The 216,326-nt window shown below is 47.0% G+C and overlaps 4 protein-coding genes across 28 annotated transcripts; 2 read left to right on the top strand and 2 right to left on the bottom strand.

Moving 5' to 3' along the window:
- Positions 1–69,824: 69,824 nt before the first annotated feature.
- Positions 69,825–74,868, top strand: APBB3 (amyloid beta precursor protein binding family B member 3). The gene is given in 13 exon segments (XM_075163958.1): positions 69,825–69,908; positions 70,783–70,973; positions 71,294–71,370; positions 71,616–71,673; positions 71,858–71,998; positions 72,385–72,512; positions 72,631–72,636; positions 72,723–72,837; positions 72,922–73,012; positions 73,192–73,275; positions 73,423–73,547; positions 73,549–73,890; positions 74,644–74,868. Coding segments are annotated over 13 exon segments (1,632 nt in total). The 5' UTR covers positions 69,825–69,859.
- Positions 74,869–74,956: 88 nt separating this feature from the next.
- On the top strand, positions 74,957–76,487 carry SRA1 (steroid receptor RNA activator 1). Of its 2 annotated transcripts, none has more exons than XM_075163956.1 (5): positions 74,957–75,076; positions 75,178–75,303; positions 75,537–75,754; positions 75,909–76,017; positions 76,088–76,487. In XM_075163956.1, the coding sequence occupies exons 1-5, from the start codon at positions 75,052–75,054 to the stop codon at positions 76,297–76,299; spliced, it is 690 nt and encodes a 229-aa protein (XP_075020057.1). In that variant the 5' UTR covers positions 74,957–75,051; the 3' UTR covers positions 76,300–76,487. The 2 variants fall into 2 exon arrangements, with proteins under 2 accessions (XP_075020057.1, XP_075020058.1); XM_075163957.1 differs by having other exon boundaries at positions 76,106–76,487.
- Positions 76,488–77,313: 826 nt separating this feature from the next.
- ANKHD1 (ankyrin repeat and KH domain containing 1) lies at positions 77,314–198,146 on the bottom strand. 24 transcript variants are annotated; one of them, XM_075163939.1, is made up of 39 exons: positions 197,756–198,144; positions 182,505–182,658; positions 155,302–155,458; positions 150,673–150,820; positions 149,610–149,757; positions 148,304–148,537; positions 146,590–146,684; positions 142,888–143,125; positions 142,473–142,664; positions 140,902–141,011; positions 134,733–134,792; positions 130,825–130,912; positions 130,080–130,207; positions 129,770–129,913; positions 128,979–129,081; positions 118,785–119,528; positions 111,447–111,592; positions 111,185–111,296; positions 110,211–110,356; positions 108,590–108,732; positions 107,579–107,792; positions 106,212–106,387; positions 105,355–105,517; positions 104,065–104,160; positions 103,649–103,765; positions 102,480–102,654; positions 99,042–99,495; positions 98,530–98,607; positions 96,261–96,407; positions 94,662–94,772; positions 92,935–93,084; positions 91,020–92,635; positions 85,801–85,980; positions 84,469–84,720; positions 82,944–83,119; positions 81,637–81,801; positions 81,125–81,171; positions 77,722–77,895; positions 77,314–77,536 (listed from the first exon to the last, which is right to left on the bottom strand). In XM_075163939.1, exons 1-38 carry the CDS (start codon positions 198,032–198,034, stop codon positions 77,742–77,744), a joined length of 8,040 nt encoding a protein of 2,679 aa, XP_075020040.1. In that variant the 5' UTR covers positions 198,035–198,144; the 3' UTR covers positions 77,314–77,536; positions 77,722–77,741. The 24 variants fall into 24 exon arrangements, 23 of the variants coding, with proteins under 23 accessions (XP_075020040.1, XP_075020039.1, XP_075020046.1 ...); XM_075163938.1 differs by having other exon boundaries at positions 84,469–84,723; positions 85,786–85,980; XM_075163945.1 differs by lacking the exon at positions 85,801–85,980 and having other exon boundaries at positions 84,469–84,723.
- Positions 198,147–199,318: 1,172 nt separating this feature from the next.
- SLC4A9 (solute carrier family 4 member 9) lies at positions 199,319–213,520 on the bottom strand. The gene is given in 20 exon segments (XM_075164803.1): positions 199,319–199,564; positions 200,002–200,175; positions 201,065–201,133; positions 203,551–203,623; positions 203,858–204,036; positions 204,236–204,397; positions 205,013–205,126; positions 205,267–205,449; positions 205,541–205,596; positions 206,260–206,531; positions 206,640–206,773; positions 207,069–207,243; positions 207,456–207,572; positions 208,204–208,358; positions 208,651–208,738; positions 210,518–210,675; positions 210,752–210,813; positions 210,945–211,094; positions 211,309–211,469; positions 213,252–213,520. Coding segments are annotated over 20 exon segments (2,997 nt in total).
- Positions 213,521–216,326: the final 2,806 nt, after the last annotated feature.

The raw sequence follows: 216,326 nt of genomic DNA on the forward strand, positions 1-216,326 counted from the left end.
GCCGCGCCGCGCCGCTTGCCCGCTCCGGCCGGGAGCGCTGCCCAGGCTGCTTTTTATCGGTGCGGGGGTGGCCGCGGCCCCGTGCGCCGGGACCCGCCGCTCCGCTGCGGGCCGGGCCGGGCCGACCCCGGAGCGGCTCCCCTCGGCGACCGACCGCTCGGTTCCGTTACACCGCGTCTAGACCTCGCGCCGTTGCCCTGGCAACGCTCAAGCTCGGCTCGGCTCGGCTCGGCTCGGCTCGGCTCGGCTCGGCTCCGCTCGGCTCGCTCCGCTCGGCTCGGCTCCGCTCCGCTCGGCTCGGCTCCGCTCGGTGCGGCTCGGCCCAAGCGGGGCGGTGAGGGCAGAGGCGGGGGCAGGGGGAGGCAGGGCAGGGGAGGGCAGAGGGGTCCGACCCGAACGGGGACGCAGCCGTGGAGCGCTCCCCTCCTGCCGTGCCCCGAGACCCCGGCCCTGGTGCCCGGCCGTCCTGTGGCAGCCGCTCCGTGTCCCCCGGGTCCCCGTTGTCCTGGCAGGGTGCGCTGGCGCCCTGGAAGGGCATCGGGAGAGCCCCAGCGCTGGGCTGGGGCCGGCTCTGTCCTGGCAGCGACCCCCCTCTGGCGGGGCGGCCTGGCGGGGGGGCACGGGAGGACCCCCCTTCGTCTGCCCCGGGCACTGGGACTGCGCTGCCCTCACAATGGGGGACAGCGGCGTCACGCACAGAGCCCTGGGGAGCTGCCCCAGAGGAGGGGGTCGCACCCCCCAGGCGCTGGGGGGCCGCATCGCATCCCCCTCGGGCACCCCTTCCCCAGGCAGAAGAAACCCAGCGCCCTCCTGCTGTCCTCCTCGGCCGGGGCCAGACCCAAAGGGCTCCCGGCCAGCGGGGGGTCGAGACCGCAGCCGGGGGTCCCTCGCATCCCCTGAGACACACGGCCATGGGGGCCTTCTCCTTGGAACTCGCTGCTGTGTTACAGATGGACACCGCTGCCATACCGTCCCCGTGAGCAAGTACGCCCAGGATTAAAAAAGCAAATGTGTGTGTGTATCTCTATCTATCTATCTATCTATCTATCTATCTACTTATCTGAAGCTAGTACAAATAGTTATCAACAACCGATAACAGCAACAATCAATCACAGTATCTATATAGTATTACAGGTTAACACAAACTTATCTCTAAGAAAGTAAATGTATCAACAACAGAACAGCAGATACTCTTAGGATAGGTCACTTAAACGTCCACATATGGTACCCAGTGCATGAGACAGATCCCAGAAAGGGACCCAACCATCCCAGAGGTGGGCGGACAAAGCGAACCCCCCCAGCAGTGCGCTCAGAGGGGGACCAAGAAAGGAACAGAGAGTCTCACGTCTTACTCCAGTGTGGGTGAAAATTAAGTCATTTTTGTACCATAGAGACCTGAGAGGGCGTAGGATACCACCGCTTTGAGTGGCCAATAGATGCTGATAACTTCTGTGTTTCACCCGGGACAGCCAACGGGCGATGATGTTTTCTGTTCTCTCAGATCAATTCTTATTTTCCAGACTGTTTTCCTGTTCTTGCAGTGAGAATGGCCAATGGCAGTTATCGATCCTAACTTTCACAGGGTGTCTTCCTCTTTTTCCACGGTATTTTTCACATTTTCAGACGGTAAGTTGCTGTTACAGTCCCTAGTTTTGCGCTTATCAATGGTACCTCAGGACGTCTCCTGTTTCTCGGTACTGTTACCAAAATGGATTTGCTCGCATTTTCTTCCCTTCTAGTTTGTGCCTGGGCACCGGAGAGAAGGCAGCAGAAGTGCACACTAGTTAAAACCCCTTTTTATTGCTGGCAATAAAGGTGCCTCTCGTCTGGGAAGGACCCCGTATTGCAACTCTTCATTCCTTATACACAGTCTCAAGACTACTCACATGTGCCTTTTCACCATTTACACAAGCTGTTGGCTTTGGCCATGATATATTGTCTGTTGCCCTTCACTTTTGAGTATCTGTACATGCGACCCCCCTGTGCAAGCAGACTTAATGCGTATTTCTTAGCTGAGCTTGCAAGATTTTGTTGCAGCCTTGCTGCTTTCAGCCCGTTCGGTCTGGTTTCTTCAAGCAGATCCACTTGGAGAGGCAAGGTGGCTGTCGGTCAAGTTCAACTGCGCATGTCCTGGAAGACATCTTTACATTGGAGCTTTTTCTTAGGTAACATTCCGTCCTTTTGTTTTGTGCATACCTGCACACGTTAAACTGGAGCAGAATAGTATTTGTAGCCACTAATTTGAGCAAGACAGGCTGGGCATACTTGAGTAAACCAGCAGACTGTAATCCCCAAACTAAGTGAAACTCCTAATATCATTAATATCAAACTGATAAATTGTTTCAATATTGGGACGGTAGAAGGAAATAGATTTGACAAGCAGTTCCACCCTTCTCGTCCTTTCAGGACCTGTCTTACATTTTTACTAAAGCTTACTAAAGCTTTAAAGTTTTTCAGCTGGACTTCTGTAGCTTTACTGTTACCTGTGAGATTGAAACAAGTCCTTCCAAATCTTCACAGCCGTGGTTGGCCCTAAGTAACAAGCAATCTACAGCTGCTCTATTTTGTAGGATTCCTTCCCTGTCCAACTGTTGTTCCTCTTGCAGTAATGCAATCAAAGTGGAGGTGGCATTCAGAGTTCTCGCTAGCGTACAGGCCACCTTTGTGAGTGGGAGGTTGGCACCTAGTGCCAGTGCAGGGACGCCCACCGATGGGATGCGTAAGGCCACTGCTTCCGCTGCGCTGAACAGACATTTGAGTCGCAATCCGGTGGCAGAGCCTGAGGTAGGCTCCCCTGCTTCTTTCTGTGTAATGTTTGGCTGAGGTATTTCTTGTTAGCAGGGAGACTGCGAGTGTTCAAGTGTGCACGGACCTCCGGCTGCATTTTTGGGTACATAATTACAGGCCTCAAGTCCACACAGTAGAAACCACCCTTTTGGGAGGTAGATATCAGCGGAATAATAGGAAACCGTTGTTGTGTTACAGATCAAATCACTGCTGTTCAAGCGCACTAATGGTGCAGTAGCATCAACCATACACATGCAAGATTTGGCTGGAGTAACACTGAGAAGTTGGAATCGCATAGCATGTTAATTTGTCCGTGCAGCCAGTGTCGAGATTTTCCCTATACTGGGAAACTGACTGTCGGTTAGGTTCTCCTCAAAGCTGGGCAAGTTTGAGTCGTTAGGTATGAGTGACCGAGGTGTGCTCATGCCTACAAAACATGTAGTTGCAACTTTTGCGATACCCAACCCATTCTATACGCAGAATTTGTCGGAATTATTTAAGGCACTCTTTGCTAATAACAGGCACCGTTCGAACTCAGAGCCACGTGCTTGTTTTAGAGTGGGTTTCGAGGATTCCTTTAGAAGGTGAGCACACATAGACAGGCTATAAGGAAGGGGAAAAGCAAGCACTTTATTAACTGCAATCATGCATTACACTAAGGATATTTTGCAAAGCGATTGTCTTACCAACCCGAGGCCTACAAGAAAGATGAACCATCCGTACATTCTTGTATCGCCTTGTGCCACGAACTCAGCCCAGCAGTCGGTAGGTGCCAGCTTTGCGTGGGCGTCCCCACAGAGGCAACGGTGACCTCGCTGTACACCGGCCCACTGTTCTTTGGGAAAATCCCAGTATTTATACATTTGCAAAGAAAACGGGTTCCGACACACGTGGCCAGCGGGTGCCGAAACACGCCTCGATTGGAACATAGGGAGCCTATGGCGCATGAGCTCGCCGATCAGGCGCGCTGCAGAGCCACAGCCACCCCATCTATTGGTTCGTAGGCCTTGTTCACGCGACATATTACCATAGTCCAACGTTTACGTATTAACCTATACTCATGCCAACAGCAAAATATAACAAAGCAAGCAAAATTATACATTGTAGTTTATATTTCTTCATTATTGCACGTCTCTCACGTCCTTCACGTCCTCCCCTAACATTTTCTCAACCTTCCTTATCCTCCTGTATTCAGCATTTTCACACAATAGACAATAAACCGTCTATTTTCTATGCTGACTACGGTTTTCTTAGCTATCTATTTCTCACCCAGTGTCCATCCACGGACCAAAATCCCATCTTTTAACCCTTCCATATACAGTGCTGTAGTAGAATTTCTCCGACTGTGTTCAACAGCAGCAAAAGGAGGATCGTGACCTGAGCGTGGTGGATCCCTGCATCTTTAGCTGCAACTTTGAGAGCAAAACTGCTACTTGTTTTGTTTTTTCTAGAGCATGTAGAAGATCCAAAATTTGTTCTCAATGTGCTATTTTGTGTCGCACTGATGTTAGAAACTCTCTTACTTTCCAGATCAATCCTGCTGCAAACACTACTCCCAGAGCATATTTGGAGCCTATGTGGATGTTAGAGGTTTGATTTTCTGCTAAAACACATGCTCGAGTTAAAGTTATTAATTCTGCAGCTTGTGCCCCGAGGTGTCCCGGAAGAGCTCATGCTTCCAGCACCCCAAATTGCGTGGTGACAACGTATCCTGTAACCCATCAACCCATCATCCCTTTTCGTAGCAGGATGATCCATTGCAGAATAACACCAAGCCTGGGTTGTCGAGGGGCTGTTCCTTTACGTTTGGCAACACTGTTGGTTTCAATCCCAGAGTTTCGAGGCAGTTGTGAAGCAATCCCCGTTCCTGCTGTAATATTTCTGGCAGTAGGGTTGCTGGATTTAACAGGTCCCACTGTTCGAAGGTAATATTTGTTTCGGTCAGTAGTATCAATTCATAACAATGCAGGCGTTGACAGGCAAATAAGGAATGACCCCTCTGCGTTAATGCAGCTTTCAGTGCGTGGGGCACCGTTACCCTTAGGGTGCCCTAGGACTATGGTTTTGCTTTCTCAATCATCACAGCTGCTGCTGCAACAGCCCTAGTGCATGAAATGATGCCTTGAATTACGAGGTCTCGTTCTGCTGAGCAATACGCTACGGCTTGCAGACGTTTGGCTGTTTTCTGGGCCAACACACCACTGGCTATTCCCTTCTGTTCATGTAAATATAATAGAAAAGGTTTGTTGTAGTCTGGCAGGGCTAACGAGGGAGCTTCCATGACTGCTTGTTTTAAATCTTTAAATGCTTTTTGGGTTTCCAGAGTCCATGCAATTCGGTCTGGCTCTTCATCTTTTGTAAATGTATTAGGGGTTTTGCTTTTTCCCCAACCCAGGTATCCAATAGCTATTAAATTCATCTGCACTTAGAAATGCTCTGGTCTGTTTGTTTGAGGCAAAGGTATCTCTTGTATTGCCTGTATTCGTTCTGATGATATTATCCTTTCCCCAGGCCGAATTATCATCCCTAACTTGTCGCTGGCACAGCTGCATTTTGGCAAGGGAGACTGTATGACCCTTTTCTGCTAAAGCAAATGACAATGTCTTAGTGTCTTGTAAGCAAATATTACAGTCTTTGCTTGCAATTAACAAATCATCTACGTATTGTACTAGTACAGTATCATTTGACAGCGTTGCTGCCTTTAAGACCTGTTTCAATATTCCCAAAAAGAGTGTGGGAGAACCAGCAAATTCCTGCAGCAATCTTGTCCAGGTATATTGTTGTCCTTTCCAGTTGAAGGCAAAAAGGAGTTGTGGTTCTTCATGAACAGGTATACTGAAGAATGCAGCTGTAAAGCAAGTAGCATCAGAAGGTCATCTAACTAAAATTTCATTTTTTAATAGGTCATTAATTACAGGTTTAATTCCTTGTTCAGCTTCTCGAGAGAGGGGGTCTTGTTTTATTGATGGCCAGTCATAATGTTTTAATGAAATTTTTACAGGTGTAGCTGATTTTAATAGTCCAGCCCCATTTCCAGACGTAGCCCATACTCACGGACATCTTTCAATTCTTGGGGTATGACTTGGAACTCCTCAGCCATCATTACCTGATCAATTGCTTCTGGCAGTTCCAACGCTATGCCCTTGTTTTTAAACTGAACTCCTGCCTGTAATTTTTCCAGTAAATCCCTTCCCAATTAATTAATTGGACTGCCTTCCATTATCACAAACTGATGGTATAATAGATGTGGACCAACTTCTACTAAAGGGATTGTTATCCCCAATGTCACTGGGTGCCCCTCGGTTCTCTGCACTTGTACTTTCTCTTGACTTAATTCACCTGAGCATTGATTTAGCACAGGGTAGGTGGCACCCATGTCTATCAGAAATTCTAAAGTGTGATTAATGATTTTTATCACGACTCGAGCATGATCTCCTACCGCTGGCTCGCATGCCGCAAGGGTTACAGACTCTCCCACCTCCTGTCATTGTCGAGAGTCATACTGAGGGAATTCTGGCAGTTCCTCAATGTTTTCTCTACTTGGCAGCTTCCAAACACGGGGATTCCCAAATCCTCTGGTCATTTGTGGTCAAAATGGACAATCTCTCTTCCAGTGGCCTGGTTTCTTACAGCATGCACGACAACTTGGGTCCAATTGCCCTCTTCTCATTGCTTCTTCTGTTCCCGCACCCCTTCTCATATTCATCCATCTTCTTCTCGTCACCGGGGTTCCTCCCATCGCTACTGCCAACATACTCACTTCCTCTTGCTTTCTTCTTTCCATTTCTTTCTTTTCTTTTTATGACCTACCGTCATATACATACGCTGCCAGAGACAATATCTTTTGTGGATTTTCCCTCTGCCATCCTGGAGCATGCTTCACAAAGTATTCATGAATGTCTGGGGCTGCCTGTTGAACAAATACACTCACCGTCAATTTGTCATTAAAGTAAGCTTCAGTCATTCCTCCATATCGCAGCAATGCTTGCCGCAAGCGACTCCAAAAGTCGCTCGGGTGTTCATCTGATCTTTGCCTCCCTTCCTGAACTCTTTCCCAGTTAACACCAGTTTGTCCTGCAGCCTTTATTGCCAGGACCAGATTATGGCAAGCTGTTTCACAGGCAGCTCGGTCATTTGCATTGTTATAATCCCAGTTAGGGTCCACACTTGGCCAAGGCTGCTTGTTTCCATCACGACTTGCTAATTCTCTATCTTTTTCCAATATCCGATCTCTACCTCCCAACCAAAACATTTGCTGCAACAGCTCTTGTTATTGCAGAGAAGAGTTGGGCAACCTGTTGCGAATGAGTAGTTGGAGGCTTAACGAATCACCGTCAAAGGTATTAGCAGAAAAAGATTTTAACAGAAATTTATAAAAGTGCGACTTAACAGAATTCGATGGCAAGGTTCACTCTATCACTTATTAAGCATACAAAGGAAAATCATGTTGAGTTGAGTTGGAATGATTTATGCAGAGACTGAGGATGAAAAGGGTAAGGGAGACCCTCCCGTTGAGTCACCAGGTTCAGAGTAGACCCCCTTGCTTTCTAAATTCCTTCTCAGAGAGGAGTCTGGGTGCGGCTGGATCTACCCTAGTCTCCGACTTGGTCAATGGTTTATGTCTAAGGGATTAGATGTGTCTAGCAGCAATCTAAAATACATTCCTAGTTTTAAGCTGGATCACAAGATTTTAGCAGCACTTGATCATTGATTAATTTAACATTTACAAAGTGAGTTAACAGAATTTACTACAATCACTACAGTGACTTAATTAAGATTATTCTTACTATTGGTTATCTAAATCAATTCACACACACACTCACATAAGGCCCCAAAGCTAGATAAAGGTACCTGTTAAAAATTCCCCTCAAATCTTGTGAAATCCTCATGTTAAAAGTCGTGGCATTTCTCAAGGGGCGAAGGGTCGAGCCCTGAGGAGTGTCTCAGCCGAGCAGTGTTTCAGCCCAGGTCCTAACGGTCTTCCGAAAATCAAAAACTCAAGAGTTCGCGAGCTCTGAGAGGCGTCCCACTCAGCGGGAGATTCTGGGTGCAGCCCTCTGTGGTCCAGGAGAGCTCAAAGGGTCTTGCTTGGGACCATTGTTTATAGGTTTGCAAGATGATTGGCTTTAGTCATCCGTAAATTTCCATCCTGGCCACAATCCAGAACGATCCAGGATAGTAACAATGGTATTGTTCCACAGTAAGAATGGTATCGTTCCACTTGAGCTACGATCCAGGTAGGGAATGTTTCAGGGCTGTCAGGGATGATGAATTATTCCTGCTCTCGTTCCCTACCTTGGTCAGGCAACAGGAGTTCCTGGTACGGTCAGTGCCGCTCCCCACCTTAGCCATGCAAGAGTGCCTGGTCGGTCAAGGGACGCTTAACTGCCCAACTCATTACACAAAGGCTGAGGTCTGATGGGGGTTCCTGAGGTTGTAGAGTGGTGCAGGGGAGGGGGGGAAATGCACCACCACGCGACCTTTTCTGGGTCCTCTTGCACCCAGGGCATCCGTTGTGCCCATTGAGTCAAATCTCCTGGAGCCATGGCTGATAAACATAGGCATGTAATGTTGGAGGGGGTGGTTGCTGTCCTGCTGCCAAGGCATGCCTTCAGCCGGACTAGCCTCGCTGTCCCAAGGACAGGAGCTTGCAAAGCAGGAGCGTGATTTTCAGGAGGAAGTGGCGGGTACAGCACAGGGTCTGAGGAGCAGCAGGAGCAGGCGCAGGGTGAAGCAGAGCAAGAGTTCAGAGTCGAGTCTCCCAGCCTTTGTTGCGCTACCATCTGCCTTACCTTAGCCAAATCCCCGTATCCCCTTGGTCGTTTAAAAGCCCAGTTATCCCAGACAAACCAGTAGTTCATGGTTTCTGATCCTCCAAGTGTTGATGCAGGAAGGCCAGCTCATATCAAATGAACTTTCCAGGGGCCACTGCTCGGGGGGCATCTCCTCCCGAGTTTCAGCTGGCCCCTCAACCTGACAGAGAACTACAGCTCGAGCTTTCGAGCTTTACTGAGTCCTGAAGTACCATCCATTTTCTTCCAGTTTTGCAGAATTTCTTACCTACTGACCCCCCAATGACTTATGCTGCCCCCAGTTTCAGCACCTTGCCGGTGAACGCAGACCCCGCAAGGACGATCGGGTGAACTTACCCAGCGCCGGCTGTGTTGTGTGCGGTAGCTACACTCACCAGGTTGGAAACCCACGGAGTCCCACTGGGTCACCAAATTGTTAGCAAGAAAGACTTGCTTGCATTTTCTTCTTTTCTTCCGGATCGTGCGCGGGTACTGGAAAGAAGGCAGCAGAAGTACACGCTAGCTAAAACCCCTTTTATTGCCAGCATTAAGGTGCCTCTTGGCTGGGAGCCCGAGAAGGATCCGTGTTACACTCTTGATTCTTTATACACAATTTTAAGACTACTCACATCTTCATTTTTACCATTTACATAATCTATTGGCTTTGGCCATGACATCACCTGTTACCATTCACTTTTGAGTCTTTGTTCACACGAACCCCCTGTGCAAGCCTGCTTAATGCATATTTATTAGCAGAGTTTGCACTATTTTGTTGCAACTTTGCCACTTTCAGCCGGTTTGGTCTGGTTTCTTCTAAGAGCAGACCCTCTTGTACAGGAGAGGTCACTGCCGGTCAAGTTCTCTTGCGCAGGTCTTGGAAGCCATCTTTACATCGGCGCTTTTTCTTATGTAAGAGCCTCCGTGGTCTGTCCAGCTCCCTTAGGCAAAGGCTCCTTGGCTGGCACCTCCCCTTGGGGAGAGGAACTGTCCCTCAAGTCCAACTCCTGCCTAGGGCTGCCTCTGCCTTCTACTGAGGCACCCAGAGTGACCCTTGGAGGAGCTGTACATGTCTGTGGTGGAGACATCTGTCCATGAGAGCTCCTCAGCAGAAGGTCCCCTTCTATCCCACGGTGATCTGGGAAGCTAAGTCACCAGAGGCAGGGCTTGCTTTAGTCTTGCGTGCAGATCTTGAGCTTAGACAGCTCTCCAATCTCGTCGTTCCAGTATCAACCCTCTCTCCACATCTGCCCTCTTGATGCAGCTAAGGATGTCATTCTCCAGCCTGAGGAGCCAAAAAGGGTGGACCGCAACTCTCCTCCCTCCTCTGCCAGGCCCAGCCTTGGAAACCAGCTGGTAGCATCAAGGAGCTCTATCGAAGGGTGGGAAGTTTAGGCAAGGAGCGTGGGGAGGCACGGCCCTAGTTCTGGCTGGGGTCTGAGATAGCATTCCCAGAAAAAGTCGTGGACATCCCTCTTCCCTCCCTCCATCCCTGACTAGTCAGGCAGCCCCAGCTCCAGCTGTGCTCCTCTGGCTCCAGCTGTGCTCTGCCCCTCGCCTTTCACCTTGGGGTGCCATGGGTGGGGAAGCCCCCGTGCGCCCCAGAGCCTTCCTTCAGCCCTTGGATGAGCAAACTTCCCCTCTCACCCCTCCTTCCTTGCTGGAAAGCCCTCTGCTCCTTGGGGCTCAGGGTGACAGGGCCAGAGCGTGGTGGGAAGGCAGGGAAATCTGTCGGCCGTTGGGGGGACACCGCAACTGAGGTGGGGTTTGTTCTGGCCTCTGGAGGGACTTCTGCCTGAAGCTTTGAGAGCAGCAACAGGGGCAGCCACACGTGAGCCAGTCGCCCAGGGAGCCTCTTCTGCTCCCAGGGCAGGGAGCGTCCCACAGCCCAATCTCTGGGTCCCAGCACCCCAAGAGCCTGCCCCCCCTCAGCCCTCCATGCACAGGGACCGCCTGGGGACCCCTCGCCTCCCATGGAGGTGGTGTGGCACAATGGGGCAGTGCAGCCTGGCCATGCCCTGGGGAAGCGCGGCCGCAGGATTGGAGCCGTGCTGGCCTGGGGCCCCTGGGGGCCCTGTGCCCCTGTGGGCTGGTCCTCACCTCCCGGCCAGTGTCACAGGCTTCCCTCCAGCCCCCCACCCAGCCCAGAGCTTGCTCCTCTCCCGGAGTGGGGCAGGAGGGGGCTGCCCGGGGGAAGCGAGGTGTCAGAGTTACGCTTGTGTTTGCTCAGAGGAGACTATGCTCTGTAAACAGCCTGTCTTCAGCAGCTGCTGTTGCTGCTGTTGTGGTTGCTGCTGTCAGGAGAGCTAATAAAACAGGCTAGCAGAGCTCAGCCCCTTCGATCTATTGCCTGCTGGAGCCTCCCCACTCCACAGTTTCATCTGTTCTGGCCTGGCCTGACATGAGAAACCTCCCCTAAAGACATCCAGGAACTCCACCTTCAGGACTCTTCGTGGTCCTTTGCTTTCTTTCAGGAGATGCAGCTGAACGAATGTGCCTGGTCCGTGCAAACAGCAAGTCAGGGAGAAATAGGAGTTACGGGCAGGGCTGAGAAGGTCGGTGGGGTTGGGAGGAGGCTCAGACCATTTGAGGGCAGTGCAAAGCCCGACGTGCAGGGAGCCGGGGCTCACACGTGCCTGGGACCGACCCCCTGCAGCAGTGGGGCAGGACGGGGTCCCTCCGAGCCCCCCTCATACAAACGCCTGCTGTGGAGCACATCCAGCTCAGCTGCTTGGCACACTCAGCTCCCAGGACTGCCGGAGCCCTCGGCACTGCAGGTGCCCAGGGAAACCCCTGGCCCCGGCACCTCAGCCCTTGCTGGTGCCCCTTCCACAGCAGGAGCCCCTCTCAGGGTGGTGTTCAACCCAGAAAGGGGCTCGACTCCCTCTTACACCTCCATCCTCACCTCTATCAAGGAACATGACTGTGCAAGGCGGGAGCACGGGTTGCGTTTGAGCAAACTTTGCAGTCTTCAGTTTGGATCGCACATATGGTGGGGCCCCCGGGGCAGGGGACCAGAGGCTCACGTGCGCTCGCAGCGGGGCCAGCGTGCACAGCAGCCCGAGGGACAAAACCACATCTCTGCTGGTGGGCTCCCTGTGTGGAGCTGCCCCTGCCCCGTGCAGATGTACCCAGGCCCGCCGGGGCAGGGGAGCAGCACCAAGGGGCCTGTGTTAACGGGCAGGGGTCCGATGGGCCAGCCAGACCCCTCTGCTACACTCCATCCCCCTGCTCAGCCCCTGTGACATTGCTGGCCCTTTAAGATCCCCCCCGACATTCCCCACTCGTCCCCCAGTGCCCCCCTTCTGCCGCCCGCCCACACCCCTGTAAACTCCTGTCCCCCCCCGGGTTCCCCCCACCCAGTGCCCCCTGCTCCCCCCAGTGTCCCCCTTTTCCCCTGCTACCCCCGCACTGTGTCCCCGGGCAAGTGCCATGGGGGTTCCAGCGTGGTGGGACACCGGGGGCCAAAGCTGGCTGTGGTGGCACAGTCAGGGCTGCCCTGGGATGCTGCATGCTCAGCCAGCATAGCTGGGACTACATTTTTTGTACTTTCTGAAAGAAGCTCATAGCTGCGCATGCTGGTAGTAAAGAAAGGATTAAGGCTGTACCAGTGTTACATTCTTTTTAAATTATGACCATAAAAGCGACCACCCATCAGAAATCCTATCCCGCAGAACGAGGGGGTGAAAACGGACCGATGAGATGCTCTGGAAGCCTGCGGGCTGGAAGCCTCTCTGCTCTATTCTTTGCCTCTCTAGGGTTGCCAGATTATCTCCTGTCAAGAGGCATACCTGCCCCTCAGAGTATCTAACGGTTTGAAGCTAAACAATCAAACATAAAAAAGGAAGCCGAGTCCTTCAATATACACCTATTAGTCTGTTCAGAGGTACGTGTAACTGGAGTTATACATTCATAAGCGTCCATGCATATGTGCGTGGTGCATACATATGTGCATTAAAGGAGAGGAGAGCAATGTTTTCTTACTGTGCTAAGATTTAAAGTACAAGGTTGCAAAAAAACCCAGCAAAAGATGTTGATGCAATTGAGTTTCAGGTCAATTCAATGAATTCAGGAAAGCATATTTTTAACACATGGTTTCATTTGCTTTTAAGGATAAATAAACCATGCTAATAGTGCAAAGTACCTGCTGCTGCTGTGCACAGCCCTTCATTTTAATATCTGTGGGGCTTGCTGTCACCAGCAGCTCATAGAGGAAAGGAAACACTCAACATTTTGCATAGCATTCATCAGATTCTTCCCTCTGCTGTTGTGGCATAAGCAGTAAGAGTGCTTAACGCACTGTGGGTAGCCAGGCTCCTCAGGCTACCTTCCCCCTTTCCACTGGAAGCAATTCCATTCAGCTTTGGCTGCAGTTTAATCAAAGCAAATTATAATCACACTAGCAGGATGCTAATTCTGAAGAGACATGAGTAAAACCATAGTTACTTCATTAAACTGCAGACCTGTGGTTGACAAAGGACCATCAGATCCCAAATAATATTTTGTTCTTTTGCCTAGAGCAAACAAAGCCAGCTTTGGTTAATTAAAATCAGCAGCAGCAGCAGCAGTGACAAAAGCTGAAAACTGAAGTGCCAATGACGACTGAGAACCCTCAGCTCAGAAAATGATAACAATTTCATATTCACATTTATCACAGAAAAAAGCCTTTCCCCGACCTTCAAAAAATGAGATTTCTCTACTACATCAGTTAATAGGGAGTCCGAAGTTGAGTGCCTTCAATCCTACGTAACACGTAAAACCACACAGCAAAACGCAGTAATACAACATCGAAAAGAACGCGGGGTAACGTCTGTGAGGCTGGTTTTTGCCCGAATGCTTTTATGCTCCTTTTAGCTCTCAGCAGAGCAGCAGAAGCACTGTCTGAGCCTTGCTGCCCTCTGCGACCCTGCTCCTTAACCAATCCCGTTGGGTTTGGCTGGAGGATGCTCAGCATGTCAGCAAGGAGCCTCAGCCACAGGCACTAGGCACGTTCGGCGGCAAGACAGATCTTGGTACAGTTTTGGCCACCTTGATGGCTGCACGCATCCCAGGAGTGCAGAGCCTCCCTTCGCGTTCCCCTCCCACCCACCAAGCTACTCCCTCCTCCCCCTCCTCTTCCATGCCCTCCCCCTGTTCTGGCAAGCCCCCCAACCCCGCGGGAGCCCCGCATCAGGCTGCAGCCCTCTGGGATGTCGGGCGCAGCCGCCGGCACTGCCAGCGCCGTGGTCCCCTGGCAGGACACGCTGCGATTCTCTAGCCCAGCGAACACGGCAACGTCACCTTCGCGCTCAGGCGGCATGTTCTGACGTAATTAATATTTGACGCAAAAAGGACAACCTGCCAGCAGGCTGACAGCGGGCTGCCCCACATCCCCACCCCAAGACTCTGCAGGCATCTACGGCTGCGGGGGTGCAGGGCCCTTCTGCTTTGGGTGCCCCAGGAAAACCAACTCCCTTCCTGCAAAGCCCTCCCACTTCTCCTTCTTGCTTTTTCTGCGTGTTTTCTTCTTTTAAAAGACAGAGGAGGTGCTGTCCTGCCCTGCCCTGTGCGGGGCTCACAAGGACAGCCACTGACAGCGGCTGGCTCTGCCCGGTGACTTCAGCCCAAGCCCCCTGCAACGGGGCTGCTCCTAGGCCAAGGCTGCCCAGAGGCTCCTGGGGAAGTGCAGACAGTTTGAATTCAGCTGGGGGACGAATGCTCCCTTCTTTGTCTCCCGTGCCTCCCACCCAAAGTGCAGCGGCTCTGGAGAGCATCATCCCCAGGTGCCCGCAGCCTGGGCAGCACGCTTCCAGAGCTCCCCCAGCCTGAAGGGGCTATAATCTCTGACCAGACGCTCTGTCAATCCCTTGCTGCCCAGCTGCCCCCAAAACGTGCCATCTGCTTTCACAGCACGGTGACGAGACCAAGCTGCCCGACGTGCCAAAGCAGCAGCTCAGGACAGTACTATCACACAGAGGAAAATGGGATTTTAGGATTTTGCCATGTGGCAGTTGCCATGAGTACGAATCACACCGTCTTCCTCAAAGGGTACAACGCAAGCGCTGGGCAGCCAGGGGCTCTGTGCCTCCCCCTCCCAGCCCTGGCTGCCCACGCAGGTGGGCTTGGTGGCCGCCTTGCTCAGTCCCACCCCCTCGGCCACTGGTCTTCCCTGGGGTCAGCCCTGACGAGGGGCAGGAGGGCGTGCAGCCCAGCCAGCAGGGCCAGGGGCTGTGCTGCTGGGAGCATGCTGGGGGGCAGGGGTCTGACGATGCTCTGTGCCTAGGGCTTGCCGCGCAGCCCCTGAGGGACCAAAGCAGGGAGAAGCTGTCTGAGATCTGCAGCGTTGAGTAGGGGCTGGTGGGGCAGGGGACAGAGCCTGGGCAGGGTGCTGCCATGCCGTGCCCTGCTCCAGGGAAACGCTTCAGGGACATTTGGGCCATTCCTGCGCAGACACGGCGGTTCATCTGGGCTCTGTTTCTTCCTGTCGCAGCCCTTCAGACCTTGGAGAAAGACAGCGACCCCTCCATCCGTTCCCTGATAGCTCAGACTGTCTTCATGCTGGGCTCTCCGAGGGAGCAGCCAAGATGAGGACGCACCCTGCGAGCACTGTGCTGCTGGTGCTGCTAAGGCAGGCGGAGGTGCAGCTTTCCTCAGGAAAATGGCTGTAGTTTAATAAAGCTGCAGCAAGAAGCCCAAACCCATGGTGTCCTTCAGATGTGGAGCGCCCTGAGCGTGCTGAGCAGACAGCGTCATTCCTGGCCTCTCCCGCTGCCTGCAGGACAGCTGCCCCCTCAGCACGCCCTGGCCCCAGCCTTGTTTTACAAGTTCACCCCTCGGTGAGAGAAGAAGCCACGTTTGTTCACCCCCTGGGGAAGCCTTTTCTTTAGGGAGGCAGAGGGCAAAGGGGAAATGGCAGCCCCCGAAGGAATCAGCGTTGCCCGGAGAGCTGCCTGACGCCCACGCTTTCCAGCAGCCCAGACGTATCTGGCTAGTTCAGTCAAGATGTCATTTCAGTTCCCACCACATCCTTCTCTTCAAAACGCTGTGTTTCTACAGACTATTTCATTGATCGTTATTTGCCCTAAAATCTGATTGTTTCCCTGAGGCAGAAAAATAATAATGGGACTTGTGGGAACCACTGAGAGCTCTTCGCAGAAGATCGAGACTTACACATTGATAAATACACATTTCCGAAGACCAGAGGTCCTGTTTCCCGGTGAGTCTAGTAATAGGAAGAAGTTTGACCACAGCTCGGAAGAGCAAAAGTCGTGACCGTAGGGATGTTTCTGGTTCTTCTTTTCCACCCTGCCGCTCTGTTGGTAGTTTCAAGGGTGACATTTCCTCATTGCCACGCTTGAGCTAACCGTGACTCCCTGGTGAAGGATGCCTTTTAGGCGGGAGGTTTTCCGCTAAGCCTGGAAGCGGAGAAGAGGAAAGGGACGCACAGCGCGTTCTTCCCTCCCACAGCTCTGCTTTGACACTGGGGCGGCGATTCTCCAGGCCTGCCGATATAACTGCCTGGAACAGGCCTGGCCCTTGCTTAGGAAGGGAGCTGCTGTGCTGGAGTCTCCGTGGGGAGACTGGTGCTCGCAGCGCGCTGCAGGGGAGGCAGACGGCCGTGCGGGTACAGCAGGCACGGAGGGAGCGAGGACGCGCCGACGGGCAGTGTCCAGCCTTGCTGGACTGACAGCTCTTGTCCCAGGGGGAAACATGAAACTCAAGGCGCTGCCCAGCCTGAGGGCTCTGGCAAACCTGACCATCACGGGGTCTGCAGCTCCAGTCCGGGCTCCAGAAGCACCTGGAAGGGCAGCCCAGCATTGGCACCCGAAATGCAGCAGCTATCAGCAAGGCGCTAATGGCAATTTCTGCACTCAAGGTAATGACACGTGAGCCAGGGTAGTGGCTTTCCTAGATTTCTTCTTCTGAGGTGTTGGTGATGCTGGGCCAATGTTTGAGCCTGGCAAAGCAGATGGACCTGTGGACGAAACGCTCTGTGCAACTACAAACTATGGTCTGAAGTCCTCAGCAAAGACCTGGCTGTCCACCCTGAATCTTCGCTGTCAGGTTTGTCAGGCTGTGGAGCTCCACAGCAGCTGCCAGTGCCCGGTGGGCACAGAAGAGGACTCTTCAGCCGGGGGAGCAGTCGCTGGCACTCGGCAGCTTGGTGCCGGCACAGAAAGGCTGCTGAGCTGTCAGGGTGGCAGCCACCACGGGGAGCCCTAAGGGAAGGGGCTTCTCCACTTAGCACAGGTGAGTAATTTTCATGGATGTGAGTAAAATAAATGTTTCCCATTAACACGGGATATATAGTCCTGTTCTGCAGCTATGTTTTGGGGGTTGTTTGTTTTTGTAAATACTTTCCCAAAGACTTCCTCAGGTGGCTATTAGATTGCAAAGAAATGCTTACAATCATCATCAGTAGTAGTAGTATTATGCCAGTGTCATCACCATCACAATTACCAGTCAAAACCTCAACAGCTCCGTTGTAGAAGGTCCCAAAGAACCTGCCAGAAAGAGCATTTTCAGCTGATGTGCATTTCCAGGTGGTAGTTCTGCTCCTGAGAAATAGACCATAGAACTGTTCCTTGAAGAGATACTGCAGCTACTCCACATTAGGTGCCACTGTTTGTATAAAAAGTCAATGTTACAACACTCAAGGCAAGCTCTTAGAGAAGGGGTGGGCGATTTCACTTCACAATACCTTGAAGCAAGTTGATTTGACTCACCCACACCTTCTCAGCCACCCATGGACAGGAACCACACCACGAGCATGCATGTGGTCTGCTCAGCACCGCTTGGGTGCAACATGGAGATGTTTAGCAATTCTACAGCCTATGGTTTGTTTTCGCATGTTTGCAATTTCCTAGCATTACAGGCTTTTTTGCTGGTGGGATAGCAGGAAAAGCGGTGACATATGGGGTGTGCTGGAGCCTTGGTGCCATCCTGTTCTTGTCATCTCCTGCCGATGGATCAGATCATCTGTAATTAGCAGCAGGCAGGACAACTATTCTTAGTGGAAGCAACACATTCCTCAATTTTACTGAAGACTGGCTAAGCCTACAAAATTAAGCCCGATGAACCCTGGAAGAAATGTAACGGGTCTAATTCCTAACCCGAGTAGACCAATAATTCCCAGGTCTCTTCAACAGAAATAGTTGCCTTTATAGCAGCTGTTACTGGGAATCAGCTTCGCCAGTCCCCCTTCACAGGAGGTGGCTACAGAGCAAGGGATGAACCCACGTACCCAGAGCAGTGGTGGAGGGTCCTGGCTGGTCAGAGCCCACGTCCGATTTCCGAAGCTGGGCTCATTGCTGTACCCCTTGAAAAGAATTCTTCCAATTCATTTCCTAACAGTGCATAGTATTCAAGACATCACCAAGAAGATGAAGTTTCCCACGGTTTAAGCGTATCTTTTATTGCCACAGATGGACCGTCCATAGCCTCGGTGGGGGGGGAAGTGAGGAGGAAATTCAAATTGCACCCGCTTAGCCGTGGCCACTTGTGACCAGGAAATGATCTGGCATGGAGGGCAAGAGGACCCAACTGTGGAAGGGCTTCAGGGATGCCAGGGACAGAAGGACTCCATGTCAGGGAGCAAAGTTTCCCTTGGTGATGAGTCGAGAAAGGCCACGGTGTTGTCTTGGAGCAATGGTGCAGGGGAGATGCCTTGGGCAGCAGAGCTGGCACTGGGGGGGGAACCCAAGGCTGGGCTGAGGCGCCCCATGATGATGCTCACAGCACCCCCATGATGATGCTCATAGGATCGGTGCAGGTCAATAAGGTACATAAGGAATATATAACGCATTGGCTTGTGATGCGTCTTTGCAGACTACTGCTTACGGCGGTAGGACCCTGCCCGATGCGTTGCTCAATTAAATCGTTTTCTAATATAATAGAATGGAATGGAATGGAATGGAATGGAATGGAATATTTCAATTATCTTCAATAATAGATGCTGTTAGACAACTGGAAGAACTGCGGGAATACAACCTTCCTCCTCCTTGGGCTGGCTGGGTGGATACTGAGCATGGCCTTAATGCGACATGGTGGAACCCACGACTGGAAGACCACGATGGCTCGAGGGCTGCAGAAGTGGACGGCCTTTATGGGAACCCCTGGGATGGTGGTCCATTGGAAGGAAGCGTGGGTGAGGATGGTCCCTCTCCTGGTTCTGGCTGGGACAGAGTTAACTTTCTTCCCAATAGCTTGGGGGGTGTGCTGGCTTTTGGGTTTGGTGTGAAAGGAGCGTTGATGGCCCATTGATGCTTTGGCTGTTGCTGGGTGATGCTTGCACCGGGAGGGGGGAGCACAGCCGAGGTGGTGGACCCAGCTGGCCAATGGGGTATTCTATACCATGTGACATCCTGCGCAGTATAAAAGCCAGGTGGGGGGGGGGGCTCACCCCCGGTTCGTGACATGCGGTTGGCAGCATTGAGTAGTTGCATTGTGCATCGCCTGCTTTGTGTATTCTGTTACTGCTGTTGTTCTCATTGTTATTATTACTGTTCTACTTCGTTTTAGTTCAATTATTAAACTGTTTTTATCTCAACCCGGGAGCTTTCCTACTTGTGTCCTCCCGATTCTCTCCCTCATCCCACCAGTGCAGGGGGTGAGTGAGCGGCTGCGTGGGGTTTATTTGCTGGCTGGGGTTTTTGGCTGGGTTTTTTTTGCTGGTCCTTTTTGGCACCCAACGTGGGGCAGCAAAGGGTTGAGATAACGACAGATTAATTAGAGCATATTAAGGAATTTATATCCGTTAACATATTAATTTGTTCTGCACCATGCTCCTGTTTTTGCTGTACCTGTTAAAGACTGGAGTTGGGTTTTGTAGTCTGCTGTGCTCTGCCGTGATTAATGATGTTTTGCCTGGGAGGTTTGTTACTAAAACGCTGGCATTGGGGGTTATTTGGGATTTGGGATTTGTAATGAAGCCGCTACTGTATTTCGGGTACCACCTGATGGAGACCATTAGCAATTATACCTTTTCCTCCGAGAGATTTTTTATGGAGGAAATAGAGAATGGCACCCTTGCTACCTTCATCTCCTTTGTTAAAATAACTTGTACCTTGAACATCCCTGGGTAGTTAAGATACATCTGTTGGTGCTCCCTGGGAATATTGTTTTGGTTTTATCCAAGGTTAGTAAACAATTCAAGAGTGTCACCAGAGATCTGCCCCAAGGCTGGATAGTTATGAGTGGCAGGGCGAGTGGGATAGCATGGGCAAATGCCTAGGGCGATGGGCACCCCCAGTGTTCTGGAACTTTACCCCTGAACAAGTGCAGAACCCTGAAAAATTAGTAGAATATTTGGAAGAAGTATGCTGTCACCCTGGCCATTCTAGGGAGACGCAAATCACTACAATGTGCTGGGGCCTGGCCCACGCCTACCGAGCCCTGTTTAACACCACTCAGAACCCCCAAGGGGAAGGAAACGTCCCTGCAGCTGATGACAAAGCAACAGGCCCTGCGGCTACCCCACCCCCCCGGCAAGCACAGCAGCTCCCTCACCCCCCAGGGCAGGCACGGCAGCTACTCCGCCCCCTGCGACAGAGAACCAACCCATGCCGGTATCAGTCGCCCCTATACAAAAAAGAAAATGCACAAGAAAATCAGCTCGTCTAGTAAGGGATGAAGATGAACCAGGGCCATCACGAGAACAGGAGGAGGAGGAGGCAGAACCCGTAAATGAGATGGTGACCACCCGATCCCTATCTCTGGGTGAGCTGCGAGATATGCGAAAAGACTTCAGCCGTCGTCCAGGCGAGCACATTGTCACCTGGCTGCTCCGATGCTGGGATAACGGGGCCAGTAGCCTGGAATTAGAGGGTAGGGAAGCCAAGCAGCTGGGATCCCTTTCTAGGGAAGGGGGCATTGACAAAGCAATTGGACAAGGGGCACAAGTCCTCAGCCTCTGGAGGCGACTCCTGTCAGGTGTGAAGGAAAGGTATCCCTTCAAGGAAGATGTTCTATGCCACCCAGGCAAGTGGACCACCATGGAGAGAGGTATCCAGTACCTGAGGGAATTGGCCGTGCTGGAAGTGATTTATGATGACCTGAACAACGAGCAGTTATCCAAAGACCCAGATGAAGTCAAGTGCACCCAACCCATGTGGCGGAAGTTTGTACGGAGCGCACCAGCGTCACATGCAAACTCATTGGCAATAATGACCTGGAGAGACGGAGAGGAACAAACAGTGGATGAACTGGCTGGCCAACTCCGGCAATATGAAGAAAGTCTCTCTTCCTCCCTACGAGCCTGTGTCTCTGCTGTGGAGAAACTGTCTCAGGAGGTCCAGCAACTCAAAGAGGATATGTCCTGCTCCCCCCCTGCACGGGCCAGCTTCTCAGCCATTAGGAGCAAGCGTCCCTCTGCTCAAGAGAGGAGACATCGTGGGTACACACCCCGGGGCACCCTGTGGTTTTACCTGCGTGACCACAGAGAGGACATGAGGAAGTGGGATGGAAAACCTACCTCAATCCTACAGGCGCGGGTACATGAGTTGCAAGGGAAAACAACCACAAAAGGGGGTTCTTCCAGGAAAACTGCTGCTCCAGTCTCCAGTGAGTTCCCCAGACAGAGTAGAAGGGCTGATTCCACTTCTGACCTTAACAAAGGGACTTCTGATTCATACTTACAAGAAGTGGATAGCAAATATGATGACCAGGACTAGAGGGGCCCTGCCTCCAGCCAGGTGGAGGAAAGGGACAACCGGGTTTACTGAACTGTGTGGATTCAATGGCCTGGCACATCAGATCCACAAGAATATAAGGCTCTCGTAGACACCGGTGCACAGTGTACCCTGATGCCATCAGGCTATAAAGGGGCAGAACCCATTTGTATTTCGGGAGTGACAGGGGGATCCCAAGAGTTAACTGTATTGGAGGCCGAAGTGAGCCTAACCGGGAATGAGTGGCAGAAGCACCCCATTGTGACTGGCCCAGAGGCTCCGTGCATCCTTGGCATAGACTACCTCAGGAGAGGGTATTTCAAGGACCCAAAAGGGTACCGGTGGGCTTTTGATATAGCTGCCCTGGAGATGGAGGAAATTAAACAGCTGTCCACCTTGCCTGGTCTCTCGGAGGACCCTTCTGTTGTGGGGTTGTTGAAGGTCCAAGAACAACAGGTACCAATCGCTACCACAACAGTGCACCGGCGGCAATACTGCACCAACCGAGACTCCCTGACCCCATCCATGGGCTGATTCATTGACTGGAGAGCCAAGGAGTGATCAGCAAGACTCGCTCACCCTTCAACAGTCCCATATGGCCAGTGCGAAAGTCCAATGGAGAGTGGAGACTAACAGTAGACTACCGTGGCCTGAACGAAGTCACGCCGCCACTGAGTGCTGCCGTGCCGGACATGCTAGAACTCCAATACGAACTGGAGTCAAAGGCAGCCAAGTGGTACGCCACCATTGATATCGCTAATGCGTTCTTCTCCATCCCTTGGGCGGCAGAGTGCAGGCCACAGTTTGCTTTCACTTGGAGGGGCGTCCAGTACACCTGGAACCGACTGCCCCAGGGGTGGAAACACAGCCCTACCATTTGCCATGGACTGATCCACACCGCACTGGAACAGGGTGAGGCTCCAGAACACCTGCAATACATTGATGACATCATTGTGTGGGGCAACACAGCAGAAGAAGTTTTTGAGAAAGGGGAGAGAATAGTCCAAATCCTTCTGAAGGCTGGCTTTGCCATAAAACAAAGTAAGGTCAAGGGACCTGCACGGGAGATCCAGTTTTTAGGAATAAAATGGCAAGATGGGCGTTGTCAGATCCCAATGGATGTGATCAACAAAATAACAGCCATGTCTCCACCAACTAGCAAAAGGGAAACACAAGCTTTCTTAGGCGTTGTGGGCTTTTGGAGAATGCATATTCCAAATTACAGTCAGATCGTAAGCCCTCTCTATCACGTGACCAGGAAGAAGAACGACTTCAGATGGGGCCCTGAGCAACAACAAGCCTTTGAACAAATTAAACAGGAGATAGTTCAGGCAGTAGCCCTTGGGCCAGTCCGGGCAGGACAAGATGTGAAGAATGTGCTCTACACCGCAGCCGGGGAGAATGGCCCTACCTGGAGCCTCTGGCAGAAAGCACCAGGGGAGACTCGAGGTCGACCCCTGGGGTTCTGGAGTCGGGGATACAGAGGATCCGAGGCCCGCTACACTCCAACTGAGCAGGAGATATTGGCAGCATATGAAGGGGTTCAAGCTGCTTCGGAAGTGGTTGGTACTGAAGCACAGCTCCTCCTGGCACCCCGACTGCCGGTGCTGGGCTGGATGTTCAAAGGGAGCGTCCCCTCTACACATCATGCAACCGATGCTACGTGGAGTAAGTGGGTCGCGCTGATCACACAACGGGCCCGAATAGGAAACCCCAGTCGCCCAGGAATCTTGGAGGTGATCACGAACTGGCCAGAAGGCAAAGATTTTGGAATATCCCCAGAGGAGGAGGTGACACGTGCTGAAGAGGCCCTACTGTATAACAAACTGCCGGAAAATGAGAAGCAATATGCCCTGTTCACTGATGGGTCCTGTCATCGGAGGTGGAAAGCTGCAGTATGGAGTCCTATAGGCCAAGTTGCAGAAACTGCTGAAGGAGAAGGTGAATCGAGCCAGTTTGCAGAGGTGAAAGCCATCCAGCTGGCCTTGGACATTGCTGAACGAGAAAAATGGCCAGTACTCTATCTCTATACTGACTCATGGATGGTGGCAAATGCCCTGTGGGGGTGGTTGCAGCAGTGGAAGCAGAACAACTGGCAGCGCAGAGGTAAACCCATCTGGGCTGCCGCACTGTGGCAAGATATTGCTGCCCGGGTAGAGAACCTGACTGTAAAAGTACGTCATGGAGATGCTCACGTACCCAAGAGTCGGGCCACTGCAGAACATCAAAATAACCAGCAGGTGGACCAGGCTGCTAAGATTGAAGTGTCTCAGGTGGATTTGGACTGGCAACATAAGGGTGAATTATTTATCGCTCGGTGGGCCCATGACGCCTCAGGCCATCAAGGAAGAGATGCAACATATAGATGGGCTCGTGATCGAGGGGTGGACTTGACCACGGACACTATTGCACAGGTTATCCACGAATGTGAAACGTGCGCTGCAATCAAACAAACCAAGCGAGTAAAGCCTCTTTGGTATGGAGGACGATGGTTGAAGTATAAATATGGGGAGGCTTGGCAGATTGATTATATCACACTCCCACAAACCCGACACGGTAAGCGCTATGTGCTCACCATGGTGGAAGTAACCACAGGATGGCTGGAAACATATCCTGTGCCCCATGCCACGGCCCGGAACACCATCCTGGGCCTTGAAAAGCAAGTCCTGTGGCGACATGGCACCCCAGAAAGAATTGAGTCAGACAACGGGACTCACTTCCGAAACACCCTCATAGACACCTGGGCCAAAGAGCACGGCATTGAGTGGGTCTATCACATCCCCTGCCATGCACCAGCCTCTGCGAAAATCGAATGATACAATGGGCTGCTAAAGACTACGCTGAGGGCAATGGGTGGTGGAACATTCAAGCATTGGGACACACATTTAGCAAAAGCCACCTGGTTAGTCAATACCAGGGGATCTGCCAATCGAGCTGGCCCTGCCCAATCAAAACTCTTACGTACTGTAGATGGAGATAAAGTCCCTGTCGTGCATATGAGAAATATGCTGGGGAAGACAGCCTGGGTTACTCCTGCCTCTGTCAAGGGAAAACCCATCCGTGGGATTGCTTTTGCTCAGGGACCTGGGTGCACTTGGTGGGTGATGCGAAAGGATGGGGAGCTCCGGTGTGTACCTCAAGGGGATTTGATTTTGGGTGAAAATAGCCAATGAACTGAATTTTGATGTCAACTGTTACATGATATTGTATATCATTATTTCTATGGTTGCTATCAATGGTATAGCAGTGAAAATCACCCAGATTAATGAAGAATGAACTAACTCCGATGAAACCGAGCGAAGTGCAACGATGATAGAACTGGACGAGCGCAGCAGTACCGAAATGAGAACTGGCTTCAGGATGCAACAGCCCAACACCACACACCATCTGTTCGGCCCTGAAAGACTGTTATAACAGATGGAGCCCAAAGTCATGGACTAAATGAACTCAGTGGACATTTTAAAGGGATAGTCCATAGACCAAGGGAATGATATCTGTGCGTGCATATATATATATGTGTGTATATAAAAAGAAAGATAGTGGTGGTTAATTGAAATGTATTAAAAAAAATGTGAGACCTAAGCACAACGTAAATGGTATAGAATAAGGGGTGGATACTGGCCTGGTTTCGGCTGGGATAGGGTTAAATTTCTTCCTAGTGCTGTGTTTTGGATTTAGTATGAAGAGAATGTTGATAACACACTGATGTTTTCAGTTGTTGCTAAGTGCCCTCCTAGTCCAAGGACAGCTCCCGTGCCTACTGACTGAGCTAGGTACACAAGATGGGAGGGAGCATAGCCAGGACAGCCAGCCCAGCTGGCCAATGGGGTATTCCATACCATGTGACGTCATGCTCAGTATATGAACGGTAGGCGTGATCCAGGAAGTACCGATCGCTACTTGGTTATCGGTCATCGCGGGTGGTGAGCAATTGCATTGTGCATCACTCATTTTGTATATTCTATCATTACCATTATTATTTTCCCTTTTTTTCTGTTCTATTAAACTGTCTTTATCTCAATCCACGAGTTTTTCTCACTCTTACCCTTCCGATTCTCTCCCTGTCCCACTGCAGGGGGGGGCAGGGAGTGAGCGAGTCGCTGCGTGGTATTTGGCTGCCTGCCAGGTTAAACCACGACAGTCCTTTTTGGCGCCCAACGTGGGGCTCTAAGGGTTGAGATAACGACACATCTGACCCGAACGGGTTAAAACAAATTTGTTATAAGCATTCATTATATCAGTTTAGTACTCGCTGGTCACAGTGTTGGTTTATTTGCTCTCAGAGTTGTTGGATCTGTTCTTGGAGTTTTGGTATGTAGCACCTTACTGGCTGTCTATACTGCTGATTATCAGTTTGTATGTGGGGTTGGTCATCCCTGGGGAATGGATTAAGGTCATTGCTTTGCTATACTATGTGACAGTGGTTTGTGTTATGATAAAATTATTGGTCATGAGCCTGTATTCAGCACTGCCGTCAATCCTGTTCTTCAGGAGCTATCTTTTGGAAACTGTTAACAATTACACTTTTTATCTCTTCACCTCAGAGAATGAATTTAGGGAGGAGACAGGATGGGACACTTTCTCCCACTTGTTCATCTTCCCTTCTATATCTTCAGAAACTCCTTTTTCTTCTGTCCTCTTCATGAAGACGTCCACAGTATTCCCTGAGAATTCTGAATATCCTTGGGATGTTCAAACAAGCATGATCATATTGCTATGTCTACTGAATGTGGTTCAGGTCTCGTTTAGGGTTAAACAACTATTCAGGAATACTGTCCAGAGATCAACCTTGGCAACCGACACGGTGGCTACTCAAACCCCCACAACAGGCACTGCGGCTACTCCAACCCCCGCGACAGGTACTGTGACTACTCAAACCCCCATTACCAGCAGTCCTGGTTAACTGGGGAGGTCCCGGACGACTGGAGGCTCGCCAATGTGACTCCCATCTACAAGAAGGGCCGGAGGGAGGATCCGGGGAACTACAGACCGGTCAGCCTGACCTCGGTGCCGGGGAAGATCATGGAGCGGTTGGTTTTGAGGGCGCTCACGAGCCATGTCCGGGACAACCAGGGGATCAGGCCCAGCCAGCACGGGTTCATGGAAGGCAGGTCCTGCTTGACCAACCTGATCTCCTTCTATGACCAGGTGACCCGCCTAGTGGATGAGGGAAAGGCTGTGGATGTGGTCTACTTGGACTTCAGTAAGGCCTTTGACACTGTCTCCCACAGCATTCTCCTAGAGAAGCTGGCGGCTCACGGCCTAGACAGGTGCACTCTTCGCTGGGTAAAAAACTGGTTGGATGGCCAAGCCCAGAGAGTTGTGGTGAACGGAGTTAAATCCAGTTGGCGGCCGGTCACGAGCGGTGTTCCCCAGGGCTCAGTACTGGGGCCGGTCCTGTTCAATATCTTCATCAATGATCTGGACGAGGGGATCGAGTGCTCCCTCAGTAAGTTTGCAGACGACACCAAGCTGGGCGGGAGTGTTGATCTGCTGGAGGGTAGGAAGGCTCTGCAGAGGGACCTGGACAGGCTGGATCGATGGGCCGAGGCCAACTGTATGAGATTCAACAAGGCCAAGTGCCGGGTCCTGCACTTCGGCCACAACAACCCCAGGCAACGCTACAGGCTTGGGGAAGAGTGGCTGGAAAGCTGCCCAGAGGAAAAGGACCTGGGGGTACTGGTTGACAGCCGGCTGAACATGAGCCGGCAGTGTGCTCAGGTGGCCAAGAAGGCCAACAGCATCCTGGCCTGTATCAGAAATAGTGTGGCCAGCAGGAGCAGGGAGGTGATCGTGCCCCTGTACTCGGCCCTGGTGAGGCCGCACCTCGAATACTGTGTTCAGTTTTGGGCCCCTCACTACAAGAAGGACATGGAGGTGCTGGAGCGTGTCCAGAGGAGGGCAACGAAGCTGGTGAAGGGCCTGGAGCACAAGTCTGATGAGGAGCGGCTGAGGGAACTGGGGTTGTTTAGTCTGGAGAAGAGGAGGCTGAGGGGAGACCTCATCGCGCTCTACAACTACCTGAAAGGAGGTTGTAGTGAGGTGGGCGTTGGTCTCTTCTGCCAAGTAACTAGTGATAGGACAAGAGGAAATGGCCTCAGGTTGCGCCAAGGGAGGTTTAGATTGAACATTAGGAAAAATTTCTTTACTGAAAGAGTGGTCAGGCCTTGGAACAGGCTGCCCAGGGAAGTGGTTGAGTCACCATCCCTGGAGGTATTTAAAAGACGTGTAGATGAGGCCCTTAGGGACATGGTGTAGTGGGCATGGTGGTGTTGGGTTGACGGTTGGACACGATGATCTTAGAGGTCTTTTCCAACCTGTATGATTCTATGATTCTAACAGTCACTGCAGTTACTCCAACCAGTGCGACAGGTACTGTGACTACTCAAACTCCGCCAACAGTCACTGCAGTTACTCCAACCAGTGCAACAAGCACTGCGGCCACTCAAACCCCAGCGACAGACACCGCGGGTACTCCAACCCCTGTCACAGGCACTGCAGCTACCCAAACCCCAGCAACAGGTATAACAGCTGAACCAGAGGACCAACCGTTGCTAGTATCCGTCGCTCCTGTACAGAAGAAGAAATCTTTGAAGCGGAGATCAGGTCGTTTAGAAAGGGATGATGGAAAAGCAGGGCCATCACGAGGAGAAGAGGAGGAAGAGGAAGAACTCATAAACGAGATGGAAACCACCCGATCCCTATCCCTGGGTGAGTTGCGAGATATGTGGAATGATTTCAGCCATCATCCAGGCGAGCATATTATTACCTGGCTGCTCCGATGCTGGGATAATGGGGCCAATAGCCTGGAATTAGAGGGGAAGGAAGCCAAGCACCTGGGATCCCTTTCTAAGGAAGGAGGCATTGACAAAGCGATTGGATAAGGGGCACAAGTCCTCAGCCTCTGGAGGCGACTGCTGTCAGGCGTGAAGGAAAGGTATCCCTTCAAGGAAGATGTTATATATTGTCCAGGCAAATGGACCACTATGGAGAGAGGTATCCAGTACCTGAGAGAATTAGGCATGCTAGAGGTGGTTTATAGTGACCTGGACAATCACCAAAGGCCCAAAGATCCAGATGAAGTCCAGTGCATGAGACCCATGTGGCGGAAGTTAGTACGGAGCACACCAGCGTCGTATGTCAATTCGTTGGCAGTACTGTGCTGGAAAGAGGAAGAAGCACCAACGGTAGATGATGTTGTCAGCAGACTCTGGGAATACAAAGAAACTATCTCCTCCTCCCTTGTCTTGGCTGTGGAGAAGCTGTCCCGGAAGGTTCAGCAACTCGAAGAGGATATGTCCTATTCTCCACCTGTACGGACCAGTATCTCAGCCATTAGAAGTCAGCGTTTTTCTCCTCAAGAGAGAGGATATAGAAGGTACACACCACAGGGCACGCTGTGGTTTTACCTGCGTGACCACGGAAAGAGCATGAGGCAGTGGGATGGAAAACCTACCTTGACCCTAGAGGCATGGATACGTGAGTTGCAAGGAAAAACAATCACACAAGGGGGTTCTCCCAGGAAAAATGCTGCTCCAGTTGTCAGGAAAAACCTGTCTTATGACGGTCCAGTTTCCAGTGAACAGTTCCCCAGACAGAGTAGAAGGGCTGATCTTACTTTGGATTGTAATGAAGAAATTCTTGACTCGCGTTTGCAAGAAGTGAGAGATGGATACTATGACCAGGACTAGAGGGGCCCTGCCTCCAGCCAGGTGGAGGAAAGGGACAACCGGGTTTACTGGACTGTGTGGATTCAATGGCCTGGCACATCAGAGCCACAGGAGTATAAGGCTCTCGTAGACACCGGTGCACAGTGTACCCTGATGCCATCAAACTATAAAGGGGCAGAACCCATTTGTATTTCTGGAGTGACAGGGGGATCCCAAGAGTTAACTGTATTGGAGGCCGAAGTGAGCCTGACTGGGAATGAGTGGCAGAAGCACCCCATTGTGACTGGCCCAGAGGCTCCGTGCATCCTTGGCATAGACTACCTCAGGAGAGGGTATTTCAAGGACCCAAAAGGGTACCGGTGGGCTTTTGGTATAGCTGCCCTGGAGATGGAGGAAATTAAACTTCTGTCCACCTTGCCTGGTCTCTCGGAGGACCCTTCTGTTGTGGGGTTGTTGAGGGTTGAAGAAAGGCAGGTACCAATCGCTACCACAACAAAGCACCAGTGGCAATATCGCACCAAGATTCCCTGATCCCCATCCATGAGCTGATTCGTCGACTGGAGAGGCAAGGCGTGATCAGCAAGACTCGCTCACCCTTCAACAGTCCCATATGGCCAGTGCGAAAGTCTAATGGGGAGTGGAGACTAACAGTGGACTATTGTGGCCTGAACAAAGTCACACTGCTGTTGAGTGCTGCTGTGCCGGACATGCTAGAACTCCAATACGAACTGGAGTCAAAGGCAGCCAAGTGGTACGCCACCATTGATATCGCTAATGCCTTCTTCTCCATCCCTTTGGCGGCAGAGTGCAGGCCACAGTTTGCTTTCACTTGGAGGGGTGTCCAGTACACCTGGAACCGCCTGCCCCAGGGGTGGAAACACAGCCCTACCATTTGCCATGGACTGATCCACACCGCACTGGAACAGGGTGAGGCTCCAGAACACCTGCAATACATTGATGACATCATTGTGTGGGGCAACACAGCAGAAGAAGTTTTTGAGAAAGGGGAGAGAATAGTCCAAATCCTTCTGAAGGCTGGCTTTGCCATAAAACAAAGTAAGGTCAAGGGACCTGCACGGGAGATCCAGTTTTTAGGAATAAAATGGCAAGATGGGCGTTGTCAGATCCCAATGGATGTGATCAACAAAATATCAGCCATGTCCCCACCAACTAGCAAAAAGGAAACACAAGCTTTCTTAGGCGTTGTGGGTCTTTGGAGAATGCATATTCCAAATTACAGTCAGATCGTAAGCCCTCTCTATCACGTGACCAGGAAGAAGAACGACTTCAGATGGGGCCCTGAGCAACGACAAGCCTTTGAACAAATTAAACAGGAGATAGTTCAGGCAGTAGCCCTTGGGCCAGTCCGGGCAGGACAAGATGTGAAGAATGTGCTCTACACCGCAGCCGGGGAGAATGGCCCTACCTGGAGCCTCTGGCAGAAAGCACCAGGGGAGACTCGAGGTCGACCCTTAGGGTTCTGGAGTTGGGGATACAGAGGATCCGAGGCCCGCTACACTCCAACTGAGAAGGAGATATTGGCAGCATATGAAGGGATTCGAGCTGCTTCGGAAGTGGTTGGCACTGAAGCACAGCTCCTCCTGGCACCCCGACTGCCGGTGCTGGGCTGGATGTTCAAAGGGAGCGTCCCCTCTACTCATCATGCAACCGATGCTACGTGGAGTAAGTGGGTCGCGCTGATCACACAACGGGCCCGAATAGGAAACCCCAGTCGCCCAGGAATCTTGGAGGTGATCACAAACTGGCCAGAAGGCAAAGATTTTGGAATATCCCCAGAGGAGGAGGTGACACGTGCTGAAGAAGCCCCACTGTATAACAAACTGCCGGAAAACGAGAAGCAATATGCCCTGTTCACTGATGGGTCCTGTCACCTTGTGGGAAAACGTGGGAGGTGGAAAGCTGCAGTAGGGAATCCTATAGGCCAAGTTGCAGAAACTGCTGAAGGAGAAGGTGAATCGAGTCAGTTTGCAGAGGTGAAAGCCATCCAGCTGGCCTTGGACATTGCCGAACGAGAAAAATGGCCAGTACTTCATCTCTACACTGACTCATGGATGGTGGCAAATGCCCTGTGGGGGTGGTTGCAGCAGTGGAAGCAGAACAACTGGCAGCGCAGAGGTAAACCCATCTGGGCTGCCGCATTGTGGCAAGATATTGCTGCCCGGGTAGAGAACCTGACTGTAAAAGTACGTCATGGAGATGCTCACGTACCCAAGAGTTGGGCCACTGAGGAACATCAAAATAACCAGCGGGTGGACCAGGCTGCTAAGATTGAAGTGTCTCAGGTGGATTTGGACTGGCAACATAAGGGTGAATTATTTATCGCTCGGTGGGCCCATGACGCCTCAGGTTATAAAGGAAGTGCTCGTAGTCGAAGGAGCAACATATAGATGGGCTCGTGATCAAGGGGTGGACTTGACCTAGGCCACTGTTGCACAGGTTATCCACGAATGTGAAACGTGCGCTGCAATCAAACAAACCAAGTGAGTAAAGCCTCTTTGGTATGGAGGATGATGGTTGAAATATAACTATGGGGAGGCCTGGCAGATTGATTATATCACACTCCCACAAACCCGGCACGGTAAGCGCCAATTGCTCACCATGGTGGAAGCAACCACTGGATGGCTAGATACATATCACATGCCCCATGCCACTGCCAGGAACACCATCCTGGGTCTTGAAAAGCAAGTCCTGTGGCGACATGGCACCCCAGAAAGAATTGAGTCAGACAACGGGACTCACTTCCGAAACACCCTCATAGACGCCTGGGCCAAAGAGCACGGCATTGAGTGGGTCTATCACATCCCCTGCCATGCACCAGCCTCTGCGAAAATCGAACGATACAATGGGCTGCTAAAGACTACGCTGAGGGCAATGGGTGGTGGAACATTCAAGCATTGGGACACACATTTAGCAAAAGCCACCTGGTTAGTCAATACCAGGGGATCTGCCAATCGAGCTGGCCCTGCCCAATCAAAACTCTTACGTACTGTAGATGGAGATAAAGTCCCTGTCATGCATATGAGAAATATGCTGGGGAAGACAGTCTGGGTTACTCCTGCCTCTGGCAAGGGAAAACCCATCCATGGGATTGCTTTTGCTCAAGGACCTGGGTGCACTTGGTGGGTGATGCGAAAGGATGGGGAAGTCCGGTGTGTACCTCAAGGGGATTTGATTTTGGGTGAAAACAGCCAATGAACTGAATTGTATGATGTTAATTGTTACATGATATTGTATATCATTATTTCTATGGTTGCTATCAATGGTATAGCTGTAAAAATCACCCAGATTAATGAAGAATGAACTAACTTCGATGAAACTGAGCAAAGTGCAATGATGATAGAACCGGACGAGCGCAGCAATACCCAAATGAGAACTGGCTTCAGAATGCAACAGCCCAACACCACACATCATCTCTTCGGCCCTGAAAGACTGTTATAACAGATGGAGCCCAAAGTCATGGACCAAATGAACTCAGTGGACATTTTAGAGGGATGGCCCATAGACTAAGGGAATGATGTCTCTCTCTGTGTGTGTGTATATATACACATATATAAAAAGACAAGAAAGGTGGTGATGACTAACTGGAACGTATTGAAAAATGTGAGACCTAGGCATGACGTAAATGGTATAGAATAAGGGGTGGATACTGGCCTGGTTTCGGCTGGGATAGGGTTAAATTTCTTCCTAGTGCTGTGTTTTGGATTTAGTATGAGAAGAATGTTGATAACACACTGATCTTTTCAGTTGTTGCTAAGTACCTTGTCAAGGACAACTTCTGTGCTACTAAGCTAGACTGGGAGGGAGCATAGCCAGGACAGCCAGCCCAGCTGGCCAATAGGGTATTCCATACCATGTGACGTCATGCGCAGTATATGAATGGTAGGCGTGATCCAGGAAGTACCGATCGCTACTTGGTTATCAGTCAGCACGGGTGGTGAGCAATTGCATTGTGCATCACTCATTTTGTATATTCTATCATCATTATTATTTTCCCTTTTCTGTTCTATTAAACTGTCTTTATCTCAATCCACGAGTTTTTCTCACTCTTACCCTTCCGATTCTCTCCCTGTCCCACTGCAGGGGGGGGCAGGGAGTGAGCGAGTGGCTGCGTGGTATTTGGCTGCCTGCCAGGTTAAGCCTTGACAGTTTCTACTTTTTCCACTGTGACAACTGACAACCCTGACCCCGAAACCAGATTTCACATCTGCCTAAGGCAGCTGGGTTTGTTGGACCTTCTCCCAACTGTCCTGGGTGCCGTTGTCAAAGTCCTCTGTGGAGTACATCAGGCTGTAGCTTGTTATTGTTGTTCAGCCGTTGCCTTTGAACAGTTCCGAAACGCAGACATTTTTGAAAAACTTTGAGGTGGCTTTGGATTTTCATTTCATCTGTTTCTACTGTTTTGTCTTGGTCTACGTAAAACCTTATGAGAGCACAAACCCCTCCATGAGCAGTTAATACAGTCTAATGCTAATTCGATTTGTATTACCATTAGAGGTATAGATTTGACCTCTATTTGTAAGGCTTTTATGCTGTTTACTGTAGCATTTGTAATACTTTCTATGTCCCTGGATGTATTTACTATCACCTTTTTCAATGCTGTTATTCCTAACCATGGCATGCAAGCTCTTGAGAGTTTATGAAAGATGGGTGGGTGGGTGGCCAGTTACTGTTAGTTTCACCCTGGCCTTTTTGGCCATGGTTGATGATGACAATGAAGGATTCCTCCGGAGAGGGCTTTGAGGGCATGAGTGCCAGGAAACAACACCCCCCATGTGCAAGTGCCTTTCCACCCTGGTTCCATCCTCTGCAAGCATGGTTCCCCCATAGTCAGAAGTACCCATTGGGAATGTGAAAGGCAAGATGCTAACTGCAATACGACCTGCTGAGAAGAATGAACACTACCTGGGACTATGAGCTTTTACCTCAGAGTCAATGTGACCATAAGACCCAACCTAAGCCAATTCTTACCGGCTGAAAACACCCCATACTGACAACAAAACACTAGAAGATACACCTTTCAAAAAATCCAGGTGTATAACCACGGCCAAAACAGCAATCAACCAGAATCCAGGATAACCCCCCCGCACCTGCACAGGACATTGGTTTAGAACAGTGAGGATTAACACACCACTGACCATATGTCCACACGACCTGCACAGGACAAGCACGTACTGATCCTGCATGGGACAAACACATACTGATTACACAAGCAACAGTAATTGATTAGCCCACTCCTTAACATGAGTAATTTGATTGGTCTACACAACTGCACTGTAACATATATAAACCCTGCTTCCTCTGTATCGGGGTCACCCGTGCATTAGGCTGAGGCAGCACTATGTGCATAGCTAATATGAGATAATAAATTCCCTTGGTAATTCTATGCCAAGCGTTCTTGTCTCCCTCCTCAGCCAGCAAAGAACCAACTTCTACAAAGATAACCCTGATAATACCAGCACAAATGACCAATGTGGAAACGGCAGCGCTGACTGGCAGCTCCTCCTATGAGCTCTTCGCCAGCCACGTGGCGAGGCAAAAACAAGGACGATCAAACCGGATGTGACAAGAAGCTGGCCCCAAAAAATTCAAAATGATAAGAAGTCTATTTGAAATATGGATTCAGATCCACTATCATGGATGATGGACTTCACCATAAGCACTTGTTGTGCCTTGAGATAGGATCTAAGGACAGTATGAAGCTACCACCATAAGCACATGGTCAAAACCAAAGCATCCAGAACGCACAAACTACCACTTTTTTTCACTGACGTTTCCACTCATGCAATACTCAACCCAGTTCTTTACAAAACGTCACTAAACGATAGCAACCTCTTTGCAGGTTTCTTTCTCAAAAGCAAAACAAAAAGCCGTGTACCCTTGGGGAAACACTTGCCTTTCTATGCAGTTGGTGTCTTCCCATGGCTCTCCCATAAGGCAGGAGAAATGACGATGAATTTGGAAGTCTCCACAAACTCAGAAGTGCATTAGTCCTCCAGCAGTCATTATCTATGGGTCAGAAGTCCTTCCACACCCCAGAAGTGCCCGTTAGTCATCTGGCAGTCGTTCTCCATTGACCGCAAGTCCTCCATATCTATCTTAAAGAGTCTGACACTCAACAGAAATGAATTGAACTGCATCAGAAGTTACACTGGCCAACAGAATAGGTCATATTAGAGTGGAAATTATGGTTACCAGAGAGAAAATGCAACACAAATCACCAGCACAGAAGACACACAAAACAGATCCAAACTCTAAAACAAAACAAGCTAAAATAGGACTCTCTGCCCCCTGCAAAAGACCACCCAGAACACAAGATAAGGCAAAAATAACAACCCCAGGAAGCCACAACCAAAAACCCCTGACCCGTCCTTAATAACAACAGGCTTTAGTCCTATCCCACTTACACTCTGGCATCCCATAACCCTACCACCCCATAACCCTAGCACACTGTAACCCCAGAACCCTATAACCCTAGCACCCCATAACCCTAGCACCCAATCACACTAGCTCTCTGTAACACTAGCATATAATCCCAGAAAACTGTTACCCTAGCACTGCCTAACTCTAGAACCCTATAGCCCTAGCAGCCTGTAACCCTAGCACCCCATAACCCTAGCACATTGTAGCCCTAAGATGTCAAAAAATTGAACACGAACTCCTTGGAGATCTCTGGCAGGGCCTTCAGATGGCCCCTGATCTCAGACGTCACAACTTTGAAGTGGGAGTGAGACAGCCACCAGGGCATTGCCAGCATCCATCTTCACACCCTGGAAAAGTGCCTGGGTTAAACGCTCCCAGGGAGAAAGGCTGAGGCCCTCGGAGACTTTGAACCCGCCAGCCATGGCCACGGGGCTTCACCTTATCATTTCTGTGCCAGAGCCACCAGGCAGATGACCCTGTCCTCCCTGCAAGACCCCTCAGGGCAGCTGTACCCAGCTCTGGGGGGCTGGATACAGCCTCAGCTCTATGGGGAGGGGCTCCCTGGGAGCAGGTCTTTCACGAGGGCACTGGGAAACCCTCTTCAGGCCTGGATGCCTGAGAAACATCTCTGTGCTGCTCCATATCTCACCAAAACCAGGGGTGGAGGAAGGCTGCTCTGGTGGCCTCCAAGAGACCCAGCTCACCAGGGCTGTTCTGCGGCCACCGGGCACCCTTGCTGTCAGGCGGGTCTCAGCATTGCTCTACAATCAGCTGTCACCTCCCTGCAGGACTCTCTCCAGCGCATGGTACGTCTCTGCTTGGTCACCCTGGGGACAAAGATCAATGGGGGCAATTGGGTTTTTTGGGGCTTTGCCCACATTCCCAGGATGCCATGAGAGAGACCTGCCACCCCCAAATCAGCTGTGTGACGTGGACACCACATACGAGCTGCAGATGTGGCTCAGGACAGCCATGGGGAGCGGGCAAGACATTCTCCGGTGCCCTTGGTGCTGGTAGAAAGCAGAGCTGGAGACAACTGGGGGAAGCCCAGGGCAGCCAGCAGCTGGCAGTGGGGCCTGGCAGAGTGCAACACCCACAGAAATGCCCGGCTCCTTGACCCTCGGCCCCAGGGCTGCAGCACGGGGCCAGCACCAGCTGGGGTGTTGCTGGAAAAAACCAAGCAGGGGTGACCCTGACACCTCGCACATGTACCCAGCCCCGGAGCTGATAGCCTGTGCCTTTGCCCTTCGTCACCACGGGATCCGGAAAGCAGCACTGGTGTGGTCCTGAGCCATCTCCTGACGGCTGCCTGACGTGGACCAGTCCCGGGACTCACGCCTGCCCTTCAATAGGACTAAAAAGAGCAAAAACTGCCCAGAATTAAGCTGTTCTCAAGTTTTTGAAGGCAGCAGGCTTTGTGAGCTGCCTGGTGGTGCTGCTCCTGGGGAGTTGCCTGCAGGCAGGTGGTGAAGTGTGCGCAGCAGGAGTGAGCAGTGATTTGTGCAGCTGTTGAATGGGTTTGAGCTTTAAATGTGTCCAGCCTGGTATGCCTGGCTCCTTTTTCCTTGCAGGTGGTATTTAGAGTTCAGATAGTGGTTTTTTTTAAGCAAAACCAACCAGCAAAGAAAGAAAGAAATAGCTGGGTCACTCCCCCCCGCCCAGGTGAGCTTTTTTCCCCCTGGTCCTGGCCACTCTGCAAGGCGATGTTCATCACCAATATTAGGGCGCAGGATTGGGCCCAGGGCAGGGCTTTTGGAGGCAGCATGTATTTTGAGGCTCCTGGTAATGCAGTTCCTGGGGAGTGCTCAAGAAATGGGGACAATTGACAGTAATTGGTATTTTTAGTCTTTCTCTGTCTCTGTCTGGCTCTGGGTCCCTATTTTTCAGTTGCTCCCTTTCTGCCCGGTAGCCTGTTGCTATTTTTTTCTTCTTCTTTCTTTCTCTGCCTGGTTCCTTGTCCCTATTTTTTTAAGTTCCTCTCTCTCTGCCCTGTAGCCTGTATCTATTTTTTCTCCCTGCATCTCTCTCTGTCTGTCTCCTTGTCCCTATTTTTAAATTCCTCCCACTCTGCCCTAAAGCCTTTCACTATTTTTGCCTTTCTCTGTCCGGCTCCCTGTCTGTATTTTCTAATTCCTCCCGGTCTGTCCCACAGCCCATGGCTATTTTTTTCTTTCTCCACACCTCTCTCTCCCCTCCCTGTCCTCCTCTTCTTCCTGTTGCCGCATCCTGCTTCCTGGCCTTATCTTTCCTCTCTGTCCTGCAGCCCGTGCCCTCTTTCCTGCCTGTATCCCCTGCTCAGCTGGCTGGGCCTTTTCTCTCTCCTCCTCCCCCTGCTCCACCGGGGCTAAGGGCCCGGGCAGCCCCGGGGAGGCGGCCATGGGGCCGGCGGGGGCGGGGCCGGGCTGGGGGATGGTGTCCCCGCAGGGTCAGACAGCAGGAAGGAGCGCCCCGTGGCATGCTGGGAGCTGTAGTGCTGGGGCACGGGACTGCAGGCAGCCGCAGTGGCTCCCGGGGCATGCTGGGACCAGTGCTGGGGCACGGGGCTGGCAGGTGGCCACATTGGTTCCTGGGGCATGCTGGGAGCTGTAGTCCTTGTGCTGGGGCCACCCGTGAGCACGAGGCCCTTGGGCGGGCGCGGGGGTGCCTCCTGCCCGTGGCCGCTCGGGGGTGGCAGGTGGGGCTCCAAACCGCCCGGTGCAAGGGGCTCCCGGTCAGCTGCAGTCAGGCCTGGCCAGGCCAGCCCCGGGAGTGACCAGAGAGCTGGGGAGGGGAAGGAGACGGAGATAGACCCTCCCCGGGCACCGGCACCCTCCCTGCACCGCCCCAGCGCCGCTCACCCCCTGCAGCTGCCCTGGCCCCAGCACCTCCCCTGAGGCCTGTCCTGGCAGCCCCAGGCCCCCCACGGCCTGTCCTGGCAGCAGCGAGCTGGGCCTCGGGCGCGCTCGATCCTCCGTTAACGCAGGTGCTGTCAGCGCCAGCGCAGGGAAGGAGCGATGTCTGCAGGAGCTCCTGCAGCAGGAGGGGCTCCAGCCTGGGGCTGGCTGCGGTAATGATGGTTCTTTCCCTCTCCCAGAGGCCATGCTGAGGGCTCGGTTGTCCACTCCTCCCCGGGATTGTCGCTGGCTGCATCTGGCTGAGGTGTGCACGGGCTGTCTTTGGACTTGCTCTCCTGGCGGTGTGGGTGAAAAGGGGCAGGCAGACACTTACTGGCTTTGGACAGGAGCTGCTGTGGCTGAAGCTGAAGAGACCAGAAAAATTTAAAGGGGCTGGAGAATGAAATGAAAGGCATCCAGCCAGCTGCTGCCTCCAGCTGCAGTGACGAGACAGCCGGCCTCTCTGGGTGAGGAAGAGCCCCTCTGAGTAGTCCTCAGCAGACCAGATCACCAGCATTCACCACAGGGTCTGTATATGTAATGACAAATACAGTACAGCCACGTAGTGTGTGCGTGTGCATGTCTGCCGCTGCGTATCTAGGAAGTCTCATGTTGTAAGAGCTGTAAGACACCAATATAATCTCATTTTTGGAGAACAGTCCAGAGACTGGAGCTGCAGAAGAGGAAGGGAGGAAGAAACAGACAGACAGAGGAAGAAGTGCCTGACTGTAAAATTTGCCTGGTAGTGCACAGAGCGGGAGCTGCGGTGAGTCCCAGGCCCTTGGGGCCATGTCACCCCTCTTCTGCATCCCGGCCTCTCCCTTGCTAACACCCCCTCTCCCTCTGTGTCATTTTTTTAGATTCCCTGAACCTGTCATCTTCTCCCTATTCTTGTGTCCTTCTCCCTGTTTCACAAATCCCCCTCCCCACCTGACCCTAACTTCATCCCTGGAGAAGAACCAGAACACTCACTGTACATTTTTCACTCTTAACATTCTCCAGCACGTGCAGATGGTCCAGTGAACAGGATTCAGCCTTGATGTCCATGACAGACCTCACACCTGCTTTTGTAAAACTGAAGTTCACGAGTATCAGTAACACAGGGTGGGGAGGGAAACAGGCACACTGGAGAAACACTGGCGCTCCAGTCACAACAACATGAACTCAAGTGGGAAGTTGGACCAGAAGACTCCAAGAAGTCCTTTACAACCAACAATTCTACAGCTCTGGGCTCTTGCAGTGCATGAGCATCCATTTAAAGACTTTCAGAAAGGATTGATAATTATCCTGGCATTATAATAGCTTGATTTCTGCCGGCTTTGCATCTCTTTACATTACTTTGCATCAATGACTTTTGAGGTATTATTTCTAGGTTAATTTTTTACAAGATTTCATAGTCTCATACTTGATGACAAGTCGCTACAAGTCTAAATAGGGTTGCAGTTCCCAAGGGGAGGCTTGTTAGAAAAGAGTTTATGTGGAATTCACTTCATCTGCATCTTGCAGGAACCTCTGGAGCAGGAACCATTGGAGTCTCACATGCACAAGCCTCACTCTTACCAATTCATAAGAATGATATGTGACAGAATTAACCCCTTGATGATGGATCTTCTCAAAAGAAGAGAGGATTTATGCTGGCTATGATGGCAGATCAACAAAGGCAGTAAACCAGCAAGGGCAGACCTTGGATACAACACAAGGTTAGTGTCCTGCAACACTGGATTGTGACAGTTGGATAAGAAGAGGCAGTGGGTATGTACGCATGTGTGTGAAGGTGTGTAGGCTCATAGAAGGGAATCAAAATGAAAAATGTGTTCAGTGGCCTGGGAAAAAAGAACCCAAAGTGGTTGTTTTGGGGTTTGGTGGCTTTTTTTTTTTTTTTGGTTGTTTTCCATTGTTCTGTAGAGAAGTCCAGCCTTGTAGAGAAAGTATATATGTATTTCATGCAGGGATAAATAGTGATGTTCACCTTTTCTTACCCAAGTCAGAATTAGAAACTAACACAGCTGGAGATTTATTTTTGTGCAAGTAGAGAAGAAACAGCCTGCAATATCAAAGTTTTGAAAAGACTGGAGGAAATCAGTAGAGACTGAGATGGTGGGACTGATAGCTTTATAGAGCTTTTCAGATTAAAGTTCATCTTGTTTGATCTTTGGTAAAGCTAAAAGTTCTCAAGGCCCCAGCTACTGTGCTTTAGTACTCAGAGCTCTCCAACCACTCTGAAATATTTTTTCCTCTTATTTAGAGTTTGTCCCCATTCTTTACCCTGTATGGTATCCACTGGGAAAGGTTAACCTAGAAAAGTGATAAATGAAGCAAGCCCTTCCTTGACAATTGTGCAAATGACTCCTGAGAAATCTTGCCCATTATAAGCCAATCCTAGCAGTTAACCATGTTGGGAACATGCTGTGTGAAGTGATAGAGAAACACAAAGTAGGTCTGGCCCTACAGAGTAACCGTAAGTTTCTTTGGCTTAACATTAGCACATCCCTTTCCTGTGAGACAGATAGTGTCTGCCCCAAAACAATCAGCTGGTGGTGACTCTCTTGTGGATTTCTCTAAAGGAAAGTGCAATGTTTCACGGACTCTTACTTTCTCTAAGGCACTGGGTGTGATTCTCCATTTTCTTTGCAAGACCTTGGAGAAGATACGTTACATTTCCGGGTGTTTCAGTTTCCCAAGAAAACAATCCATTTAATATTTAATTACTTGAGGCAGGCTCCGATCTACCAGAGATTGCTGAAAGCTGGCAGGAAAATATCACAGCAGGGAAATACCGCTTGGTTATTAAGCTGTCCCTTAAATATCTTGTGTTGGCCACTGTTGGACATAGGATGCTAAGATAGGTGCATTTTTGCTCTGATCTGCTCTGTTTCTGTGTTCAGTTAATGTACGTGACCTAGCAAGTATGATCCTGATGAAGATTTCTCTGTACTTGTACCATTGACAATTTCTTCAAATAGGGCAGAGGTGCTTCAAGAGCAGCATACAAAAGCTTACTTCTTCACCTGTTGTGTCAAATAGCAAATAAAAGTATTCATTAACTTAGCTGTAAGTCCAGCAACCTAATGGCAGAGATGCCATGCTCTCACGATGCTGTGTAAGAAAGTACAATTGCTAATGAAACAGCAGCAACTTTCCAGATCTTAATGTCATTTCTATTCTTTTTGATGTCTTTCCATTATCTCAACTGCTGCCAAAGTTGATGTAAGAAGAGCAAATTTCCCGTAAAGAAACATGATTATCCAAGAATTTAGAGGCAACTGGGCATGCAAAAAATGCCTCCTACCTCTTCCATCTTATTTCCTTTCTGTGCTTTGGGAATGAGAGGATTCATGCCCCAAGTTCTCCAAGCATGTACTCAACCCCAAAGCGGGTGGAAGGCTGGACAAGTGACCCTTCCTAGCCTTGTAGCTAGGAACATATGGGCACAAGCAAGTGTAGGGAAGGTGCAGCGCCCCGGTAGACTTTCACTGGGGAGTTGAGAGTGTTATAAGAGCCCTCAGCACTGTGTGGGTTGCGTCACATGAGGCAGGCAAAGTTGACATCTGCCGCCAGCGTAGGCCAGCCGTACCAGCAGCAGCACACCCTTGTACTCACTCTCTGGGACTGTCAGTCAGGCTGGAAAGTACAGCAATCCAATACTTGCTTTGTATTGAGGGGCCAAAGTAGGGAAATGTGGGACTTGTCTTACTATTAGGGGAGTGCACTGAAGCTGTGTCTGCGCTGAGGGATCTGATAGTGCTTGTGGAGCTCACCACAGTGCTGAGGGATCACTTACCTGCAGGGTGGCTGTTGCACAGTGTTGAAGGAGCTACTTTCTGTGCCATCCCCTCTACAGCTCTGACATTTTCCAGGACTTTTTGGTTACTGAAGGAGCTGGTCCTGGTCATTCCTACAGCCCCTCTCTTGCCAAATAAAAAATTCAGGTAAGAGAAGAGCCTTGGGATCCTTCCAGGGGTGAGCACTGGTGTCTTTACAAGCCAGTTACCAAGGGTGAGATTTTTCAGATAACTTTGAGATTATTTCCCCTATTAATTTTAAATTTGAAATGCATCTAGATCTTCTCAGGTCAATCTGAAAAGAATAAGCCTGAGGGCCTGAGGGTTTGTGCAATGGCAGCAGGGCTTGTGCGGCCCATGGAGTGCCGCACTCTGTGGCAGCACGGCTCGGTGGAGGGATGCGCTGCTGCAATGTCTCGGGGTGCCGGGGGACGAGTGCGTCTGTGTTTCTTCTTCCTTGAATGTTGCGATGAAGATTCAACTGAATTTTAAGAAGTCTTGAGAATCCGAGGAGAGAATTGGAGTAGGCTTACTGAATTACTGTGATCCTTACTTAGAGACAATAATCAACACAGCTGTTTTAACGTGGCTGAAGCAAAAAGGGAACTTCGGCTAGTATCCTCTCAAGTCACCCTGCTCCAGCGCTGCTGGAAGTGTAATTTCCTTGTTGCTGTAGCTACATGTAACAGCAGAAGGAGACGATGTAGTGAGAGAGAGCGTAGAAGCTGCAGCACTTCCACAGGAGTCAGACCTGCTTGTTGGTGCCCCAGGCTGAAGGACGCAGGTAAATGCCGGCAGCAAGTCCAACATAGAGCATGCACAAGACGGGCGTATTGAAAAATGTGTTGCTACCAGTATATTCACTGGAGCACGTACGGAAACAGGAAAAGGACTTTTCCAAGGATATTGCAAGAATATAGAAGGATTACGTGAACATGCAATATAAACATTTTGTTACCGTATTTAACCAGATTACCCAATAATATCCAAAGTGTTACTTTGTAAATTGTGTTTGTTTACACTCGCATACTGAAATAGGCTTGCAGCATTACCGAATGCAGGTACTAAAGGAGAATATTACGTTTCCTATATTATTGGGAAAGAAGCCAGAATCGCTTCCCTCCCTCCTCCCCTCCGTAGAGTTCCTAGAGATTTGAGCCCTCTGTACTGCTAAGATTGAACAAAATGGTTGATTAGAAGGAGGGGGTTTGTGTTCTAACTTTAGGAGAAAAACCTTTTTGCCATCAGACTACTCCGCAAAGGTAGGCACCTGAAGAGAAGTGGAAAACAGGATATTTTAGATGTATCGGCAACTTCTAGTAGGCTATCTTTGGTTAGGTATTTTGGAGTCTTATCCTAGCATAGCTTAGTTGTGAAAGAGAGAGTTTGCTGTACCCGTAAAAAGCATATTTGTGAGTTTTACTGTACTTGAATACACATTTTGCTTCCTCGGTGCAGTTACTTTGTGCCACTTGTCACCGAAAGGATTCTGGGCATAAACATGATTTGGTAAGTGTAACTAAATGTTCTTTGTAAATTTAATCATGTGTTTTGTGACGTGATAATTTTAGATCTCACTTCTAGTGGACACTTGTACCAATGTACTCCTTCCAAAGTCCTTCTGTTATGACTTATGCTTTCAGTGCTAAATTTTGGACACAGAAATCATAGGAACTAAAATAAGTGCGATGTAATGCAGGAAGATAAAAACAATCAAGGAAGTGGCAAATGGATTCTTGGGAAAACATCTTTCCTGCATTTTCCTCTGCTAAAGGAGGATAATAGAGAAGCAGAAAGAAAACAGGCTGAAATAGCAGAAGTTCTTCCCAGGATGTTGGTTCTCAGTGCGCTCTTGTGAATGGAAGTCTCTTTAACCTTAGGCACAGATTAGCTCAGCAGCGCAGTCCTTGTCCAGTGTGGGAGACAGCATTGGCCCTGTTGTCGGCCGCTCTCCAGCATGGTGGAAGCTGCTAATGAATGGCATGCCTGGACCTTGCTGAGGATACTTGCATCCTAAATTCATCAGTAAACAAAATGGTAGCTCAATCCAAACTAGTAAATAAAATTAATGAATAACTGAGACCCTGTGAAAGATGATATAATCTGGAATGGCTGTTGTGTTTGTTAGTAACGTGGAACCTATCAAGCCTAGTGACTTGTGCTTCTGATACAAAGGCCTGAACTTTTTGGAAGCTCAGGTATCAATGGTTTTCTTATGGAGTAGAATCCAAGAGCATCAGATCTATTCAACAGCAATTGAACAGTTTTAAGTGACTAAGGTCACTCTGAAGTTTTCAGAATAAAATAGGGCAGAGAATGTTGGTGTCTGGGAGAGGCTCGGCTAACCTTGGTAGTGCAAAGAATACAGAGGAATACCTTGGCCAGATTTTGAGAATATTAGTTTCAGGTTTCCCAAAAGCATCATGTTTTGGCAAGGCAATCCCAAGGCAGAAGAAAGAAAAGTCACTAGCATGAGAATTGAATTGGATTAGTATTTACTCTCAGTTTTTCTCATTGGTGTACCTCTCGCTGTACCTCACTGGTGAGGGCAAAGTTGGACTTTTTGATGGCACATGGGAGCCTAACTTTTCTTTTGAAAGTCAAGCAAATTTTGCCCAGCTAGCAATTAAGTTTAAAACAAAGCTCTGTAGGCATAAAACCTGGGGGTGCTATTAGAAACTGTTGTACCAGAAAATCTTCCAAATGTGTTATAATATTTTCTCACTCAGTAAAGCTTACAGTGGTAACTGGATTATATTCTTATTAGATTTAAGCGATTGCATTTTATTTGTACTTTCTGACCATTGGCATTGGGGGGTAGGGGTTAGTCCTGAAAGTAGGCTGGACATTCTAGTTTATTCAAGCACTAAATTTGGGAGTTTGGGAGTCCCTGGATTATAATGAATCATCCCTAGGAGGAGATATAATCCATAGGATGTGCTGTTCCAGCGTACTGCACTGCCTCAGACAACCTTAAATGAAGATGTGATTAGTACGGTAAGGTTTGCTGATGCTGATGATAAGGTTTGATGGTCAAGTCTACTAGTTGCATTCATTCTCTTCTGACCTTCTTCCTCAATCTTTGGGATATTGACATTGAATTTAAAGTTTTATTTGTAGCAAAATGTAGCCTGTATGTGGAAAATGCAAAGATTTTTCCTCTATCAGCTGTAATTTTCTCTCCTTTTTTTGCTTTCTCTTTCCTTCCCGTTCCTTTTTGTTGCATTTCCTTTCTTGCTGGCACAAAAAATTGCTCCAGTGACTTAATGAAGGGCAACCAAACACCCCTGCCAGGATACTACTGACTGACATGCTGTAAGTCAGCCAACATTTCAAGCTCCATGCAGATGTTTTCAAAATCAATTTGAAATTTGTTTCCAAAAATGAGAGCATTAGTAGAAATGTAGCAGTAAGTACAATTTAATATCTCAGACCTTCAGCTCAGCTGAGAGTCAGTGGCTGCAGTAATGGACTTACAAATGGAGATGAGATTCATGATGATTTATTGGTTGAAGAAGAGGAACTGAAATCAAGGGAAACTTGGCAAGGGCCTCAGGAAATTGATGTGGAGTCTAAAACGGGTGCAGTTAGAAGTGTATTTTCATTGTCTTGCAAAAAATTAAAAAGGCTCCCCCAACAGGTGTCTGGCCACACTTTACTCTTTATTGAAAAGTTTTACCAGGATGCATTGTGCCACCTGATTTCAGTACAGTTGTGGGGTTTTTTTCAGTTTGCATCCCTTACTGCATCTGCACACTCTCAGCATGAGGAGTTCAAGTTGAGCACAAACCTTCAGTCAGTGTATTTCCAGTATATCAGAAAGTGTTGCACAGACTTTGAATACGGTAAATTGTGAGCTTACTAAAAAAAAGGGTTCTGATCAATTTGCCTTGCATTAGCAAGAAATGCAGTTGTGCTACACTCCTAGTCCTACTTGTCCAAGCTGGCACCCGTGTTTCTTTTATAAGCAAGAGTGCCTTCAGACTAGCATCCTTTTATAAATTTGTATTTTTCCCTTTTCCTCACTTCAGCAGCTGTGTAATCTGGTAATGCTACTCTTGTTGAAATACCAATTAAACATGCCACATTTTCTACTAGAGCACAGACATGAAAGGGGTCGTGTAGCAGCTGAAGCTATAGCTACCTCCTGGGAACAGCACTTGATAGCCCCTAGGAAGAGAGAGCTTTCCTCACCTGGAGCTACCCAGGGCAGCAGAGCCGCTGAGCTCTGACTGCGGGAGGACAGCAGGGTGGCCAGGACTTAGGGCCAAGCAGTCCTGCTTTTAGCAAAGCTTCTCCCTGCCAAGGCCAGAACCCAGGATAGGTGGAATATACATGTCTTGGTCTTTCTTTTGGACCTTTAGTACCATCCTCTTACACTGACAGAAAGTCTGTTACCTCAGCGGAGGACTTGGTCAGCTCAGCAGAGAATGGCTTGGAGCCTGAACTGAGCAAGAGGGAGGCTGGGGTAGAAGCACTGGCAGGCTGCATTACTGGAGAAAGAAGACAAGGAACCCCTCATTTTCCTTCCGCAGACTGCTACTGTTTCCACTCTTGAACAAAGAAAAGGGATCACTGAAAACTGGTCCTTTTGGAGCAGCATAGCTCCAAGTCCCTTTCTTTTTCTCCATTCTGTTAATTTAACACCTGAGGAAATGCTGATGGTGATTTGCTGCCTCCCTTCTCTCAAGAAGTAAGATCTGTGGGAAACTACTCCCTTCCTTACTGAGGCAGGGGTAAATGCAGAAATGCCAAGCAGGATTATGAACCCTGGCTATACAGAATAACGGTAAGGAAGAGATGAAGAAAAGTATGGGAAAGGTCTGAAGGAAAAAACTCTTTTTCCCACCTTCCTGGTTCCACCGTGGGGTTCTCATCTCTCTCCACCCAGCATTCAGTGTCTCTGATGTTTTGTGAAGCTGTTGTAAATGTGGTGTTTGTTCTGCTTTGCTCTCACAAGGCTTCCAGCATCGACTGTCCCACAACAGATACAGCATCTCCCTCAGAAGAGCTTTCCTGACCTGCTGTGAAATTTTGCTCTATTCTGGTGAATGGAACAGGACACTTCTCTTTAGGTTCCATTTGTAATCAGAGAAGTCAAGTCAATACTCAGCTAGGCAAACGTGCTGTGGAGGCAATCTTTCCTAATGTCAGATATGAAAATAATGGCAGTTTGTAGTGCTATGACTTTTCCAATCACACTATATTAACAACATTGAATCTTCCGTTTCATGATTGCTAGGTTGTCACAGCACCCCCATCCTGTGAGGATGTTTTACTATATACTGACAGCATCTTACCTACCTCAATAATTGTGATAAAATTTCTTCCTGAAAAGTTTTTGAAATAAGCTCTTCCTATTTTACCAATAGGAAAACTAAGAAGAGAGAGAGGTTAAATTACTTGCTCAAGGCAAAAATGTAACAGAGCTGCTGAATTCTAATGTCTTTGCTGTCGGTTCTGTACTCAGAATTACAAGTATGCTCCTCTTTTTTAATTACATTAATTTATTAACTGTTTCAATGACAGTGGGAATATTTCCCGGACATATGCTTTTCTATGAGTATGTTCATCTGAAGAAAAGTGCTTAAAAATCTTTGTCAATATTATGTTTTTAATAGTATCTACATCTCTAATAATATGTACAAACCCAAAACACTAACATTCACAGTACTGATATATTTGATTTGTATTTCTTTAAGATTCATGATGTATTAAAATATCCAAATTCTGTACAGATTTCCTAACAATCCAAACAAAGCTAGAGTCTGTCTGGCATCCCAGAATTGAACATTTGCATTGGGCATTCAAAATTAGGTGTTACCTTTTACCTTAATCTGGATGTTTCTCAGATCCTTTCTGTAGTGTAGGTAATATGCCCCGTCATCTCAGGTGGGTGTGTGAAGCTATATTTTGTTCATGTAGACAAATGCTTCGCAACCTGAAAATAAGGAATAACAGCAAATTTCAAAAGGGCATTTTTATTTTTCTTTTCAGATGAAAATGGAAGTAATGTTCAGTAAATAAGGTCTTTCACCATACATTGAATGATGAAGATGAAAACTATTAGAAAGATACTTGTTCCATAGGCATTGTCCATTCTGTGTACTGGATAAAATGGGGCCCTGTGGTAAAAAGTACATGTGCAATGATGTAATTCAAGATTGTATCCTTCATAGCAAAAAAGAGCCCAATTTAGATGACACAAGCAACCTTTATTTCTGGTATTTTCTAAGTTTCAAATGTTTGACTTTGTAAACATAACGTTCTTTTCTTCCTTAAATGCAGTTTTTAATGGGTAAATTCCTGGATTTACAAAATAGCAAAGTGTCTCTTTGCCCACTCCCTTCTCAAATCCCATCATCTGAGTACTGTTGTCATCAACAAGCACCATTAGAAAGTTTATCACTTGAGCTTGTCCTTTATGGTAGTTGTAGAATAGCATTCCCTACGTAGCCAGACAGTAGAGGAGGGAAAGGGTCTTTGTCTTACCTTCTGTAATTTTTGCTTTCAAAAAAGAAATGAAGTTATGGACCAATGGGGAGGGGGATTTGTGGGGCTTGAGAATGTCTTATCTTTCCCTAACTGAAAAATCAGAGCAAATACCTTTCACCTGATCACAAAATTTACTCTGAATTCAGTGGCTGCACTTGCTGTGGAATGATGCTGTTGGTCTCTGATGTGGAATGCTGTGCTTTAAGCATCTTCCCTATCACTTGACGTTAAGTCGTCTTTTCTCCCCACTTCCAATCTTTCTAAGTGTGTTTGCGTTTATTTGCTTAGGTATCAGTCAGCTGTACTAAATGGTCTGGTTCTTTCTCTGTCTGGATTTTGAGGACGGTGTTTAGTTTGTGTCTAATTTGCAGTTGTTCATGCTCCTCAGGAGAAGTGACTTTCCAGTTATAGCTTCAGATGATCTGAAACCTCCCTGGAGAGGAACGCTACATACCACGGCAAACGTACACTTTTTGCTTCCTCTCTGTATCTTCCGACACCCAAAAAGGGATATGATCCTCAGTCTACAAGTGTAGACTGTCCAGACGTGTCCAGCTGCCGCAATGAAGGGCTGTGACAGATGCCTGCCATGTCCAAGTCTTGTTCCCCATGCTTTTACCAAAGATAACACGTTACAGGTAACAGACATAGACTTCAAGGTCAAGTTGGATGGGGCTCTGAGCAACCTGATCTAGTGGAAGATGGTCCTGTTCATCACAGGGGGGTGGACTAGGTGACCTTTAAAGGTCTCTTCCAACCCAAACTGTTCTATGATTCTATGACTCTCTCTTCATTTGCCCTCTTCCTTCCCTACTTTACTTCTCAATCTAAGGCTAAAAAGGAAAAGGCAGCACAAGAAGAGCCTTCACCCAAGGAACTGGTTGGAAGTCTGCCCCTTGGGTGTAATTTGTTTTGCTCTGACTTCTCAGGGATGGGAGTGGGATAAAATTCCGCATCCTAAGGAAATCTCAGAGCTTTCTTATTCACTCGACTCATGCACTAAAGCTTTGGCACTCTGGGCATGTGGTCAAAACTTGTCTCAAGGATTTGGATATCTGTTGGTGTTTGCCAAAACTTGCTCTGTGCTTCACTGGCTTCCCACGACCAAGAGAAGGAAAATATGACAAGCTTTATTGATGGAATGAATGGATGCAAATAATGGATATAAATGAGAAAGCTCTGGTTGGAGAGAAGAGGTCAAGCCATTTTCACTTTTTCCACCCTTCAGGGAATGGCGACCACTGTAGTCATTATCTCTACATTTCCAGCATGTAGTTCTATACGAAACTTTCTTTTCACTTCAGTCTGACATGGTTTTAAAAATAAAACTTGTTTTGCATTTTGTAGGGAGAAATAGATACCAAGAAATGTGGCTCCACATTAGTACCTGGTCAAGCTGCAAGTCTCACACCACAGTATCGCTTTGCTGTGCTGGAGAAGGCCTATTGTGAAAGACTTCCTTACAGGTTTGTAAGACCATGTGAAATCTCATGTATTTTGTAGTCAGGGTTCAGTTTTTAAAGAACACAGGATGTCAACTTTCAAATAACTTTCTGAAGTCATCCAGCCCCTTTAAATACCACACTTTTTCCAACAAAGACTCAAGATTGTTTCTCAGGTGCATCTTATGGCCATAATTCCTGCTGCCTCAAAAACTGCCATTGCTGACAACACTTGTCCGAGTGTGTTTCTGTGAATTCGATACCAAATTAGTTGCCCTTAGAACCATTTAAATATTGTTAAAGCTAATTCAGGGGTACACCTCTGAAAAGAAAGGTATAGTGGAAATGCTGTCATGAGGTGAAGAGTTTGGTGTCTTCAGTCATACCGTTGTATATAAAATGCGACTAGTGCCATAATGTAGGTGTCAGAACAACCTCCAAGTAAAACTAAGGCTGTTGTGTTAATGTTGGGTAAGGTTATTATCCTTTCCACAGGAAACACTTTAAAGATGTAGTTGTTTCCAGCCTAGTGCATTGTCCTCTCATCTCTGTCTGGACTGCAGTGAGATCTCATTTTGCTCTGCGCAGCTGCTTCTTGTTAGATCTCATGAGCCTGCCTGTCCTCAGTCCTTCTTATTCTCGGCCAAAAACTGCCTGTGTATGATGTGGTGTCTGAATAGCTTCATGGAGGACACACACTCTTCCCACTGCCCTGTTGTTAAGTGTATGCCAGAACCATCACATTTTGCTTCCCTACAGACACCACACAATGCTACAGGAGACCTGCAGAATGTGGGCATGTTTATTGCTCTTGTGAATCTTGGCAATACAATCAAGAGAAAGGTACTGACACTCTTGAATCTTTCTTCTTTCCTCAAGTTCAAATAATACAGCAGCAAGCCCAACTTTGGCTAGTCAGAGGACAGTATGGATCACTTAAAAGCTCAACTGAAGTGGAGGCATCTGTCTCACTTGAGGAAGAGATACCATTTGCCTGTGTCAGAAGGGTAAGGCTGCAAGACGTGCTCTGAGGCACCTTTGGTTAAATATCACCTCAAGTGATATTTAGCTACAGGGGAAAATGGTTAGAAAGCTGACATTCCTTCCTTGTCCTCAGCTGCTTTACAGATTTTCCCTTCCTGTGGCCTGCTTTAGGAAGGAAGCGAAGTTCCAAAGGAGCCCTTACACATCACTGAAAATAACTAACTTCTGTGGTGGGAGGGGAGGGGTTGTTTTGTGTGGGTTTTTTTTAACCTCTTTCTCTTCTCCCCTTAAGAAAGTTACTGAATATTGATATAGAAGGGCATGTTGGTAGTGGTTGAGAAGGCAAAGGAACCAGGCCTGGCAACCAAAAATGTCCAGGAATTCTGGGCAGGAGGAGGCCTGGAAACAGGCAAGGATCAAGGTAATTTCTTTTTCACATAGGACGCGCTGCTGCTTTTTCAAAAGGTCTTTCCTTAAAGTGATATGAGCCACTTAGAAGAACTCCATAAACTCTTGGTTGCACTGGGTGGGAGGCTGTGTGTTTCTCATGTCCCGCCTTAGCTTAAGCACTGATTTACTGAGTTCTTGCAGTACTCGGTGGTGTGCTACCATTTCAGGGTGGCTTGGTTTAGAGCTGACCTCCTTGGAGCTGCAATCATGGCAAGAGCTTCTTGCATTTGAGCCGTCTGTTTTCATTCTAGTATCTCGACGCATTCGGCATTGTTCCAATGAGCTTGATGGATCCTGCAGAGCTGGTGAAACAGCCACAGGACGTCAGCAAAAATCCGTTCAAAAAATCGCAGAAGGAGGCTCGGAAGGCCAAAGCACCCCTGTGTGCAGAGGTACCGCTGCTTTCTCTCCCATGTGTGCACTCTGGTGTTCAGGGAGCTTACAGTGGTGTTTGGCTCTAATCTTGGACTATTTCTGTCCAAAGCACTTCAGGGTTCTCTGCAAACAATTCATCAATCAAACTGTGCTGCTTAGGTGCTGCTTTATTTGATGTTGCATGTCCACATGTCCCTTAATGCTGGTGAAAGAGGTGTTGGGCACTTTTTTCTTGAATGTCTTAAGTTACTACCTTCGTGCTCCTTTAAATATTGATTGCTTGCCACCTGAGGGCAGAAGGGTTCCTTCCTGGGCCTGAACACTGAGCTGTTGGTGTCAGAAGCTTTGAAATCCCCAACTTTGTAAGTTGCTCATCAGACAAGTAGCTTGTGTTCATCTGTGTAAAAGCTCAGATTGTCTTCCTGTGCAGAGCATGTTTTGCCCTCTAAGCACTGTGGGATACTCTGCTCATGCAGACATTTGAAGAGGTGTGCTTGTATATCTCACGGTGTGTAGAGAAAGCAGACTGTGAAATTATTGCAGGGTGGAAGAGGAATACCGAGCCTGAGACTAGAGCTGAGATAGGCTTTGCTGAACCCGGGTGTCAGGCAGGCAGTGCAAGCCCCGCTCTCCAGCCTCTCTCCTGAAGGACGCACACAGAGCGAAGGGCTGGCTCCTTCCAGCTGGCAGCGTGGGTGGGCACGAGGGTGGCAGACACCTCCTGATCCCTTTAGCTGTGACAACCTCCCCGCCCCCAGCTGAGACCTGCCGTGGTGGTCAACCCCTGGCAACAGGGCTTTTAACAGACCGACCGGTCGGTAACTGGATAGAAGCAAACCTCCTTGTCCCTTTGAGCTGAACTCTACAGCTGATGGCAGGCACAGGAGCTTGCCGAGTTTACTGGGGAGAACACTTCCACTGTACATGCCGGTTCCTACAGTGCAGGCTGGGTTTTAGGCTGCAGTCGCGCTCCCGCGCGGGAGCCAAGCGAAGCTTGCGCGAGCAGCCCTGCTCTTTGCCGCCCCCTTCCCCAGTGCTTTCCTCTGCAGCATTAATGCCTTCAGTGGCGTTTTGCCTTACGTTACCACTTAGTCAAGTGGTTTCAGCCTCTGTGGAAGTCTGTTGAGAGGTTACCATCTCTACGAAGTAAAGCCATTTTGGCACTGGCCATGAAGTGAGAAGAGATTTGGATAATCCATAAAATCAAGCAATTCTGAATTTCCACACACAATGTCCAGCTCTCCACCTTTAGTTCCCACAGCCGTAGCCCTCCCTCTCCCCAGGTCCACAGGCAACTTGGCTCCCTGTCCCCCAGTTCCCACAGTCAAATCCTTCCCTCTCCCCAGAGCCTTGGGCCATATCCCTCCCTCTCTCCCAAGTCCGGGGTCATGGCCCTCCCTGCCCTCAGTTCCCAGAACCATGTCCTATCCTCCACCCCCAGTTCCCACAGCCATTGGTTGACAAGTCCAGACATCAGAGGTGGGATGTAGGTGGGGTGTGATGATAGGTTAACTAGTCCAGATGGAGCAGAGGTGTGGTGTTAAGATTGGTTAAGTAGTCCAGATGGAGCAGAGGTGGGCTGTTCACGAGCCCTTCTGGAACTCGGCAATAAAACGTGGCAGTCGAGTCACGGAATGTGGACCTTCCCAAGCCTGTTGGCTGGTCCAAGTCACTTATTCGAAGAAGCCATGTCCTGCTTCCTGCCAGCCTGATAACCATGGTTATCTAAGTCTTTGCACACCCTGATACTAATCTTAGCCCAGTATTAGTGAATGACTGGATTTACTGTCATTTCAACCCGGATAATTGTGCTGCTGATTTGCATTTGTTATGTAGTCATTCTGGGATCAATTGTTCATCTCTCAAGCTTTTGCTCTGGTGTTTGTTACTGTATCCCAAAGCTATAACTGGGCCAGGCCACCTCAAGCTCCTACAGGAGGTGACCATTTGTAGGCACTGAAGTCTTACGTGAACAGTTTACTGAGGTCCTCGACATCTCAGGAGTGTCTCTCTAGGCAGCAACACTCACCCCCGAGCTCACAGCCTGCTGTTCATCTTGTGCCCATGGAGGTAGGTCTGAAACGCTCTGTGCATGTTGCCGCGGGGCTGTCTGGTAGTCGGCCCTGTGCCAGGCTCACAGCTGCTCGGCACAGGGTTTGAGAAAAGCCTCCTGAGACGGGATGTTGTGCCTCCTTGCGTGAGCAAAGGGAAGGACTGGAGCAGGTCAGAAGGGTGTGCAGGAGCCGTCCCTTTTTCCCTCTCTGCCAGGTGAGGTGGCCAGGGAGCATGGAGGAGAGTATGAGGAGACGCATTTTGGATACCATCAGGCTCGTGGATGAAGAACTGGTACAGCAGATGTCCAGGCAGTAAGTAGAACGGCTTCCCAGATGCTTGGATGTCTCAGTCTGCATCTCCCCAGCCTCTGTCCTGAGTGGGGCAAAGAAAGCACTGAGCTGTCTCTGGTCTTTGCCAAGAACCCGAGTGGTGGCATGTAGCTGTGCTGCTCCAGCTGCAACTGTTGGTTGTCTGGTTGAGCGCAGCTAGAGCTGGACCATGCTGCCATCTCCTCTGGCTCTTGAGGAGAGGCTCTGCAGGGCTGTCCAGTGCCCTTGGAGTAAGTCACTGTGGTGCAGTAGGGAAAGCTGCCTCAGCATCAGGCTCTGAGCTTCCCAGGGACCTTTGGTGCCTTCCCTTGGAAGACTTGGCACATTTCTGAAGTGCTGTGTGCAGGAAATGGGGCCTTTGGCTTGTAGACAAAAGTCAGAGCATGAGAGAAGGGCCTGTTTGTCGAGCAAGGCTTTACAGGGCTGCTCTGTGTGGCCCCACATTTTGTGGTACCTGCTGCGGTGTCCCCTGGGCAGTGGCTTCGAGCACGGCTGGAGCCCATTCTCCCCAGTGGGCAGGAGAGCAGGGGAGAGGTCAGGCGAGTGGCACCTCCGAGGATCTCCTCTCAGGGCTGGAAGCTGAAGCAAAGACCGGAACAACTAGTGCTTGCTCCCAAGGGGTTCTGCTGCGGGAGAGGAAGGCTCTGAGCGATGCTTCCTGCTGCTGCGTGTGTTGGAGGCATGCAGGGAGTGAGGGACTGACTCATTGGCATGCTCCTGGTCTGTGACGTCCTTGGGGCCTGCAGGGAGTGCAGGCCTGGCTCTGTGGGGCAGGGGAAGCTGAGACAAGGGATTGCTTTGAGGAGAGGCTGCCGTCTTGCTGGGGCTGAAGTAGCCCTGAGCATTCCCCCGCTCCTCCTCCTTGCTCTTCTTGAAGAGGGGGGCGGCATTTGCTTTCTTCAGTCACCAGGAACCTCTCCCATTGCTGGGACCTTCCAAAGGTCGCGGAGAGCGGCCCCGCGCGGGCACGAGGAAGCTCCCTCGCGGGTGCGTCCTGCCAGGCCCCTGGGCCCGTGCAGGGCCGGTGTCAGCGTGCCCTGCCCCGCTCCTCCTCCGCCGAGGGTCCTCGCCGGGTCCCTCTGCTGCACAGCGCCTGGGGCTCCCGAGGGCCGGCGTGACCAGGCGGCGAAGGCAGTGGCAGGACACGGGCCGCGCTCGGGCCCGGTGCCAGGCACAAGAGCCGCGTGCGGGGCGTGGGCGACGGCTCCGTTCCCCGGCGGCGGCGGACCGCTCTGGGCGTTGCACCCGGAAGCGGGGGGGGGGCCGCTTCCGGCGGTTGCACCCGGAAGCAGCGGCAGGTTGGGGCCTAACGGCCGCGGCGGCGACTCCGCGCTGAGCAGCTCCGCGGCGGCGGCTCCGCGCTGCGCGGCTGCGCGGGCCGTGGCGGCCGCCGCTGAGGCGCCGTGTGCCACGGGCTGGCGTGTGGCGGCCTGGAGGGGCGGCTGGGGCGCTCTGCGGGCAGGCACGGCCATCCCGGGCGAGAGCGGCCCCTTCGGCGTACGGCTGCGGGGGGCTGGCGGGGTCCGGGCTCGAGGTGCCCCGCTCCACTCCCTCCGGGACACCTCGGGCAGGGGCGCCGGCGGCTACTCCGGGTGGGGGGTTCCCGCCGCTTCCCACACCCGTCTTGCGGGAGAGCAGCGGCGTGGGGTTCTAACCGGGAGCCTGCCCAGGTGAAACAACCGGCAGCAAAGCAACTGCATGGGCTTAACGTAGAGGGTGTGGGGGGGTCGGGCAGGTGTTGCTGCCCAGCGCAATGCGACAGGGCCGGTGGAGGGGCCTCGCGCACCCTCGGCCCACCTTGTCTGGGAGCAAAGTGTTGGGGGAGTACAGTAACCTGTGGGCAGAGGGTGCGGACCAGCAGCCATCGTTTTCAAGGTGAAATGCATGTGTGTTTCAGTGATGCATTCAGTACTAGATGCACGTAAACATAGAGGAATTTCTGTACTGGAATAACATTGAAGTGATGCATGTCACAGTGTTGTGGCAATAAAACATTGCTGAAAGAATCTTGCGCGTCATGTCTTTGCTTAAGTGGCAACTCTCACGTTCTATGATGCTTTTAGGTGCTTTTCGGTGTTGGGAATTTTTTTGTCCCTACTTCAGACACAGAATGGGCAGAGTATCGCACAGTTGGGGCCGCAAGAAGTAAGGAAGAAGTTGTTGCTCTGGGTGACATAAGCAAGAGATGCTGGCGATGGTGCTGTTCAGCGATCCGCTTACCTTTTTCATTGCCGTATACTTTTGAATTCAGCAGTCGCAGGTCACGTAATGCTAAAGCAGTTAAGTCAAGTAGGAAAACTCCTCGCAGGGGGGAAGAATGGGTTTATTTCACAACAAAACCCACTTCAGTCTTGTACTCAGAAGCATGAAGATGCACGTGTCGGAGTGGTCTGTCCATGACGTCAGCAGTGCCACAAGGAACTTTAATAAGGCTGTATGACACGGCCAAGCAGCCAGCACAGCTCGTTCCAAACGCTGATCTTCAAGAGCACAGAGTCTCTGCTTTGAGTGCTGCTTCCCAAGTACGTCCTAAGAAAACAGACTGGACTAAGGTTTATGCATGCAAACAATTCAAGGATGAAAATCCGGCAGACCACTTGGATAGATTAAGTAATGCAGGAATAGAAAACCCTATGGAGCAAGCAAGACCTGCACTTGTTTCAGTTTTTGTTCAAGGCTTGGGTTCTAAAGTTTCTGAATAATATCTGAAATATTGTAATGGGTAGGGAGGGAAAAAAGAGGAAATATAATCATAGAGTCATAGAATACCTCAAGATGGAAGGGACCCATAAGGATCATCGAGTCCAACTCCCTGCTCCTCGCAGGACTACCTAACACTAAATCATATGACTAAGCGTTGTCCAGACGCTCCTGAACTCTGACAGGCTTGGTGCTGTGACCACTTCCCTGGGGAGCCTGTTCCAGGGACTGACCACGCTCTCAGTGAAGAACCTTTTCCAAATGTCCAGTCTGAACTTTCCCTGGTGCAGCTTCATTTCATTTCCTCGTGTCCTGTCACTGGTCACCAGAGAGAGGAGACCAGCACCTTCCCCTCTGCTGCCCGCCTTGAGGAAGGTGTAGACTGCGATGAGGTCACTCCTCAGTGATGAGGGCACTCCTCAGCCTTCTCTTCTCCAAGCTCAACAAGCCAAGTGACCTCAGCCGCCCTCGAGGCCTTTCACCATCTTGGTCGCCCTCCTCTGGACATGCTCTAATAGTTTGATGTCCTTCTTGTATTGAGATGCCCCAAACTGCACGCAGTACTCAAGGTGGGCTGCACCAGTGCAGTGTAGAGTGGGACAATCGCCTCCCTTGACCAGCTCGCAACGCTGTGCTTGATGCACTCCAGAACACTGTTGGCCCCTTTGGCTGCCAGGGCACACTGTTGACTCCTATTCAACATGCCATCAACCCAAACCCCCAGGTCTCTTTCCGCAGGGCTGCTCTCCAGCCTCTCGTCCCCCAGTTTGTAGGTATAACCAGGATTACCCCATGCCAAGTGCAGAACCTGGCACTTGCTCTTGTTACATTTCATACGGCTGGTGATTGCCCAGCTGTCCAGCCTATCCAGATCTCACTGTAAGGCCTCCCTGTCCTTGAGGGAGTCCACAGCTCCTCCTAGTTCAGTATCGTCAGCAAACTTACTTAATGTACATTTGATTCCTGTCTCCCAATCATTTATAAAAACATTGAAGAGCACTGGCCCTAAAATCGAGCCCTGTGGAACCCCACTGGTGACTGGCCGCCAGCCTGGTGTAACCCCATTTACTATAACTCTTTGATCCCAACCCGTCAGCCAATTGCTCACCGAACGTATGATGGACTTGTCTAGTTGTGTGCTAGATATTTTATCCAGAAGGATACTGTGAGAGATAGTATCAAAAGCTTTGCTAAAATCCAGAATCACCACATCTACTGGCTTCCCTTGGTCAACTAGATGGCTGACCTTGTCATAAAAGGAAATTAAGTCAGTTGAACAGGACTTTCCTCTCGTGAACCCGTGCTGGCTATGACCAATGACTGCAGTGTCTCTCAAGTGTTTTTCAGTAATTCCCAGGATAACCTTCTCCATAATTTTACCAGGCACTGAAGTGAGACTGACAGGCCTCTAATTACCAGAGTCTTCCTTCTTACCCCTCTTGAAAATTGGGACAACTTTTGCGAGCTTTCGATTGACTGGGACCTCTCCAGACTCCCAAGACTGTTGAAAAATAGTGGAGGGAGGTCCCATGATGACATCAGCCAGCTCTTTCAGTACCCTGGGATGAATCCCATCGGGCCCCATAGATTTATGCGCATCCAGCTGAAGCAGCAAGTCTCGAACAAGTTCAGGTCGGCTGGGAGTTTATCATTCCCCCAGGCATGCTCTTCCAACACAGGGCCCATCGTTGGTGCCAAAGACAGAGGTGAAGAAGGTGTTAAACATCTCTGCTTTGTGTACATCCCTATTTGTGAGGTGATCGACCTCATCAAGTAACAGACCAGTGTTATCTCTGATCCTCCTTTTGCTGTTAACATATAGCAGCTGCTCAACATTTTTATAACAAATCTAAGAAAGCAAAGGAACCCAGCAAAGCTAAATTAATAGCTTTACAAATTCAGCAATTAGAAAATGCCTACACCCCCTTGGGGAAGGGTCAGACGAGAGTACTAACCTCTGAGGGTGGTTAAGTTGTTAAAAACCTACTCAACCTGTGCAGACAGTCAATGCCATCTTTGCCAACAGCCAGTCACTGGAAATCAGAATGCCCTCGATTTCGCAGCACTGGCCCCTGTTTTTCTTCTACTATTCGCATAGCTGACGCCTTTGGGCCTTGATCACACCACCCATCAAGCTCAGGGCAGCTTTTCTTTTAAGCCCTACTGCTCCTATTAACTTGTTGGGTAAAGTTCTCTTGTGCAAACTCGGATGTACCATCGACTGTTTCCCGGATGTCCCAGCAAGGCGGCAGGCAGAATTCACCTCTGTTCTCCACCTCCTGGCATCTGATCTGAATTGACGCCCATCTCACCAGACCTCTCTTTTTTTCAGGACATCTTGGAGCAAGTACCTTCCCAGCTTTGGTGTTCTCACGCTTATGAAGTACGTCATGTGCTAAGTGCTGAACCTGTCCAAATTACTTTAAATCAGGAAAAGCCTCCCCTGTGTATTCCTCGGTATTCTATCTCAAAGGGAGCCATTTGATCAGTTATTGGTTCCCTTTTGCAGCCAGGCATCATTGCTCGTATTCGCAGCCATTGTAACACTCCCATTTTGCCTGTTAGAAAACCAGGGAAGAACACGTACCATTTTGTCCAGGATTTCCATGCGGTTAATTGTGTTGTTTTATCAAACTTTCGTGTAGTACCTAATCCTGCTTCTATTCTCTCTTGTATTCCAGCAACTGCAACTTATTTTATGGTTATGGATCTTTGCTCTGCTTTTTTTTGTCACCCTGAATCTTAAACTGTCTTCTCCAGACCTGACTTCATCACTGTGCTGGTGCAGCTCTTGCCTGGGCTGGCAGGGCCGGTGAGTGGCGGGGAGCCAGGCAGGGAGCCAGGGAGGGCAGGGAGACCCCCCTCTGCCCAGTGCCCGTCAGGCCCCCTCTGGGCACCGCATCCCATTTGGGGCCCCAACAGGAGAGATGTGGACAGACCAGAGGGGCTCAGGGGAGGGCACCGAGATGGCTGGGCTGGAGCACTCACCCTGTGAGGGGGGGCTTACTCCTTTGTGGGGGGTAACTGTCGTTGTCTTTGGGTTTCTTTCTCTCCTTCTTGTTTTTTGGCTTGTTTGCTTTTTCTCAAAGGCTGTGCCCACCCTACCAACCAAAGCAACCTCCATTGCTTTTGTGAACTGTGCTGTTTTTTTCTGCTGTCAGGTCAGAACAAGTCCCCCCAGCACGTAATTTCTGGCTGCAGGCATTGGTTTTGCAAACCAAGCCAAAGAGGAGCAAACAGTAGACCTCTTCCCCCAACCCCACTCCACCCCTCTTTTGGAAATACGAGTCGTCAGTGTGGATTCATGGCATTGCAATCTCGACAAGCTGTCATGAATTCGGAAACCCTTGCCGCATCCTTGAAGAACAATGCTCTCCCTGTGTGCTGTAAAGGGCAGCCACACCAGTGCCCCACACAGCCCTCCCCAAAGCACTCATAACACACCCAGGTCACCCCGAGCATCCCCTAAAGAAGCGTTTGGTGCAAGGCATTCCCACACTTTGGTAGCAGGATCGAAGCAGAGGGGATTGTGCCTCTGCTCCTCCCTGGACCCAAGTCTCACTCCTCCTGTCCCCATACCAGTGGGGACCCGGGTTGGGGTGCCCTTACACCCAAACCCTCAAGCCCCATGGCCCAGGACCACGGCACCACCATTGCTGGTAGCAGATGATGGGCTCTGCACTGAGTTTGCCAGGTCTGTCAGCTGTGGCTGCTCAGGCTTGTTCTGCCGGGACGTATCTTGGTGGGGCTTTCACCGGGTTCAGCTGCCACAGCAGCGCTGGGTTGTGCAGCGCTGGGTTTTACATCAACACAGCAGCACATCGTGGTCCTGCCTGGGAGGAGGGGGCACCGTGCGAGAGCAGAGGCGTGGCGAGGAGGAGCCCAGGCCTGGGGTGATGAGCGATGGGGACCAGAGACCCCCGGGCCGAAACATCTCCGGAGGGATCAGCGACAGAGATGCAGGCCTGGAGCTGGGGACCCCGTTTTCAGGGAGAGGAACAAAGAAGTAGCTGCTGGCATCCATAAAGGAACCATCAACATCCACATCCCCCTCCAGCACAGGCTGCATCGCCGTGCCCCCTCTCCCGCAGACAGACCCCCATCAACCTGAGGGCAGCGGGTGGCACCAGCATAGGGTCTATAGAAAACAGGGAGTCTCCATATATGTTAAGCCACCTCAATAAGGTCTCCTCTTTCTATTTATTGTGCTCAAACCTCCTCCACTTGTAACTCTTGTTACAATTCACCTACATCTTAAGATGAGGTCCTGTTTGAAGAGAGCCACACCACTGGTCCACCTTCTGCCACGTAGCCCCTCAGGAAAAATACTTGGAAAACAAACATTACGTACACGGTCAAGGAGTATTTTTAAGTATATTCTCAATGAGAACACTGCTGCACTGCAGCAAGTTTTACGTCACCACTAAACCGGCAAAGCTTCACTATTAAACCAGCAAACCAGCATCTGTGGATGCCCTCACACAAGCAGTGGCGTTTGAAGGCACTGCTTATGATCTCATCTGGCTTGCCTTTATGAAATAAAGCAATGGTCGCTCCCTCCATGGCCTAAACCACATGATTACAGGGAAAAACGTTCATGAAACAAACCAACCGAGCACACCAATTACACAGAAACAGCACCTATTAAGTCCTGTTTTGACTGACTGAAATACGGATGTGTCGTGGTTTAACCCCAGCCGGCAACTAAGCACCACCGTCCGCTCACTCACTCCCCCCTGATGGGATGGGGCAGAGAATTGGAAGGGTAAAAATGAGAAAACTCATGGGTTGAGATAAAGACAGTTTCATAGATAAAGCAAAAGCCATGCACGCAAGCAAAGCAAACCAAGGAATTCATTCACTACTTCCCATGGGCAGGCAGGTGTTCAGCCATCTCCAGGAAAGCAAGGTTCTATCACGCGTAGCGGTTATTTGGGAAGACAAACGCCACCACTCCGAATGTCCCCCCCTTCCTTCTTCCTTCTTCTTCCCCCCCCCTTCTTTTATATTGCTGAGCATGATGTCATACAGTATGGAATATCCCTTTGGTCAGTTGGGGTCAGCTGTCCCAGCCGTGTCCCCTCCCAACTCCTTGTGCAGCCCCAGTCTGCTCGCTGGTGGGGTGGGGTAAGGAGCAGAAAAGGCCTTGACTCTGTGTAAGCCCTGCTCAGCAATCACAAAAACATCCCTGTGTTATCAACACTGTTTCCAGCACAAATCCAAAACATAGCCCCGTACTAGCTACTGTGGAGAAAATTGACTCTATTGCAGCCACAACCAGCACAGGATGTTTGCATCCAAGTCTGTTAAGGCAGGCAGGCCTCTTAGGCATAAAACCAGGCCTCTTAGCATAAAATACTCTGGCGTGCAATAGCATCTCCTTCTTTGTTGACTCAGGACTAACATTATATCCTTTCCAACTGTCTTGCACCAACACCTCAAGCATCCTTCTGCTCTGCATCAGTTTCACTATCTGGAAAAGAGGGAAGCAGCCAGCACTTCCACTAGAAAGCACACTGAGATCTACTGATGGGAAATCGTACAAGCTAAGTGTTACACCACAAAGTAAAACATGAACATTTCCAACTATATTTGCATCCGAGTATCGTTAGCTTACTGAAGATAAGGTCAGCAAGTTGAATGCAACATGGGCAGCTAAAAGATGCCTCTTGGAGGCTACGCAGGAGAGGGACTATCCCTATTTGGGAAACAGTATCGTTAAGACCGTGCAGACTGAATACCAAGCAAACACACAGACGTCAAACTTGTCACCATAGATGTCCCTTCTCTTTCAAAAACAAGATCCCTTTTTTCACGGGGTGGGGTCGGGGAACCTACAGCAGACGCTTATCCTATCCCACTCAGAGAGCTTTAGAGGCCTTCAGTCCAGTGTGGGAAGAGTAGATACCTCAAGCCTTGTCAAATGGCTTCAGTTAGTAGCTAAATCTGAAAAAAAGGCAAGAAAATGTTCCTTTGCCTTGAAGCCACCCTAGCCCATCAGCCCTTTTCTTCCCTTCTCTCCCCTTGACTTAAGAGGAGCTGGTGACAAGTTTCAGTACACAATAGGTGAAAGTAGTGCTAGGTTTTAAAGCAGGGAAAAGCCACATTCAGCTGAAAAAAAGAGCATTGCCACAACTTAAATCTCTCTTCCCTCCATCTGGTCTCTTCTCTTGGTTTCATTTAAGGGAGCATCACTGTGGAAGGATTCAGACTGCCATAGAAAAATCTGTCCCCATGGCTGTACTTGCTGCTATCAAAACTTCTCTTTCACCACTGCAAAGACATCCCAGCTCCCACTGCTGCCCTCAGTGGTTAACGCAGAAGAGTCCTCTGGCCCAGGTCTCTCTCCAACAAGCAGACAACCCAGCTGCATTCTACTTTTTTACACTCCTGGTCAAATGCAAGCCATCCCGTTGGTCACACAGACTGCCTCAGTCCCGCTTCACAGGTTTCCTCATCCTGATCCTTGACACTTCAAAGGGGAAAAAGTGAAGCTTCCTCATTAAGGGTCAAGTACATTAGAAACCCATGAGCGAAGAAAACGCACTTGCCCTGCAATTTGCTTGTGACCCCAGCATTGCTCACAAGCAATTGTGTTCCCTAGCAGAGACTATAAATGTGATTTTTTTTCATCCCCTGGCCATTACTAGAGCCTAGAAGATACACACGCAGAGCCAAAAGAAACCTGGATTAAAAGAAACTCTGTACCTGATCTGATCGTTCCCCTCTGACGCCGCCATGGGCCACAAGCATCACCACATTTGATACCCACATGGAGAGACGGGAAAATGCTCACAGCAAAACCAGAAGGCATATTTCAATTGCAATGAGAGGTAAGTGATTTATGGGCTGTAAGCTTATGGATGGTAAACAATGTCCTGAGACTGCCTGCCTCGTTAGGAAGGTTGAACTCTAAAAAAAAAAAAAAACGGCTTTTCAAATAGCATGTACAAGCTTGTGAGAACAGGGAATTTGCTACGTTTTAAATCTGAGATTCCACACTTGACCAAATTAGTGACTTTGCAATGACAGCTGCTGCTCCCAGCTCAGAAGCACAGTTTGATATTTTGCACCACAAAATAAGCTTTCCACAAATTCCAACACCTATTCAAAAAAACCTTAAGACCTCACACAACTGCACAACATCACAGACAACTTATTATAAGCACTGCTGAGTTACTATTCATTTAAGTAACAAACGGGGGAAAAAACCCTCATTGGGACAAAAGTAAAGGTGGACACAAAAGAAAACAGTTTGTCAGTGAACTGGTTTAATCAGCCCACTCTGCAGAGGCCAGCAGAGGACACCTTCAAAAGTTGTGTGTCTTCAACTTTGTAGAAAAGATCAATGAAAGACACTAACTGGATATAAACCGTTAAATGGTGCTCAGCCAGAGAAGATTTTTGTCATGCGTAAGCCCATCTGCTATCAGGTAAATAGAATGGGCCCCTAAGGATGCACAATGAACCTTCCTCATCCTCCATTCCTGCCACCAGCCACCCACTACCAAGTTCCTCTATAGAAGTGCAGTTCACACCAAAGTCCACACCAAAGAATGGCCCAGCACACCAGTGGCTCTCAGGTACAATTTTAAGACACATTTTCACTCTGGCATAAGCTTTACAAAGCCACTTTTAAGCCAGGAAAGAAGGGGGGAAAAAAAAACCAAACCAACAAATCTCCTCATTTTGGCTAACCATACAGGTGTTGCCTCCCTATTTTCTTCTGTGATCCGTTTTCTTCTATATTTTGTCATCTTTTGTGTAATCTTCCTATTGAGTTTGGTGTCATAGAAATGGCTCCACCACCTCCAACCAAGCTTATCACAGCCTGAAAACCTCTCATGTGATGTCCACCTACTCCTTCTGTTTCTCAGCAAGGCAGTGAGCTCCTCCTTCGGTCTGACTTCCTTCTTCCCTCCCCCAAAGGGCAGCGTAACAGTGACTTGGGAAAACAAACACCATAACTCCGAACACCCTCCCCTTCCTCCTTCTTTCCCCAGCTTTTACTGCTGAGCATGACATCATGTGGTATGGAACATCCCTTTGGACAGTTGGGGTCAGCTGTCCCGGCTGTGTCATAGAATCATAGAATCATTGAGGTTGGAAAAGACCTGTAAGATCATCGAGTCCAGCTGTTAACCCAGCACCGCCAAGTCCCACTAAACCATGTCCCTAAGCACCACATCTACACATCTTTTAAATGCCTCCAGGGATGGTGACTCAAGCACTTCCCTGGGCAGCCTGTTCCAATGCTTGACAACACTTTTGGTGAAGAAATTTTTCCTAATATCCGATCTACACTTCCCCTGGCGCAACTTGAGGCCGATTCCTCTTGCCCTATCGCTTGTTACTTGGGAGAAGAGACTGACCCCCACTTCGCTACAACCACCTCTCAGGTAGTTGTAGAGAGCGACAAGGTCTCCCCTCAGCCTCTTTTTCTCCCGACCAAACAACCCCAGTTCCCTCAGCCGCTCCTCAGAAGACTGGTTCTCTAGACCCTTTACCAGCTTCATTGCTCTTTTCAGGACAAGCTCCAGCACCTCAATGTCTTTCTTGTAGTGAGGTCTAGCGCTGTCCCTTCCCAACTTCTTGAGGGGCAGAAAAGGCCATGACACTGTGCAAGCTCTGCTCAGCCATAACTAAAATATCCTTGTGTTATCAGCACTGTTTTGGTCACAAATCTAAACCACAGCACCATACCAGCTGCTATGAAGAAAATTAACTCCATCCCAGCCAGACCCCATACAACAAGCTGTATCGATTCTCCTCGTGGCAAACATTAACAAGTTGTACAGTCAATTACAGCATGCATTTCCCCTAACAACTGGACCATTGTTTATTTTGGCTGTGCTGAGAACAGGTCTGCTCTGCTCCAGCAACTCTTCCCCCCACCACAAGAAGGACACAAGTTTCCTTCAGTCAGATGCTGCTGGCAGCACATCGCCTTGTTCCTTGTGCCCTGAACAGGACTGGGAAGGGGAAGAGCAGAAAAACATTTTCCCTCTTGCCTTCAATGGGATCTGTTAACGAACTCAAAACACTTTTGTTTCCTTCTACCAGGAACATGAGGGCCACTGCAGACAACCTTGCTCATCAGGCTTTAGGCAGCTTCCAGCAGGGCTGACTCAACCCAGCCGCTGTAAAAGCTGTGTTTCATTTACTAAGGGAAGTCGTCAACTGACAGGGACTTCCACGCAGCATCTGCTGCAAAAACAACTGTGGCAATGTAATTTCTGAAGTCTGACAAAATTGCATTGTCATAACTCAAGGGTCATTACCCCCCTAACAGCAGGCAAGATGATACCTGTTGAATTTATTCCCACCAAGAACATCAGGCTTCTGCTGAGAACCTCATCCCTCAGAGATGCCAAGACACTGAGCTCCCCAATGTCTGAGAGAGACCAGCCGAAGTTATCTCAGGTTGGCTACACATGGCAGGGAGAGCAGAAAGGGCCCAGCACTTCGCTGAGGAGCGATGACCACAGCTCAAGCAGGAAAAGAGAAAGCTCCTGTTCCTTGCAGAGAGCAGCAGCCTAAATAAGTGTCACTGAGTGTCACTTTATTAGTGAAAACACGCTGCAAAAATCATGCCAATGACAAACTACCCACAACAAAAATGTCAAGTGCTTGATTTTTCTTTTTCCCTCTTATTATCAGCCTCTTTGCATGGGCCATTTTTGCTGTTGCTTGCTCCCACCCGAGAGTCCAGCCAGGAGCACACTCACTCCTGCTTTACTACAGCAGAAGACTGGCTTTACTGGGCTTACACAGAAACCCCCGCTAGCCAGCCCCCGAGGGTTTGTCACACTGCCTGCACCCTCGGGAGAAACAGGCAATCTGCCCTGTAGTCAGTGCTGCAAAGGGACAGTAAGAACCTCAGGCTCTGGATCAAAAGGGACTGCAGTTGGAAAGGAAGACCAACTCTTGCCCCTTGAAGAGGAGCGTGCACTGCAGAGCTGCCGTGTAGACACCCGAGGACAGATGCACACGCTAGAGAGGGCTCCTATCAGCCTTAGCTAGGCCCTGCTATATGCATTTAAGGAATAAGTGCTACACGCACAAGTCGTTTTTTCCTCCCCATCTGAACAGCAAGAAACAACTGAGAGCAAGGGAAGACCACACTTGTTTCTATATCTCATTTAGAGAAGTGCTGAGAGATCCCCCTTACACTGTGAAGAGATCGAGCTGATAATTGCTCTAGGTAGATAAAATTGTGAGCCAAGTCAAGAAGAAATCCTGTGCCCCTTCTCCAGGATTTCATTATTCAGGCCCGAAGAAAAGAGTTCTGGTCTCTAGCCCAGCACCAGAAATGACACCTGCCATCCTATTTCTTCTTCAAGCACAAATCAACCCAAACCAAACCCAGGTCTCTCTATCTTCAGGGCCAACACCAGAAAATTATGAGAGTTGTAGAATTACTAGATGTCTCATACCTTTTTCCCTGAGGAGTAGAAGGGCTTTCCTTATACTACCTCCTATGAACCAAGAAAAAGCTTCCCCAAGCTCTCCCAGGCAGCTGGCATTCAGCGTTTGTCAGCCCCAGAGCCACACAGCATTGCCTGCTGCCTGAAGACAGACAAAACAATGTTCGTGTAGGTAATCAATGCCTGCTTGAAGAGGTAAACCAACACTCCAGAGAGAAAATGGAAATAAAGGGGTCTGTGAAGAGTCTGGGCTTTGCAGAGCTGAGATCAGGCAAAACTCCAGTAGAGCGCGTCCTGCTTCAGATTCCCACTTGCAAGACCCAGAGGCATTATCGGATGATGTCCAGAAGAAGCAGGGGCAGAGCAATCCCTTCTCCACACCACCCCTTGGCTCAGTTCCCACCACAGCATCACTGCTGGGGTTGATGCAGGGCTGCAGCCAGCCTGGTGAGTCCCATCGCCAAGCCAGGCTAATTTGTCTTGGTGGCTTGTGAGAAGCGGGGGCTGCAAGAAGCTGGTTGCAAGGCTGATGCTGGGGCGTGCTGTGCAATGTGGGCACGGACCCACAGGCACACCTCTGTCACCGCCACATCCCTTCCCTGTACGTGTGGGTCTGCATGCAGCTGGAAACAGGTCTTAGCTAAATCTCAGCCCTGTGATTGAATATACAAGAAAGCACCCAAAGAGCTGAAAAAAAATTCAGCAAGACATTAAAATTATTAGTGATGAAAGATAAAGCTTCTTAGGTTATTATTTACCTCCAAGCTGATGGAAAGGCTGTCCTGCTCATTTGGCCTCATTTGCCATATTCCCAAGGAGGTACATAAGCTGCGCAGTGCCCCACTTCACAGACTCGCTGAGACTCCTCAGAGACAGCAGCCCTCTTTTCCACTACACTGACATCCGAAAATATACTTTTCCAATGCTAAGGACTTGCCTCTTTGTTTGGGGTTGGGAATGGGTTTCTTATTAGACAGAGGATCATATCCTTGTCCTCACGCTCTCCAGCTCACCCCAAGCCCAGACATTAAAGTAACACGCCACACATCTCCAAGATGGAGACCCCAATTGTAGGCATACCCACAGGCATTAAAAAAATCAGGACACATCACATGGCAAACTGAGGCAGCAGACCATCAATTTAAGCCATAGTTGAAAGGATTTTACCTTAGAAGTAGCTGAGTCTGGTGAACTGTAGGAACCAGGGCATGGCCCATCCTTGGTTGTGCAGAGAGACACCTGGGAAAACCTTGCCCAGGATTTTCTTGCCTGTCCTGTGCACTGGCTGATCCACCTGGGAGATGGGCAATCACGCACGCATGTGTGCGTGCACACTTACAGACTCTGAGCACGGGTCTCTGGAGGCCAGTACTCAGACCCTCAGGTCCCTTGGACCCTACATGGCTGTGCCGTACTGGGCATCAAGATCTCCTGTCCTACTGAGCAGCTGGTCCAGTTTGAGGTTCACCAGCTGGTCAAAAACACAGGCTCGGAACAGGGAGCACAGTTGCACAGAAGAAATGTGATTTAATAAGAGTATAGGACACATTGCAGTGATGAAACAAGATGCTTAGGCAGGCAAGCATACCTACCACTGCTTACATGCCACCAAACACTTTTCTCCCTTTTTTTTGTGTTTTCCCGGCTTGTTCCTCCCCTGATTCCTCCCTTTCCTCTTCCTATGTCTATTCCGCTAAACATCCCATATGAAGTTTCATACAATCCCTAGGTTCTGCTTTGCACCATCTCCAAATTCTCCTCCCTCTGCATCCCACCGTAAGTCTTATACGACTATAGGCCATCATTGCCCTTAAGCTTCATGACATTGCCAGAGAATTGCCTTCATTAAGTCACCTTGGTGGGCTTTGCTGAGCAGGAAGAGGAGTGAGGACAGTTTGTGTCGGGGTTGCTGCCTCCCATCTGATCAGCCAAGCTCGGTTTTTGGAAGTGAAATGCATGTTGAACTAAGGACAAGGAGACACGTGCAGCAGAGGATACCATGGTGTTACAAGTCACCATAAGCTTGTTCCCGGTAGGGGTGAGCTCACTCCTGGGCACTGGAAAAAGAGGAAGCATCACTTGGTCTGGGCAAAGCAGGGGTCAAGGTAGGGCCTGTGACCCCCTCTGACTCCCATCGCCTCAATCACGTCTGAATGCAGGGAGCCACGAGCCTCCCTTGCTCCTGCTGTGTTGGGGTGGGGTGGGTTGGGTTAGGCAAAACATGGGGCTGAGCTGCACTCAGAAACCTCCTTTCCTGCCCCCAAATGCCCCTTCCCCACTCCAGTGTCCCATGTCCTGCACCGAGACACCCGAAGGGCCTCACCGCCCCTCCGGACCCCGGTAACCCGCCGGGCACGCGAACACCCCCTCCCCTTCCCGAACACAGCCGAGGCGTCCCCTCCCGCGCCCGAAGGCTCCGGCTGACACCCACCCCCCCGCCTTGGTCCTTCCCGTGCCCGGGCAGCCCCTCCCGTCCCCGCCCGCCGCCCGCCCGTCTGCTCGGCCGCCCGCCCCGCCCCGCCCCGCCCCGCCCCTCCCGCCGCAGCCGCCGCTGGGTCCGGGCCTGGGGAGGCGGCGGGCCGGGGGGGCCGCGCCGGGGCGGGCGCCGGGGCCATGCTGGGCAAGGACTACATGCTGGCCATCGTCCTCGTCAACTGCGACGGTCAGCCGCGCCGGCGGGCGGGGCCGCGCTCCGGGGGCCGGGGCCGGGGCCGGGGCCGGGGTGCGGGGCCGGGGCCGGTGCGGGGCCGGGGCCGGGCGGGGCCGGTGCCCGCGGGCGGGACGGCGGCCGCGCCCCGCGCTGTCCGCGGTGCTGAGCGGGGCCCGCGGCGGCCTGTGCTGGGCGCGCCCGGCCCGGCCCGCGCCGCCTCCCGCCCCCCAAGGTCGCGGCGGGCACCCCCCGGCCCCACCTCCCCCCGCACCGCCCGGCCCGGCCGCGCACCCCGGGGACCAGCACGCGCCAGGGCCGCGCCGCGCCCTGCGGGTTCTGGGCTGCGTTCCCCGCAGCGGAGCTCGCTGCTCGGCTGCAGCACGGGCTCCTCCCCGTGACCTCCCCGGGGCCCGGGGTGCAGGGAGGAGGGGGTTAATCTACCCCTCCTAGCTGTAACCCTCCAAGGGTGCTTTCCTCCTCCCAGACCCCAGGGGTCTGTCCCCAACCCCTTTCCCTGGCCAAGCTGGGGAGAAGCCGCTCTCGGGCACCCTGGGGCGTTGGCAGAGGGCTGGGGACCGCGTGCTGGCAGGGGGAGCTCTGGCCTGGCAGCCCCGGCCCTGCCGGGGTCACCCCATCCCTCCAAGCACCGACGAGGCGGCTGCCGGCACTGATCACACTTGCCTGGGGTCCGCCGCTACCGCAGCCTCTCTGGCGTCGTGCCAAGCCTTCCCTCGCCATGCTTCTTTCCTGGGCCATATGCCCAGCCCTGCACCCAGAGGCCACTGCAGGACCCTTTCACTGCTGGGTGAAGCTGCTCGCTTCTCAGGGTGCCCTGCAGCTGGGGGACCTTCCCCCCTCCCCCGCCTCACACTGTCCCTCTGCACAGACAACCTCTGGAGCGACCAGAGCCTGGAGACGGACCCTGACCTCCCCCCAGGCTGGAGGAAAATCCGTGACTCTCTGGGCACCTACTATTGGCATGTGCCAACCGGCACGACGCAGTGGCAACACCCCACACGCACGACCAGCCCAGGAGGGCGCCCGGAAGCTGATGGAGAGGAGACACTCCAGGGAATGGTAGGGGATGTGGGCAGGGGGGTGAGGGCTGGTGTTGGATCCCACCCCCTGGCAGGAGTCTGCTGAAGGGCCCTCTGGGCATCGCTGGTCCAACCTCCCCTTGGAGCAGGCCTGTCTCTGTCACCCCAAAGTCCTGCTCAGCCCATTCCTGGCCAGGGTTAAGCCCCTTGAAAGGCTCCAGCAGGCCCCATGTTGGCCTCATCCTGGCTACATGGGATGCCCACAAGCTGAGGCACTGCTGTCCTGGAAGGGAGGGCTCCTACCTGGTGCCCCCTGACAGCCTCTCTTGCTGCGCTCACCCCTTTCCTCTTCTCTCCCAGGACTGCCAGGCCCCCACGGCAAAGGACTCGGCAAAGGACAGGCCCATTCCCAGCCCCATGGCTTCGCTGTCCCGGAGGTAGGGCTGCCCACGCGCTCTGCTGCTTGCCGGGCACGATTGGCCCTTGACTGCTGGGTGCTGGGCCCCGGTACCCCCCACCAGAGCAGCCCCACACGTTGGAGCCAACGGGACCCTTCATGGGATGCATCCCAGATAGTGGCATGGGGGTCTGCTGGTGCCAGGTCATCCTGGCGCTTTGCTGGGTGCCCCACGTCCATGCTGCCGAGTGGGAGCCATCCCCTCACCGCCTGATCCCTCCACAGGACCTCGCTGCCCTGGCATGGAGATGACTTCCAGCACAGTGCAGAGCCCGGCTCCAAGGTACTGCACCCAAGGGCTTCACTGCGGCATCATGGGCTGGGGCTGGCAGAGGAGGGGGCAGGCAGCAGCTGGCAGGGATAGGGATGGGAGCAAGAGCAGGGGTGACCACGCTGGCACGGCGAGGGGCGTGGGATGGGGGTGGCTGTGCTGGCCAAGCACTGAAGCCCCACGTGTCTCTGCTCAGTGCTTTGCTGTGCGCTCGCTGGGCTGGGTGGAGATCCCTGAGGAGGACCTGGCACCTGGCAAGAGCAGCATCGCCGTCAACAATTGCATCCAGCAGCTCTCCAACAGCAAGGGCCAGGGCTCTGCGGAGAACCGGGGCGAGGTGAGAGCCTGGGACAGTGCTGCCAGGCAGGGTCCCACCCCGGGGCCACTGCTGCTGAGGCTGGCTGTCCCCACTGACGGGGATTGCGCCTGGGGGCAGGGACCAGTGTCAGTGGCAGAGTCAACTGTCTCCATGTGGGGCATCCATGCGGTGGTCCCAGGTGTGGGGCAGGTGGGTCTGACAGGGCTGTCCCTTGGGGACAGTGCCTGGGCGGGCTGTTCCCATACACAGGAATGGTACGGGGGGAGGGCTGGGGGGGGGCGGAGGGCTGTTCCCACGCTTGGGGCTGAGTAGTTTGGGAGTTCAGGGGTGTCCCTACATGTGGGATGGGTGGTGGGGATGCCCAGGCCACCTGCCAGGCTGAGGGAGTCGCTGACCTTCTGCAGGGCCAGGACCTGGTGATGATCCTGAAGAAGGACACCATGAGCCTGGTGGACCCCCTTGACCGCAGCCTCATCCACCACCAGCCCATCCTCAACATCCGTGTCTGGGGCGTTGGCTGCAACAACGGCAGGTGCCGGGGGCTGGGGCAGAGCCAGGGGGCTGGGGGCGACTCTGCCGGCTGGGGGGGAAGGCACCCCAGCAGTAAGCTGTCCCCTCTCCTCCCTCCCCGACTGCCACCGTGGCTGCAGGGACAGGTAAGGGGGCAGGGGGCCGGGGCGCAGCGTGGGGGAGGAAGGGCTGCCTCTGCCGGGGTCTCACTGGCTTGCTTGTGGTCTTGCAGAGACTTCGCCTTCGTGGCCAGTGACAAGGACACCTGCGTCCTCAAGTGTCACGTCTTCCACTGCAATGTGCCCGCCAAGGGCATTGCCAAGGCCCTGCACGAGATGTGCTCCAAGGTGGGATGCAGGGGCCCCAGCGGGTGTGGGCATGGCCAGGGGTCTCGGGCGTGAGGGGAGGCACCGGGACCCCGTCTCTTGCAGATCATGGCTGAGCGAGCCGTAGCGAGCAGCGGGCTGCCACGCGCCGCCGCATTGGAGCCCTCGGTCTCCACCGAGGACCTGCCGCTGCAAGGTACTGTCCCCCCAGTGCTGCTGGCTGCTCCCCCTGCCCACGGTCTGCCCTCGGGCAGCGGGATGCCCAGCAGCCAGAGCCCTTTGGCCTGCCCGGCTGTGTCCCCGGGGTCTTGGGGATGGGACGGGACATGGGAGGGTCCCCCGGGAGGGTCCCCCCCACCTCTCCTGTCCTGGCAGTGGATATCCTGGAAGCGGTGAGGCAGTCGATGCAGACCTACGAGGCGTTGTACATTGGCAGCCTGCCTGTGCCCAGGGCCATGGGTAAGCGCCGCTGGCCCTGCCGCAGCTGGGGGGTGCCCGAGAACCCCCCGCTGCAGGTTGGCCGAGCAGCTGGGCCCCGGCGCTGGGCAGTCCCTGCCTGTGGGGCCGGCTGGCAGCACCCTGGCCGCATTGTCTCCTGCTCCCCAGGGATCGATGTGCTGAATGAAGCCATCGAGAAGCTGACGAGGGGCCCCGGGCGGGAGCGCTGGACGCCCTCCCTCATCCGCGTGTCCGACACGGCCATGAGGGTGCATCCCGCACAGGTGGGGAGGTGGACGGGGGGCTCCGGCTGAAGTGGGCACCCTGCTGCCACCGGGGTGGGACAGGCAACCCCCATGGGGGACCTGGCCTCCCAGCAGAGGGGACCTGGCGGGGGTGGCAGGGCTGCCTGGGGTGTGGCCAGGGGTGGATGGGCCCACGGGGTCCCCGCAGGAGGACGAGGAGGCGGCGCACATCTGGGAGTGCCAGGTGCGGTACGTGACCTTCCTGGGGGTGGGCCGGGACGCCCACACCTTCGCACTCATCGTGGACACGGGGCGACGCTTCCAGTGCACGGCCTTCTGGTGCGAGCCCGACGCCGGCACTATCTCGGAGGCGGTGCAGGCAGCCTGCATGGTGAGCGGGAGTGGGGCGTCCCCCAGTCCCCCCAGCTTCCCAGCCCTCCGGGGACACGCGGAGGAGGAGGCAAGGGCTGGGGACGGGGGACGGCAAAGCTGGGGGCTTGGATGGGACACCCAATCCTGGGGAGGACAGCAGGGGCAGGAGGGAGTTGACCCCACGGTGCCACGTCCAACCCACAGCCATGCCATATTGGGTTGTGTCCAACCCCACAGTGATGCCATGTTGTGCCCGACCCCATGGCCACACCATGTTGTGACTGACCCCACGGTGATGCCATGTTGTGTCCCACCCCATGACCACACCACATTGTGTGTGACCCCACAGGCACACCGTGTTGTGTCCAACGCCACGGTGATGCTGTGTTGCATCCCACCCCATGGCCACACCACGTTGCATGTGACCCCATGGCCACACTGTTGGGTCGTGTCCCACCCCATGGTATGCCATGTCATGTCCCACCCCACGGCCACGCCACGTTGCGTCCCACCCCACAGTGGTGCCATGCCGTGTCCCACCCCACGGCCACGCCACGCTGCGTCCCACCCCACAGTGGTGCCATGCCGTGTCCCACCCCACGGCCACGCCACGCTGCGTCCCACCCCACAGTGGTGCCATGCCGTGTCCCACCCCACGGCCACGCCACGTTGCGTCCCACCCCACAGTGGTGCCATGCCGTGTCCCACCCCACGGCCACGCCACGTTGCGTGTGACCCCCACAGCCACGCTCTGTCCCTTGTGTCCCTGCAGGTGCAGTACCAGAAGTGCCTGGTGGCTGCTGCACCGGGGGCTAAGGCGAAGGGTGCGACAGGCGGGGGCCGGGCCAGGCTGGCGGCCTCGGGGGACGCTGCCAGCGGGGCGGCCAAGACGAGCGGGGGCAGCGGAGGGGCGGCGGGGGCCGGTGCCCGCAAGCGGGGCCTCTTCTCCTTCCTGGAGGCCTTCCGCCTCAGGCGAGCCCTCCTCCACACCCCATAGGGGACCGGGGCCGGGGCCAGGGGCCGGGGCCGGGGCCGGAGGCCCCGTCCCCGGCCCCGGCCCCGGCCCCCGTTCCCGACCCCGTCCCCCGCCTCCCCGGGGGGGCGGGGACAGGGGAAGGCCCGCCCCTTCCCGCCCCGCCCCATCGGGCGGAAGGGGCGGGGCCGGGCGTGACGTGGCGGGATGGCGGAGCTCTACGTGAAGCCGGGTGAGGGGGCGCGGGTCGTGGTGGGGGTGAAGTTCCGGTCCGGCGGGGCCGGGGGTCCCCGTCGCCCCCCCGCGGTCTCACCGTGCCCTTCGCTGCCGCAGGGAACCAGGAGCGTGGCTGGAACGACCCCCCCCAGTTCTCCTACGGGCTGCAGGCGCAGGCCGGGGGCCCCAGGCGAACCCCCCTCACCCGCCGGGCCCCCCCGCCGCCAGCGGGGGCCCCCCCAGGTCAGCATCCGCAAAGCCCCCGGCCCACCCGGCTGCACCCTGCCCAGCCGGGGGCTGCTCCGGGGGAGCCGGGGCCCAGCGCAGCCCCCGGGCCGGTGGCGCCGCAGGGGCCTCGCGGCAGCACGGGCAGGGAGCCCTGCGGCCTGAGACCCCCCCGTCCAGCCGGGCCTGTTGGACGGGGGTGACAAGGGACCGGGCTGATGGGGCTCCGCGCCGCTGCCTCTTCCCTGCAGGTGCTCCTCCAGGCCCGGTCAGCGCCCCTGCTGCCTCCGCAGCGCTGCCCCCCCGAGCGCTGGGGCCACCCCCCCTCGGGCCCTCCAGCCCTGCCCCGAGGGCAGAGACCGGCAGGCCAAGCGCTGCGGCGTGCCCGGAGGAGGAGCGCGGCGTGCCCGCCGCCGCCGTCCTCACGCCGCTGAGGGAGGCCCTGGACGCCTGCCGCCCCGCGGTGCAGGTGAGGCCCCGGCCCCTTCCTCCACCTCTGCCCCACGCGCTGCGGGGGCGCAGGAAGGGCAGCCAGGCGGGGGCTGCCTGTTCCCGGGATGCCCGCGGGGGCTCCCCAAGGCTGGTGGGGGCAGGTCCCCCCTCCAGCTCATCTCTGCTTCCAGAAACAAGTGTGCGACGACATCGGACGGCGGCTGACAGTGCTGGGGGACGCGTGGGCTCAGGGGAAGCTGTCGGCCCCGGTGAGGAAGAGGATGAGCCTCCTGGTGCAAGGTGAGGGGCAAGGGGGGCTGCATCTGGGCCCACGCCAGGCGCGGGAAGGCTGACCCCACACCACTGACAGGTTCCACTTTCCTGGCAGAGCTCCAGCAACAGCACTGGGACACGGCTGATGAGATCCACCGCTCGCTCATGGTGGACCACGTGAACGAGGTGAGCCAGTGGCTGGTGGGCGTCAAGCGCCTGATCGCTGAGACGAGGAGCCTGCCTGCTGCAGAGCCGGCTGCGGCAACGGATGGCAGTGCCGAGGCCGGGCCCGGCCAGGAGGATCCCTGATGCCAGGGATGGGGCTGCGGACTGTGAGCTGGCGGACTGTGAGCAGGGCAGCCCGTGCCCAGGGCCACCGAGGGGATCTGGGCACCTCCCCTGCCTCCCAATCCTCACCCAGGAAAAGGGGATTTTAATCATTGTGACATTTTAGTGGCGATTCACTAGATGATGTTTAATAAACAGCACTAACCTGCCCCTGGCCAGAGCCTGCCCTAGGGTTCTGGCACCGGACGGGTCGTGGTTCTATCCCAGGAGCAGCAGGAGACAGGGCTGCTTCAGGCTTGGTCAAGGGGCTCGGGCCCTGGCAGCGTGTTCCTAGCCCACAAGACATGAAGGCAAGGAATCCCCCTGGCAGCACCCCAGCATCACCCAGGTCGAGCAGGCAGCGATGCATTTCCCTGCTGCACCAGTTGGTAGAGCCTGGCCCCCTCTGGCCTTGCCTTTGGCAGTGACCCACCGCAGCAGGCACATGGCCCAGCTCTTCTGCAGGAGACGATGGCCCCCAAGGAGTTCAAGGCTGACTGGGGAGGCCGCCCTGGCGCCAGCCCAGAGCAGCCTGGCACAGCCAGGGTGTGTGCTGCAGTTAGAGCCCGTGCTCCTGCCCGTCCTGGCACAGCTCAGACCCAAGTTTGGGACCCGAGAGACCTGGGTGGCCTCAGGGACAGGGAGATCCAGGGAGAAACATCACAGTGCCAGTGATGCCCAGCAGGTCAGGTAAGCCCAGGGTGTTAACGTTGATCCTCGACAGCAAGCAGACTGTACTGCACTGCTCCCTCCCGCACTCGCAGGAGGGCCTCACCAGCTGCCCCCACCCCAGCTGGGGCAGGCTGCATGTGGCACCCCAAGCCTGGGAGCAGACCCTGAGGCCCTGCGTTCACCACCCCCAGCCTGCAGGGTCTGGGTGCAGGAGGGAGAGATCCTCTGCACCTGCTCCTGGTGCTGCTCAGCCCCTCTTGGCTCCCCTCCCCAGGGCTCCGAGGACCCAGCTGAGCTCCAACATAGAGATGCAGCAGGTCAGCACAGGGGTTTCATGGTGTTTATTGATCAAGCATGAGCTCCTAGGCAATTGCACCAGCCAGTTGTGCTAGAGCCTGAGGTGTCACACGTCCATCCCCAGCATCAGAGAGGGCTGCAGCCAGCTGGTCACGGTGCCAGCACCTCCACGAGGCCCAGGAACAGGCCCAGCCATGGCCTGGAGACAGGGAGCTGGAAACTCAGATGTCCATCTCAAACTGGTCTTGATCTGCAAGGGTATGGAGGGATAGAGGGCCAGGGTTAGTTTGGGGCTGCCTTGGGAGAAACGTGCAAGCAAAGGGGGCAGAAGCTAGAACTGGGGCTGAGCCAGGATCTCCCCTTGCCCTTGCAGCCAGGCAGGAGCCCCATGCCCCCGGCAGTGTGTAGACAGGGGCTGCGTGCTGGGCTGCTCACCTGGCATGGCTTCTTCGCTCTCATTCCGCTCCTTGAGCTCCTCCAGCTTGACGAGGCTGGACCGGGCCAGGGATGTGACACCGGGGATCTGGGGCAGGCAGCAGGGAGGGGTCCTGGCCACGGGTGAATTCTTGCACTCCAGCAGGAACTTGCGGTCGTAGATGATGCGGGTACCTGCCAAAAGCAGGGGGCTGTCAGGCACTGCTGGCCCCTGGCCACCCCCGTCTCCGAGCACCATGGCCTGAGCCTGGAGCAGGGGGTGGGACCCAGCGCTTGGCCACGGCTCAGGGACATAGCTGGCTCTGGAGCCACTGTGGGGCTTCCCCCATGGCAGACTGTGGCGCCCGTCCTGCCCAGCAGCTCTTCCCCACATTGTTCCTCCCCTTGAGGCTCCTGGAGCTCTGCCAGGGCACAGCACAGGGGGTCCAGCCTCGACGTGGGTGCCCCGTGGCAGCTGACACAGCAGCCACCCCTGTGCTCCCTGGAAGGCAGGGCCAGCCCCGGGGCACTCAGCACACAGCCCAAGCCCGACAGCCAGGCAGCAGGCAGGTCCCCAGCACACCCTGCCCACAGGTGGCTTGCTCGGGGGTGGCTCCCTGCAGCTATCAAGCAGCAAAGGCTGGGTGCCCCCCCATCAGCACCACGAGGAGCCGTACCTGGGGACCCATTCCCAACAGCTCAGACAGTGAGCCACCCTGCTGCGCCCTGCACGAGGACAACGGGCTGGGTTCGATGGGTGCCAGCCTGCTGGCTGTACAGCCCCAGGGCAGTGCCCGCCCGGGGCACGCACTGCCTCCCTCCGTGCCCCAAGCGCCAGCTGCGTGCCGTGTCTGCTGCCCTGCACCCGGTCCAGGCCTGCCTTCCCCTGCCTGACTGCCTGCAGCCGAGCACCGGTTCCCTGCCAGGCTCCAGGGCAGCAGCGCGCCCCGAGCTTCCGCGCAGGCTGGACCCTTCCTGGCACCACAAACAAATTACACAACCCGTGCCTGCCACGCCCCGCCAGTGCTGGGTCTGGCTCCCCAGCCCCAGATAAGCTTATCAGAGGCACACAATGGAGCCAGCGCCCACAGGGTGGGCACCTGCGGCTCAGCTGAAACATGCTGTGCTCAGGGAGGGGGGCACACACTGCCCTAAGGACAGACAGCAAAGAAAAGGACCTGCTTGACAGCTGAACCAGGGGCTTTGGGGGGGGGTGGGGGGTGGAAGAGAGGCAAGAGGGCAGGCCTAGGGTACCCTTGGAGGGAGCCGTGCCACCCAGTACCTTCCCCCAGGGCTGGTGAACTTGGGTGGGAACAGACGTGCACTAGCCCCCTGCGCCTCCCCCAGCGCCAGCCAGCCATGCCCGGGCATGACCTACCCCCAAGGGACTGGTGCTGCATCACCACCCCAGCGGCACTGCCCGTGGCCCGCTCCCCAGCGACGCGAGCACCAGGCAATGCCTCTGCCTGCTCCCCCAGTACTGCAGGGCAATGACAGTAGCAGCATCTTCCTGCTAAACTTTGTGGTTCCCTTTTCCACTCCAGCTCTGGGCTGCCAGGGCAGCCGCCACCCCACGGGCCTGCCTGGATCTGGTGCCCAGAGCAGGCACCCATGCCCCCAGGAACCAAGCTGCAAGGTGGACAGCCCAGGAAAGGACCTGCTCGGGAAGGAGCTGCCTAAATTAGGCAGGGATGGGGCAGCTGAGGCCACCGTTCTGTTCAAGGGACAACCCCACCCCCGTGCTGGGTCTTACCCCCCGGCATGATGGAGTAGACGGTGCCACCCGGCGTGGAGCTGTAGCCCTCCGGGATGGGGAGATGGTGGCTCCCTGGGATGGGGCAGGAGGAGGTGGCGGTGCCTGTTACAGCCATGGAGCCCACATGGGTGGGGTGGGGGAGAGGCCCCTCCCCTGCAACTCACCCCAAGAGCAAACACCTATTGCACTACAATATAATTTGTTTTCAATACAATTACTGTTGACACGAGTGTTTCTCCTCTGGCATTTGAACTATCGGGGGGCAGCAGCAGTTCAATGTTTTTTGCATTTCTTCCTCAAATACTAGGAAAAATATCTGAATAGATCATCCAGTAGCATTTCTGAGGTTTAACTGCCTGCAGTGCTTGGATATGGCTTGTGCACTTTGGGTTTTCAGTACTCCTTCCTCATGCTTTTCCTGGGGAAACTGCTGTTGCATGTAAGGATTTGTCTGGAGAAGGAGGAGAAGTCTCCATCTGGTCTGAGGGACCGCGGAAAGTGGTCCATTAGATTGGACAACACGTGCACTGTAGTTACCTGCTTGAGGAATGGATATTCAGTGTAGTTACTGCGTTGCCACTAAGCATAGTCTAAGTGCAGAAAGTGGAGAACTTCTGCACCTGGCTAGAGAATGAACGTTCATCTTAAGCAGTATGCAAAAATCCCCTTCTTCCTCACGGAAAGGACTTGAGGAGCTCTTACCAGATTTAAATTGAATTGAATATATTATGTTTTTCTCTAGTGGGAAAGTGGTGTCTGCATTCCTAAGATCTGCTTCTAGGCAGCTGGTCACAGCGAGTCAGGTGAAGAAACCCTGCATTTACCTACGAGCTACCTATTTACCTTCTGCAAATTAAGACGCCATCAATTGCCATGTTGTCAACTCAGCCCTTATCTCCAGCCCCTGAACAAAACCTGATCTCTCAGGCAACCCACCTGGAAAAAGAGTGCTAGAAGCAGAAGAACTAATCCAGAAGGAAAAAAAAATAATGCACAACCGTGTTCACACAAAAAAAATAAAAGGCTAACGACTGGCAGAGGGAAGGACTCAGCAGACCTCGTATCACAGACGACTGTGGATCAAAACCCTCCCCCAAACCCTGACTGCATCCATGTGCTAATTACGTGACCCTGAAAAGATGCATCGCTGGGCATGGCAGCAGCTACCAATGACAACAACATACAGCCTCTTCCAAAATTCTCACACACAACCTATAAATACTGTTTGCCTTTTATTGAATATTCAGGTAAATATTTCACATTAATACAGGCTACATAAAGTAGAGCCACTATACGACATGAAATTTACTCAGCTTTTCCTTTTAAGTATGTAAACAATCATACATGTATTTACCACCCTAAAAGGTTGAAATCATGTCATCAGCTAGTTCTCTGCTGCATACAAGGAGCGTTCAGTAGTGTTTAGCCAAAAGCACTAGTTTTGTCTGATTTTTAAGTTCAAAATGGCTAAACTAACTGGAGAACAGAGTCAGTTTGTATAGGTAAATCAATTTGTTCTTATACAACGGGCAATCAAATTTCCATTGTTACAGCCCACAGAAAATCGCTTAGTTAGGCACATTAAAAAATCCCCAGGGTTCTTCAAGATCATAAAGATTCCCAAACAAGGCTAAAAAAGGATAGACCCCCTTAAATCAGTTGACGTACTTGAGATGCATGTTTCCAATGTGAGGTGCCCAGGTGCCAGGCCAAATCTACAGCAAGAAATAAAAAGACAAGGCTATTATGAAAACAAATAAAGGTTCCTTTAACAGAGCGTTTAACCTCTAGAGGGCAAGCTTAAGGCTTCCCCCCAACATACAACCAGACTGTCCAAAGGCTGGGAGCCCTCTTCAGCTCTGACCAAGGTTTGACTGACAACCTGCAAGGTGCCGAGTATGGATATAACCCCTCTCACTTATAAAAAGGTCGATTACCTGGCTAAGCAGTCTTGAAATGCTACTTATTTTACCTGAAAGGTTTGGTACGGATAGCGCCATGTATTTTTTATAAACACACACACACACAGAGTAGAGGAAAAGTCATGCAAACGATCTCAATTCTAGTTTCAAAGACCTGAAAAAAATGTCACCTATTTAAAAATGAAGAAAAACAAACCAAAGCACAACACTGTAAAAAGCCCCAGGTAAGCAAAGGTGGAAAAAGGCAGCCAACACTACCTGCTGAGCATCAGTACATTCTGTTGAGTTCTGGACAACTTTGATCATGGGATTCCAGGCGGGATCAGGAGTATGGAGCCCGTTAAAGAGGGGGCCTCCCGGGCCATCTGCTAGCTGAGGATGTGAGGGTATTAGAGTGCCGCCGTACATGGAAATTGGTAGGCCCTGAGGGAACAAGAGAAAGCACCGTTGGTGAAGGAGGCAGTGGTAGAGGAGGATGACCGTAGTACCACGTTTGCCAAGATGACAGAGGCAGTTCACATCCATACGCAACGTTCACCTACTGGCAAATACCTCAGTACTGTGAAGAAACGGGGCATTGCTGCACCCCTAGGCAGAGTATGGAGTACGGTGACTCCTCAGAGCCTGAGATTCAAGTCAGTTTACCCATTTTTCTGAACTTACACCTCACCAGTATGCAGCAGCCTCTGCACATCACTTTCAGATGACCCCATAAAGCCAGACACAGTATCTGTACAAAGAGATCTCAGTGCTCCCTCCTCTCACCTCTGCAGCATGCGATAATCTTGGTGCATGCAGGGCTGCAGCCAGGGGCTGCACTTCAGCAAAGCCTGTATACAGCTTGAGCCTACAAGACTCCAAGTTTCGTTTTCTATAACTTACTAATGGCCATCTAAAGTATTCTTCTGGTTCAGAAAGAGCAAGTTGCAGAGCAGCCTTTTGCAATTATGAGATTTCTTTCCCGTGTTTGAATGATTCCTGCTATGCAATTTAGAAGATCCCAAGAGCGCATGCTACAGCTACTTCTGAAACATGCTATGAGCAGGTCTGCTGTCGAGTACATCGTCCTGGACATTCCTCCATAGTGGCTGAGCTGACTATGGCTTGGCTACATCCATCTGCCTCAAGCTACTTTCCAGCGTTAACACAAAAGGAACAGACTTACAAGTGGTCCTCTCAGCCTGCCGCTTCCTTACGAAAGGCATGTAGTATTCACAGGCATGATTTGTACTGAAAGCATTAAGCAAAACCTTTAATCAGCCTCAAGAGCTAAGCAAGCCTTATTAAATGTTTCTGAGCAACAGCCTCTGAGAAAGGAAACACTGGAGAGCGATGGAAGCATTCAGCTACTTGACAAGAGAACACCTGCAATTCTGGTTTTGTTTAAATGCATCACCAGGCTTGGGCACCTTTTCTAGTCAGAACTGGGATGAAAGGAGGTTCAGGAGTAGGTGGGGCAAGCAGTGGTGGAAGAGGCACACACGTACAGTGTAAACAGGCAGAACAGGAGATACAACAAAATCCTTGGTCATTTTATAGACTAAATCCAATCCTCTGTAACTTACTTTAGAAAAATCCACAAAACTATTTGGCATAGGTTGGTGGAAAATATTCGAGGGAGCCACTATTCCAGAATCATCTCTCTCCATTGGCTGATGCTGAGAAAACGTGCCCGGGTCTGACAGCTGCTGATGCATCGGATGATTTCCCATGACAGGCTGAGACCAACCTGACAAGCCTTCTGGAAAGGACGAGATTGAAAATGGCTGATTACAATTCATTGAAGATACTCTGGTGTAGAATTCAGCAGCTGCACACACCTACATACACCCAAGGGCTCCTTGAAAACACACAGCCGCAGGGGTATCTTAGGGCTCTGCTCTGAGCAAAGGCAGACCTTCCACAGCCTACGCAAAGCAGGAAAATACCTGCCATTTTCAGGCTAATAACCCATTACAGTCAATGCAAACACACAAGTCTTATCTGTAGCATCAAGGCCTCTCACAGGGAAGCCGCAGCAGGCAACACTCTATAAGGCTGGCTACATGCACACACACTTTCCTTCCCTCCAGCTCCCACGTCCTCTCATGGACCATAGGAACGCAGAAAAAAGTTACACTGATGACAGGGGCAAAAATAGGGAAAGAAGAGAGACTGGTGAGGCCAGGGAAGTTTGGCCAGGCACATGCCATCTGCATGTACATTCGTCTTGATCCTCCAGACAAGTGTGCAAATAATGGGGACTACTGGTAACTGCAAGTTTCAGGTGTCCACAGCAGAACAGCTAAGATCCAATAAACCTCCAAGCTCACCTCTTGAGAACATACCAGCTTTTATTGAAAAAAACACAGCAATACTTAGACACTAAGTTAACCGAAGTATGGAGGGCTTCACTGAAAAATATTAACAAATACAGGACTATTAAACATTTGTCTTTAAAGTTACCAATGGAAACACTTTACACCTCAAATGCTGCAGCTCCTCCTTTCCACAAGAACCTTAAACTATCAGGAAACTGAACGTAAAAATTCAGATGTTTCAAAGTCATTCTTTTGAAACTGGGGCTGCCTGGAACAGAAGTTACCCCATACTATTCAGGAGTCATGAGGAGATCAATGCAAAAATCAGCATCCACAACTATATGTTTCTGGATGCATTAGCTGCACCACAACTAACATTTTAAAATGTTAATGGAAAGCAAGCTAGAAACTTGGACAGAGGCGGTTGTCCTTTTAGGCTGAGGAAATGGACCCCCTTAACAGATAAAAGTTGTTTACTTTTTAAATTCTGTATCATTCAATAGACTTAGTATGAAATTTTTGAACTCTTCTCAGGGTTTACAAGTGTACTTTGACAGATAATCTAGGTTGGGTGAGAACCACCTACATTAGGAGAGAAAACCCCAGCGCTTTCATTGATAGGCACTCTCCCAACCACCGACATCAGTTTTCCCTTCAGGACGTACTAAATGAAAGTTGATTACAGACTGTGGAACTTTATTCCTCCTCCCCAATGTTCTTTTCAAATGTAATACTTCTGAAAGGCCCTAAAAGTTTCTTTAGGCTACCCCAGGCTGTACAACAGACTTACCAGATACACTGTTAACTCCAAAGGACCAAATACCGCTATGACCAACAGGAGCTGTGAAGTTGGTTCCTAAGGGCGTAGGAGTGACAGATCCTCCCTGTCGAATTCTAGCAAGCCTTTCTGTCCCGATGGGAGGGGGTACCTTTCGATCTTGATTGGTGTTACCCGCTTTTGGCTGGCCCAAGTTAGAAGGTGCAGAAGCAGCTGAAAGGGGCGAAGATGATCCTGATGAAACTGAAGGAATAGGAGATTCACCTGCTGAAAAGAATATTTCTCTTGCTTAATTACACACAAAGCACGCAAGCTAGCAAGCATAAATGCTACCCAATTATCATCTCAAAGCAAATGATAAAAAGGTTTTAAAGGCTTTTTTGGCAAGCATTCTTCAAGTCTTTCACAGAAATTCTGTTTAGAGTTTATTTTAACTCTAAAATCAACATTATAACACAAATGCTTTCAGCCATCAGAATCGTGTGATATTCTCATGACATAGCAGTACATCTAAATCAATTACAAGAAAGAATAAGAAACATGGAAGAGTTTCAGGAAGAGGTGAAAACATCAGCCAAAATACCATAAATATCTAAACAGCCTGGTTTTGGTATCCACCACTTCCAGAAGAGAAATTGGACAGCTTCCCAAAGCCACATGTGTAACATAAGAGTCTAAGTCCCACCAACTTCAGAAGTGTCACTGACTCTTCTTGGGAAATCCAACTTCCATTTAAATGTTGTGGTTCTTAAGCTCAGAGTGGCAATGAAGTTGCATGCAGTGACATGAAAAGCCTCTTCACTTAAGATTCTGAATCAAAGACCCATATTTTCTGTAAAGCTACTTCCATGTTCTTCCCATCAGGAGGAAAACCCACTGTTACCTCAGATGATGCTTAAAGATTTTGGAGCATTTTAAGTAACATAAAATAATTCCAGAATCTCAATTTAAAAAAAAAAAAAAAAGGCAAGTATAACTTCAAACCATGGCAAACATGACATTTTCACCTAATATTACACTCATACTATTTAGAGGGGAATCTTTAGCTTGGTATAATCACCTCCACTCCCCCACAGCTTCATGCCCTCTCCTCTCAGAGCCTACGATGACTGATTTTTTTTGCCCAAATATGCCTTTAATAATGTTACCAGAACTAGTGGCATTTTACATGGGAAAAAACACAAAATAGTACAGCTTGGGATTTGCAGGCCATCCTCACAGCTGCTAAAAGCAATTGGAAAGCATTTTGTGCATCACTGGGTAGTTTCCCCTCAAGTTACAAATCTACTAAAGACAATAGCTATGAATTTATAGTTAACTAAGACAGACCCATGAAGTTCCTACATGAATTTGTTGCGCTTGTCCAAGGATGTGGTGAAAAATGCTGTCTGTTAAAGCTGGGAGTCCCAACAGGCGCTGGCCCTTGAAGGTAAACCCGTGCTCCTTGTATGTTTGCTGAAAAGCCTGCCAAAGGACCTGAAGAAGAAGTTGTAGAGCTGTTGGATGGATCTAGAGAGGGTAAGCCTGAAATAAACATAAATTTGATTAAGTATCTCTCTTTGGGAACCTGCTTCAAAGCACCAGAGAGAGCTAGTGCTCCAAATATAATTAAAGCATCTCATCACCTTCGGGGGTATCTGCACATGGTAACTTCATTTTACAGGTGCACGATTCTCCCTTAGAAACCGACAGAAGGCATTTCTGTACGCTCTCTGTTTTGGCCTAAAGTTTTAACAAAAAGACCCATCCCTTTGGTCACTGAAAGGAAATGATCTTAGCAGGGAGGGCAAAGGCGGAAAGCTGGGAGTGGCAAGGATCTTCGCTTACAAAAAAGCCACGCAAGTCAAACAGGGATAAAGGTCTCTTTGAAAGTCCCAGGGGAACCCGGCACCAGAGAAGTAGTTTGTTGCAGTACGGTTTTTGCCATCCTATAGGTACATTTCACACATAGATTGGTCAGAGCATGCTGTGCCCAGAGAAACAAGGCTGACGATGCACAGCACAACAGGTGAGGGAGCTGCTTCCTACAGGGATGCGTGAGGGGAAGGGAGAGATGGAGAGAAAGTTGAGAGTCCCACAAAAAATTATTAGCAAGGGGGAATTACAGTTTTTTAATACGCCAAAGTTTTTAAGTACTTTTCCAAAATGTTGTAAAAGCTCTTATCACGCGTTATTACCTGAAAGCAGAAACGGGCATGGCCATACGTTCACCTGAGTTTTGGGTTTAGTTTCAAGGGCCTATTAAACAAGACTAGTTTCAAAACCTTTTAAACATTTGAAAATGACCACAACCAGGACCAGCCTATATTGCTGCAGAGCAAGGTTGAAGGTTGTACCTACTTACACCACAGCAGTCTGCAAACAGCAGGGGTGACAGGCAATACCTTAGGTCACAGACTAGAGGTGCACTTTCATCACCTGGATTCATCGTTCCTGAAAGCCCGGTCTTTTTCCCCCAGTATTATCAACCAAGTCAACCTGATTTACCCGATCCAACCTGCTCACATTGACAGAAATGACTCACTGGATTTGAAGGAGGTATTTTTCTCACTAGCCCTACCCCAAAGGTTAAAAAAGAGAAGTCTCCATTACAGACAAGGAGAAATAAATCACCACCACCAACAGAACATGGGGTGCTCAGACGAGGGAACCTGAGCATGGGAGGACAGTTTCAGGGTTTGTCACAGCACAAAGTGCAAGACTCCAAGGCTACGAGGAGGATGCTAATGCCTGTGCAGGCTGCCTGTAAACGCAGTTTGATTGATCTGCGTTTGTCTAGAGCTGCAGTCTGGCCTCCAGCACAGAGCCTAACTGTAAGCAGACTGCAGCACCTCTACCTAAGGGCTGCCCCTGTGCATCTGCCATGGAGCTACCGATGGGATGCTCTTGCTAACCCTCCATCCGCAAAAGTCAACTCAGAGGTAGTTAAAAGGCCCCTATGGTGACCAATTCCACCACACATCAAAAGCAAGTTTCCAGCTGGCTGACAAACCATGAAGATCCTGAATCTCTGCCCCATACAGAAGGGATAGCAGAGCTGCTGCTGCCCATGGGGACTGCTGGTTTCCTAAACAGAGAACAAGGCAAAGATTATGACAAAAATAGCTCTTCTGCAGAAAGAAGATGTCCAGCTGTGGCTTGGTAGGATGGGTACACAGCTTTCAAAGTGCAACGACTGTGCAGCCACGACCATTTCAGCACTGCTGTGTATTTTTTACAGGTTGAAGGAAGTGTGACAGCCAGAGATGCACAAATTCAACAGAGTAGCCAGTTTTCAGGTTGTAAAGAACACTTTTTATCATTATCTTGACTTTCATAAAAGTGGATTAAAAAAAACTTTTGCTCAAGATTAAAAATGGCTTCTATGAACAATGACTTAGAGAATCCTGATTTCAGCAATGAGTTTCCTATTTATGTACTTACCAACAAAACAGGGTTTTGTAATACTAAAACCTTTTGCAATACCATACTCTACAGTTACTTGGGCCATGAATTCAAACTCTTCCTCACGCTCTGAAAGCGTAACTGAGCTTTCGAGACTGGTGTATCAATCTCACACAAACCCTGCTCAAAATTCAGTTTATCAAAGCACCCAGGCACTTCTGCAGAAACTGGTAACTGCAAGGGCTACCTCCACCTTTACAGGAACAGCCGCAACACTTGGTCATTCCATGTAAAACAGGGATCTCAGCCATTTCATGCAACTTCATACTCATGTGCTGCTTCCTAAGCTGGCATATTTCAAGTTTGTGATACTTTTTAATGCCATGTGAGCAAGGTCTCAAACCCCTTCTTAAAATGCAGAGGAAAGAAGTAACAAATAGACTTCTTCCGGTCTTCTCTACAGCCTCCCCAAAAGGTTGGGCTAAGTCTGCCCTCAGTCTGCAAGCTGCTAGGACAAGAGATCTAAAGACGTAAGTGAGACAAAAGGCTATTTCCAGAACAGATCCACAGCTGGTGAGGAGATCTGCATGTGTACCTGTGCCTCAGAGGAACCCGTGAATCAGAGAAAACTCAAGCCACAACTGAGCCTACCCATGAATAGGAAAAGCAGAGCACCCAAACTCCACCCTGAGGTGACAACTTGTTAAGAAAAAGCTGGTTTAGTGCACAATCGAATTATATTAAATCTCCACCAAATTAGCTTAGAGGTGATCATCAAGAGATGTTGATTTGTGGAAAAATTTGCCACAGCCCAACTGTGCAAGACAGGCACAAAAGACAAACCTCTGCTCCGTCAGGTGTAGAGTCACAGCCGAGATTAGAGGATCGGTGTCCACCTGCTTTGACGGCCATTACTACTCCCTCTCATCACACAAAAGTGTACTAAATTGCCAGGCAAGGCCCAGACTGCTCCTTGTCCACCGCACTTCTGTTGGCCAAAGCGTAAGCCAGCAGTGACTGGCCCTTTTTCCTCTTCTCAAAATCTCATAAAACCTGCCACTGAACCCTATGGAAACAGCCAAGGTAGTCCCCAGTTCAACCCACCTCACAGGCTGAGCTGAGCGGAAAGGTCTGTTCCCCTGGGAAGAGGCAGTGAACGAGATGGGTGGACAGACCACAGGACCACACTTATTCTCCAAGGGAAGGCACCGAAGAGGTTCTCAGCTTACCATCCCCGCTCCTTTCCTCACCATCACACCTTCAAAACACCCCCGTCTCCCCAGGCTCCCCTAACACCCCCCCTACTCCTGTGTGACACACAACTTAGATTCTGAATCAACGGTCATCAAAAGCAGTATTAAGTAGAATGACATTAAATGAATCAACTAAAGAGGTGACTAACCAGGCAGAATGTTAGTGGCACATCTACCTATTTGCAGTTTTTCTTCATTTTGCAATATCCTAATCAAATTCCAGCTCAGAAAACATGTGTTCTGTCCTAATATTTTTGTGCTTCACTTGAGAAGAACTTCACACTTATCTCCCCAAAGTCAACGCGTGAGTTCTCCTTGGGTATCTACCTAACCTTCCTAACTCAGGGAAGAAACAGATTTAGACTACCTTTTAAATACTTACAGTCATTTAAGGATATATAAAGGACCAAGAAGTTTTTCCCAATGACAAACAGATGACCTTAGCATAAGGGAACAGCAACATTTTTTGCTGCTATGGGACTTCCCAGTCAGGTCTTTGCACATACAGGATGCGATTATCAGAAAAATCAGCAGATCCCATTTGCCATAAGCTTCCTTTCCCAGGAGTTATTCCAGCAACAGCCAACTCCCAGTTTAGAGCACTGCAGAGAAAAAGCTGAGCCAACGTAAAGTGTTTCTGCAGTCTGCTGATGAGGGTCTGGCAATTCTTTTATTAGCAGCCTTTCTGATAAACAAGGTCCAGTAACTTTACCTTCCACAGCCTTAGTTACATCTGGTTCTGCTTACTGCTTTGGGACTAGACGTGGCACAAGAGCTCTAGGTATTCACTCGCTTTGCAGAGCTATACAGCCCAAATTAAACTATTAAGAAAACTACAGTCATAGCAAACATCCCAATTTTGTGGTTAAAGCTAGTCAGAGAGAAGTGTTCTGGTTTTCAGAAGTCCTGCATGTTTGTAAATCAACCGAGAGGACTGGGAATGCTGAAAATCATCTTTCTCACCACCACCTCTTCCAAATGCCTCCTTCTCCTTTAGTCTGGAAGTCAAACTACTTGACTTGTCCCAGTCCAGCATTCAAGTCCTGAAGCGTTAACCCAAATATCTAACATACACTGCCACGGTAAAGACAACTTCAAAGCAAGGCTCTCTAGCCACCCAGCTTCAAGGCACCATAAAGCCATTATGGCAAGAATGAAGGGGAGAACAGGGTGGCACAGACTAGATCTCGAGGGTCCCTTCCAGACAAATGGGTGCAGCCAGTTGCTTGCAACATAGTTTGAACACTAAGATGATAATTATCCTTCAGGCAGAGCACAGCAAGGGCAGGGAGTTCACTGTGAATGTTCCTAACCCATTTCAAATAAATGCAGATAAGCTTGAACTGCTATACGTAACAGCAGAAGGACAGTAACTTCCTAATAAAACACACCATGCAATAAAACACATCAATTTCCCAAAGCACAACATAAGCTTATTAAAATTCCAGAGCCATATCAAGAGACAAAAAGTACAGAGAGTTTACCCTCACTGAGTCAAGCTGGAGTCTCAGATAAAATATTGAACAACTACAGGCAGTCACTCCTGCAGCTGGAACCTGTCAAGAGTCCTGGCCCCGCTGTTATAGGTTTGGTATCACCCGACCCTATGTTCCATTCCAACCCAAAAGCTAAAATCAATGCTACTCTGAACTCCACAAACAGGTGGAAGCATTCCTGTGTCTTACAGAAGTCAAGCAATGCAACATCTGCAATATTCCTAACACCTAAGATCCTAGAAGAGCTGAAGAAAAGAGGAAAAAAATCATCATCAACATTTTTAAAGAGCGCTTGGAAAAAACAGGCCATCCTCATTACAATAGTATTCTCTAACTGTCATTTGTAAACTACTACTTAATCAGTTTGAGATGATCAAAGTGTAGTGGTTGGAGAAAGAATTCTGTCTGGTGCACGATCTTAATGACTTACCTACAGGACTAGTCGAAACCCGTTGGGAAGGTGGCCTGAAACCAGGTGCCTTGGAGTTGTCAGAATGCACGTTTTCCACGTGTCCTATCACAGAGTTATTCAGAAAGGTAGACTGAACAGTGAAAGATGGGTCAGCTGCTGCTCGCGTAGAGAGTGGACAGTCTCCCCATCCTTGGTTAGCTGGCACCTGGTTGCTATCAAAAAGACTACTAAAGTGATTGAAGAGCGTTGCTGGCCCAAAGGTAGGAGGCAATGATTTGTTTGCTGGGTTAATGTGCATCTGAGAACCGTTCATAACGTTCATGGCTGACGAAAGCTGCACTGCAGCGGGTGGACCTTGAGAAGGTGTTAAAGGAACTTGATTCGTAACAAAAATAGACTGAGGATCTTGATGGAGGTTTGCATTTGGTACCACTGAATAGAAAGAACCTCTGGACTGCATCCTGTGAGTAACTCGAGGTGCTGGTACAGCTACTTGAGGTAAGTTACTGTTGTCCTGATTATCTGCAACAACTGACCTGGGTGACGTTAAGCTTAAAGGAGCAGTTTCTGAGCTGGATGAAAAAGGCATTGACATGGAAGAATTGATCTCCGACATGCTGGTTGGCAGTATTTCATCTTGGACATTATTTAGCGGTGCAGGGCTGCTCGACGGGCGAGTTTCGGTGACTCCTGAGTTGCTACTAGCTGACATACTGCAACTAGTTGCAACCGAAGATGGCGCGCACGCGTTTGCAGCGGGCTGGTCTGGTGTTGACACCTTCTCTTTGGGTGCTGAGACAGCCGAGAAAGAGTCCGCTTTAAGTGCAGAATGCTGCGTTTGTGGAGCATTAGATGGCAGAAATGCTGTGGGCACTTGCCCGTTGTTTGGGGGGGCAGAGGAAGCTGATGGCAGAGTGCTACAGGTGCTCGTCACAGTTGAGATTGCTGTTGCTGCAGCACTCGTCTTGGGAACGCAGGCAAACAACTGCTTTCTGACCGAAGAGGGAGTCCGATTACTGGTTACACACAGCGGTTGGGTGGAAGCAGCTACAGAAGAGACAGTAATGGGACAACTAGAAGTAGCTAATCCAGGAGACTCCGTCTGTAAAATATTTCCATTCTGACTACCTACACGACTTGAACTATTATGCTTTGGAGAGCTATTTGTGCTGCCGGGGTTAACTGGTCTCACTGGGAATGGTCCCCAAGTGTTTGGTGAAGGTGAAAAAGTTCCTCCAAATTGGGCCATAGGTAAGCGAGGGTGCCGGATCTGTTGCATAGTTTGGGCAGCCAGCAAGGCAAAATGAGGGTGCGAATAAGCTAGAGGAAGAGACACCGGAAAAGATGAGCGCACATTTGCTGGAACATTCTTGTTTAATTTGTTAGTAGGCTGGAAAGTAGATAGTGTTGATGACTGCGATGTGACTAGGGGCGGTGCTCCGAGAGGAAAGGAGTTCTTGTTTGAAGCAGTCGCAGTGCTGACTCCAGATGAAAAGTTTGCATGGATTGATTTGGTACTCGAAGCAGGTGTTCTTATATGAGTTTTAGGAATCAAATCTTCCAGTTCCTTGGCAGGATCTTGAATAAGGGCATTGATGAGCTGCACTGCGTATCGTGTTGACTCTGTACCACCCCTAGATTAAATACAAACATATTTATCTTTTGCAAAGGAAAACCCCACTTCGTGCAACATTCTGTAGCCGCAATTTTATACTGATCTGCAAGTCTATAGCATTTTACTTCCATAAGTTATTTCTTGACTTTTGCGTATCTTAAGGATTATCTTTGAAGGAGTAGACCTTCAGCATATCTTGGCAGCAGTAATATATGTTCTATTCTAGTACCAAGAAGCTAAATATGTCACATCTTAAAAAGCAAACAAACTTCTTAACAAATGACATTGTGGACTAACTTTCATTTCTAGATACTGTACCTTATAGTGATCATTCTCTCTCCATTCTTATCTTTTTGCTTATCAACATCAATATGGGCACCAGTGACATCTTGAATTGCTGTGATGTTGCACCCACCTCTTCCCATTATTCTAGATACGACAGAAGCTGGGACAGATAATTTCTTTGACCTATATCACAAAGATCACAAACCTGTGAAATGTATTCAAACTTTAAAGGCATACAAAAATCCCTTCCTGTCTGACAGGCGGCTGAAGCAATATTCTTAAGTTTCAGGGCAGCAAGTGGTTTTCTGCTATTTTCTTCACCCTTTGGAGCCTCTCTAACACCCCCCCCCTCAAATTACTCATCATCCTCAGTACCTGACGAGGATTCTCCAGAAGCATTTATTCCACCACTGTTGTAACACAGGTGTATGTGCCTCACACTGCTTCAGAAAGAGTTTTGGATTTTATTTTATCTTGTGTACCTTCAAAGTGAGACAAATTCTTAGCTTATCAACCTAAATTTACATAAATAGTGCTGCTTCAAATATAAAAGTCCATGGCTTAGCTACTTTGATCATTTGTAGCAAGGGTTTATAGCAAGGAGAAGGTGGTTTTCCAATGTTTTCCCAGTGATCAGCTCTGTAATACCACTTGCATTCACAACGCTTTTAGTATCCACCTCTCTCAGACCCCGAGATCTTAAAGTTTATCGGTGACAGTACACAACGGTGGATGGCAGATGGTTAAATTGTGCAGTGCTGTGATTTAAGGAGCGGCTGGAAGCCACTGTGAAGGCAGCACAGATTTTCAGAAGCAGGCTCACTGTCAGGCCACAATACTCTAACCCATGTGTTCAGTGAAATAAGTCAATTTAGGATTTTTCTAATTCACATGGTATTGGTGGGTCACTGCAGGCATACAGTACTGGGAAGTCTTTGAACACGAGCTATGCTTGCATCCGGACCGCAGCCAAGGTCCCTCTGGGCCACCACTGTCCCCAGACTTTAAAGGCTGGACCCTCTCAAGCCCATACACCACTTTCAAGCTTGCCAGTGGTGTGCAGTAGTTCAACACTGAACAATTAGAGGGGATTCAAAGGGGTTTCAGAAACCACTGTGATCACAGTGCAGGCACCTCTGAACACTGTACAGATCACCACCACCCCCTGAAAAGGCTGCCAGCTTCACCTAGCTATTCCCGTCTTGGAAACTTCTCAGTAACTTGATCCTCAGGAAATTGTTTCTCACTTAACAGGACTTAAAGAAAACCCATTTTATTTTAAACACATCTGAATACATGCAAACATTCTAAAGCATCTCTTCATCTTGCCAAGGTGTTTTTTCTTTCCCTCTCTCCTGCCAGGAGAGCATGCTACAACCCTTCCCATCCCCAGAAACCAGGTCCGCAGAGCATGCACCCAGCTCTCCTACCAAGGCTGTTTCATGCTTTGGGCTTTCTTTCCCCCTCCACCCCCAAGGCTCCTCTCTCAAGCTAGATATTCCAGTCACTCCCTCCCCAAACCAGAGCTTCCATCGTCACCTAACTTTCAAAATACGCCCACATTACTCACAGGGCTCCTATCCGTACCTTGGGTCTGCTTCCACCTCAGCCCACGAGGAACCCCCACGCCATCATCCATGGAGACATGAGGAGAGCTCACCCCAGTGCCCAGGCCCCTGCCCACCCATCACCCACTGCTGTTTCCCTCCCTACCCGCCAAGCTCGATGTTTTTTACCTTGAGAAGTGCCCAAAACAGTACCTTTTCGCTCCTGAACAGCAGCGCCCTCCTCTCTGCAGCTGAAATTGCTCAATTGGTGTTGGCTGCAGAGTGTTGCTAGGGGGAGGGTCTTTCAAAACTCTGCCTACTTGCCTGTCAAGGGCAGAAGGGATGTTTTCATTGGTTACTTCTTTGATAGACATCCCTTCTAGCCAGGGGGTCACTCACGGGGAGAGGGGAGGAGAAGAATTCTTGCTGTGATCAGGAGAGACTTTAGGAGAGGAAGGCATGCAGCTCCCGAGCATTTTGCAAACGCATCTAAAGTCGCCAAAAAGCTCTTTTTTGGCAGGACGCATGCTTTGATCAGTCAGGGCATAGCAAACACCAGTGCAGAACACTTTATGGACGCGTTCCTTATGACACGAGGCCTGATTCCTCAGGGATGAGGAAAGGTCGGGTTTTGGATGTCATCTCTAGAACCCTACCATCTCCAGCAGAAGAGCAGACAATACCCAACCAAGCAGTTGAGTTGAGCCTATGAGATTCAAGAGACCCAGGAGGAGAGATGGAGCAGCTCCAGGGTCAATGGCAGGGTCTGTGCAGCCCTGGAAAAGTCAGCTGCCTGTTTAATGGTTTCATGCCTGCACGACTCATCAAGTGGTGGGCAGTCTGCAACCATACATTTAGCAAGGCCATGTCACAGTGGAGAACCCCATTTGCGAACACAACAAAAGGCAGAGATTGAACCAACTCTTTAAGGGTTCAAACGCTTAAATGTTCAGGTTATACTGCCTTTTTAACCTTTATTAAGAACAGTCTGTGGCTTCCACTAATCTGAATGCATTAAATCCTCTGTACAATTACGTTGTTTGCTCATAGGCTAAAATTCTCTGAAATGAGCATATTTGGACGCTACCATTGCAGAACACAAAAGCAGGAGGGCATTTTAAGTGCACCCAAAGCATCTGACACTTGTATGTTCATGCTGTATTCCTTTTTGATAAAGAGAACAAAAAAAGGAAAGCCAGATGATAATTTCTAGCTACAAGTAGTAGACATCTTGAAGGTTACAGAAAAGATACTGAGATGTTAATGGCCATATAATAAAAACCAGTACATTTTCAAAGGGAAAGTTTGCTTTACAGAAAATCTTTAAATCTAATTGCACCTCTAGCACTCACTTTAAGGTGACAAAATCTTCCATGGAATCAGCTATCAAGGTCACTGCCCAAAGCACAATGAATTTCAGCCATCCACCTCTACTCTATTAACATCCACCCTGCCTTTAGTTCATGTGCAAGCAATCACCTGCTGTAGGGGCTTTTCACGGCCATCTGCTCCCTCCCCCTTTTATCTTATCCCCTCTTTTATCTTACCCTTTACTCCACTGAAGTCACAGGTAAAGAAAACCCTTGTGCCAAATAAAATGTTCATGTCATATTGACATTAAATTAGTGAGGAGTTACTACAAATTAGGACTGCAATTTCTTTTCACAGCACTGCAAGAGTAAGGGGGGTAGATTTTTTATAAATTAATTATAAAATTAAATAATTAAATAAGCATGCCAGACATTCTATATTTGAGAATAATTTACAAGCTAAAAAGCTCACAGTTTTTAAACACAGAATTAAAGTCTTTACCTTCTAACCACTTCTTTCCAGCCTTCTTCTCTTTTCTGGCCTCTTTTTGGACTAGTCAGATTCAGCTTTACATTTGGAGAGGTCAGAGGCAGGGAAACAGGCTTGTAAGTAGTTGACAAAGAATTTGAATGACCTTCACCGTCAAGTCTGGGAACAGAAATGTGTGATTACAAATTACAGAATAAAATGACAGCATTACAGTATATATTTCTGCAGCTTAAAACTACTAGCATGAAGTGTTTTCATTCTTATTTTCTACCTGGAACAACTTGGGTGACTTCATAGGTTTTTTTTTTTACCTTTTAGTCCACAGCCTATACCCTTCCTCCAAAAAGTGGAACGCTAAACTGAATGAAGTAATACCAGAAGCACTAAGGACATCAGATTAAAATAGTTTATGAGAGGCAGTACGCAGCCACTAACGCACATCCTGATTATGTGTCTATACTGTGTTCTCCTTTTTGAACAGCTTTTTAAGAAAAGGTACTTTGGTAATAACGTCTCTTTCTTACTAAGTACTCGAAAATATGTGTTTTTCAGCTCACATTGTTACAGATTCCCCGGAAAGTGCTTCTACCCCTCACGCCCCATTTTATGAATGGGTAACTGAGGCACAGATATTTGAGCATATTTATGTATTTAAGTCCCACTGATATCAGTTTGGAAGCAGATGCCCAAGTATCATTACCTGTACTAATACAGCTGTAGCAATAGTCTAGTGATACAAACAATGCAGTTTGGGTGAGAGAGAAAAAGAGAAAGAGAGAGAGAACAGGCAATCTCTCTTGTTAGGCTAACTGATCTATGTGGAGGTGAAAAAAAGCAGCATGGGGAGCTCACAAGTTCATCTGCAGCACTGAAACATAGGCAGCAATGTTCATGAGTCATTGAAAAACTAGCCTTATGTGATTCGACCCAGCAAATCTATGGCATAGCTGGAAAATGTACAGAGGACCTCATGCTTCAGCTATCCTGCTAAGCATCACTCCTCCTCTTTACTATATGTGAGGGTTTTTTCATCCATTTTATTCTCTATTCTTTACAGCATTTTATATTCATTGTGTCTTCTTGCAGGCAAACTGTTTATACTACAGTTTATACAAACTTCAGGCATTTATCCACATTTAAGTAACCAAAGCGTACTGATTATACGGAAAGCAACATTTAGACAATATGCCTTTTAAAATGGCAGCATTTTCTCTCTTTACCTTAGTAAGTTCTAGCTCTCTGATAATACACCTGCCCAAGGCATTTGAAAGTTCTATGGAGAACTTTACTTGTCCTCAGATAACTGTAAGATTGAGGCAAAGAGAACAAAAAAAATGCATATGAAAGAAAAGAACGAAGTCCATCGTGGGATATCGATTCCAGAGCAGACTTTAAAAGCTTTTTTCTGCTTTGTCTGAACATGTCTAGGTATGTTTTCAGAAAAGCATTGTTATGAAGCCTGAGTTTAAGTTTCAATTACAGTAGCCTTGTCATCAGCATGTCTATGACTAAAGAGAAGAGGAATTCAGGAAGAGCAAATTTAGTGCAAGAGCCAAAGAGCACCTGCAGAATTTAATAAAATATACTAGCCCCGTTTTGGTATTTATATACTGTCTTGTTTCTTAGGTGTACTTTATCTAACAAAAGCATAGGTAATGAACTGCACAGGTTTCCACGGCTTTTGTTAGAGACCTTGGATGAAAGGTCCAAGGCAGAAACAATTTACGTTCATAAAACAGAACACAGACAAAATCCAATTTCTAACACTCTTAAGGGTAATCCAAAACACCCCCCCCACTCCCCAACCACAAGGGCTGACAAATCCACTCATTCTGCACCTAACTTTAATCTGGGTCAAAAAATAAAAAGAAAAAAAGAAAATCCCGACTCTCTTCCCACTCCCAGACAAGTGCCTCAGTCAGTCTGGCAACAGCCCTTTCACTTGCTGCCCTTTTTGATCCCATCATGTTTGCGTTCTTATTGAAGCTGGGTTCTCAGTCAGCCAGGTGTCCTGCAGATCAACCCCCGTACCCTCTCCCCTCCCTTAATACAGGAAAAGAAAAGAAAAAAGAAAACTATGGAGGATCAGACTCATACTACTTAAATGTAAAAACAAGCAAAGACTACAGATTCAGATGGGATCTAAGCTTTTTGATTCAGACCAATGACTTATTTAGAAACTGGTGTTATAAAAGTTATTAGCTCATTCCCTGGCAACTGAATGATTTTCCAAACCAGTCATATGGCCCCTGTACATTCACCGAGTTCTTTTGACTCTCACCTCTGGCTCGACAAGGTTAAATCAAATTGGCCATCAACCTGGCAGGTGAAGTGCTCAGAGTCATCAACTTCTTCCCTCCTTAAAACAAAGAGATTGTTAATGAGGAAATCATAAAACAATCAAAAGCTAATGAAACCACTTCTGTAAATAGATTATAAGTAAAGCTGGCACTGCCTTTTTAAACTCCAAGCATATTCACTTTAAAAGTCTATTCTAATGAAGCTGACAATGCAACATAGATCCTTAAATAGCGCAGAGAGAAAACTGGCTGGTTTGCTAAAGTAGTATTAAAAACTAGCCAGCAATGCCAAAAAAATCTTATCTTTACCATTTTAAAGAGGTTGCCTTCAACAAACTTGACAGTATTGTTTAATAGCTACGCAAATAAAGCAAACTCAGTCTCTCAAGACTTTGGGAATGTACCAGCTGGTGTAAAACTTAAGCTACAGAAAATTTACATTGGCATACGTACAAGCCTGCGAAACAACAGGGAAGCAATACGGCAGTCTCACCTCGTTGGTGTTTTTGAAGCTGAGGTGCTTGTTTTTTCTTCCTGAGAGGGGATAAGCAATGAGGCATAGCGCCGCTCAGAGGAATTTGTATCCATTGTGAAGTTCAACTCCTGGCTTTTCCCTCCACTGCTACTTTCGCTATTGCAATCCGTACTATCCAAGTTATCTGAATCACTATTCCCACTTGCACCACCACCTCTTGGCTCTCCATTTATTTTATTTTTATCTGCTTTTTGCTGTGCTAGAGATATATGCTGATCTGGCAAAATTATCTGCATATTCTGAGGAGTCTCTTTTGTTTTATTTTTCTTATTTTTTCTATTTGTGCTGGGGGTAGTCACCACATTAGCTCTCTTCTTCCCAAAGGCATTTGTGAAAGTAGTTGAAGTCGCAGAAATTCCAATCGTAGTTGTAGTAGTGGCACTAGGAGGCTCTATAGGAACTTCTTGCTCCACTGAAAGAAAAACAGTCGATATACACTCAAAACCTACAAAACACAGAAATCAGTGCCCTGACTGAAGACACTACAGATGAAGCTGTGCTCCCTGCTGAGCTGTCAAGACTATTTGCACTGCATTCAGCTGTAAACCCTCCAAGAGTGAAAGACTTTTGGGAACAAAGGGGAGGGGGGGGGAAAGTGAACACGGGGGGGGGGGGGGAAGTGAACACAGGGGAGGGGGGGGGGAAGTGAACACAGGGGAGGGGGGGGGAAGCGAACACAGGGGAGGGGGGGGGAAGCGAACACAGGGGAGGGGGGGGAAAAGTGAACACGGGGGGGGGAAGTGAACACGGGGGGGGGAAGTGAACATGGGGGGGGGGAAGTGAACACGGGGGGGGGGAAGTGAACACGGGGGGGGGGAAGTGAACACGGGGGGGGGGGAAGTGAACAAAGGGGAGGGGGGGAAAAGTGAACAGAGCGGGGGGAGAAGAAGGGGCCAAGGGGGGGGCCAAGGAGGGGCGGAGGGGCCAAGGGCGGGGGGGTGGGGGAAACACCCAAGGGGGGGGGAAGGGAAGAAAGGGGAGGGAGGGGGGAAAAGTGAACAAAGGGGAGGGAGGGGGGAAGAGTGAACAAAGGGGAGGGAGGGGGGAAGAGTGAACAAGGGGGGGGGGGAGAGTGAACGGGGGGGGGGAAGTGAACAGAGCGGGGGGAGAAGAAGGGGCCAAGGGGGGGGCCAAGGAGGGGCGGAGGGACCAAGGGGGGGGCGGCGACCAAGGGCGGGGGGGTGGGGGACACACCCAAGGGGGGGGGAAGGGAACAAAGCGGAGGGAGGGGGGAAAAGTGAACATGGGGGCGGGGAGTGAACACGGGGGGGGGGGGGGGGAAGTGAACACGGGGGGGGGGGAAGTGAACACGGGGGGGGGGGGAAGTGAACACGGGGGGGGGAGAAGAAGGGGCCAAGGGGGGGGCCAAGGAGGGGCGGAGGGGCCAAGGGGGGGGCGGCGACCAAGGGCAGGGGGGTGGGGGACACACCCAAGGGGGGGGGGAAGTGAACAAAGGGGAGGGAGAGGGGAAAAGTGAACAACGGGGGGGGGGGGGGGGGGGGCGAGTGAACAACGGGGGGGGGGCAGTGAACAACGCGGGGGGGGGGAGTGAACAACGGGGAGGGGGGGAGTGAACAACGGGGAGGGGGGGGGAGTGAACAACGGGGGGGGGGGGAGTGAACAACGGGGGGGGGGGGGAGTGAACAACGGGGGGGGGGGAGTGAACAACGGGGGGGGGGGGGGAGTGAACAACGGGGGGGGGAGTGAACAACGGGGGGGGGAGTGAACAAGGGGGGGGGGAGTGAACAAGGGGGGGGGAGTGGACAAGGGGGGGGGAGTGAGTGAACAAAGGGGGGGGGAGTGAGTGAACAAAGGGGGGGGGAGTGAGTGAACAAAGGGGGGGGGAGTGAGTGAACAAAGGGGGGGGGTGAGTGAACAAGGGGGGGGGGTGAGTGAACAAAGGGGGGGGGTGAGTGAACAAGGGGGGGGGGTGAGTGAACAAAGGGGGGAGGGAGTGTGAACCGGGGGGGGGGAGTGTGAACCGGGGGGGGGAGTGTGAACCGGGGGGGGGGGGGGGGGGGGGAGTGAACACGGGGGGGGGGAGTGAACACGGGGGGGGGGGGAGTGAACACGGGGGGGGAGTGAACGGGGGGGGGGCGCGCGAACACGGGGGGGGCGCGCGAACACGGGGGGGCGCGCGAACACGGGGGGGGCGCGCGAACACGGGGGGGGCGCGCGAACACGGGGGGGGCGCGCGAACACGGGGGGGGCGCGCGAACACGGGGGGGGCGCGCGAACACGGGGGGGCGCGCGAACACGGGGGGGGGGCGTGAACACGGGGGGGGGCGTGAACGGGGGGGGGCGTGAACGGGGGGGGGCGTGAACGGGGGGGGGCGTGAACGGGGGGGGCGTGAACGGGGGGGGCGTGAACGGGGGGGGGCGTGAACACGGGGGGGGGCGTGAACACGGGGGGGGGCGTGAACACGGGGGGGGGGCGTGAACACGGGGGGGGGCGTGAACACGGGGGGGGGGCGTGAACACGGGGGGGGGGCGTGAACACGGGGGGGGGGCGTGAACACGGGGGGGGAGTGAACACGGGGGGGGAGTGAACACGGGGGGGGAGTGAACACGGGGGGGGGAGTGAACACGGGGGGGGGAGTGAACACGGGGGGGGGAGTGAACACGGGGGGGGAGTGAACACGGGGGGGGGAGTGAACACGGGGGGGGGAGTGAACACGGGGGGGGGAGTGAACAAAGGGGGGGGGAGTGAACAAAGGGGGGGGGAGTGAACAAAGGGGGGGGAGTGAACAAAGGGGGGGGAGTGAACAAAGGGGGGGGGAGTGAACAAAGGGGGGGGGGAGTGAACAAAGGGGGGGGGGGAGTGAACAAAGGGGGGGGGGGAGTGAACAAAGGGGGGGGGGAGTGAACAAAGGGGGGGGGGAGTGAACAAAGGGGGGGGGGGAGTGAACAAAGGGGGGGGGGGGAGTGAACAAAGGGGGGGGGGAGTGAACAAAGGGGGGGGGGAGTGAACAAAGGGGGGGGGGAGTGACCAAAGGGGGGGGGGAGTGACCAAAGGGGGGGGGTGGGGGGGTGACCAAAGCCGGGGGGGGTGGGGGGGTGACCAAAGCCGGGGGGGGTGGGGGGGTGACCAAAGCCGGGGGGGGTGGGGGGGGGTGACCAAAGCCGGGGGGGGGGTGGGGGGGTGGGGTGTGACCAAAGCCGGGGGGGGGAGGGTGTGTGACCAAAGTTGGGGGGGGAGGTGAACAAAGGAGCAGGGAGGAAAGAAGTGAACAAAGGAGTTTTGCCAGGAACTCTGCAGAGGGAAGAACCAGGGCAGAAGCTGTGCAACAATGTCACAGTACCCGAGAAGCCAGCTTTCAACCAGAGTCCCTTACTTAGATGGTTAAAAAAGGCACCCCCGCAGCTACATTGTTCATCGAAACACTTGTTCTTTACCTTCATCATCATTTTCTTCCTCATCGTCATCTTCTTGCAGTTCCAGAGTTTCTTTAGGCTTGTTTTCTTCATCTTCTTCTTGCTTTCTTTTTTGTTCCTCTTTCTTCTTCTTTCTCTTTTCCTTTCTTTTCTCCCTTTTAGCTGCAAGAGCTTGTTTTCTGCTCTCCTCTCTTGACTACATAGGAGAAAAGGACCCATATTTAAACATTTTCACACAGACTAAGTTATAGTTATAAATCAGATCGTCCCCAGAAATTTGGGGGGAGGAAAAAAGGAGAGAGCATGATGAACTGGAGTGATTTTATCACATAGTGAATCATTACGTGGGAAGTGGGCAGACCTTATGGAACAACAGGACTAGTTGGTCCCAAAACTTCTAGGGAATGACAACAAAATAACAACCAAAACAGAGGTATTATAAAAATATAATTTACTGGAAAACCAGCAAAATCTCTCATCATCTCAGTCTTTTCTCAAAAAAACATTTAATAACCTTATTAATATTTTTGCAGCAATGTTCACATCTTTGACTCTTCCAGAGTATTTTACAGAAAAAATCATTTTAATGACTTTTTTTTAATATATGGAATCAGTCAAGTCAACTATGCTATACTGTAGCTTTGCACAGCAACTGATAGGGGCTTAACAAGTCAGCAACCTGGAAAATTTAACAAACCAATATGGGACTGGTTCGTCAAAAATTGTAAGAGCCTCCATTAGGAGAGCCCACTGAAGAGTGGTTAAGAAGTATCTGCATTACTCTGGGATACTTCACAGTATTCTCAGGGAGAATTTGATTTTCCCCACTCCCTGCTCAACTCCATATAGCTCATCAGGCAGCTTGTAGGCTCTCCTCTGTAACACTGGGTGGAAGTCCATAAAATGCTTATGGACTACCTCTCACACAATATATAACATACCACGTATCCCACCACTGAGACCAAAGACCTCCCTTATTCACACGTCTCTGCGCTGAAGTAATGCAAGAGAGCTACTACCTAAGGTAACTATGGGCAAGTCCAAGCTAAAAAGGACAATGGAATGGCTGAAGCAGAAGTCAGTTGTAATTTGCCACCCTCAGTATACACTTCACTTTTTGTATATTAAAGGAAGGAAAGCACATACAGTCACAGCATGAAGAACTACTCCCCCAAGAAGCCTCTACTCACTTTTTCCAGGTCTAGCTCCTTCAGTAATATAGTTGCATTCTTATTTGCTTCTGCAGCCTGCTGGTCTTTAGCTTTCACAATTGTCTCCACGCACTGGTGACACTTTTTCAACAGGTCCTGGAATGCAAATTTGTCTTACTACCTCCGTAATAAACTAAAATTGAGGAGTGAGGCTTCCTCTACGAATATGAGATTAGCTTCCCTGTATTCATAAACATACAAACTATTTCAATAGAATAGGACTCTAAAAACCTATTTTTTTTTCAAGTTCTGTATTAAAAAGGAGACACGCACAAACCTCCAAATCAAATGTACATAAGCAAACACGTACATTCAGTTTTTGAATACTTAAGAATTTCTCATGTATATTTTCGCTGAAAATACGGGACAAGGTCTTTTACCAAAGTTAAACTCACCTTGTCAGTTATTGTCGCTATGTATCGCATGCATTCAATGTCTGAAGGAAACTGGTTAACTTCTTTCACCAGGAACTGAACTACTTTCACATGCCCCTAGAATAGCAAAGAAAATTCTAATCTCTTGTATGCAATTGGCAACATTCGACATCAAAATACAAGTTTGATATCTCTTAGTCCAATGCAAAAGACTAAAACCAAGCAAGAACATTTCTGTAAGCTGCTGTTTGGGAAGAAAGGTAGTTGCTGTTTGCTCAGTCTGCTGTTCTACATCATGGTGGCAAAGACAAGCTCCTCCACAAGTAATTTTTTATTTTAAAATACAAGGACGAAATCAGGCCCAAGGGCAGAGGCAGCTGTTCATGTTTTTAGTAACAGTCAGGAAGACCCTCTTTAGACCCTACCTGTCACCCCAACCCACTCTCTCTTGCCGCTCACGCCATGGAGCCAACTTAGATTGTTCAATTACAAGGTAAGTCTGATCAGGGAACTGAGCCACCTAAATATTATATTATCCTGGCAAACACATTCCTCTGCTGTTGGATCCACTCATTGATGGGGTACACTGTGCAACCACACAAAGTATCCAACTGTTGTCTCTGGAGTTACTTGAAAGCAATGGAGGGACAGCAGTGGCACGCTCAGTAATGCTGTTTGTCAAAAAAGCTGTACGCTTATTTGATATTTTGTTAAAGACAAAGCAGCTACAGTTAATAAATTCCTCTACTAGCTATGCTCCTTGCATCCAATGACATAACTGATGTAACCATCACAAAGCAATGTTCTTCCTGCCAAGAAGAAAAGGCGGTGACAAAAGAACCGACTACACAGTGTCCCACTCAACAACAAATTAGGAATGGATCAGGAGAAGTACAAAGGAATCAGGACAGTTTATCAGACTGGTGTTTTGTTCAGGTGCCCTGTATACCTTTTCCATACATTGTGCCACATCAGCAGGACTGAAACAAGCAGTATAATCTGCAGAATTTTAGAGGGGACTATGGTAATCTCAAGACAGTGAAATCTCAAACAGTTAAAGTTTTTGGACAGTGTATAACTGGAAATAAAAAAGTTAACATGGTTTATGGAACAAAGTTTTTCACCTCTCAAAAATTAGATCTGTGTGAAGTACACAGATGATTACTTTAAAGCAGGCATTTTATCAAAATAGTAATTTTGCTGTGTTATATTTGATTCTTTCAAAACCAAGCATTCAGATTTAAGACCAAATGAAAAACTCTGTTTTGAAAACATTTAACATTGAAACATAAAATTAAGTTGGTCTCCTACCTTGCGAAAGGCTGACATAAGAGGTGTAATTTTCCGATTATCTGCAGCATCCACATCTGCTCCTGCTTGCACAAGTAGCTGGACCACATCATAGTGACCACCATTAGCTGCCAACCACAGAGGTGTGTTTCCTTTCTTGTTACGAACATCAATGTGTGCTCCTCTAAAAAAGTACAAGTGTAATCAAGTCCAACAAGGTATGAGTAAAGGTGGAAGTCAGGAAGAAAGATCACGAAAGATTAGAGTACAAGTGGATATAAGTGGATATATAACTTTAATTACTGAAATCTAGTGGCTAGATAGAGAAATTCTGTCCCTGAAATCTACTGTTTAAATTGCAACGTAGTGACACAGGGATTATTTAAACCTCCCTTACAGAAACAAACAGTCACCTAATGTAGCCTGCTGCACCACAGCTATGCAGCTAGCAACCATGGGTCCTTTAAATTATCATTAATGTGGTGACTACCCACTGGACAAAGCAGCCCCTTGAGATTTTAGCAGTGCATAGATTTATGCTTGAAGAGCTCTAGAGCTACTTCCAGGCTCTGTCCTGCAAGTGACAGCGGGGAAATGCTCATTTCGGAATTGCTGGATTAATACACAGCCAACAGAGCTGCCAAGCCAGACACTGTTTGCTTACCTCTGGTCCCAGCTGCCTGCTTAGCTTAATTAACACTGGAGTAGCAGGATACTCCAGAATAAGGGAGAGTAGGAAACAGATAGAACATCCCACTTCCAAAGCTTCCCATTCCCTTTGCTCTCAGATGCACGAGGCAACATAAACAAGGGCACCCTTGCCACAGAGGAATACAGCTACAGAACAAATGTGCCACTAATGAGAAGAAATAATTTACCGATTAATCAGGAGCTCACAGAACTTGTAGTGACCCTTATCCGCTGCAATTGTTAAAGCTGTATCTCTTGAGGAAGGCACAGGTGGAGCATTAACATCTGCTCCTTTATCAAGAAGAACCCTTCCAACCTCTGCATATCCTCCTGAAGCCGCTTCCATCAGAGGTGTGAGACCAGTCTGTGCAAAAAGAATGAGTTACAGAGTTGTACTGTATACTTTGGATAAGACATAAATGATTTCTACACAGGGAAATCAGAGTTTTTATTTAGCTGCTTATATTCAGTTTAGGAGCCTAACTTCAAGCAGTCTCTTTCTCAAAAAAAAAAAAAACCAAACCACAAACAAAAAACCCCAAACCAAACAAAAACCAAAAACCAAATACTCTCGGGCTTTGATTTATACAAACCCAGGCAAACTGTTGACTAAGTACCACCAGATACCTGTCTCAACAGCAAAAACAAAGTTTACAACACGATCTCTAAAACAGAGGTTAGAACTCATCCAAATGAAGACACAAGTGTTTCTATGAAAATGCTCAGAAACTGGCTTTACAGCTTTTCTCTAGCCTCCCTTAGTGCTGAGACTGATCTGGGCCCAACTAAGTTGCCAGGCTAGACTGTTAAATAAACTTATACCAGCTGCTAACATGCCCAACTGACCATTTGAGAGCTGGCTTTTATCCATATCCCCTTTTCTCCAGCCACAGTCATTCCAGAAGCAGGCGGGGTAGACAGACACAGCAATTATTTCAGCAGCCTTAGGAGTTACCAAAAATTCCTTTGTGCTGGGGAAATCAGTCTGGCTGTCTACACAAGCTTTAAGCTTGCTTTATGGCAGGAGACACAAAGCTGTCCCAGAGTACCAAAGGATGGGACCTGTGGAGCATTTCAGAGGCACAGAAAGTCACAGTGCTGAAGCCACGGGTTCTACAGCAACGTAAAAACTTTACAAAGTTTGATTGCACTACTTCTGTTGTAGACAAGAAATCTGTTCTATATGAGAATCACTATAAGCAACACTATTCTCTTCCTGCCTAGACTTCACTCATATGTAAAAATATGTATAACTATCTGTTCTGTTAACGAGTATCACGTCCAGCTTAAATCTGAAAAGTTTCTCAATCTAAGTTTCATTAAGAACTCAGAAGGACCAGTCAGCTTTTCCCTAATGCAAAAAATTAATCATCATTGATGCTTTTTTTTTAATTTAAATCAAGCTTATTTCAGAACATTTAACAAGTCCTCTGATTTAATAAGTCCTCTGAGCCCAGAGAGGCTCAAAGCAACAGGAAAATCTGAAGAAACTTGACGACTCAGAGAAACCACCTGTTAGAAATAAGTCGTAAGGAAAGGCGATTCACACACTTACCTTCGCCCTGTGCTCAACATTGGCCTTCCTGTCCAAAAGCAGACTGACCACCTCTGCTCGGCCTTGGAAACAGGCCAGGGTGAGGGCTGTATTCCGGTTGGTCTCAATTTGGGCGTTAATATCAGAACCCATATCAAGCAACAGTTTCACAGCAGGTACATGGCCATTCATAGCAGCCAGCATCAGAGGAGAAATACCTAGCTTACTCCCAGTCCTAAAGGGAAAGAAACAAACTGCAGTTCCCAGAACCGAGGAATGCTCTGGGAAATGTAAGTGTATCTAAGGAGAACAAAATGTTTTGTTGTAAGCCAGAAAGGAACATACAACATATACAAATATAGACACTGACCTAAAACACTAGCATTTTCGAATTAATTAGAAGAAACCATCAGAGTACTACATGCAATAGACAACTGCAATTTATAAACAAGGAAAATACATTTCAGCTTTTAGACGTTCAGATGGCTGAAGCACACCTAAGCCTTAAACTACATGTACTAAAAACCAAGGCTGCATCTGATTCATTCAGAAAAAACATGCTTCTAGCACAGCTGCAGTTTTAACTTTCTCTAGTGATAGAATATACGTAAGTTTTCTGAAAATGAATAAAGAGGAGGCTTAGGAGCATAGCTGTGTAAATTTGTTCCCCTTACTGAAAAAGACATCTTCAAACACATAGAGATGCCCTGAGTGCTTTGGCTGGTTCCTTTACCTGTTTCTACTGGAAATAGTTTGACTTCTAGATCCAGAATGGTGGAAAAGGGAAACGGGAGAAATAGGTTTACAAACTATAATAATCCCTTAAAATTTAGGTATAAGGGAGATGAAATTTGTGATAGTTAAAGGCAATTTAAAAGCACTAAGATAACATGAACATAAAGGAGAATATCAGTGCAGAAAGGCTGCAGGAGCTCTGAAAGCAGTAGAGATTCCAGCCTATGCCTCACTACGTAGCCGACAATGGGGTGTCTGTGCTATACTGCAGTTCATCTGGTGTACATAGTACATTACCTTGAATTAATTTCTGCCCCAGCATTGAGAAGAATCTTGATGATATTAACATAGCCACCGGATGCAGCAAGGCTTAATGGCGTATAATCAGACACATTCCTATGTTCTTTATTTGCTCCCCGGGCCAAGAGCAAATCAACAACCTGAAAAGACAGCATGCATATTAAAAGACATATTGTGGCCTTCACGATTATCCAGGAAGTGAAAGGATGTTATCACATGTTCAAACCTTCCAGTATGTTACCAGTTTCCATTGTCAATAGATAAGATTCTACATGAAAACCTCTATCCTCTTTTTACTTTTACATATGTGCTGTGTAGACTTAGCAACTGATGAATACATCAGCTAATCTGCGTGGGTTGTAGCAGTGCAGCGCTTGTCTTCCAGAAAAATTATTTTACCTAATCAAAAATGCAAGGCTTTAAAGCGAAGCTCTTCCTGTGAATCTTAAGTTTGCAAACACGGGATCTATCCCACTCCCATAATGTCTCACACTGTTTGAGCGTCTCTTTCAGAAACTCCCACAACTTTAATTCAAATGACACTTGAGCGAAGTTTGACCATCTGTATTATATGGTCTTTCCGACAAAACACATGGTAAAAATCAGACCAACTGATGTTAATGCAACAAGCATGAGGAAGGACTTCTCTATCAGAAGCTGCATAAGAGAAATAAAAGGGGGAAAAATTAAAACATTTCTGGTGATGTACTGCACTTTAGTGGGCCTCATTTTACTGTTAACATAGGCTAGGTGATTTTCAAATAAGCCAGAAAAAAGGCTGCCTCACAAGTTGCTAAGCCAGAAACATAAGAGGTAGATTCTGGCATAAGGAAAAAAAATAAAGAGGAAAAACAAAAGACTTAAGTAGTTCAATAGGTAATGCTATCACAGGCCACATTGGTCCCTCCTTTTGTTTGTGAGCAGCACTTTTACTGTTAAAGATCTACAATGCAAAAGTCAAAGTGGAAACTTTCCAATTTTGGCCAACTGTTTTAATCCTTACAAGTTCCAAAAGTTACCACTCCCATATCTGGCACAGAGCCCTTTGCCATCTCCGTGCCATCTTCTAAGCTAGTATGCCCACGACTAAAGGAAGGATTTAACACATCTTATTTGGGATGGGGGTGAGGGGGAAAGCAGCAAGCTGAGAGAAAACTGAAACATCCTTAGAAGACTAGTAAAACGTGCCCTGCACATTACCACTAAAACCATGTAGTGCCAACACAAAATTCCAGTTTCTGTCCTTGTGTGCCTGCACCAGCTGTTTTAGTTCTTAGAGCAGGGAGGATGCGTAAGGAAAGTGTTCAGTGAATAAAGTTATTCATTAAACATCTCTACCTCCCTCAGAAAAGTACTTGTCTTGCAAGGATACATCGACAGAAGAATGACCACAAGTTATAACAACCATTAGCTAACAAAACTGGGATAGCCAAGGGAGACGAGAATAAATCCCCTTTCCTCTTGGAAGAGGAAAAAGACTTAAATTAGCTACCCTTACACAGGTTAAAAACCTTCCAGAAAAAGGATGATTTATTACACCATCAACAAAAAAAACACTGTACAAAAAACTATCTACAAAAAAACCCAATTCAAACCCATTGAGGACAAATATGTCTACCTCTTGGCGTCCACCGGAGCATGCCAACGAAAGCGGAGTATCCTTTGTGCGCTCAGACTGTGCTTCTATGTCCCCACCTTTGTCTAGAAGAATTTCCACTACACCAACATGTCCAGCAGTTGCAGCCAGAATCAAAGGCGTAAAACCTAGTAACAAGAGATCACGTTAAAAGCAACTTTGAGAATCTCAAAGGTATTATTAAGGAGCAGAAATGCACAGAAGGGTTAATTCACAATGACTTCTATTGACCAGACATGTCTTCCTCAGATTGGGGGTTTCCTGGTATAGGCCACAATCTCAGACCCTTTCCTAGCCCTCTTCTGACCCTGACACATCTAGGCTCTGATTCCAGCCAAATACAATTAAAGGTTCTTCAGAAGAAATCTAAACAGTACTTGCACTGATCAGTTTGGATTAAGTTCCGACCAACTCATCTCTTTAAAGAAGTCATGGCTTTCCATTTAATTCTATTTAATAAAGCTCCAACAAGTGAACACATCTGCACTGCGCACACTGCTTATTTCCAAGTGGTCAATGTGAGTTCCAAGGAGAGAGGCATGGTGGTTTTGTTCTCTCAGCTCTAAAAGATCTGAGATTTTGCTGAACTCTGTTATTTGGAACAATACGATACACAACCTGACAACTACTCCCCATTAGCCTTGTCAGCCAAATTTGATATTTACCCCCATTAGCCACTTTTGTAGAGGGTAAATCGTAAGGACAAAAGTGCTTCACATTTCGCAAATCTGCTTAAAATACCACTCAGATGCACTTCCTTTCAAAAATACAGATAGAAAGGCATGCAATGTCACCAGCTTTATATGGCCAATATTTCTACATGAAGTGCAAGAATGCAATTCTACATTTTTGCAAGATTTGTTAATTTTCTGAAGTAAAGAATCCCAAATCCCTATTTGAAATTCGCTGTTTCAAGTTGTAGTTCACGGTCAAACTGTTTTACTGTTTCAGCTTACCCTTCTTGTCTCTGTGTTCAATATTGGCACCACGTGCTATCAGTACAGATACAAGTTCTTCATGACCTCCCGCACATGCAAGGGTCAGAGCAGTGTCATGATTACTTTCAGTCTTCACAGTTGGGAAGAAAAAGAAGCAGATATTCAGAAATTAAAAATACTTTGAGAGCTTCAACATTTTAAAGACAGTACTAGATTAATTTTTTTCCTTTCAGAACTTATCAGAAAGCAAATCCACTCAAAACCAATTGCAATCACTCACGTGTGCATCGATGTCAACTGAAGGATACATAGGAAGCACCGACTGCGAGGGCACATTGCTTGATGCCTGTGAACAGGGCTCAGGCGTAGGGGATTCGGTAGTGTGCGAGGAGCTGGTGGAGCCACTGGGCACTCTGCTATTCACAGCTGAAAAGTAACACCATGTTATTAATCCACTCTTAGGAATGCCACATTTTATATGAAAAATATTTAGTCCCGTAAAACTGCAATGGTCTAATATCAAAAGAGTAATGGGGGGAAACAAATTAAGTGCTCCTAAAAACAAACAAGTTGGTGTCTCGCGCAAAGAAGCTTTCCGGCAGTTAAACAGTGTGAGTATCACCTCCAAACTGTGTTAAGTTAGAAAATAATTTTATGAATTAGTCTGTATGCATTACAAGTATGAATTATGAGGATTATTAGTTATCCTTTTCAAATTGTAACCTTGACTGTTAGATTTCAATCATATGCTCAGTCTAAGCAGGCAAATGATTTATCACTAAAACATGAACCTAATGTTCAGAAATACAGCCTCATTCTGGAATTCCAAAGTTTTTCATGTAAGGGTTAGTGCACACCTAGTCTCCAAAGAAGGTTTTCAAAGCAAGATGACTGATAGTAACTTACACGATTAATTGTGCCTCAGTTAAAACAACCCAGGAAGGGTGGAGAAGCAGCAGACAGGAGGGGGCAGTCAACAAAAATAAGAAAGCTGAAAACTGTCTGTGCTCCCTAGAATTTATTCTGATTGATCCACAGCCTGTAAAAGATTTCATCCTGAAGATCTAGTGCAGCTCAGGGACACGAGGAATGCAACTTTATCTTCTTTTTTTTAAAAAAAAAACAATTTAAAAAAAAATTGATAATTGAGAATCAGATTTTATTCAACCAGTTTTAAATGAAGCGTTACCAGAACAAGGAGAGAAATATCCTTGCACACCTATATTGTGGGGCCAAGACCTCTGCCTGCCTTTGTAACCAAATGAGAGTCCAAGGGGAGCCCAAATGAATGTAACGCTCAGCTGGGACTGATTAGTTGGCAGGAAGGTCTAACAAAACTATGCATTAGCTATGAGTGCACTTTAATTATAGTAAGCCACGCTAATATAGCAGCTAGATTTGACAAGCATTGTCACTGTGGATTGCCAATTTCTATACTATGCAGCCTCATTAGATGGAATACCTGGTTAGCGTTAATTATTCCAAAACACACAGTATCTTGTAGTATTCCCGGAACAAGCAATTGATGGGAAACACTAACAACTGCAGGTAAGAAATAAACAGCAGCATTTTGCTTTTATCCAAGTGTTTCGAGCAATAAAGGAAGATGAAGGATGAACTCAAACCTGCGTATAACTTACAAGAAATTTTTGCAAACCCTTCCCAGCTCTACCTTCCCGATTCCATTGACAAATTACACACCAGCAATTACTCATAGGAAACCGGTGCAGACGGAAAAGCCTTAGAAAAATCCTCAACGTGATCACTAATACCACTAATTCAGCCTATGCGCATAAGTGCGACAAAGGACACACAGACTGGAGCCAGTTTAGATGGGTCACTTCAGTTGGGTTCTGGAAACATGGCGGGGGGGTTGTCACTGAAATTTTGAGAGGTGACAGTTTTCAATGGTATGTTTTAAGTTAAGCACTCTCCTTGGCGCACAGGCAAAAACCAGCATTAACATTTGGCTACCACATTTAAGCAACAAAGTATTGTATCTGAATTCAGAGTTGACTTTTGCTTCACGTTACAACCTTCACAAGCAAACCAGGTTTGTATTAAAAGTTTCAAATATAAAAGCTCCAACACTTCATCTGCTTACTATGGATTACCATTTACAGCAGCAAATGAGCATTAATTAATGCAATACAATTGTTTTCTTGCTCAATGCACTGAAGTGCAAGATACTAATTGGATTTCTAAAGATTATTCCTTCCAAAATACAAGACAGCAAATCACCTTGTTAAGGGCTTATATTAACTCAAACTGGTCCTTCCTCAGGAAAGACACTGGCTCAATGCTTTCAGACCTCGCAGCTATAGATATATCTAAAAACATGTGCTGTGCATACAAAGCAGGGGTGAGCAGAGGGACCGCACTTGAGCCAGTTTAACGGTCCTTAATGTAATACATTCAGGGTTGCCGTTACAGGTTCCACAAATTCTCTACATTTCACAACCATGACTGAAAATGTCCAAGTATTTTTTGCATACTTTAGATTTTCATCATGTGCTTGAAACATATGAGTGTGCGCTAAGCACTTCACGTGCACAGTAACAACGATGTCAAATGTGAGAAAGAACACCAAACGCAGTAGAAATGCAGATAAATCCTGTACTGATACCCCAAACTCTTGTTTAAGATACAATCTAACAACAAATAGTCCTACAACGCCCACTGATTAATCATCCCCTTATAACTATGGAGTTTACAAAACTGCAGGATTTTTTAAGTGTAATTTTCTATTTCCCTAGCGCAGCTGGCAAGCTGGCCCACAGGCGCATCAACGTAATGCGTGCTCTGCGAAGCAAAACATGTCTGAGAACCTCCAGATTCATGGGGCTGATTTAGCTCAGCCTAAATTACACAACAACATATAGATTTTTAAGATGACTTTGCAACAATGGTTACAACACCCCTTCACATATGTTTGTATGAAATTGTAATTAACTCATATTTCCCCAAGTCTGTTTCCGCATTACCAACCTTGATCATGGGAGGTGGGACAGCTACTGCTCCTGCGAACCCCATCCACGGAGACGAGGTCGTCCTACCGACGGGACACAACGGGAGAGCCACCTCTCTACTTCTGCCTCCTGCTACCAAGAGGAGCCTGGCCGTGCCCTCAGGGATGGCTTCATCAGCCTGACACTGGCCCCGGGAAGTGGAGGATCTTGCCGATCACTAGCCTTTAGCAGGTCATACTCACAGCGCCAGAAGCTAACGTGCAGTCTCCCCGAGGACCAATACCACCATACCCACTCCAGCTTTTCATCTCAGTAACTGGCATTAACGCAGGAATGACTGCGGGACTGCAGCTCAGCAGTGGAGGGCACTGCCCACGACTCCAAGGGGAAAGGCTAGCTGGAGGGCACAAAACCAATCGTGGGGGATGATCACCTTCAGCATCTCTACACCACGCCGCAGGATTTTAACAGACTAGAAATATGTGCGGCTTTCACCCTCTGAGAAGACAAGGGGGAAACTTTCGAACATGCAGCTTGCTTCTTACTGAACAAGCTTTTTGTCTTCACTGGGAAGGGTAATGATAAACACACTGATAGCCAAGCATTGATTAAAAAAAACAAATAAAAATCAATTTTCGTAATGTGTACCTCAGATGTTTATAAAATATCTATTTTGTGACATCGGTTTTGGATGTTTCTATAGACTTTAATATTCAAAAGACTTGTATTAAAAAAAAAAAATATTCTACACATGACAAAATCCAGGTTCCCCACATTTTAAGAAGGGCTTGCAACTTTCCAAAGGGACTTTTTTGAATCGGTGTGAAGTCGAAGACAGGTCTCCAAAGACACGGATGACTATTTTCCAAAGTTATGAAAAAATATCACAGGAAAAATGAGTAAAACAGAAGGAAGCAAGAACTTGGTATTTTACGGAAGTACGACTCTGGAGGCATTGGCAGAACCTTGAGCAAGCAGCCCTGGATAACATCGCAGCTGTAGTCTGAAACTGCATCTACTAACCATTGTCATGCCATAAGCATGGACATTCATGAATACTGGACTTGGATTTCAGTTCCTCTTTCCTCAAAGGAACTGGGATTTTCAGGACAAAGAAAACAATCTTTTTTCACAATCGAGCAGTCTTTTAGCCTGTCCGCGCAGCTTCTCAGTAACGTGTTACTGCACAGAGGCTTTTGCACATTGGTAACTGCGTCTTGTTTTGAGTCACCATTTCTCACTCCCAGTTATCCTAGTAACCAGTTTTACTCCAAACAGCAATCCTAAATACAGTAACTTAGATGTCACCTTCCAAATCATTACCTTAAAATATCACAATTCTGTATAACTGACCACAACCAGAATTTCAGAATCAAATATCAGTTAATAAAGTTTCTCAAAACACACCTGGAATTTCAGTATACAAATGGGAGCTCGCAGGAGGAGAGTCAGACAGAGGCACACAGAGATGCCACCTCCTGACTAAAAATACCAGCCCAGTAGAACAAACAGGAGTTTCGTTCTACAACTAGAGACAAAACCTAGCAACAAAGAAAAGAGTTCCTCATCTTTAATACCCTAAAACAGAAAAAAATCCTCAATGCAGGTACTGCCAACTAAGAAATCTACTATGGTAAATGCATAATGTGAACTGAAATGAAACTCCCACTATGCAAGACAAGATGCTTCAAGAAACCAAATATGTACTAAGTAATGAAAATTAGATCCAAAATGTCCTCTTCTAGTGGAAGATGTGATCCAAAATAATTTATTGCTTTCCCACTCTAAACTGCACATCTGTATCTCTTTTGTAAACCCAATTAAAATTTTGACTGTTATAAGTCACACCTTCAAAGATAGGGTTAGTTGCAAGACTTTTGCTTCAGCACATCTAAATAAACTCCATTACAACGAAAATGTTCTGGAGTGGAAAGAGCTACTTCATTTTTAGGTTTTACCTGACTTTCCAAAGGTTACTCGGTTACTTCTGCGCAGCTTTATGGAAGAGGGGACTCAGGAACACGTCTACCAGTGACTGACTGCCAGCGAGACTTCCAGCACTTTGCACCTTGGCATCAACCATCTCAACACTAGCAGCTGACAAATTATGCCAGCAGACTGGCAAGATTAATACTCCATTTATGGATGTTGTCACAATTAAGTTAGTCAGCAAAATAAAGATTTGAGGCTTTGTAGAAATGCAAGTTCTCCCTTACAACTAGTCTCAGCTCAGGCTTTGAAAAATTTGCCTCTTACATTGCCACTGGTAAGAGCAACAGTAAAAGGTATTGTGGTGCAGAGGGCAAAAAGCCGATTTAACATTTCTGTTCTTCTGAAGTAGACCTGATACAAACTGGAATACTCCGCAGGAATAAAAATGTTCATACCTCTTCTAAACAAGAGTCACTCACCACCGTTACTGCAGCTCCACCAGTGGTACCGCGACCAAGGGAGACACTTCATCGGCACACCTGAGCGCGAGACAACTTCTCTAAGAGACAGACTTCCCCCACACGGGGCGCAAGCGCCTTAACAATTTTATCTGGCATCTGTAGCACGCATGTAAAAATCAGTTCTCATAACAGTTTCTATTGCTCAAAATTTCTTTACAAAATTAAGGACTAATGGGCAAGTTTGTGGAAAAAGGTCAAGTTTTAAAAACAGATCAAAGAGTTTGGAGTATGAGTAGGTAGATCTACAGTTTCTTTTTAAATGTATATAAATTTGAGATATAGTAGGATTATAATTTACACAGGGGTCACTCTTTTACACAGTCTGGATTTAAAAAGTGAGCAAAATCTCATTCTCTTCCAACAATTTTTTGGGGGGAGGGAAGTAAAACAAACTTAGGAATTTGAAAAGAAAGCATATTTCAATAAAGCAACATCAATACATTAACTTCAGAGGCTCCTGCAAAAAAGTTTCCGTGAGTTGCATTTCTGCAAATATAGTTTCTAATAGTTGTAGAAAAGCATGCTATTTGTATCGATTTTTGAAATGAGTAAATAATTTCTTAGCAAAAAATGTCTTTAACTACTTAGCAAAAACAGTAAAGAGTTTTAGAAAATGAACCAATGTCTATTCAAGGTTTTTTAAATTATTTTTAAGATAAAGTTTTTCTGGTTGTTTGCAATCTTTTTTTCAAACAGCACAGTTCTCACACTCAGCTGACTGCAGCACTTTTTCATTTTGGGTACACTGAATATTTTGGATGCAATACGCAGCTGCTAACCATGAAAGGGTATATACTACATGGTCTCGTGCTAGATATGTGAAACTGTCAGCAACATGAACTACTCCAAAGATTAAGCCCTTGTTGATTAAGTTTTGCATTAATCATTCAAATCTTCCTCCTCACACACTCCAGTACTAAATTGTGAGTAATAAAAATCAAGAATAATCCAATTGCATTTTTGTTTTAATATTGGCTGAATACTCTGAAGAGCACCACAGAGTGGGGAGGGAGGCAAGCCATGCCAGAAAAGCGGGAACTAAGACCGATCCTCTATAATACAGGAGGATTTCTTTGAATTACACTGTATAGCTGAAGAGAGCTGGTACAATGCACCACACTATTCCACCAACTGTGGCTTCCATGGGAGGTTGGAAAGTTGCAGGTAGTCTCGACTCGCATGAGCTTGATGCAATTACCATTCTAAAAGTTCACAGGAATGACTGGCGAAAGGTCTTACCGCACATTTCTACAACCTTGAAATGAACTTAAGAGGACAGGGCAATGACTACGAAGATGGGGGAGGCGGGGGGGGGAAAGACAGGAAAATAAGGGCTGAGGGACAGACACAAGGTGCAAAGAAACATTGAAAAACACTGAATTAAAAAATACTACAGACCAAACAACACTGGCTATATCCTGCATACCTCCAGCAGCAAACATCAATCCTAGTCAACTCCATGAAATGAAGTCAACCAAAACAACACCTCTTTTTCCACAAGGGGACTCACACAACCCAGTGTGTGGGAACTTCCATTCCCCTTCGCACCGTTATCAACAAATGGAAGGATGTTTGGATTTTTGCTTTTCATCCAGATAACAGGATGTATGCCATATGTTGTATCTAACAAGCAGATATACCTGTACAACAACCAGGGTTTAGAGGGTATTCTGAAAACACAGCCATTACAGAACTGAGCGGTTGTGCGCGGATTCCAGGTTGTGTTTAAACCATAGCAATGCTTCAAGCAGCAAGGAGAGGGACATATTTGTCCATACAAATGACAATAATTTGGCCTTTTCTAGAGATGGCTACTATACTGAAGGAAGTCACTGAGGTATAAGCCTGTACAGAAAATTCTACAGAAGATATAAAACTGTCGCGCTTTCAGGTTTCCTAATGGGCACTACTAATCACTCATGATAAGGCTGTTTAAAGAAGCACAGAAAAAGATGAAGCCAAAGGGGCTAAAACAGGTCTCCAGTACAGGAAGTTTTGCACTTTGGAAAAAAAGATATTTAAAAGTCTCATGTTAGAATTGGAAGTCACTGTTAGGATTAATAGCACTAATCAGGAACTTTATTCTTAAGCAAGTATTCCCAAACTGGAAAACCCCAAGATGTTTTTGGAGGGAAGGAGAGAGAGGGAAACTGAGCACACAAATTAATGCAAAAATAGGTATATTTCTTAACCCACCTGCTATTAGGTCATCAAGAGTGTCGGTAAGCGTCTGTGCTGGAGTGGCAACCATTAATCCGTCTGGTTCTTGAACTAAGAGCCCCTGCCCAGCAATTTGCTGCTGCTGTCCTACATTCTGCTGATTCCCTAATGCTTTCTGAAGTTCAAGAGACTCTGTCCCATTATAACCTAAATTACCAGAAAAATTACATTGCGGTGCTGGCAAAGGCTGGATAGGGACAAACTCTATTTGTTCAGCAGGTGGTGGAGACTGTTGTTGCTCGTCATCTTTAGACAAGATTGTGTCAGCCTGAGGTAACCCTGAAAAGTTATCCTCCGGCAGACCCTTATCGGCTTCCACTTCCGGGAAGACCCCTGTAAGTGGGCACTGCTGCTGCAGGGGAAGTGGTGTGTCTGTCTGACCTTTGGTCTCCAAATATTCTTTGGTAAACTGCTGTTGGGTTTTCATCTGCAACTGCCTTTCCACCTTCTGCAGCTCCTTCAATATTTTCTTCTTCTTCTGTACTTGTTCTTCTCTGTTCTTTTTAAGTTCTTCAATCTTATCTTTATTTAAAGGTTCACCTTGAATTAATTCCAATGATTTAAGTTGTGCTTTTTCAATAGCACTAATTCTCTGTCCAAGTTCATTCAGCTTGCCTTCAGTCTCTTCTACTATGCATTCCAAAGGCTGGTATGGGTGAAAAGGTGGCAGTAGGTCCTTATCTGCTACCTGCAGGGAACTTGACTTCTGCTTGGATGCACCTAAGCACATGAAAAATGTTTGAAAAAATGCCATGCTGAAGATACCCCAAACCTCCCCTCTCACCCACCAAAAAAAAAAAAAAAAAAAAAAAAAAATCTTTACAACTAACACTGCACATCTGTCAAACCACAGAAAGGTAAACCCTACACTCCATGTTAAGACAAGAAAGGACAAAGCATATAGCTGGAATTTTCAATATTGATCCTAATATCCCTTTGAACACAGCTATTTTAATCTTAAGGAATAAGGAACCTTTATGGTTTCTGACATACGTGACAATGCATCTGGGAAGTGAAATCAGCAAGAAGAGCAAGGCAATTTAAATAATTTACTGAGTTCCCAAAGTTGTTCTGGTGTGCAGAGCAATTAAACTAAGACTATTTTCCAGAGGCTAACTTCCAACAGCAAGGTTACAACCAAAAGTAATCTCTATTTGAGAGAAGACTAACTCTACAGTAAGATCAGTATTTTGAACTAGTATTTCTCCAAACACTATAGCATTCCACCTTTACATTACAAACAGAATCCTACCAGTGCAGACTTAATATATACAAATATATATTGAAGCTTTAGCACCTTTTTAAAAGTTCTGAGACAAAATTAACAGCTTGCTTGCCTCCCTCTTTCCAGTAACAAATTAACAATTCTGCTCACTATTAAGACTTAAAAAATAATCTTCAGCACAAATCTAGCAAGGAACACCAAGCCAGGGCAGCGCTTCTCTGAGTGCTCACTGCCTTCAAGCAACCCAAGGCTGCTTTCCCGAAAGCCACGTGAAACCTCCAGTCAAATCTTGCTAATAAGAATCTATTAAGTGCTGAAATTTTAATTATGGCTTCATTGTAAGAAACTTTAATTAAAAATGTGGAAGGTTTTGGCCTGACCAAATAATTTTTTGCACTAACACTCATTTGCTATACCCAAACAGTGATATATGTAGCTTTTTGTTTTTTAAAAAAAAAAAAAACACAACAACAAACCAAAAAAACCACCTTCAATATTTACAAAGCAGACTCATGCAATTAATCATTAAAAGAGGAATTAAAATTATGTACAGTTTGAGCCATGGCTTAATAAAGTTACCTAAACATCACACAGTCAAGTGAAAATCTGGATGCAAGAAGAATGAAGTCCCAGATCAGTCACTAGCTCTGGAAGGATTAAGTTTCCTAAAACGCCGATTTATTTCTCTCTGGGCCTTCCTTCACCAAAATACTACTTCACAAGTGACTTCATTTTGCATTGCTGTCAAAACAGGAGTCACGCTTCACTCTGAAATGAATCTTTTTTTGAAGAACTAATTGAAAAAGCAAACAACTGTGAGAATTTTCTCTTAAAAGAGAATTTTCTCTTATAAAGAGAAAGAACAAATACTAAAATAGAATTGAATCAACTCTGTGCTGAATACCTTCACCAGACTCTCTGGAGTGAAAGCAAACCATATCTAAATTTAAGGGAAACAACAAAAATCTTAATAACCCCGGGAAATACCCCAGCATCCCACAAACACTGTAGACACCCTTCAGTAAGCTCCTTCTCCAGCTCAGTGCTTTATATAGCTGCCTTGTACAGGTCAGTAGTTCCAGCTGAATACCTATTCCAACCACTACTATTATTTTGTCTCTGAACCATAAGTGAGTCCCAAGACAACTTCTCCGAAGACAACAAAGAATTTGACTAAAGTTTAGCAATAAATTTTGCTTTGTGCTGGCTGGTGGATATTTAGCTCAAGCCTGCTATAAGCTGCTAGCTATTTGGCTTTGTAGCGTACTTAGGGTTTATATAGTTATATAAACTATATATTCTAGGATATACTAGGATGTACCCTATATTCTTATCCTGTGTGACTTATAATGTCAAGTTTTGCAGACCACTCTTGCAAAATATATTTGCACTCACCAAAAATCTCTGAAATGCTTGTCTATATCTTTGTTAGAAACTAATAAAAGTCAACTGGTGTCTTTTGAAACTAAGCTGCTCCACTGCTGAAGTAGCAGAAACATTATAGTGACCTAACTGCAAATTAACCCTGCCTTTAAGATGTGACTAAGATGGGAACCCTTTGCACTGCTCTGTTTAATGTCGTTCCTAAGGTTACCGTATCTATCATTTCCATCGTAACACAAAGCATTCCCATGACCAGGCAGCTCTAGACAGCTTCCATCACTCTGTAGGAAAGAAAAGCTGCAGTTCAAAGAGCTCCCAAATAATAAAGTACCAATATTGTCCCTCTCAATTAAGTCCCACCTGGGGAGAAAACAAGGTTGTCATAGGAAAACTCTTCTACAAGCACAAGAGAAAGTAAAGAGCAGAAGTACAGCCTCGTATAGAGACCTGGACTGGGTAGAGGAGCCAGGCTGGTCTCACAGCAGGCAGTGCTCCCCAGACAGCCGCTCAAGCTGGGAATGACCATGGAAGGTTGGGACAGTTTCTGAAGACAGGCATTAGGAAACCAGCAAGTGAAGAGCTGGGCTCTCAAGTTCCAGAAGAGGTGCAGAGATTTACTTTAATCAGCTTCTAATTAGTTAGCAGGGCCACTTTTCAGGTTCCAGATTCCCCTTTCCATGCCAGAAAATAGTTACAACCTGTAATCTTGGGGATACTGGAAGAGGACAAGACGTAGGAAGAAAGATCTGCTAAACCTGACATGCACACCTGAACAGCCAGTTCAAGCCAGAGGTGGAGAAGACACTGCTGGTAGCTTCGAATATGTAAGCACTGTAATATAATATTATCATATTATAATACTGGAAGTATTTAAAAGTAGCAATTTCCTGTTTTATCCAAATCCCTTCTACATTACAATATCCTGAAAAATACTGTGCCCATTTTAGTAAATAATTATGAACAAGACACTACTCCAACTTTTTTTTCTTTTTCTTTTTTTTTTTTTTTTATTTTGTTCATTTATCTGTTTGGTGGAGCATCAATCTTCTACACCACTAATCTACCACAAAATTAAACCTAGCACTATTAAGTAGTCAATCTAGCCTCTAAAGCAACTGTTTTGGCCACTTTTGGAAGACTTGTTTAGTATGAAGACTGCGGATCAATGAAATCCAGATGTTGCTACACAAATACCACCTGCCATCAGGTCATCATGATTACAAGACAAAGAATTGTTCAATTGATAGAAAACCCAGAGTGGTTATGGTCCTGTCAGGAAAGCCACAGAGTAAGGAAACGACTGTTTCCCAGTTTATTTTGTGAACAGCAGCACCAATTGCTCTTTTATTTATATTTCCATATTCCCACAGGTTCTGGTTCCTAACCTGACCACCTCAGCCTTCACCACCTCTTGCAGAGCACGCACATGTCTTCAACCTGTTTTTGACCAACACACACGACTCAGGGTAAGACTTACTCTGCACAAACGCAGCTTCCCATCCATTTCTCCGATTTCTTATTCTCTCCAGGAAACAAGAGGTAAATGTTTCCTATGGAAACCTCCTGTACTTCTCCCATACACTGTAGGTAATCTCCCAAGTACCTGAGTTGCAATAGTTCGTTCACCCAGATGAGCCTCCCCCAAGCACCATTCCTGGTTTCTTGAGCACCCAATAACATGTAGGGAGGATACCATTACCAGTTTTTAATGCCTTCTGGCTGCAAGTAACATTTAAAGGTCCTAGACACTGTGAGCAAGAGTTTGGAAAAATAACCTTCATATTTATATCCTCAGGTGGCTCTCCTAAGCAATTAAACTCTCCTAATTTAAATTTGCTTAACACACATTCACTCTTTACAGGGTTCCTGCCTACGAACAAGTCTGATACCATATTTTCTTCCTGAGTGCTTACGATTCTCAAGGAACTTGCTCTCCTAGCCCTGACTTCTAATCCACAGGATGTCGTCTTCTCCCAAGAGAGAAGTAATTTATACGCCCTTTCACAAGAGCAGCACAGATGAGATGCTACCAGTCCAAAATAAACCTGCCTAAAACTAGCTTATTGACCCCAATGACATTGTTATTAGATGTACTGTCCACATTTGCTAACACCCAAATGACAGCCTTGTACTTTACAGTAGTAGCACAGGCAGATTCTTACGCTATTCTCTGCAAGTCTGAGGGCTGAGATATTTACTCCAAGGAAGTGTTCAAGAAACATGAAGTAGGTAAGTAATTTTCTTACATAAATGGAGCCTAGTTCAGATCTTACCCTAAAAGCACTAACTGATGAATTAGCAAGGACATTTGTTGTATTTTAGAGCAAGCAAAAGTTTAAGAAAAATCACTACTTCATTTTTAAGGTATTTTCAGAAAATTAAAAAGACCAAAGGTTTGTTTTTACAATCCATTATGCTCTTCAGGGAGTTTCTGTCAACACAATTTGCATTTCAAGCTTAGTGGTTTTCACCATGGCCACCACCTGAAACAATTATATTATACTTTAATTTTTATTAGAACAAATTCTGGGACTTGTTGACAGCTCCTTAATTTCTAGAGTTGTCAAGTGAAGAAAAAAAAAAGGAAATAAAAGAAAGGATCCAAATCGAAACAGTTAAATTCCAAAAGATTTTTCCAGCATAAAAAAAATGACAGCAAGAAAAAAGTTAACTGTGTGATACACATTTGTATATTCAAATACATCTTCTCTGCTGGAACCAATACCTAGTATATAAATCTGTATGAATCACCATGTCATCCTGATAGGTAATATTACCTAGAATTTAAAACCAAAACAAAATAAAAAAACCCACAAAACAGAGAACAACACAAAACAACCAACAAAAAACCCCCCAGATTCAGTCTGTTCCTCACTTCGCAAAAGGTAGATGTCAGGAAGCATAAATCCATACTAACATCTTTGTGCTTTGTTAACAGAATCGCTTGTCCACTCTTCTTGTACTTTAGAGTTTTTTAAAAATCTGATTTCACTCAGAAATTGAGAGTTCGATTTGCAGTCTGCAATTAAAATTCACCAGCCTCATCAACAGGAATAAGATGAGCTCAATATTGAATTTTCATGAAAATTCTGTGTTTAACTGTAATTCGTATCAGTAAGAAATTCAGCTCTAAGAACCTGAGGAAACAATCAGTCAATCCATATACACACAAATGCAAAGTACAATATTAAATAATCTGGCTAATTGGACAACAAAAAATTAGCCTACTTTTCCCAAGTAAATTCATCTCTACATTGTTTGTAATACATACTTAACTCTTCTTTATAAAGAACAGGACGATTTGTGGAGGGCTGAATGATCAGATGAGTTTGTATTTTCCCTACATTCCTCCTACGAACCATGCGATATTTCTGCCAATCTTTATCACTCCTGCAGCTGTTTCTATGGAAAACTTGCAGGGAATAGGTGCAATGATATCCAACAGGCAATTGTTAACATGGCTGAAACCAAGCCAAACTTAACTTAATTTTCTGACATTCAAAAATTTGAGTTACTTTCCAATCTTAGTCTTCTTCCCAAGCTTCCTCTGGTGGCTTGATGATATCTAACTTGAAAATTGCTAAGATGTAATTAAATTAGTCCATGGCAAGCAGGTGATTGAAGCTTGAAAGGAGCAGAATTTCACAAACCGCCATGAAAAGATTTTTATACGCTTGCGCTCTTGGGGACCTACACGTCTTGTTTTTAAATAATCTGCCTGCACTGCATAAAAGAATAACAAGTCTTTAAGTCTACTAAGAAAGTATTAGTGAACTTAGAAAGCCATGAGGCATGGACTGTTACATTTCACTTGGTATCTCATCCCAGATAACTGGGTCAGCTGCTGACCCAGGCAGAAAATACAGAGAAAATGGCAAAAATTAATCAAAAGATGTTGAAGCACATGAAACAACAAACAGGCAGCTGGACTGTGCAGTAGCGAAGTCTGAAAGGAGTCAGAATGGAAAAGCAAGAATATCAGCTTGCTTTTTTAATGCCTTCACCTCAATGAGAACGATATAATCTTCCCAGTTCTACCGTTAACCTGGCCCCTATTTCAATTAAATCACACAATGTATGAGATCTCTGCCAGTATATAACTCCCTGTTAGGCACAGAAGTCAGATAATGCAGTAAAAAATATTTATTGAATTTGTAGCTATTGAAGCTACGTGGAGTTTGCTTTTCTCTCCTTTCTACGAGCCATTAGACTTAAATTTAGCACGGGGATACAGGGGATACCGTATATTGAAGGTCTAACTTAAAAAGCTGACAGATTCCACAAATCCTACTCAACTTTAAGGGAACTCTGGTCTCCTTCCCAGGGATCAAAAGCAGATGTGAACAGCTTTCATGTGAATACCTTAAGTCTATTAGGTCTTCTGGTATTCTAAAAAAACATGTACCCCAAATGAGAAACACTGCAAGTTACTGCCCGCTTAACAACACTGGAGAAGTCTAATGACAGCATGTTGATAGGTTTTAAGCACTCAGTTAAGGCAAATTAGTTCATTTCTAAGCACAATTTCAGATTATCTATGAAGTAAAACAAATCTGGAGAAAAACTTACAAAATAACCAATACCTCAGCCTCCAAAAATAGACTACTTCAAATTTTGACATGTTTAAAACCACCTTACATAGTTCAAATATTTTGACTAAGAAAACAATCCTGCTGCTTTCCACAGACTTCCTGAGCATCCCCTTGTTGCACAAGCATGTTGTTTTTCAATAATGTTCTAAAAACATGCCATGGGTTCAAGCCACTGCGCTCACCAGGCACACTCTGCGAAAGATTAAGGCAGAATCACAAACACTGCTGGGAGCTTCAGATCCCACTCTTATTAAACATTAGTTTGCATTTACAAACTAGACAAGATTATCAACGGCAACACTATTACACCAGCTGATTTCCTGAAGAAACTCAACATTTCTTTTGACCACTTCATGTGCTGGGCACCAAGACCCCCTTGCTCCAGGGAACGAGATGCAGGGACACTTGGAGCTGCATCGTAGCCGCTGCGCTTTACGTCCCTCGCAGTGTAAAGCAGGAGAGACCCTCTGGTCCTGCAGAAATAGCACATTTGTTTATTCTAGCCAAAAGACTCTCTGTGTTGAGCTGCTGCATCAGAATTGCTGCTGGCTGCCGAGCAATCGGAAGGGATCTCCTGCCTCTCCCCACAAAAGCACAAAGAGCTGAACTTCACTGGGCTTTCACTTTTACATGGACACAACAGACACATGTTAAACATAGCGCACCAAAACCAATCCTTCCTAAGCACGTAAGAGTTGAGGTCTGTTCAGTCCCGTGAACTAATTCTACTTCTTCTTTCACCTGATTTTTCTTCAGCTCTTTAGGACGTTACCATCTTTGCATATCACCTTTATCTGAGTCTCTCTAGATCCACTGTCACCTCTGAACTGTTTCTCTTTTCAGTTGCTAAACATTGATACTAAATCCTTTGCCAAAATAATTATTCAAATGGCAACTATTCCATATGCCTTCTTACTTCACTGAAGAATAATAATGTAATCCAAAATTAGACCATAAATTCCTCCTGAAAAACCTCACACCATATTTGAATCATAACAATAACATAGAAGTGCATTCTAGTTTTACACTCAACTTGCCAAGAACTCTTCAGGAAACAAGTTGTTACTATTGCATTTCTTGCAAAACTAATACAGGTCCTTAAAAACCAGACTGCGTGGAGGTTAAGAAGGCCAGGTGCTCCTCTCCTTCCTCCAAATAGTTAGGAGTTTATATAAAAACTCAGGGGGCTACTTCTAACTCTGAAGGCAAGAAATTAGTATTCCCCAGGATAAACAATTTTGTAACATAAGAACTTAAGACTGCCGCCCCCTCCACCCCCGCCCTGGAAATAATAAACACGCCTTTATTCACACCCTTTTTTGCCCCTTGTCTCCCAAGAAGTCCAAAGATGAAAGTCTGGTATAATAAAGCCACGTGTATAAGAAGTTGAGAATGGAGGTTCAGCAAAGAGCACTAACTCCATCACAGTGAAAGTAGCAGAGTGATATCGCTACAATGGCCACACAGTGTTTATCACAAAAATACCATTTTCCCCCTAAAGATCTGAAATACACAAAAGCTTTGCACACAAAGTTTTCAGGAATGCTTCATCAGCCCAATGACACATTTCAGATTGCTACATCTCTTGCAACGCATCACAGATTAGTTTCGCTGACACGCATGAAGCATGTCCTGGAATACTGAGAACAACTAGATCTCTCTGTGCCACTTCCAACAATACGGTACTGCTAAAAACATGCCTAAAATATGTGCTGACATTTGCAATAAGTTTTTAATGAGAGCCATTTCTTAAACCACAATCATTTGCTTTTCATAATTTGATTAAACAACATGAGACTATAACCTTGTAACTTTAGTCTTCTGACTCAGTATCAACTAATCTCTCATTGATTCCCATGCATCACAAAATGTACTTCCAGAACACTAACCCACTTCGCAATACTAATAGTTATTTAACTGTAAGGGCACACATGCTGATATATAGCTTTTTGCTGTTTTATTTGAACCAGAAATTGCATATTCTTTTCATTTGTTTGGTAGTCATTTTTATGAAATCCAAAATATCAAGTGTTGCACATCCTAGGAAAATGATACAATAACTGCATCTGAGAAGTCACACACATGGCATATATGCACAGAGAGCGCCATGGCTGCACACTTAAACACCATTAGGTACACAATTTTTTTCTCTCTTCATTTGTGCCCCTGGGGTTGCTTTGTTTGTTTTAGGAAGCACTGAGCACTTCCAGAATAAAGGAATTAAGTAAAGCTAGCTAATAGAGCTTTGGATACTATAATATTTAATATACCCGTCTGAAACTGTAAATCATTAGGAGCTGCAGTTTGTAACTTTCCACTTGAGAATCTGCTCGCTTTCTGAGTTGACTTAGCAGACATGAATTTGTTACAGAATCCATATCTGGAAACGAACTGCTAAATTCGCCATTTAATGACTGCAAATAGTTTTAACCAGTCAGTTCAACCGTGTTCAAAGCAAAAACCCTGATGTTATGATTACTTACAAGAGTACTATTACTAATACAAGAAAAATCTGCATTGGCATATTACAGCGCCAACATGTTTGCATTGCTACTGCAGGAACAGAAAAAAGTTGATAGATCAAGTTCATGGATGACAGTTGCAACTATTCTAGATGACCAATGTACAATATTCAAAAGTTAACACCACACCTAGAGTTTATTAATGTTTTTCATCATTCTGCACTATGGCAGTTACCACAATCATTTTCTTCCAAAAAAATTAGAATAAGCATAATTCTAAGAAATCAGAATAAGCATAATAAAATTAGAATAACCACTGTTACTATACTGTAGAATACAAGAAAATAAGCAAAAACTGTGCACTACATAAAATACTTTTAAGTTATACTTCATTAGAGGTGTTCAAGAATTGATGGAGTGGACTATACTATGCATAAGCTCTAATAAAATTGTCCCCAGCCTATCAGTTCCCAAATTGCATATATTCTCCGAGTGGCTACATACTAACCTTTCACCACTCCCAAGAGAGGTGGCGAGTTCTCTTGAGGGGTCCTGTCAGGTTCCTGGGGAGGTACAACCATAGCAAGCGTATGCACTGGTACACGTGGAACCTTAAAACAAAGCCACAGACACGCACTCAGGTAAAAAAAAACCTTTTGAAGGGACCAGATCTTGAAGTGTTAAAACAAAGATACATTTCTACAGCAGACCTCCATTCCACTCTTCCCAAACTGTGTATGCTATGCTACCTCTTGGTATGACCTGTCTCATGCTATTTTATTGTGGATAATATGTCAAAGCTAACTATGTTACTCTTCACAAAATTCCAGGCTGCGTAGGCTGAAAAACTGTTAACATCTTTAGGCTTTTAATCAACTAACTCGACTGGAAAGCTACCTCTCCAGCCTGCAGAATTCTAAATTTACACAATATATTTTCTTTCATATAATAACCAAAATCAGCAATAACATTTGGGGGGTGCTGTCACAAGGGTGTAGCACTGTTGAAACAAAATACTGAGCAAACGCAACCAGGAAAATAGTATTTTTTTGAGATACTAGGTTTGGGACTATCCCATCTAAGGAGCAGGAAAGGGAACAAAGCTCATGCACTCTTCAGGACACTGCAGACAATACCAGTCGACTTTCTCACTCTCTATCATTTTCAAATGCGTAGACTTTTTAAAATTCTTTCTACTGTATATGTTCACATCTAAATTAACTTCAGAAGTTAACTACTAAGGAAGTGCTTCTTTGCAACATTCATGGCGATATTTAAGGAAAATTCCTTATGCCTTACCTGAGACTGATCCTGAGATGGAGGTGTGAGCTGAGACAAGTCTGCTGCAGGAACCGACAAAACATTGTTTGGGTAATCCAGCAAGTAAGAAACAACATTTGTATGTCCTCCTTTGGCGGCTTCAATGAGCATTGTTGAGCCATCCTGAAGTGAGATTTTGGAAATAAAAAGCCAGAAGATGAATTTTGCTACCTGGTGTAGCACATAAGATATGAATTAGACCATTTAAAATTGCACATTTACTAACCCATTAAATCAACTACGTGGTTCTTTCAGTACCTATGATAAATGCATGGTTTTAAGTCAATACCTTGAGCCGATGAGTAGGATCTGCACCATGAGCCAGAAGGAGCTCAACAACTGCCAGGTGGCCTCCCGCACATGCCAGCGACACCACCGTGTGGTCATTATTAGCTGTAGCCCTGTTAACATTGGCACCTATAAAGAGAAGATTTCAGAATTAAACACAAGGAAATTCTTTTTAAAAGAAAGTATCATCAAGTACAGTATTTTCTGGAATAGAGATAAACTTTTCTAATCTTCCTAATTCACACGCAACACACACACTTCTGGGGTAAAAGCAAGGCATTTTGAATAACTGATGGCTTCTACACATCATCCTCCTCATCTTGTAAAGACAAGGCAGTAATGACAGCAACAGCAGGCCTCGTAAGTGGTAAGAGAGAGGGAACACGTATGGCGTACAAAGCGCAACTTTTGAATTTTCATTCTAAGCACTTATCAGTATCGCCACATTGTGCAATTTTTACTGTTTCAGACAGTACTTAACAGTGTGTTTTTTCTGAAGGAGGGAGTGATTTTTTAAGAAACTACTTCAAATCTATTTATTAATCTATGCAACAGAGCAGGAAAAGTAACTAGCAAAATATTTTGTGATTCATTGTATCATGAACTAAATGAAATTCAAAAACCCCTTAATGGTTTGACAAATGCTTATATACACATAACCAGATTAATTTTGCAGAGGGATCACAAACATGCAGAATTGTACAGTGTTATTTTAAGTTTTTTAATTAATTAAACTAGTATATTACCTTTGCTAATAAGGAATTGCACAGTGCATAAATGACCAGCTCGCGCAGCCTTCATTAGTGGGGTTCTCCCACCTTCAGATTCATGCTCCTATTGTAAAGAAGAAGTAATAGATGTATAAATGGGCAAAAATTATACCATTGTTTCAGCTTTTGAACCATCTCATGGGACCATGAGACCAGAATTACGTGTCTCAGTAGATGATCTACCTTACAAAATGACTGTAATCAATATAAACTGACTGGAATCAATTTTCATGTTACCTTAAATACTGAATCACACTGTCAAAAAGCATTAAGACCACATCCGTACTGTTATCACAGAAGTTTCCCTACTTACATACCCCTTTTTATTTTAATATTCAGATGCGTAACATACTTGAGAACAGTAACATCTTGTTTCCTCCTCGAAAAGGAACTACTATTTAACACAAATATCATCCAGCATCAGGAGTATACAAATAACTATGAACTGATGCGCAACAGTTCTGAGAGCTGTCACATGCTGCATGCCAGACCTTTAAAATTGCAATAACGTCTGAAGTGCAGACAACATTTTTAAAATATGTTGAAGAGGATCAGCAATAAAAATGAGACAAATCACTGCAGGTCACAAAAAGTCTCTGAATAAGAGGATTGGAGAATAAAGCAGAAAGAAGACAAAAGGATGATACAAAGCAACAAAAAAGGAATGAGCAATAAGAACAATTTTCTAATTTAAAAAGTTTCTGAATACTGGAAAGATGTGGTTGAATACAACTGTATTAGAGAAGTTACAGAACTAGAAAATTTGCCTGCTATGTAGACGTGATCAATACCACGAAGAATGCTGACTAATCAACCCTCCCACAGCAACAAGGGGAGAGAACATCATCTTCCTGGGATTGTTTGTATTTGCACTCTGAATATTCAGTCTGATCCATAATATACTAGGACCATGGGCTTTTTTTAATTAAATATCCAGGAAGCCAAGCTCTATATTCGCTATTTACTTCTGGAATTGCATGTATATCTGACAGCAAAAGTTAACATTTAGTACTGACAATGGATGATACTGCTATTACAAATATAAAAGGACAAGAATAGATTTAACAGAACAAATCAACTCCTTCCCATAGTTTCAGTATTGCTGAAAACTCTGCATATGTCCTCTGACATATGGCTTGCTTTGGTTGCAAGCTGCACCTTAAGTTAGCTTTCTGTTCATACACTCGAGGAAGAAATCTCTTGACTGGATCTTCTATTGGAGACTGACCCCATGCAGAAAATACAAACCAATCCTTTGCTGTAACAGGGGTTACACTACCCTTCTCCTATGCTCTTTGGAAAGAACAGCAATGGTCTGCTCCTGCGCCTTCATAAGAACTTTGTATTACTGTACACCGCTTTAACATACGTTTAAACTCTACATTAGTGCTCTGATTTCTTTGCTTACTTGGTAGTATAATGCATAAGTGCGCACAGGCAGATAGGAAGTCTTACAGACTTACTACTGAAGTCACCTCTTTTTTTTTTTTTTTAAATAAGTACATTCCACTCCCAGGGCAAATGACTGCTTAGCTGTTGATAAATATATGCATGCTTTTGAATTGTCTGCATGTCAGAAATATTTGCAAGACATGTAAAGCTAATTATGTTAGTATGTGGCCCTATGATGTGCAAGAATTAGTAGCATGCCCTTGAGCTCTGATGCTTACTCTGGTATTTGGCATAGTTCTTCCTTCCTCAGCCACTGCCAATAAAAAAGCCACATGCTGCTGTTTGCCTTATGCACAGTAAACCCCTGGAACTGCCGGCAAATCACTCACAAAGCAGCTATGGATACAAAGAACTACTGAACACCACTTCACTCGCTGGGCAGGACCAGAACATTACTGCCCAAGCAATTTAATACACATTTCTAAATCCCCATTGATGCAACAGCAAAGATGGTAAGAAGCAAAATTTATTTTAGGTCATCTTAGCTATATTAAGATAGTGAAAAGCCATCCTGTATTGCATTCAGACGTAGCATTTCAGATAACATATCATTATTTGCAACACTCTCTACTCCTAACAGACTTCACTGTTTAAGACTTCAACATGGATGGCAGGAGGCTTCCTCATTTAAATGCAATGCAGTTATTCTGCCCAGTTTAACCAACTGTCACTTCATCAAGCAGGCAGAACGTGATCCTCAACTATTATACACTTCAAATACTTGCAGTATCACACACATCATCAGTCCAGCCAAACTAAACCATTTGTGTGCCCACCTGCTGTATATCTTCAAAAGTTATTGCATTTTGATGGTATTTTTCACATCAGAAGATAGAAATGCATATTTTATTTTAAGAGTAAATTAATTCTATGACTTCAGCACTCTATTTAGCCCTAATAAAGGCTAGCAGATAGTATCAACTCAAGCTTTAAGGGAAAACATCTAGAACAAGCCAAAATAAGAAGCTGAGCCAGTGCAATGCCTTTGTCTACTCACATCCTTTCTTTTACCTGGAATGGCCATAAATTTTAAAGTTTTTTTTATTTTAGCTGCAGTAGATAATCAAAATCAGGACAGAGAACGTGAAAGCTGTCCAAAAGCATCCCCCATCAGCTTTCCAATGCACTTCTTCCTTGTATTAATATGAAGTATATGCAAATGCTTGTTTTCTAAGGACAAAAACTAGCAAGGAGTACTCATTTCCAAAGACAATTTCCCCAGCTATCTGCACTGTAAGACTCACCACAGTATTCTGTCTCTCTTCACTGCTCCAATCCTGAGAAATATTGCAGTTAGTACGATCAGAAAGAGGTATAAAGGAGAACACCTATGTCAGCTTTGACTAGAAACACTTGAGTGATGCGCTCTCCTGCTAATTCTGCTTGAATAAAAAGAATGCCTGAGAAGAATTTTCTGTAGGTTTGGGTACCAGATAGGAAGGAAGGGGAAAGCAAGACTACTACCCAAATCAGGTAAGAGTTTACATTATCTGCATCTTTTCCACTGGGACTCAAAAAGGATGAGAAGCCAGTCAGAAATAATTATTTCCTTTCTAGACAAATCAATACTTCAGAGAGCAGAGCAAAAGCAGTGTCATCAAAAGCATCTTATGACAATCACTGACTTTTTTTTATCCTTGATTTCGAGTTCTGTGGTTTAGGCAGAGATCAGCTCATAAGGGCTTTCCCCCCCCTGTTATTCTCCTTGGTTCACAAGTATTCATGTTTGGCAAGTTTTATTCACTAGGATATTTTTTTTGAGTTTGTTTCCAATGCCGTATGTTATTTAAAAGTTCTAGAACAAAATTTGCATTTTCAAAGTAAAGGTCCAACTGCTCTCTTCAATTCTTTAACAAGCCTCTCTCATCCACAGCAACAGTGAATATTTAACTGAAATCTAAATGTTATTCTAAGCAAAATGATTTAGACAAAGTTTTTGGTGCAAGACAATAGCCAAACAATACAGTTGTTAACACTATGCCACCTTCCTAATTTTCAAGAGTGAAGTCCCATCAAGAGATACAGTATTCTAGCAGTCACCAACCTAATTGTCCCAGATAACCTTCCAGAGATATGTAGCAAACCAGTATTTCAGAGGCACCTAAAAACTCAACTAGGCCTCTAGTTTAAAGTAAATATCTGAAAAGGGAAGATCTTACAGGAAGCTAGATACATACCAATAGGTTTAACATAGCTACTTGTGCTAATAGACTCAATGAGATAACTTGGTGCATTTGTGAAGGCTGATGCTGTTTTTTAAAAAGAGAGTTTTAGAAAACCCAACAGAAGGGAAAATGCAGGACAAAGATGACATGTCTAGTCTACACAGCAAGTCTTTGTATTTTTGAAGAAATTTAGATGCCTTAAAGCCATGCTTGTTGTTAGCATGTATCCTGAGTCTGCAGCTTACAAGCATCAAAGGCCAACCTCACCTGATGCTTGCCCGGCTCTATGCCCTCCAAAATAGTCTTCTTTAAGTCCTCCTGCTTGTCCTGCGGAAGGAAAAAGAAGAACTCACGGCTCTTGTTCTACAAATAAATGTTGTTCTTGGTCATGAAGACCTCGAATGTGAACCTAAATGAATCAGATCCACCAGCTGAAAACTCTGTTTTGCTGGAATTAGGCAAACAAGCTCAAAGGTAAGACCAAGCAATGCAGCTCTCACCAGTTAAGACTCCTACTACAAGCCATTCAGATTCATGAAGAGAGCACAAAGGTCATATACAGCATCTCGTTAAATACAAGATGACTTTTTGTTCACTACTGGCAAAAGAGAGGATTTCATTGTACTTTGCACCATCCTGAGACTGCAACACAACATCCAGAAAGTGTTAACTACAAAAATTAGCTTCACATGCCCTACAAGCTTTTGCTTTACTTGTAAAAGACTGAGAGCCAAGTCTAAAAAGACCTGAAATCCCTGACCTTCCCCTGATGGTTCAAGAAACAGTATGGAAAAACATGACAGCTTCTCAGATCCCTCACTGTAACGACAACATAGCTACCTCCAGCATGGTTTCATTCAAATCCATAAAGTATTGGCTACTTTTGTAAATTTTTAAATGCTGCCTTATGCACACTGCATCAAACATGCAGTGTGTCATACACACATAAAGGAAGGTGAGTTTCTAATTAAGGAGTCACGTTAGTGTAGGGGATCTTATCAGCTGAAGGCAAAACAACGATCCCTGCAATGACAAAAATCTCTGTCTAAATATTTTGTCATAGGGGAAGAATAAAGAGGTAGTCTGCATGCCTGTATTTATTTATTTTTTTATTACAACTAGAGTTATATTGATGCCAGGTAGCCAGTTTAAGTCTTTTAAGGAAAGCCACGCGTGGAATTTTAACAAGTATAAAGGAGCTTTGGGGAGAGCTTGACAGTGTAAAATGAGAAGAATGCAAGGATGAAGCTGCCCTCAGGGGTTCTCTTCCATCTCTCAATTTCAGCATAAAAGCACCCATATATCTTGTAGTAGAAAGGTAAACTCCATCACTAGATCAACTCTCCTGCGCAGTTCCTCACGTACAGCTGCAAGGCAGCCCAGATTAGAAAATCCCAATTTAAAACTCTCTTCTGTACTTCCCAGCTGAGAAAAGCTGGGATCTTCTCATTGTCCAAAAAAGAACAATCTCTCTTGTTTTCAGCTACACTGAAACAGGCAAAGATGCAACCACAAGAGCAGTCTCGCTTTCAAAAAGGAGACTGGAATCTCCAATGTGCAGCATTTCATCTGATTCTACATTAAAAGGGAACAGGCATCCAAACAGGCACTTTTAGTTTATAGAAAGGTATACAGCTTAAAAGCAGGATATTACCTCTCATTAAATATCACCAATACTCTTTGTGAGCTTTACAGTCCTTAACCTAGTTCCTGTGGGAGTATACATGCACTATGCATGTCTTACCTTATACAAGCTTTAAGATGAAGGTAACTGCTAGTAAAGACACAAAGGAAAAGAAGAAAGAAAAAAAAAAGAGAACTCTCATAGGAAAACCAAAAGTCTCCTCTCACCTTTGAGATTAGGCAAATCCTTACCACTCAGGTAAATAACTGTATTACTAAAGTGCTGGTTATTTTTTCCTGAAGCTATTAAACCATACCACTGCTTAGAAAAAATGCTTTTATCAAATCGTATTTCAGAGTTCTAATCTCCAAAACTTTACTCCTATTAATCACAAAATCTAAAGTAGGTGTTTTGTCCCCATAAAGAAGTTTGTAAATAAGTAAAATTTACATTTGGTCCAGTGGCAGGAGCTCCGACTAAGACCCTGAAAGTCTCTAGTCCTGCAGGCGATAAAGGAACTAGAATGCAACTAAGGCACAGATGGGATCACAGGCTGAAGTCTTCAGATGTGCCTCATATTAAGTCATTCATATACTTGGCAAAAGCAAGCCGATTTCAGAATGCATACATTAACAAGTAAAGGTGTAGGCCTGCCAAGCTAGTTTTGCCACAGATTTTGACAGGCCAACTTTGTCCCTGTAAGGACATGGAAAAGACAGATCCGTTAAAGAAGGGCATCAGAAAAGCATCAGAACAATTGGTAACAAGCCAGACTTCATAAACAATTAGTCACAAGGAGATACAAATTCATCAAAATACCGTAACAATTGAGCAGCTCTCCGGCAGACAGAAACAGATGAGCGTGTACTGTGACACTGTTCATTTCTAGTATAACTTGCCACTGCAGAGTTTTAAGGAAAAATTAACCACAAATCGAAGAAAGTTCATCTCAGCCATCATTTTCTTCTAGTTCTCCTAGTTCTTCTAAAGCCACATTCCTTAATGAATCTAACTGACCTCTCAAGATCTTCACTGGTTCTTGAACTGAATTACATATTTGATATCTAGGCCAGAGGATCAGTCCCTGAAAAGCAAGGGTTCCCATTTTCTACTTGCAAGAACAGCAGCCTTTTTGTGCTCACACGTGGTGGTAATAATCGCTCCCAGTTTAGATAAAACTCTACGGGGACTAGGATCACTTATCATATAATGATCATAGAATGGTTTGGGTTGAATGGGACCTTCAAAGACCATCTAGTCCACCTCTGCTGCCATGGGCAGGAACATCTTCCACTAGATCAGGTCACTCAAAGCCCCATCCAACCTGACCTTGAACTTTTCCAAGGATGGGGCATCCACAATTCCTCTGTTGCAGTGTCTCACCACCCTCATCTTAAAACATGCTCAAACTTTAGAACAAGGTTCTATTTTGAGATTGAGAAAACCTCAACTGGACATGAGCAACACACAGGAATCAGTTCAGCAGAGTGAGCTGGGTAACTTCAGCAAAGTTGGAAGACTTCAATTTTCTATGAGCACAATACAGGAAACCCCCTGACAGAAATATCTCCTGCCCTCTGCCAATTTGGCTAACACAGCATGAAAGGCTCCTCTTCACACTTGCAGTCTCAAAGTCTGCACCTCAAATCCCACTCAGTCCTGACCTCCTGGCAACTGAAGAGAGACCTGAGAAGTCAAGAAAGATTTCAGGTCTTAAAGTAGATTACATGCTTTCCAAATCACGGTATAAAGCTCTGAATTGGGAAGAAACAGGAGAACCGATCGCAACAGATCTTGACAGCCAGTGTTTATTGTTCCTTTAACTCAAGAGCATTTGGGGAAGAAAGATCAACTTTCTTTCCTCAATCTAGAATCAGGGAGAAGAAAAATCCTCAAAAACTATGCTCCTGGCCTTCCTGGTCTGGAAGAAAACAGACTATGCAGGTGGCTCACAAAACAATGAAGTAACAACAGCAAAATCCAGCCATGGCTGCATCTCTACAGATAAATAAAACAGAGCCAGGAGACAAGCTTAGGCATGGGATCACTGGTCATTCACACTGCTTATTCCTTTGCAGCCTCCCTGGCACAGTGCTGGCCCTGTCAAGAATCACAGTGGAGGAGGTCACCAGGGACTCTTCCCAAGGAGCAGCATGAAAAATGTGACATTAAGTTAGTCTCCACTTATGTCAGAAGCCATGCACCCTCAAGAACCCCTTCAAGACCTCACCCCACAACCCAGGGGTCTCCAATGTATGCTCCCAGTATTGCGTTATGAGAACACCACCCTGGTGGGCTGTAACTGACATTCTTACAGACACGGGGGCACAGCCCCAGGCTCAATGACCTGCCAGGCCCAGTGCTGCCCAGCATGGATGGGTTCAGTGGGTGCCATTTGTCCTTGCAATCAGAGAACAGCCCTCAGCCCTGTTTTATTTTACTGTTTAAGACATAACCAGTATTTTCCCCAAAAAGGACCACTCCACAACAGGGTAAGATGTTGTATGTCCAGCTCCTCAGTGACTGTGATATAAACCTCAGGTATAAAGAAGGTTTCTGGAAAACAGTGAAACATCAGTGAAAGCAATCCCAGGAAAGACTGAAGTTGCAGGATGAAAAAGGAAAGAAAGAAAAGCAACTGGAGATGTACTTTCATTTGCTGTGTCTGAACTCCAAAAGGAGAGCAAAATTAACTAGACAAATGAAGATAGACCAACTTAGAAGGTCTAAGTCCAGATCTGCATAAAATTCCCTACTCTACCACAGACTTCCTGCGATAACTTGGTGAAATCATCTAACCTCATTTGAATTACTAAAGAAAATTGACATCTAGAAGAATAATCTCCCACAGTACTACCAAAGAAGCTTTTTTCGTACTCCAGCAGTAAGGCAACACACTTCAGAAACCTTCCTTAGAACAATTACAAAGATAACAAATTTATTCAAAACAGCTTACAACTTCTAACAAAGCAAAGCAACACAGAGGTTTGAAAGGAAACTGCTCCAAACCCAAGGCACCTGCCATAAGCATTGCTGCAGTTTTGCAGGCAATTCCCCATTTACTTACAATTAGAACTCAAACCTGGTAGATTTATATGGCATGTCTCCCTTTCATGTGCAATTTTCCTTTGCTTCCTTACTGTATTTTTCTTGACAGCTCCCCATTTTGATTGGCAGTACAAGAAAATGCAGGAAAATAAAACTTTACTTCAGAAAGGCACAAGATTTTTCTCAGCAATACCGATCACAGCAAGATGCTAAAGGCCACAAGCACTACTCACCTTAGTGATGAGAGGAAAACAATAAAAATGACACAACTCTAATAATTTGAAGTGATATTTAAGAGCAAACCTTGCATGTTTTTAAAAGTTTATGCATAGCAATTTGTATTTTTTTTGTTTCAGGCTTTGCTCCTCACTATGAGACACTTCACGGATTATACCTTTATATAACGAAATACTTAATTTTTTTTTTTTTAAAATACCCAATAAACCCCCCAAAACCTATCCTGCCTCTACTACAGTGGCTGATGCTCTGTACCCAATACTGAATTGAGCAAAGTGCAGCAGGTGTGCCAAAACAGCCACAAACACCCCCCCCCCCCCCCATTAACATGTCCTTCCTCCCTGGTAGGAACATATGAAGCAGAATTTTACTGCAGAAGAATTAATAAGGCTGAAAAAAAAAAAGTATATTCACAAAGAAGAGTGGAAGTATTATTAATTCACAATTACAGCATTAATGTATTTATATTTGTAAATATAAACTTGACAAAATAAAATACTTTAAGACTGAAATTTAAGTCACTTCATGAGGATGTTGATTTATTAGATTCAATGATAAACTTTTCTGGCATTCTTATTATTTAAAAGGAACAAAAAACCATAAAATATCCAACCAAAACCCCAACTCCTTCTGCAAACCCAAAAAAAAACCACACAAGCAGAGAGTGTGGAAAAAGAAAGGAGAATAATGGGAGGAAAAAAAACAAAAAGGCAACCAAAAGAACAATCTTTCCTGCTTATGCCGTATTAGACATAAGGCTCCTAAACTCCTTTAGAAGACTAATGTTATCAATTGCTTTTTACTGCTTAAAAGCCAAACAAACATTATATCCCTGTAGCCAATGAAGAGGCAGTTTTAGGTCTCCCACTACATAATACGAAAAAAGTCAAGACAATTATGTAAACAACTTAGTTATGATTAAACGCATTACATAAAATAAACCATCTGAAAACAATATGCTAAAACCAAGAGTTACAAGAAAGAAAAGAGTTCTGGAACAAAGAAAATATCATAATATGCTGGTCATTTAAAAGGCATTCCTTAGTTTGGGGTATTTTGTGTTGTAGTTTTAAAAAGTTAAAGAGACTCACAGTGTTTAGAAACTAACACTAAAATAGAGAAGTAGTAGCTCCTAATACTAAAACATTTTAAATTCAGAGCAGTGGAGCAGGTAAACTCTAATCCACAAGAGTCTGGGAATAATAAAGTAGCATAATGAATAAAGGCAACACAGAAATATATCCTGCTAAACAATTAAACTCACGGATTATACTGAAATGAAGATAATCAACTGTCAAGTGTAAGCTATTGCTAAAAATTTTCACTTAATGGATGAAAGATTACTCAATAAGAATTTTTATTTTTTAGATCAAACAGAATATGCAAGGCTTTTTAAAAAGTTTCTTTCATGCCCCTTTTCACACCCATATATGAATCTCAATTGCTAAAATAATCTTCCTGCTCTATAAGCTTTGGCATACAGTTTGAAACCAAAGAACTTTCCCCACAAAGGTGCAGAAGTCTTACCAAATCAGCACCAGCTTGAAGCAACACATCTGCAACATCAGTATGTCCATTTTCACAGGCATAGGTCAAAGCTGTATCTCCTGTCGCTGTTGTGGCATGAACATTAGCTCCTAGAAACACAACATTAGTTTTTTCTTATTGGACATCTCCTTATCAAGTATTTTATATCAGATAAACACAAAAATCAAGGCACTTCATCTGTGACAGGATACAACTGTATCCTACTGACCAGCAGCTTCCACAGCCCAAGGGCATTGCTCTCATGGTAAAAATTGCTCTTACAGTAAAAATACTCTGAGGAGAGGGGATAAGCCTAGGCTTGGAAAAGGCATGACTGGCAACCTAAGCACTTAAACCTATATGCTCATTTATTCCTACATTCCCTCTACAGCAATGAAGATTTCGGTTGTTACAACAAATAAAAGTGAATCCAGACAGTTGTCTAGACTATCCATTTGACAGGGAGCTGCATGCCAAGGAAAACCAGACAAAATGCATGTTCTTGAATTAGTATTAATACTACAAGACCATACACTTCTACAAAGTTCACTTCTTCCCTGCTCTTGAAAATCATTTGCTTTAAAACCATTTTGTTGAAATAATTTGACTAGCTTCATATATGCCAGCTACATGAAAACTACGCATGATTCTTGCTATGTAATGCGTTATTCTTCAAAAAAATGCCAATGTGATTAGCCATTTTCTTATTTTCAAGGTGTGAGATATATTTAGAGACTCCCTGATGCCAAAACAAGGCTCCTCAATTAACTTTCTACATTATCAGAAGTGAAGAGCAAGCAGCATTCCAAGTGAGCTGGTGACGGGTGTCACATGCTGGTATCACTGCACAAAGACACAGTTGTTACTGTCCCTCGATGAGTAGGGAGCATTACTTTCTAGAATTACAAATCCAGACAATTTTATGCTTATTCTTAGAAAAGAGCGTACAAATAAATCACCTCCCGTAACAAGGAACATTTCCAAAATGCAGCTCTTTTTTATTTATTTATTATTTTAAGCAGTATTACTCCACTTTAGTCTCTACCAACTTTAAACTGACAGATGAACACTGAAGTGTCATCTTCCCCCAACTCCAGCAAGATTTAATTTTTACTACTGTATAATGTACTAGTAAAACTCATTCATCACAGAAATTCAGCACATTCCAGAATCTGTCTTGCACACTATTTCCCAGGGCACAATTCCTAAACTACTGGTTATTCAGGGAGACTGGCTGCAGATCATCAGGCTCAGTCAAAGCAGGAGTAGCATATAAAAATGAGCATTATCTGTATTAACATTTTGTCCTAAATGCAATTAGCTGGAAACAATGTCCCTAATGAACATTGATGTTTTTTAGATATGCAACAGATCTAGTGCTCCATGAGGCACTTTCCTCTGTTAACAGTATCAAACAATATTAAGTATGCTTTTTTCCTTCTTGCTAAGGTATCTGAGAATATAGTTTCTTGTTACAACACTGCCACCATCAAGCCCAAGTATCTTCTAAATCATAAAAAACATCAAGTCTATATTATCTGTGGGCTAGATCATTTGCACTGTACACATACCTGCTGCCAGCAAGTATTTCACCAATTCAAGATGACCCTCTTGAGCAGCTTCCATCAAAGGTGTTGAGCAACCAAGTTCTATATCAGCTCCTGCCTTAATAAGGAAGTCAGCTACTTCAGAAAACCCTCCACAGCATGCCAGAGTAAGAGCTGTTTCCTGCGTTTCTTCTGTCTGTGCATTTATATTTGCCCCTAGGAAACAAAATAGCTGTTATTTTAACTGACCAGACACCGAGTAGGAAGGTGAATGCTCATCACCTCCACAGTTTGGGTGTTGTAGCTTTGCTCAGTAGTTACAACAATGAGCAGTGACAGCCACACGCTACATCAGAGGAATTTGCACAGAATACCTAATGGCAAACGGTCAACACTGCATTCTTCATAACGAACGCTCAAGAAACGACAGTGATCTCACCTTGTGCCAGTAGCAAGGCTACCATCTCTTCATGGCCTTCCCGAGCAGCTTCCATTAGAGGAGTATAACCTTCATCATTAACTTCCTCCAGGTTAGCTCCCCTTTCAATCAGAAGAGCTGCTAACTCCACGTGTCCACCGCAAGCAGCCAGAGTGAGCGGAGATTCAAATGAATCTGCAGGCATATTCACTTGAGCACCACTGTCTAAAAGCAAGCGTGCCACTTCCACATGTCCATCCTACAAAACAAAGGTGAACACAAAAATCAGAAACAGTTGAAGTCACTTGATGCTGTAGTTGCAACCACTATCATACTAGGTCTGAAAATGATCCTGAAAAGACAGAGTCTTTTTACTTATGATGGTTCAATTTATGACATAGTTATGGTAATACTTGGATTAAACTGACATTTAGGTTTCCACCTATATCTAAGTTAGGTTTAAATGCATGAGGGAAAAAAGAGCTAGATGTATGTTGGTGGTTTTTTTTTTTTCCCTTTCTTGGGGGAGTAAGGAAAGAGTTATGGGATAAGACTTTCTTAAATATCCAGCAAAATACCTGTGACACAAAAGTAATACAGATAGCAAACAAGTACCACAAGTAATAAACCCACTCCATGACTAAACCCCAAAACAAGAACTGGAAAAGAGCTTTTCTTTTTCTTTGTAGTTGATTCATGGCTTCTACAGACAAAAAAGCTCCAACTGGCAGTTTCTAGATCCTGGGAAAGATACCTGCAGAGAAACTGAAGTGGGTTACAATGAGGCAGGTAACAGGAGGAGAGAAGACTCGAATAAATCTTAAAGGAGACTGAAAACTGCCTTGGGGTAAAGCAATCTTTGCCATAGAGGGAAGAGAATTAGGATTGCCAGAACAGGCTGTTTGAGCCCTTACCAATGAAAGCATATAAATGCAGCTGTCAGCTTCTCAAGAAACTATTACTAAACTCCTCAAAGTTACTTGAGATAGACCAAGTACCAAAAACCCATGTTTCACCTAACGTGTGGGTTGTAGAGAGCCACAATACCTCCAAAAACAGGAAAACGTAAAGAAGTTTTGGCATTGGGAAAGAAGAAACACTCACATGGTTTCTCCCTCCCACGTAACTTAAGAAACTGGGACCCAAACTTGTGGAACAATTTGAAGAAGAGATCTTGGAAAACTGAAACAGATCACAAGCTACACCTAATGAAGGGGGAAGGCTCAAGTCATGCAAAGAGTGCTCAGCGAGAGCACTGAAGGTCTGAGGGTCTAATCAGAAGACATTTCATGCTAGACCTTTCTTCAGCATACACAATTAATACAATAACTTAAGGAAGGAAAGGGAACTCCCAAGAAGACGACTTGAATTGAGGCATGTTCTTTGTATCTCTCAGTGGAGAGAAAACCGCTTGCTGCCTTGCACACTGCAAGTGCATAGGTATTAGGTGCATCACACCTTGGTCACTCCATTTGCCATCCAAAGAAATATGGGGTTCTTCCAGAAGGAGTAAACTGTCAGCCAGCTTTGATGATTTACAGTCCTGTGTCCTGACACAGGGATTTGACAGTTAAACTGGATTAATTCTTTAAACTAGCCCCACACATGCTGACAGATTTTGCTAGAGAACTAAAGAATACTTCTTCCTGAGGAAGACATAAAAAGGGCCAATTTCAGTGGCAAATAGCAGATGTTTTTATGTTGTGTCCTTGGAATGAAATCTAAATAAATTTGGGCAATACTAAAGGCCAAAAAAAAGAAAGGACATTAGAAGACTTCTCTGCCCAAGGTTCAAGCCAGAGCTGTCTAGGCTGGAGCACTGATACCTAGGGGTGATTTATAAAGTTATAAAGCTAAGAATTCCACTAGTTCCCAAAATTAAAGAACTTCTTATGTATTAAGAACAGCAACCTCAAGCAAACTACCAGTTCCCCATTCTGATCTCACCAAAATTGTCAGCCAGTAACTCAAACAGCTAACACAGAGCTATAGAAAAGGGGGCAAGAAGGATATCAAACACGCAACTCCTGTCAACACTTGTCTTAAGTTGACCACGAAGCAGGTAGTAAGTAACCTGAGACTGACAGCAATCGTCTGTAAACTAAAGACAGGCTGTTGTTCTCAGAGAAGCTCACTAAAAGCCAACAACCACCTCATCTAACTAAAGGCATTATCCTAGGCATGGCACCCTGTCTTGACCAAAACATACTAAAACTCAGAGGCACTTGCAATATAATTGATGATCAGAGACCAGACATCTCAGCTTCCTGTATTTGCAGCATTCATTAGATGGAAAACAGTGAAGACTGGAAAAAGTCACAATAATTTGGTGGAACGATTCCCTTCTGCAAGGGTGCAGCCAAAAGATAACAAGGAACAAACTCCATCATTCGACTTGGGACTTAAAAGGATCAATTTCCTCTCTGTTGCTTTTAAAGGTCAATACACACTCTGTAATGCAAACTAGTCCGAAACATCCAATGTGCAGGCAACCCACACAACTTTATCTTCCCCAAGCGAGACACTTCATAGCCTCCAAGTCAACCCAGTGCTCAGACTGTATCACCGTGAAAGCAAAAAAACCAAACAACCAACCAACAAAAAAAAAAACCACCAAACCTAAACAGAACAGTGGGCTGATTAAAACATTTAGTTTGCAGTCATGCTGCAATCTCCTTTGGGTGACAGCATACACCCACTGTAACTGTGTCCCTCCAACAATTCCTTATTGGCGCTAGGCTCTCATACAGGGAAGACTATTCAAGGATACTATTACCATCTCACTATTGGAAGGCTTCAACACAGCTTGAGATGTTATGATCTGACCTTGGTCACTTGCATCATCACCTCACAACTGCACTAAAAGAACACTTGATCCTCCAGCTCTCAGAAGACTGGAGGAACATTGCAGCCTATCTTCTAAGGATTATAGGCTACTGGGAGCAAATTAAGTTTTCCTCCATTCTCTGTGCTTCCTATGAAAACAAGGTCCCGGTTCTTCCTTCAAAGAAGTTCCCCAGCTTGAAGAATAGATAAAAGATCACCTAAGGTCTAGACAAAAACGGTTGCAGTTACGCTTTGACACAATAGCACAATCTTTATTAAGATGAAGCTCTTGGAAAGGTAAGTTTTTCCTCAACGGCTGCTTTGAAATTATATGAGTTGCCCAAGAACTAAGAACTAAACTACTTTTGACCTATTGTTTTATTATCAAAAGAAAAACCTCACAGCACCATTTACAGAAACCTAGAAGAGAGCAAACCAACTCTACATGCAAAACACTTCCTGCAGTGCTGAAAGGACAAGCATACTGCATTAGTCATCAAGTTCAGTGCACTTCTGGAAGGCTCATACCATGATGATCTGAGAGACCTTATTTATAAAGACAAAGGTGGAAAACTAACTCTAACACTGCAAAAGAAACAGTGACTTGGGCTCGACCTACTATACTGCACTGCAGATTAGTTACCCCTACATTTCACATAGGGAGCATGTAAAAAACCAAATCACACTCCCAATGATAGAATAATTTTTCCCTATGACCAATTAGACTGAGAAGCTGGCCACCTGTGGTAACTATAGCAAAGGCTTTCTTACAATAAAAACTAACACACACTCACTTGCAGACCCAAAACAGCTTGTTAACAATGGCTCACTTTATTTTATCATCTCTTTTATTCCTCTCTCATTGAAAAGGGAGCAGTACAAATAAAGGCTATTTACCATGCAGGCCTCCATTAGTGCCGTGTGCATCTCATCTGTTTTATGTTCTTGATCAGCTCCAGCTTCAAGCAAAAAACGAACCATATCTAAATGGCCTTCAAATGAAACAGATCAAAATAAATAAGCATTTAATATCGTAAACTTTTAATAGTACAGACAGTATGCTTAATGAAATAATTTAGATTTTCATAGTTTGCTATTACAATTTTTACAAGTTATAATTTGCAAACCTGCTCTTTTTAAAGTACTCTAAAAAATACCAATGCAAAAGGGACAGCCAGACTTTAGACAGTCTTTCCCAAAGATACTGCCCAACTATGAGATGAAGACAGATATCTCTAATTCAAGTTTACACAACAAGAACCTTTCCTTGTGACTTCAAGCTATAAAAGACTGTGCTTATTCCTTATTCAACTGTATAGTGACATATCATTTAAGTGTTCCAAGGCAGCATACAACTGGGGGGGGGGGGGATTATCTTTTAGAGATAGGTCCATGTAGATCGGAAATTAACTTTAAGCTTTTAAATCATAGCATTCACAGATATATTTCTGAGAACTAAGATACACACATTATGTCATATCATGTTATCGGACACTATTTTTAAAAGCTTCTACTGAACTTTACCAATACTTGTTTTCAACTCTATTATGGCTTCTGTCATTTTAAAATTTGTCCCTTACAAGTTATATATTTTATCCTCTCAATGAGCATCCTCCTCCAAGACAAAACTTAGTTTTACATAAACTGACAGGAAAACAAGGTAGCTCAACCATCTTGCCAAAGATAATACAGGAAATCTCTAGTCAATGAATATCTTATATTACATCACTCTCTTAAGTTTCAGGTCACAAGAAACAAGAATGCCCATCCAACATAACCAGGAGTACTATTACTGAAATTTCTCTGTAAGGAGCTACTATATGCTGCAGGAAATCCATGACAAATCCAGATGCGAATTTTCAGATGGGTTATACATAGTATGTATCCTCCAATTCTAACCACAGAGGCAAAATCTCTATGAAAATAGAGGTTACTATGACAATAATCCACATCCTTAAAGCTTTTATCAGGAGAAAAACAATTGTTGGAAATTTTATGGAGGTTTTTGGAAGAAAAAAAAAAACTTGGAAGCACACTGGATTACCATTGCACTAAGTTACTTTATATAGAAACTTTAAATAGCAAAATAAATTAAGTCAAAAGTCCATAAAAGTTCATAATACATAACAATTCATAGACATCCTCCAAAATTACACTGAAGGAAAACTATCCAGTAATAATACTAGCATTTTCACCTCATCAGGTATTCCAGGAACTAACTGGAATAGTTCTAACTTCACATTTTCCTAACAACTAACAGAGATGTTTTCAGAACTTGCAGATAGTTGGTGAGAGGAATCTAAATGAAATAGAGGATGCGGTAGTGGGGGAAGAGGAGAGTGGTGGTGTGTCAAAGCACAAATTTGGACGCAGCCAGTCACAAGTTTTCATTTGCAACATGTTGAATACATGTCCACCACATTTGGACGCAAGTAGACAGGCTTAATATCACTATACCACGGATAAGCATTTCCTGACATCGAGTTTAAAACCAAAATCCAGTATTCCAAAACTCTTAAGAAAATATTTAAAGTATGGCTGGAAGCTTTAGTTAGATAAATCCTATCAAATAAATTTAAACAAAAACACAAAACAAGGCAAGAGACAATACCTTTATAGCATGCAAGTGTAAGTGCACTTTCTTTGAACTCGTTGGAGTGGGTGTTGATTCCTGCACCATATTCCAGCAATACTCTTGCAACCTCAACATGACCTGCACTGGCTGCTTCCATTAAGGGGGTATGTCCATTCTCATTGTGGTCTTCTATATTAGCACCGGCTTTCAATAGCACCTTCACAATGTCAACAAAGCCCCCAGCACAAGCATAAGTGAGAGCTGTGTTCCCTGCAGAGAAGAAGAAGATTACATGAAAGCCCTTTCCATCACCCACTCCTGATACAGGAAAGGAAATTAGTTTTAACAGCTCTAAACAAAACCAAGTACATCGCTAGCAGCAGCCTTCTACCTCACAGCAATGTTACTCCAGCCAATAATTTCAGGCTGGGTATAAAATCCCAACACAACTATAATGTGAAAGAGTTTTAATGCTAAGCCAATATTACAAATCAGGATTTTTTTTCTTTGATAATTGTGTTTCCTACTTCAGCACACAAAGAGAGATCAAATACATGCACAAAAATACCAATAAGTAATTTTCATGCTCACTGTACAGTTTGGGCAGTGGAGGGTGTTCGGGTTCTTTTGCCTAAGACTGTATCCTGTAACCCCTTGAAAAACTTTTACTGGCTGGATGAAAATAAATTTATAATTTAAAACTCTGGTACTGTAAGTGACAGTTAATCACATATGGCTCATGTTTTAAATGCTACAGTCAATTTTAAGATAAGCTCCGCTTGATATGGCTAAGCATCAAGATAAAAAGAACATTGCATAGTCCAGACACTTGACTTTTTAAAAATCTGAACAAAGTTTAAATTCTATCTTAATATTACCAGAATCCAACTGCAGGTTAATACTCTCAGCAAGGTTAGTTAAGCTGTGGTCAAGCATCAGCAATGTAGACAGCATTCAATGCTCAAAGAATTGTACCTCCTCTTTGGTAAAAAGCAAGACTGAAATAACTGGTCTTGAACAGATGTGTCCCATGGTCTCCTTGCTGGGTAATTATGGATTATACAGATGAGAAAAACTAAACTTCATGTATTTTTCTGGTCATCTAACACCACAGTGGTTTTCACAGGAATAGTGCTTTCCATTACAGTTTATATTAAGACCACCTTTAATAATGGCCAGGTGAGAGACTAAGCACATTTGCTATGTATCTGGCCTATTCTTAATAGTTCCTGTTGTGTCTTCTTGTGAATGAAACTATCAGACAAAACCACAGATGTTCAGAACAGCTGCACGTCTTATGCGCCAGTCTTATTAATTCTTTGTGTTCCTGCTTCCCAATTACCTGTTGAAGACTGTGCGTTGACATCTGCACAATGAACAAGGAGAAGTTTAACAATATCTACATAGCCTCCGCTGGCAGCTGCCATTAAGGGCGTTATGTCTCCTTTATTCCCTCGATCTTCAACGTTTGCATGCATTGCTAGTAGCACCTAGAGAAAAAAGTTCAGTTTAATGAATAAATTGTAACACCAACATTTTGCTTTTAGTTCAGTGGGCCTTGTGAGACTGATTCCCCAGTCAGCCGTGACATCCCCTTGCAGTAATACCCCCGACGGCGAAGCACAATGGCACTCCCCAGGACCATTTATAATTACTACCTGCACTGTGCTCTGCTTCAGGAAATGCTGTTTTTCTACATTTGTTCATATCTGCTAAAATCAACATTAAGTTACAGTGCAATACTGACATTTTCAAAAGTCACACGGCAATTCGCTAACCAGAATGACAGCAGAGAACCTGCGAATTTGCATTAATGACCACAGCACACATCAGGTCAAGCTTACAAGTAAACAGTTTTCTCCCTGTACTCTTGCCTGGCACCAAAACATGAAGCTGGCCACTTTCTGAGAACTATCACTTAAACATCTTCAAAGCAGCACAAATTCTGCTCTTAGATACATAAGTATAGAAGGCAAAAATTAACATGAATTAATGCACTCTTGATACAGATGTGACAAAAAAAAAGAATTGAGTGACTGAGACATGAGTTTTTAGAAGGTAACCACTTGTAGTGTTTGATTTTGCTGCTATTTTAGATCCTCTTGCAATGTCTGCTTGGCAGAACAGCTTGACTGCATCTAGAACAATGCCAGAAAAGTAGATACATCATAAAACACAAGATACATTCCTCAGACAAGTCCCTTAAACCTAAAGGCATATATGATAGCATTTTTCATTAAAAAGACAAATGATAACTGGAAGCCCACAATAAGCTGTATTAACTGACATTCTGTTCAGATTATAAAAAAATATTATAATCAGAATAGCTAAAATGTTTACCTGTCAAAGAAGCCCCTTAGACAATGCTTCACAAAGGTTTAGTTGTGATTATATTTGTTACTTACTTGTGCCAATTCATAATATCCTGCTGAACAGGCCAAGCAAAGGAGACTCTCCCCTTCTTCAGTATGTTCATTTACGCTTCTTCCTTCATCCAACAGCTTCCGGACAGCATTTACATCCCCATCTGAGCATGCTTCTGCCAAACTGCGACTGGAAAATCAGTTACCACAGAATAAGCTCAAAATAAATATGCAATAGATGGGTAGCTTGCCTATGCAAGGAAGAAGTCTTTAAGTAAAGACTCATGACACTAGTACTAAGCCTTACTAGAAAATATACCTGACAGATTTTTTTTTTTTAAGAAAAAGTATATATATCTATACACACATTATTTCCATAAGTGAAACAGAGATAAAGACCTTGCTTATGTCTAAATTAGCTCTTGTCCTCATCAGTTGCTAACTCACATAAGCTCTCATATAGACTACATGCAGAGAACAGTGCTCAAAACTAGGTTATTTGTGGTGTTTGCAAGATACAGAAGTAAACGTCACTGATGCTATTCACACTTTGGTGGAATGCCAGACGCATAGAGGCTATGACCATGACAAATTACTGACTATAGGTACCAGGTAAGTTTCTAGTAGAGATAAAGCCAAAAAGTGAACAGCCTAGTATCACAGAGACCGCTAATACTGAATACTGCAACAAGACAAGCTTCTGACTGTTGTCTCTCCTGTAGTAGGACTATTTCCTTCTCTGCCCTAGCCCAAAGCTTTTTTCCTTTAATTGAAAACACCAGTTTCTTAATTTAAGCAGCCATTTCCAAGAAGAAAAAAAAACTTACCTTACCTAATGACATCTTAAAGAAAGAAAGGAGAGGAGCCTTACAGAAGTTTTCTATGTTTCCTTTCATGCACTATTAAAAGCATATTATAGAAGCTTTCAGATGGATGAAATCAGCCAACTGCACGTTTTTTAAACAGCAATAACAACAGAAATTCTACATGGAACACTACTAATCCATCCTTAAAAAAAAAGCCTTAAGAGATAATTACAAGCTAAGAGTTAGAAGGAAAAGACAAGACAAACCCCAGGTTCTTGGAATCTCAGAATTCTATAATCACTACTTTAACCATCATTAATCTCTGAAGTAGAGAGAATAGCTATTTCCCCCAAGACCTAGGAAAGTACACTAAACAAATCTTGAAAAAGGTGAGCTGAGCTTCAATTTATTTCAAACCAAGTCACCTGTCCTTTAAATCTTTTTCTGTACAAAAAAAAGTCTAACAGCAAAGACAACTGTTAAAGCACTGCTAAACACAATGCTCAGTACCAATTCAGTTACACTTCTTCAACTGATGATATAATTTTATTTAGAAATTATATGCAAGGAATCATGGTCCCTTAGCCACTGGGAACCAAACCACAGTTAATGCCCTGGTGGGAGGGGGAAGGGAGGAAGAGCCTTCTGTTATAAACACTAGAGGACTGTATGTGATGCATTCCTATCGGTATATTTTATTTGCAAAATATGGAAGCTTGTTTCTTAAAACATAAACTAGTACACTCAGATTGAAAAACTCAAATGTCTACTTCTCTTCTGTAAAAGATAGTTCACTCAAGAAATTCACTCACAATGAAGAAAATACCCATCTGAGCACAAAGTTCCCTCAGGAAAGCATACAAGTTTCAATTTTCAATTGTTCAAAGACTGTAATGGTTAAACTATGTTAAGGCTCTATTTTAAAAGGAACTCATTTGCCATATACCCCAAAATGAAATAAACTGTGCTAGCAGCTGCTAATAAAAGCTGAGATCTGACCTGAAGAGAATATCCAGTATCTGATCACTTACATTTGCATTGTAATCACTAAGTATTTTAAGCAAAATAACTGATATTTTGGTAAAGTTTATTATTTGGCTACACAGTCAAGTCCATATACTGAAGCAATGGGATCCCACTAAAAGGCTGCAGGACACTATCAAACCTGCCACCTTCTCCTGGGACGCAGTAAGGGACAGCTATGCGCTCACAGCACAAGCAGTCACTCAAACAGCCCTGCTGCAACCCACACATAACCGGGCATTTACAGCTCGGGTTCCTGTGTTCAGCTGGAAGGACAGGGTGGGGATTCATGCACTTTTGCACACACATAGTCTAGCCTTTAGAAATGGGAGCCACCCAACACCATAATCCGTGAGACAAATCCTGAAACAGATCCATCATTCTCAGAGGATGACCTTAAACCACCTCATATAATACAGAACTGCTGTGAAACCAAATACGCTCTGGGAAAAAGCTATTAAAAACAAGACTCTTAGTTGATTCTAGTTGACCCAGGCACCTCAAGACGTCTCCCAGTTTGCTCCCTGGTCAGGTTCCCTTTGAGATATTTCCAAGGCATTTTGTAGAAGTGACAGGTATGACACTGGGATGCTCTTCCACATGAAGTACAGGATGCTGTTGACCTTTGCTCCAAGGGTGCATTGCTGGCTCATGTTCCACTTGTCCACCTCGAAACTCAGGTCTTTTTCCAGCCATTCAGCCCTCCCTATCCATACCAACGCACAGAGATACTGCTCCCCAGGTGCAAGACTCTGCACTTCCCTTTGTTGAATTTCATGAGATTCCCGCTGGCCCCTTTCTCCAGCAGTCAAGGTTCCTCTGAATGGCAGCACAACCATCTGGTCCATCAACCACTCCTTTCAGTTTTGTATCATCTGCAAACTTGCTGAGGATGTACTCTGTACCATCACGTGGGTCACTGATGAAGAGGTTAAACAGTACTAGCCCCAATATCATCCCCTAGAGTACGCCACTAGCAACTTGCCTTCACCTGGACTTCGTGCTACTAACAACTCTGAACCTAGTAGTTCAGGCAGTTTTCAATCCACCTCACTGTCCACCTACCTGGTCTGTACTTCATCAGCTCGTCCCACAGGATGCTGTGGGATACAGCGTGAAAAGATTTGCTAAAGTCAAGATGAACAGTATCCACTGGTCTCCTCTCATCTACCAACATAGCAATCTCATTATAGAAGGCTGTAAGGTCAGGCTTGATCTCCCCTTTGTAAAACCATGCTGACTACTTCCCATCATCATTTTGTACGCACTATGTTAGGAAATGGCTTCCAGGAGGATTTGCTGCATCACCTTTTCATGGACTGCGGTGAGGCTGACCTGCCTGTAAGTCCCTTGGATCTTCTTTCCCGCCCTTCTTGAGGGCAGAGGTGACATTTGCTTTCTTAAGAGTACTCAGGAACCTTCCTCATTCCCCATGACCTTTCAAATAAATTGAGACTGGCCTCGCAGTGACATCAGCCAGCTCCTTCAGTACTCATGGGTGCATCCTATCAGGTCCCATGAACTTGTCCACTGGACTATGTCCAACCTGTTTAAATGCTCCCTGACCTGATACCAACCAAGGGCAAGCCCTCCTTTCTCCAGACCCTCCCACTCATCTCAGGGGGCTCGGGATTCCTGAAAGCAAATCTCACCAGTAAAGCCCAAGGCAAAGGCAGCATTCATTACCTCTTCCTCTTCTGTGTCCCCATCACTAGCTCCCCTGCCATATTCTGAGGCAGGCCCACATCTTCCCTCATCTTCCATTTGCAGATGATATACTCACACTAGTATATCTTGTTGCCTTTCATGCCCTTTGCCAGATTCAACTTTGGTAGGCTTTGGCTTTCCTAACCATGTCCCTATATGCTTGAACATTGTCTCTATATTCCCCATGGGCCACCTGTCCTGCTTCCACCTCTTGTATGCTTCCTTTTTATGTCCAAGCATGCTTCCCCCAGCATATTTTCACCTCCGCGTGTTTTGATCCACAAATAATTTCTTTAGCTCCAGTTAAGAAATGAAACTATATTGTTCTATCTTTGTACTTACGTTTTGAGCAATGACTCAAGACTACTGCCCTTACTGTAAGCACTTTGTTTTGCAAATCCCAAGTCTGAATTTCAAGAGGACATGCATATGAAAGGAAACTTAAGACTTTCAATTTTTGATCCTAGATCTGAAGTTCAATACAATATGCAGTCACACCATCCCAACAGTTTAGGAACTATCTGCATCACTTGCCAGAGTAGAAAATATTTCAGGACCTCTAAAGATGCTTTGGAATTACCAATGTAGAAGAACATTTGACAACGTAGGACAAATCCTCAGTTCGGTCATCATGGGAGTTAAATGCCGTCCTCATTAATTATCAGTTACAAAAAGTTATCAGATAATATAGTTTCATTTTCCCCTAAGTTCCTGAGCAAGATCCTGGGGCAAATCGCTGCCCTATAAGTATTAGTATTCTCTTCCAACTTTTAATAAAATGAACTAGATTCATTAGTTTCCAACAAAGTATGCTGAGGCAGTAATTAGAGAACTATCACCAACTTTTCTACAGCTAAGAATTTAACCCGTTTTTGAAAAAGAAATCAACTGTCTAGTACACAGAAAAAGTAGAAGGTTAGAAAATAACATTTTTTTGTACTTTTCTCTTACACTTTGAAGTGTAAGATCTGATGGGATCTTAGGGTAGTTACATCTTCAGGTTCAATAACTTTGCTTCTGCTAGTAGTAAAGCAGATACATTACCATACTAAGTATAAAATTGAATTTGAAATTAAAAATACAAATTTACATTCTATAGTTGGGAAACTGGGGGTGGGGAGCGATCAATACATACTTGTCCACTTGTCCTGCATTGTGATTGTTCTCTGCTCTCATCCGCGTCAATGCAGCAGCAGCTTCATCCAGTGCACAGCTGACAGAGGACGTCAGTCTTCGGAGAACCTCAGGATCTGCGAAGGCTTTACCATCGGCAGTGGACAATTTACCAATTCCTTCAGTGTACGTTCGTTCATCATTCAGGTTAGTATGAAAGTCACACAAAAGAAATGCAAAGACACTATTTTAGATTTCAGCCACATGCACTATTAGTTAAAAATCATTTGCAAACATGCCAGAAAATCAGCTACTTAAAAGTAACTGTTAACATTTGCCTAAGACCTGAACATTTAATTAACTATAATATGGCAGTAAGAAAACTATTGTCAACTGGCAGCTTCATTACCTATCCCAAATTCCCAACTCATACCTCTGAAGAGTAATAAAAAAAAAAAAAAATCTCAGGGGAATAAGGATAAGTCTAAGGGTTAAGCCCAAAAACAGAAGTTTGGGAAACAAGTATTCCACAGGCTTAGTTTAATGTTTTCTGAATGTGAAGAATTTTCCAATTTAAAATGTAAAGTTATTATCCCCTTCCCACCCAACTCCACCCAAAATGAAGTGGACTTATCTCTAATACATATTTTCTTTTTTAAGAGTAGGAAAAAAATTTTAAAAGTTATTAGCTTAAATTCCCAATAATTTAACATTCTAAACTGCACAGCTCTAGCTACACGCACAAAAATTATGAAATAAAATTTCAAATATTTTAAGTATACTTAAAATCAATGCCCCCTCCCCTCTACACTAACATTACACAGTAGAAATGCTTCCTCAAGGAACTTTTGTAACAGCTTCTTTTTTAAAAACAGTTTCTTTGTTGCAAGACTAAGGCTGAAGGCCAATACACAACAGCACTACAAGCAGGTATTTATCCCACTCATTTACATGGCTGATACAAAATTATGGTACAGCTGTGTAGTTTTATTCCACACAGGTTTTACTCCATATAGTTCTCACAGCCTTGAGCACAGCCTATCTGACATATGTAAACTTCACTGCACAGTTGCCTCTGCAGTGCAGGCAGAGCTTATACTTGCATATACAAATGTGCAAATAGTGTAAAGAAATGCACTGATGAATAGTACTCCTTCCCCCCCCCCAAAAAAAAATCAATTTCACATGCTACAAAAAGCAACCAGTTACTGGTTTATAGATTAGCTACCTTCACCAGTGAAGAATCAGTAACTTTTCAATTCCTTAGCTGTTAAACAGGGTCAAATTAGATATAAACCTCTGAAAATAACACGTCTTATACCTCAGAAGATTTGCTATTTCGTATGTGCATATCTCTGCAAGATTGATTTCCACCATGTCTCCCACAACCCAGCTTGCAACTATTACAGAATAAATACTGAAACCGTACTTTGAAAGTTTCGAACATTGTCTTCAGACAATATATCTCTCCAGTTTGAGAGCATCCAATTTGTTTCTCATTAATGTAAGAATCACTACTTACAAATTTCTCCACCCTGAAAGCAATTTAGGCCAGCATACGCCAGGCACACTCCGTTACATTACCCTATATCACTGCTGCAGTGCTGTTAAGTGTTGGCCGACAGTATTCAAACTCAGTATTGCTGGAAATGATGAAGAGTCCCTATCCTGTCATCAAGGCAGACGCTTAAGATGGGGTGCAGAAGTTTACTTGGCCGACTGAAACTGAGCATGGGCTATGAAGGTTGAGATGAGCTGCTTAAAATACTTGGTCAGATCCAAGCACGCTACCTCCCTGGCTCCAACACCCTACCTCTGGATCACTTCAGCACTGTCAAGAGGCTATGAAAAGCGATTTAGAATAAATTACCCACTGCGCGATAAAATGAGAAATTACAACTAGATCTGTCCACACCAAACCCACGTGGTTTTTGAAGACTGTCTAGTGCGCTGCAGAGCAATCAGAGCAGAGAAACGTAAGGCCACAGACTCTTGACTCCACGTACTGGAAGAGGCTACCGGCCACATGCCCCCTTCCACCTCCAAACTGTTGAGGCCGTAACCTTTCTAGCCACTGCTGTTAAATATAGTGAGACTATAAATAACAAGCCTCAAACACCACAGCTCACACCTCACATATCAACATAAGCTGAATTTGTTGTTGGTTTAAAAGGGAATGTCGGCTCTGCAGTTGCGGCAGGTTGGACAGCAGGGGATAGTCACTGCGAAACTGCACCAGGGATTCGATTTAGTACCAAACACACAGAGAAAGCAATAATTTTTACATAGATCTGCTTCCCCAGGACAGCACACAGAGTAAATACACAGACGTTTACACTAGCTATTTCTGGTGGCAGTGCTGGCTTACACTAGCTTGCAGTGAACGTAAAAGTACTGCCTAAGGAAAGAAAGGGAATTAAGTCTTCACAATTCAGCACTGGGGCCTCATCTAGAACCACTGCAACCAAAGCTGAACACCATGGTAAGCAAAGTGAAAAAGTATCCGAGATAAATCCACAGGATTTAGAAAAATGACCCCTGAGCAAAGGCTAAAAAGAATAAATTTAGCTTACAAGGAGCAGTTTCCTTCCACTTAAAAAGGTCTTATGAATGAGCTGGTAAACAGCTCTACTGCTGGCAAACGAAGTTGGGAAATAAAAAGCCCAGTCAAAAAAAAAACCCCCAAAACAAAACAAACAAACAAATCAACCACCAAAAAGCACAAACAAAAAACAGAGGAAGGGGAAAAAAAAGAAAAACAACAAATCACCAAAAAACAACAAAACACAAAATGACCTGGCTATCTGAAACTAAACCGGATATCTCAATCACTTCAAATCACTAAGGTAGTAGATCAGACAGCTTACCTAGACAAGCAGAACCTACACTTGACTATTCTCTCCATTTTTAAAGTTTGCTTGTTGAAGCATTCATACCTGGGATTTCTGAAGGCAAGAGAAGTCACACCACAGATCTACGTCCTATGTCCTGTAAAGGCAAAGGAACTTCAACCACTGCAGAGCTCCTGCTCCAAAGTATCTGTTTTCATGGATTACGGCTGGTGGTCTCCTGGAGGACTTACCAACCACAGGCCACTGGCTCTTCCTTCCAGCTGGTAAAAGCACACTGACAGCTCACTACAGTTTCCTACTGTGTTCCAAAAAAGGTGCTATAACCACACCAAGGACTTTCGGAGGGTAAGCTTAAGATGCCTTTTATTTACCTCACCAGCTAGGGCTCAACCGAGGTGCCATCCCCAGCTGTTAATTTCCTACTTTTGTTATACTGCACATGCCAAAACTAATCAACAGCCACAGAAGACATCAGAGCAGACATTTGTTAGGCTGAATGGAGTAAAAGGGAGATAGACTACAAGAATTATCACTGCAGACACCCATTCATGTATTTCCCTTTTGCAGGTTTACAGTACCATCTAAATAATTGCTCAGTTTTTACTTCGCTATGATTTAGGATGACTCTGTCAGAATCTTACTGCTGTTATGCTAACTTATCTTTTAATCTCTGATTTATTTGTTTTTGCATTCACTTCATAACCATTTCCTCATGTCACTCCCCCAGGTGTTTAAGACACCTCATGCACACAGGGACAGCAACAATCTGATCTACAACAATCTGGACTAGAACCCTTCTTGTCTCCTCCCATCCAATGAATACTGAAAGCATCCTCAAGACCATTCTCCACATTTGCTCGAATTCATCCTTCTTGCACAGAAGTGATCACAATGTCTCACATTATTACAGTCTCACTTGCATGTTACTGATTACTGATCTGACACTACCTGAACTGAAAACCAGTGTTTGACATTTTGTGCTTGCTGCGGGGCAATAGCACATTTTCAGGAATACAAGCCACCACAGAGGTTGTATAACATCATCTTTTCATGATGATGAGAATGAGAGCCACTGCGGACTGTTTTTTATTGAGAACAGTTTACACTCATTAACCATATGGAGATGGTGATGTTCCCAAGGCAAAGGTACAGCTTGCCACTAAAATTATTAAGAGCATGTTCATAAGCAAACCAAAAGGAAGTACTTCCATACAACATCAGCTGCCATGTAAAGGCCAAAAAAGTGAATTTAAAAATAGATTAGATAGTATTACTGTAAAGCCTATGCCTTCTATGAACCTAAGAAGGACATTCCCAAATGAGAGACTACCGGAAGGATAAAGAGAGGAGAGAATATCACCTGTACTGAGATCTTACTGCTTTTCCCTCAAGTGTCTGCAGCTAGCCCACTGCAGGGCACAGGGAGCTAGACACACCTTCAGCCTGCCTTTGTGGGGCAGTTCTTTAGCTGAGCACTGTCTGCTGAAGCCATGTGCCAGTGTGTTCACGAACCCTGGCAGGGACAATACCAGCAGCATTATCCAACAACTGAAAAGACGATCTCTTAACCATCCCTGGGATGCCCAGAGAGGTGGTAGATGCCCCATCCCTGGAAGTGTTCAAGGTCAGGTTGGACAGGGTTTTGAGCAAGCTGATCTAGTGGAAGATGTCCCTGCCCATGGCAGGGGGGCTGGACTGGATGATTTTTAAAGGTCACTTACAACCCAAAAACCATTCTATGCTTCTATAGGCTCCCCTGACTGGAAATAGATGACCTTGCTCTGACCCATCCAACAGATCTCTAAATGTGAGAGAGAAGTATGCCAAGAAAATCGTTCTGAATTCCAGGATCTGCAAGCAGATTAGTCCTTCTACTGGGCCACAAACCACCAATTCTATGGTACACAGATTCAGGCTGCATCTGAAAAGGCTATTTCCACCAGTTTAAACAAGTCAACAATTCAACAGTTTAACAGAGATGGAATGTCTGGTACAACTGACTACTATATAACTAGGTTGAGTCTGGAGCAGATGATTTTTTTTTTTTCCCCTGACGCTACTATGGCACACAGGATGACTGAATTTAGTGGCAGACAATGCCAGATGTTCCATAAGTTAGTGCCATACTACTGAACTATTGAGCTATTTAAATTATAGAGGTGTATTAGAACAAGAAGCTCACCTTTCAAGGAAAAAGCTTGCTCATCAGATACACACCTACACACTTATAACCAACACTCTAATTTGAAGCATGGGCTTCCTTGTTGACTTCCAGACTCATGAGGATATTCCTTCCATGTAACGACCAAGGTTAGAGTTTTAGAGTAACCTGAAATGAGCTGGCAACCTCTCAGTGTGATCTTCCTCAGTTTAACCAGTCAAAGATACAGCTATGACCTCAGAAAAACTGGAGCACAACCAGGTTTGTGTCTTTGGAAAACCCAAATGGGCAGGGCCTTATACCACGTGAATGGTGTAATTTTGCCATGAGGAATCAGAGATTACATTCTCTGAAAACCATGTCTGTATATTTTCGAAATTTGAACACAGAAGTTGAAAGCCATGAATCAATCTTAAAGAACCATCATGAATAACCTAGCCAAAGTTGCTTCAAGTTCACTGTGGTAAAGGAACAAGTCAGATACCCACACTCGAGCAACCATTCCCTTTCCTTCTATTTCAAGAAAAGGAACATTCTCACAAGAGCATCAGTTGCTCTACCCTCCCTAACTGGATAAAGTTCATACCAAAGATAAAGAAAATACTTAAGTGTAGTTTCTAGCTAGTAGCTCATAATTATCACCATTTGAAATACCTTAAAAAGAAATTAATCTGGTATGGAGCCTACAGTTAAGTCCCTCATACAAACACAACTGGTGTCAACATATGCTTTGAACATCAAAGGAGATTGTTCCAAAGAGATCAACATATCTAAGCATAAGAGGTAACATCCAATAATCCTCACAAAAAACTGCAGAGTCAGTGGTAATTATGCTCCTTCCCGGTCAGTTCCAGCACACCATATGTTCTAACACACACTTGAGGCCATTCACCTGCTAACGTGTCCAATTTTATGATCTCATGTTCATCACAAAGTCTAACTCAACTTCAGCTCACATGGAATCATCTGCTGGTCCCAGAAGCTTAAAGGGATCCTCTGTTTCCTTAAGGTCTTACCTCACTTGTCCCCCAAAGGCAGGTTTTAATAGAAATGCAGACAGCTTTAAAAGCCCAAAAGAAGAATGAAATGAGAATCATGGCCCAGAAATGTGTCTTTTTTTTTTAATGGTAATGTCAAGAACCTGCTTTAATCAGCATGGCATACAAGTAGCACCTCAAACAAGGTGAAGAGGGTTCAGGGAAGGAGAGAGGGGATTGTGTTTTAACTTCTTCATTGGAATCCCCATTCAGAGGAATCGAGAAGTTCTAGACTATCAAAAGCAACTGCTACAGACTTGTGCCAACAAGCAGTAACTCTATCAGAAAAGTATTAATTCTAGCACATCACACAGGTGCTACCACAAGACAAGAAAGCAAGAGGCAGGACTAAGCATACCCTGTTCTGTAAGGTCTCAGGTGGCTTAACTCAAATTCTCAACACAGGTGTGACTCCCCTAACAGCACATCAGAGGAATTCAGTTCAGGCATGTTAAGAGTAGAACCTAAGGGAAGATTTCCTAAAGAAAAGAGATTTCTCAGGACCTTTTAATCCACATGTTACAAGTTTAGTTCTGGTAATACTTAGGAGCAGTGCAGCATCCGCAGAAAATTACTACCTACTATTTTCTGTAAATTCTAGCAGTGGCGGAAGCAAGCAGAGATGATATTGGTCATCTACCGAACAGCAGGCTGCTGCTCTCTGCAATGTCCTAACTTCCTGCTTTGCGTATGTTAACAGAAGGTGATTTTCTAACTAACAAAAAAGTGTGCACTTCACTCCTCTCTCATGATGTCAAAATATTTTCCCAAACACTAGGTTCATATTACATAATTTTCAGAGCCAGTAAACCAAAGTATAGTGCTGTCAGCACACTCACCAAGACCCACTCGGATCTTCTGGCAAACCCAGGAAAACGCTGAATCAGCTCTAACCTGCTGCCCATGTTTAATGCCTAAGCAAGGCTTGCAAAATTCTAGTTGCCTTGAACAAGTAACTTAAGTTAGCAGCCAGGTGGTGAAGCAACTGGAATTGGCAAGCACAGCACAGATGCCAAGAGCACACTCATTGCCAGACCAGTGCCCGCTCCGCTCCAGGTCAGGCTTCAACCACTGCACGATGCCGCCAGCACGGCCACTGCCGGTTGGAAAGACACAGGCACAGCAGCACTGAAGACAGTTTTGTCTCACCAGTCTTCTAATAGACCCCAGCTACCAAAAAAACCCACCAAAAACCTGGGTCCTGCTGATTACATGACCACACAGCAATGGAAATTCAGACAGACTTTAGTCTTGCAAAAGAGATTTCAGCAAGGACGCAACACAAATTACTTCAGCCCATCTAAAGTCAGAGTGGATTGTGCTGGCTCTATGTTTTCTTGTAAAAAACAGTCCAAAGCCAAGCACATTTTCAAGTTTCACTGTTTTTGCATCAAGATATCTAATTTACAACATCAGAATGAGGGATATAATATATTTACAATTTTTTGAAGAGATTTTAAATATTTGAATGTGTTTTATTGTATGATCATTGCTCAGACTAAAGTCCTCAAGGAAGAAACCACACGTTGAGTCGTGCTCTTTGTATACAGTAATTAGAAAAACTAATAATTCATTCTAGTGTAGTCATCTTTCTAAAATTCATGTGCTTTTAAAAACTTTAAGATAATGTTGTTAAAAAAAAATTAAATACACACTAAGCTAAAGAACATTAGAGTTACAAGGGAAAGTTTACTTGCTGTGTAAGGAAAATAACTGTTTTAAGTCAGAGTATAGACTGAGCTACACCATTGGGATTTTTGGGTAAGCCATTTGGCCTTTAAAACAAATTTCTTCATTAAAGCAGTTAGATATCTAAGACACTTGGCAACACCTTTTCTAATCACTACATAACAGATTATCACACATTACTGTGTCATTATGTATGAGATTACCTATTAGCGCTTAAATAAGCATGCAATTTCATAGATAATATGAATCTCTTTAAACACCAATAATTATTTTGAACAAGAAAATATCATGGACTAAATTGGTTGAGTCCCCCTTCCTGCTCCGGATTCTTCCTAAATCAGTCTTTCTACACTGTATAATACTCAGACTCAGAGATAGGAAACCTTAACCCCTATTTAAGAGAAAGGGTTATTCCCAAAAGACAGATGTGAATGCAAATCAAAGGAGACAAAATTATGGTGACACATATTGGTCAATGTTTTCAAAGGCCTGATCAATCCTCATGCAGACTAAGCTAGTCCCCTACTCCATCTTCAGCAGCCAGTAGCAGGAAAAAATATAATTCTATACCTGCCTTCTCTGATTCGTTCTATACATTTCCCATGTGCTTAAATTGTAACTTCGCTGACCATTACCAAACTTCTTGCTAAAACTCACAACACTCTCTCAAATACAGCAGGGCTGGATTATTCAAGTTGACTAAATGGCATATATGTTGAGTTTACAAATCTAATTTTTGTGCTCCTCATAGTCCCCTTTTTACTATGGCAAAATAAGGTACCCGAGTGATTTGTCTTACAACTAGCCATATCGTAACTGAAAGATTTTTCCTTTCCAACAAATACAGATCTCGAAAGGCTCTACAACAGCACCTTCCAAAGTTTTTGAACCTTGTCTAGTTCACCCAGTAACATTTCTGGAAGGCTAGTATCATTCTTTATTACCGAGCCGATTAAAAATCAACCTCTCTAAAGGCAGTGCCATTCCCTGGGAGCAGCGCTTGGGATCTATGGCAGCCACCACAGTGCTTCAAGACCACACCTACTGCCCTGGCTTGCTCCATGATTCTCACAATACAAGTAACTCCTCTTGTACAGCACGGTCAGCTTGCCTGAGCAAGCTGAAGCTTGATAGCTTCCTCAGCAGACAATTTATCACGTTATAAAACCAAATAGAAAACCCGGAGTAGGAGAATGTCCCTTCTAATTGTATTCTGCTGTATATACCAGATTTCAACTCAATGACATTCCCAGATTGAAATGGTAACCCTGAAGTTTACTCAGTTTACTTGTTGCCACCGAGGTTCGGCTCCTTGGCTGTTTTCTGTTGGTTTTAGTGGTAAACCTATCAAAGTGTGAAAGTTCAGGGTACTACAAAGCCAATGTAATATATCAAAAACAGAGCTTGTCTTCTGCCCCCAAATCCCCTTCTAAGATAAAATCCAATGAATAAATATCTAAACACACATCCCCTCCCTGTCCCAAAGTCATAATAGCTCAAAATCGTGCATCAATAAGATGTCAGCTTCTAGTTAAAATATAAAAATCTTCAGACAAGCGTCGAGTCTTTTGTTGGCTATTCCCTCCCCACTTGTAAGTGCCAGATTTTGGGGAGCAGAACTCAAACTATAAGAGACTTCAGCAAGAGGTCATGTTTATTTCCTCACCGCAAAACATACCACCTAGAGGGGATTCTTTCATATGCAACTAGATCTAAAGTTTTAAGTTTTCCCAACACCTTTCTGAGATTAAAAAAGTGCAGCACTTCTGCTGGAAACAGATCATGCAATAAGGTAAATGAAGCATCCTTCTGACATGACATAGTGGGTGAGCAGACCACCACTGTTATACTCAAAAAAATCTCACTCCAGAAACCATTTAGAACAGACTAAGCTGTTACTCATGGAATGCCTCCGAACAAAACATACAGGCAAAAAATAATGCAGAGCTATCACCTGATCACCTCATATGTGCAGCCAAAGCTAGCCATGAGCCTTCCTAATGCTTCAGTCCTTCACGGCAATGTATTTGCAGCATAGTAACAGCATTTCTAAACTAACCCATATCAAAAGGCTGCTCCACAGCCATACCTCTATCCATGCAAAAGCTTCAAGCATCTTCACACAGTATAACCCCTGCTTCAGGGAAGTCACGTCTATTACTCAGGTACACCAGAGCTGGATCATGTGCGTTAACTAAATTTGGCGCTTTTGGAATGCATTTGAGCAACTGTGCCTGGCCAGCGGGCCCATCAGATATCTCAGAGAAGGGCTGTGGCCACATAGTGCAGAGTAATTGCAAAAGGTCTCTGCAGTAGGTCTAGCTCTTTCTAGAAGAGCTGGTCTTCCTCAGCCTACGCTGTACAGTTGTTCAATCCAGTAACTCCCACCTGGAAGTCCCATACAGCTACAGAAAAACGTCAAACTTTCCCAAGCAGAGTACCTGTAGAGAAGAAAGAATAGTCTTGCCCATGGACAGTACCAGCAAACAGAGGATGATCAGTTCACTGTAGCTTAGGCACTTGGTGCCAATCTGACAGCAGAAAGGCTCAGCTTAACTCCTTGAGTAAGCCTTGCCATCTTCCAAATCACAATAAAAGAATTCTCCTGCAAATAGTTCTGCTGGCTTAATGTGACACCAGGAGCTGACCGGGGTGGCAGAAGAAAGCATTCATTACTGTGCAAAGGAAACCTGATGTTGTGCCTAACTTCAGACCCAAAAGGATGAAATAATCAGACAATTAATGGCAGCGCTACTATTTAAAATCCTGGCACATCTGAAACATGCCCTCAAGATGGCAAAAGGCTTGTAAAAATAGAAAAATTTGGTTTGATTGGGAAAGGAGAGGAGAAAGGTGGCAAATTCCAAATCCCTTAGGAGAGAAAACCTGTCAGGGGAAAGACAAGACCAGAACATCTCTTGATGGCAACCACAGAATAAACATTTTTATTAAGTAATAGTGAACTATTTAGACCACAACTAACTAAACCTCATAGAAGTTCTACCTTTCCCCCAAAAAAAATTGGTACTTTTTGCTTAGCTAAATCTCCCTGAAAAACGTGCTTGGTCCTTTGAAATTTCTCACTTAAAAGACATTTTAGTGTAAGTATAGCCTATAGTCTCTTTTTGAGAAAAGTAGTAACCAGAATGCTTCTCCATTTTTCAACTGGTCATTCCAACACTATTAGTCCCAGGGAGGGAGTAGCAGAGATTCGATATGGTAGGGTTTATTTTAGCTTTGTTTTCTGAAACACTAAAAAAACCTACATTGAGACTTTCAGTCTTTTCAAAGTCAAGCACACACTTTTGTAATCTTCACCACTGAATATCAAAATTATAGTCTGATCTTGGCTCCAGTGCACTGAAAACTTACTGTACCCTTAACATCCCTGTTGTAACTATGCTGAACACAAGAATTTATCCTTTTATATACATTTGATACAAACTTTCACTATAAAACTGTATTTTTTCCCTGTATGACCAAGTGCATGGCACAGCTTGGGGGTTTGGTGGGGTTTTTTTTTGAGTAATTAGCATTTTACAGTATTTCATATGACACCATCAGAGTTCCCAACAGACTTCCAGAGCAGCCGAGTTTTCAATTTCTACAAATCAGATTCCCAACAGCAAACCATCATGCCTAAAAATGACATTGTCAATGCTATCTGAAAAATCATGTTCTGATCATCTGCTAAGCATTTTCTGGCAAAAGCAGAAACACAATTTTATTCTCCTGGGTTGTATTTCATGGTCTTAACCTCAAAATGTCCCTTACTTCACAAATCCCCCCTCCTAAAAATAATAGGAACTCACCCACTTGAGCAATAGTTGAGCAAAAGTGAAAGGGGATGTCTGAAAGAATCTGAAAGGCCATCACAACATACACATATCATTGGAGAAAGTTACCCTTAATTCCAGCTTCTAGTTTTTCACTTGCTTGACACTGCAAACTCCTAATATTATATTTGCATTTACATATATTTCAATGTAGTTGTCAGAACAGGAGCCAAAAATCTCGATGACATTTCTCTCTGCTTTCCAGTATGGCAACTGTAGCAGCGAGATTTTCTTTTTTTCAGAATCAAAAGCCAGGAATCAAAAGCTAGGAAGTACTTCTCCAGCTACAATTACTTCCTACTGTTATTTTGGTAACATTTTGATGACAAGGGTTCCTTTTCGGGATCATCTGCTTTTACATCAGTGTGCTCAGATATCTCAAAATCTGAAAATTAATTTTCTGTACTTCAGCACAAACATGAATTCTTGTTTAACTAGTCGATACTCATTAACGTTTACATTTCTTTTGAGAGTTTCCCCATTAGATTTCAATTTAGTCTCATGTTATTTCAATACCAGGTTACCTAGTCAGGTAACTCACAGTATTAGCCAGCAACTTCCACTTTTACTAAAGCTTGGAAGCCCCGTAAACAAATTCAGCAATGAAAAACCAGCTCTGCATAGACTTACAGATGTTTCTAGCAAAATCCCAATCTCCCCAAGTAGTCTGCAATTTCATCTAATTCCTCTCCACCAACCCAATCCACCCATTTCCTTTGTTTTCAAAATGCAAGAAAGAATACAAATGTTTGACAGATATGGAATACCACACATTTTAACTTAAAATGCTAAAATAAACGATTGGTTTAAACCTTGTGACAGAGTTTTGTTACCATATAAAATATAAGAGTTCAAACAGGAAAAAGTAACACCAGAAAAGTTATCCATAACTATCTCCTCATACTCTGCATCTTATTTAAATTCCTGACCACGACAGACTTTGCCACAGCATAACTCATTTTTTCAAGCTTTCACTAGGCATCCATTTTCTCCCATGGTATGAAAATTGAGTTACCTTTTCTAAAGCTTTTCTAAATAACATGAGCTCTTCTGTGCAGATCTAATATTTGGCCACTGCCAGAAAGATGACTCAGTACTCCTCCTCTCCCTGGGTTTCCCTAGGCACTCCCACCAACCCCACTGCATTCACAATTGGGAAAAGAAGCGGGAGCTTTCTACCAGCACAACAAGATTAATTTGACCAGCAAAGGTCTTTCTAGCCACCACCAGAATTGGCAAGAGGAGAGAAAACTGTGCAGCCAAGAACAGAAGATTCCTGCCTGATGGTGACAGCAAATAGCCACTAAACCACGTCACACACCCTCCCCCTGTGCCACTCATTCAGAACGTCCAAATTTTGATGTTTCCTAATCAAGTATCTTTATAAAGAAATCCAACCTTTCCATTTTTCAAGATTTTGTTTCTATTAAATCTCTAGCAAAGAAACGTTTACCTTACTACAAGGTGACAAGTTCCCAGACAATCCTCAACACTGCTGATTCCTTACAGAAACCAAGACCTTCAGGCACATTCATCATTTATGTGCATAAAATCATGCTGATCACTCAACCAAATGCACTTTGATCCCATACATACTACACGTAGTTAATATGGAAGCATCATGAATTACTCCTGCGTCATAGTTACAGATGTACTTCGTCATCAGCAAATGGCTTTTTCACCCATCTCACTGCAGATAAGCGTCTGGGAGAGATATCTGCCTCTTGGATTACCTTGTGCTTTAAAAAAGCAGCTACAGTTAGGACAAAAGCAATAAGAGTGAAAAAAAAATGCCAGTTCTGTCGCAGTCATCATTTAAACAGCAATTCAATGGCTGAATTGCTTTAAACAAAGCAAACTAAAGCTCAGGGGAGAATATGAGAGGGCTCGTAGTTCAACACAAAGCCTGAGGAATTATATTCAAGTACAAGAAAGTGTTCATATTTTCTCTAGCAGAGAAGCAAAAATTTAACACAATTATGAACAGAACAGACATTAATGCTGAACTTGTCTAGATTGGTCTGAAGTATTCACTCATTCTCTCCTTTTCCTTTTTTTTTTTTTTGTGTTTTTTGGTTGGTTGGTTGGTTTTTTGTTTGTTTTTGTTTTGAAGTACCTTTGGAAGAGTTACGCCTTGGTCCAAAACCTAGTGAGTACATTCCCCACACCTATGAAATACTACAAAAAATCATGGCAAAAACTACTTAGTATGCACTGAAAGCTATTACACATATGAACCCCTGGACTGAAGTTCCTGCTCTCTACCTACCACTAACAGCTAGGCTTCAATCAACATGTAACTGCTAGTTTTTCTCCTCTTTGACCCCAGAGCATCCCTGCTGTCCGAAGCATCTGCTCAGCTAGCGTATTCAAGAGGCAACAAGATAGAAAGGAGGGGAGAAAGGAGCATCTTCCTCAGCCCCAAGATTTTGTACTGGAAAAAAGTTTAGTTTCTTCAAGGAACCTGGCTTTTTAAAAAAAAAAGTGTAGGGCAAAAGAGATGAAGCTAAACTAGATCTTTTCAATGTGTGGCAATAGAGATTCCTACAAAAGAGGTTCATTCAAACTATCTGTATTTTGGCTTGCAAGACACATCAAATGCAAGTACAGATGTTTGAATTTGGCCTTGGACAGAGGAGAAAGCTTCTGTTTACTCATTATGAGTTAAGAGCAAAGGTAGAAGACCAGCCCATTAGAAAAAAAAAACAAACCAAAAGCCTGACCGACATTCCATAGGGACTGCTAGGGAAGAACTGCAATAAGAAAGAGTCAGACAAAACAATTATTCATCAAGAAATTGCTCTAATCCTGGGACAGTTGCAACCCAGTAACTACAACTGTTGTAAGGCACATGTCAATCCAGGAATGATCCCCACAGCACAAACTACTCTTTTTCCAGATTTTCTGAGTCTGTGAAGATCTAATGTCTACCAGGCATCTATACTGGAATATTTAGAAAAAAAATTCTGCATCCTATAGAAAATTCTCAGCACCTTGCCTGTCTTCCCTCAGTATATGAGCTAGTTATAGTTAGTGCAGTATTGTACAACAAGATCTGACAGTAACTCAGGTATTTTTATTAAACAAGTCAGAGAGTAACAGCTAATTCTACCAGCTCCAGTAAATTGTTGGGGTTTGTTCTGTTTTGGGGGTTTTTTTTGTTTTGGTTTTGTTTTGTTTTTAATTAAAAAAAGCACTTTTACCCATGGCAACTAAGGCCTCCTTTCTAACATGTTTTTGGTTGTAAGAAAATGTATGGTCTTGCACTTGAGAGGATATTCAAAACACAATGCTAACTTTAATCCAAATTATAAAGGACAAGGATGGGATTAAGCACTAGTTTATAAATATCTACATTACTCTGGACATGAACTTGTCTTGGTGCTTCTCTAGGATTAAATGGGAGATACTGTATATTACAGTTAAATAGGAGCTTATCACTTCATTTTTGAATTTTTTTGAATGACCAAGTCAGCGGTTTTTTTAGGTTTTTTTTTCGCCCTTAACACAGATAAAAGCCAGCAATACACACCCACAAAGATCTGCCATGGCAGCAAAATCACAGCAAATTACTTGGGTGCCTGATGCCTTTTCCACTGCCAGTCTTCTTTTCTCTCCCTCACTACCTCCTCCTGCAACACCTTTTCCAGGGCCACAGCACCAGCAAGTATTCAAGTACGTTTATGCACTTAAAACAAATGCTCTTCTGGTTGTATCACGCTTGCCAGTACTACTGTGATTAGCAAAGGGAAAACTTCAGCCACAAGCTGAATTTTTTGCCTGGCTTTGCTTAGCTTTTAAATGGACACAGGCTCAAATGGCAGACTCAGCACATCTCCCCTAGAGACAGGCAGTCACCTGCTCACGCCCGGTAAAATGAAGCATGAGGCAACACATACATACCAGCACACTCAACTGGATCGTAATGACAGTATATGGTGCTAAACAAACATGCACGCATCGGTATCGTCCACCAAGTGCCCCAGCAAGAATCAAAGGAGCTAGGCTCCAAATTCAGAGCTTTGGACATCAGCTCTGACACTTCTGTATTTCAAGGAAGCATCCAGGCTACAGACTAAGAAAAAAGAATCAGATTGCTTCTGGCTGCTTATACAAAGTAGTATTAACCCCAAGTCACTCTTGAGGAATTTATTTTATTTAAGTTCAGATTGTAGTGCTTACAATATTTACCCATACAACCATGAAGACAGCAACTTTGTAAATGATCCAGAAGCAGAAATCATGACCTCTGTAAGGAGAGCTTCAAAATAAATTCTTTACTTCGTGCCACCAAATATGGAAAAGTTTACAAGGTTTATGTTATTATTTTACAGAAAAATACAGAGGCTAACAGTAGGCAGTTATTCTTTAATTCCTGGTTCTTCCTTTCATGCCTTATCAGAGAGGAAAACTAATATTTCCTCATTTCAAGTCTAACAATTGCTTTTCTCCAAGAATCTGAAAGATACACCTCAAAGAGCTAAGACTGCTGCTGAAACATGGAAAGGAGGAACATGGAAATGGTGCTGTCCACTGAGGGAGGGTAAAGGAGCAAAGAAAAACCCCACAAATCCCTGAGAAACATCAAGAGACGAAAAAATTTATTCATGCTGAAGAAGGTGCATACAATTCCTATTCTTGACTTCTAGCATTCTAACTAAACCAAATATTTTAAGTCTCATCTACTTTAGGGCTTCTGACCTTTGAAAAAAAGTTACTTTACAGAAACTCTCACCTATTTGGTGGTAGAAGGAGAAAAGAGTGGAATTACTGTCTGCTTTTTGAGTAAGGCTTATGGAGGAAAAGTATCATACCCCTATGGAGACCAACACCAGGATATGACCCCCATGCACAATAGAGATGCAGGAAGAAGAGAACTCAAATGACCTTTGAATGCTCTTTATAGGCAAACATCCCACTTGAACTCTTTCCTCCAAATTTCTTGCATTCAGTGGAAAATGGAGTCCAAATGGGCTGTAATTGCTTTCCTGAATCAGAAAATGGGTGTGGTTCAGTACAGTGCTCAGTGACTATCTGGGAAAAAAATCTGAAAATATTTCTACATTTTCAAGCAAAGAACTAAGAGTAAACTTTGAGGGCCAGTAACATCATCAACTTACCCGAGAAGCCCATGGACTTTTAGCCCCCAGTTTATGCCAATTATGTATGGCAAAGCAAGCCAAAATACTCAAGTTTTTTTTTGGTTAGCCTCTGAAAATAGGATCACCACCCTAATGGTGTATAGCACAGACTAGTGTACAAATTCATGTTTCAAACTGAACATTTGAGAAACTGTTCATAAAACCCCTCCTCTACCTAAGAAGATCTACAGCATTCAGTGTATTGCCATCACACAGACGCTTATAACAAAACATCCTGAAAATAAGACCTCTGGGAATGCCACAGTAGATTACAGAGTACAAAACAACCAAAGATCAGGATGCTACAGTCTTCAGAAAGAAAATAAGAAATTTATTTTACCGTGACCCAACTTAAAGAAAGAACACACCCATCTACTGTTAATGCATTAGAAAAAACCACCCCTCTAGAAGAACAGTCCAGGGGACTCACACCATCACATCTTTTTATTCTTTGTGGCATCCTCCTAAAGTTCAAAAACGAAAAGGGAGGAGGACACAGGTGCATCAAGAGATGCAGTTTCACCTAAGTCCATGTCTCTGAAGCTCTGCTTCTCCAGATGGAGTTTCTGTCCATCAGAGGTCACGGAATCCAATGCGTGGCACCACAAAGCGCAAGTTTTTCTGAGCTGCTTTGGAGCACAATGCAAAAAAATTGTAACAAGCATTAATCCAATGGATAGCTTCTGGATGGAGTTGCTTCAAATAGCGAGTATGGAAAAGTCCAGCCAATTAAGATTTTACTAAAGCAAACTTCTTCCACTATTTGTCTCCAGGTCTTTGCTTTTATCTGCGTAAAGACTAAAATAAAATTGTTCTACTTCTTACTCTGTCTCTACAGTCTAGGAAGATCAGGCACTGGGTGTGCTCACTATGAGAGAAGGCTAATAGCCAAAAAGCACAGCCACATTGCAAGTTTCTCCTCTTTTCATTATTAAATCTTCCTACATGCTCCTTTCCCTACAGAGACTTCCAAAACATGCTGTTTGCTTGTTTTTGGCAATACAAGGCAAAGCCAATTGGAAGTCAGGCCAGGTTGGTTAGAATATTCTTGCTCACTGTGGCCTTCCTCTGTTACTCAAAAGCCATATAATTCTTTGAAAGCAAAGATTTACCCTTTATAACGATTCAGATTCAAGAAGTTTTTAAAGGACATATCCAAAGAGGAGCATCAGCAAATATATATATATGCGCACACAGGAATAATCAATTGCACACACACAGGAATAATCAACTGCACACACACGGGAATAATTTGTTCATGTAACAATTCTTCAGAAAAGATAGATTTAAGTAGATTTGAAGGCAAATTCAACTTGTAAACCAACATTTCCCCTGCAAAAGGCAGACAACAAACTGAGATGCATAAACAAAAGCACAGCTTGCAGGACAGATGAAATAACACTCCTACCCTCCATGCATGAACAGAGCTCAACTTGAGTAATATGACTAATTTGGGGCAACAAGCTATGAAGAGAGATCATGCACAGAGACTCCAGAGGAGAACAAGAGCAGATGAAAGTCTAAGTAACATGAGTTAAGGGCAGAGAAAGATTTGATGTTATTTAGCCTCAAAAAAACAAAAAAAAAAAAAAGAAAAAAGAGAACTGAGGAAGATAACAGTCTGCAAGTGGGTTCTAAGGATGGCTGCTTTGAAAAAGGGAACACTGAACTTGGATATGATGAATGAAACAAGCAGCCAAAGCACCCAATGGCTTTATTAGGACAACTTTCTTCCTTCCCTCATGAAGCTCTTCCAAAGCAGCTTAATGCCCCCTTCACCCCCAAGTTACATATTTCAGCATGTAACACTGAGGACTGATAGTCGGAAAAACCTTTGCATCCTAAGGACTGCAGTTGGCTCGGCATGCTGTGGAGCTTCCAGCATTGGAGATAGTTTGTCTAACCAGTTCCTAAAGCCACCTGTCAGGAATGGCACAAGCACAGCTGAATTTGCCTGGGGAGAAGGAAGAGAAGGACAGAAAACTAGATCTAATGAGATTTCTTTCAGCTCTATTTTTCAAAAAGTTTTAAGAAGCTGTACAGAATTTGAGGAAAAGGTGATGGCTAAATGACAAGTTAGTAATTGCTGTTTTAGACATAATGCTTTGCTACACAGGGAAAAAAGTTGTTACAGAACTGCACTGTGCCTTTTGTTCCCCCATTTTCTTGATGGCTACAACGAGGATAAATTTGTGCAACGCAATAATTTTTTTTTTAAAGTTTCCTAGTATGTGTTGAATCCTCAAGTATTTAAATACTTCATATTCACAAAGAATATAAACTCCGTTTTTGTGCAAGACGCTTAATGTACTACAGCTTGTTTTAAATCAAGAGATTTAAATTCTTTCAAATTTCTTAGCTTTCAAAATAAGGTCTTTAAAAAGGCAGAAAATACTTTGTAACAGGCAATGAAGGTGCTCATGCCCCATTGCAAAAAAAAAACACCACACCACCACTTGCTTCCGTACGTAGAATCAAAGATGAGTGGTAGTATACTTTACATAATTTTATTCTTCATTATTCTGGTGAAAACCAGCTTGACTTTCTAGAAATAAGCAGAATTTCATCATTTACACTACACATATACTATATTACAATTTCTTTTCCTAGAAACTTGTTTATTGTAATTACTTCCTAAATAGGAAATAGTAATATTTTGTCAAAAGTGAGTTACCAACTGAAAAAAGCAACAGATTCACCTGTTACATCATATACTGTAAAGTATCAATGACTCAGTAATCTGTTGCTTCTGACACTTTAAAAAAACCAAATATTTAATACCATTATAAAACTGATAGAAGAACAATGTATTGTAGGTCCGCCAACAAGAGCTCAGTTAATTCCTCTCACGTGTCCCGAGACACTCGTCAGAGTGCACGAAGTAGACAGTTTAAGCAACTCTTATATAAACAGGCAGCAAGCAGCCCTGCTGCCAATATAATTACGTTACATCTCACAGTACACTTCCACTCAGCCCCAGAAGGGGTGGCTACACATTCAGACTACCAACCTGATTTACCAGTCTGTCTAGTACGGAGCTCAGTGGCTGGCACTAGTTACTGCCACTGCACTTCGCCATTAAGTTACAGAACATCAAAAAAAATTGAAATCTGAGTGGTGAGATTCAGATCTGATCTTCTGCACGCTACGAAGCGTTCACTTAATACTCAACTCTGTTCTGAACACGTCTAAATTCTGGTTTTATCATCACGTGCTAAGGAAACTACATGACTGACAAATGCAGAAAACAATCAAAAATGCAAACTTTAAACCCAAGTCTGTGTAATTGAGTTTTTTTAATAAACTATTAATAGAGTCTTCCTGCAGGAGATACAAGCAAGAAACACAGGCTTTTCTACCTCCTCACTCCTTCCTCACTCCTCTGATGCACTTAGGGAGAAGAGTTACATTTTGATAAACTCAACCTTGCAAGCATAGTAACTGCTTCATTTCACAAGGTTAACATCTACACTCCCCTCTTACACAGGCAGCACAAAGAAAGAATCATACCAGTAGCCATCTGTTTAGAGAGAGAAAGCATGCACATGAATGAAGCAGAACACAGAAAAAATACTATACCATGCTCAAATAAGATACATTCTGTGTAAGACATTTGGGTCAACAGCAATATGTATCAGATACTAGCTTTAAGTGGCCTGTGATTTGGGCTAGTGTTCTATTTTTTTTCTGTACCTGATTAATATCACAGACCCACATAACTAGCTTACCTGCAATATTGCTATGCAAGATCTTTATTTATCAACTCTAGCACAAACCTCAAGACAACCAAAACAAAAGCTTGCTTCAATGTATTGTCAACAAACAAGTCTTACTAACTGTCCCACAACAGACCCCTTGTCCCCTGTAAGGGGTACCAGCTCCCCAGTTCGGACTGCAGTACCACACAGCCAGCTCTAAGCCGACCGCCAGCAATAGCACAAAGCCCAGTGTAAGCTTCTGCACCCCAGTGCAAAGGCTGAACGCGATTATTTTGACTTTGATGGATGAAGGAAGCATACACATTAAAAAAAAAAAGGAGAGTAGTATCTTCTCTTGGTACAGGCTAAATTCCATCTCAATTCAGGCATTACGTAGGATTGTCAATAAAGCAATGCTGCTTTTCTCCCGCCCAAACCCTCCCTACTTTCCTTCTTTGGCTGAGGCTACTCCAAACACTAATATAACAAGAAGTTCTGAAAACAATACTGAATGGAAAAAAGTTTTTAACCAGGAACATCCCCATATTGGAAGAGGAGAACAAAGGGGATTTTATCTTGCAGAAGATTCCAGCTTGCATGAAAAATAAGATACGGCAGAAGTAAAATAGAAAGGAGAAGTAGAGTTAATTAAAAAAAAAAAATATCCACGACTTTGAAAAAATCATGTTAAAAGGAGAATTGCACAAGTTGTTTACAGTACGGTCATAAAGCACTGGCTATTAACAATGACCTTCGAGATATATATAGACATATATATATATATATATATGCAGACAACTTAAGCGATTGATGAGTACCCTGGCCAATTTTAATACTTCACAAATTAAAACTTGTACCTTTTTGTCTCGTCTCTTCCCACTCCCTATCCCCGCTGAGGAAAAGTTAAAATCTCAGAATCATCTTTGCCAAAGAATTCCAAAAGCTTAGTGTTCAGATCTGGTAAGAAAACTTAGCTGTCTGATACCTAAAAGCATCAATTTAAGTGTTACGGCAATGAAACTGTCCTTCACAGCAAAATCCAACCGAAAAAGCACCAAACAATACGAAGCTGGTACATTTAACACACTTTCAAAGTATGGAAGTTAATTTGACTAAGAGCAGGATTAGACTAGACTTTTTCTAATCTAAAAGCCTACTAGATTAGAAAAAAATATTTAAATCATGCAAAACCTCAGAGAAATATAATATTAATAATTCAATTACATGCACAAAATTGAGACAGTTTATCCAACTTACTCAAAAGCACAACACATCTGTACATTTCACATACCATATATTCCTTCCCACTCTGAATCTTTAAATGGTGAAGAAAGAAAATAAGCAAGTCACCATATGTGCCAGTATCTCAAAAGACAAAAGTCTTCCAGTTAACAAGACAGTGGTGATTTTAGTAGTAGCACAGCTTTGATCTCTAAAGAAACGTCTAGAATAAAGCCTATTTTGAACTTTCTTAATGAAAACTCTTTCTCTTATTTGATCCGTATACTGCATCCATATAACACCAAGTATTTCAAATCAGATCAAATTAGGGTGAAAAGCCTTTCTTGGTTTTTTAAAAAAAAAACAGTCAAAATAGTTGGACTAAGGTAAGACTTTGCCATGTTGAAGGCAGCTAAACACACTTCAAATTTGATATTGCTACATTTTTACAATAAAGTTCCATCTTTGCTCAAAGTCCAGCAATCCTCTCTCAGATACACCCCCAGTAAAGACTCTATTTTTCTTTTTTATTCAAGAACACCGATACAGATCTAGAAATGTATTTGTAACATTCCACGAGCACAGAGGTGCAGTCATTAAATTGACAAACATGAATTGTCCGTTTTCTGCAGCCCTCAACTTCTACAGTTTGAAGTGGAGCTTGGATAACCCGTCAGAAGTTAAGTTTCTAATGGATTAGATGCCCACCTCCATTTAAATCACAAGTAAGTTACTCATCAGCCCTAAGAAAAGAAACAACAGGTCCACACATGAATCTTATTGATCATAAACAACATGATCAAAGAATTTATCTAGCCCAGTCTCTGACACTTTCCAAGGGGTATCTTCGATGCAGGATGAATGCAAGCTGTGCATCTTTTGGACTGTTCTTTCAGACCACAGCTCACTTCCTGGTAGTGCTGGATCACAGGTCTATCTTGTCACATTCAAGCCCTCTCATGTTGGGGGAAATAAAAATAATTTACTTTATTTTAATCAAAAAAACCCTTGCTGTTACTGAATAATGAATGAGTTTGGTCACATCACAAAAAAAAAAAAGCAGGTTTGGTCAACAGCTTGGCAAGTGGGTAAACATAGAGAGATACAGACACACACTGGAAAGCATTCAATTTTACAATTGCTGAATCTCACTCTATCCTTTCAGTTTATCCTAAAGCAGGCAGATTTTATCTGGGCCCATTCACATTTTGACCTGTGTTCTGTATTTCCACTAAGTAGGTGATTACTTCCACTTTTTGCCTTCCCCGGTTCCAGAATACACAACCCGTTCCCCCCCGCCGCTTCATCCTACCAGCTTTCCAAAGAGCAGTATCAGGCCCTCATGCCTGAATCAACTACTGAAATGCACCAGGTATTAACAGACACTTGTTATTAAAACTAGATTTCTCTTTCACCATTTACACTGCATTTAATCATTTGAGACTTTGGAGTCTCAAATACACTACACCATTTATGTGAGGGTCTCTAATCACCTTTAATCTTTTATTTCAACAGAAAAGACAGACTTATATAACTCTGCTCCCCGTTTGAACGTAAGGATGGACTACTCACATCTGTTTCATTAAGCAAGCCCTTGGCTGAACACGGTTCCTCTCCAAAATACTCTGATTTTCCTCAAAAGCCTCTTATAAACAATAGTAGGACTTCTGAAGAACTCACTGCTAACAAAACTCCTCCCTGTGTAGATACTCAACAGGAATGCCAAGTGCTCCAATGTTAGACAAAATTTCTTTACCACTTTCTTCTGCATCTATTTTTTGATGCTTGTCAAAGTGCTTCAACATTCAGATTCAGAAGGAACATGCTCAAAAGATCTGCTGGTAAGGATACAGGCACCCAAGCTATTTTCTCAGGTTAAAAATCAGGTCAGTAACGTTCTACATCATTTCTTAGAAAACTCAGCAAAACTGTGCTGAAACACTATGAACAGGGTACTTTAACTGCAGGGATTAACATTTTGACATCTTACAACCTTCTGTGGAATTCTGTGCTTTGGGTGCAGAATACACCAAACGGGCATCCAGGATTTTTATTTGACCACATTTCAACCAACACCTTTCTCTATTCTCTGTAAGAAACAACCTGTACTCCAGAAAAAGGACCGCACTACATAAGCAAGTCATTTTCCCTTCCTGATGCCTACTAAAGGCGAGACCAGAAAATGAAACAGCTTTAACCTGTCAAACTTTCCTCAACTCTTTGGAGGTAAGTTTGCCCTTTTAAAAACATGTGTTGAGAGACCCATCAAGGAACCTGCCAGGAAGTGCAAGAGGAACACTATGACCATTCATTCACACCAGCAAAGAGCGCTCATCTTCCAGCAGTCCACTACTGCCCCTAAAAAGGAAATTTAATAGGCAACCTTACTGAAGACCCACAAAAGAACCACAATTCTTCAGAGCTGGAATATTATTTTACGAAATCAACAGTATCCTAATTAAGAGTGGAGCTGAATGTTTCTAGTGCAGAACATGAATCCACTATCAGAATACTAAGAATCTGTTTAATTTCAGTCTGAAAAACAGAAACATCTCCAAACAGCAGGTTATTTTAGCTATAAATACCTTCTTTGCTACTAGGAGCCAAACTGAAGGAAGGTATACAAAAGACTTGGTTTGTTTAGGATAACTTCCCAAAGAACAGGACTCAATTGTTTTAACTTATCTTCAATTTCTAAAGATGAAAACAACTCGTATTTATGATGTTCATAGAACAGTGAAGTCTCTCGGTCTTCAGAATGTAAAACTAGTTTTTTTGTGAAATAATACAATCACTAACAATTGTTTAAAGATAGCTGTTCATTAACAAAGTGCCTGTGCTTTGCTTAAACAGATTACAAAAGGAAGTATGGTTGTCCGAACTAAAGCTAATCAGCCAGGTTTTCAGAGGACCTAGTAAATATAAGGAATCTAACCGCTGTTTGTGTGCACATGTATATGTACATATGTGTATACTTGCTGCTATGTTAAGGGGGGTGATGCACAGCCCTCTTGCTAGAAATTCTACTTAAGGCTGTCACCCTCAGCATCCAAAACCACAGGATATTTTAAGTCCTCTTGGAATCAGAATAAACAAGCTGAACTGCAAAAAAAAATCCAGCACTCTTATGATGGATAAATAGAATGCATAGAAACATTTTTAAGCAGTTCAACTAACCTCTGGCCTCTACACTTGCATATGCAGGCCTAACCGGCTCTCAAATCAAGACAGCTACTTAAAACCAAAACAAAACACCCACAAATCTTAAAGAATGCAATAGTTGAAAACCACTTCTGCATAAGCAAGTTGAAGAAGAACATCCCATCTGACTGCAGTTGCTAGAACTTACCTTCCAGAATTAATAAACAGCATGTCCATGTGAGATCTGAGCATTAAAGGATTCACGAAGAATGAGCAAAACTAGTTTTGCAAGTCATACTCATTAAGATCCTAATGACACAGCCACGAACCCTGCATGTGAGAAACCCTAAGAAATCTGAAGACACTAGATGCAAGACCGATTTTTCTCCAGGTTGTAAGTTAGGATCAAGCCTCCCACAGGAGAGGGGATCATCACAACAAAGGCCAAGCTACCCTGGAAACCACATCAGACAAGGCTGTAGCTAAACTACTTGTTCGAGAAATAGTTCCGCCATATACTTTTGCAAGTTAACCTTCATGCTGGGGACTAAAATGTGACTAAAATAACAGGAGAAATCACTTGCTTTTGCCAAACTGCAAAACAATACAAAGTCCCAACAATAGGCTGCTTTGTTTGTTGCCATGATCGCAACCTAGAAGCTCACTTAAGGTTAGAAAGGATATTTTCAGCCAAACCAGCCAGAGAAATCTAGTGAAGATACTAGAACATCTCCCAGAAACACTAGGTTCTTTTTCAATCACTTTCAAATTATGGCTTTTATTAATAAACTACCAGATTCTCAGTATCTCCTTTAGGTTAACCTAATGATATTTTTAGTGTTCAAATTCGCAGTGGGAAAGACAAATACTGCTTAACTAGAGGACTTTCTCAAGAGTGTTTTCAGTCTTTTGATCTCACACATTCATCAAGTGGCATTAATTTTGTCCAGTCTTTTGAGAGAGGGAGATGGAGCCCCCAAACAAAAGCACTCGTTTTGATTTGCTCTTCTTTCCAGATTCCTTCTGTTCTGCTCATTTTCTACATCCCTACTCCAAGCACTCAGGGAATCAAAGCACAGAAACCTCAGATTAAAAACAAATCATCTAATCCTGGGGACAAGTGGCCAACTACTGCTTAGAAATCTAAAGAAAGCATTCTCACAGGCGTTACAAGAAGCAATGGTACCTCCTAGATTTGTTAAATACTGTGAAGTCATTTTGACTACTGCAACCCTAGATGTAAGCATATCCCTCAGAGACTGACTGCCCTCATAACACTAGCCATCAGACACCTCCACTGACAATTTATAAAGCTAGCAATAAGTTTTAGGACACACCGGTCATCAGGTACATGAGGGAAACTGCAACTGATTTTCACTTTAAAAGTGCTTGAAAAGGGATCAGATTATTCAAATTCTCTTAGTGTCCGGAGTATCCTAGAAATAGTCTATCTCCATTGCAAAGCAAAGTTTGGTCCCCAAAAGTTAGGTCAGGTTAGAATAATTTTAGGGAACAACCTTTAATTAGGCTGCTGCAACTTTCTGCTGACAAAAGCTATGCTATGTTGTGAGTTGGGTTTTTTTCCAATTCAAAATGCAAAGAGCATCCAAAGCCTGAGTCCCTTGCCCCTTTTGCTTCCTCAGAATGGTCTCCTTTAAGACTGTATATAGCTTTACATCTAAACACCTGCAAATAAATGCTATTTTATCTAGCTCTTAAGTGTGTTAAAGCTGAAGTCTGAAAACTCCAATTTCAGCACACTACTACTAGTCTGAGTATGCACCTCTAATGATCAAACAGGATTTGTTTCAAAGCAGGGTTTTTACATCTTTTTGTCCCTGGCATTTTGAAACTGGCAAATAATTTTCAAATCCATTGCAAACACCTGAGTCACAAACTTTAGAAAGACTTAAATTAGTCAAGCTTTCACTATAAAAGTAACAAATGTAGTGGCACTATGTTCATCTAGTCTGGTTCCGAAACATGAACATTAAATATGTATTTTCCAACAATCGTATTTCAGAACTACAGAATGGAAAAATATTTTTGTCAAAGTCAAAATAGATAAATAAGTAAATCACCTGTAAATTTCTGGAGTAATGAATTAATAATTATACATTGATCAAAGCAGCAGAAAAAAATGTCATTTTAGCAAGTCTATTTCCTTCCATTCTCTCCCCTTTAATCCTCCCTCTATAACACATGTAATCTCATCTGGTCAATGAAATACCATTTAATTCAAATTAACTTTTCTAACTTTATATGTACAGAAAGAGTGGACCAAGCAACCCTCAACACCTGTAAGAATTATGAGCTCGTTTTCCATGTTCTGCTCCCCATCATCATGGTAAATTTCCAGACTTGTGAATATTTCACTAGGGTCAAAATTTACAGGTTGCCAGATCTGTGTGCAAGTTAGGTTCAGGAAAAAACTACACAAAGAAAGTACCTGCTGCCTCCAGTAAGGCTTCTAGTCTTGCTTGTGTTTCTGGATCCACAGTTCTCAAGTCCGCACCTTCTGCAGCACTCGATAAGAATAACTCCGACGTGGTTTTAAGTACTGGGTTGTCAAGATCTTCTTGGTCCAAAATAAATGATTCAACCTGTTGCCAAGTTAGAAAAATAATTTTACCATTTTTGAAGTTTTATATTAAATCTAAAATATTAGAAAAATCACAAAATAATTTAACTGTGCTGTCATAATCATGTTTTAACTGTACAGATTATAGGACACAACCGTAAAAATCATCTGGTCAACTCACTGAAAAGGTAGCTGAAATCACAAAACAAAAAAAGTCTACATGAAAAAGAATTTATTGTAAAAATTACAATTAACAAGATCTTAAACTATAGCAAGGGCAGCTCAGATTAAATATTGAAAAAACGTTACACGTGTTTGGACAGTTAACCACAAAAACAGACTGCCACAAGAGGCTGCAGCATCTCTGTCTCCAGAAGTCTGTCTACCTTGTTATTAAAAAAAGCCGCCAGTCATGACTTTGGTGTAGCTGAACCTATCTGAGAGCCAGAGGGGGATTGAATGGTTTCCCGAGATGCCTTTCAGTTCTATTTTTAAAGTAATTTCAACTAATGTAGCACAAGAATTTTGTTTGGTTTGAGTAGAAACACAATAGTTGACTAAATTCAAACCCAAAACATCTGTTTCCAAGCTGATGCTTAGTATTACCCCAGTCACTAATGTTTTCTAGACAAGAACAGATATGTAGAACAATTAGGCAAGCAGGTACTCCAACTGAGCAGCAATAACACTGTCCCACCAGCAGCCCACATGATCACCAAATACAAGCTCATGGAATTACTCAACATAACACACTAGTTTTATGACAGCTTGCCAGAGTAAACAAGGAGGATACCTGACTCATACTCTAACGAGAGCAGAACATTTCAGAATCTGTCCCAAGTTCAGACATAATTTCCTCTACTTTCAGTAATATTTTAAGATAAAACACACTATTTCATAATTAGATGTTATCTGTTCAACAGTATCGGTGCCTTAAATATGCCATAGAAATAAGACATGTTCGTTACACAACCATTGCTGCCCCTTCCCACTTCATGCCCCTGTCTCATCTTCCTTTCTCTGTTTTCCCCTAATACTTCCCCCTGTCTTACACCAGCAGTAAACTCTCATCATATTCAGCCCTATCACACAACACCCCACAAGACTTTAAGAAAGGGACAGTTTATACTTCAAAAAAATCAAATCAGGCCACCTGCAAACTCATTAAGTGCCCTATTGTGTGAAGAATGCTAACATGCGTCTGGAGAGTTACATAGAGCACTGCTATTCAAGAGCAACTTGTGTTAATTTCTCCCCCTTCTTGATATGTAAATGTTCTGTAACATTATCCCCTGGTGTCCAAGCCAATCCATGGGTGCCCAGCGAAATGCAGTGTTGACATATGAATACAACCGGCATCAGGGAGAAAGAGTGGCTTTTAGGAACACAGAACAAGAGTTCCACATCTCAGCGGATATGCATGATATTGGCTAGCTTACAGGTATTATATCTTGTATGCCAAGGCAAAAATATTAAAGCTAAGACAGCAGACTATGATTTAGGGCTTGAAGAAGCAAGATTTCTAGATTAGTCCAGACAACGGTCCTAAAATAAGAGAACTGTCACTGTGAGAAAGAGTTGAGCATTAAAGAAGCAGAAAATTAGTGATCTATACCAGTGATACATGTTTTTACTACAAAGAAGAGCTATTTACAACTCACAGCAAAATGTATACCTACAGTAAGACTCTGCTCTGCAGAACTCAAATTCCAGGTTATGTCCACCTAGCCAGCTTAAGGACTCCCTCCTGGCATAAGCTCTGATGCAAAACTGACTTCTGGAAAAATTCACCCTTATCTACAGAAGTACTTCAGGGTTTTTCATTTTCCCCCCCAAGACTACACAAGGCACTTTGCCTGACCAATATATTAGAAATATTATTCCTATTGGAACAATGTTTGTGTGACCTGGTGACCAGTAGAAAATCCCACTGTGTGCTTAAGTGACTAATCACTACATATAGTTGAGAACTACATACAAGAAATTTTATTACATGCTAATGGACTTTTTTTTCCCTTTTTTTTTCAATTACACCACTAAATTTAACACCAGTCCTCCCTTTTGAAGACATACCAAAAGGGGTAAAAATGCTACCCACCACTGAAGCAACTGCGCTTATGAACAACAAATTCTGCAGAAACGTTCAAAGTGCCTTCTGGCAAGCCTTAACTTTCAGCCTCAGGAACAGCCTGACAACACCCAGGCAAAGGTAAGCACATCAGCCTTGCATCAACCTTCCAGAAGCTGTCCCACCGCAAGTTTTAAGACATCATTTTTTTTCATTTACACTTCAGTAAAGATATGGACCATTTTCTCCTCAACTGCTGCCACCCCAAGCTCACTTGTATGTATTTACAGGACATCACCTGCAACAATACACCTCTTGCACCTAAATCGGTGTTAATTCATCATTCACAAATACTCCATGGAGGAACTTCTCTCTCTCTCCCCAATAGGAAGTACGTTTTGCTTACAGGAACCTCTAAAAAAGTCTGTCTTTTTAACATTGATTATGCAAACACTACTTATTAAAGTGAATTACAGATACAGCTTCTACTTAGGGTACAAGCTGGCTAGTATTAGTGCAGCCTGTTCTTCTTAGCACTCTTTTCAACTCCTACTGCCTTTCAGCTCTTCTTTAGGTTTGCAACTGTATTTCCAGAGAACCTCGCACATTTAAAGTCTCACACAAAAATCGTGTTTCATATACAGTATTTTCATCTTAGTTTTATATCACAGCAAGAAAAAGTAGCTGCTTTCATTATTTCTGCACGTCCAGCATCAAGTTTTACTTTTTGTTTTGATTTTTTAGTAAGAGCGTAATAACATACCTACAATACAAATATAACTTGAGTGTGAAAATACTGAAAATCCATATGCAAAATGTTAAAATAGCTGTACCATTGCCAGTCTCCCAGAACAAGTTTCAATGCATTTTCAAGTCAGAACGTCTGATATTTCTGTAAATCGATGCAGTTTCTCACACACTAAGACAAGGCTAGAGGGGATGAACAGTTGGATACTGTATCACTAATAGCAGAGTAAGAAACTACCTAATCAACCAGATGTCTTTTGTGAATTGAAGTGACCTGCAATGATCACATAATAATAATAATTTAAAAAAAAAAAACCAAACTATCCCAAATATATCAAACAAATTTTACTTTTTAAACAAAAAATAAACTTCGTTAAAGAAAACCAAACCAAACCAAAATCCACGAGATTTCATGTTAGCATTCCTGGAAGACTTAATACACTGCTCATGTTGCAAAATTGAGGCACTCTGCTTTATCCTAATCAGATCTGTAGTGAAGTGATAGAGTAACCAGTCACTGTGCTATTTTTGGATTATTTTGTGAGCTGCTTTGGGCAGTTAATAAGCATCTTACTTGGTAAGGCTCATCAGGAACACATGGATTCAAGACATTATTCTAACTGCCAAAACAATTGCAACTAGGAATAATTCCCAATTGAAAATGAGAAAAGCTGCTAGCTGCATGGAACCTGAAGACAGGGTGCCGAACATCAGCGTACTTAACTACATTGTCGCGTTTCACGCTCATCCACGGGAATGATGGACCTTTCCTGAAGTTCTGCCAAGGACTGCAGCAGCCTCACAGCTCTGCAGATCCAGTTACACCACTGGTTCCTCCCTCCATAGCAGCTACATTCACAGCTATTTGGACTCAACTACATCAGTATTTATACATTAATACCATGATCGAGTTTACCTCAGGTCAGGGATATGTAACAGCAACTTTGCAAGCACTAACATCACAACACTAGAAATTCTTGCAAGATTGGCAATGACATACAGAATTAGAAACACATTTCTAATATTAAGTCTAAACTGATCTTTCCTATGTTGCATTACTGCAAAAAAAGTACTTTTCCCAGAATAGCCCGGACCTGCTCACAAATAGCCCGTTACTGACACAGCTACAGACAATGGAAAAGCTTCTTGTTGTAGCTGTACCAGCACCGTTCTCTCCTCCTCCTACTGCAGGCGAGGGCCGCAGCAGAGACAGCTCGTTCTACCTTCTCCTTCCAGTTCTGCCAAACTAGTACTTCTAGGAAGACTATCTTTACAAAAAGTGCTGATAGGGAAGAGAAAGCTTCTATTAAATCATTTCCTTGAACTTGCATTTTCCAGATACACCCCAAGCTGTGAACACTTTTCTGGGGTAACAATACTCCTTCCTCTGTGTTAGTGGAGCATCTACAAATAACAAGGACCCGAGCCCTTGACTAGGGCTCCTAAACTCCTATTGATTATGCAAATAATTGACTACCTGATTTTCTCCTTTGTGTTAGGTAACCCTTCCTAATTATTTCTATAACAGTTCCATTTTGACTTATGTCTAAATACATCTGAATATATGCAGAGGGACCCTGGCTTCCTTAAGGCTAATATAGGCCTGTAGATCAGGCTGAAAGTTCATGCCTATGAAGTTGAAAAAGATCATCTACATTTAAAGTATTTTCATTCCATAATTAACAAGATGTGCAACACTGTATTAGGATCACATTAAGAAGATATTGTGGTTTTGACTGATAAACCTAACCTCTGACAGTTTACATTGTCATGTCCTTTATTACATTGAATGCCAATATCTGATTACTACTTGTAATCCTGCTCTAAAAGTTTTGGGGAATACTGAGAGAACATCAGATACCGTAACACTAAGTTAAGATTGAAAATGAGTTCACATTTCAAATTTGACATCATACCCCTTTAAATTCCACATATAAAGAATGTCAGCTTCGAAACTATTAAAAATAATTATTCCGAGGAGAAAGTAAAGGGAAGGACTTTGTCACTGACATGGCATTCTTCAGAGCTTCCTGTGACAAGAGCACCGCTACACCCCTGGTGCAGACTCTTCACACCTGCAAAAGGCCTGGCGTTGGTCTACCTTTAGATGTACTTTTCAACACTGCCCCCCCCAACCCAGCCATGCCAGTCAAATATTTTTGCACCTACTTAAGGTATCCTCCTGGCATCACTATTTCAGTTTCCAGAGATGGGGTAGAGGAAGAGGGAAAACCACACACAAATACAGGTATTTTCACAAAACCTTTCAGTGGGATCTCAGTACATTACCCTTCCTTGGCACTTCAAAGCTAGAGAAAGAAAAGAAACATTTCAGAGAAGTACTTCAGAGTCAGTACATAGGAACAACATATAATTAATGTAAATAATAATTCAGGCATAATTAATGACGTAAGACTATACCCACTCTGTTAGGCTTGAACTGTAATTTCTGAAGACAGTTTATTCAATAAAAAAAAAGTTTCAGCCCAAGAAGACAGAAGGCACTAAGATCTGTGAATCGCCAAGAGATCATCTTCCAGTGCTGGCCCTACGGATCCTGTGATTACAAAGCATCCTAACATCCCTAAAGGGGAGTTACAGGGTGCTTGGGGACATCGCCACCTCAATAGAGAAAGCATAAAGTAGCTGAAGCATCATTTGCAGTCATTGCTCATCTTGTGACAAGTCAGGCAGCTATCAGACCCTTTCATGGCTTGATTTAACACATGGGGTGGGAGGGAGCAAATAATTTTCTACCACTTTACTGAATTTCATGGACTTGCAAAGGGGTCTGCTAAGCTGGAACATCATTCTTCTGGAATAGCAAACCATTAGATCAGCTCAGCTCCCTATGAGGCTACAAACCCGACCGACCACCTGCCCCCACATTTAAGCAGAGCTGTTGGTACCTGCATACTGCCTCAGCTTAGCAGTCTACAACAACAGTTTTATAGGCAGTAAATTAGATTGGGAGGGTGGGGGAGAGGAGGGGTGCAAATCTATTTAGCTCCAATTACAATAGGAAGTTGACTAACTTGAGGCAGGATTATCTAAAGGACAGCCTTTATTCCAATATATATTAAGCAATCATCAGAAAAGGAAACAAGCAGCTATAGGATCTGGGCTGTAGTGTGTTCATTTCAAAACACAGGTTCATTTTGCAAATGCTGCTATAGATACAGTATAAATAAAGATGGACTCAACTTTATGCTTTGTCATGGAGACAAGGAAAGTGCCTCTCACACACCGTGTGGTCCTGAAGTCTGACATTCAGGTGTAAAACTGTGCCGTATGTTCTTGATGTGTTAGCACACACTCAAATTGATCTCAGCATTTACTTAAGCTGACTACAACAATGGGTGAGACAACCAGCAATGAGAGACGCCTGACATTTATATGGCAGCTCCTCTCTGCTCAGTCCGGCCCCATCACAGGATCTCAAGCCTGGCCTCCGAAGCCACTAGTCAGTTCTCAAAATTATGGCTAGTATTTGAAACATGCAGATAAAACAATAAATCAGAATTAATGTTTTATGGGACTAGTCTTCCATCCCAGAGATGGTTGATCCTGGGTTTTCCATTTTCTTGCACCAATACTAAACGCAAAAGCAGGCATTCATGAGCAAGTGTCTGTCAAATGGTTCACGTAAATTTGACCACTTACCTAATTCCTCTCTTAAGTAATCAACTGACACTAGATATCCTTATGCCAATGTAAGTCGTTTTGAATATGACAAACTACACCTTATCGTACGCCTCTGGACAGAGCTGTATGATTTATGGTTGTTCTACAAACAAGAAATCTCCAATTCATTTTTATTAAAACACTGTTCCACAACAATAAGCCCAAGATGTAACTGCACCCCCAGTTAACCCTCAAAAAAACTAAGCCACAAAAAACACAGGTTGAGTCCTCTTGGTACAAGATGCTGACAACACTAAAGAGTTTCTCTGTAAAGCAGAAAAGAAAGCATTACTCATTGAAGTCATTACTGCAAAAAACAAAACAAAACTGTTAAAAAACAGCCTGCAGCCATCACATATTCAATGTCTGATAAAGAAAAATAATAATTACTAAGTCTTCCTGATGTACAAGAGAATCTTTTGCAGCAAGGAGCTGCCATTTACAGAACTGGAATTGACAACCAAAGTATACTCAAAATTCACATGAAACCCAGTAAATCAAGTGCCTGTTCTTGACATGTACAGTCTTCATACTGAAGAAAACCATTGTATGGAGACCAGTAAACCTTACTACAATAAGCATCACTTACACTAAGCACTCCTTATTTTCACGTATTCTATCTCAGTCCACTCTAAATCGTGTTTTCCGTGCTCCATCTTCTCCACATGCTTTAAGATTCCCTCCTGCCCCCTGTTTTTTTTCTATCTAATAATCCTGCAGAAAGAGCCCCTCTTCTTTCCTCACCTCAAACCAAGAAACAGCAGGTGTAACTCAATATTCTGATTTATTAGAATATAAACCAGGATTGTTGCATCAATTTAGCCAGGGCTTTCAGGGTGAGATCCTTGCTCAAGCGTTAAATCCCAGGCATTAAAACAAAGTGAAGGAAACTTCAAAACAGAAGATGAACAAATGCATTTGCTGATGTAAAAGCTCACACCCATCCAAGATGGCAAGTATCCTAAGCCACCTTCTTGGGAATGAACTTTTAAGATCTCCAAAGGGACAGAGTGCTCAAAAAAATCATACAAGTGGATCCGATGAATGTAGCCCAGTCTAGCAATTCAATAATCTGTTCCCAAGCTGACCTATATGTTTCAGACAGAGAAGAATCTCAACATTTAAAGTGACTAATTAACTTTAAGTTATCTAGAGGCTTATATGAAACTGAAAATCATACTGAGCTTTCTCCTATTCTCAGAGCTGAGGCTAGTGGTAGCTATTTTTTCAAAGCCTGTGTAAACAGGTTTGTGCGTGCTCTACTACTGCAATACCAGCAAAAACCATAATCTAACTACCGATCCATCAGTTAGCCATTCAAAAGAAACTATCATAACGAATAACACAGCAGAGATCCCTATCTAAAATATGATCCACTGAAAACTCAAGATGTAGCAGTAAAAGGGCTTTAAAATGTAACTATTTTAGAAAAAGAATGAAAAGATGTACATTTATATAAGGTACTGAGTTTACCCTAACAAATCCTTAATGTTAAGCACCCACTTCATAGAATCCCTTTTCCCCTGACTACCTTGTCACGCTGTGGATGAACACATGCTCTGAACAGCCAATGCTCTGAAGCCACCGTGATCGAGGAACATGGCTTGGAAGTAGACCACTCAGCCCTCAAAGCTGATCTCCTCTTTTCCCTTGGTTTGAAATACGACTGATTTACTACCTACCTGCCACGTGACACCATTAGTTTTATTCATGATTTTGGAAAGGGAAGAGTTCAACAGAGTTAGGGATTTTCCTAGAAGAAAATCTTAGTTAATTTGTAATCTCTTACGTTTTCCTGAAGGCAAATGAGAATACCTTACGGACCTAGCTGAAACTTAACGCCCATGAAACGTTAAAACAGCCAGAGAGGTGCTTTTCAGTTGGCCCACTGTTCATCAGCCAGTAAAATGTCCATTTTTTCACTCGACAAATAGGGATTAATTTTTCCTGCAGGTCGGGTATACAGTTAGGTAGCTCTCAAAACCTCCCCAGGTCAGAAGAGCCAGCCACACACGTTCCCTCTCACTTAGCACCGGCATTCTGACAAACACAACATAGTAACTCAACCATGAGTAACCCCTCTCAGTCTAGGACACTTTTCCTTCAGATTCTGGGATGCTTTGCGAGAGCTAAGAAAAAAGTTTGCAAAAAAGTCTGCATGACTCCCTCTTAAAAGCAAAAGGCAAAAATGAGTAAGTGGTCTCATCCCATGAAAAGAAATTAAGAAGTAACAGGATCCAGCACTGGACCAATTCTGTTATTTATGTTTTATGGTAATAAGTGTTTTCTATATGCATTTGAACAGAAGATGCACAATACTGCAAAAATTGAGAAAATTTTCTAGTATTTTATAAATCTTTCAAATAATCAACATTACCTAAGAAAATACTCCGAAGTAATGAGTTGCAAGAGTAAAAGGAAGACATTATCCTCTGATAGGATGCATTTCCATGAATTTCACTGGCTCAGCATTCCTTCAAAAATATGCAAAATGAAACCTCTGCACCTTCACAACAAATAGGGAGAGCTAGTTGTCAGGGAAAAAAATAAATACAGAAGCTATCTATTAATGAGGTATACCAAAAGGTTACAGCTCAGACAAGCATATCATCCCAACTAAATGAACCCTTAAATCCAAATATTAATTCACCTGTACCCGTTTTTTTCCTCTTATTCAGAGGAAGCGTGGTTTTATAACATAGACCACAGTAACAAGGTTGCTACAAAAAACTGTATTTGTATCATTTGAAAGTTAAAACTAATCTTCAGTTTATCATAGAAGACCAAGGTCATATGAGGTATCAATGAGAAAGTTTCTATTTAAGATAACCCCTTGAGGCCAGGCACTTCTCAAAAACTTCCTAAATTTACAAAAGTACATTTCTGAAGTTTTACTTAGAGTATCCTGTTCCTCACACGGACATTCCCATTAGGGAGATAAGCTTTACATGAGGACTTTAGATGGTATTTGCATGGTGTACATGGGCTGCTATTGGGAAAGAAAGTATCTACAGAAGAGAAACGAAAGCACCCTACTGAAGACTGAGGCTTCAGAGCTTAACTTAGACACTGAGTTCTGCAAATAGTCCTCAAACAAGATACCGAAGTTATTTTTCTTGCTTCATTAAGTTTTAGGTGGGAAACAAATCCAAGAAAGGTTCCTTTTTCCATAAGTCAGACTTGACTCAGTTTTAAATCTGAGAATCACTGTTACCCCCCAACAACAGCTTAATACTTCTAAGGTATCTTCATATATGTTACAAGAACTCAAAATCACCTAAGATCAAAGCTATGCAGCCTCCTCACCTGCAGGGTCTAAACCCCAGTTTTGAACTCCTTCAACAAGCATGCCAGTTCAGTAATGTCACTGCTCCCAGTTTTAAAGACCGGGCCACATGTGTACACAGAAAAAGGAGTGCCTTTATATTCCCCTTCCCTCCACACCTACCCTTCTTTTAAGTGACTGTTGCAGGGATGGTTTGAGCTCTAAGCAGAGGACAATGTTGCAATAACATCATCCAGCTGTCCTCACAGCTGTATTTCAGGATCCTCTGAGACGAGGAAAGGAGAGAGGAGAGCATCCCAATACCAAGCCCACAGGGGAGCAGCTGGGTAGCCCCAATTTAAATCAGAACACAAGAACTCGTGATTCACCAGCTGTAGTCTTGCCTTGCGTTAATGCTCAAAGGAACCCTTCCCCCCTCCAGACTGTAACTAGTTGACTGGTGAAACCTACGTGCAAATTTGTAACTAAATATAGATGTTCTGCTAAATTTGGTAAATCTCTCCTTACCAAGGGGCTGCACTGCATATTTATATAATTATACAGCAGTATTTCACATCTTTACTTTCTACACCTATCATTAGAAAATGGTTGCTGACATTTATTTTAGGTCATGTACTCAACTGGGTCAAGCCGCACTGAAGGGAAACTAGAGTTCTGCAAGAAACTTTAGAAATCAGTTCATTTTAAAGTGTTATTGAATAGTAAGTATTAACCATCACTAGACAGATCGTTTCTGGCTACCGCAGGCCAGACTTTCAAAGTTACTGAGATACTTAGCAAGATTTTTCCAAGAATTAGATGCCTAATCAGGCTGGGTGTGAATGAACACCCTACTAAACAGCGCTCTGCATCCTTAAGCATCATCTCAATACTTCTGGAAACCTGAACCCATCATCCCTCGATGTTTTCTAATCAGTGAATAATTCTTGAAGAAAATTTTCCTTTTTGTTTCACCTCTTACTTCCTCAACTTTGAAAGCACTAGTGAAAATAAGAAAAACATCAACTTTTAAACTGAAACTTAAATTTTTCAGAGAAAAGGCTTTTCTGCCTAATATTATATATCTTAATTTGCATCAACTTTTTGAATTTCTATTCCTTATGGTCAAGAAAATGCTGCTATTTACGTTATTTCAAAGATAATACAGGAAACTAAAATGTATAAGCATTAAATTAACGTCGGAAGTCAAAGATATATTGTGTATACCATTTAAGAATCAGTGCTATGTTAAGAAGATTCACTGACATAGCAATAACTTTAGTAGATTATGTTGCCAATTTAAAACAAACTACCTAAGTATTTACGCTGAATTCAAAACCCCGTTTAAAAATTGAGACCTCTGATTTGTGAAAAAAAAATTAAAAAAAAAAATTTTAAGTCCTAGACCAAATCTACAAGTACTGAACTGATCTGGAGTGCACGCCATTTGACTATTAATTCTACTCATTGTAGGAGGTAGGTTATGTCTGATTTTTAATTATGCTTTATGTAAATATCCCCAGAGGCTTATGCAATAGGTACAGGCTTAAGTAAGGCAAGCTGGTGGAGGCAGGCTGCCTGCTCTGGAGAGGGAAGCTGAGAGCCGAGCTGACTCTGTAGCCAGGGGTGGGCAAGCTCCAGTTGCCATTGAAGGCCTCCAAACCCCTGAATTACAGAACACAAGAGACTTTCTACATTTACACGCTCCCCGCCAAAAGCCACTCACTGAACAGAGCTCCAAGATCCTCCAGTACTTCTGTCGGCACAGCTGGCTTCTCCTACTTGATTTACAACAGATCAGCAAACCACACGATCCTGCAAGCACTAACACTGCCATATTTATCACTTGCTTCAACTCTCTGTTTCTACAGCCCGGTTTTCCATCACAACAGTTTTGATAAGAACCTGCGCGCCCTGTGGCCAGAAGCCCTCAACCACCAAGGACCCTATGGACTTCACATACATGCACTATTAATCACCACCCTGCCAGCACGCCTCCACCTTGACCTACAGGCTTCACAACTAGTATGGAGGAAGCTGTTTAACACTCATGCCTTTGGCACCACTTTAAGTGCCAGCAAAATTCACAAGCAGTGGTAGTAACATACTTAAAATTACACCAAAATCTCACTCTAAACAAATTGCAGGTTGTGTCCAAGCCCTGATTAAGCTTAGAAGGCAACCAAGCAACTATTTACACCACAGTCAAAACCACCTCATCTCTCAGACTACAACCAGTGGCGAAAGTTTCTCCAAACGCCCAGAAGAACCATGGCTTCCCCTCTGTTTTACACAGAAACAGCACAAAGCCTCCTGGCCTCGTCCTTCCATGCCCAAAGGCATGCTTCAGCTTGCAATTGTTTCTATTTGCATGTGATAATTTTAACTGGTAATTCTAGAAAATATTCTATACAGCTGCATTTAAATTTCACCTTGCAGACCTGATACAACTCATTTATACGGGATCCGCTTCAGTCCCTGGTTTCCCAACCAGTGACTACCATGAGTGGGCACTGAGCTAGGAAACCAGAAAGCTTTGATTTTTCTCCCAGTTCTGCAAGGCAGAATAAATGCAGCACACTCGTTTCACCTGTAAAATGGGGACAGTACTCCCACAGTAAAGTACGTGAAGATCTGATGTAAGAAATGCAATATATTTTCAAAAAAGTTAAGCTAAAATATATTGCTTTTTTCATTCTCTAGATAAATACTTCATTACACTCTTGGTCCTGTGCTTCCCCGATGATTTTCTTTTGTACCTAATTTGCCATTTTGACTAATCCAATTATTTTAGCACATTAAACTCAGACTAATACAAGGATACAAAACCTAAATACCACTGCAGACACACAGCAGAGCCTACAGAATATTGTACCATTTTTTTTATGACTTCAAGAGTAGAGAAAAGAGTACAGATCAAGGCAGCATGGCAAACGCTCACTTTATTTATTTTAATTCTCCCTTCTAGTTCTCACTAATTCCACTCACTGGTAATAGCTGAAGGCATACACCCAAATCAGTGACTCATGGCACAAGACCACAGTCCAAACAGTCACTGGGTTTTCAAAGCAGTGCTTTCAAGAATTGCAATGCTCCATCCCAGGAGTTTAACTGCCTTCTTTGTTCAAAAAAAAAAAAAAAAAAAGAAAAAAAAAACAACAAAAAATAACACTGACAACAGGTGCTTCTTTAGTTCTCATACACACAGAAGAAAAAAAAAAGAAAAAAAATTCACTCTTGGTCCTCCCAGCCATACCCCGTATTCTCACAAGGCGGCACAGATGTGAGGCACATCCTTCCCACCCATGCTTCTTACCCAGGTTATTCTCCACAACCAGAAACACAAGACAGAAGAACTCCCCAGGCAATTTCAGCTTCGAGATTAGCCCAACTCCTCTATGTGTGTTCTGGAAATCTCCAAGTGTTTTAATTCCAACTATTTTTTTTTATTATTATATATTTTAAATAAGAAAGCTTTTCCCAAGTTTTTCAAACGAGTAATTTTACTCTAACAGCTGTTTGGGAACCTTTATTTTTTTGACCTCAATGCCAACCTCCCAGACACATTATTTATAATAGGGTGTCTGTCTTAATATTTGCTATTAGTCAAAAGACCAATAGAGTGCTGCTTAGTAAACACCTTAGCTGTTCAATCTTCACATCCTTTAAATAATGGGGTGGTTTCAAAAAGGATAAGCTTTCAAAGCAGAACTCTGCTCATCTTGTAAAGAGCCACAAACACTCTGATACAGCCCATTTCCCATCATTTTCCAGGTTCTGTAACCACTGCTTTGTATCTTCAAAGACATATTAAAATGTGACATAAAAAACATCCTATTGAGCAGAAACTCATAAATTACTTGCACCCTAGTCTATCTACAGTAGGCCTTCCAGCTCCCCAAAACAGGTATGTACTTGAACACGTAATCCCCTATCATCATATGTTCAGGATACCAATCACGCAAGGAACGTTCACACGTAAGCACTCACCTGCCTGATCATTAGATTTTTAGTTTAGTTAAATGTCCTGCTGTTAATACAATTTTTAACTTAGGTTAGGTGGTCACAAGCAACGTGCAAATGTGGGTCTGCATCAGTTTAATCACTACCAGTTTGGGTTTCAGGAGGGCTGGACAAAAGAGGATCACCAATGGAAGGCAAAAATTTAGACACGGGAGGATGAATACAGGCTCCCTTCCTTCCATTTCATGTGTCGGTGGACACATACCGAAGAACCCACTCCCGGCCCCCAAAGAAAAAATGGTATGTATCGCCTTGGCTACCATCTTCTTCCTCCTGCAGAAGCACACAGAAGTACAAAACACTGGAAATACCACAAGCTTGCAAGTGCTAGCCACTTTCTCCTGCTTTCCACTAAGACTACATAAGGGCTACAATGGTGGCTGTGATCTCAAGTCTTCTTTCTAAAAGAAGCAACTAAGGAAATAAGATTCACCCTTTGGTGGAGGATGAGTGGGCAGCAGCGACAGATAAAAGCCTTCATTTATCTTCTCTCTCTAGGCTACATAAAGCAGTATTAGATGCAAGTTTACAGGCCCAAGAATGCTCCATTTGGGTTGGGATAAGGCTCCAGTCCCTCCCCCACACCCTTCCCTTAAAGCTCTCTGCAGGTTTGGAAGATCAAAGGAAGACAGCTCCATTACCCTCTTCCATTTTGTTGGGTAAGAAATATTTCTATTGCATAAAAGTGTATCTCTCTCTCTCTCCCTCTCAAGAATTTAGCAGTCTCCTTCCTCCCAAGTCCAGGGCAGCAATACCGGGGGCCGGAGGCTTTACTTTGTTCTCCGCTGGGTGGAGGATCTCACCTCCCCCTTCCAAACCTGGTTCAAAGTGGAAACCACTCCTAGAGGTCAGGAGGCAGCAGCACGGGAGACATCTTTCTCCCACGCTCCGCAAGCAGAGAGGCAGCGGCGAGCAGAGGGCTCGGCCGCCCCAGGAGGGTGCAGGCGGGGCGCCCAGCCCCCTCTCCCCGGGGCCCGCCGGGAGGCGCGGCGGAGCCCAGACCCCCTCCCTCCTCCCCGGCCTCAGCAGAAGGCCCTGGGCCGCCCTGCCCGTGCGGGGCCGCCGGGACCCCGCCCCCGCGGCTCCGGTGCGGCCGCTCACGCCCATGGCGGCGGGGAGGCCCGGGCAGGCGCGGGGGGGGGGGGAGGGGGGTGTGGTGCGGCCCGCGACCCCCGCGCCCGGTCGGGGCTTCGCCGAGCGCCCGGCTGGCGGCGGCGGGCCCGGCGCGGCGGGCTGGAGGGCGGGCGCCGGCCCCGGCCGCCGGCCGGGCCTGTCAGGAAGCGGCGGAGGGGAGGAGAGGGGAGGGCCGGGCCCGCCGGCGGGATCGCTCACCTCGGACACCTCGTCCTCGTCGCTGCCGGAGCCGCCGCCGCCGCCCCCGCTCCGCAGCACGGCGGCCGCCAGCTTGAAGTCGAGGGCGGCCTCGCCGGCCGCGGGCGCGCCGGGGCCTCCCGGCCCGCCGGGCCCGGCCTCCCCGAAGAGGCGCACGGCCCGCAAGCCCAGCGGGGAGGGCCCGGCCGCGGCGGGCGGCTCGGCGGCGGGCGGCGCGCGGGGAGCGACCGAGTCGATCTCCTCGTCGCCGACGGGGGCGGCGGTGCCGTCCGTGAGCATCGCGCTGATCCGGGGCCGCCGCCGCTCACAGAGCCCAGCCGTCTCCGTCCCCTCACGGCACCGCAGCAGCGCCACTAACTTCTCACACCCTACCCGGCCGCGGGCGCCGCGCCGCCCACCCACCGCTCCGCCCGCGCCCATTGGGCGCGCTCGGCCGACGGCGGCGCGCTATTGGGCGCGGCGCCCGCCACTCCGGGTCTCGTCACGCGCTCCCAGCATGCTGCCCTGAGAGCGCACGCCGAGGCGGTTAGAGCCCGCCGCCCCGCCCCGTTTCCCCGGCCTCGCTTCCTGAACTTCCCGGGAGCGGATTGGTCGTCTGGAACATCAGTCATGTGCCTTGCCAGAGCTGCGGGAGCCGATGGGGCGAGCAGGCTGTCGGTCAAAGCGAATTTGGGAGTTGCGGATTCCGATTGGCCGGAAGGCACATCGCTCACAACACACGGCGTCTGGCGCCGCCCGATTGGCTCCTGCCGTGCCCTGGGCCCCCCTCCCCTTCGAACCCCCTGAAGGTCTCCGTCAGCGCCAGAGATAGTCACACGCCCGCCTGTCCCGAGCGGCGATTGGAGGCGGGCGCTGCCTATCGAGGCGAACGGCCCGCCCCCTCCCTTCCCGCCCTCCCGTCCCGAGCGCGGCCCGCCATAGGCTGAGCGCGCCGTCACTCTGCCCCCCTTGCCGCTCCGCCCGCCGTGACGACACTGGCGCGGCCACGTGGCCTCTGTCAGCGCCGCCGGCCGGGCCCGAGGGAGGGGCCGTTCCTCCCCCCGCGCCGGCGGGGCGCGACAGGCGCGACGGGGCCGGGGGCGACGGCTTGGGCCTGCCAGGCGGCAGGGTGGGGTCGGAGCGCTGGGGGTGAGGGAGGGGGCCCTGGGACGGGCCTCCCGAGGGGCTGTGGGCGCCCCGTCCCTGACAGCGCTGCAGGCCGGGCTGGACGGGGCCCGAGCCACCCGGCCTGGTGGGAGATTCCCTGCCCACGGTGGGGCTGGCCTGGCTGGTCCGCGAGGGGCCCTCCCGACCCGGGCCACGCTGGGGTTCGGCGGTGCCTGCCTGCCGTCAGACGGGGCAGGAGCAGAGGGGCTGGCCCCAGCCCCTGCTCTGCCCCTCGCCCTGCGCTGCATCCGGGCCGCGATGCTAAGTCACGGAGATGTTGATCTCTGGTCCTTGGCGATGCATCAGCTCAGACTGGAGGGAGAAGCAAGAGGGGGACGAGGCTGGCAGCGCTCCCAGCCCTTGCTGCCACCGTGCCGCCAGCTGCAGCCCCACCAAGCAGCTCAGTCCCAGCCCGGCTTAGCTTTCGCTCAGGCCGGGCTTGGCCCCCACACCAAAGCATCCCCCGGGATGGCTGTGAAAGAGCGTAGCGCCCAGGACATCACCTACCTCCTCGCCATTGTTTTCCTCCTCCTTGCGCTTCCTGGGCTGTTTCCCCTCTGCCTCTTTCCTGGCTGTTTCGGGCAGGAGGCTGTCCAGCCAGCTCAGGTCGTGCAGGGAGAAGACGCGCTCCAGCCCCTTCCGGATCCCCACCAGTGCCAGCAGCTGGACCAGGGCGAAGCGTGGATCAGCATCTCACAGTGCTTGGGGCTGGGGGCCAGGGAACAGGCAGCGTGGTCCCTGTCACATCCCCTCCGACCCCCTCGTAAATGCCAGGGAGGTGGCACGTCACCCGTCCTGGCTTGGTCCCAGGGGGCGATACTTGCACAACACCTGCAAAGCAGTGACAGCCCCACCGGCCCCAACCCAGGAGGTGAAGGCTGGTGGCAAAGCCATGTTGTGGCTCTGCAGGGACCCCGCCAGCCCTCGGACGTCTGAGCACCCACGTACTCCACCTGCCAGGGCGTGCGCCCCCACCCAGGGCAGCACCTGCGTCCCCCGCGCAAGGCGAGTGCCGGGGCTCCGCCGATGCTCAGGGCACGTGTGGGCAGCACCCCGCCCGGCACCAAAGCAGTGCCGCCTGATTAAAAGGGATGTCATACCATCACTGGGAAAATAATAGCGGCCATGGTGGACTTGAGGACCCAGAGCAGGGCCAGGCACAGCAGCTGGATGACGGTGAAGAGGTGCACGCGGCGCAGGGGCACATGGCGGAGGTAGGCAAGGTCTGGCTGGTGCTTGGCTGGCATCAGGAGCAGCTGCACGCGTTCTGTGAGCTGTGGCGAGAGGATGGCAGGTGGGTCACACACCTTCAGCTTTCAGGCAGCTCTCACCCACCTCGCTGTTGGGACCGGGGCTGGCAGGGTGGGTTTTCGCCATTGTTTTTGCAGTTCAGCCCTCTTGCCGTCTGCGCTGGCTGCCAGCGTGATGCCTGGGCGAGTGAGTTTGTCTGCAAGACCAGGGGTCCTGGTACCACCACCGCCCCAGGCCAGGGGAGCACCTTGCAGGCAGACATCTAGAAAGGACTCAAGCTGGTCTTAAAAGGGTTGATTGAGAGATAACAACCCCTTGATTCGCCTCCCTGCATGCAGGAAACTTTGCCAGAGCACAACCCCAGATTCCCCAAGCAGAGGGAGGAAAGGAGGGGATTTCCCAGCCTGTCATCCAGAGCAGGGTAATTGCAAGGAAAATGTACTGTTTAGAGGAAAAAAAGAGGTAGATATTTCTGGAGTGGGGATTTTTTTCCCCTCCGTGGGTTTCTCAGGAGAGGAACACAGCTGGCACATCAGTGGCAATGCCAGGACCAAAGGACCAGCAGGTTCCAGCTCTGCCTGCAGCTCACAGATGGGGACATCCCTGCAGCTTTGAGAGCAAGTCTGGGTTATCCACTGGTCCCTCCACTTCTCCCAAACCACCTGATCTATCAGTGCAGAAGTCGCTCCTGCTCCCCAACATCCCACACACTTCCTTTTCCCTTTCCTCTGCCCCAGAAAGGTCCCCCTGTTCCTCTTTGTCCTGGGCCTGGCGGGGGACAAACCCGTTCCAGGCTGCACATCACACAGAGCTAAAATCCAGGCTTTGCTGTGCAGTGAGAGCTGCCATCGAGCAAACCCCCTCATCCCCAAAACAGCCCCCACCAGCAAGCCCAGCGCAGCCCCTGCTCACCTGGATGCTGTTGAGCGCCACCACCCCCATGTGCAGAAAGACCCCGTACAGCACAGGCATCGGGATGTGCTGCAAAACAGCAGGGCGAGGGGTCAGCAGGGCGCAATCCCCAAGGGCGCTGCGCTTGCTGAGTGTCCTCTTCTGTACAAAAGCCAGCACATGTGGCTGCAGCATTTGCTTCCTTCCTTTCCCAGTTTAACAGCCCAGTTTAATTTCATCGCTTTTTGCTTATCTTATGGCTTCGAGGGCTTTAAAGCCCGGACATGCTCCCAGCTACGCTGCTCGTGTGGGGACATCACAGTCTTCAGAGAGGGGAAACATGTACCGAGTTCCTTGCCCTGTTTTCCAGCACATGGTGGGAGCAATCCAGGTTGGAGATGGAGAACAGGACGCCAGGCCACTTGGAGATATGGCTTATGGCCCAGGGTCTATAAATGCCGGGGGGTCCTGCCTCCCTGGCACGCTGCTTTCTGCTTTCCTTTTTACCTCCTCCTCTGCAACCATAAACTGGCTCCTGCCCTCTGTGTTGCTCAGCGTGGTTTGGTTTTTTCCCAAGCCCTGGCAGGCAAGGAGGGAGACCGGGGGTCGCTTGCTGCTCCCCATGGATTCCACCAGGGACACAGGGACTGCCCGGGGCTGGGCCGGCTTCCTTGGCATCACACAAGGGCTGTTGGAGAGGAAGCATTAATCCACATGCCTGAGGCAGCAGGTGACTGCTAGTCCTGGGGCTGCCGCAGGTGTGGCAGGGGGGAGCGTAGGAGAGGCGGGTCCTTCCATGAAGGACCACGCCAGACTCATCCTGGGGCTGGGGAGGCAAGAAGAGTTGCCCTGGGGGAGGCTCCCAAGGCCCACAGACACTGCTCACTGCTCTGTATCTCGCCACCCATTGCAAAGGGAGAGGGAGGACCAGGCTTGGTCTCTGGTTTCTCTGCCACAAAATCACGCAAGGGTTTGGGTTGGAAAGGACCTTCACAGATCATCCAGTCCAACACCCCTGCCGTGGGCAGGGACATCTTCCACTAGATCAGGTTGCTCAGAGCCCCGTCCAACCTGGCCTTGAAGGCTTCCAATGATAGGGCATGCACGATTTCCCTGGCCAACCTGTCCCAGTGTCTCACCACCCTCATTGTAAAACATTTCTTCCCTATGTCCAACCTAAATCTACCCTCATTTAGTTTAAAACCCTTGCCCCTTGTCCTGTCACTACAGGGCCTGGTAAAAAGTCTCTCTCCATCTTTCTCATAAGCTCCTTTTACATACTGAAATGCCTCAGTAAGGTCTCCCTGGAGCCTTCTCTTCTCCAGGCTGAACAACCCCAACTCTCCACAGCAGAGCTGTCCCAGCCCTCAGACCATTTCGGTGGCCTCCTCTGGCTCTGCTCTCACACATCCATGTCTGTCTTGTGCTGGGGACCCCAGAGCTGGCCGCAGTGCTCCAGGGGGGTCTCAGGAGAGCAGAGCAGACGGGGACAATCCCCTCCCTTGCCCTGCTGGCCACGCTGCTGGTGATGCGGCCCAGGAGGCACTTGGCTGCGAGCGCACAGTGCTGGCTCATGTCCCATCTGTCACCCACCAGTATCCCCAAGTCCTTCTCTGCAGCGCTGCTCTCAATCCCTTCATCCCCCAGTCTGTATTGATACCAAGGGTTGCACCCAGCCAGCTGCAGAACCTTGCACCTGGCCTTGTCGAACCTCATGAGGTTCACACGGGTCCACGTCCTCCAAGGTCCCTCTGGATGGCATCCCGTCCCTCAGGCGTGTCAACCGCACCACTCAGCAAGTGTGCTGAGGGTGCACTCGATCCCACTATGTCGTTAATGAAGGTATTAAGAAGTATTGATCCCAGTGGGGACCCTTGAGGGACACCAGCCAGTACTGTCTGCCACTTGGACATTGAGCCGCTCTCTGTAACTCTTTGGACAGCCGTCCAGCCAATTCCTGATCCATCTAACAGTCCATCCATCAATCCCATATCTTTCCAATTTGGAGGTAAGAATGTTGTGGGGGACCGTATCAAAGGCTTTACAAGGCCATCCTCAGAGGTGAGGACAGAAGTGGAGGAAGAGGAACCTCCTGCCTGCCCCCACGTAATCCAGACGTGGCCAGAGCACTGGGGGGGCTCTGCCTAATGTGGCAGCGGTGGCAGGCGAGAGCCAACACCAGCCAGGCTCGGCCCCCCATGTGTCGGTGTGGAGGGCAGTGGTGGGGTGTGTCTGGGGACCGCAGGGGACCCCGATGCCCACAGGGAGGCTGGCCAGCTGGCTCGGGGCGGCAGTGCGCTGGGGTGCCGGCCGGCCTGCAGCGCTCAAGCCAAACCCTTTGCCCAGCCCCTTCCCACACGGCGCACAGTTCCCTACCGGCCGGCCAGGATTCCTGTGGTGGGTCGATGGGATGAGGGATGGTGGGGTTAGGAACCCCCCCAGCCTTGCAGGATACGGCCACCCCCTGCCTTCCAAAAGAGGCCAAACCCAGCAGCCAGGCTCCCTACCTCGAGAACAGGTGCCATGAAGACGGAGACCCCCGTCAGGACGAAGACAGCCAGGCCAGTCAGCCTCTGCTCCCTGCGGGCGGCAGCGCAGGTGTCACGGGTGCCCCGGGGTCCCTCGGGAGCCCACAGCCCCTGCCTGCCCCCCAGGGTCTCTGCTCTTTTCAGCTCTGATGGCCATGGGGACCGGTGGCATCCCCAGGGAGCCACAAGCAGCCCCAAAGCCAGGTCTGCCTGCCTGTCCTTGTCCCCTGGCTCCGCAGCCATGGGCAGGGGGCCCTTCGGAGCAGAGTCTGGGCTTGTTGCATACCTGATGCCCAAGAACTCGGGGTGCTCGCCAGGGGCCGAGGTTGCACTCTCCTTCCTCAGGCTCTCCATGTGCGCCAGGGAGATGACGGTGGCCGAGACGTACCAGGGGAGGCCAGTGGTGGAGGTGACAACCATCAGGAGGGAGACACAGAGGAGGTCCAGGTGAAAGCCTGCTCCTTTCTGCAACAGGAGAGGCAGCGGGGCTGGGGGCGAGCCATCTCCCCGGCAGCATCAGAGGGGTGGCAGTGGGGTCTGCCCACCTTGCCGGCTGCTTCAGGGTGCCACTCTCCACTGGCTGCCCCCCTGGCCCACGGGGTCCAGCTGGGACCTGGGTCCTCCCCGTTGGCTGGGTCCTGCCTGTCCCCTGTCCCCCGCTCACCTGCAGCTTGTACTCCCTGCGGTTAAGGATGACAGCTGTGATCTGCTGGTCCATGAAAATGAGGATGGTGACGAGGACGGCGGGCACTGCGGACACCAGGCAGACCCACCACGGGTTGGCTCCAAAGGGGAAGACGATCCAGCCCCGTGCTGGGTTCGTGGGCTGTGGAGAGCAGAAGGGTCAGGGCAGCCGCCACCCGCCTAGGGGGTCTGTGGCACAGCAGGGTGACAGAACCGCACGGGTGCCCAGGCTGGAGCCCTGTGGGCACCCAGGGATGCTCCACCTGGAGAGAGGAAGAGCATCCTCTCTCATCCTGGGGATGCTCCTGGGCAGCGTGACCCACCAGCCCCCCACGAGGACACCCCGGCTGTGGTGGAGCACTGAGCCCTGGGCATCACAAGCCAGGAGCTGGGCACGGGCCCCCAGGACCAGGTGGAAGAGGTGGCATTGCGCGTTGATGATGGCAAGCCCAAGGAGGTGGTGGCGAGCATGGGCTGCTCTGAGGTGCTGCCAGCCCCACTCCACACCCAGGGTGGGGAGCCCAAGCCCAGACTTGAGCTTGTGGCTCTCGCTCCAGCGTGAGGTGTACTGTGACGTGGTTAGTCCGGGACCGAGCCAGGTTATTTACAGAGCGTGGGATCAGCTGCAGCTCAACCCCTTCTTGTTTGGGGGGCGCAACCCGCATCCCCATAGGGCTGGACCCGGCGGTGGGAAGGACAGCAGCAGCACGGCGGGATGGCCACTGTGGGTGGCACAGTGCCCGCTCCCCGCGGGCACCTTCAGCTCACTGGGGACGAGGAGCTTGGGGGTCTCCAGGCCCAGGGCAGCGTCGATGGCGCAGGAGGCGAGGATGGCCAGGATGATGGCAAAGTCGCTCACCAACCTCCGTACCTGCAGGTGGAGAGGGCTTGGCCTGGGATGGCCAGGGCGGCGGGTTGCCCCAGGAGCACCCCCGGGTTGCAGCACCCAGAGCCGACCCCACGCTGCCAGGACAGGTGGCCATGCCGTCAGGGCGGCCAAAGGATGCTCACCCCTGCAGGGAAGTAGCGGCTGCTCCTGAAGCGCTTGAGCGTGGTGCAGGAGAGGAAGGTGCCCCCGAAGAGCAGGAAGGAGACGAGGGTGACATCGGGCACATACTGGCAGCTGGTCCCCAGGAGGTGCCCCCCTTGACGCAGGCACTGGGTCCTGCTCAGCCCAGCTGGGGCAGCGGGAGGCTGCAGGGACAGGGCAGGCGGCGAGGAGGGGTCATGCACAGACCGGCCCTCCCCAGCCCCTCACCCGCCCACCCGGGAGCAGGGGCTGTACCTGCCAGGGGCCCAGGGGCGAGGGGAGCGGCGTGTCGTTCCCTGCGGAGCTGTGACCTGCAAGGGGACGGGGGGTCAGGATGCCAGCACCATGGGGATGCTCCATCAGGGGTGACTTGGACCGCACTGCCATCAGAGCGGCTCCCCAAACTCTCCCCAAGGGCTCAGGGTGTTGGATGGGGCCCCATGGGACCCCTGAGGCCCCAGCACTGGCTGATGCCCAGGCAGCACCAGGGGGAGATACCCCTACGAAGGGCTTGTCTGAAGCACCAGCCACTCAGAGGCACCATTGGCCCCAGGCTGCGCCCAGCATTGACACACAGTGCGGGTCCCATTTGCAGGATCAGTGTGGACATGTCTTCAGGCCCCAGGAAACACCCTCTGATTTACAGACTGGGCTAGAAACAGCAACGCAAACCCACCAAGGTGCCCACCTCCAGCCCCTGGCGTCCCCCATCCCAGAGCCACAGGAGCTGGACCAAGGTTCTCCTTGCTCCTGGCGCTGCCCCTGCGTCTGTCCCAGGAGGCAGGGACAGATGGACAGATGGCATGGAGGGGAGTGGAGGAAGGTGCCGATACGGTTGGGCAGGCGAGGACGGGATTGAGCAGCCTCCTCCTCCTCCAGCGCCTTCCCCCATCTAGCTGGGCAGCAGGGTCCCAGTGGGGTCCCAGAGTGGCATCCCCCTGCTCCCCACCAGCCCCGCAGCTGCTTGGGCTCACCAGGGCTGGACAAGTTGCAGACGCAGCTGTAGGAGGTGACGTTGTCCAGCCGGTATTGCCAGTTGATGGGGAAGGCATCCGCCAGGCTCAGCATCTTCTTCAGGGAGTCGTAGATGAATATCAAGCTGATGAGGGCGCAGAAGCCTTCCTCGGTGAAGCGGGTGAAGTACCGCGCCAGGTGGCTGGCCTCGGTGGCCACCAAGACCACACCAAAAAAGGCCACCCAGAGCCCAATCCAGAGGCGAAACTCCAGGTAGTCCAGACTGTGGTCCCTGGTGGGAAGGGTGACCCAAAGCAACGACACCCGCCTGGCGTGATGGTGGCCCGTGCCCCGGCCAGGGGACGGTGGCCCGAGGAACCATCCCTGGCAGGGTACTTACTGGCTGAAGGAGAAGAGGAGGCGCTCGAAGACCAGCACAGGGCCGGTGCTGCTCAGGATGGTCAGGGGCTGGCCGGAAAAAAGGCAGAAGATGGAGCCTGCAAAGGCCGTGCCCAGGAAACTCTCCAGTACCCCCTGAAATGCAGGGGAGGGGTGCCAGGCGTCAGGCACATGGTGAGGACGGGGGTCCCGGACCTGTCCCCCGCAGCGGCACAGCTGCAGGCAGCTGCCCGCACCTCCCTGCACTGCAGGGTGTGGGGTCAGCGCTCGGTGACCGCAGAGGCCGGGGAAGGACACAGGATTCGGGCGATGCTCAGGATGTCCCGGGGGCACCGCTGGCTCCCCGGGCACCGGTGTGAGATGGGCACCCAGGAGACCCGCGGGCTGGGCCGAGTGGGGCTGGTGCGGGGCACCCCGCGGCCACACCGACCTGCATGTTGGCGGTCGCGTCCCCCAGCATGCCCCCAAAGGTGATGGCATTGGTGACCGTCGCCAGGTAGATGTAGAGTACTGCTGAGAGGCACTGGGGGTGCAGGGCGTTGGAGAAGTCGCTGCCGTACCACGGCGCCTTCCTCCGGATGTCTCGCAGCAGCCCCCCGAAAAGCCTGGGGCAGCGGATGGAGATCTCAGAGCAGCCCCCGCAGCCGGCCATCACCCCTGAGAGAGCTGCAAGGCAGGGGACGGTCCCTTCCCCAGGAGACACCAGCCCAGAGTGGTTTGGACGTAGTGGCCCCTTGTGCTGGGGAGATCCAGCGCCCTGCCCTGAATTTGGCATCCCGCTGCACCTCCCACCACTCTTGTCCTTCCAGGCACCCACCTGCCCGTCCTTTCCAGCTCCTCCCTGGAGCACGGGTGCTCCAGGCCGGCTCTGTCCCCAGCTGCTGCCATGTCCTCGTTGCCGTGGGACTGCAGATCCGGTGGGTGCACGGGGGTCCTGTGGCAGACCAGAGCCTGAGACGACAGGCTTCGGGTTGGAGCCCTCAGGACCCAGCTGTGTCTAGGGGATGCTATGAGGGGACAGGGAGGATGGAGAGGGGACAGGGCTGAAAGCAGGGCTGGGGGGACCTCGTGTATCCCCTGATAATGAGGAGGAGGAGAAAAATCAGGAGGAGGAGGAGAGATGGGGGTGTTGGACTAGAAGATGTTCAAAGGTCCCTTCCAACCCAGCCATGATCTCCTCCAGCCAGCCGTGGAGCCAGCCCTAGTGGGACCAGTTTTGGTGGAGGAGCTGGGCAGAGCTGGAGGTGTCCTGCTCGGAGGACGAGTTTCACATCCGAGTGCTGAAACCCAGTGTTCCCAGCAGCTCCTGCCTGAAGGGCATGCAGGGCAGTTTTGCCATCCCCTGCCAAGAGGGACAGCGGGACGAACAGCAGCGGGGACCAGAGTTGTGGTCATCAGCAGGAGCTGCAGAGGAGCTTGGCTGGGAGGACCTCACTGGCAAAGGTTGGCTCCTGGGTGGCTTCGTCCCCATGGAGATGGAGATTTCAACGTCACAGGCAGAGGTGTCCACCTGGGACCCTGCAGAGGGGCTGGCAGAGGCTGCGGGTGCCCTCCCTCCAGCCTACCTCCTGTGCGGAGATGGCAGACAGCTCGGAGGAGGAATTCGGGTGCTGGGGTCCCATTTCCCGGGAGGAAGCACAGTCAGCTCATCCAGGAACGCCTCCATCCCTGCGATGAGGTCCTCTCGGTGCTCAGCCTGCCGGGCAACCCTTTGGAAAAGCTGTGGGGAGATGCCATCGTTTAGCCACCATGTCCCTGTGTTCAGCCACTCGGAGCCTTCCTCCCAGCCTGCAGCCATCACCGAGAAAGGCACCCGTCCACTTCAGCGCAATGGGTGCACCTACATCCTACAGACCCAAACCTTTGTTTCCTTATCCTGGGCAAGGGAGGCCACCAGCTCGCCCCATCCTCTGCCTCCCCTGCTGCAGCCTGCAGAGGAGAGGAGCCCCAGTGTCCTCAGCCTAGGCCTCATCCCAGGCCCATCCCACCCATGGGTGCTGCACCAGGCTCACCTCATCCGTCAGCAGCGTGGCCATGGCCCTGCCAACCTCGTGGTAGGCTTTCACTTCGGCTCGGGGACCCAGCAGAATGAAGAGGAACCTGTGGGTGAGACAGCACATCTCGTGAGCAGCCCTCTTCTCGCCGCGGGATGCTTTTCTGGGGGGAGACCATGGTGCTGCGAGGATGCTGGGGATGGCAGCTGGCAGGCTTGGGGGGCCACTGCCACCTTAAGCATGGAGTTGAGGGCAGAAGACAAGACACATGTCTGCTGCCCACTGCATGGAAACCCCACGGGACACCATGGGACATCAGGACCCCAGCTGGATCACAGGGTCTATAGAAACCTGGGCTGGGGGGGAACACCCAGGTCTTTGTGGCAGAGAAGAAGACATCCTCAGCTGGGGATGTTTGTGGGATCGAGCTCTAGGATGGGGTTCTCTGTGGGGTCAAGGTCTTGACAGGGGCTGTCTGTGGGTTCATGCTCACGGGAACGTTGCTCGCAGGCAGGATGCAGGAGCGTTAGCATCGGGAAGGAGCGCTTGCCAGCTGCACGGGCAGCGGGTTTGGTAGGACTACAAGGACAAGGGAGGAGGTTGGAAAGAGGGCTCAGAGTCCTTGAAGAAATATGGCTAAAATCCCACACCTCAGAGGGTGCTGCAAAATAAAAAGGTCTCGGAAGGACAGCCCATCCAAATATTTAACTAAGCCCTCCACTCCTTTCCAAAACTGGCAAAAACGGCTACAGTCCTGGTAGTCCCGAGGCTGCGGAGCGGTTCCAGTGATCGTACCACGAGCAAACCTCTAGAGAGGGGGTAGGGAAACTCCTCCAACAGCACAAGCGGGGATGAAGGCTCTACAGAACCTCTTGCAGCCCTGACGTGGGGCGTCATTGCTGGAGGTCTCCCAGAGCCTGCTGCAAGGGGTTGAGAGGTGACAGTAGCCACCTGGGATTGCTTTCACCCAGGCATCTTCATCAAAGCAATGGGAAAACCTTGAGATCCTAGGGATGGACCTGGGTGGAAGATAGCGCCGAGACGGTGGCTGTACCCACGGGACAGGCCGGGGCAGCCAGCAAAGGGATGCCACCACGTGCAAAGGGATGAGTAGGGACAAGATCTCCTTCCCTTCCTGTTTGGGGGAGGAAAGTACAGGGCAAGGGGTTGTCGTGAGCCCCTCAAGACCCGCGGGGGCTCCCCGGGGACCTGCCACCCATCTCCCACCAAGGAGAGAGCAGGAGGTGGATGGATGTCCGGCTCCACCCAGCTCCTGGAGGACGGGTGCTCTGGGCAGAGTGACCAGGAGGTGGCAATGTCCCTCCTGATCCCCGCCTGCCTCCTTTCCACGCTCCCTAAGGAAGTCCCCAGCTTAAGGGGCACACTGACGATTTCCCCTTACGGCTTCACATGATGCGTTCCTCAACTGTGGAGAAACATCTCCTCCCCTGCTCCTTTCCCCCTACGCCAACAGTGCCGCAAGAGCCACCCCACTGCTCAGCAGAGCATTGCGAGCAGCGGGAGGGCAAGAGGCTCCTGCAAATCTGCGTCCCCCTTCCCAGCCTCCCACTACTGCTCCCGGGCAGTAAGTGGAGAGCATCCAGACCCTCCTAAGGAGGAGAGTGAATGCCGAGCCCAGGTGGGGATAACCCAGGGGATGTCCCCTCAGGCTGCCCAGATGATGCTCCACTCTCAGCCTGTCCCGGGATGCTCCTAAGGAGCTGGGAAAGGCAGGAGGGAAGCAGTGAGCCAGGGTTCTGGAACTGCATGTGGCATTGGGTGCTGTACCCTTTGCTTTACCCAGCCAAAGCCTTGTTCTGTGTGGAAGGGAGCAGGGAGACAGGGATGAAGTGGGGCTCAGGGCCATTGGCCGTGCTCTGTTTACCTGCTGGGGAGAGCGACTTCGGCCAGCGAGCCGAGGGCTACCCCTCGCCGGAGGCGGATGAAGGCGGCAAAGGGCTTCTCCAGGAATTCAACTTCACCGACAGCAACATGGGCTGCTTCGGCCCCCGGCGGGACCTTCTTCTTAAATCGGTTTCTCAGCTGAAAGGAAAGGGATGCAGTGGCTGGGCACTTGGGATGCAGCAGCTGCTCCCAGCCCAGCTCCGTCCTGCCTTACCTGCTCCTTAAGAGGTGTTTCAGAGAGCTGGGCTCCAGGCTCAGACCAGCTTTTGGCCTTCCCTGCAAAGAAAGGGAGCAAGCAGCAAAATACACGTGCAAGTGAACGGCCAGCATGGGTATTGCCCCAGGCTGGTGGAGGGATGCCTGGTGGGACAGCCATGTTGCCAGCCATGGCCGGGCACCATGCCTACCTCGGCAGGGTGAGAGGCCAAGCTCGGCGAGGAGCCACAACGGGGATTTGGTGGGCTGGTGCCGTGGCTGGCAGAACAGGAGGGCTGCCAGGCGCTCCTTCAGCTCGGGCTGCAGCTCTGCTTCCTCAGGCTGCCCAGAAAGTGCCTTGTCTGCAACAGGGATGGGGACAGCCCTGAGTCCCATCGGTTTGCTGCCTGGTGGGGGGCTGCCCAGGGAAAAGCCCACTTTGTTGGAGCAGCAGACAGCCACCCCATGTACCCGGCTATCATGCATCAGTGCTTTTATATAGGGACCTCCTGGTAGCCTGGTCCCTCTCTGGAGACCAGCCCGTCCCAGGAGGTTACCTTTGCATTCCCCACATACCGATTATTTCCTTGAAACTGAGGGCATCCAGATCCAGGAGCATCGTCCCCTTCTGCAGGCACGTCCTCAGCTGGAAGAGGCTGTGCAGGGGGAGGGCTGGGACGTGGGGCGCGCTCCAGCGCTCCCCGCCATCCTCCACCTTCTCCTCAAACTTTATCCACCTGCCCGGGGAGATGTGCGGGGTCAGCGGCAGGATAGTCCTGTGCCCCATGCCAGGAGCTTGGGTTCATCTCTGAGCTTGGCATGGGGCTGGCACAGGCAGGGAGGGGCTTGGGGGGCCAGAGAGGGCTGCAGCGGGCTCGTGGAGCAGGGACAGGTGGGCAGCTTCAGTGGTCACATCCCCATTCCTGCTGACCCACACCTCGCTCCAATCTCCTGATCAGGGGGATTTCACCAGTCATGGGATCACAGAAGGGTTTGGGTTGGAAGGGACCTTCACAGACCATCCAGTCCAACACCCTGCCGTGGGCAGGGACATCTTCACCAGATCAGGTTGCTCAGAGCCCTGTCCAACCTGACCTTGAACCCTTCCAATGAATCCACAATTCTTCTGGGCCATTCTTCTGTCCCAGTCTCACCACCCTCATCGTAAAACATTTCTTCCTTATGTCCAATCTAACCCTGCCCTCTTGCAGTTTAAAACCGTTGCCCCTTGTCCTGTCACTACAGGGCCTGGTAAAAAGTCTCTCTCCATCCTTCTTGTAAGCCCCTTTTATATACTGAAATGCTCAGTACTGTCTTCCCGGGTGCTCCAGGCTGAACACCCCCAACTCTCTCAGCCTCTCTCCATAGCAGAGCTGTCCCAGCCCTCAGACCATTTTGGCGGCCTCCTCTCACAGGTCCATGTCTGTCTTGTGCTGGGGACCCCAGAGCTGGCCGCAGTGCTCCAGGGGGGTCTCAGGAGAGCAGAGCAATCGGGGACAATCCCCTCCCTTGCCCTGCTGGCCACGCTGCTGGTGATGCAGCCCAGGAGCCACTTGGCTGCGAGCGCACAGTGCTGGCTCATGTCCCATCTGTCACCCACCAGCATCCCCGAGTCCTTCTCCGCAGCGCTGCTCCCAACCCACCCATCCCCAGGCTGTGCTGGAACTGGGGGTTGCCCTGCTGTTAGCAGTGTTTGCTGGAGTCAAACCAGAAGTGTCTTGAGCTGTTTGCCACACTCAGGCCGTGCCAAATATTTTAAAGCCGGGCGCAGACAGAGCTTCCCTTTGTCCTCATGGGTGGGCGCGCTGCAGCGGGCTGACTCGGCGTGCTGCACGGAGGGAGCGTGCCCCGGCAGAGCAGGCTCCTGCCGACGGGCAGCCGTGCCGGGGAGAAGGCGGCTGGGTGCTGGGGAGAGCCGTCGCAGCCACAGCCCGATGGCTTTGCCCCTCCAGACCCTCCGGCCCCTGGGGCAGACCCATCGTTGCCCCCAGGCCCCCGTGGCCAATGTCCCCGTGCCCCTGCCGAGCTGCGGAGGGGTGGTGTGGGGTGTGGGGACATCCCAGCCACGCTCCTGCCCCACACCAGCACGCAGCTGGCCCCAGCTCCTCTCCCTTGGGCCCCATCCTCCCCAGCCAAGCCTGCCCTGACCTACCCTTGCCGGTCACCGCCTGAGATGTGCTGGGCAGCCGGATCTGCGGAGCATCAAAGCACCGTCCCAGCCCCAGCGCAGCCACTGGGGCCTTGCAGAGGCAGCAAAGGCAGGAGCAGAAGCAAGGGCGCTGTGCCCTGCAGGGTCACTGCCTGCGCCCTGCCTGACTCCCTGCCCTCTCCCATGAAACCAGTCACCCTAAGCCAGGCAGAAGCAGTGCAGGCACCGGCGGGGGCAGAGGGCAGCGAGCAGCTCTGCTTTGGCACTGAGGCTGAGGAACCACCAGCCTTGGGAGATGCCATGAGCTCCATCAGAGCTGGGCTTTCACAGGCTGGGCTTCCCAAAGCGTTGCCAGGGAAGGAGTGCCTACCTGGCCGTCTCTCTCCACTCCAGCCCTGCTGGGGTGCTGAGGAGCTGGTTGAGCTGGATGAAGAGCAGTGGGCTGGTGACGTCCCCCCACTCCTCCCGCTGCAGGGCAGCACCAGCTCGCTCGGTTGCTGGAGCCATGCTGGAGGGGCAGATGCTGCAGCCGAAGGCCCGGTGGGGAACTTCAGGGTTGCTCCCCTCTGGTTTGGGCTGTGAGCAGGTGTCTGCTGCCCGGAGAGCCGTGCCGGCCGGCCCAGGCGTGTGGGCTCACATGGCCACCAGCACCGGCAGCCACAGGCACGGGCTCCCCTCCAGAGCTGCTGGCACTCGCAGGATCCCACTCATCCCACACCTTATAAAAGCTGCGAACCAGTTTAAACTGGCCACAAACCAATACACAGGAGCTGAGCCCAAAACAATGACCTCAAAACACCAGGGCCAGCCCCGCGGGTCTCAGCGTGGCTGGTTCCTGCCACCCCTGGCTGCCCACCTGGGCCAGAGACCAGGGGACCTCCATGCCTCCTTCTAGGACCTGTGTGGACAAAGCTGCACTGGTGGTCTCGGGGGAGCAGCGTGTCCCCAAGCCCTCCTGCACCCCGCAAGGCTTTGGCGAGGGGATGGCAAGGCCAACCCCGGATAGCCGGTGGCAGCATCTGTGCCTGCGCCAGGGTGCCTGTGCCTGTGGCAGGAGGGGTGGCATGGCCCCGTGGCAGCTCTTCCCGGGAAAGGGGATGTGGGGACGTGCGCTGGGGGAGGATGTGTCACCGCTGAGGAAATCCAGAGTGGGGCAAGAGAGGGCTGCCGGTGGCGGGGCTCGTGGCAAGGGCCAGGAGCGCGTCAGGGCTGTGGCATCCTGGAGTGCGGAGGGCATCCGTATGGGCTGCGGCGAACGAGCGGATATTGCAGCGTGTGCGGGGAGGAAGCATGCGGGCACAGCCGCATCACCCTGCCGGGCACGGGGAGATGGCACGGTCAGCGCAGTGCTGCCAGCGGAGAGCGGCGCCCCGTGCTTGCTCTGCCTGCGGCATGCCCATCGCTGCCATCACCGCGCTTGGCTCCCTTGGGTCCGTGCAAACAAACAGCCGGGTTGTGTGCAGTGCAAACACGGCGGCAGGCAACACAAACACCCGGCCAGCACGGGCGGGTTGTGCTGGAACCCACTGGCCCCGGGGCAGGATTCAGCCCCAGGAGCAGCCCGGCGTGGGGCCAGGAGACACCACGGCCGAAGTCAGGTTTTGGGGGAGTGCAGATGGGCGCGCACTGGTCCCTGGGGTGCTGGTACCTGCCTTGCAGCAGGTGGGCCAGGAGCTGAGGCTGAGGAGTTGCTGGTGCTGGATCCGGCCCTGGGGGAGGTGGGGGGCACCCCTCCCCATCAACCCCACTATTCCGAAGTACAACCAAACTTCCCCTGTGCCCATCCCCTGCCCCGTAGCTCACTCTGGGGGCTCCTTCCAAGGACCACAACCAGCTTCGCTCCAGCACCAGCAGCTGCCCAATGGGGCCGGCCTCATCCTGCCCCCCTTTAGCGGAGACAGGAAGGGTGCAGGCAGCAGCCTGCGGCATGGCGGGGGCAAAGCCACGCCAGGGCACCCCAGGTGCCAAGGCATCCCCCGGCCGTGCGGCACCAGGTTGGGCTTAGGCCACCCCGGCTCCTGGGAGACCCCCAGCTCCTCCGGGAGAGGTGTGGGGCGGGGACGGGGCCCAGGGGGGAGCCTGGGGAGGGGTCGGGGCTGGGGCTAGGGGGGGCTGGGGTCAATGCCTGGATCCTGCTTCACTGGACTGTGATTCCCCCGCGGATGCAGGACAGAGGGAGCCTGCCCTGAGGGGGGGCTGCACGCTGGGGGGGGCACACGGTCTGCGGGGGTACACAGCTTGGGGGGTTGCATGGCATGGGGGGGTCACAGGGCATGGGGGGGTGTCGCATGATGTAGGGGGGGCACAGGGTCTGGGGGCTCACACAGTGTGCTGTGGGTCACATGGAGCGATGGGGGTTCACACACCATGATGGGGACTCACACAGCATGGTGGGGGTCCATGGCATGGGGGGTCACATGGGGGAGGGTTGTGCAGCATGATGGGGGTCCACAGCATGGGGTGTTCACATGGCATGGGGGGTCACATGGTGGGGGGCTCACGTGGTGATGTGGGGGGGGATCGCATGGCATGGCAGGGGGTCACACAGCATGGGGTGGGTCAGACAGTGGGGCAGGGGTCAGCAATGGTGGGGGTCACACCGGAGGGGGGGCCTATCTGACCAGAAGTCCCCTGGCTCTGCCATGCCTGCCCTCCCCCAGCTTTGGGGCTGCCACGGGTCCCCCCACCCCAGTCCCCCTCGCCCGTGTGGAGGCCTGGGGACTTAGGGGTGGCTTTGATGAGCTGCCCTGCACCCCTGCTCTGCCCTGTGCCCCATCGTCCTGTCCCCAAAACGCCATTACAGTGGTCCCCAGGGCCACCCTCCTGGGGGACCAATGCTGCCCATGGAGCTGGATCCTGGCACCTGCCTCTCCCTCAGCTTTCGCCCCCCAGCCACACTCCCTGTGCCCGCCAGGCTATTTGCTCTGTGATACCAGCGTGTGCCCAAGGCGGGTGCCGCAGCATTGAGGGGGGTGTCCTTGGCCAGGGTGGGGACCATGGGGAGAACCCCAGCAACAGGACCCACGGATGAGGAAAGCCAGGGAGGCCCTGGGGCACCCAAACCTTCCCAGGGGTTCCGCCTCCCCCTCCTGTGGGGGCTGCCCCAGCACTGCCCCAGACACGGGATGGTGCATGGCTGGCAGCGGGATGCAGGCAGGGAGGCTGTGGGTGGCTCAGGAGGTGGGCACAGGGCGGCTGCAGAGGCTGTGGCAAGCAGAGGGGAACAGGCAGCAGGAGGCAGGGGGGCAGAGGCAGGGAGGCAGGCAGCAGGAGGCAGGGAGGCAGGCAGCAGGAGGCAGGGGGGCAGAGGCAGGGAGGCAGGCAGCAGGAGGCAGGGAGGCAGGCAGCAGGAGGCAGGGGGGCAGGCAGCAGGAGGCAGGGGGGCAGAGGCAGGGAGGCAGGCAGCAGGAGGCAGGGAGGCAGGCAGCAGGAGGCAGGGAGGCAG

This window comes from Calonectris borealis, chromosome 15 (assembly GCF_964195595.1).
Source record: "Calonectris borealis chromosome 15, bCalBor7.hap1.2, whole genome shotgun sequence".
NCBI lineage: Eukaryota > Metazoa > Chordata > Aves > Procellariiformes > Procellariidae > Calonectris > Calonectris borealis.

What these genes read in the sequence shown, in the direction of transcription:
- SRA1 (XM_075163956.1), top strand. Translation starts at nt 75,052, where the DNA reads ATGGCGGAGCTCTACGTGAAGCCGG. An exon ending in GGAGCTCTACGTGAAGCCGG is followed by an intron (nt 75,077 to 75,177) that starts GTGAGGGGGCGC and finishes TCGCTGCCGCAG; the next exon opens with GGAACCAGGAGCGTGGCTGG. An exon ending in CCTGCCGCCCCGCGGTGCAG is followed by an intron (nt 75,755 to 75,908) that starts GTGAGGCCCCGG and finishes CTCTGCTTCCAG; the next exon opens with AAACAAGTGTGCGACGACAT.
- ANKHD1 (XM_075163931.1), bottom strand. Translation starts at nt 198,034, where the DNA reads ATGCTCACGGACGGCACCGCCGCCCCCGTCGGCGACGAGGAGATCGAC. An exon ending in GTTTTGTGGATTTTTCTAAA is followed by an intron (nt 81,802 to 82,943) that starts GTAAGTTACAGA and finishes TTGTTCCCTCAG; the next exon opens with GGCCTACCAATTTCCATGTA. An exon ending in AATGTACTGATGCTCAGCAG is followed by an intron (nt 77,896 to 81,636) that starts GTAGTGTTGGCT and finishes TGCTTTTGGCAG; the next exon opens with GTACCCGCATCATCTACGAC.